A 286801-nucleotide genomic window follows, 5' to 3' on the forward strand; every position below is an offset into this window, starting at 1 on the left:
CAGCCATATACAAGCTTTTTTATCCTACAAGTTCAGTTTCCATCATTACAACACATATAACAAAATTTATTTGCAAATTTAATGCAAATTAAGTTCTACAACACTTTTTTGTATCATTGAAAATAAAGGGGGACATCTTGTGGAAATTTACCACTGTGGTATTAAAGATTAACATCACTTACATACTCAATTCTGCCACATATCTGTGTGATCTAAATATATTTAATGATAACTATAAGTGGTTAAAATAAATAATACAAAACAAAAATTAAGAACACTTGTAATGATTTATTTAAATAATGGAGGTTAACAGTCAATAAAGCTAAAAACTTGCATTACTCCAATTTGAAAGCACAACACATGCTTTTAGTTAAGAATGCATAAATAGATCACTTTTAATCAGACTTCCTTTGAAATTACAATCAATATCATCATCAAAAATAAATGCCCTTTCATCACAGCTTTTATGGAAATCCAAATTTACTGATTAACTGATATAATATACCATTTTTATCCAAGCTTTAAAAAAGATAGTTATTTTCTCGCTATTAATAATACAAATAATAAAAAAAACATGGTACAATTACTCACCTACACATTATACTTGTGTCCGAGAGGCGTTTTTTAAGGAAACTGGTGGCAATGGGGGAAGCGTTTGCTGTGTTTTTAAACAGAAGGGGGAATTCCCACATAGTGAAAGGCCCTGATATTTTTTTAGCTCAAAAGTGGGACCTGGTATGCGTCCAGGAACTTGAGACAGCTCAGCTAAGTGTTACCAGACAACAGATACATTTTATAGTAACATAACATATTTTGACTGCTTGCAATGGCATAAGTATGTTGTAAATAGGAGCAAAAGATTGCTGCATAAAATTATTTATAGTACCTTCAAAAATCTACGGTTTAATACATGATCATTATAATACGGCATCAGTCTACACGCGTTTGCCTTAGAAATTGTCCCATAATTAAAGCTCAAGAAAGATTAAAGTTCGATAAATGAGTTTAATTGCATTTTCGTTGTTTTTCAAAAGCTTCTAAACAACTAAAAATTACACACCAAAAAGTGCACCGACGAAAAAAATGTTTCCTTTCTCAAAATGAACAGAGAGCGCACTTAGAAATGAATTCATGTTGTTAAAGTTGGGTCTGCATAGTAAACCTTTGTTACCTCTGACATTAAGCATCCCGCAACGCCCTGGATAGTTTAGTTTTGTCTTGCTTTTGCATGTGCAACTGTTCACACACAGTCGAAAATATCATTATGATCACGTATATGCTGTTTTGTTCTGAGTTTAACAATGTTATTGCTATTGCAGACATCATCAATGGTGACTGGGATGTTGGTCTACTTGCAGGGGATTTCCTAGCCCCACAAGTTTTTTTCTTCTTTCCTCTTTTAACTAAAGATGGCTTGACAACAGCTGCGCTCACACAAAGACAAGTCTGCACACACACACACACACACACACAAAACAGACGCGTGTATGCACACATACACATAGCTGCAGACAAGAGTGTAATGAATCGATGGTTTGAAGGCTCGTTTTTTGACATAGGAAGGCTGTTGTACAGAAAAAACCCCATCAATGCTTCTACTCACACCCTGAAATAAACAGATGACAATACTGTTGCTGTCCGCTATCTGCTATCTGAGAAACCTCTCTTCACTGGTGACAAGCCCAAGAAAACAGAAAATGTGTTGAAATAGGCTACATTTCTCAAAAAAAAAAAACTCTTCAAAATTAAGGTGTGATGTGCATCAAGAAATCCAAGAAATGCAATGCATTCGGGGAAGACATTTATGCACGTATGCATGTATCAAATGTTCTCCATTTTTAGAGTCATTATGCTTTTTTTAATCAACATCATAATGCATGATTTGCCTTTGATGAAATCTACAGAACATCAAATATCACATTTACCATCTGCAGTTTATAACCAGTTTATTTCCTATTCAGAACAGAGTTGCATAGATTACAACAGGAGGGAGTTTCCTTATGTGGTGCATTTGTAATGTAAATAAAGTTAATGACTGATCTCCGTGAATCAGCTATTCAGACCACTGAATAAAATAAGGACGCAAGAAATAGCCTCTGCTGAAAAAAATCCTGGACTTTTAAGGTAGAAGAGTTAAATAAATATTCTTAACTTTTAAAAATGAGCAAAAGTTTGTCCCGTATCTTTTGTTGTCAACAGGAAATTACTTTGTCACCGGTAATAAAAATCTACATAGAATAAAAATAAATATATGACCCACTCTACATAAAAATAATGATTTTTCCCTAAGTGTGCATAAACATCTATTAATGAATAATAGTGAATTATCGGCTGTTTAGATCATAAAAACATCATTAATAATTGAAATAATAACTACACTGGTGTCAACAATGTTCAGTTTATTATAATAATGTGCTGCAGTTTTGTCCCCTGCTGCTTAAAATGCTAGAAAGCAAGACTGATTGGTTTTTGCAATCATCAGCTGAAAAAAAAATATTCTGAAAGTGAGTAATATCTAGCAATATCTTTCCTTCTGTGCTATTATCATAATAGTTGTGGTTTGAAGTATATTCTTTTAAATTCAGAACAATTTTTAAAACAATGTATTTTCGCTATAATCATCATTCATGGAGTGAGTGAGTTTTAAAAAACAAATTTGGCAGTTTTCCTGTTCAGCCTACAGTATGTCATAATATTAATTGCATAATTGTGCATAATTTCAATAATTGCAATTCATTGTCTATTGCAGTGTTTCCCAACCCTGTTCCCGGAGGCACACCAACACTACACATTTTCTAACTTTTCCTAATAAAACACACCTGATTCAACTCATCAGCATGTTAGTAGGGAATTCAGGACCAAAAATATAGTCAGATATCAGTAATCTGTGTGACCAACTTAAACCTGTGGCATTATCTGTGTGGATTCATGTTGAAATGCCCATGAAAGCTCATGAATGTGACCAGGCTTGAAGCAACTTACTGTTGTATGAAAAAAATTGCACGTACGCACATCCAAAGCATCTTGGCTGGGTGCAAGATCCAAAAAAACATCAAATAAAAGCTGAAATGTTGCTACTTTTACCTTTTTCTAAATCGATGGAGAATGACAGCACAGATCTTTTTTTGTATTGTTTACTTCCGTATGATCAACAATTTTGGTATTTTGTTCAGAAGCACATCACCACATTCTGTACTAGATTTAAATCAACATTTGGTATTAAAACACAAGATCGGTGTCCATCTAACACAAACTCAAACACGATCACGTGTCACTTTTATTTCTAGGGTGATCAATTTAAACAGGATGTTGGGTAACAAATAAAGCACTAGTAGAACGGTAACAACTTAAAAGTGCTTTTAACTGTAAAAAAAAAAATATTTACGATTTCAGAAAATGGGACAAGGTGTGGCTTCTGCGAAGGTCATTAGCTTTGGCATAGGCATGGCAGCAGCAGCAAAGGGCATAAAGACTGGAAGTTGGATAGCATCTCTCAAACAACGAATGGGAACACAGTGTACTGGTTACTTGGCATGAATATGCTGTGTGACACATCCCAGACGACGGGCAATGTTCTAGTCCTCACCTCCACAGAGAATCAAAAGGGTTTTACGATAGTCTCCTGATGTGTCACCCTGAGAAAATAATAATACGAATTGATCAGACCAAACATTTTGAAATAAAGCATAAAAAAAACACACCCGATAAGTTGGGAGTGTACATCATAATCATATCAGTGGAAGTTTGGTATTGCATAACGATATTAAGCCTTTATGAAATTCACTGCATTACGTAATTGCCGAGCATTTGTTTAATCTTTCATAATAATTATATGAGCAGTGAGAGCAACAGATCACTTTTCTTCCTTCGTAGTCTAAAGTGCATTTCCATGGAAATAATGTTTGCAAACGCAAATGAAAATGTTATAAAACCATGCAATTCTGCAAAACAATGAATCTAATCGGGAGATCTTTTGACACACAACTTAAAAACACACACAGAGAGACTTGTTCTCAGCATGCTTTATCTGCGAGCATCTAAAAAGAAATCATGCTGTTATTTGGGATTTTAAATTTAAATGGAGCGTTAGGTTGTTCCAGTGGGTTCATTTGCACACCGGCCCAACTGATAGCATAGCAAGCCCCAAAAGACATAAACAAAAGACATAAAATTTATAATTTAGTGTTCTTATTGATCTCTTAAGGGAGTTTTGACTACAGAGCCAGTATAGACCTGTTATTGAACACTTCCTGTCTCCGTTCTCTCGACCAATCAGATTCAGCACACTGAGAGGAAGTCAAGCATGCAGGGGAAATTCCTAAACAGCTGAGTCGAGCGAGTACACCGCAGGAACCTGTCAAACACTCTGTTCCCCTCGACTTAACCAAAAGAGGATGTGCAACGCCTACAGTAAGACAAAACACAATATCTACACAACTCTCTTTTAAATTCACTACCGTCCCATCGCACCGGTAACACATGCACAAATGCATGCAGTATGTATGAGAAGGAGCACACAACTTACAACGAGCGTCTCTACCTGGATGAATTCATGCAGAGAAGCGTCATGAGTCTCCTTGAATTCTTTGCGGATGTTGAAGAGGTCAATCTCGGATCGGGACACCATGATACGGATGAGAGCCCTGTCGTCTGTTCCCAGGCCCTGCAGGGAAAGTCACAGCGCTTAGGAAACTCTGGCCTGACCGCTGATCTGTGAGATGCTTATGAAGCAAAGCATCAGCAATAGTGCAGATGCTCATCACAGGGCCTGTGACTCATAATCGAGCCTGAGAACCATCGCTGGCACAGATACTCTCTCATCAGATGAGCTCTACATGACTGTTGCTTTACACAAGTGTGTTTAGCCCACAAAAACTAAGACCAAAAACATGTTTCATTTTAGAGTGAGCGACTTACTCAGTAAAGCATGATTTTAATCAGTGTCTGCAATTCACTCAAAGCAAAGATTTTACTCAGAGACTTAATTGGGTCCTCAGTTATGTTTTATTTCAGCATCAACTCAAAAGTTCCCCTTTGAAATAGTAAGATTGGGAATAGTAGCTATAATATGAAATTATTACAATGTCTGCTGAACTCCAGACTACCGTTGAGTGAGAACAAGTATCTCCATTTGATTCCACTTTCACAGGCAGCATTGAAACACTTTAGATATTAAAGAGACTAAAAGCACTTCTTAAGCACTTTGAGTTGATTGATGTCATGTTCCTGACCTACATCAGCCATTTAAGTTTGGTCCTTCTGCTCAGAAACAGATGTTGAGGGAAGTGTATTACATAACAATGCACTTTTACCTTCATGGCTTTGTACAATCGGTCAGCAAAGTAAGATGGCTGATTCTTCACACTCCGCACTGGAAAATATACACATGTAATTTCTGTTTTTTAGAAGACTGTTTTTTTTGTATGTAAAACATGTGACTGCAAATGTCACTGCTCACTGATGTAATTGTTAAAGTCATATCATGCACCATTTATAATGTTAGTCAAGATTTTGTGTTAGAAAGTCATAATTGAATCATTTTTAAGACTTTAAGAAGACCTCTTCACATATAAGTTGAGTAGCAGTTTTATGTCTTTTTATGAACATTAATCAGACACCATACTGAATTTATTAAAGATGAAAATAAGGCTGTGAAGCTCAGACTTGCAGTCTTTACAGACGAACACTCGTTCGTTCCTATATCATGTCATTTTCACAATTCTCAACTTTCTCAAACTGTTTTATGGTGTCTCTGTCTACTGAATTGTTTTCAGAAAGATGCTTCATCAGCTGAACAATTGGTATTTAAATAACATTACAATCCATTAAATCACTCACAGCGTTAAAATAAAAATGGTGCTACCCTAAGTGTTGTCATTGTTAACTAAAAGTAAGTCTACAACTAGAAATGGTTTTGTCAGTTGAAATAAAGTAAAATTATATATATATTTTTTTATTTAATTTAATTTTTTTTGATAGTGTGCTCAAATTCATTGATGATATTACTCCTGTATTAGTAAAAATAATATAAAATAAAAAAGTGTTTTCCTGATGCTTGGTCAGTGTCCTGACAAAAATCTTACCAATAGCAAACATGGCATTTTTTACGTCTCCTGACATCTCCTTCTTTATAATCTGTTCAATATCTCTGTTGCTGCACCTCACAAATTCCTGGAACACTGGAGGAGATAGCAAATGTTGGCTGGAGCACCCATAAAAACATGTATTAGCACGTGTACCAGAAGCAAACATGAGTTTGCATTACCTCTCCTCAGGTGCGGAAAACTCCTTGTGCACAGAATACTCATGAACTTGTCTTCCATGTCACCAGAATCTGCATTGCATGCATCTGCCAGTTCCTTAAATTAAACAGAAAAATGTAATCTTATGATAATACTCTAGAATTACCTTTACGCTTGGTAAACAAAAGACAAATTACTTGGGCATCTTCCAAGGCCCTGGCCATGTCCGCTGGGTCCTCCTCACGGGCTCCCTGACAAACACCATCAGATTGACGTAAAATATGAGTTTATAAAGCACAAAGTATGACATGTGAGTCAGAGTTTGGATGCAAGAACTGTGTAGATGTACCTGTGCCAAAGATATCAAGATCCGTTTGAAATGCCCAGACGTATCTGATGCGATGGCGTCCTCCAAACTTTTTTTATAGCCTATGTACAAGACAGTTAATATATATGGGTAAACATAAAGTGATGAATAGTCTAAATAAATAATTGTTCAAACTGTAGTAAATACCACATCAGAAAGACTTTTTATCTCTGTTTAGCCTAGATAAATTGCGCCGCCTGCTGGACAATTCAAGTTTTTTAGTTACCATTCTGATAGGCAGAACACAAATCCTGAATCTCTTGGTTGCTCCTAGTGGCCAAGATTTCAATCAATGCATGTTCATCAGTCCCTGCGCCCTATTAAAAAAACAATCATTTATTTAAGCAGAAATATATATTTTATGCCAAACTGCTTTAGAATAATATATGTAAACTCATGCATATCATTAAAGTACTGCTTTTAATATCCTATTTTACTAACCCCGTGAAACTAAACATGAAAGCAACATTGGCAAACAAACAGTCCTTGTAAAAGGGACTTTGACCTCTGCTCTAGTTTGGACAGGTCACTGTGGACCTCAGTAAGCAAATAAAGACAGAGGTTAAAAAGCAAAAGCAGGTCGAACTACTTATATGATGAAACAGCCTTTTCCAAGACTCAAATAAGATTTTAGATTGGTCCCATCATGCTTTTACAAATGTATTCTCTGTACCTCCATGGCTTTCTTCATCATCTTAGCGTCAAACTCTGCTGGAGTCATCATGAGACCGAGGATGAGTCTTTGGAGGTTTTTGGACAGTTCTGATTTTAAGTCAGCCATGAGATCCTGATAAAAAAAACTGTATAAATCAGCCAAATACCAAATGCATAAACATTTAAAGGAACCGCGGTAATATAATCTGTTCTGTTAAAAATTCTAGGGCAGTGTCGTACCCGTCCCAAAAGAGATTTAAAAGTCTGTCTGATCTCCTGTCTCTGTGCATTGCTTCTTTGTGCCACAATGTCAATAATTGTATCTTCATCAGTTCCTGAAAAATAACAGGAAATCATTCATTACATTTTGCAACTCTTTGGCTTACGCATACTGTTATCCAGAACACGCTGTGTTTTTACTCACCAAATCCCTTCATTGCTTTTCTCAGGGCTTGAGCATCACTCGCAGGGTCGAAATTTTGATACGGTCGCACAGTTCCTCTTAACTAGTGATGGGTAGGAAAGACAAAACGATACACTTATACCTTAAAATTGACATGCACGCATTGATAACATTGATCTATCAGTGCATATTTGTTAAACTGATTAACAGCAGCCAAGCACACATACGGACACACTGAAATCTGTGAGATTGGTGTGACACTGAACTGAGTGACTGGAAAAGTGTTAAAGGAACTGGCAGCAAATCAAGACTCTGATTAGCAAATTGAGTGGCATTCGGATGCTATCTGTGCACAGACAAAAGCTCTGCTGTATGTTCAGGGTGCATGACACAGTACTCTAGCTCGGCCGGTGCAGAGGGTAACACAATGCTTGCTGCTGAGAAAAAAACACGGGGAGGCTCCAACCTGAACTCTGGTCATGGCGCTGATTTCCCACATCTTGTAGGCAATCTGTGCAGCCTCTGGGAAGAACTCCTGCAATACTGAGAAACAAAAGCTCTTTAGCTTTTTGCGTTGACAAAATAACAATGTGTGGATTGAGGGCTTGACAAAAACAAAATAGCTTCAATTCTTGATCCCTGGCCCTGACTCGATGAAATCTGCGAGAAAATCTAATCATATAATATAGTATGTTAATATGGAGGTACTGTATATAAATACATTACTGTTTGAAAGTTTGGGGTCAAGGATGCATAAAATTAATTAAAATTCTATTCATTGCTATTGATAAAAAATGCATCATAGCTTTCACAAAAATATTAAACAGCACTGTTTTCAAAATTGATAATCATAATAATTGCATTCAAAATAACAAAAAAATAAATATACATGTAATAAATAAAACGAGAATATACATGCAAATATATTACAAATAATAGTATTATTTTTTATATATTTACATGTGTGTATATGTAAATATTTATGAATGTAATTGATATTATATAAAACATAATTTGTTTTCTGAAATATATGCATGCATGGGTATGTATTTATATATACGTAATAAATAAACACAGAACACAAATATATACTATGTAATTACGATAAAGTTTTTGATAGCACTAATAGAAAATCATTTCTTATTTCTATTGAAAACTGTTAATAATACAAATCTTGTCCTGTTTTATGATGGACCAATGTCTCCCTCTACTGATTGTTCATAATTACTGCAAAAATGAACTAGATTTGTGATTTCCGCGCCACTACAATCATTAAATAAAATTTACATAATAATCACTTTTTTTGAGAGGAATCTTCCTTTGAATGGCTCACTTACAGTTATCTCTGCATGCAAAGTTTTTAAATGTTTAAATGAAAACTGTTTACTCATCATCTCCTCCACACAGTTTCAACAGGGTGCGCTTGTAATCTCCGGAAGTGTCATCCTGTTGGGTTAACAAAATATATTATTTACAATTTTACAGATTTTATGATTTTGATGTGTTTGTGTATATGCACCTGAATCATGCTGTACAGAGATTTCTCATAGCGCAGTCTGAAGCACTCTCTGATGTCCAGCATATCAATCTCAGAGCGGCAGACCATGATGCGGATCAGAGTGTTATCAGCCGTGCCCAGTCCCTGCAGACAGATGGGAAAAGAGACAAAGCATTGATAAAAGCCTTGAGAATTGCAATTTCACTCCATTACAATTCACTACCTTCATGGATTTGTAAAGGCGTTTGGCGAAGAACATGGGCCTACTCCTGATGCACTGAACTACGGGAGATAAACAAAAAAACCTATCTTAGAGAAAGTGCAGCAGTGAGCTATCAGGTATTGATTGCATGGCGTCAAAGCTTACCGACAGCCAACATCAGTCTTTCAAAGTCCCCGGAGAGCTCGCTCTTAATACTGTCCTCAATAGACTTCTCAGCAATTTTCTGGTATTCATCAAATACTGAAAAACAATTATATATTTGCTATTACGTCACACAGAATTTATCCGTGTTACAGTGGGTAATCCGAATATTGCACTAAATCTTAACCATTAATAATCTAAATTCATTAACAATCATAAAATTGCACAGCGGTGCATCTTGCATAATCACACGTCATTTAGGTCAATGCGCAGTGCTTTTGTGTCATGTTATTGAAAGCAGCAACCTGATGGTCAGATCAGAGTGCTGCAGACACAGAAGAGACACTGTGTAGTGGAGGAGGGGTGCTAGTCAGCAGAAATGTCCAGTGTCTAGTGTGTGGCTGCGGTTCTCATACCCAACTGCAAATGGGTCACACTCCGGTTTCCCAGCAGCATGATGAATTTGGCCTCGTCTGTGCCCCACTGTGCCTCTCCTGCGTCATACAGGTCCTACAGTAAGATTACACAATCATTCGTTCAGGATGCAAGTCAGGAGGTCAAAAACACACTTTCTAAGTTGCATGGTAGGGTGTTCTAGTATGCTACCTAGTTTTTCTGTTGCCTTTATGTACTAAATAAGTAAATAAGCATAGCATGTTCAGTTATGTTTATTTTCTTTATGTAAGAAGAAAGACAGTGTAGAGTAATACACTCATTGTAAATAATATTTGACCACAGAAGGTCACAATCGACTAATCAGAATCAATGTAATAGTGATTTTTGCAGTATCAATTATGATATGTTTGAAACAAATGGTCATTTTTGGATAGTTCTAAGTCTAATATTCTAATGTTCAAACTCACTTGAGCATCTTCCTCCACAAGGTCTTCACTAACAACATCATCTTCCTCTCTGGTCCCCTAAGAACAAGGCAATCACCATTATTTAAAAAAGATTATTACTAAACTGTAATGTAAAATATATATTTTTTAAAACGTAAAAATGACTGATCTACAATTAACTGACACAGATCCTGGATTTCCCAAAAAACATGCATGCTGCTTTAAAATCATAAATATACCTTTTTTATATAAGTATACATCAACATTTATAAGATTTGACTCACCTGAAGCAAAACAACCAGCATCTTCTTAAAATGCCCAGATGTGTCCCCTATAACATCCTCTTCAAGGTCTCTCCCATATGCTGTAAATACAATCACAGAGTCAAGTGTTGCATCAGTTTGGAATAATCTCTGATTTCTTGTTAACTTGTGTAAAAAAAAAAACTCACCATCTTTGTATGCTGCCACCAAATTATGAATCTGCTCATTGGTTCTTGAAGCGAGAATTTCAATCAAACATTTCTCATCTGTTCCCGCTCCCTTTAAAGCACAGCAAGAAGGTTCATTACTGAGCACAAATCACATGTTCTCTCTCTTTAATTTGTATTTGTCTATTTGTAAAGCATAATGTATAGTCAGCTAGTATAATTATTTAGAGGTATATGAGTGCAGTTGCTTACAATAAAGATAAATTCCAGTACATATATGTATATGTTTTCAAATAAGAGAAGAGTATTTTGTCATATAGGACAGCGTTAGTATTGCACACCATGCAGTCTTTTGTGGTAACAAGGCATTTGCAGAAAGCAGTTAAAATTAAGTTAAGTAGAAATAAAGTAGGTACTATATCTGAGATTAAAAAATCTATTTCTTTTCCAAGTGTATAGTCAGTTTTCTATTACTGAAGACTCACTAAAAAAAGAAAGGTAACACTTTATTTTAAGGTGTCATAATACAGAGCAATTACCTAATTAGGTACTTGCATGAAATAAAATGCACTTATCATGTAAATAAGTTATGCAGATGTAACAGGCAGTTACTGTTACACATATGCAACAGATCGAGTCTGTTACACAGGTAATTAAACTTAAGTACAAACTTGATAAGCTTTATTTTAAGCAGCTTATGCCTGAGTAATATTCTGTATTTTTGATGTAATTAGAAAGGAAATACATGCATTTAAGCTGTGTAATAATTGGTTAAATCAAACTAAAGTGCAGGTGTGCTGTATAGATACACATGAAGTACACTTAAGTACAGTCTTGTTACACTTCATTTTAAGTAGCTTATGCCCGTGTAACATTCTGTCATTTTAATGTAATTAGAAATGTATTACATGTATTTACGCACATATAATTACAAACTGTAAGTACAAACTGTTCCATAACTTGGTTACATGGTAAGTACATTTTGTTTTATGTAAGTACAACGACTACTGCTAAGTACTTACTAGGTAATTACTCTGTAATTTGGACACCTTAAAATAAAGTGTTACCGAAAGAACTAGCCCATTACCATTGAATTAATTATGGAAAATCACTTACCGAATCCTAACGATAGCAACAGCAAAACACAGGAAGAAATTCACAGGACAAAACGTGCAATGAATGACAGAGAATATAGCCGATGTTGTAATTGGTCTTTTAATGAACGATGCTTAGAGATAAGGTTATTGAGGTTATTGACAGATAAAGTATAGACCATACATCATGTAGTCCTTTTGTTATATCGAAGTAAATTCTCTTCATAATTAAATATATTTTCAGGAAATATTAACACATCTACCTGAATATAAGCCATGCATTTGAAAAGGTTATTTCAGTGCGATTCCAGCAGCTTTCATCAGATTCCATCCAGATCCTTACATACCTTAATGGCATCCTTGATTTCTTTGGCATCATGATAGGCTGGAGGTCTCATCAAACCCACAATCAGACGTTCAAACTTGCCTGTAAGCTCGTATTTCAGATCGTCGATTAAATCCTGTAAAAATAACCTATTTTTGATGAAGTGCATTTTGTCTTTTATGCATTTGCTGAATGCTAGCCAGAGATTTTCCAGTACCTTCCCATACTGTGATTTGTAGGCGGCACGGATCTCCTGCCTCTGAGCATTGCTTCGTGAGGTAATCAGGTCTAAGATGGCCTCCTTGTCACTTCCTATGACACAAAAGAGAATATTTTATTAGTGATCATATGGACATATCCCAGCAGCCACTGGCTTCATATTTTACATCTATCCAGGAGTCCTAAAACTCACCAAAGCCTTTCATGGCATTATACAGGGCCTCTGCATCACTGCCTGCATCAAAGTCAGGTTCATCTGCAATTGTACCTCTGAATTCCTATAACAAAAGTAATAAATGTCTAGTTGTCTTGACTGAAAGATGAAGTCCGAGATTTGTTAAGAGATTCATTTTATCAAACCTAATGAATAATAAACATTCAAAATGTTTTCTTTCCACATTACACAATTACTTGAAGCAAAACTGCATACAACATTATGACTTGTAAATATATCTTGAATCAGCATAAATTTTGTTTTATGCTTAAACAAGAAAATCTAGTAATTCAGTACCTTTTATTGTGAAATATTACACTTCATACAATATTTTTGTTATATATCCTTGTGTTGGCAATGCAAAATTTTCAGCAACATTACTCCATTCTTTGGGGTCATATGATCCTTCGGAAATCATTCTAATACATTAATGTGGTGCTCAACAAACAATTCTTCCTATTATCAATGTTAGATATGTTTTATTTTTTAAAAGATTTATTCATCTTGTTTTAAGGATGTTTTACTGACAACAATTACTTTTGCAGTACATTTAGATGTCTTTTACAGACTCAAAAATGTATTTTAAGCTGCCCGTGGGTGGGACAGGCTACATGTGTTTATATAATTCCAAAATGTAATTTTACACCATCATTCAGACTCTCCCTCGTCTGGCCTTTAGTCCAAACCCAGGCGGGACTATAGAGTGGACAGCTGACACCTGTCAGTGCAGTACTCCTGTGTTATGGTCAGCAGCAAAAGTCATACAGAAAGCCTGTATGCGACTTGAATGTCAGTAACCTTACACTTTCAGCCCTACTGAATCTATAGAAGCATCGTTCTCCTTCAGAGAGCAGCAGACCTCACATCTGACAGGGCATAAATGCTACATGACGGTGCATTTTCCCCATTGCATTGGCTTTGTTGGTGTGGGTTAGCAAGGCACGGAGCCAGAGTCCTCCCCCTCATGCTTCTGTGCACATGCTCAAGGCCTCTCCAGCAGCTATCACTCAACACAGCAGCTGTAGGATTCCACGTCTACAGCAACAGACCCCTAGCAACACCGATTTCGGTAAACAAACATCCGGCCAAGCGCACTTCTGCAATATTATAAGAAATGCTTTACGTCATCTAGTGTAGTGGCAAGCAGTTTCTTACATTTTTAGAAAACATGTCATTGAGAAAGCTTCGGAAACATAGTAAGTTTTTCAGCTACATTAGGAAGAAAACAGCGAAATATAACTGATTAGCGTACAAACTAACAATCGAAATGACATTTTCTGGCGAACAAATTTGAAATGTTATCTCTACACATTGACGGCAAGCATAATGTAAACCATCTATTTCTACTGTTTTATTCTGCATTTGTACATTTTGAGCACTCACAAAAGTAATAGCTCACCCCTCGCCAATAATCTGCATAATTTGAGATTATTATTTATGAGCGTAGCACAAACAAGGTTTAGTACTTAGGGTTAGAGGTTTATTCAGATCCCTAATCCTAGTAATAGCGAAAGCAATAGCAATGCTAAATTTTACAAGCCTCAATAACACGTAATGAATTATTAGTGAGCTTTTTGCTACCACTTATTTAAAAAAAAATAGGTAAAATATAGAGAATGAAAATATAACAGAAAAATGAGACTACTGAGCCACCACGTGTCTACAGGCAGCATTATGGTGTTCACAACAGATCTAATTTTTTAATGAGCAACTCATTGACCTCTGAGATTTCAAAAAGAAAACTGATATTCTATACTCTCTGAAATACAATAGATGGAAAACGAGATTGGTTACCATGCGAAAAGAGGCAGAGGTCATGTCTTTGTTGCCATTTTTCTAACTACATGTTCAAAATGCAAACACCGCATCAACATGTTGCAAGAAGAGGTTTTGGCTTACTTTGCCCATGTTTGATCAGTTACTAGTTGTCAGTGGAATGATAGTCTCGAATCTGGAGAGAGAAATAAGAAGAAACAAATTAATATCAGTTTGTCTTGACTTCTTTGCTTATTATTAAAGACAAATGTAATGCGCTTTTTAAAATGGCAGGTCATTACTTTTCAGAAACTAAGTTATGTCTACTATAAGCAAATACGTCAGAGTTCTCCAGAGTGCCCTATTCACAGTGTAGTTAAAAATACATTGCTTCTAAAGCAAATTAACTATGAATGTTTCCGTACGTTTACTCCTATAAGTATTCCACGCCGTTCTATCTTTATACCTTTGTTTAATCACATAGGAATGATCTATAAAAAGATTTCCCCTTAATTCAAACCATTTCTACTCCCTATAGGTTTAAATGCTAAAGGCAAAGCCACATTTTCCACAGGATACTCTTGTCTTGGCTCCACCTAGTGAACTTACACTATGCTGTCTTTCACTACATCATAGTAAAGAACAGGGAACTCTCAGTGCTGGATAAATGACCAGTCTGCAGTGGACCAATGGAAATTTGATTCTCTGTAATAAAGCCAAACTTGTGCACAAATCATCCGGAAGATGCAAGCAATTACTGCACAATGACAAATTTCTTGCTTCTTTTTATATGTTGTGTAAAATTTGCTGATTGTGCACTCTGACTCTGCAGACTTAAAAAAAAAAAAAAAAAAACACCAACAAATGAATGAAAATAAAAAACAGAAAATCATAGTCAACTTTCTGTATTGTTTAAAAATATAAATGTGTGTCAGTGGAGTCCAAAAATAGGCATGTCTCTCTGTCTGGTCAGGAATACATCCAAAGACTGAGAAGGACATTCACAGCCCCACCCAGCAGCAATACCGCAAATTACAATTAAATGAATAAAATAATGAATGAAAAATATCCTCAGCTGATCTGATATGACATAAAAAGACGTTTATAACAACAATTGTGTTTATAATCGACTTCAACTTTCACACTTGCAATCATCATAAGTTTGCTTATTTCATAAGAGTGTCTATATAAAGTTTTGTGGTAGTAGGAAAAAATGTGAACTCCTCTCTGAACGTTAAAGTTAGTAACCATTAGGACCATTTGCCTGTGAAACGCGCGTTTGTATGCTACAATAGGTGTACCTCTGTTTGCTAGTGCATTCCTTGAGAATAGTTACAAATAATAACAGCAAAAGCCACGTTTTACCTTAATGTCAGGGAGTCTCGGAGACGGTGGTCCGTTGTCTCTCGTCGGTGGTCTTGCTGAGAAACGTCCGTGCATGTATCAGCTGTTCTTCTCTGACGCAGCGTATGCGGCGCAAACTTCACGCGGTGCTGAGCTCGGGATGAGCTGTGACGTCATGCCCACGACGTGTCGGGAAAGACACTTCTCGAAAATGACGTAGCTATCAGTGCTGTTTGTCAGACAGGATCATCTGCAGTGCACCTCCCGATCTGCATGTCTAGCTAATTTGGGGATTCCTGTTAAGTCTTGAGTCTAGATGATAATTTGAGAAACAAATGCGCAGTAGGCTACTTGTGAGGTTAGATCTCATTCAATATTTTAGCTATATATATATATATATATATATATATATATATATATATATATATATATATATATATATATATATATATATATATACACACACAAATACATGTATATATAAATGAATTCATAATCATTCATAAGTAAAAAGGCACCACTATAAATTCCAATGAATTTCACACAGTTAGTCTATTGCTCTTGTGAATAGCAAAGATGTATACATCTATTTCATGGAAATATTTTGAAGTTTATTAGGTATTAATATATATATATATATATATATATATATATATATATATATATATATATATATATATATATATATATATATATATATATATATATATATATTTAAAAACAAATTCCCACATGTTTCACAGACGAGGCTTAAACCTGAGCTGTTTCAAATGAAAGAGACTTGAACTGACTAATCTTAAAAATGTCAGTGCCTTTGTTTTGTCTTAAGATGCACACCAGTTTTTTGTTTTGTTTTTTTTCTAAGGTCCTAATTGAACTATGGTCTAATCCTGGTTTAGGCTAAGCCCTGTCTATAAAACCGGGACTATGATTTTCACAAATCTCCCAACAGTTAAGAGCCAGAACCTGAATTATTACTCATAAAATGTTACAGATCACAATTTTCTGGAGAAATACAAGTTGATTATTTGTTTATTATTTGTTTAACCTCTAAAAAATTTTGGGCTAAACCTCACAAACTTTGATATTCAAATGAAACGATAACATCAAAATGTGTTGAGATAAGATTTTGTGTCGGGGTTTCGTTATATAGCCATGAAGATGAACCAGTAAAAGTAAAATATCTTGCTTGGAAATGTAGCCTGTCCCATATTTAGCCAGAGGCATGTTTTAAACTGTTTACATGAACTGTTCATGAAGCGCTCAAAAGTCAAACGCAGTGCCTACTGAATTAACTTCAAGAGAAAAGCAAAAGCATGCGCTCTTAGTATCTAATGGCTGTTCGTGTCTGCCTTGGCATGAGTTTGTGACAGGTCTATTTCTGTCCGAGCCTTTCAGTCATTCCAGTAAGAGGGAGAGGAATCCAAAATCAGAACAGCATAGTAGAGCAGAACGGAGGGAGAAGGAGGCCGATAAAGCTACCACTCATTTACAGTAAACTTTATTCCTATGACACTAATGTCATTATACTTTACAGAATGACTATGCATTTTTCAAGCACCTTTGTTACAGTTATTGTTAAAACATGGTTTAATCGGTGGAATCACATGAAACATTATTAAATGCGTTAACTTTCTGCACTAGAAGTCATGAAGGTCACCAGCTAAGCCCTGATTTCTTTGTAGTCGCTAAACAGCAAGACACGGCAAAGCTGGACTGCCATCTAGTGAACAGAAAGTGAACTGTTTGCTGAAATTGTTTAATAAATAAGAATGCCCTATTTCTTTATTGCATGAAACAATGTCCTCTATTATTGTGTGAATATTTGCTGTAATAGATGGTCATCATAACCTCACAGCAATGTTACAAATCTTTCTTTGGTTTTCAACATGGAATTTCGTCCTCACCCTGCGCCTTGGCTGCAATTACGAGCACATTATGGGGCCAGAGAAATGCGGAAAGAAAGACTACTTTGTTGCTAATGCCATTGAGTGGGTGGGTCAAACAGTCCACTCTTGTATATATTGTTGTAAAAATCATTTGGCCTCACTGGTGTGAAAGGGACAGATTTATTTAGATGGTTATTACAAAGATACAGACCGCAAACTTCTCTGGACACAATTAAGGTAAAGAAACAAACATTAACTTATTAATTTGATGCATTAAGAATGTCTTTGCAAGCTCTTTAGTCATTGTAATCATAAAATGTTATCATTATACTTTGTTGTTGGGCTTTTTTTTATTATGCATTACTTGGTGCATTTTTAATGCAACCAAATAATGTAAAAAAAATATCCTGCTTCAGTTCATATGCATTTTAGAAAATATACAATAAAGCATGTAAATGAACAAATAACAGTTTTCTACTTAAATGGTCGCAATATAAAAGTAAAATAATTACAGTAGAATAGGGTTAATATAACATTTTTGCAACATTATGTTAGTTTCATGTTGGCATGGCATGTGATCAGTGCTATAGAATGCAGCATGCAGCAGTAGATTCCTGGCAGGATTAGCATGGATTGAAAATCTCCAGTTGGCAGATATTAGAAAGCCACTACACAAAGAGAACGGGTGCCAGCCGAACACTGTGAAGTCATGAAGGCAGCTTTGTCTATTCTTCTTCATAACTATCTTACGGAGCCACAGAACAGACCTCTGTCTAGAGTTCAGAAGAAGATAAGTGATAAAGAAAGTGAAGGACACCTGACTGCATATTTTGCTGTATGAATCAATACACCAATGAAAAGATTAATGCAATGTTAATTAAAATAGATGAGATGAGGTTGTTTTTTTTTGGATTTCTTCAAAATCACTTGAATTAAATGATTGAATAATTTAATGTGGATCCATTATACCATGTTTTTTTCCCTTTAATTAATTAGATTTTTCAAAAATAAATAACTTGTGGATCACAAAGATAGTTAGTGATGGATATCGGTGATCTGTTTATACTTAAATCTGATATATGTTTTTTGAAGGTTTCAAAGTAAAGAAAAACATCTCGGTACTCGTGAAAACATGAAGACATTGTGATAAGGTAAATGGGAGGACAAAAATGAATTGACAAATAAATGACCAGCATGCAATGGATTAAAAACTATTATTTTTCAGGCCGATTACTGAGCATAATCCAGATTAGTTGTCCAATGACACAATAGCATGGAAATGATATTAAAAATGACATTTGATATGATGACAAAATTAATACAAATAATTTTAGCTTAATAAAAATGCAAAAACGTCATTACTTTAAAGAAACCGTTCACCCAAAAACTAAATTTATCCTACGATTTACTCACTCTTATGCCGTACAAAATGTAGATGAGTTTGTTTGTTCATCAGATTAGATTTGGAGAAATGGAGCATTAGCTCACCAATGGATCCTCTGCAGTGAATGGGTGCCAATATAATAATACACAAGTGTGTGTTTGTAAGAAACAAATCCAAACAAACAACTCATCCACATCTTGGATGTCCCAAGTACATTTTCAGCAAATGTTCATTTTTGGGTGAACAATTAATAATAATGTAGCATTAACCAACTGCATATATATTTGTAACCTCACACACTAAATATTCAAACTAAACTTACAAATTTTACTCTCACTCACCTATAACAGCCAATAATGCAGTCAATGCGGTCTTTCCTGAGGGGCCTGTGCCGCAGGAAGCCCCTGGAACCGGAGGGAGAGGTGTCCACCTTTCGTCGCTGTCTTACAACATTAGATCTGGTGGCTTTGGGAGTGGGCAGCACCTTAGGGGCCGGTGTTTATGTGCTCTCTGGAGAGGTGGCCCGAACCCTGGCTGGACCAAGTATTATCGTCTCCTTCTTCATTGCTGCTTTAGCTTCTGTCTTTGCTGGGCTCTGCTATGCTGAATTTGGTGCAAGGGTGCCTAAGACTGGCTCTGCCTACCTGTACAGCTACGTGACTGTAGGAGAGGTGTGGGCCTTCACCACAGGATGGAATTTACTACTGTCTTATGTCATCGGTAAATAGAATTTTTATAAAATCTTATAAAAATGCAAGTACAACTGGATGGATGGATGGATGGATGGATGTTCTGATAAGTGTCAAAGGTCAGATACTAACAGAGCTTTCTTTTGGTTTAGGCACATCAAGTGTGGCCAGGGCATGGAGTGGTACATTCGATGATCTTATTGGAAATGTGATGGCTAATTATTTTAACAAATATGCAGCCATGAAAGTGCCTGGGCTGGCAGCTTACCCAGACTTCTTTGCAGCCGGTCTCATAATGATTCTCTCTGGTATCTGACTATTATACACCGTCTTATTCATTATTTACCATCTATGGCAAAAGGCTTGGACATTACTTACTGTATATTTCTCACAGGTCTTCTTGCATATGGCGTAAAAGAATCAACCACAGTCAATAAGATATTCACAAGTGTTAATATACTGGTGTTGGTATTTGTCATCATCGCTGGATTCATCAAGGGAAACCTACAGAACTGGTTTATCACTGAAGATATCATCCTGAACGCAACGGCAAAGCACGAGTGGGTACATCTGCATTTATTATTTATTGCAATTGTCAGTGTACTGTAGTAATAGTCAGTGTAATACTTTTGGTCTGCAAACATTAAATTCATCTGTGTATGTTCAGTATCGGACACTGCTTGATGCAGTAGTACTGCAAAATTAAACAGAATGCACAAACTACCGCATTTGAAAAAATTAAATCATTTGCATCTTTTATGTCTTTCTTGACAAAAGTTACCCCAAATAGAAACAAATTCCAAATTCTGCATACCAAATAGCATATTAATTTTACTATTATGGCAAAATTAGTATAGACTAGTATGTTAGCTTGCTATTCCAAATTCAGTTATATTCTCATTTCTTTTCAAAAATGGCTTTTTTTTTTTTTAAGAAACCTAACATCCACCGTCAACATCACCACTCAGTATGGTGCGGGTGGCTTTTTTCCATTTGGATTTGAAGGAACACTTGCAGGAGCAGCTACATGCTTCTATGCATTTGTTGGCTTCGATTGCATCGCAACTACAGGTAAATCCGAAAACATTAATACGCATTTTTTTATGTTTTCTCTTATAGCTTTTGTTAACTTTGGACGCATTTATTGATCAAAAGAAAAAGTAATGTGTTTACGATTTAAAATAACCATTTTCTATTTTAATAAATGTAATCGCTTCCTGTGATGTAAAGCTGAATTACTATCGCATGATTCTTCAGAAATTGTTCTAATATGCTGATTTGGTGCTCAAAAAGGTTTTTCCTGCTGATCCCAGATTGTTAAAAGTTTGAGCATGTTAACATAAGTAGTCCTGAATTTCTAGGCGAGGAAGTGAAGAATCCTCAGAAGTCTATTCCTGTGGGTATCGTGGCGTCTCTGCTCATCTGTTTCCTGGCGTACTTTGGTGTTTCGGCTGCTCTCACTTTGATGATGCCATATTACCAACTTAGCATTCAGAGTCCTTTGCCTGTGGCCTTCGCTTACATTGGCTGGGCTGCTGCAAAGTACGTTGTGGCAGTCGGGTCCCTGTGCGCTCTGTCAACAAGGTAAAGGAGCCACAGATTGAGATTTAAATCCCTGTTACATATCAAATCACTTACAGGCATAATTTCATCTGCAGCCTCTTGGGGTCCATGTTCCCAATGCCCCGTGTCCTGTTTGCCATGGCCAGAGATGGACTCATGTTCAAATCACTGTATAAAGTCAGCTTACGGCAGAGTCCAGTGGTGGCCACACTATCCTCTGGGACTGTGGCTGGTAAGTGTATTAAAAAATGAAATAAATAAATAAATTCAGGCCTCTTTTTCATCTCTCACAGACTAAGCCAAATCATAAGACTAGGCCCTTTTTCTCTCTATAAGATGAATAGTAAATAGTCAGCTTTTGAGCAAAATACAAAAGCCCTGGAAATCATGTGCTCTGCTTTATTCCAGCAATAATGGCTCTTTTATTTGACCTGAAGGCATTGGTTGATATGATGTCGATTGGTACCCTCTTCTCCTACACACTCGTGGCTATTTGTATTCTCATACTGAGGTAGTATTCCTAGCCCCGCACTTCCCTTCTAACGCAACGATGCAAATGTTTGAAGCTAAAAGTGGTTTCTTTCAAGGTATCAAGAGACGGCTTCAGAGGGAAATGATTTGCGCACACCGAAAGCTTCGACGTTTGGGTTTTTAAAACCCCCTTCGTACCCTACCAATGAAACTTCAAACACTGTTACGACCTGCACAGTTTTTCTTGGTACGCAGAAGACCTCAGTAAATTCTTTAGTAAATTCACAGAAAAGACCCAAAGATATAACCACTTGGACCATTATATAATCGAACTTCTTTGATTTTGCAGTTGTGTTGGTGCTTATTCTGTCACTGCTGATGAGCAAATCAATCAGATCATTGTTGTTTCTGGAGATCTGGAGTGTTGCGAGTGTAACTGTGATCCTGGTCATAATGTTACTCACAGTTTTTATTATCTGGAGGCAACCCCAGAACCCAACCAAAGCCTCCTTCATGGTGAGCACAGGACTTTGACCAAAACAACATCATTATCTTGAAAACATATAATAATATAATATTATTCATAATAATATTCTAATGTTAATATCTCATATTTTCTATAAACACAGGTACCGTTCTTGCCTTTACTCCCTGTGGCGAGTGTGTTTATCAACATTTATTTGATGGTTCAGCTGGGAGGAGACACCTGGATTCGCTATGCTGTGTGGATGGCTGGGGGTATGCGAGGCAAAACACGAAATGTCGCTTAAAATCGAATCCATTTTAAATGTGTGTCTTTTTCTGCTCAGGTTTTCTTATCTACTTTGGATATGGAGTGAGGAACAGTGTCCAGAGGCAAAGGTTACTCAGCAGTCAGGTCACCATTGAAAACATTGAAACCAAATGAACAAAATAAACGGATAAACTGTAAAATACATTACATCCGTCACATCTGAGTAGATTCCAGATGAGCAAAAAGCTCTTTCTAGCTCTTTTGCTAAAGCGTTTATCGCATTTGCAGTGAAATAGTCTCTGTCATTTTATACTTTTTATAAATAAATAATTCTGAATCTTTAAGCTAACCATGATATTGATTGTTCTTACTGTCAGTATGTTTTATGTTTTTGTTTGGCTCTTTTATATTGTTTGTTTTTTTATGTATTTTATGCTCGACATTTGTTTGATCCAAAAATACAGCTAAAAGAGTGAAATTATATCAAATCTTATTCTAGTATTTATTCATACTACTTCTTACATTACAACTGTCTATAATGTTACTTTCGATCAATTTAATGCATTACTTCGGAATAAAAGTATAAAGTGTATCATACTGACCCAAACATTTCAACAACGGTTTATGTTGAAAGAAATGCTTCAGTAATTAAAGGTCCCAAATACTGCACAAAGTGTACAAAGTCCCTATAATCTTTGGTGTGCATTAGCTGGACTGAATGGGATAAAAAGTTAAGTATGAAGATCTTAAATAGTTAAGCTTTAAGATATTAGATTTGAGCTAAATAAAGAAAATCTTTGAGTTTATTGATGGTTATTAACGTAACAAAATGTACGCTTGGAAAAGAGATTTGGACATTTTGGTGAAGTGTAAAACTTGCATGACTAGCAAATAGCTGCTCCTCCAAGCCGCTGAGTGAACTGATGTGCCCTTAAGGGACTTAATCTTACTTTCAACTTTAAGGGTACAAAAAAAAACAATAGTACCATTCACGAGACCCTACCTGTGTTGCACTAATCAGATCTAAACCGTTAAATCAAACAGAAACTCAGAAAACTGGGTCATTCCACAACAAATACCAGGCAATGAGTTTACAGGCCGCTTAGATTTTTGCTCTATTGTTTTTATACACCAGAAAAATAACTGAAGTAAATGTATAATAATAATAATATATAATATACTAGTAATAATGCCTAACATGTCATGTATCTATCAATTTTACTTGTAGTCTTCAGTAATTATAAACTGCCTTGTGACAAATGTTTTCAGACAGCAGACCTCTAGAGCAGATACGTTTTTACAGCTAAACAAACACTGGCTGCTTTTTCAGTTGGATGGTCAGCTCTGCTCAGACCCTGATTGGTAGAATGAACACAGAAAGGATCCATTGAGTGTAACCAGAGGAATTTAGGGTGCTCATGCGACTCTGGTAAACATCTGACCTCTCACTCGGTTCCTCCTCTCCCGCTACCTTTCTATTTCTCCCTTCTCTGCGTGTATTTTAAGGTTTAACAGAGTAAACTAAAGGTTGCTGTGAATATTCTCCGCCATGAAGTGGAGGGTGGTGCTAATTGCTCTTCTTCTTTCTTTTTTGATCGTTCAGTTTGGTGAGTATCTTACCTCTTAAGAGCCCATATTGTAAATGCAAAATGCAGAGCGAAAAACAGTATAACTGTACAAAGCAGGTATTAATACAGTGCATGTAAAGCATTTATCAAATGTTGCATATTAAATGTTTTTGTTTTGCATGAAATGGGTTCGGTTTTCAGAGACAACACGAACTGGTGAAATGCACTTAAAATTCAGAACAAAGTTACTTTGGATGAAAATGCTGAATGTGTGAATATGTGCTTATAAATGCATTTTTTTGTATACACATCTTTAAAACCATGAGAAATGTGAACATAGTCTTTAAGAATGGTTTCAGAATGGTTTGTCACATGAAAAACAGGTATGTGCCAAAAGGTTAAACCTGACCAAAAGATCAAAGCCGAGAAGAGACCAAGTGGCAAATCCAAATCTGGGAAGGGATCAGAAAAGACTGCTTCCAAACCTAAAGTGAAAACCGCCCCTGAGAGCCCTAAAGAAGCTCAGACGTACCTCACTCAGGTGGTCAACAAGGGAAGGTTCCAGAAATTGGGGGACACACTGACTGTCCAAGCAGGTGATACGTTAGAGCTGAGGTGTAAAGGGAATCCTGTCCAGTGGGCTGTTCCCACATATCTGGAAGAGGATCATGAAGGACGACTCAGGTACAAACTGAGGGTGATTAAATCTGTGATAGCATTAGAATGCGTTCAGTAATCAGCTGTTTTTTGTCTGTATTTCCAGGACAGTTCAGCATGAACGTTATGGTACACTAATTTTGGCGAATGCAACGGTGGCAGATACGGGGGAGTTCACCTGCTATCCTATGTACTGTGAGGATCAAGACTGCAGAAAACAGTATGACAGAGGGGTCAAAGTCTTCATCTTTTTCTCAGGTAATCTGAGATATATAATGTGATTATATATGTAATATCATAAACAGAATGCATGTTAAAGTATTTTATATATTAGCAAAAATATGACATGTAAATCTAAAATTAAAACTGTTATCAATTCTGCACTCTGGATATATATATATATATATATATATATATATATAAATATATATACTGTAAAATTAAATAGACAAAAATGAAAATAAAATACAATTATTAAATAAAAGAAAGTATGCTATTTTAGAAATATATATATATAATTTTGATCATTAATTTTGGTTTATGTTAAAAAATGTTGCTTTGTCACCTAGCTGAAATTAAACATATTTTTAAAGAATTAAGTCAATCATTTATTTAATTTTACTTAAAGTAAAAAAAACATAGTAAAACAAAGGACTTCTGCCCTTCACTAATGATCCTAATTATTTTGCAATAATAACTGACTGTATCATTTACATACTGCGTAATATCACGGTTTGAATTTCAATTATAGGAGACCTATTATGCAGCTTTTTATGTCTATCGTGCATTTTAAACCATATTAGTTTAAACCTCCGAGTCAAAAACAGAACATGCATTCCTCAAAGGGAGAGTAATATTATAATAATATCCCCTTTCTATGTCACAGAGGGAGCAAAATCCTAGCCACACCTTTTTTTAACAAGCTTATAGAGAAAGGCCTGCCAAAACAAATGGCTTTTTTTTCTTCTTTTTTTTAGGTTGGTAGATGCAACAGGGGCACAATTAAACAGAAAAAGTCATATTTTCATGATTTAAATTTAGAGATGACAATTGTCCGTCTCCTTTTTCTCTCTTAGACCCTCAGGAGCTGTTCGTACCTTCCGCTGACTATTACAAGGTCATTCAGCTTCGCACAAACTGGCCCACTGTCCTGCCCTGTCAGGTGACTTCTCCACACGCAAAGGTGACTTTACACCAGGAATTTCCTCCAATGGAGGTGAAGGTGGATGGACGAGAAATCTCCTTTGACGTCAAGAAGGGTTTCATCATCCACAGACCGAAGCAGTATCACGCTGGATCTCTGCACTGCGTAGCAAGCCTGGGGAACCTTCGCCAGAGCTCAACCACATACATGCTCGTCTACGTCAACTGTGAGTATTTCCTCAGTCGTTAACACACGACAGAAGACTGAAAACAGCACGTGTGCACCCGACCGTATAAATCAGACTGTGAAAAATTCAGAAGTGGTTTCAGAACGTCTTTACCCCGGCAGATCCAGCCGCTCCTCCGTCTCCTGTGATCCAGGCCTCCGTCGACACTGTGGCGGTGGGAGAGAATCTCCAGGTGAAATGCATTGTGATAGGAGAGCAGGACGTGCGGGTGGACTTTACCTGGGAATATCCAGGACAAAAGGTTAGACTAGAGATAATACAGTACATACTTATTATAATATACACACATGAACCAATTAGACGATGTATCTATTATTTAAAAAAACTATTTTTAATTTTGTATTTTCAGATTGGGCGACCGCCTCACACCGAGGACAGTTTGCAGACGGTGCAGGTAGATGGACATATCCGACAGCGAACTCAGAACACACTGCTGGTGGACGAGGTCAGAGAGATCGACCAAGGGACGTACACCTGCACAGCTCAAAACCTAGAGGGCTCGAGGTCCGCGTCGACCACGGTCAAAGTGCGGTCAGCACAAACCACCACCAGAAACCTTCAAGTCCCTCAAAGAAATCCTACAGAAACCTGAAACACCTAGAGCGTGGCAGTCGGATATGCCGTACTAAATGGCTGAAAAATAACCTGAGTGATCCTCACAAAACACTGTATTTTTCCTTTTAGGAAACTTGTAGATCCCATAGTATGTGCTTTGTATTGTTTCATTGACCTTGAGGCAAGAAAGCAAAGAGGATTGTATGAATGTCATTTGAACACAGACAAAATTAAAATATGACAATCAAACACGCAATGTTAGGAATACTGTATAAATGGATAATCAAAAAAAGGAAGAGGGGTTCATTTGAGCATGTTTACACACTACTAATATTGTGCACATATCGTGAATCCTGCACCTACACTATGTTTTCATACTATACAAATAAAACATTATATTAATGACAGCTTCTGTTATCCTTGTTCTTTATAGCCATTTAAATTAATACTTGTATAACGAATAAAGCAAAACACGCTGAATCCCAGAAATAGCACAGCTTTAACATTACCAGCAGAGGGCGACATATCTGCGCCGTTGAAAATACAGGAAAGATGCGGAAAAAACAAAAGCAACGTGTTTATTTATTAAGCGTTAGGAATTGATAAAAACAACCCAATTCACCCATTCATTTTATGTGATTTAATGCCACATTTTTGCAAATGTGTTCCAACGAAAAAATGGCCTGAGTGAGAGTGTGCGAACTATTTTTTTATGCTGCTTTTTTGCCACAGTGGGGCTGTAAAGGGTTAAAAAAAGTCTAAACACCAGATTCTCCAGAAGCTGATTTCTTTTCACTCATTTACTGTTCCTGAAACGAAACCATTCGGGACGTGTCTGCTCTATCCTCAAAGGACAGGAAGCGTGCAGTTTGCACTCAGGTGTGTGCCCAGAGGCCTCAGTCATCAGAGAGAGAGGAGAGAGAGAGAGAGAGGTAATGACAGGGTGCTGTCAGTCGTACTCTGTTTAAGGAGGTCTGGGGGACAGATATGAGCCCGTGTCTAGCTCTATGAATAATTATAACAACAGGATGCGTCAGAGCTTGAGATGCACACCTCTTTGATCATTCTGTTGTGTTCGTTCCCATCGGAAATACATTATCTGTATAAAAATGTTATAAAGCTGATGCAGCTCTTACACGACTTCGCACGGGAACTCTCTCTCTTTCTGAACGTCACTATGATTTACAATAACACTTTTCTATTTTAATATATATATATATATATATATATATATATATATATATATATATATATATATATATATATATATATATATATATATATATATATATATATATATATATATATATATATATATATATATATATATATATATATATATATATATATATATATATATATATATATATATATATATATATATATATATATATATATATATATATATATATATATATATATATATATATATATATATATATATATATATATATATATATATATATTTATATGTATATATGTATATATATATATATTAAAAAGAAAAGTGTTATTGTAAATCATAGTGACGTTCAGAAAGAGAGAGAGTTCCCGTGCGCAGTCGCCGGGTGTCGCTGTAGAGTCGCTGTGATAAATCACTGAAGCCGCTCCAGTGCAGATTAGTTCAAATCTCAGAGAGGGAAACCGAGGCGCAACATTACGTTGTGCAGGACTCCGACATCAGATCATCTCCACCGCGTCTCTACGGATTGCTGTCAGCGCCGAGGAATACCTCTCTGTTGTTTACTCCTAAAACAATCTGAAAAAAATCTCTTGCGATCTCATCTCTATTGTGATTGAGCGCCAGCAAGAATGGTGAGTCTGCGGTGACTTTAGTGTCCGTTTGCACTTGCGGCAGCGTCTCTATATAGACCTCCACATATAGAATTAAGCCTGATCTCTGTCTGTAAACGCAGCTTAACGGCGCAATCACTAAACTTGAATTAATGTAACTTTATTGTTTAATGCATGTGATCTGAAAATGAGTTTACAGGTGTCCTTCAAACGCGTATGTATGCTATGTTCATATAAAAATATATTAAACATATATAGTAACAGGTAGTGGATAGCAACAGGAAATGTGTGTGTGTGTGTGTGTATATATATATATATATATATATATATATATATATATATATATATATATATATATATATATATCACACATTCATATATATACATATATGTTCTTATAACAGAAATTTATTATTAACAGGAATCATTTATTGCAGGAAGCAATCATTTATATGCAGGAAGCATATTGTTATCATCTCAGTGATTTTATGTACAGAAAGATTAGAACAACAATTGTTTGAAAAACAATTGCATTGCATTCCTAGCAGGTCAGTTCCATTAAAGTAAGGTCACCAAGAAGTTTTCTCAGCACTTAATAGGTTGCCACAAGCCATAAAAAATGCCATTTGCATAGTTGGAGTGCAGCCTGCCCGTTTCTGTCATCTGCTTTGGTGGTCGCAGAGCTCTCGGACCCCCATCTAGCTCACACTGCACAGTGTGTACATGTATTTGTGGGTGACTGTTGTAAAATATTTGGGTGGGAGTCTTTACTCTAGACTCCTCTGCTCTGCTTTTGATGCTCTGATTTAGGGACAAAAGGGAACTGAGTAGCGTTCTTCTCCGCTAGGCAGTAACCTTGGAAACCAGGGGCCAAAACAGGACCCCTGACCTGTAGAGTCACGGCCCATTGTGGGAGTGGCTCTCAAGTGGAGCTGGTCAGAGGGCGTGAAGCTCCTCGGCGGGTCTCACAACTCCTTTCAGCGGCACAGAATGCATTAACGGGGTGTCTAACAACATGAAACCACACTTAGGGTGGCTTTTAGACAAGGTAGTTGGACGGCTGACAATGGATTGCTTCTTGTGCACTTCACTGAATGTTCTTAGTGTGCATGCAAATAGAGCAACAAACACAACCCGCTGCGTTAGGGCTTTGTTTTAAAGGGGTTTCAACTGTTCTGTTTGGTTGTCACCTTGCAGAAAACGTAGCCTACATGACAGCTGTGGGATGAGACCAGCTCCCATCCAGGCAGAAGATCTGGCACTGAACTGGCATGCCATCCTTGACCTGCACTGCTCACAATATCTATTGTTAAGTAGCTGTGCAGGACATAAAAAACAATGGTGTCAACTGTGGGATAATTAAAATACACATATTTCAAATAAATAATATTCTTTTGAACTTTCTATTCATCGAGGAACACAGTAAGAAATGTATTTCTGTTTCCACAAAAATAGCAGCACGATTGTTTTCAACAATAATAATGTCTCTTGATAATGTTTTTTGATATTAGAATCATTTCTGAACGGTCATGTGACACCGAAGACCTGAGTAATGATTGCTGAAAATTAGAGCTTTTGTCATTACATGAATAAATACATTTTTACCTTTATTATATTACATTTAAAATACTTTTTTTAAAATACAATTTGGTATAGGGACGGATTCTCACTTTTGGTTATTAGCATGCCTATTAACATTTTGCCTGTTAGTACTTTTTTTTATCACATATTCTGCATGACTATATTCTACTGTCTTAATCAGTAACTAAACTTAACACCTGTTAAATATTAATAAGCAGCAAATTAGGTTACATACTTTAGTATTAGAACCAATTCTCACTATTAACTAGTTGCTTGTTACGATGCATATTACTAGCATATTGGCTTTTTATTAGCGCTTTATAAAGCACATATCACTGTATTTTACATCCTTGATCCGACTCAATGTCTAAACTTAACAACTACCAACTATCAATAAGCAGGAAGGAGTTTCTTGAGTCAAAAGTCAGCGTTAGCTAGCCGTAGACCATTTGTTATTGTATTAATATTTACAATATTATTGTTTTTACTGTATTTATTCAAGTAATTGCAGCCTCGATAAGCCCGAGAGACTTCTTTCAAACACAAACTTACAGGCTCGAACAGTATTGTATAACAGTAATTTATAATTTATAAAGATCTAAAAGAGGCACAAACCAACAGTGATTAAGGCTAATGTGGCATAAGTGCCAGGAGAGCAGGTGTGCGGCACGGAAGGCATCATTCAGCGCTATCAGAAACTACACCTTTAAAGCTGGCCCCTGCAGGGCTTTGGCTCGGCAACTAAACCGTGCATTAGCATGCAATCACTTCACCTGTTTGTGCTTCTATCCTGTGGCCCTGTAGTTTTTATAGGCCACGTTGTACCCGCAGTGAGTACCTGGAAACTTTTTGCCAACTCTTAACAGTCATTAAGGCTGTTGGGAAATAAGTATTGTGACAACAGTTTATCTATTTATGAAATACTGTAGCTTCTCTGTTATCAAGCTGCCTTTAGTGATGGAGTGCAGCTGCTGTTTATTTATATAAATTAGGGTGTATGCTAATATTTGATGTGTTCAATATGTGTCTGCTTAATGCTGTCAGTCAATAACTCAAATGCCTTACTTGTGTTTGTGCCAGAAAAAGCTGCAGGAATGCAGTTGGCTTTTAACATAGCTGGACCCAGATAAGCTAAGCTATAATCATCCCGCTGATATATTTCTCCTCTTCACCTCTTCTTGCTGGCCTCATGTCCCATGAACCCCTTTCTGACACTGCATAGAAAGTCTCGTGTAGGATTAGGATTAGTCAGCTTTCTTTCTCACACGCGCTCACACCCACCACCCAGTTTCTCCTTTTGCCTTTAGATCCTTTTATCCGTTGAGAGACGCGTCTGTCGTTGTAATTAAAGATTTGTGGCGTTGGAGAACAAACAGAAGCAACATTACCTCGAAACAATCAGAACGTCATTTAAACGTCCTCTATCCAGCCTGCGTTCTGCTGGTGCCTTCAAGCACGTATTGTAGCTTTGCGCTGATTCGCGTGATTCTTTTGATATCACACTAAACAAACCAAGACCTGATACTCTCGCGAGCGGTTTAACGACGGTCTTCTATGAAACATTTCCAAGTGGCACTATCATGTCTGTATGTTCTTTCACTGCAGGACTGCTTTCTTTAACATTTCATTTCTAGAGCTTTTATTGAGGTTTTACGGCCAGAAAAGAACAGTGAGTGTAAAATGGTCTTGACAGCCAGCGTTTATATCAGGTTTCAGTTAGGAACATTTGTATGTGGGTCTATTGTGTATTCAATAGAACGAAGAATGCGGTGGTAGTTTTTTGTGGCTGCTGGATTGACATAATGAGGTAGGCTAAGGCTACCAATGCTTAAGGTTGCTAGGATCAGTTTCATTCCCAAGAAGAGGTGACTCTCAAAATAGTTTGTTACTGGAAAAATTCATTTCACTTTAAACAAAAAACTGTAGGCTATAACTTATAACTTAAATACAAGGACTGTCAGTATTTGAAATCTGCAGTTTTTTTCTACCCGGTTTCCTGGCGTAAATGCACGTGGATGAACTTTTTAGCAAAACACAAAATACGTACCAATACGTACGTATCACTGAAGTTTCCAAAAGAAATGAACACTAGAGGAAAACTCTGACACCTTTTATTCCTTTAAAAGCGAATTAGCAGTTTCAGTTAATAAAGCGTAATTTTTGCACAATTGCTTTAAAAATAGGGCATGTTTCCAACACGATAGGGTGATAGAGCTTTTAGCGACAGTCCCTGGATATTTGAATTCTGAACCGTCACAAGAGTAATAAAAGTAATAAAAACAGCAATATGTGACTATATCAACGTAATAAAAACATGCCATTTTGCTTTGAAACTGCAATGAAATGTACAGTAAAGTACATAAAAGCAGTGTTGTTGTTTTTTCTACTTCAAAAGCAGGTTTAATTCAATATGTGTTTTTGCAACTGTTTTAATTTACTAGCAATTTATGAATGAAAATCTTTGCTACACCAATGTTTTCAATGTATTTATACTAATATGTAAGTATAACATATATTGATATTAGTGAAAATACTAATAGGTTCGATTCTTAATTGTTTTGTTCAATATTTCTTATGAAACTCATTTAACTGTAGATTCCTCCGGGGGACTTTCCCTGCAATTATTACACTGCATGTTGTTCTGGATGAAATGTCTACTTCAATAAGGAACTAAGCAGGCAATTTTGCGACCATTGGTTCACCTTAGTTCATTTCCTCATCACATTTCCAGGTAATCATAAGCAACAGGGTGATATGGATTTCCATCACTCAAATATTTCTCATATCATCAAACAGGTTGTAATTCAAAACTACTTTGAAATCAGATTGCAGATGGTCTGTTGGGCCGCTGTATAGAAGAGGATCAAACTACTTATTGTTTCTTTTTATAGCTGGCTAACAGCTGCTCTCTTTTCCTGTAAATGCTGCTACTATAGAAAAATCAAAGTTGGTTTGATAATGCAAAATAACTCACATCACTTGGTTTGTTGATGAAAGCCGTGCTTTGACTTTTCTAAGCAATTAGCTTAGTTTTTTCATAAGTATTCAAGATTACATTTTTTCTGAGGAACACAAAAGTTTGTTTTCATGATGGACTGAGGCTGAGGAAATGGGTCCGGCTCAGATAGTTGTTTATCATCAGGAGTCAGATAGATAACTGAGAGCAGGCTTCAACTTGTCTACATTACCACGCTACACATCCTCGTCCTCCCTAAGTTCTCTTTCTTTTTGCTCGTTCGCTACTCCTGCTTCTCCTGCCGGTTGAATTTATGGAATCTTCTAGACTGATTTGCCTGGAGGGGAGAGAACATGCAACACTGTATTTAAGAAACATGACTGGGGCGCTCATTATAAAGTCTGCTTCGTGCTTCAGTAGCTATTTATTTTTCTGTTTGATCACTCTGCCAGCGAAATAACCCATATGTAAATATGACCTGTCCTAAAATCTCCCTCCCAGAAAGAATTTGTTTGTCTAGTTGATCTCTGGCCAAGAATGACGTGCGGTACTTTGGTTAAAGTGCATCATAAAAGTCAGCTGAGGCATTCCAGAGGTAAGATTTGGCCCTCTCTGACACCTGTAACAAGTTCCCTCATGATCATGTGAAGGGATTGACTGATAATGTATCAACCGATACCAGATTCTTTAGTTTGAAGCGTTATATTATAAGTATGGCAATAATTATTGTATTCTTGCAGTGAAATGATATAAAGATGCATTGTGAATATACATATCAAAGTTTGGGCTTCAAAAATTGTTGTTGTTTTATATAAAACTAATACGAATGATCTTGGTTTTCCCAAAAATATTAAATAGCACATTCATTTTCAACATCGATAATAAGTTAGATAAGTTATAAGTTAATAAATAATTTCTGAAAGAAATCATGTGACACAGAAGACTGAAACTTCAGCTTGCCATTAAAGGAATAAATTACATTTTAAAATGATGAAAATTGCTATTTAATCTGTAAAAAAACTGACAAAAACATTATTATTATGTGAAAATGAGCTATTATTAGTTATTAGTGTCATTATATGTATGTATATATATATATATATATATATATATATATATATATATATATATATATATATATATATATGATATATGGAATCAATAAATATAATCAATAATAAACACATAATAATCAAAATAAAAAAATGTAACTATATCATAAAATACTGAAAAACAATACAAAAATGTCTGTCAAAGCAATTATGGGTCTCTAGTCACATGGATACCACAAGAAACTGACTCATTTGCTCTGTAAAGCTGTCCTGTAGAACAAGCCCCTCATTTCTTTTCAAGTGTCTCCCACCAGCATGATGTAATCTGATGCTTTGGAGAGCTTGCCAAGGCTGCCTGATGTAGCCTGCAAGACTAAGCCTATTGTTTAGACACATTGCGAGATGACAACACAGCTTGTTTGCCACTGGACACCAGATTCTACGTCGAGCCTCTAAACTTCTCCATCACGAATAACATTCTTAGGCCCAAAGCAAACCAAACCATTCCCGCTTTCTGTATTGCGACATCTAGTTGGATCCGCATTAGCAGCATTCAATATAGCTGCCCATGACACAAGTAGTGTCCTTCACATTTGTCACAGAACAAGGAGAACAGGTTCTCCCACACCGGCACCATAGAAAGGCGCGCTTTATTTACAAAAGGGAGAGAGGGGTGATCAGTGTACCGGTGGCAGGAGAGAGTAACTAGAGACATTCCCAGGGGTTTTCCTGGCCGTAGTCTGGCAGCAGGTCCGTGGGAGTGAAGGAAGAGATGTTTAACTGCTGATGGGTAATTTGGATCTCTCCTCAGCGGCATTAGGAGGAAATCATATATATGTTCTTTTACTGGAAGACGAGGGCAGTGGCAGCAAGTTTTTCTCAGGTGAACATCTTGTTTTGCATTTTGTTTTATGTAGCCGCATTTTATTGTGTGCTTCTCTCTAGTGTTCGTAGCACCATTATAACCGGACAAGACATTTGTCTCCAAATACTGCCTCACTGTGACATTCAGATCTCTCTGCCTCACAGAAGGCTCCCTGCATCATAAAAGATCCTCTCAGCATACAAACCTATTATGGTTCGGCTGATTAACTTCTGTTTACTGTCAAGAAAGTTGTGAAGTGAGACTCTTTGTAGCCTTTGGGAGGCTCATTTGCAATTGAAATGCAGTGCACTAGTTTCTTTAATACGGACGTCAAATGAAAACACAGGATTTGCATTGTTTTATTTTGCCAGCACAAGTTACATCCTCATTCCCTGCAGGGACAACATTGTAATTCGAAAAACTATTGTGCAAGAGTGGCTTTGTTCAGATCCATGCTTTGTGTTCAGATATAACTGACAGGGGTGAAATCTTCCATCTCATGGTGAGACGTATGTCATAATTAATGGAAAGCTAAATACAGGATCTTTGACATATTGTTATGACATAAAAAATTAAATGGTACTGATTCGTAAAATCCAAACAAAGGCACTTGTATAGGAGACAGTGCATATGACAGTATATGAGGCAAGGTGTCATATTGGAATAAAAGGTTAAAATTTCCATTGTTTGCAACAATATGCAACACATTATACGTGTTAATTTACTTAATAATGTGGGCTAAGTTACATAAGATATGTGGAAGGTTATTATAATATTTAATTTTTATATTTGATTATGCATAACTGCTATTGATAATGATGTGATTTGATATATATATATATATAGGCTACGTATTTACACTGCCATTTAAAAGTTACGTGTGTGAAGGTTTTTTTAAAAGTTTTTAATAAAATCGCAAAGTAATCTTTTATTCAATTTTTTTCACATAATGCAGGGTATATTTAAATTATTAAATGATAAACGCTTAACATTTAACCCAGATTTCACGACCTTGTGAGCGAAACTGATTGTATAGTGAAAAACATGTTTCTTTTTTAAGAAATCCAATGCAGTTTCTCTAAACCCGACTGCATTTTGGAGAGTATTTCTCACAATCCTGCGTTTCCTAAAGCTTTACTCTTGCTGTACTGCTGCCCAGCTCAAAATCTAATAATTTATTAATTGTTGTTTATTTCTAAAAACAGCAGAATATCCCATATCTTGTGTAGATTTGGGTTGATCTTTCTCTGCAATTTCTCTTTTATTTGCTCTTATGTGAGCCCCAGTGAAAACAGAACATAAATATCGTATTAATCATTAGCTCCACAGAAATGTGAGGAATGTCCATTTTTTACCCACTTATCTAACTTACTTCCCGTAAAGAATGTACCATTCGGCTCAGGGCACAGGCATCCCGCTGAAAAGGGTCAGATAGAAAGAAAGAATGGCTCATATTAACCCAGTGAGAAAAGTACACAGAGAAAACAATAGAGCCTGATGCCCTTCCTCAGCACTGACCTTTTACGACATTACACCTGGACTGTGCAACTAGCTGTTCCTTTTGAAGTGTTAGTTAGTACCTGTAAAATCTAGGCTGCTTTCAAATATTTGAGGTATTCCTCAACCATAGAAGTTCATAGAAGTTCACTGGTGAAAAGTGTGGCAACCCTGACCTAAATTTGATGAATTTTAATGCGACTGTAAACAGGGACATTGGCATTTATTTTTAGTGCAATTAATTACATAAGCCAGATTGCTGTAATTTATTGGTAGATACTTCTTTTCTGCAGCCCTCTGAATGCTAATAATCACTGCCGCATAATTTAAAAGCAATGTATCGTGCATAAAAGGCTTTGTAGGTGTTAACAGGCAAAACACATCCCGGCTATATTTACTGAAAGTTTCTAAAGGTAGGTGTGAAGTTTCCATTCGGTTGCCATAGAGACTGTTTAAAATGCGTCCATAAAATACAGACAAGTGCCCTTAAAGTTGCACGTTGCAGTTGAGTAATGGAACATCTGAATCTCTGTTGCACTAATTTCTCACGTAGCTGTTTGAAAAGTGCTTTAGGTCAGTATTGACAGCACTCAGCGGGCGGGGGACAAGGATTTACTCTGTTAAAACAAACCTGAACGGCTCAGGTCTATGCCGGGCACTTCACAGCATTAGGGCTAATACGATTTAACACTCCCAGAGTGACCTCCACAAAGCTGATCTTCACTACATTAACGCACGTGCAGGATTTGACACACCTCCACATGGCTTGCTTCTGCTTCAGGCTACGTTAACGAAATTGGTTGAGCACATGAGCACAGGTGAAAACTATTTTGTTTCTTACAAGTTCAAAAGAACGGCATTTAAAACCTCTTGTAACATTATAAATATCTATTTTTTCTGCCACACAAATTTAATACATACTTCTTAAAAAGCGTCTTATGCATAAGATGCACCTTATGCATCTTTTAAAAATAAGTAAAAACCTCACAGATCATTTGTGATATCAATTTTAAAATACCTGTTTTAAGTGGAATCTCTTTAAAGGCAAATGAGCTGCTGCTCCCCGCCCCTTTTTCAGAAATTGCGTAATATACGGCAGCATAATTTATATTACCTATACTTCTGTCTACTATGTTAATATGACCAATTCAATAAAATAAAAACAGAAAATCACTCATAATCACATAATTGCTGCCTCTAATAACAATAATAAACTACTTTATTGAGAAACTAATCTAAGTTGCAGCGGTCATCGGGAATAGTTAAAAACCTACAAAAAAATCTGGTTGAAAATCTGGCTCTTCGGCTTATTAACTCCTAATGTTAGCACCATTGTTAGCACCAGTGAGAACGTGCAGTGTGTAGAAGGTCTCAGTGAGGCCCTCAGGTCATTATTTTGTGATAAGACATTCACTTTTTTTCTTTGCCCTCTCTGTCTGACCCCCAGCCTCTAACCCTGAAGGGGCAAGTTTATGATGCTATTCCAAATGGCATGACTGAACGGCCCTGTACTCACTAAAGAGAATGTCTCCAGTGTGCGTGCCTGTAAAAAAATGAATGGTGCTTCTATGCCAAAATAAGACCTCTAAAGAACATGATGCAATCCCTATAAAGAGAGCTAGTGTTGAGTTAGGACCTTTTCAGTGAATGAAGTCGCCACCATTTGACTTGTCATATTTCACAGGGAGTCGTTTTCGGCCAAGTGACTGTAGTTTGGCGCTTAATGGGGGAATAATAAAAGGGGACTTAGTGTCACTTTTGTTCCTACGAACTCTGGTCAAGATTCGCAGCGGTTTTACCTCAACAGAGCTTTTATTTACGTCTATAATTAGTAAGCAATAAAGAGACTGTTGTTATGTTCACACAATAATTGTTAAAAAGCAAAAAAAAAAAAAAATCCAAGATGGCAGACAAAGCAAGATAAATTATTATTATAAATAAACTACAAGCACTGATATTAAATTCTGGTCAGTAAAGATAATTGTTTTTATGCTTGATGGATAACTGACAATTTGTTGATATTAAATCATTTAAAACTAAAATTAAAAAAAATTAATGTTACAATTAAATTTGGGTACCCCATTACAAAATACAGTATAAAATAGACTGGCTAATAATTACATATGAATTAAATGAAATTAGTAATGTTCTAAAAAGTGAGTGTTTAGTGAAAACAAAGGTCATTTAAATAAAGAAAAAAATTGAAAATAAGCATGAACAATTAAATGTCCAATATTGACCGATAAATATTTAGGATCAAGCAATACCAAAACAATAAAAATCTATAAATAACTAGTATCAGCTTATACAGTACGGTATATATTGTACATCCTTAAAATAAACTTTTATTCACATTTCATTCAAAATATGCAAATCTTATTTTTTTAAAAATCCTATTAGTTGCTATACTATCTGGTTAGTTAGTAGGCAGTGGGGCAACTTACTACTGTAGGGTTTGGAGCAGAGTTTGTGTAATGTTTGTTCCCCTCGGGGCAAACTGGTCATGTTCATTAATGTGACGATACGCAGAAGGGTTCGTGTCTAGGTTTGTCCATGGCCTCCGGCTAAATGATACTAATCACGACATGGTGCCTATGATGTAACAGAAATCATTGACCAGAGAGCTATGAGTGAATAATTTGCCCTATAAGTTGTATTTTGACTGACGGTACATGGAGGTTAGATGCCTTGAACAATGAAATGTGTCATTTCCTGTGACGGCATCAGCAGATCAGTCCTCAGACTCACTTAATGGGACACCAAAGTCATTGTAAGTGTAAAGCTGTGGTTCTGAATGAAATAATAGTGCGCTTTTTACTGCGTAGTACAACACTATATTGTTTCTTTAAATATTAATAATGATGTTAATAATAATATTAGGCTAATAATTTGACTATTTTCAATAGATCACCTTTTTATAATATTTTGATCAAATTGGATTGTGGTATAGATTACACACACAGAATACTCTGTACAGCAGTGTTTTGTCAAATGCAATCAAACAGGTAATAGAGGAAAATCCATGCTGCATATCGCAGAAATAGTAGGAATAAGTTGTATGCTACTCCAAACATCAGCTTCTTGTCTGTGCTGGAACAAGGTTGTGCTGGTCTGAGCACAAAAATGTGCAACAAAGCAAGAATGAGGCAGCGTAAATGTTTAGAGCCAAAGAAGGAAGTAAACTTCTGATATTTTTAGAGATACATCAAGTTAGACAGGGAACCGTCTTAATAAGAGAGAATGCAAGTCTTAACTTGATTTTTAGAGGTATGTTCGGAATTTGAAGGATCTTTGAGACCTGCTTTAGCTTTATATGTCTTGTGCACTTCTGCCTAAAGCTATTTAGCCAATGTACCAGTATAATGACACATTATACTATACATTGCTATTGTAAACATCTAGGTCAAATATAAAAAGAAAGTGTTTGAAGGTAGTCACTCTAGTGAAGGTTGCAGAATTTAGTCTGCTTTAAATGTCACATTAAGAACTCTGACTTCCTCTCGTTGTAAAATATTTCAGCTTTTATACAAACATTACAGTAAATATGATTTGACTCACGGATGTCGTTTGTTGCATTCTCAATCATTTATAATGTAAATATATATACAGCACAAGATATTTAAAACAGCAATCGGAATGAGAAAATTTTCAGGTGCTCTTTAAACAAATGAACTAAACTGAACCGCTGTGTGGTAGACAGGCCTCTAATTAAAGCTTTTCCATGAGGGGGATGTAAATGAGTGTGTGTGTGTGTGTGTGTGTGTGTGTGTGTGTGTAAGGCCAATGGCTATGCTGTAAATCAAACGTGGTCTCCCAACTCACTCTGCCTGTTCAATGTCTGAAGCAATTACGGAAAAAGACTGGATGCAACATTTTTCCTGTCCTTTAAGATTTGTGGGCAGTTTTAAAAGGGTTTTTGAACCTTTGCTAACCCTTCCCAATTCCTCAGCTCACGTCGTAAAAACTCAAGCTTCTTCGTATCAGACCACAGGCATTGCTCACACATTTGCTACGGCTGTCAATACATATAATTGAATTGCAATACTTTATATACAAATTAAATTAACCCAAAAAACACATAAATAGTAGCTCTAAGAATTACATTGTTGCATAACCTTCCTATGTTGTATAAACAACGCTAAGCTTATCTAATCAAGCTAGACATCGGTTTCCTGGTTTGTCTGTATGTCAGCATCACTTTACTTCACCTGACTGCCTTTTAGGAGGAAGTATGGCTATCCGAACATAATTGCGGCGGCCACAGTGTTCTACACTTATAAGCATAAGGGATATAAGCGTAACAGTCAGTGTTTACTCATGTTGTGACACAAAGCATCATCATGCATATAAAACCAGAAATGATCTGAACTCAGCATCTAGTCATAAAATGATTTCCCAACGCGTCCACTTCCTCTTACACTGAGGGTGAGCAGTCACTTATTATGCTCAGGTTCCCACATTACAATACTTCACTGTCCATCCTGTCAATCATAAACTAAAGTGGCACTCCAAGTCATTGCATATTTATAATCTGGGCTTGCGCAGACGCAGTAAGTGCAGTAAGTGTTGTAGTTAGCTGAGTGCTGTGATGGCAAAAAACTGAGGAGAGCTCGGCCACGTCTCATGCATAAAATCATGAGGTGCCGTTTTGATCTCTCTGGGTAAAAGCCTGAACTTAAGTGTTGCACTTTTTTTTGCCTCTTCTCTGACTATTTGCATAATCACTCCAGTACGGTACTGAATTTGGTAAATGATCATTTTGTTGATATGAGGAAGAGCCTGAAGGGGATGTTTTGCTTAACTGTGCATTTGTAAGCATAATGTACTGACATCTGGTAAAGCTGTTAATACACTGAAAAAAAATGTAAAATGTATTATTTTAATAGTTTTTTTTTAAAGAAATTTACAAGGGAAAACATTCCAATTTGTTTTCAGAGAATATATTGTCGTGACAATTTTAAAAAACGGCTCTCAAAGGTAAGAGACAAATTCAATAAATGGTCTTATTACCTTCAATTAAAACCTCTCTTGCACGCTCATTCATTTCTTATATTGAGAGTAAAAAAAACTAAAGAAATTTCCACAACAATATCTTGATATAAGTATTTCTATTTAAAGCACAAATATTAAGTATGAAGAAAATTAAGTAAGGTTTAGACATCTTAAGTGAGGTTTACCCTCAAAACCGAACTTAGAAAATAAACATATATTACTTAAAAGTCTAGCAAATGCACATTTTTTATGGAAAATATATATATTTAGAAAACTATTTTACATTATATAATAATACTGGAATATCAGTGGAATAAATTAATTCTCTTGAGTTTTAATTGCCAGAACTTCATTTGTGTTCAGAGTTGTGTTCAACATCAACTTTACTTGGATATCTTTTCCAGCAGATTAGTATTTACTATTTTATAAAACAAACCTTAATTTTTGGGAATAGTATAAACATATTAGATTATATAAACATTAATTAGAAAATAAAGATATATATATATATATAGCATGACTCCTTTAATGCCAGACCCATCATCATGGAGGAAGGTCGCAATGAGCAAATGCTTTGGGTGAGATGACAGAGGTGAAGACAAAAGAAAGCACTTAGAGACACTCTCACCATGACCCAGAGGTGCTGAGTAGTGATCTGGCAAAGTGCTAGAATAATTTAGGCCTTGGTTTCTCTGTATAATCTCCACCACAAGTCACAGTTGGCCTAAGTTGTTTAAACGAGGTCATTATATTATTTATGACTGTTTCAGAGGGCACTGGCTCTTTTTCAATCTGTTTATTCTTAGTTGCAGAAATGTGTCCTACACGTATATAAGACGGACAGCATATATTCACACTGGATGTGCCTGTAGATGAGTGCACACACAAGCAGAAATACTTGAGTGCATTTGTCTTTATGGGTGTTCGAGGCCAGTAGCCTATGTTTATAGCAAATGAGAGAGAGAAGGTCGTTGAGGTGAAATCAATACAGGCTCTTAATGAGGTGCTCTGGAAAGAGAAAACTGATTAAGAAAGGGTTAGAGAGAAACAAAGAGTGAGTCACTACTGAACAGATATATTGAAACCCAGACGCAGAAGCAGGGCAGCAATAAGCGAATAAGTAGATCAACCTCACTCTAAGGCAGTGGAAATGTTCACAACTTAGTTTTTTTTTTCAGCAGAAAAGATTAGTGATAACCAGAGGACATTGATTAATGCAGCAGTATTGCAGTGTAAATTAAAAGAGTTTTTTTTTTTAGTTCTAAAGGCATCTGCCCTCATTTTCTGGGTATTTGGCTCATGAGACGATTCCCAGCTTGTATCATCTCAGTTATATAACAGACTTGTGAACTTCAGTGTGTACAGTAGTTCCCATTTCTGAAAGGAAAGCAGATGCCTATTTCGACCTATTTTCATGACGCGGTCTTATACGAAATGGTTTTTATCACACTACATATATTTGAAGCAGCGACAGCAGTGTCCTGCAGTGGGACATTATTAAATAATTAAAAAAATAATGTTTTGTAAAACTAAGCTAGTAAAAATAAGTTTGGTGGTAAAAAAAAATAGCTTGTTTAAAGATGGATGCAACCAGAGATTCAGAAGGATTCAGGTTTCAAATTTGATCCTTTGAAGATGTTTTCATTGTTTTTCATTTCTCTTCTTTCAATTTAGAGATCCCAGTGGAGCCATTTGATCCTGTAACCGATGGCAACAGTCCAGGCCCTGTCCTTGAACCAGGACCCCAGCAAAAGCATCTGTGCCGGTTATCCAGCGTCCACTTTGGCATCAGGCCGCTGCGTCATGGGAAGTGTAGGCAGTCTAATCGAGAAACCAGACGTGTCGCCAACCAAGAGCAACAGAGCAGTTCCACAAGCAGCAGGACGTCAGAACCACGGCCTGCTCAAGAAGGGTTTCAACCAGAGAGAGCTGCTCAACTACCTGAACATCACCAAGAAGGAAGCAAAGGGCAGCAAACACATCATCTCCGGGACATCCTCTATCAAGAGAGAGCACAGGAGAGAGGAGGACGACGTCTACACTAAGGTCTACCACAGGGATGGAAAGGAGGTCGATTTGGGAAAGAACTCACTTCCCATAGGTGGCAAGTTTGACAAGGTACACAACTGTCAATGAGTTATGCTTCGTTCATGTCATGTAAGAATTACAGTAATTGTGATAGTCCATGTTAGTCAAGCTCCAAATTACAGGTTTGAACCGCTGGCCAATGACAGATACAGGGAGTGTTTGGGAAACCTGGCTTTAAACAGTTATTAGTTTTGATACTGTGTTTAAAGACTTAAAGTGGTGCAGAAATTGCATACTTCAGCTTCATATATTTAACACGTTGTGTGCGTGTGTATTTATAGACACACATACATATATATATATATATATATATATATATATATATATATATATATATATATATATACATAGAATAAAACTACATTTAAGATATTAATATTAAATATATATTAAATTAAACTAAGTCTATATAATATATATAGACTATATAATATATATAACATAAGACCACAACTAAACTGCTACTTTTATTCTCTTTTTATATTATTAAAATATCATTGATTTCTTCTAATTTTATGGAAATCCAGCAAGTAAAAATCTAAAATTAATGCAGTTTTTGTTGTTGTCAACACCACATAGAGAAGTTGTTAAAATGGTATCACAATAATACATTATTTAATAGAAAATACTATAATATATATTTTTGTTGTCAATTTAAGCATTTTTTAATAAATCAAGATCCTAACTGTACAAAACCTTTGTCATCATGAGCTTAAATTAATATTATTTAATTATAGAATGAAATAAAAAGAAACACTGTTGAATAGTTACTTACTATTTGGTTGGAATGTATTACAGTTACTGGCTTTTTTGCCTATCAGCATTTGTTTTCAGTAAGTATTTAACAAATATCGGAAGAAGCTGGTGTTAAAAACACACTTTACAACAACCGGATTAAAACAAGATGAATATGTTCCTCGTTGTGGTTTCAAAGGCTGTCAACGAAATGCAGAAATCGTGACAATGTTTCTAGTCCAGCTCCATAAAAGCAATATTTCTTCTTGAGGCAAGTGTAATTTATTGATAGGTAGGCTACTCCCCACAGTCTCAAATGGAAATAAATCATATAAACTGTTTGGCCCAGCAGCGTGTAGACTAACTGACTAGCCTCTGCTGGCTAAATTTATCTCTGCAATCAAATATGGTCCCCCTCAGGTGACGTTATTGAGCAGGAAATTCAGCGAGACTGAAGAAATATGGAAGTAAAAGTAGTCGACATTAAATTCATTTATGTTGTGTGGCATGGCTCCAGTATTTAAGTGTAGATCTATTCTCCCGATGCACATGCTGCAATTGACTTATCCTTTTCATTTCACAGCCACGATTCAGGCCTTCCGCCTTTAAACCGGTCACCCCGAAAAACTTCAGTTCAATGCAGAACCTCTACCCCTCCAAGTCGGAGGAGGTAGAGAGTGGCTTAACCAACGGCATGCATCCATCCTATGCCAAGGCAGCATCCAAATCTCTGTCCACCTCTTCCTCGTCCTCCTCCCCTTCACGGCCAGGTGCGAGTGTCAGCAAAGGTGTGCTAGCAGGAGCCCGGGGCCTCAGCCAGGAAGAGGAGAACACGTCCGATTCGGGGCACAACTCCATGAACAGCCTGCCGCCGTATCGGCCGCCGTTCCGCCCTCACTTGGGACAAATCAGTGCCTCTATGGGTCACATCAACCACATCGGCTCACTAGATCGCACCTCGCTGGGCTCCAAGGGAGCCGCTTCCACTGTCACGGACGTGTCCTGCCAGAGTATGGCTACGCTGAACCGCCTGCAGTGCTACGGAAGTGAGGCCCCGCCACCCTACGAGCTGTCGCACTCTCTGGAGGACGTGGTGAGGGACCTGGAGGACCGTCTGCAGGAAAAAGAGCACGAGCTACGTCAGATGAGGAGGAACCTGGATGAGAGTGAAGACGCTATTGCACAGGTTTTAAGATGCATTTTTTATGATTTTAATATGTTTCATGCTCAACAATGCTGCATATATTTAAATAAAAATGTAGAGTAATATTGTGAAATAGCGTTACAAAAATAAATATTTTGCAATATAAAATAAATATATGCTTGTGATGAATTAATATTAATAATAATAATAACTGCTGTTTTTCCTAATATATTATTTATAATATATTATACTATATGTAATTTATGTGCACTTGATTAAAAATACAGTAAAAACTGTAAAATTGTGAAAAATGATTAAATTTTTGTATTTAAATATATTTTCAATTTTCATTTATTCCTGCGATGGCAAAGATGAATTTTCAGCTTCTTTAGTGTCACATGGATTTATTAAAGAATATATATTTTGTCTTTAATTTAATGCATCAAAATTCCTGCTGTAGGTTTTCGAAGAGAAGCAGCGGCTCTGGGAGAAGGAAGTGACAGAACTGAAACACCTGTACAACGCCAAACTGCGCCAGGTATCGCAGCAGTCCCAGCGTTCACAACGAAACCTGCAGCTGCAGCTATATAAGGCACAGCAGGAACGCAACCGTCTGCAGGAGGAGCTGGATTCTGTCCGGCTGGAGTGCCAGACCCTGAGAAGTCAAAGCCCAGCGGCACAAAGCCAGAGCATTAATCCTCAGCTGGAAGAGACCCAATGGGAGGTATGCATTAATGCAGAGCTATCTGCCCAGAGCACTGGGGATTTCAGAAAAGTTTGGAAGAGATAAAAGAAAGATATAGATTTGAGTTGCACAATAAACTTATCATGTATACTTAGCTTGTTCGCAGTTAAACATAAATCTACGTTTAATATACATAAATAGACGTTTAAGGCTGACTGTCCACACTGTAATTATCCAAGTGAACAGAATCACTTCAAACAGTTTAGTCACTATTCCATATATCAGTTGCCATAGTAAGGAAAATGCAAAAAATTTTAAAATTAGACATCAGAAGGTAACTTAAATGTGTGTGTGTGTGTATGAATAAAGTTTTTCAATCATATTTCCGCAACCATCCTTATCAGCCTTGTAATGAACAATCTTTTCAAATCGTATTTTGTGCATTGCACAAGCTGTAATAGATTTTAAAAAATTGCATTGCTCTGATAGGTCTGCCAAAAGTCTGGAGAAATCTCTCTACTGAAGCAACAGTTTCGGGACTCTCAGGCAGAGGTTACACAGAAGCTGAGTGAAATCTTCCACTTAAAGACTCAGCTGCATGAAGCACGCAATCAGATGCGGAGCAAGGACAGTCAGATCGACACGCTGCAGATGGCTCTACAGGGTGCCCGGCGGAAATGCCCCTTGCCTGCTTTTGAGGAGCATAGAGCGGATGCGAGTGAGACTGGAGGAGCCAGTGCTACGGAGGAGCGTCTCAGAGCTGAACTGCTGCTTGAAAGGCGGCAGAACGAGGCTCAAGCTTCAGCTTTTGAAGTTGAGAGGAGCACGTGGCAGAATGAGAAGGAGAAGGTGATACGCTACCAGAAGGAACTGCAGGCCAGTTACCTGGAGATGTACCACAAGAATGAGGCCTTAGAGAGAGAACTGGCGATGCTGAGAGGGGGCAGGGCAAGAGTCGAAGAGGTGGGGTCAGGGGACGGCGATGAGGGCGGGGCTTTACAAGAAGCGAAGCCGCCCACTGGTCTGCCCTGGATAGAGAGGATTGAGTCCTCTGAAATTTGACTTTGCAAATGTTCTTTGGCATCAGAGATTAGATTGATGCCAACAGCTTTGGCTCCTTAACCCAGGACAATGTTTTAATCTGAATAAATAAACTCAAACTATATAAGTTTGACCAAAAAATTTACCAAACAGGAGCAAGCTGAATTATATGGGTTGTTTTGTATCAGAAGGGATTTTGCTTTGATTAATTTGAATCATCAAAACAGTAACTCGTCCCAAATTTGATTATTGACCTGTTTCATTTTGGATTCTAAAATGAGTGTTCCAGCACTATTTTTTCATTGGTTATACAGTATATTTGTGCTTTAGGTACTCAAGGTCATCATGAAACATTATATTTTTTATGCTGCCATTCTTTAAAGACTGAAAACAGAAGTGTGCATTCCCTAAAACGCATGTTGCACTTTAAAAGCACACAACTTATAAGTTGTCCTTTTTTAAAACAGCAGATCCATATAGAAGCATTTCTGCTACTATGTGTATTGTTGTGTTCTGGCGGGCTTTTCTGTTCTTTAGACCCAAGATGTGTGTAACTGCATGAATGTGAAATGAAAATTCTGGAAGGTTTGATGCCAGCGTATGCATAGAACTCTTGAAAAGTCATTGATTTAAAGGTAACGTTAGATCCCCCATTATTTTATCTTCATATAGCAAACGGTGACTTATTAAAAACTACTGAATTTCATCTTCTGTTTCATGTATTAATTGTATAGATTTGTACTATACAGGTATGGTGTTCCTTACCTCAGAGTCGCATAAACCTTGCCATTTTCCCTTACGTTGACTGAAGGTTATTTCCCTTGTTCTGTAAAAAGAGATCTATAATGTGTCTTCCAGTAAGTGCAAAATAAAAGTTTCAAATGTGTCTTCCAATTAGTGCTTTCTTTCACATACACTTTCACATTATGTTAATGAAAGTCATGCCTTATCTAACTTTATGTCTAATCTTCCAATCAGTGCTGGACTCAAAAATCATCTGCACATTTTGTCTGCTCCAGCACTCCGCTCTAATAATATAAACAATATAGATATTCATACCTATTGTTGTAGATATATGTAGGCTACACAGCTTCATAAAATGTTTACTTTACTTTTATGATATGACTTGGCTGTACCACTTTTTTCTTGACGTAAAAATGGGCCATTTGTCTATTCTATTGGTCTAGCACACATTGGTTTGTAAAGAAACAGTTTTACCTTTTACTGCATACGTGATTTTCCTCGCCAACGAACCGGAAGTTTCACCCATAGACTTACTTCCGCGTTTAAAAAAACGTGTACGCTTTGATACGGAACGCATTTAAACATCTTTTAGAACTTCTGCGGTATTAGACACGCCCCCTTTTCTACAAACCCGCCGCTTTGGAGTAACCAAGGTATTTGTACCTCAGCATTTTTACCTTGAAACTTTTGAAATTCCCTCCAGCGAATTTTGTTCTGTTATCCCGAGCCCTTTTGGGACTTTAGGCCGTTTCTCAAAAGGGAAGGCTGCCTCCAACGAAGGTCGCATTTGCAGGCAGCATACGTCAAGTCTGATTTATTTCTGAGCATTACATTCGCGAATCATAAGCATATTACAACATTTACGCTTAACTTAAAATAATGGTCACATTTATAACTGTTAATATTAAATGTTAAAATTAGATCTTGTTTATGACATATGCACCCTACACTTGCTCACTATGAACGATTCAGAAATTTTATGTTTACTAGGGCTGTCGCAGACGCTTGCAGAATTGTATTGAAAATATTAGGTAATTTAATGGATAATTTTATGCATGCCATCCTATAAAAATATTTCTCACAATACTCCAAAACAACACTGCAATAAGAAGGAAACCACTGAGTAAAGAAAGGGTGGTTAAGCGGTGTGGCTGAAAGCATAATCAAATACAAAATTAACCAAAAATATTTCATAAACGTACATGTAGGGAACCGTTTTGCCATGTGGGCTTCTCTCAGAGGAAAAATGTGGCTCACAAGCCCCTGCACACCTGCACATCAGATCCGGCTCTACTGAGAGGAATTTTGTGCTTGATAGACCAGAATGGGCCATTGTCACAGGGACAATAAGGAGTCTATTCTGTCTCCAGGTAGAGACGAAAGCTGTATCCTTAGAAGCAAGAAGTAAATCAAGTTTGAGAAAAGGCAGACAACTTGAAAAAAAAAATTAAGAAAACTTTTTATTTACTTTTTTTTAAAAAAAGTTATAAAACATAGACCGTGTTTTCAAACAGAAAGAGCTGCTGTAGTTTTATCTTGCTCTTGAATGCATTGCCTTGCCCTCTAGTGTTAAACTCTACAGTCAAGCTCTTTTTAAAGCAGGTCAGAGGTCATCTAACTTAGTGAGCAAACATAGGAGGGTCTCAGTTTCATTCAAGAAACTCAAAAGACGTTGTTGTAAGGAGAAAACCTGTAACGTTTTAACAAACGGTTGACAAATTTAGACTGAAATCCTTAATAGGAGGAAAAATTAAGTTTACACAGTTTCAAATTAAATTTTGACAAATTGACGTTTTATTACAGTAATGTCTATTTTAACAAAGAAAATCAAGGAAATCATTCTTGAGGGCCATTGTGTCAGTTTTGAGCACTTCTTCCCCACTGAGGTTGAACTGAGGTTTCCCTCTTGTGGGAGTAAAAAGCATCTCATTTAAAACATTCAACTATTTTATTATAGGCATTTTATTGTTCCTAATTTAAATACAAAGCAAAGAATATGGCCAAATATGGACATATAACAACTGTTACGTACACTACCATTCAAAGGTTTGGGGTTGGTTAACATTTTTAGTTTTTTAAAAAGAAGTTTCTTATGCTCGTTATAGCTACATTTATGTTATCACATACTGCAAAAACAGCAATATTGTAAAGTAGTATTACATTAAGTTTTCAATAATCTATTTCTGTGACTGTAAAGCATTTTACTTCAATGATTTTCAGCATCATTACCTCAGCATTCAGTGTTTATTATTATAAATATTGAAAACGGACATGCTGCTTGGTAATTTTGTTTAAATAATGACACTTTTTTATTATTACTGTTTGATGAAACAGAAGTGAAACATTTAAATAACTTCATTTTTGCAACGAATTTGCATGTATATTAAAATAATATTAATGCAGCACCACCAATTTGAAGACTTTGGTTAAAATCACTATAGTAGAAAGAATTGCGTGTAGAGGCAGACAACAAACTCAAAAGTTGAGTATAAATCTTTTTATTATTTAGATGCAAGTATAATAAACATATTGTACTGTTAGAAGATAAATATTTACAATAGTTGCCTTGCAGTTGTTAGTAGAGAAAGCAGAGTCATTACTCAAATCACTGAATGAAAACTAAAACAAACAAAAAAAAGCACTTCCTTAAACTCATGTTATAACACACAGTACTCTGCTTTGATCTTACAAATTTCCAGGAGGTAATAAATGATTGTCTACTAAAAGAAAAAACAGACAACGTTTATTATCAGCACATGTCAGTGGCCACACAGCACTCCTACATACCTCTTGAAGGCTTTAAACGAGAAGACAGCAAAAATAAAAAATAAAAATCAGACATCATTCGCTGATGAACGAAGCTGTGCTGGTACATGCCTGACCTTCGAGAAAGTCAAAAATCACTGGTAAAGGTTTTCGCTCTCTAGGTCTCAGGTCTTGATCGCATCTGTCAGAAGAGTTTGTCGCGGGCAAGGTTTCCAAATTTCATTTTCATTCAATCACTGCAAAAGGGCAATTTACAAACCACACATTCTGCTTCGGCATGCACATTTTGAGATATCGATCCCTAAACTGGAACGGGGAACGATTGTGTTAAAGCCAGGGAGGATTTGACGAACATCCTGAGGGACAAAATATTATTCCACCGTCTCCCTTCACCTATACAGATATAAACAGAGCGAGCTTTACATTCAGGGACGATGGGAAACACCTGGAAACTCTCGTCTTGATGGGGAACATTAAAACAGTCAGTGTACCATCAACTGTACATTTATGGACATATAGTTTCAGTACGTTACGCTGGCAAAGGTTCAATCGCTAATGCAACTGTCTGCAGAGGATGCATTTCTCCAATCAACGCATAGACCCGTTTTGATTATGTAAGTGGAGAAGCCTGGAGCCGTGAGAGCTCATTCAGCAAGTCCAGTCAACTCTGTGATAGAACAATTTGTGTGTGCATTTAAATACATTACATATGTAATTATACTAATGTAAAGTTATACCATCACAAATCACTGCTGTATATTAATCAAACAATTTTTTTTTTTTTTTTTTTAAATACACAGAGCAAGACACATGGCTTGGACAAGGAGGTTTTCTCGGACATCAGACGGGTGCAAGGAACAAGATCACAATCCACACAAACAGATCCTCAGATTTCTGATGAATATTCACACTGACGCACTAATCAAAACGCCATTCGATCCAATTAAGCCTTTATTATATTGGAAAAAAGAGACGTGATTCATTAATCATTCACCAGTCCTTGTGTCACTGTTAATATACATACTGAAAAGCCATTTCTATCATGTACACGTGCAAAGAATCCCCGTTCATGTATTTAAATGTGATCTCAAAAGAGGAAACTGTGGATATATTCTGGCAAGAAGTCACCCACACAGATGCATCACGCCCATTCGCTTAATAAGAGTCACAAAGAAAGAAAAAGAGAGGCGTCATACCATGGAAACTTAAAAATACTCTGCAATTAAAACAAATGGAGAGGAAGCAAAATGCGTACATACGCTCTTGTAAAAGCCTGTTTATACTAGGCTGTGTTAACGAATGATCCGCAAAGATCGTTTTCCTCGTTAGGTACACTTACTGACTCGGGTTCTACAGGTATGTTGCCGTGGCCACCGGCCTCTGTAAACTAAAAGCTTTGGAGAGGAAGGTGGCTTGCGGGGGAGAAGCCGCCTCAGAAGGCTTGTCATGCCTGTGAATGAGGATCATTCGAAAAGCAGCTCCAAGAAGCCTTTAACGTGACTTTCGGCTACCATCCGAAAAAAGACATCAGAAGAAAATCTGTTTGGCATCTGAGGGATTCTGCTCCATTGGACAATATGGGCATTTAAGCCTGAGAAGAGAGAGTTTAAGACACTGTAAGCAAGGAATATCGGCATCAATTCTGCATAAAACATTGAGTTACGTACATTTGTTACGTACAACGGCCTTGTTATTACTGTAAACTAACCCTAAACCTAATGTAAATACATGGGAGATAAATAATATACATTAGTGCAATTTATATATATTTGCAGATATATATTTATATATATTTGTGCAATTACAATGTAACAACATCACCTTAATATGTGAGGGACTATTGTAAAATCATACAGTGTGTTCCCGGCTTATCTGCCTTTCGACTACGGATACTAGTGCTGCAAACTGGACTTTAAACCTAGTTAAATAATCTATAGGCATCAGGTCTGGGGTCTGTTTGCTAGCACTGATTAAACTTTAAACGTAATGCGTATGTCAGGGTCTTACTTTCCAGCATTGGTGAGTTTGTTAAGCGCGTCTCTGGATATGACATGCCCACAGATGAGCTTCATGGGTGGATTGCTCTCTGATGTCTGCTGCCTCAGGATAGGACAGGCAAACACAGAGTGATACCAGCATTTCTTCCCCAGGTCTATTTCAATCTAAACACACCGAAACAAACAAGAGAGATAAACACATGAATAAATTCTTGATTGATTTGCATTTCAGTGTTTTTTAAACCGAGAACAGACAGAATAGGGAAATAAAACAAAGTGTTATTTATCATTCCTAATAATTCCTAAATGTGTCTTTCGCTGGCAAATGAAAGTTACTTTAATTTCCATATCTTTGCTGGTCTTGAATTATGAAAGTTCGGCTATAAAAACACATTGTGTTTGCTAAATAAATGTCGAAAATACTTCAGTTTGTTATGTTGTGTAATTAATTATTTGTATTCCAGAATTAATTTCATTATCAGAGTTTAAATAAAAAACACGACCACCACTAAGTATCAGTAAATGTTCTAGTACGTCAGAAAAAGGAACATCATTGAATAAAATTATTAAATGGAAAGAAAGTGACCTACCGGCAACTCATCCTTATGTGTCCAAACACCACTGCACTGTCTCTGTTCAATAACCTGTTTGATGTTCATGAGCACAGGCAGCGCCATGCAGCCGGATGCAAAACTGATGGGAAAATCAAACGAGGATTCAGTAATAAAACATCAAGCATTCATCATTCATTCGATACAAGTCTTAAACAGAGCAGGCATGTCAAATTATTCATTTAAGTCTAATTAGAGATATCCCAAATAACCACAAACATATAAGTCAGTATGCTGAGGATATCCACCTATGAAGAGAATCTACACTACCATTCAAAAGGTCAAATACTTTTATTTAATAATGTTGCTTTAAATGTAGCAAAAAGATTGAAGGACTTGAAGAAACAGATGCTGAAAATCCGGCTTTGCCATCAGAGGAAAATGGGGTCGTATGACTCGATTTCGTGTTTTCTTTTGTCTTCGGAGCATTACAAGCTGTGCATATAAAATTTGTAAAGTCACAAAGATTCGAGTTTCAAACCCAAAGAGATAATCTTTCTAAAAGTCATCCACGCCTTTCTAAAACGGCCTCATTCAAACACTGTGTGGGAAGATTTGCATAACACCACCCAAATGTATACGCAAAGAAAGGAGGTGTAACTTATATTCTTGCTGTAGTATTGCTACCGCTGCCACCGTAGACACTAATATTCTAAATATGATAAGGGCCTTATCATTTCGGTTACGTGCTTGAGGCCAATCACAAGGCACCGGATAGCTGACCAATCAGAGCAACACCACCAGAATGATGAGATGTGTAATAGATGTGTTTCAGAAAGGTGGGGCGGATAGAAGCAAAAATAACATACTTTATGAAAATAACACGTTTTTGAACCTTAAACTGCAGGGAACGTCGCATTACACCAAATACAAGAAATAATGTTCTTTTTAGCCATTTCAAATTTAAGCTAAAAACTAGTTTTCAATAACTGTAATAATTGTACAATATGATTGTTTTTTGTTTAGAGTGTTTTGAATTTAAAAAATGCTGCCCTATAAAGACGAAGCATTTTTCAAATTAATTTAAAAATCTTATTCCAAACGTTTTCATTACGCAGACGAACAAAGCACTGAATAACCATTACAAAAAATGGCACTTCAAGTCTACAAAATTGTTCATATTTTAATTTTAAAAGCATCCCCTGAGAATCCTGCGTTTTATTCCTTTATTGAGCTCCAAGCAATAACTTGCATAAAACTCAAAAGATATTAATGAATTTAGTGGTTCCTAAAATAGCCCTGCCATCTATTCAATTATTGGTTAGGGACCGTATTGCAAATCTTACGGGATCAGTAGAAATCTTAGGACTTGTAAAAGCAGATTGTAGCAGAGCTTTTTCCAGACCTGACACTGAGTGGGGACTCCACAGAGAGTCCGAGCAGAGCGCAAGCATCCCGTGTGAAGATGTTACAAATCTCCGCCCACTGATCCGTCTCCAGCAGACTGCGGTACGGAGAGTTCTCGATCCCATGGCGGAGGTACACTAGACTACCCATTAAGATCTGAATATCTAGTATACACACACAAACAAGAGTCAGGTAGTGTAATACAGAACAAAATAATTGCATCAATGATGTTTTTGGTAAAACATCCTCAATGGTGCTTCAGTTCCACCCATGTGTTTACAAAACTAAAGCCTTGTTTTGGTTCACGAATCCTGGACTGAACGTTCCCTCACCTCTCTGATGCTGTGAGGCAAACGGTTGGAAATGCCGTGCGTACTGTAAAGCTTCCTGTTGTTTGCTGATGCCCCCGTTGAGCAGGCTGATGAAATAGAGTCTGTGGAGCTTGAACTCAAGGGTGCTGTTTAGATCGAGCAGCCGCTGACGGTTTGTCACCGCCCACCTACCACAGCAATCACACAGCCAAACAAACAATTACAACTAGCGATCTTAAATCTACAAACCACACGTTCAAGCCACACCCAATCAAATATTTTGTTTTGAAAAAAAATTCACTGTATGTTTAAAGACTGAGAGGATGCGGACGGATACACCATCCGAACGTTTTAGGGTCAGCATGATTTACTGTTGGGGAAGGAATAAATTACTGAATTGTCAAGCCAGTCTTCAACGACCCGCAAACGTTTGAAAGGCTGTGTACATGTGAGAAAAAAATAAAAGTGAGAAGTAGAAAGCAGAAGGATGCGAGACGTACTCTAAAGCTGGTCTGAGATCTTGCGTTCTTAAAGCCTCTAAAATGCGGTTGAGCTCCAGAAACGGCTGTTTCATGCTCATGTCGATTACTACACCAGACTCCTGTGAGGTCAGATGGAAACACTACACGTTAGCGCTGGGATCAAATACGAAACACAAGAGCTGAAAATCTCGTAAGTGAATATAAATGTGAATCACAGCAATGGTTACAGAAATGCACACTCATATTTAAAGTAGTTATTAATAATGAAAAAGAAAATCCCACCTGGCAGAGATCCTCTGCAACGCTCAACATGCCTTGACGATAAAGATGTTCTACGATGGTTTCACTGAGGTATTTCTGCCTCTCTGGGGAGTCCCAGACATTCTCAGCTACAACTGCACTCACCTCCGCATCAAAATTCTGTGCAGGAGAAGAGCATTTACAAGAAATTTTATTAAGCCATGTAACACAAAACTTGATTGATTTGATTGATTTCTTAAAGGAAATTACAGCACGAGTCTAAATTTACACTCAAGTATAAATTACTAGGAAAAGAGAGGAAGAACAGGACTGAATATTTATTTGAAGATATTTACTCAGACAAACAATATATTTTGTCTTTTGATTTATTGAAATTTTCCATTTCTATCATTTGAATATCTATCATAAACAACCCCCAGTTTGAAAGACCCTGGCCAAGATAAGGTGTTGTATATTTAATATGTCTTGATTAAAATGAACAATTAATAAATTCTTACTCTGTCAATTGCTTTCCCCACTTTTGACACACTGCCATGGATGTCTTTGTGCCTGGAGGCAAGCATCTGCACGGTTTCTTTGATTTCCTTGCAGCACTGGGCCATTGTTTGATGGAGCACCGACAAATCTGCATCTTGAACACCTAGAGTTGAAACGGAGTATGATGGAAATATAACAACTCAGTGAACTTTGATCTAAACAGACATATGCTACTGTGACTCATCTCTGTAACAGAGTTTGGCTTATATAACCATCTACAAACCTAACGTGTGGGCTAGAGGTTATACAGCTAAATGCAGTTTTTCCTGTGTTTTTGTATGTTTGTTTGCACTGCAGGCTATTATTTATGCAGGCATCTAAAGTACACCTATTGTTCATGACTTAATGTCACCGATTGGCTTTTTTTCAAAGCTGTAAAAGCACTTGGTCGACTTCCTCCTCCTCCTCTTTAGACTTGTTTTCATGTACAAGCACTGACATATGAATCACTCTCTCTCTCACACAAGCTGACAACTGATAGCATGGAATATATTCTTTTTAATGAAACTTTTTCATCTTAAAATTCTGACTTTTGTTCTTAATATTTCAAGTTTGAATCTCACACTTACGACTGCTAAGAACTGCAATTTTATTTCCCACATAAATTGTCATGTGTGCCATTCAGATTAAATCTCCAAGCCTTCCTTTCATCAGTTACCCATAGCTGATTTGCTGCCTAAAGTATAGAAACCAAACCACTGGACGAACGTATTGCACCAAAGGCCAAAACTTTGGTATTCTAAGCTCACCATAGGCAACCAATCGACTTCTTAGCTCACAGACGTTCCTCAGGAGCTCATCCAGCCTTTCCTCTGACTGATGTCCATATGTGACAAACCTGTGTAGCACCTTCTCAAGCTCTCGTTCCACACAAGCACACTGCTCCATCAGCACAGAGTTACAGCTTTCACACACACACACAATGTCCTGAAAAACAGGAAAACATAAAAAATAAGTAAAAATCAACTTTATTTACAGATTACAAACCTATTGCATTATAAAGCTCGCACGGGTCTTGACAAGGTGCGCAAATACCGTGGTTTGGAATGGCATGGTCAATCACGACACACAATGAATTACAGCAGAACAGTAGTTTAATTACGTTTTGATAAAAGGCTAGATTTTTAGCGAGCACTTAGGAGACAATTAATTGTCAAATTAATTTGTTTGCGTCATATGAATCGTCTGAATGGTCCTCCACAGCTAGCTAACAACTTGAGTGACTGACTGAGTGCTGATTAAATCAAGCCAATGGGTCAGTAAATGATTTTCAGGGATAAGAAGGTCTTATCAAAAATCTGAGCCAAAAATCCGACTCAAACATTTTGACAAAAAAAAATGTTTAGGGTTCCTAGGTTTTAGACAGAATACCTATCAATGTGTCATTTTAACGTAAGAAAGCACTCAAAGGACATGATTACAAGGATTTAGGCTTGCAGGCCTGTTGTCATAAAAATAAACAGCCTAAAAAGACTGAAATGGTTTGTACCCAACTAACATCAGCTGGAATATAATGCCACTCTAAAATGCAATACTACATTAACGCATAATTAATCGGTCATAAAGGACTATGAATGAATAAACACGAATAGACGTCCTTGATTTTTTCAGTTTAAATCAAATATATAAAAGCCTCTGACAGGGTCAGGGCTATGCAGCCCAAACACAACAAAACAGTGAGCTTAAATAGCCTACAGGTATTATTCTCAAATAGTTTTAACTGTTTAAATAATACACTGCAATGACACGTATATCTAACTCAAGAAAAATGTATTAATCGCTCAAATTCTGCATTGAAACGAGCAACTGTGGGATCAAAACAATCAGTTAGCTTGTTAGCATAGCCGGGAATGCATCTAGCCACAAGAACGAGTCTAAAACTCGCAAATTCAACATGCACTTTGATACTAACGAAGCGACTAAAGCATGTCAGCCTCGTGCCGAAATCGAACGATTTTTTGAAGGCTATATCAAACGCGTAAATTAAATAATACATGATGTTCTTGCCTGTTTTGACACCACTTCACCAGCAGACGTCCCTGAAGCGATGCAGTGAGACTGTTCTTCTGGAGCGAGCCGTGTGTCTGACGCTCTGCTGCCTCCCGTGGACCGGAGGGTAAACGGCTTCACCTCAGTGATGAGCCTAACAAAGCACAAGCACTTTTGTTGGCCGGCTTTAATGGTCTTTAGCTGGTACCGGATATATCTGAGGAAACACGCATGTACTCGGGGACTTTAAATATAGAAATATGGCCTTGGACCGCAAAACCCGTCATAAGGGTCCGTTTTTTGAAACTGTATAATCTTATAGCAGAATAAATCAATAATAAAAAAAAAATAAGATGAGACACTGCAGGTGAATAGGGTAAATAAAATAACTAATAGTTATCACCTTACTTACCTAGTTGATCGATTACGTTTATAATTGCAAACATTTTTTGTTTTACTAAAATATCAAGTTTAAATATGTAAAAGAAGCACTATTTAATGAAAAACAACTCTTAAAATAATTTTTTTATTTTATTTTTTACACATTAAGAGTCAAAAGTCTTTACAGAAGGAATTTTGGGCATCTAATTTTGTCACTCCATAATTCAGAAAATACTTTTTCACAGCTTTTGGAGGAATAAAGTGTTATATAATCAGTTACGCAAACAAATCCCTCTGTAAAAACCTGCATGGTATAGACATGGTGCTACTGAAGAGGCGATATATGGTTCACTGTAGGATCATCTTTTTTTAGCAAACAGACATTAAAAAGATGTTTTTTTGATAAAGATCTATTGACACAAATAGATAAATTGCTATAAAAGGAACACTTGAAAAACCAAATTGCCCAAAATCTCAGTAATTTTTGACATTGGTTTTGTTTGTTCTTCGCAGGATCCACAGCAAAAAATATTGTAATGTATAACAGCTTTTTACAACTGTAAGTTTTATTTACGGTATGGAAATGTATGCTTGGAAAACGTCTACGAAATATTGCATTCGAACGCACATATGTAACGCTCTATTGATTTTGTCATTTTTCTACTGGAACATTGTAAGCAATTATTGTTGTGCATTTGAAATAAAAAATTTCTGCATTTATTAGTCATATCTACTGATTCACATATACATCATGAAGACAGCTGATTAAAAAAAAAAAAGTAAAATTATTGTAAAATTTTACTTATAATATTTATTATGCACAGGGTACAGTACAAAATCATGGGTCTCTAACATGGCAGCAAACTTTTTGCCCAAATGTCCTCAGATGACTCAGAAACTCTTATCTGCATTTCGTCCTGTTCATGGTGTCAAGGGCCCATAGCGCTGAAACACAGCAGCAGATTTAACAAACATACAAGAAACAACGAACACAAAAATGAGTGAAAAAGATTATACAAAGACCATAAATACAAAGAGACAAAAAGTATGAAACACAGAGCTAAGCGAAGTACAAAGGTTTTTGATGATGATGATGATGATAAAGAAATAAAAAACGCTTTTTAAAAAAGCATCCGCATGATTAGGTTGCAAAATTACAGAACCAAAAATTATGAGTGTAAAGGCCTAAAGGCATTAAAAAATATTGTACAATATCTGTGATGGGAACACATTCCAAAAAAGTTATCCGAATATAAACGCCACTTCATTACATGAGGCAGTTTTTCCAATCGAGCAATTGTACCTGGTGCACAATGATATTTCAAATAAAAGGTGCTTTCATAATTTTTGAGAATCAAGTGATGGTGAGGGATATTTTCATATAGGTTCATATCATAATGCTGCGAAAAATTAAACCAATATAGGACAACTGAAAACAAACACAGACTCCAGTATGATATCTGTAATGAAATAAAATCATTTAGGGCATTTGTGTGGCTAAATATGCATTTTTAAGGGGTTGTCTGCTTCCCCTAAATAAACGTGATTGCTTGCGTTTGTATAGAGGATGACAAAGCAGTCAACAACGAACTGCATTAACATGTTTTATCAGGCAGATAAACACAGTATGCTGAACGAACAGCTTGGAATCACCAATATAAAAGACGCTTTAAATTTCTCCTGATCTCTGAAAGAGTGCAAAACATTCAGAGGCACCTTTTGAAGTTAACCTGCTCATAGACACATGCAAATACAAACAGCAGGAAAATATAACCCGCAGATTTGTAACACAACATGGGAGGGGGAGGGGTCTCGGACATTCTCAATGGTTACTCCAATGAGGCATCTGGAAATTTTTTAAACAGTATTTTCAGATGGTGGTTGAATATAAGTAACTAGGGAAACTACAAACAGGCCTTATGTAACATCCATCATATCAAAGTACAAACTCATCTTTCCTAAAAGCTTTCAAGACTCAAAGGCCACAAACATGGGAGAATGAAAGGTGATACAATCACTCATCTAGACTTCACGAAAAACTTAAAACTACTAAGTTTCTTTAGTCTCGACAAATTGTCTAAAGCAAAAATGACAGAAACACAAATGCAACAAAAAGTGCATGATTGAAATGAAGCAAGATGATGGTGGGAATGTCATACTTGTCCTTTTTGATAGTAGTACTTTTTTTTTTTTATTAACAAATCAGCTAACAAAATGTACTAGGATGCTTATTATTCATTTTCATGTAGCCACTCTGTGATACTAACAAACAGACCTGAAGAAATCATTTCAAGTACCGTGACCCGTGGAGCCATTTTTGGCCTAACAATGTAGCTATGTCACTGTATTTACCCGGTGAAGGGACTAAACATTAGTTATCTGCTGCTTTATGTTCTCTTTTCTTTGTCAATGAAGCGTAAACAAAATCTATGCAGATTTTGTTAATAAGACACAACTGTATGGTTTGTTGGTGCCCCGTTTCAATCCTCCGTGAGGTCATCTTTCTATTTAGATCTGAGAATGTAAACAAGTCAAGGAGGAAAATATAAAAACAAAAAAAAGCACAAAAGAGCACCAGACACTAATTATATTCCAACAAAAGGACTGAAAACAAAATCACAGTCCCACAGCACCAGGTCCAACCCTCTTTATGGACTTTTTCCAAGAGGACTTGGGTTGAGAAGGCAAGCTGATACCGACATCAACATGTCCATCGTTCTCAAATGTTCTGGGCACAGACCGGAAAAAACAGCGGTCGGCTTTCCCCACAGGTCACCTGCTGTGCCTATCAGAGAGAGTTTGTGTGCAAGAGATGGGTGTCAGCCAAAATGCAGGAGGGCTCACTTTTCTCCTTCGACAAACTCATCCCATGATGATTCCTGGTCGTCTCCCTCCACTTCCCCTAAGTCCTCGGTGTCTTCGAAGTCCTCATTCACATATTCATCTCCCCAATCCTCCTTTTCCTCCTCCTCGTCTTCGAATCCCATCCCTCCGTAGTCCATTTCTTCATCATCATCATCATCATCATCATTATCATCATCATCATTATCATCATCATTATCATTATCATCATCATCCTCATCGTCCTCATCATCATCCACAACTTCAAGGCCTTCATCTTCCCCTTCGTCCCCGATCACCCCTTCCATCACCTCGCCTTCATCACTCATATCTTCCTCCTTAATATCTTTAGAAGGAGAAGAGGATGGCAAAACCAAGTTGTCCACTACCTCGTCTGCATAAGGGTCTCTTTGGGTTTGGAACGCGGATCTGTTGGGGGCGGGAATGAAGAGCGGAGCAACAGGAGGTAAGGCAGGCGGGGGTATCCTGCCCGACACAGCCATATTGGGTGGAGGGCTTAGGATAGGTGTACCGGGCACATACTCTCGAATTTCACCCGGTTCCAGAGGATCGGGGCCGCATGGGTCGTGATCACTGCAGGACAGCTTGCCATCCAGTTTGGATATGAACAGCATTCCCTCACGGTGCTGTTTGCAGTAAGAGTTGGGACACATCTCGCAGTAGGATGCCGCCTCCCTTCTGCACACGTTACACTGATGCCACGGACACTCCCAGCGGCCTAAAAAGTGCACATAAGGCAGATTCAATCATGATTTAGCTTAAATGAAATCCCGAATTGACCTAACGCAAGAAAATTCCTTAAGCAAACCACAGGTTGTAAAAATAAAGTGAATGTTTTATTGTTTAGTTTTTTTTTATTATGTTAAGTTAAAACTAATTTATTAAAACATTTACATTTTTATATTACTTTTTATAGACTTAAGTAATTAGGAGATTAACTGGGGTTATTTTCCTCTATTGATAGCCATGATTTGTGTATGTTATGATAGGACAATATTTGGTTGAGATACAACTATTTAAAGATCTGGAATCTAAGGGTGAAAATACTGAGAAAATCACTTTTAAAGTTGTCTGAATGAGATCAATGCGTATTAAGTTTTAATATATTTATGGTAGGAAATGATTTCTGGAAGATCATGCGACACTGGAGTAATGACTATTGAAAATTCACCTTGGTCAACAAAGAAATAAATAAAACTTTAGATTTAGAACATAAAAATATTAAAAACTTTATATTGTTATAATTGTAACTATACTTCACAATATTACCGTTTTATTACCTTTACTATATTTTGGTCAAATAATTGCAATCATGGTAAGCATAAGAGATCTCTTTAACACAATTGTCTTTCAAAATAAAAAAAAATTAAAACATTAAATGTATAATAAAAGCTTTAATCCCTTTTGTTGCTGCTGTATAAAGAGAAACCTTCCCATTTTAATACAAAATACATAAATGCAAAAAGAAAATAAGAGCTCAACCTTGAAAGAAACGCATTATAACTTCCAAGCAATGCAAAATACCTTGAAACAGGTTAAAACAAATTAGATAAAAGTGACTCATGCTCTTTGAAAATGAGGCACTCACCTGCAGGCCTCTTGGACAGATTGAGACAGTCGGCATGATAGACCTTGGGGCAGCCAGGTTTCTTACAAGACACAATCTGCCCGCCATCACCACAGAAAAAACACTCATCCTCTCGCTCCTTGGTGACCTCCAGCTGGCTCTTACGCTTCGCCCCAACCTTCTTTTTCAGTTTCCGCACCTTGTCATCAGATGTGGGCTGATTCTGAAAAGAACATTGCGAGTACACCAATTTTAGCCCGGATTAAACCTATAAAACGACTCTATAATACACCAAGCATGCCATACCTTTGGTCTGACACCAAGGAATCCACTGCAGTTGGACGCTCCACATTTACACACCGTCTTCCCATTACCAAGACACTCCAAATTATAGTTAAAAGTGAGTTCAACACCTGAGAACAGCCAACAAGCTTATTAAACAAACATTCTCCCTCTTTCCATTACAATATTATCTAGATTCAGACTCACCTGTGGGAATTTCCTCCAAAGCAAACAGCCCGACTCTGGTGTCTCCATTCACCGTCCACTTCTGCGTCTCACAGTTCGGCTGGCAGCTGTGGTTCATGAAACGTGATTGGTTTCCCTTCGGCCCGGCATCTATGATCCGATCCTGCACATGCACAGAAAACAGAGCCCAGTGTCAAGGTAAGTGGAGAACATGTTATCAAGGTAATCTGGATTGAGAATCGCCTCTGGTGACTGACCTTATCCAGTGTGAGCATGTAGAAGTTGCAGATGTTGTTCTCCTGTGCATGTTTAATCCTGGCTCGACACTCCTCTTCGTCAATGACCTCTCCAACATACTCATTCACAAAAGCTCCCTGTGGTGGAATAATGTAACGTAATTAAATTAGGAAGAGAGACATAAAACTAATTTGTGTGTGCGCTCAGAGCTCATGTAGTCTGGATTTCGTAATCTAGACTATATATATATATATATATATATATATATATATATATATATATATATATATATATATATATATATATATATATATTTTGCAATTATATTCAATTACATTTTAAAATAGTCATAATCAGACTATAGTTACTTTCATAGTGATTACATGTTTACACATTATTTACATGATAGAAATCCTTTATTAGGAATTTATTGATATACACTTGATCTTGTTTCACCTAATCTGTTTTTATTATAGTATATTAACAAACTGTATACTACAATTTGAAAGAACTCCACCCAGCGGTGTGTGTGCATGTGTTATATCTCTCAACTAAATCAGCAAGCAAACACCGCTCACCTTCTTGATGTCAGACACACTGCGTAAACCCCAACCACGTGACAGCGTCCTGAAGATCTCCACCTCGGTGTACTGGCGTTTGGTGAAGCTTTGGTTCTGACAGCGCTCCGCTGCTGGACACACTTGAGGATGACACTCGTACATTAGCATGCGGTTGATGCACTCCGAGTCAATGCCACACGGGTTCTCGTCCTCGGCTTTGCAGTTGCAGCGTGGGATCTCAGACAGATCTGCTGTGATGATTTGCACTTTCCCTATCGGTTTGTTCACCTGAGTGAAAATCGATCAGTGTCCATGAGATAACATGAGATCAGTGTCACCATCTGAGAAGCCAGCATTAGGCCAATTTTAAGAACGGAGATCAACACAACACTGAAATCTGACTGAAAGGACAACACTGTAATAATATACAACCTAAATTGACATTAAAATGTTATTTTTTTCATCAAACACAAAAGGAGAATTTGAACATTGTGGATTTGTTTTTGTTCAAGACAAGAGCGGCATCAAGATTTATCAAAAAATTTACATTATGTTCCAAGGGCAACAATATGATTAAATAATCAAAAACTATTTGACATTATTACCTTAATGTGTTTGTATGGTGGCGGTTTCTTGTCATTCTTCCTGTCTTCTTGAAGCTGCCTCATCTCCTTTTCTGCCTGAAGTTCCCTGAATCTTTCAGCTGCTTCATTTAAAGCTGAGAAAAAGAAAAAATATTCTTTAAATCAATTTGCTCTTAATATTGAAAAACTTCACATTGTAAACTCTAAATCTAAAGTTGTTACAACTAGCAGGCTTTAAGTGGTATCAGCATACATATAGTGACTTATACCTTTATATATAAAACAAACATTTGTTATCATACTATCATAATCAGTCATAATGTGATAAAAGGGTCAAGATATAGCAGATTAATCAGATTTCCATGTTACAATGTTTTCTAGTTTGTCCAAACAGTTTTAAAATGTCACTATATATATTGTTATATAATAATATGTCATAATAATACTTTATTAGTTCTGCTCTACGTCGTTATATTTCATATAGCAAATATGTTTTGATATTAAGTCTGAATATTATGTATAACACCTAATAATCCAATTGTGTCATTATTTTAGAAACTATTTTAGATAGCTGCTAGTGTGTTTAATTACCTTTCTTATAGACAGCATCTGCACCCTTTCCCATTTTTTCCTTATTGTTGGCATCCCCTTCCATGTAGGGAAAACAGCGAGCCTGATAGGTCCACACATAGTCTTTGGAGCCAAAGAAGTGCACAGGAAACTCTCCCACCTCATGCCGCATGCGGTAGATGTTCTCAGGAACGTTTTTTGGTTGAGTCACTTCAGCGGGCCACCACCTGGAGCAAAAGCCCAGAAATGCGTCAGTGAACATCAGTAACACTGCACTATAATTTTCAGGGGAAAGCGGTGCTTATGAAACAACACACAAACCTGTAGCGGCCCACTTTGACCCACAGAATGTCCTTGTAGTGGGGTTTCTTTCCTGCTCGACAGTCGTTACAGAACCAGCTTCCCTGGGGCATGTCAATGTTCAGACACTCACGGTGAAAGGCAGCAGGGCAAGATTCACAGCAGAGCAGACTTCCTCCTATAGGGAGAATTGCAACAAAATATAATAAACAACCGTAGCAAAATGCTAGCTCTGTCCTTACTATAACGGTCTTTTCCAACTCAGCCCTTAGCAAGCACCACTGATCATTTTAACAGCGAGATCTTCGAGGACTGGACCGCATACCTTCAGAACACACGAAACACCAGCTAACGTTGATGTGTTCATGGTTTTTGCACCCTTTGCGTGGAGTGAAGTGGTTGGGGCACAGGAAGCTGTTATTGGCCAATGGGACGCTGCCGGCAGCCATACAGTAGTCATTAGCGTGGTAGGCCACAGGGCAGCGGACGCAGCGGGTCAAACGGCCTGCGAGATCGACAAGTTATGATCAGTGAAACAAAATCATGCTTTTGCAATAAGTAGAAACAACTGATTTTTTTTTTGGAATTTTTGAAAATGCATGGGGATGACAGTCACCTTTGGAGATCCCAGGGTTGGCCGGGTTAGTGATGAAGCAAGCCAGACAGACGTGGAGGGAGCAGCGGAACCCGCGGTTCTGAGCCACGGTGGGGGAATATTTCAGTATGCATTCCATGTGATAAAACTTCCCGCACACAGGGATCATACACCTCCTGACCTCCTTATCAGGCTTTTTACACACAAAACATGTGTGCACACCTACAAGAAAGACATGCAAAGAAAGGTGTTCACCTGTATATTTTTAATTAAGAATTTTTTTTTACTCAAACTAGAATATTCTAAAAAACAGAAAACAATTTTTATCGTTGGCTATGCTGTCAGTAGTTTTTCAGAACTGAAACAAAGGACACAAAGAAATATTTTAACTGACTGACGTTCAGTTAGTTTCAATAATGTAGTAATATCTTCTGAATTCGGATGCACGCATGTGAACCATACTGCTTAAAAAGGGTGGTCTCGGGTGTACTTTGATAAAAACGTCTGTTTGTTTCACTCACTTTCCCGATGAGCCAGACTGAAGCACTACAAGCAGTGAGCTGTATGTCTAATTTCTGTTTACCTTCAGCTTTGTATGGAGCATTTGCTTCGTAAGACTACTGTCATAGCATCATTGTACACTAAGCTTTGTAAACAAAGCGAACGGTTAAAAAACCTAATATATAAGTGCAGAGAGCGATGTTATGCATTTTGCGGTTACTAAGTAATGGGGTAAACATCGAACTCTGGTTACGACCAGGCAACTGAACCAACTGTGAAAGCACCCTTATTAAACCAAACCTTTTTCAGTTTCAGAATGCCCAAATTTTGGCTAATTAAGCAGCCTGGCTGATATATTGGCTATGGACTGCTTCCTCACCCGTCTTGCACTCCTGGCAGATAAAGCGGCCTCGAGGTGTCTCAGTGAGGCCGATGCACTGCAGATGGAAGGCACCACAGCACTGCCCCTCACAGAGGAGCAGTTCACCTGTTTTCTCACATACCTACAAGACATAATACAAAAATTAATGCTAAAATCGGTTTCAGAAGAAACACCACTAATCAAAAGTTTGCGACTGGTATGATTTTAAATGTCTTTTGGACAACGTCTCTTTAAAGGCTGGCAATGCTGAAATCAGCTTTTATTTTTGCGGACAACCAAAGAAAGACCTAAGTGCTTCTTTTTGTTGACAACGGCAGATTTATAAATCATTTTCATTACGAATTACAAGTTTAATTCCTTGCTAATAAGCAGACAGCGCTGCAAGCTGATGCCGTTCCTTTTTAGAATACATGCAATTCCTGTGTGCATCAGAAGACATCATTCTGCAGTTTATTTGCTAATAGTTTAAGGGCATTTCACGATTTCAATCACCAACAGTAACCAGCAACAACCACCCCTTCCTCTTCTCACTGAAAACATTCAATAAACAGTATTAAATAGTCTATTGCTGCATCTTTTGCAGGCAGTGTTAAAAGCTTCCACACAGCCGACGTGTTTGCTGCATTGTAAAGACTGTACGCCTCTCAATCTATGCTAGTAGCTTTTTAAGCGCGTCATGCCATTGTTTAGTACAATTTATTCTCACTTTTTCGCTTATTATTATTAATAATTTCGGTTGCAGAGCATTATGTGCAACCCTAAAACACACAAATGTATACATGAAGGTGATATTACGTTGAAATTACGTTGTGTGAATATAAGTATATGGGATTTTTACCTGGCAAACATTCTCCTTCAACGAAGCACCTCCACCTTTCTCCCCTGATTTTCTATTGGTTGAGAGTGCTGATAAGTCACCTGATAGAGAATCTCTGCTTGAAAAAGCACTATCATTCAGTCCTGCACCAAAAACCTGAAAGAAAAAAAAAAAAAGTTACGTAACTGTAAACAGAGAAACATCAGACGACAACGAATCAAAACAAGTAAAAAGCTAGATCATGAGGTTTGAATCATGAGGGTAAGTGATGACATCGTTATTATAGACTGAAGACATTTTTTTTTGCTAATAATAATAACAACAACAACAACAACCTCAGAGATCAGGGAGTCTTCGCCATTTGTGTGTGACTCCTTTGCCTGAGGCTTTGATGGACTGCAATGATCTTCTTCAAGCTGGATCTGGCAGACACTGGGGGTTTCCTGCTGGATTGGAGACGATGTTCTTATTTCATCTTCACTTTGTGTTGCTGCTAAGGATCACAGAAATAAATATTGTAAACATTTGCAAAATAGAGTGGTGGATCGATCACAATATTCTCAGTAAAATACAACAAATGCGTGAATATAAATGACAAAAGTAACATGAGAAAAGAAACCTGATGCAGCACACGGACTTGATGGCTTAGGTTCAGATTCTTCATGTTTCTGTTAAAAATAAATACAAATATGTATATATCAGTAGTGTTGCTGGACAGGTTGCCTATATTTTTTGTATAAAACTTTATAATTAAAGGTGTTAAAAAACACATTTACTGAAAACCATACAGTATACAGAATATAAAGTAATAAAGTACTTTTAAATCAACTTGGTTTGTAGTTTATTGGTTTATAAATTGTGGTTTATGTACAAATGTACAAAGTGAATTTTTCATTGCCACTGTAAGTTATAAAAGTAGATAAAAAAGTTATTAATAGTTAAGAAATGTAAAGTAAAGTAACATTTTAGGAAAGCCCACTATAAATGCATTTAATGTCAAGGTTAATGCTTTTATTTAGTTTTTTTGAGAACTACTAATCAACTATAACAAATACTTTAATATGGATATAAATATGTACATTAAGTATGGCTAAATAGTTAATTACATGTACAATTAAATGTAATAAAACATGACAATGAATGAAGAACTCTTTTACATAAAATACTAGTTTATTAACAATGTACAGACTAAAGTTTATACATTTTGAATAAAACTATAAACTAATTACACTTTTTTATGCTAGTTTGTATATTAAAGTTACAGTATACTTTATTATTGGTGTTGCCAATTTATTAAAATTACTATAAACGTTGCTAAAAAACTAACTGCATATAAAGTACACCCCATAACATTACCTGCAAATCTTCGAGATCTGATTCATTTGGGCTGTTACTTTCTTGTTTTCTCTCCTGATTCAATGGAGATAAAAACAAAATAGTTATAAAGGCAAATACAGAAGAGCCCGTAATATTTAATAATTGTTTTAGGAATCACACAGACTACTAACTTCTTTCTTTGGGACTTTAACAGAATCCCCCTCAACGGTGCAGTCTAGAATCTGATGCACTATTTTGCGTGGTCTCTTTCTATCTGAGGATGCTGCAACAGCAATAGAAAATGTGTTTATTCCTACAGCTGACGGTTACAAATAAAAGTAAAGTGCCATTAACTAGAACTTCTTACCAGGTTTCTTCTCACATGACTCTCTATTTAGCGATGGGCCTCCACAGGATGGCGATAATGGTTGTAAAGGTGATATGAGACCATCTGCTGCTTCTTTCGGTTCCTCTGGTGCGGCCTGCTCAGGGTTTTTTCAGGTGAAGAGCTTAAAGCATCAGACGCGATCTGCTCAGGTCCTGGCTGCTCAGCATTAGTGTTGGCGATCAAAGATCCCTTCAGGAAAGGTATTAAATAAAATTATTCACATACACAAACACAGTTTGTACATGTTACATATACCTCACTCAAAACTGAATTATGACATAATTTTAGTACCTTTTTGTATGGAAAATTACACCCCCATTGATTACAGCCTATGCTCTCAAATCTCATTTGTGTATATTCAAACATTGTACCTTGTGTTGTGTTGTGTTACAAATCAATCTCAATGACACCAAAAACCATTCGCTCCTGCATGCATTTGAATATTTTGAATTGAACGCAAGCATGAACAAGACTACAAAAGAAACTACAATTTATATATATATATATTTTTTTGGTCATTTTGGAGGCCTGATAATTCTAGTATGCCCCCTTTAGTTGTATGGAGAGCAGCAAAATACTATAACATCCAAAATTATTTAGTGTGCATGCAAGTCAAATATGTTTTAAATTACATGAGGATGAGTACAATAACAGAATGTTCATTAAAAAAATTTAAAAGATGTTTACCATTTTACAGGACTCAGGACTTTTCTTAGCTTTTTTCTTTGTGGAAAACACTTGTTCATATGCATCACTGCTTTCAATCAGCCTCTTGCTTGGTTTTCTGAGCCTTTTATTTTCTGAGAACAGAATAGTAAAAAAACGTTGAATTGAATTTGGCATAAAATGTTTAAATGGCTATTTCATCCTATGATGAAAATTTGTCATTAACCCCCATGTCGATCCAAACCTTTAAAGCTTTATTCAGCTTCAGAACACAATTTAAGATACTCTGGATGTAAACCGGGATGTGATGGCCCCATTGACTGCCAAGTAATGAAAATTGTCAAGGGCTAAAAAAAATTTCAAAAAACTTTGTCAAAACAACCCATCTGCCATCAGTGGTTCAATCTAAACGTTATAAAGCAACAATTTTTTTGTACGCAATGAAAATAAAAATAATGACATCTATTATAATTTGTCTCCTTGTTGTCTTTCCCAGTCACCATAGCGCCATTTTGGAGAGTATCCACTGGAAGCAACCCGTGTACACTGTTCTGTGTCAGCCACGTCACACGTTTGTTACGTTTATTTTTACTTTAATGAAAACAGTGTATCCATGTGATGCGGCTGACACAGGGCAGTGTTCACAGTGTGCGGAGAAACTAATTGTTAAATAGTCAGTTTTATTTTCTTTGCGTACAAACATTATTAAAAAAATTATTAACTTTAGAACTTTACAGTTGAACCACTGATGGCAAATGGACGATTTTGACAGTCTTTCATACTTTTTCATACTACAGTCAAAAGGTTTTCATCCAAAATATCTTTGTCTTCTGAGGATTGGAACGACCTGAGGTTAAGTGATTAATGATAACATTTTCATTTCAGGGTGGAGTAACCCTTTTAACTTTTAACATTGAACAACTTTTGAGACTTAAGTGTAATATCTCCGTTACCTGAAGCATCTTTTTTATCTTGGATGTCAGAATGAGCAGTTTCTTCAAAACTGTCTTTGAAAACCCCATTTAGCTCCGTGGACTCCTTCACTACATCTTGATTCAAACTAACCGGATCGCTCTTTGGCTTGGTGCTTTTCCCCATGTCAGACTCAAATGTTTGCCATCGCTTTTTAGGAGCAACCTTTGAGATGGTGCCTTTGCCACAGACAACAGGAACAGCATCATGGTGAGAATTGGAAAGTTCCCCTAACAAAGGCAAACTCTTTTCAAGTGCATCCAAACCTACTGAGGAGTTTTGCTTTTTAACTAAATGGATCCCACCATCGTGTTTTTGCGCCTCCTTTTTCACAGAAGATTTTGACTTAGCTTTGCTCTGTTTTGAGCTGTTTGGCGTTAATGTTTTTTCCTGCCGACTGTTCTGATCCACAATAGCCTTTTCACAAGACACCTTATTTAATGTTTCTTCTCCAGCTGGAATATGAGAAGGTTCTTCCCTGATGAGAGAGGATGGAGATGTGGGAGGAAGGGTTAAAGGTTTCCCTTCCTTCTCCCGGCTGTCATGCAGATCCTTCAGGAGCATTAGGAAAGTGCTGAATTTGTAGTTTGAATCCGCACGGAGTGAAGGTTCTCCTGAGCTGCATTCCTCTTTGACAAGAGACCTGAAAGAAAGCTCCTTAATATCCTGAAAAGCGTCCATGGGAGAGATCGAGGGAGACGGGAAGGACGAAGATGAAATGTCTGAGATCATGCTCTCGTTTTTGATTTTAACGAAATTGAAAGAGGATTCAGTCACATCTGACTTGGAGCCTTTATGTCGAGGTCCATTCTGAATATCCTTTTTCTCATTTCGGATTCTTGTAAACTTAAGAGTTGGGTTTGGTGGTGTGTGGGAGATAGAGTCCACGGATGCCTCTTCGCTGGACTCCGTTTTTACCTGCCATTGTTGTTTTGACAACTCCGAATGGTTGGTGGGGGGTGAGCACTTGTTGTAAAACTCTGAGTGTTCATCGCCAGCACACGGTGAGCAAGATTTTGGCTCCTGACTTAAATCTTTCTCCTTGGTTTCTTCACTGGCGGCAAGTGCTCTTGAGATTAAGCCACTGCTGGCAGGAAAATAGAAAGAGTGCATGGCAAAAGACCCATCTGAGGACCCTGGGGAACTGCTTTCCTTCTGTCTGGAGTTTGTAGCCCTAAGTGTTTTTTCTTTGGGAGTTGACTTCTTTAACTTACTGTTGGCTGTGCCTTTTGAACCAACCTCTGTCTTCTTCACCGGCTTATCCACGTTGGCCTTTTTTATCTTTTTACTTGGCTGTACTTTCTTATGTTTAGTGCTCAGTTCTTTCACCACCTCCTCCTGTGGCAATTGCTGTGAACGTTTGGGACACAGAATCCTCGGGACAGAGTCAATATCTGAATAAGGACTATCTATGGGGTCTGGTTTGTGCCGTTCAGCGGCTGTGGAAGGTTTGTAGCAGTCTGATGAAGTGTTTGATAATGGTTTAGATGATAAAGAGTATTCAGTTAGTTTCACAGGAGATTTTACAGTTGAGCTGTTTTTCTTAGTTGGCTTCTTTTTGCTTCCAGTACCAGGTTTTCCTTTGTTCTTAACGGATGTATCTAGTCCATTGGACAAAAGCGAGCTTGATAATGTTGACTGTGTAGTAGAGATTGGGCAAGCAGGAATTTTTGGTGCCTTGTCTTCGGAAACAGGCATGTGCACATCCCGAATTAAAGTCAATGGAGGTTCACTATTTAACCGTTTGGTCAGTGCTGCCTCTGCTTCCAAGACACTAGCTTTCCATGATGGCATTAGACGTTTGGGAACCTGCAGAGTGAACAAACGTCATGAAATTTCAATCAAAATGTAAAATTATCATAAGCACTCTTTTTTTTTCAAATCTAAGAACAAAAAGTCTCAAGTTAGCTTTACCGTGTATTTGTAATCTTTGTCTTTCTGTCTTCCTCTTCGTCGAAGTACAGGCAGTTTTTCAAACTGATGACCTCCTTCAAAAGGAAACGTGGCTTTTGCCGGGACCCAAGCTTGGTCTACGATCTCCCCAAACATCCTGACAAAATAGAGACGACATGGCCGGCGACTGGGATCTGCAAGAAAATGTTTTATGAAAATATTTTAACCTTTTAAGACATAAACAAAAACAAAAAAACTATATTACACCAATAGCATGTCCTAAATTAAATTTGGCATTCATTATGAATAGTCATAAGGTGATGAAAACAAGAAACCACCTTTCATTTTGGTGTGGACATCAATCTGTGGGTCTGTGGTTACATGACAGGGCCACCAGGGTCTGCGATTGAATTTGGCCCACACAACATCTTCAACAGAGTACTTTATACCTGGGAGCTGCTTCTTCTTTGGGCTGTTGGACTTTAGGTTAAAATAAAAAGTCGTCATTCATTAATCATCGATAATATGAGTCATTCATTAACCATCAATAATGAGTCAAGAATATACTTTTAAAAACTGTGGTCAGATAAGTTTGACAAAAGTTTGAACCAACAAGCACTTAGCCTACACCACTGCTCCACTGGAAAAAAATGAAGTCAAGCGCCTACTCAACGATTCAATGCAACTGTGTGGTTCAAGAGGTGTTCAGCTTGAGGGAGGGTAATACAAATGGCTTCCTCTTATGACAACTTGTAATTTAAAAACAACTGGGTAATAACAACTATAAATAAACATATCTCTGCTTACAAGTAGCAAATATGTTGCTGAAGTTTAAGTATGTAATTTCTACACCACAAACGGCACCCATACTGTATTGCTAAAATAATGGTTTTTAAACAAGTTACCCAAACCTTCCCCCTGTGTGTAATGATCAAAAATACTGGTTAAAAGTTGTTGCGGCAATGTTTTCATAATCGCAATATACTTTTCAGCCAATCACTGTGGTCAACCGACAGAAGTGATTCTGCATGGTTGGTCATTTAAAACGATTAAAACCTTTGTTGTACACATTTGGTTATCATATCTTATTTTTTGTATAAAGAGTGTGCAAAATAAATACATGCCTAAATATTTAAATTAGCAACACATACAGTGGGGTTCAAAAATTTGAGTGCTAATGAAATTATTATATTTATAGTATTTTTGTGATAGCAGACCATTTTTCCCACTCCAAACCAACTTTATTTCCTTTTAATTAAAGAAGCACTTGAGCAGCTCGGCATATTTGAGCAAAACCTGATCATTATGTTATCCAGCATGAATTGAAAAGATTCAAAGAGCGCATAGTGCTTCAGTGGAAACAAAACATAAGAGATTAAATGATCAATGTCACAAATTTGGATACCAGGTTAGTGACACAGAAATTGTTTAGTATTTGAGAAGTCAGCATAACATTCCTGCGAATGTAATAAAATTCATTTCATGTTTTAAATCACACATTTTCAATGTGGTTTTGAACCCCACTGTGTGCGTGCATATGCATGCATGTACATATACGACGTATATTTTAAAAAAAAAAAAATTAAAGTTTCCTTCCTGCATTCTTAGGTACACAATGTTTAACAATATAACCTGTACACCTGTTTGGGAACGAACACAATCAATTTAACTAAATTAAAAATACAGTGAACATAAAAACATCTTACAGGATTTGAATGGGAGTCACTGGATGAATTTGGTCTTTTAGAGAGACCAGAGTTGAATATTGATGCACTGTTCTCAGTGCTGGGCAGATCACAGTCACTGTCTGAATAATCATCCATGCTATCAAAATCCTCCATCATGGCCTCGACAGGCAAATGTGAGGGGCTACCAGGAGGGTTAGACTTTGCTGTATTTTTAGATACAAGGTTACAACTTCCATGTTTGTTTGTACTTAGGTCCAGCCTGTGGCTGCTAGGAGCCTTTGCATTTGCCAGATTTCGTTTCTGGCATTTCTTTGAGGCGTCTTTAAACGGTGCCACCGCATTGCTCCTATCATGCTCCTCCTCATCATTATCCTTGCTGTCCCCACTGTCAAACAAGGTTGACTCAAAATGCAAAAATCCATTTGAGATGGATGGAAAATGTTCCAAGCTATCAGAGCTCACTGGTGAGAAACCATTTTTGTCCAGATCCTGAATAGTAGTCCGGTCAGTGTTTCCTTGCGAACTGGACGTGTGATAAAGGCCTATTCCGAACTCTGCTCCGCCGATGGGATTGTGCACAAGCAATTTACTTCGTCCGTGAAATTCCTTGTCCTGCAAACTCATGTCGGCATGGTTCACCATAGTGGTCAGATCCTGAAGTCTCCTCAGCGGACTATAGTTGGTGGATTCTCTCTGATTGTACACAAATGACGATGCCGAGAATTTGTAGCCAGAATTTAAAAAATGCATGGCAGACCCCTGGTCCCCCTGTCGCTTTGTGCTCTGGTGTCCACAGGAGCTGATGCGGCTATCAAGCGCCTTGGTCTCCTGTGGATCACCACGACACTCCGAGCCATCCCTGCCGGCCACTTTGTAGGACTGATTCATGTTTTCATGGCTCCATCCTGTGACAAAATACAGGGAAATGCCTTTAGAAGATGTTTTTTTTTTCAGATGACCTACAGAATAACAACTTGGGCTTTTCTTAACTCCTTAAGAATTTGTTGCACCCGAGTTGTGCATTAAACTGAACATTTCAATCTTTTTCAAAACAACTATGCAGGAGACAAACGGATTCTACACTAACATGACATTTTGACAGCAAAAACACTGCATGTTTCTGAACACCAGCATGCGCGTGCGATATCCCGGCTGAAAATGCAGATTAAACTGCTAGCTGGTTTCTAACTGGTGCGAGCAGGAAGACCATCGTTGACCAGCTAACCAAATGCCAGCTTAAGGTGGCCACAATGTTGTTTGGAGCATGAAAGCTGGTCGAGCGGCTAATGACCATCTTAAACCGGCTAGAAACCAGCTATCGTGTTCCAAAACACAGCTAGCACCACGAACTGGATTTTGTAACAAGGTGGCTACTCGGGTTTAAGTCGCAACCCTCGTAGGCCGTCTTGTCAAGAATCCATCAAGACAAAGATAAGAGAGCTTGAAAAAACTCAACATGAATCGCTATGTCAAAGACACTTCGCTATGCCCCTACTGGACTGTTTCAAAGATGACCTCTGCCGCGATTTCAGTGTGAAAACGCTGGTAAAGTATGTTACATTATCATCATGTGCATCAACAGTTCCCATACAGTCGTACAGCAGTAAAGTCACCCACGACGGTGAGATGGAAAACGCACGAAATACAAAAGGTACAGGAGAGAAATCACCGGTTTCTTACCATTTACGACTCGGTCACGACAAAACCACCGGAAAGCCCTTCAAATTCGAGCATGTAGCGTTACTTTTTGTAAATTTGTGAAAGCGGATCTGCAAAATCCCAGCAGCATTTGCACCAGTAGGCCCGGCCTCGGCACTCATTTCTCTCTCCAACATCAAAAATGGAGATTAATAAATAAACGAGAATGAAACTGAGCGCCTGTCACCTTCCACCGAAGCACCACGTCAATGCATCGAAAGCACGTTTTTCAGCGGCCACGATTTCTGTTAAAATACATGATTGTTTGCCCCGCTTTCCGAGTGCCCCTGGTTGTATGTGTGTGTTAAAACAAGCCCTGACTGACTGCGTGTGTGTGTGTGTGTGTGTGTGTGCTGGTGAGAGCGACCAATCGGCACAGCACACCCAACCCCCAGTCAGTATACATTCACATCCACTTAACCCGATTCACTATTTCCCAGGTACATCTCTCACTTGCGCTAAATGCATGTGGACAATGTGCAAGCAAACGCGAGTTTAACTTAGTCCCAAACGCGTCCTGCGCGCGGTCACAGTCGACGAGGTGCGCGACGGGCGCATGGCACGACACGACAGTGAGCGTTTGCTTTTTAACCCTCACGCCATTTGTTTCCTTGTCCTAACAAAGGCGTAACTTCCTCCATTTTAGAGAGACCGCTCGTGCTTTGCAAGGTAGCCGACCACAATAAGCCACACGAGCAGAAAACACAATTTATTGGTCTCGATTAAACGGCACACGCTCCGACATGCTTTATTTTCTAAGTTTTCTTTGCGCATTTTCGTGGGTGGTTGGAAATTAGGCCATGCCACGCATAAGTGTAATATGTCGTTGTGGCAAGCGGGTTTAACATGCATTCCTCGCTAGTAACTAAATGTGTTTTATTATGTTACTAATCATATTTATAGTTCTTCGACATTAGGCTGTACTCCCATCATCAACATTGTTATTCTTGCTAGTAAGATATCTTATTTCTAACAATATTCACAATAAGTAAAAAAGCAAGTAAACAGTGAGATAAGGAATATTACAATTTTGACAGAAAACAGCGCGCTAGTGTCTCATATGTAAGTTTATTAATTAACTATTACGCCTATAGATACCGAAAAATGGCATGAAACTGCATAGCATATTAGTAAATAGCTGACATATGAACCGTAGGGTTCGCTAATCGCTAATATCCGATGGATAAAGTGTTCAAATTCCATTTCTTTTAAATCAAACTTAAAAATAATTATCAAATTACATACGATATTACTCGGTGTTCGAGTAGATAGCGGTTATTTTAAAAGCACGTGTGCCCGTTCCTACCAGCAGGCAGTTAGATTAAATGTTAAAATGGCTTGCCATAGACATGCGTCAACGTCCATTGTGTCATGAAATAAAATGTAACTCGTTTATCGGCCTATTTTAAGATTACTCGTAAGAAATAAACACAGAAGTGGCAATACATTAGCAAGAAAAGCTAATCTAATCTGTCAGCTTTCCCTTTTTGAGAATTTGGTCATGTTAGCTTTTTTTCTCCTTCAGTGTTTGTAAAGAAATATATTTAACGGAACAAAGACAGTATAATGGGACCTCTGAATTGCCCGCAGTTTCTACACAAATCTTAGCCCTTCTGTAAAAATATATATATATTTTTGGGGCTAAAAAAAGTTACAAATCAAATATGTAAAAATTGTAAGTAACATTTTTTGTATTGAATCATGTGCAGTACAGTTCTTTTACGTTTGTAATGTAACCTTAACAGGTTTTGTCTTACAATAAGTGCTTATTTACAACATTTGAATATTGTATTTCATATTTAGCCCATGCAAATTCAGTTATTTCTAATATTTTGGTTACATGGCTATTATTGGTCAAAAAAGGGACAATTTCACAACAATTCAATCGAGCTGAAAAAATAATTTATAAATAAAAAAATGTTTTAGGAGTTTTCCCGAACAACTTTTTTTTTGAGTGATAACTGTTTATTATAATTTTATTATTATTATTTTTTTAATCAGATCAGGTGTATTCAATTACACAAAAGAGACTTGTTTTAATCCAGTAATAAAAAAAAAAAAAAAAAACACAGTATTCTAGAGTGGATCATTGATCAGCAAAACTATTTTAGGTTGAACAGAACACACTGCCTTATATAACCTCACAGTTATATTTACAAGAGCATTATGCCATTGCAGTGATCTGTGACTTGATGTTTTATCAAAAAATCCACAGCATCCTCTGTCTGAAAAGGGCACCAGACATTTCATAAATACAACAACAAAAAAGATCAACATATCATTGGACATTACAAACAGAGCACTTTCACATACACATCAGGGGAACAGAGGAGTTATTACTAGTGATCAAATATTTCAAGTCAAATGCAATGTCCTAAAATCTAGAGCGAAACAAATGATGCGATGAAGACTGTTCCCAGCAGTGACTTTACATCAAAAGTATGAAGGAAAAGGAAGAGTCAGAGTTAAATGTAAAACAACACTCTCTACGTTTCACTTGAGCAAAGTCTAATGGACTGAAAAGATTAATATGTGTTCAATACTGTAACTTTATTTCACAATACTACCGTCATGCACATCTGTACAATAGGTTAACATACGTCATAGCGAGAAAGGTAATGCTAATGGTCTTTGGAAAAAGATACACAAAAGGATAACACTGGCACATACACGTGAGTCGAAGTATCAAAATCCATCTTTTTTTCTTCCTTGCAAGAGCTTGACATCTCAAACACGGTTCACTGTGACTTTGGACATGCACCCACATCCCGAGTCCCCCCTTGCAATAAATAAAAAACATTGTTTTCATTCGGTAGTAGTGTCTTTCTCTTTCACAGTGGCTTCGCACAAGGCCCTCTTCTGCATCATGGTGTAAGGGAACGGCGCACCATTGCAAGCGCCATAGTCCAGTTTGTTAAGCCTCGCCAGAGTTTTGATGCTGCCTGGAGGCCTACCTGGGCTCACCTTGTAGCCTGCGGCTTTGGTGGTGCCCAGTGGCCGCCCTGGGCTGGTTTTAAAGCCTGCTGCTCTGGTGGTGCCCGGCGGTCGTCCCGTACTTGTCCTGTAGCCTGCAGACTTAGTGGTACCCGAGGGCCTGCCTCGTCGCCCAGACTTTCCGAGGCCCTTCTTTTTCTTGGAGCCTTCCGGAGCATCTGCAGCCCTCATTCGGACGGTTTGGGAGTGGAATTCATTCTGGGAGTCCTGCATCTGGCAGGACATGGGCTTGATCATGCTCTGTGGCAAGGGCGGCAAGTTTGGGAGTGGCAGTTGTAGCGCGGGAGGTGGCGCGGCGTAAAATTTGTTGGACTGCGAACTGCACAGCTCAAAGTGACTGGCTGGGTGTTGCCCATCATCCCCAATGCTACCCAGACCATAGTCGTTGCTGTTGCTGGCTACTTGGTGCATCATTTTCTGTTCAAATAAAGTACAATTGAAAACATTTGATATATTGCAAAATATGGGGTTCGTGAAAAGTACGTCGTGGAATAACAACTGCGCGTGAGGCTTTGCAATACTTTTAAACATCTTGCATCGACCGCGTGCGTCGAAAGTGATTGATTGACGGCGTCAATCAAAAAGAAAACAACAGGCCCGTGCAATTAAGCGCTGAAAGTTAATGCAGAAGAAGGCGTAGCTATATAAACTACGCGTAAACTACGGAAATATTCACACTTCAGGTAGGTCGCATCACTTTACAGTTAGATAAACACAATGTCTGATCACAAAATGTACAGCGACCGCGGAATCTCTTATGCAAGTCCCATCGGTGTCCTGTCATTCTGTATCCTTTTTTCCGCTCTACCCGGTCGTTAATACAGATTATGCCGTTAATTATTGAAAATAATATTGAATTTAGTATGAAACGGGATGTAATTTTGCGATAAATAACGCAATAAAGAAAGTACTTTACCTCATCTGGAACGCGGATCACGGAATGTAATGGGTTAAACATGAAACAGATCTATCTTCCATTCTTGAAAGCAAAAGCATAATGTTATTTACTCGGGAATATAGGCATCCTTGAACCGCGAGATGCTTTCTTCCTAAACGATCGTGTCTATTTTGGTTTATGGGATGGATATTTTCCCCCAGAACCGCTGAGGTTTAAAGCTGAAAGGCAGCCATTTTCACTAGAAAAAATAATAAAATAGTAAGAATAGCTAATACGCATGCGTCAGCTGCTGGTGGGAATTTATACTATTCTTTAGCAAATACCAGAAGGCCCTGGTGTCAGCTCACACGACACTTTTGTCTTCGCTATTATATATATATATATATAAAATAAAAATATAAATGGTATATGTGAAAGTAAAAAGATATGCACATGATAACAATGCATGTACTGGAAATTATTATGAATAACAATATACAAATATTGTATGTTGAAGGCCACATTGATCGCTGCTCCTTCACATAAGATATACAGATACACAAAGGGGAAAAAGATCTATCACTTTCCAGCAACAGAACATATTAATAATAATAATGATAATGATAATAATTTAAAAAGGTAAAAAACAGAGCATAATATAGTAGTAGTTATATATTATTACTACTTAATTTCTTTATTGAAATCGAACAATGTAGCGGTTCTCAAATTAAAATTTACTGTCATACCCCTTGTACATCAGTTGGCGGCACTAAACGCACAAGAGACAAAGACAATATATTTGCGACAAATACTACTATGGCGAAGACTTAGCCGGTCAATATTAATGAGACCTTGCTGACGTTCATTAATAGCCATCCTATTGCGAACGCCCGGCTTATAAATATTAATCAGCTCATAAAGACTCGGTTTGGTGATCCACCAATAGAGATGGCTTGGCTCATGAATATTAACTAGCAAGCCTTCGCGGTAGTAGGATTCGTTATTTTGAATGCGGATTAGGTGACGTCAACCTACATGAGCGGATTCTTCGTCGCTGCTGCGCATCACAACCAGACTCTGACCGAAATCAAAGGAGCTTTCGGGCTTACTTTGACTCGTTTACCGCTTACAAATAACAGCAACTCATCGATTTATTCTCGAGGGAGTAAAAGCAACGGCGCTTTACTTCGTTTCGCGGCCTTAAAGTATTTCAAGTAACCAAGGACTCAACAGCTTTATTTTAAACCGGGATCGATTACTTTGACGCATGACGCCAGACCCAAATAAAGCATCCTGAGTCATTTTACCCCTTTTAAAAAAAAAAAAAAAAAAAAAAAACGTTACTCGAATGATTTAAGGAACTGTCGAGAATGGACGAGAAGGTATTCACGAAAGAACTGGACCAATGGATCGAGCAGCTGAACGAGTGCAAGCAACTGTCGGAAAACCAAGTGAAAATCTTATGCGAGAAGGTGAGTTCCGCATGACGGTCATCCTCAGCCTTGTCAGTGTTGCATTGTATGTTAAAACACGTGTTTTGTCAGGCGGCCCGTGGGCGCAGCAGCAGACTGGCTATATTTGTTATCGGCACAGATACGGTTGCAGTGCGCCCTTCCCACTGGCGGTTTATCCGAAGATGGCGGTGCCGAATTATTCTATTATTGGCCGCCTGCGCGCCGTGAAAGTGACTATTGGTTGACGGCTGTGCAGAGCAGTTAGCAACCGGCGCTCGTCAGGTTATGCCCACTTTACTGTTACTCGTTGTCAGGCAGAGTTTGGCTTTGCCTTTTGCTTTCTAAGCCAACGTGCGGATCCGGCAGAATCGTTTTAAAAACGGGCTTATTTCGCTCCGTGTATAATTTATGCCCTTTTGATGTATTCAAACGAGCAATCTCGTGTCGGTTGTAATTGCAATGTCCAAAAACGCCCAGGTTATTTCAAGTGGCGCATCAAGAATTAGTCCACATGCATTAATCACCGTGACCTTATTCTGTTAAACCAAAATGTCCCGCAAGTTTGCCTGCACAGTGTAAAAGTGAAAACGTGCGGTCGTTTCTTAAAAATAGTTGACCTAAAATTCTGTCATCGTGTACTCACCCACATGTTGTTCTGAATCTGCCTGCCTGACTTTGTACTGTGGAGCACAAAGGGAGATTCACCCGGGTATCGTTTAAATAGAAGTATTAATAATAATGACAGTTAGTGATAGTGTTACAGTTAATATTATTATTCATTTATTTTGACTTTATCATTACAAGTGAGTTTAGACGTTAACACATTTTAAGGCTATCTGACCCACATTTTTACAGGGCATTTGGTCCCTCAGTCCATTTCCAAGAACAAAGGCCCATTTAGCATATGCCAATATTTATTCATCACTGGTCTGTGTCAACATTGCCTCTTGCAGCCGGTGGGAATTTTAAATGCACTTTAGGTTAATAGTTGAAAGCGTGGTGTGGGTGTTTGCAGTCTAACCTGCCGATTGTATTTGTTGCAGGCTAAAGAAATTTTATCCAAAGAGTCAAACGTTCAGGAGGTGCGCTGCCCCGTCACGGTATGTGGAGATGTGCACGGTCAATTTCACGATCTTATGGAACTGTTTAAGATCGGGGGCAAGTCACCGGATACTAATTACCTTTTCATGGGAGACTATGTGGACAGAGGCTACTATTCAGTAGAGACCGTCACCCTGCTGGTGTCTCTAAAGGTATGTGAATGGAGTTTTAATATCGACGGTTTTTAAGAAAACGTCCTTTCGCATTGTTAATGGTTTGTTTCGTTAAATCGCCCAGGTTCGGTATCGAGAGAGAATCACCATCCTCCGTGGAAATCACGAAAGTAGACAGATCACGCAGGTTTATGGTTTTTATGACGAGTGCCTGAGAAAATACGGAAACGCAAACGTTTGGAAGTATTTCACAGACCTCTTTGACTACCTTCCTCTTACGGCCCTCGTAGACACGCAGGTAAATGGGTTTGTGATCAACAGCGTTTTATCCGCTGTGACTGTGCTCAACACAAAACGAAGACGTTGCATAGTCGTTTGGGCGCACGTAAAGCTTAAGCTGTTCCGTCTCCGCAGATTTTCTGTCTCCATGGAGGATTGTCGCCTTCGATTGACACGCTGGATCACATCCGCGCGCTGGACCGCATCCAAGAAGTCCCCCATGAGGTACATTCAACCGGAGGATATCAGGCAGACGAATAGTGTCGCCATATTCAAAATCGTTAAGGGTCGCAGCTGTGAATACTACTCACAGAATCTAATGAAATCTTATTGGCAGGGTCCTATGTGTGATTTGCTGTGGTCGGATCCGGATGACCGCGGAGGTTGGGGGATTTCCCCCAGGGGGGCCGGGTACACATTTGGCCAGGACATCTCGGAAACATTTAACCATGCCAACTGCTTGACTCTGGTCTCACGAGCTCACCAGTTAGTGATGGAGGTAACAGACTTGATTACAGAGTATAAATATTAGTATAAATATTAGTAAACAACAAGTGGCATGTTGTTATTAGAGATATGTTTATAAACTGATAATGCTTACTGTAATGAATAATTAACGAGGGTTATTATTAAGTATCTCTACGAATTGGATGTATTTCTTTTCATTAAAAGCTGTATGATAATTAAGTGAAATCGTTCAATTTGCGTTCATAGTGTTGCTATTATGACATAACTTCTATTGCAGTTAACAGATGAGTTCATATGCCTGCATATAATAGCCATAGAATGCATTTACCTGAATCTCCTTTAACTAAGGTTTCGACTCGCATTGCTTATAACTAAATTGTCAAATACAATTTTAAATAGAGTCGTTTATTTACTATTTCGCATTGATTAGAAATGAAAGAATTTATAAACACGAATACACAATTTAGAGATAAAAGTAATGAGTCAATTCTGTATTTTAAAAATGTCTTTTGACAGTTGAATAATTAAATAACTGATCTGAATAAAAGATTCGTCTGAAAGGTAAATGTAAATAGTTATGTTTTTGAAGATGTTCAATGTCTGTTACACGAGTAAAGTGTAATATAAAGAAAACGCAGCATATCTGAAACAAAATATATCTAATTTGAACTACAATACTCAAATTTTTAGTTTTGAATTTACAGCACTTAGATAATAATACACCTGCCGACTGTGCATTAGCTACAGGCTAACATATTTTAAAACATTTCTACAGGGATATAACTGGTGCCATGAACGTAATGTTGTGACAATCTTCAGTGCACCTAATTATTGCTACCGATGTGGTAACCAGGCCGCCATCATGGAACTGGACGACACGCTCAAGTATTCCTTGTACGTACATGAAACACAAAACCATTTCTGTTTTTATTAATGCTTCCACTTCTCCTTGTGTCATGTGTGTGCAATGTTGCTGTTATACATATGAATAATAAGAGGATGTTTCTCTTTAGTTTACAGTTTGACCCTGCACCACGCAGAGGAGAGCCTCACGTTACCCGTCGCACTCCAGATTATTTCCTGTAAAGCTGGAAGGCTTTTTTTAAAATTACAGTATTGCAGCACTATCTGACCAGTGGACAATGATTATAGAAGACATACTCATGTTCAAATTTTCCAACACAAACCCCTGTCCTCGGACCAAAACATGTGCCATATCTATACTGCAATAAGACGGATGCAGTCTTCTCAACAAACACACACACACAAACGTAACAGTATTCTTTCATGTACATCATGTACTTTTCTCTCTTACTAAAAAGCTGTTGTGTTTTTGATCAGGATATAAGGGTTTCCTCCGACTAACGGGTTTATGTGCATTCTTCTGAAACGCTGCGTTTTGGAATAACATTCTGAATATACACTATAAATGCTTATGACTGGATAATGTTCAAATTGTGATGAGCTTAAAATAGTGCTGTGTATTATAGCTGCATTTTCATGCTGCATGGCCTCGGGTACACGATGAGCTGTCATCTGGCAAATTTCCGACTGCTGTTTTAAACGATTGCCTAACTGCGGTGTTTGTTACAGGTGGGTATGAGACACTTTAGCTTTAGTCCCTTTTCGATGTCTTTTAAGCACTTTTTTTCGATGCAGTATTTGTTATCGTTCTTAGTTTACAGAGCAGTGATTTCGTTCGTTTTTTGCTTTTGTATGTTACTGCATTATTTCCCAATAATTTGTAAATGAGAGCACAATTAAATAGGGATTTGAACAGCAATAAAGACTCATGCTATTTATCTATGTAAAGTCTGTTTCTTTATACACAGCGGATGCAATGCTGCTGGTGCGAAATGTTAGCAGTGTTGCTGATTGATTTTTATTGTCAAATTGGGTCATTGCTGTTATGCAGTAAAATGTACTGAGCACTGTAACTGTAACCAGACGTTTTAGTTAAGTTCAAGCAAGCATTCAAACAACGAAAATTAAGAGGATGTAATCTAACAGGACAAAAATAATGTTATTCATTGCATAGAGCAAAATAAAACGCTTGCTGATACAAAGGTGAAAACCACTGTAATTGTATCTAACGTGAGAGATTTTATAAAATCCGATGCTTACTCGTGATGTTAAATATCTGGTCATTAAAAATGCTCTAAAAGTTATGTTTACTAAATGAAGAAAAATTATATACTTTGACGTTCACTTTAACAGGATGTCGGACAAGAAAATGCTATACATAACTGGTTGGTGTTTAAAATGTCCGCTAGATGGAGCCATTTTTCTTAACCAGTTAACTTTTAGTTACTTGTACCAAAGACTACAGTTTTAACACTACACTCTTCAAGGGACTTTAATTATACTGCCGAAAGATTGTATTCCACAGCTTCTTAAAGTAAGGGGTTATAATTAGCTCCAAGAAATAACTGGCATTTCGAAAAGGTCTTAGTTTTTAAAGATGATAAAGAATTATGTAATTAACATATCTCTTTCTGTAGAGATTCAATTAAAAAAAAAAAAAGATCCCTATGTATGACATACAAATCACAGATCGCCGGCGCTAGAGCATTTATTCATTTAGTGAACACAAAATTCACAAAAAAAAAAAACACTAATCGTTTACGTTTCAGGTAGACAATAAACAGTTAAAAATGCATGCCATAAAACGAAAGCCTTGGAACGGATTTGGCATCTTTAACGCTCATCAAATTTCATCATTAAAATATTTGCACTTCTCTGATTTCATAACAAAAGTCTTTCGCTGACCTACTAATGCATTTTATCCCACACGCTAAGCACGCACGACTGAAATTTCGTTGCTACCTCTTTACCCGTAATTAATTTTATGAGTATAACTGTTTTCTGGAATATAAATCTAATGTTGACGCGTTACAGCTATTTTCCGAGACGCCGAGAGCTTTTATTTTGAATTGTGATCAGCGTCTGTGGTTGGTCGGGAGAGAGGGTGGCGTTTACTGCGGCGTTCTTCACGTTCATTCGTAAATACCAAATTAGCCTCAGTGCGTGAGACTGATATCTGCTGCGGAGTGCTGTGATTTGGTCTGACGGCGAGCTTTGCACTGTTGCACTGTAAGTAGCATGACCTTTCTTTACAGATCTTCGCGGATGCCATTGTCAAAATATTTTTTTTCCTCCTTTTTTTTGCTGGCTGCATTAGAATGTAAAAACCTTATGCTGCCAGTAAGTGGATTTGCGATGTGGCATCCAGAGGCTGAAAAAGAGGTGCACAGCTGGAGTTGTACAGATGCCTTTAAAGAAAAAAAACTAACATTGATTAAGATGTTTATCACTCGGAGATTTATTTCTAACATGATATTTAAGCTTAATATAATTTATATTTGGATTTATGACATATTGAAAAGCCCAGTGGAAGCCACCTAACCGGTACTGACTGGTTTTGAACCATTCTTTGCCATTGGGCTACAATGATGAAATTCCAACAATTGATTTCAGAACGAGACAGCATATAAATCACGCCTTTCATCCTACAGTGCTTGCTCTTGAAAGAGCATCAGTGTTTTAACACATAAAATATAGCATGTGAATTAAGATGTGTGCCTGCATATTATTACTAGGCTGTTGAAAAACAACAACTGTATAATAAATATATATAATCACGAATGCACACTATCTGGCGAGAAATGGGCTGTTTGGGGGAAGTGTCATAAACACGGTTTCTCCGTTCAAAGTTCATTCAGATCAAGAGGCCCTTGCATCGATCAGTGTCTTATCAGAGCAATCCATAGCGTGCACGCGCTGGTCTGCCGTTTTCATCGTAGGAAACGTAACATATAGTCGCTTTGTTGCGATGTCCGAGTCGTGAATCAACCGTTCGATTCAGTTGAGCCTGTGCGCCAAAGCAGACCGTTCACAAAAAACACTGAACGATTCGTTGACATCGAACTGAATCCGTCAAAATAAAACTAAACCAAACAGAAGAACATTTAAAAGCGTGAACTGAAATGTTCACTTTCACGTTGGTTTTACCAAATAAACGACATTTAAGTTATATATATTTTTATACTTATTTTTTTTTAAATTATGGCTGATATGGGCACACTGAATTGCATAAATATAATTATCAGTCAAACATAATCGAATTAAAACGTAATATAAAGCAGCGCCTACATGTCGAAACGGTTCTTTAAAACGAACTGCTCAAAAGAATCGATTCGGACCGTAAATCAATTGAGTCGGACATCCGATCACAAACGCGTTACGGCGCTCGGCGCGAGCCAAAGCATCAAGTGATCTCGCGCAAAGCACATGAACATGATTTGATTTAAAAAGACACGGGCCTGCTTTTGCAGCTGCCAGGAGAGAACCGCTTGATTTATTATGGTCCCCTCGGCCCTCTCTGGTGCACTGTCAAGATAAAAATCACCGAGCTGCACATTTAAAACGCCTGCTTTATTTCATTGATTTGCCTCGGCCACCGCGAAAGCGTTTTCCTGCGATATGCACACGAAAACAAATGGTTAAATTATGTCATCTAAACTCAACCTTGAAGCATTTGATAATGAAGTTGATTTTCTACTGGCAAAATTAAATAGTAACCTCTTATCGTTTAAAAGGGTATGGCTTTCTTTATTCAGTGGAAAACACAATCGCGATCCTGATTTTTACTGTGTGGGAAATAATGCAGCGGAAGTGAATGTTGACTAAGACTGTCTGTTCTGTCCTAATGAAGAAAGATGAGAATAAATGATTTTGAGTGTAGCATGCAGAGACGCTGCTTTATGTGGGGACCAGCAGCACCTTCTGTGGTTTTCAGAGTGACTGATGTTCAGGCCTTTCTTTGGCTGGCTGGTCAGCTGTGTCTTTAGCAGCTACATGCTGATTCAGCGGTGGCTTAAACAGGAGAGGAATGTCATGTGCAAGCATTATTCGGTTGTTTCTGGAAAAAAAGGGAAAAGCTAAAAATGTATTTTGATTCATCAGATGTTATTTTCTATTTTTTTCTATTAAAGAAATACGGTAAAACTCAAAGTTTGACCAGAAATGGCAATTCTGTTTACATTACCGTTCAAACGTTTGAAGTCGAGTACTTTTTTTGTTTGGGAAAATAAAGATTAATTTAGAAAGGATGCAGCAATGATTGAACCCACTGATGTTTTCAACACTGATAATAATTATAGTTAATATTTCATTTTAGAATGATTTCTAAAGATTGTGCGACACTGAGGACTGGAGTAATAACTACATTTTAAAATGTATTCAAATAGAAATGTTATACGCCGCATTCTGAATTGCTTTGCAAGTTGAATTTTTTTTTTCCAAGAACATTTTACCAATCCCAAACCACATCAATTTTAATAACTACTATTGATTTTGAATTCAGTCATATATAAACGATATATAATTGTCCAAGAGGGCTGAAAGTCAAAAACTCCTTATATTCAGGTGTTTCGAATTATTCCGCTTTTTTTTCGTATAAAATGGGCCAATAAAGAGATTGAATTCAGATTTAAAGTTTCAAAATGATTAAATGCCCACGAGAAGGATGCAACGCCAATGCATTAATAGAATTAGCAAAGTTAAGGAGTGACCACTGGGCAGCGAAATGATCATTGGGTCAGGAGAGTCACAGAAAACAGGTGGAGAAGAAAAGACACACGTTAACTGCAAAAGAATTAAGACTTAATGTGAAGAATTAGCTGAGAATCCATCAGCAAGCATTCAGTCTCCAGCGCCATAACTTTCCAGAACGACGTTTTAGGTTCTCAGGGACTTCTCAGGCGAATGACCTTCGCTTAATAACATGCTGAAGTGTTGTGAAATCCATCTGAGTTTTCATAGGCTTTGTGGACAGAAGTTTGGGCTCCTCTTCAACAACTGTTTGAAGAATGTATCTATTTACTGCTAGATTCTGGAAGATAAATTCTTCAAACAGCGGTTCAAGAGGATGTGATGCTGTTGCTTCAAGAGTCCCTTGTGAGCAGAAGAGACCTTACCATCACCGAACCATCAAACAGTAGTGTATCAAAAATAACTTAAAGTGTTTTGAACAGTGTAATGTGTTCACAGTGTACCATGGCAGCTGAGCTCTCCACCTCCATAAACATCAAAGAGCCACGCTGGGATCAGGGAACATTTGTGGGTCGGGCCAAGCATTTCTTCACTGTAACAGACCCGAGAAACATCCTCCTGTCAAATGAACAATTAGAAAAAGCTCGTCAGATTATTCTGGATTACAAGTAAGTTACTCTTCACTCATTCATGCGCTGTAAAGTCTTCTAACAAACACACATCATTTTCCATCTGCCTCTCTTTGAAGGAAAGGGGTGGTAGCGCCAGGTCTCACAGAAGACGAGCTATGGAGGGCGAAATATGTGTTTGACTCAGCATTCCATCCGGACACAGGCGAGAAAATGCTCCTGATTGGCCGCATGTCTGCTCAGGTCCCCATGAACATGACCATCACCGGATGCATGATGACCTTCTACAGGTGGATCGCGCTGCTTCTTTTTTTTTTTTTTGGACAATAAATGATTATATACCTATAATATAATGCTGAATATTTCTCGCCTTTTAGAACCACTCCAGCAGTTCTGTTTTGGCAGTGGATCAATCAGTCTTTTAATGCAATAGTGAACTACACCAACAGGAGCGGAGACGCCCCCATCACAGTAAAGTGCGAGGACTTTCCATCATGCATTTATCTTGCATTTTACTTTTTTTTTTTTTTTGCAATATCCCTAAACTCTTAATGTATGTTTTTGCAGCCAGCTTGGCACAGCATATGTATCGGCCACCACAGGAGCTGTGGCTACCGCTTTAGGACTCAATGCACTAGCAAAGGTAACGGTCTTGCTTTCTAATGTTTAAGGGGTTTAAATCTTTCGAAGCCATGTAATAAATATTAGTGTCTACTGCTCTCTACTCGCTCGTTGTGGTCGTGTAGTAATCCGTATTTACGATTACACTAAAATTGATTTAATTTCACTGTCTTTCAGCATGTGTCTCCACTCATAGGACGCTTTGTTCCTTTCGCTGCTGTAGCTGCTGCTAACTGTATTAACATTCCACTCATGAGACAACGGTAAATAATTATCTAAAACAAATCATGCATTAAGGGCTTTGACCTGAGTTTCTTAGAATAACAAAAAAAAAATGTGCTTGTGTTCTGTATAGCTTAAAAGTTTGGGCTTTGGTAATGATTTGGGAAAGAATGCTCACGCTCACCAATTTATTTGATTAATAATATAGTAAAACACAAACATTGTGACATATTACTGTAATTTTAAATGAGTATTTTCCTTTGAGATTGTTTAACCTAGTGATGGCAAAGCTGAATTACTCCAGTTTTAACACAGCACTTCATTCTAATACGCTGCTTAACAATTTGCTGCTCAAAAAAAACAACTCGTACGCATAATATTTTTGATATATACAGTTCAGAAGAGCAAAACAAGTTTTCGTAGTTTAATAAATATCTTTACTGTAACTTTTGACCTTACTGTGCGCGCAGCATAACGGACGCGAAGTAAGGTGAACTGTGTTGTTTCTATCAGGGAACTCAAACACGGCATCCCAGTAACGGATGAGAACGAAAATCGGTTAGGAGAATCCTCAAAAGCAGCTCAACAGGCCATCACACAAGTGGTGGTTTCCAGAATCCTCATGGCCTCTCCGGGAATGGGTTCGTTTATTCGAAATCTCTGAAACCTATTACAGTAGAATGGACTTTGCAAGTATATTTATAAAAGTCTGCATGCACAGCGACGTCCAAAAGTCTGAGAATCAGGAAACTAATTTAAACCTAGAAATAAAGTTTGGCAATATTTTTTAGAGTGGTCCCTCGCTGTGGGTCCCAAGCAAATGCAAGGTTGATTTTTATCAAAGCGCACATCTGTTTATGGGACACTGCAATTACAAATAAATAATCTATCATTCTAATTAAATCTTCCCATAGCAATCCCTCCATTTTTAATGAACTCTTTGGAAAAGAAGGCCTTCCTGAAGGTAATTTGAAACTTGCATCCTAAATTTTTTGTTTACGTGGCTGTAAATCTTAATGAAAGCTATTTAGCCTGAGCAGAGCACGTACACACCTAACAACGGTGTCCGGTCTGCTTGAATGCATTAGCCCTTAAAATGGCCCCATAGAATCAAGGCCTTTGTTGCCAGGTTGATTTTCTCCCTCTTCATTTTTTTTCAGAGGTTTCCGTGGATGAGTGCACCCATTCAAGTCGGCTTGGTTGGGTTTTGGTGAGTTGCCAAAGATAGATCGGTGGTCTAATAAACGGTTATTTCCAAGAATTTGTGACCCATTCTTTTGTAAATTCTTTCTTCTTCTTAGCCTCGTGTTTGCAACCCCATTGTGCTGTGCGCTATTCCCGCAAAAGAGGTGAGAACGAGTTTAAATCTATTCAAGATAATTGGTTTTATGAATCATTCTGTTGCGTTTCATAATTAAATGCATCGTTCGTGCAGCTCCATGGCCGTGAGCCGTTTGGAGCCAGAGCTGCAGGAGAAGATTCGAGCCAGTCATCCTGGAGTAGAGACGGTCTACTTCAACAAAGGACTGTAAAGACGAACGTCGGTGAATCTGCTCTCTACTGTAACGGTTTCACGGTCATCCATAACATCTCTTTGTGTGCCAAAGTTCACCCGTTCCTCTCCAGGACATCCCAACTCAGTCATTTTGTAAGATGTTTTTACATTTTTGACAGTTTTAATTGTTTTTAAGCTTGCTGATCTCGACCAGTCCTTTTTATCTGACATGTGTATGACGGTGCACACTGCTGTACACACATGTAGCATTGTTTTTCGTTTTTTTTAATATTCTAAATCATTTTGTTTGCTGCCGGATTATTCCATGTGCCATTCAATGTCGTTTTCAGTAAGGATCAAAGATGGCTGGTGTTGACCTTGTTTTCTTTTCCGTTAGTCTGCATTGCATTCTTATTGTCAGTATTTTGTCTTTATCTCTTCACGAGGGGTTGCGGTTTATACGTTGCTGCCAAATTTCATTTCAGTTTCAAGCTAAATCAAGGGACCTCTTAAATGACAATAGTGCAATCCGTTGAAAACGTTGCCAAATACAAACCTCTGCTGCACATTTCCTTAGACGCTGGTTTAATAAACCGATAAACTACAGCATGGGTTTTAAGAAGAGTTTTATCTATTTTGCTATCCTCGGTATTTGAGTTTAACTAGGATGTTATAAGAGAATAGTGTGTCTGTTCATATGATTTCTTCTGCCTGCTGACAGTGCATGAACAAACTTTTTGTAAGTGAAAATAGTGTGAGGTTAAAGTTCAACGTGTTCTCATTGACTGTTCCAAAGTCCACTCCTCTAGCAGTTCAAGGTAACACACAGATTTTCAATGCAAACTTATCAAGCCTGCATCTGTTTTCTGATTTATGAAAGGTCATTTGCTTCAGTCTACCCTAAAAACCGTCTTTTCATGTGCCATATTTTGTTACGTTCAAGGTAACACACAGCAGTCTCCATGAAACCTACTAGAATAGCTAGAAGAATAAAACAGTACATAGGTTAATGACTAATGGAAGGTAATGTGTCATTTTCTGTAACGTTCAAAGACAAGACACAATCCAATAGTATTATTTTTAGCTAGTGTGTGTGGTTTTTTTCTGTTTCTGAAGTGCTACACTGCCTTTCCATAAATCCTGTTCTTGTTTGCCATCTACACTACATGGCCAAAGTGCATGGACAGTTCCTTTTGAATGAACAGGTTTGGCTATTTCAGTAATTTATGATGACAAGTATTAATGCAACTGCAAAAAAAAACAATAATCTAGAAAATTGTATTTTGGTAATCCACGTGACTCCAGTCCATCAAGTTAAAGTCTTGTGAAGTGAAATGTTTTTATTTTATTTTATTTTTTAAACCGTTGTTTCAAACAAGACAACTTTTTCATTTGAGAAAGCAATATTATTTGGATTACTTGGATGTTTTTATGCGCCGACGGCACCCATTCACTGAAGAGGATCATTTGGTGCACAGGTGATAAAATGTTTCCAAATCTGTTCGGATGAGGAAACAAACTACATCTGGAATGGCCCGAGGGTGAGAATTTAATTTCTGAAAAACTATTAACTGCATACAGCCATATTCTACAGAACTATATGTTAAACTTTATGCTTAGTGACTTAGTGACCACCTTTTTTGAAACGAGATAATTGACCTACACAAAACCCTGTCCATCACCGCATCCATGTTCCCAAAGCCAAAGCCTTCCTAGAAGTGTCTGGTGCAAATTTATAAAATAATACTTTTAGTATAAAGTGACATGGGGTACGTGTTTGGATGTCCATGTATTTTTGGCTATGTTATGTATTTTTAGATTTACCGATGTTAATCTTTGTGAACTTTCCGTTTAATTGACTAGGTCTCCATGTGTTGAGGTATTTAAATATGTTTAATGTTTAATATGTAACCTACTAAGAGAGCTCTGATCTTTGTTGTTGTGAGACTGTTGATGTGCCACATTTGTTCGGTTCTTGAATGTAGTGTTGGCAGTAATGAATCAAACTGAGAGCGTGTACATTTCCGTGGATGGACTGCCGGTTCTACTGGTAGCCAAATTTTTTGTTTCCGTTTTAATTGTGACAAAAAGCACAACAGTCCATGTTCTTCAAGATTCCCTGAAGGTGTTACGTTTCATGTACCTCTGTGAAAGATAATGGGTAAGGAACAATTCCAAGTGTTTATACTGTGTGCCAGATCATGGTCGCCAGCTTCACTAACATTTTGCAGGGCCTCTGACAGTCTTTTGTCTCCCTCGGTGAAGGCCCTAGGTGCTCAGATCTTTGATCATTCCTATTCCATTTGAGATCTGTGATACTTAAAGGATCCTGTATAAATGAACTGATGCATCAAACAACTGCTGGTTTGTTCAGGCGAATCACAACAGCGACGTAGCCGTGAGGATCTTTAGACGGGGATTTATAGCACATCTGTTCTTTGCAATCATTATAAGAGAGCTGACTTTATTAATATACTAATAAGTATAATGCAGTGTTTTCCTGGACAAAAAAACACAGCATAATACTGTTTGTTTCCTGTACCCATATTATTTATTCAGTCAATATGACTCAAGGCATTGGAACAAAACGGGAATACTCTGAGGGGACTCGATGGTCTGCTCTTCAAATGAACAAGTCTCTCTGATTCGTACAATAATTTGTTTATTGTGAATGAGACGGGTGTACGATTTTCAAGATGAATATTTTAAAAATGTTTCTTATCTTACGGTGAATGGGGATTGTACCGTGTAGATTACACTGTACCGTGTGGATCACCTAAACGAAATAAAGAGTATTAAGCAATGAAACGGTTTCGTGGCCTGTCCTCATAGCTGTATGTATGTGGTGCGCTTGAACTCGTGGTATGAATGAACTAAAACGCTCGCTTACCTTAAACCGGTCGTCAGTATTCTGCGTTTATGGAAGAAAGAAGTTATAAACTGATTCAAATGAAGGTTCTGCTATATCATTTTCTTTAAAAGTTTTTTTTTTGAAACCTTCGAACATGGCTGAAGTGTCCTGCTTTGCTGATTATAGGTAAGGGGTTCAGACAAAAAGGGGAAAGGGCGACACATACTGGACATACTTGGAAGTCGGCACTTCAGTGCTGCCTGAAAGTTTCAAGTATTTATGATCTGTTATTTCACTTTAATTGCACATAAAGGATCTACACATTGCCATTAGAGTAAAATTACTTGATAAAAATGCTAATTTCAAACGAACATTTCAGATTAGAGCACTGTTATGGCACTGCCCCCTTGCATCTGAAGCCTTCATATAGCTCCATATTTGGACACTGACATAATTTTCCTAATTTTACTTCTGTATGCCACCAGAAAGGGATTAAAATGAAACAATCAAGATGAAACTGCATTCCTAACGCTTAGGAATTAAACCGTATTTATACGCTGCTATCATAAAAATCAATTTTTAATAATCAATAAATCAATAATTAAAATGCACGTTTGTTTCCTTTTTGGTGAAGCTTTTCCGGCCTTTTGCTTCAGTTGGCTTCAGTTATTGTTTGTTTGTGGGTCTTTCTGTTCTGGATTCAACAAATGCAAATTAACTCCAGACCTTTTACCTGCCAACATCTGCCCATGAAATGGCTTTGGAGACAAATGTGCAATTACTTACGGCTCCTTGAAAAAGTGATAAGAATGCCAAATGACTTTTTTTCAACAGCCAAAATAAAAATGGTGCCCGTGTCGTATTCATTTATGTATTTTGTTATTTAGTCACGCCTAAACACTACTTGAGAGAGACACTCAAACCAAATAAACAAGCCTTTTCTCAAACAAGTGCGTGTGTAAGTGCTGCAGGAGGAGAGAGAGAGAGAGAGAGAGAGAGAGAGAGAGAGAGAGAGAGAGAGAGAGAGAGAGAGAGAGAGAGCGAGCCAGCGCCAGCGCAATAAATGAAAGCATACTGTCAGTGCTATTTATCGCATTAATCTGCATGGCTGCCACAGATGTAAGCATATACCCTGTAAGTTTGTTTTGCTTCTTATATTTCCTGCACATTATTATTCTCATCATTGCATGCACATTCTTAAATAAAGTGCGATATGTGCAGATGATTCAAACTTTTGCGTATTTGGTCGCACGCGCTGATACGCGCGGCTTGTTCGTCGAACACGACGGAAAAGATGTTTCAGTGCGCTTGAGTTTAATTCAAGGAACACTAAACCGAGTTTAACTTCAGCGCAATAGCCTATTTAACTGAGGTCGGTTGTAAATCACCGTTTGTTACGCTGCGTAACGCCTGTCGTGAAACGATGAGTTTGCTTGTAATTTATATTTATAGTTTAATATCGAGGCTCTTTCTCTGCTTAAACCCACTGTCAAAGTCATTTCAAGCTGATTAGTTCCTGTAAGCAGATCAGCTTTGGTTCTTCTGCTTGCTGCTTCAGCCAACATGCATTACAAGCCTGTAACGCCTTTACATTTGTGCAAGAGTGTCATCCTAATACTGTTCATTGACTGATTTTGTGATAAAATGCCTTTTAAACGTGTAACCCCAGCACTTAAAGCATGCTTCTTAGGGCAGAAGCAGTGGAAGCCTTCAGTGACTGAGAAACACAGGCTGTATAAAGAGTCCTTTGTGCCCTAGTGTGTGTGTTAAGAATACTGGGGCAGTGGAACAGATGAAGACTATGTGAAACACTTCCTTGTGTTTGTACAGAGTGAGGAGCTCTGAATGCCTCAGCATGCTGCTTTTCTCTGTGATCGAGACTCAAACCCGGGTTCATGCATACCAATATGCTCACTTACTTACAAACTGACACGGGTCAGCCTCTCCACTTTGATCAGGATCTCCCATACATTAAGAAGCATTGGCTATGTATTTGTGATGTAGCACTGCTTATATTTTTAAATATATTATTAATTAGATGTGTATATATTTCTGAGGCGACAAAGCTCAAATCCAGTCTTCAGTTTCTCGTGGTTCTTCAGAAATCATTTTAATATGCTGATTTCATGCTCTGGAAATAAATTTCATATTTTTCACGTTTACTTAAGTGAAAATGTTATATTTACAGGATTCGCTGATGAACAGAAAGTTCAAAAGAACATCATTTGTTTGAATTAAAAATGTTATTTACCTTTCTGCCAGTTTCTCTTAAAATCATTACAACTGTGAACCTGAGTAAACATATAGATTTTATAATAAATGTAATTAAATTATCAATAAATTGACTTTAGTAAACTTCAGTACATTTAGAAACATTAACGGTTCAGCCGGTTATTAAATAATACATATGTTGCACACATCAGAATTTAAAAAGATAGAATTTAACCATTCTCACTTTTTTATTGCATTGACAAAGACTTATCGTTGAAACATTGGCAACAATTAAAAAGCTTAAATAAGAGTGCCATATATACTCCGTCTTATAGACTGATTATTGTGTTTATAAAAACGAATGCAATATTTTCACAAAGGTGCTTGTAGCAATTATTCACGACACTCTCAATGTCCTGGTATGTCGTGTCAGACCTTTTACGCTGTTGTCATTTTTCAGAGCGAGGAGATGAGGACTCTTTCTCTCAGCGGTCATGTGGGTTTCGACAGTCTTCCTGATCAGCTGGTCAGCAAGTCAGTGAGCCAAGGGTTCAGCTTCAACATTCTTTGCGTAGGTGAGGAGAAAGTGCTTTGAAGATTCTGCAGACCTGGTATGTAAAGAAGGAAATCCATACAAACGACTGCGCCCTCTTTTACAGGTGAGACTGGCATAGGCAAATCTACGTTAATGAACACGCTATTTAACACAACCTTCGAGAATGAAGAGGCCAGCCACTTCCAGAACGGGGTGCATTTGCGTCCCAGGACTTACAGCCTGCAGGAAAGCAACGTGGATTTACAGCTAACCATTGTAGACACCGTGGGATTCGGCGACCAGGTCAATAAAGAAGAAAGGTACTTCCTAAGACTTCGGTTTACGCTGCAGTCCTTCATTTTTTGTCTTTTCAGAATTTCCCCAAATTTCGACCTGGTCTCGTGGCATAAACTGACATGTGTACAATTTATTGGCGAGACGTGAAACTTGTACCCTTTTATTCCTTTTCACACAAATCGAGTTTCGATCAATAAAGCAGAATTTAGAAAAACAGTTCAAATCTGTGTAAAAGGAAGTTGAAATGGCACGCTGCATCAACAAACGTGTTTTTATATCAGTTTTGTTAAGTTACTATCAAATAGGTTTAGGGTTGGATTAACTTTTAGAGCATTAGCTTTTAGCTACAGTCCATGGATATTTGAATGCTGAACCACTGCAATATATACCCATGTCAACTTAATAAAAACGTGCCAGGGTTCACGTATTAAACCTGAGTTTTAGCGCCACTCAGTGGACATTTCTGCAACAGCGTTGCACATAGGTACATATTTTTATGAGACCAGGTTGCAAAATTTTTGCCATAAACACACACAGAGAGAAGTAGCTTCGGCTACATTGTTCTTCCACAAGACTCACGCGTTGTGTTTATTAAGAGCGCCAAAAGTTACGGACTGCAGCTTTAAATACCCATTCACATTGATAACGACGTACCAAAGTCAAAATCCTTTTTCTCGTTTCTCTGCAGTTATAAACCTGTTGTGGACTACATTGACGCTCAGTTTGAAAACTTCCTCGAAGAAGAACTTAAAATTAAACGCTCCCTTTATAACTACCACGATTCACGCATCCACATCTGTCTGTATTTTATTGCTCCCACCGGTCACTCACTGAAATCCCTGGATTTAGTAACCATGAAGAAGCTGGACAGCAAGGTACAGTGTTCACTTAAGCATGCTATGTACGTTCTACCTCATCAAATCTTAACATGCATATCCATATTTTTCCTTCCCAACCAGGTCAACATCATTCCCATCATAGCGAAAGCAGACACTATATCTAAAAGCGAGCTACAAAAATTTAAGATCAAGATCATGAGTGAGCTTGTCAGCAATGGCGTTCAGATCTACCAGTTCCCGACAGATGATGAAGCTGTGGCTGAAATAAACTCTTCTATGAATGTGAGAGAAGCTTGAGTTTTGCTACTGATCCAAACAGACACACGCTATATGCTCTTTTACCGGCATCTTGAATGATTAGCTGGTGACTTGTGTTGCAGGCACACCTCCCTTTTGCTGTGATTGGAAGCAGTGAAGAGGTTAAATTTGGGAACAAAATGGTGCGGGCCAGACAGTACCCGTGGGGTGTGGTGCAGGGTAGGTATTGCTGCTAATAGAACATCAAGATATAAATTGGGCAATGCTGTATTTTTACCTTTTTATTGTGCAAACGCAAATGAATAGCAATACTCGATACTTTACCTGTGTATATTACGCTTTCGTCCATGTGGTTTTATCTGAGTGTTTATTTTTATTTTTTTGAGAAAATAAATTAATATTTTTATTAAGCAAAGATGCATTCAGTTGTTAAAAAATATCAGTAAAGATATTGACATTGGTACAAAAGAGGATTCGATCAATTAAAATAATATAGACTATTTGAAACAACAGTCCGATCTCATGGTAATGGAAGATGGCTAAATCGTCTGACCTTACTCATATGAATTCATATGATTTTACTCATAAGGGGTATAGACAAAGTGACAAGTGTTGGAAATTAATGCGTTCTTTTGAATTTTCAAACCGAAAAAATATATTAGGCAGCACTGCTGTTTTCAATGTTTTCAATAGAATATTATTTTAAGTATTTAAAAGTATTTTTTGGAGAATCAGAATATTAGAATGATTTCTGAAAGATCACATGACACTGAAGACTGGATAAATTAAATGTTAACATATATTACAAAAAAAACGTTTTTTAATTAAAAATTGCAAAACATATTTTGCAGTATTACTATTTTACAGTATTTTTGATCGGATGAATCAGCCATGGTGACAATATATATATATATATATATATATATATATATATATATATATATATATATATAAAAACTAGTTGCCCCAAACTGTAAATTAATATTATCTTATTACACTTCTTCTGTAAAAGTACACACAATTAATACAAATGAATTGTACAGTCTGCATTTAAAATTAAATCATAACTCCGACCAATACCAGTTTGCATCTCACAAATTCAAACATGATTTAAGGCAGTATTATTAAAGGGATAGTTCACCCCAAAATGAAAAATTTGTCATTTATCCACCCTCACGTTGTTCCAAAAGAGTTTCTGTTTAACACAAAAGAAGACATTTTCAAGAATTTTGAAGAACCAAAGACTTTTGTTTCAGTGGGGAAAAAGTCAATGGTGACCATCGACTGATTACCAGATATTTTCTATTATGTTCAACACACAGGTTTGGAACAACATGATGATGAGTAAATGATGACAAAATGTTTATTTTCTGATTAGACATACAGTTCATCTTGGGGTGGTTTGTCAACATTAACGCAAAACAAGCAGCAAACAGCGTCTTGGTTACTGTAGACATCATGAGAGCCACGCAAGATTATTAGTGAAGTCGTGATTTCTGGGCTTATGTCCTCAGTGGAGAACGAGAGTCACTGTGACTTTGTAAAGCTGAGAGAGATGCTAATTCGTGTCAACATGTTGGACCTGAGGGAGCAGACCCACGCTAGACACTATGAGCTGTACCGCCGCTGCAAACTGGAGGAGATGGGCTTCAAAGACACCGACCCTGACAGCGAACCCTTCAGGTAGTCAAGAGGAGCATGCAACAAAAGAGTCAGAAAATTATTTTTTTAATTGCATAGTCGTCACAGCTATGGCGTTGAGTGAACTGAAACGTCTGTCCTCGCACACAGTCTGCAGGAGACATATGTGGCCAAGAGGAGAGAATTCATCGGGGAGTTACAGCTCAAAGAGGAGCAGATGAGACAGATGTTTGTCAACAAAGTGAAGGAGACAGAAGCTGAACTAAAAGAGAAGGAGAGAGAGGTAAGACTGAAATTTCAAGGCATCAGTTTTGGCATTATTTCAAGACAATATTAAATTTCTACTAGCATTAATTTAATAAAACGGTAATCTAAAACTACACTATTACTGCTAATAGTTATTTCTTACATGGCTTTACAGTAATACAATATAATAATAATAATAATCAAATGTAATACGCCAGCCTTTCATTAAATAATAAAAAATACTTGTCACATTTTATTAATTATAAAATAAAAACACTGACATACAGTACATACTTTTTTCGTTCAATAAAAACTTTATATCATTGTAATCTTTTATCAAATAAATTCATTATAGACCTGTAACTTTTTTATCTAATAATAAAACACAATCTTAAATTATTTTTATTAGCTTCAAACTCATTAACTTTTCATTAAATAATAAAATATTTAATTAAAAATATTTAAATACTTGTCACATTTTATGCAACAATGAAATGTTTAAATACTTGCCACATTTAGTAAATAATCAAATCTAAACTTAATCTTGAAATGTCTTTTATTTACACATTGAAAAATATATAAAAAAAATACATTATAAAAAATATGCTCTTCTTGATTAAAGTGAATTAAAGTATTTCAGCCCTGTAAGCTGTGGTGTTAATAAGGCACATGCTATTATAATAAATTCTTTAATAATATAAATAAAAATGTTAAAGTATTAAAATAAAACAAATAAAATGAAAAAAAAAAGAGTATTTGAGTAAATGGGCCCTTGTTCTGTTTTCCCAGCTGCATGAGAGATTCGAGATGCTGAAACGCACACATCAGGAGGAGAAGAGGAACCTGGAGGAGAAGCGGAGAGATTTAGAGGAGGAGATGAACACCTTCAACAGGAGGAAAGTGGCTGCAGAAACCCTACAGTCTCTTCAAGGCTCCTCTGCCCTCAAAAAAGACAAAGAGAAGAAAACGTAAGCCTTTTTCCACCATTTCAACCTCTGAGGCTATCTGTTCCCATCTCTGGTAGTCACCGTCTGTGAATGAGACTGATCTGTGTCTGCATTCACAAGCGTCTGAGGTCTTTTTGTTTGTCTGAGTTGGCTGCCCGTCTTTGCCTCTTCTGGGCTCTGATGCCAGGGCAGAGGATGCTGGGATAGAAGAGCTTCAGTGCTGTAATATTAGAGCACGCTAGACAGGATCTTGGCAAGTTAAAGGAGAAAGAGATAGATGACACTAGTCGCCTGGTACTGCCAGCTGCCGGATCAGCTTGTATTTACATTTTTTTGCACTCACTTTAAATAAAATGAGCTGTTTGCTTGAAATATGTCTTAGGTTGGTTGCCGGCGGATAGTTATTTTTAGAATCTAGCTGATGTTTATTTTATTAAACATTTTCTTTACTTAATTTTCAACCCAAGGAAGCATCAGCATCATTAAATTCTCAGTCATTTCAGTCAGCTTGCCGTGCTTTCAGGTGACGGTTTAAGGGTTACTCCACCCCAAAATGAGCATTACCCCGCGTACCTCAAACCCGCAAAGGTTTTATTCGTCTTCATGACACAAATTTTGGGGTGGAGTAACCCTTTATATGTAAAACAAGCACGACTCAGACAGTGATGATCCACTGATGTATAATTGATTCTTTTGGATTTACATTTTTATTAAAGGGATTGGGGTTCACCCCAGAAATGATATCCTGTCATAAATTATTCACCGTCCTGTTGTTCCAGACTTTCTTTTATTGAACATAATATGTTTTGAAAAGCAATTCCGTAAAATAGTAGTCTGTAAAGTGGAACTTGCATATGGGTGAATAACTGATGAGAGAAATGTCATTTTTGCAAGAACTGTCTCTTTAAGTAAACATTAAGCTCTGTTTAATATTGTATTGGTTTGATTAAAACCAGTTCATTCTCTCATTGTCTTAAATTAATACAGAACTTGGCGATAACTGGACTTTTAACATATATTTTAGATTTTTGTACATGAATGTATTTTCCTCTAAACGGTTTTACAAGATTTTGAAAAAAATTCATAAAATGAATAGTTTTATATTAACCAGAATAATTATGATATTTTTACATGTTAATATCTCTGCTGATGTTATGGCTTACCTCTGCTACACAATTGCAAATGTACATTTTTCAGTACAAAATAAAAATACTTTCACAGTTTATTGTGTTCTTTGTATTACTCACTTGCCTACTTTTAGAAATAAACATGAAAATAAGTACATGCGAGAATTGCCACAGAATATAAATAAAAAAAGAATGAGTTTTAGAAGAAAATAATACAAAAATAGGAATATATTTGGTCAAAAAAAAACCCCAAAAAACAAGTCATATATTCTTTTATTTGCCTATTATTACATTTCTGTATTTATGCAGGTTTGGGCCTCCATACACTCAGACAAAAAAGTACAAAAGCTGTCACTGGGGTGGTAACTTTTTAACATGTACACTTATGTACCCATTAGGTTCAAATATGTATACTTAAAAGTACTAATATAATACTGGTAAGCTTTAAGGTACTAAAATTGACATGTCCCTTTTGAAAAGGTGCTGCCCCAGTTTATTTTTGAGTGTATAAAAGAACCACTCAATGTTTTTGCCTCACTAAGAGTATGCTAAAATACTGAATGAATCAGGAAACTATATTTCTTTTTGAAACCAGTGCCTGCTGCCTCCTCAAAGTATCTTTCCCTTTTATTTTCCTCTACTTTATTTCTCGAGGCCTCCGTCTGCATATTGCTTGACCTCAAGAAAGGTACAGAACTAGAAGATTTGTATCAGCCTTAGTGGCTTTTGCCAAAGGATTACCACTTGTGCTTAAGCAAATCCCAAAAGTACTTAAACCACAAGTTGCTGCCGAATCCACCCGAACAAGAAACGCGTATGCGTTTGATATAAGTGAAACAGGTGTACGTTTCATTTACTTTTCAATCAGTCACTGATTATCAAACACATTGGGACAAAACAGTACTGAAATAAAAAAAGGAGGAAACTCAGCCTGTGTTCATTCTGTTGTTTATTGTTCTGTTGAAAATGTGTTGCTCATGTGACTCAGAGTCAGCGGCATTAAAGGAATAGAGAAGGGTTAAACGAGTCTGCATTCTTACCCGAAACCCAACACAACAATCCTCTATCATCTCTCTCAGAGCCAAATACGCAGACCGAAACACCCTTGATAACAGTTAAAAGGCATCATAAGGCCATGGTGGAAATGACAAAAGATAAAAAAACAAACTTGTGTCTCTGCATAAGCGGTTTTATCTTACACTGACCGTTCCTCCGATCTCAAAAAGCAGACAAAAGACGTGAACGGCCTCTTATCTGAACCAAATGGAGAGTTGGAATGTGCTCTTGTACAACAGTCAGGCAAGTCCAGATAAAACTTCACACTCATTCCCTCACTTTGACTAATACAATCAAACTTATATATCTACGAGGAGACAATCACTGTACTCTAGCTGTTTGTTTTAACCAATGTCCAGTTAAAAAAAAAAAAAAGAAAAAAAAAGTCAAAACATAAAAGAATATAATTTTAAAATCAATGTCCCCATCTATATGATGGTGCATCCAGCATGTATTTGCACTGGCCTCCTCCGGCTTAATAAATAAACTCTCTTGTGATTGGCTGACCGTTTATCAAGAGAGCATAGCTCTTGATTTATTGGACACGCCGACACAAAGTTACAATTTGCATATGATATCTTCAGTAAGTAAATAATCTTTCGCTTAATATGTTGTGCTCTAGTAACTTGTGTGTCTTTAGATACATTCGCTCCTACTCGCCGAGTGTGCTATCCATCAAACAGAGTTTCTTTGGCTGACAAGTTCATCTGGCTGATGCAGCCATATAAGTCTGACAAACACCATCCGACCTAAAACAAACAATCATACATCATATATGCCTGCTTCTTAATATTATCATCTTTATCAAACTTAATACTTATAATATACATCTGTACCTGTATAAAATAATAATGAAAAAAAAGAAGAAGAAATAGTTCACCTAAAAATGAAAGTTATATGATCAGCACACATGAATGTTTTCATAATTGCCACAACAACTGTTGCATTTTGCATCTGTCAGCCGTCATATTATTTTAATTTTCATTCATTTTAGAACACTTTATAAGTTGTATTGACCACTTTTACGGCCTTTTTTGTCTTTGGAGCTGTAAAGTATATATGTGGACACTATTGTCTAAAAAAAAGCAGCATGAACATTCATTAAAATATCTTCTTTTGTGTTCTTTTGAATTTGGTATGACATAAGGGTATTAAATGTTGACAGAATTTTCATTTTTGGTGAACCGTCTCTTTAAGGGTTTGAAACAGAGTTCTATTGAATATGCAAGACTGAACAGTGATTTGTGTAGTCAGTGTTTCAAATGCTTATTGGCTGACTGCTGAGAGGCTTGTGGTTTCTGTTGACGTCATTCTGAATGAGGCATCAGTGCGTCTCACATGGTCCCGCCTTCTAAAGCTGAACGCCCATTTATCATTGCACAGTCTTGCGTATAAATCGTTAGGTAATACATCGAAGTACCAAATGATTCTTTAAATAACTAAGAATGTCTGTGGGATTTGTAACGTTGATATTCAGAAGAAAAAAGAAAGAAAAAAACAAAACGTAAGATTCTTCTTTACTGGTCCATGTTCTCAGTAAACGTCCTCCACAGTGACTGATGAGGTTTGACTGGGAAACACTTACGATTTCTCCTTGTAGTCTTACATGCTTTTTTGCATGTTTGGTTGAGCAGCTTTACATCCATTCGGCTGAAGCTCAGAGGGCGAAAACTGCCAAGTGAATCCTGAATCTCTTTTGTCACTCATACTGAAATCTCGTAGGTCGTTCCTCCAACACCGGACACTTTCTTCACCCCTCCTGCAGGTTTGTGTGAATGGGTGTTATGATTGGCCACGTTTTGTTTAATAGTCGAGCTGAATATTTGGTAGGGGGGAAAAAGATATAGGTTAAACCTAAATAGAAAAAGGTAATAAAATAACTAAAAACATTTTTGATGCATTGAAAGTGTTGTAGGGATTATATGTATTAAATGTAACAGACACAACCCAAGCAAGACATCCACAAACTAGGTTTGAAGTCAACATGAATCTACATTCAAAAAATATGTTATGAAATGGTTTTATTAGCAAATGTTTGGAAACTCAAAGTCAGTTTCACTATTGAGAGCATTTTGACAAATGTATTCTGTTTCTAATATTAAATGTTCTATATATATTTTTTAAAATTTCTACAATGGTCATTTTTTAACAATGTATTTTATATCATCAATATTTATAAACAAATATTAAACAATCTGGAAGTTATATAGCTATAAAATGTAACCATAAAACCACTGACTAGAAGATTATGGCATACAGCGAGTTGGATAACATTATCTCTGTGACCAAAGTCTCAACAATGTACAATACCTCATTAGAAAAAAATATTGCTAGATAGATTTACATTATATTCTTTGGCATAAAACTATCCCTTGTTATTTTTTATAAGCTTTTACTTGTTTTGAAAGAGTTGGTTATAGAGGTTGTTGGGACATTAAAGGTTTACTCCACCCCAAAATGGAAATTTTGTAATTAGTGACTTACCCCCGTGTCGTTCCAAACCAATAAAAGCTTTGTTTCTCCTTGGAACACAATTTAAGATATTTTAGATGACAACGGGGAGGCTTGTGACCGTATCATTGACTTCAGAGCAATGAAAACTGTCAAGGCAGATGAAAAAACATTGTCAGAATGCTCTGTCTGCCATCAGTGATTTAGTCTGAATGTTATTAAGTGACAGGAATACTTTCTATAAGCAAAAAAAATAAAAATAGCAACTTAATTCAATATTTTTTCTCCTCTGCGTCACTGTAGTGCTAGTGCCCTTTTGGAGAATATCTACCAAAGGTGAACTACATATGCTCATCTGTCAAGGATGTGGTGTTTTTTTTCCTAATCAAAGCACAAATACACGTAGAAAATGTATCGCAGCCGGAGAAGAACATGTGTAATCTGTGTCCTGTCGATATTCTCCAAAATGCCACTATGGTGACGCAGTGAGACACAAAGAAGACACACTATTAAATTTTGTATTGCATACAAAAAGCATTCTTATCGCTTCATGACATTCAGATTGAACCAATGATGACAGACGGAGGATTCTGACTATGTTTTTCATATCTTCCTGGATTCTGACAGTGTTTTATTACACAGTCCCAACCCTGCCGGTTTTTATCTAAAATATCTTGCATTTTGTTTCAAAAAGACAAGGCAAGCTTTTACTGGTTTGGAACAACAAGGGGGTTAATGACAAAATTTTCATTTTGGGGTGGAGTATCCCTTTAAATGTCTTATGACTGAGTAGGTAAATCTATCTAGTCACTCCTTGTGTTTACAATCATGATAACCATTCTAACATCTAATTGTCAACAAACATCTGTCGATTGCTGAATTAATGAGACCATTTAGCTACATTTACTGTAACTTTTTAGTTCAGAGAACCAAGAGTAATGCTAACTTGCAGGTTGGTCTTCTAATCACTGTGGTACACTTTATTACTCTATTATAACGAAAATACATTACAATTTTAAAAATTTGATTTATAACAATAACCTAAAACAATGGTTAAATAGCTATCAGTCTATTGGTTAACAAATATTCCACCTAGCCTTGTGCAGTGTAAGCCAAAATAGAAATGATTACAGGTTTGGTTTTTATAATATAAAACTAGGAATGCAAAGAAAACGTTTCTGCTTCATGTTGACTTTAAGACATCAAAATAAATAACATAAGCAAAATGAGACGAACCTTAGCACAGAGACAGAGTCATCCTTATGGCCACAAGGCAGGAGGAGGGGAGGGCAGAAGAGAGCAGATGAACGTAAAGAAAGAGAACAGAGAAGGAAAAAGGACAGAGAAAGATGGAGGGTGTGTACAGAAATTCGAGGAATAGTAGAGTGGCCATGGGTTGCAGGAAGAAAGAGACAGTGTTACTGAACAAAGAGAAGAAGAGAGACCAAACCAAATGAATACAAACACGAACACTGGACCTCAATGTTCTACTTGACCATCACACACACACAGGCGTGCAGGTTTTTCTGAGGGGGAAAACAGAGAGACGGCTAAAATCTGCAGGCATTACTCACTTCTGCATCGAAGTCCCGCCCCCTGAGCTAGAGGGGCGGTGCTGTAATTCGGCGCCACCTCCATAGGACAGTGATTTGCCCAGAGGTGTATGGCCAGGGGCGGGGCCGGGAGGAGGGGAGCCCAATGAGCGAGCGCGAGGAGAAAGGGGCGGAGCCCGAGAAGGGGGTGAGCTTGTTGGGCGCAGGAAAGCTCTGTTGGGGGAAGGTCTTAGGGGGGCAGGGCAGGCCTGGAGAGAGCCCTCCCTCTGCTGAGCTGACAGGAAAGGGGACGTGTACCCCAAAATAGGCGGGGCCCCCGGTGCTGTGCTAAGAGAGTGCGGAGGATGCGGTCTGGGTGGGGACAGCTCATGAGCAGCAGACTCGAACTCCGGGCTTTCGGAGGGCGTCAGCAGACTTTCGTACGACAAGCTGCCGTTGCGTGTCTGATTGGCTAAACTCTTGTAGCTAGTGGAGGTTGTACCCTCAGAGATGAGGGGCCCGAGGGCATTGTGGGCCGTATGGGCGGAACGAAGGCTTGAGGAGCAAGAGGCTGCTGCTGACTGGAGTAGGGTGTCGGTAAAAGAAGGGTAGGATCGCCCACCAAACGCAGAGGCCCCACCCAGGCCCCCCGAGCCTGCTCTACCTCCCTCCCCTCCCCCACGGCACCCTGCACCCCCTCGGCTTGACAAACTGGGGTCTGAGCGGTAGCTGGGCTGCCCAGTGGTGACGGGGACAGAGGGAGACTCAGTCATACTGTTCCCCCGACTCATCTGAGAGGAAAAAGAAAGACAGAAACGGTACTCCAAAATGTTCCCAGTAGCTGAAGCATCACCAAAAGACATGAAAGATGGCACACAGCTGAAAGTTTGAGCAAACCACACCGTATAAAGGGACGTATGTCATATTCCTAAAGGGACATGGTGATGGACAAAAAAATTAGAATGGAGGATAAACTATTTCAATGCTTCTGCATTTCACGTGTTTTCTTGCAAATATTATCATAGAAAAAAATGTATTAAAACCATCACTGTGTTTCAAATGGAATAAATCTGCCTCCAAAAGGGGGGTTGCCAAACTGAAGAGTAGTTAAAAACTGGCTACTTAAAAGGGTCCTATTGAACAAAGGAATTTGAAGTGTACAACTCATAACATTCGCATTATTCTTCGCACAGGTTTAATTATGCATCTATGGCGCCTCCTTAATTGGCTCTACAAGTTAACACAGAACTGCATTCCAAGGAACAGTTTTTTGAAGCTGTAACTCTGGAGGGTAAGCCCTTTAAAGATGAAGGGGGTAGGGATTTATTTTTTTGTGTCATTTAAACAAAAAAAAAAAATACTTCATATAGTTTCTAATAAACTTTTTTTTTCTTACCTGACAAACCTCCAAAAATTGGAACGTTGTGTAAATGATTGCAACAGTTTTGTGAGGAAACTTCTTGGGGGAGTGCAAAAGCATTACAAAGGAACGCAAAGTTTCTCACTGGAGCATGAAACCTTTGTGAGAAAATGTAAACATACGTGATCAATTTCATAACTTTTATGAATGAACTCAAAGGATTGGAAAATTATCTCGTATCTTCTTTTGTCTCATATTTTTTCCATCACCATGTCCCTTTAGGGGCTCTGTAGGAATGTATGAATGCACGTATAAATTATGCTTAAAACATCAAGGAGGATTTGACACTAAATTCATGCCATTTTTACAGAATGGATGAAGGAAAGTAAAGGATTCAAGTTATGCTTCAGAACGAGAGGAAAACAGCAACAGGAGAGAGTCCAGCTTGAATCAAATGCAACAACTGCAGAGTCAAAATGACGAAACACAAGAGCAAGGTGCAAAACACACCATAACAACAGATAACTCACATCTAAACTTACTCGCTCACTGACTGCCAGTGATTTCAGATATTCAAGAAAAATAATAAAAGAAAGGATTTAATGCATTAACAAAAAGAAAAAAAATGCAATGCAAACTGCAAGTGCAGTAGATCAAGGTTCTATCAAAAAAAACAACAACAAAAAACCCCCCACCTTTTTTAAGTTTCAGTACCTGTACTTCCTGTATTTGTGTGTACTTCACTTAGACTTACCTTGCTGGAATGTGTTGAGGCTGTGTGGTTTTTTCCTGGACTGCTGTAGGCCGGCCTGTATTTATACAATGAGGGTGTGGGTGGAGCATCAGTCAGCAAGCTGCACTCTGATTGGAAGAAAAGATAAAAGTTAAAAATGTATTTAAATATTTAGAATATGGCTCATGTAGACTTTAAAACTCCTTTAAAAATGAAATAAGGCTGGGCATGCTTTTCATTTCTTTTAAAGATATTTGCTTTTCCTGCTCATTTGTAGTTACTTTAATTTTTTTTCTCATGACTTATTTTAATTTTTCTTTTATTACCTTGTATGTCCAAAAACATCTTTTTACAAAAATTAATACTGAGTGTTATGTCAAAATCCCATGTCATGTTTTTAAAGATGAAGTGCTATGCAGGCTATTTAAGACAATATTGGCTGACTAGATGGCAATAGAGACCTAAAATGTTTGCCCTTTCTCTTTACCGATCCCACATCTCGAGCCTCAAATACATAAAATACCACCCTTTTTGAAGTAAAGAGTAAAGAAAATGATTAAGACTGTGTCTTAAGGACTAGTCTGACCAACTGCTGTCAAACATTTTTTTTAACTGAAGTCATGACCAGTCTTGAAGAACAACAAAAAAAAAATGACATGACTAGTTATTTAACACTAGTCTAAACTATTTAGTGCAACTGTCGCCACTTCTTTATTTGCCCTTATAAGATCACACATTTTTGAGATCAAAATAGGTCACCTATGCGCACTGAAAGGTGAGGAGATCGCATCTATCATTAACATAAAAACTGGTTTATCCTGAAAAACGGGTTCTGATTCCATTTAGGACAACGATCTTGGCATTTTTATGTTTATAATAGCCCAAAAATGCTGTAGTGATGATTGAAATGATCTGACAGTTATAAAATGTTTGTGTATGAACTAACCTTCATTTTGTGTGTGAGGCAGCCCAGGGTATCTGTGCTCTGGTTTAGGTGGTGGAGGGGGATCAGCATCAGTGGACTGACTCTCTATTATCTCCAAACTACTTTTAGACTGAAGTACACACACACACACACAAAGAGAGCAACTCTTAACAAAAATAGCCTATTCATCTAAAGAGATTTTACAAACCTACTCATATCTGAGATCTTTCACGTGTCAACAACTTTAAAAAGAAAGTTAATTAATTTTAGCTCCACAAAGGACAAAACAAGACCATGAAAAATATTACATTAGTATAAAGTTTGTGAACTAAGGAAAAGAGTATTACAACCAATGCGATTAATTATTAGTAGGCTAAAACAGATGCAGATAACATAAATATTTTAATAAAAGAAATGCATCATTCATCATACAAGCAATTTAATGGCCACTTACTGGCTGCCCAAGATAAAAAAATAAATTAAAAAAATAAAATGTGTCAATTAAATTCAATTAAAAGAATTTATGATTATGTCAAAAATAGCATGATCATATTATCGACTTATTGTCGATCATCACTTTATTAACCTTATGGGTTTGCTGGTTTTCAGTTACCAGCCCAAAGTTGCCAACCATGACTATTAACATAAAAAAACTAAATGTATGATAATGTGTTTGCACCTGTTGGATGCCATTATCCAGAACTTTAGCTGCTAGTTGGGCTTCAGAAAGAGGTGGCCGTAGAAATGGTGGCTGGACCTGAACAGAATGAGGCTTTCTCAAGCGGCCAAGATACCTGTACAAAACATGCACATAAAATTATACATTTAAAAATCAAACACATCTGCAAAACACATGATAGGAAATAAGATTTGTGAACCTGGGAGCCTGTGAACTACACAGCACGTGTGCAATATTTTTTAAGCACCCATGGGTGAAGGGGTTAACGCCACCTCTGAACTTCCCAGTCACCTGAGAGTGAAGAGAGGAAACTTGAGAACACACCCTTAGAAATCAGGCAGAAAAATAACATCATTCTGTTTGACCAAACACACACAATGTGGACAAGGGACACACCCGAGCGCACACACACACACACACACACACACACACACACACACACACACACACACCTGTTCATTAGTTGTTCTCCCTCTGGCAACAAGGACAATGTGAAACCCAGTGAGTCCTGCAACCGGGACGAAAAACAGACCAGCTACACACATCACCGCCATACTGAGTAGTATGTTAAGGATGCCAAAGAACAATGAGGAGGTTGATGTGCATTTGTGAGATTACATGCATATGTGAGTGTGTTATGTATGTAAAGGATACGTGACTCCAGAGTGGACCTGGTCCAGTTGTTTAGTGTGATGGAGGATGTACAGCAGACTGAAGCCAAACACATCCATAATGTGAGTAGTGAGCGAGAGCAGGAACAGAAAGAAATAACGATAATTCCTCCTGCCAATGCAGTTGTTCACCCATGGGCAGTGATGGTCAAACTCCTAAAAACACACACACACACACACACACACACATATATATACATGCATAAAAAAATATCAAGAATTAAATTGAAACGCTTGTTTTAGTGTGAACATATGATGAATGTGCATGTACCTCCACACAGTTGTCACACACAGAGCAGTGTGAACAGCGAGGTGGTCTGTAAAAGCGACATGTGGAGCACCACTTCATCCGCACCTGAATGCCCCTCACCTCCACCGTCTTATAGAGCGGAGCCCGGAAATCATCCTCTTTGTCCTCATCTTCTTCAGCTGCAAAACATGCAATCTCATGTAAACTGCTGTTTTCAGAATCTGCATCGTACTTAACCACAAAACCAGCACAAAAATATAAGAAAAAGTATATTCTGTTTTGTTTTTTAAATTAAGGCTATTTTGAGGACCACTGGTTTCTTTTATATCATACTTGTGACATGTGAATGTATAATGTTTACTTTAATGAGTATCTTTTAAAAAAAAAAAAAAAAAAAAAAAATAAAATATGCTACTGATCAAACGTTTTTTATATTATTGTATTTATTATGTATAGAAATACATACACATGCGTGTGTATACATTTAAGAAAAAAATTTATGCTTATATAGTAAATTTTTCAATATAAATTATATGAACATAAATATATAAACATAAATACGTTGCAAATATATACTGTATGTGTGTGTCTTTAAATAGACATTACATAGACATACATTATGTACACAAAAACCTTTATTTTGGATGCGATTATTAATTGGCCAGCACTATTAACAACTATGGTAAACACCGTTAGTTCAAATAATACAAATATTGATAGATATATCAATAAATTCATTAATTATCATTAAAATAATTTCACAATCTTTAAGATTAGGTGAAAAATAACTTTTCTTCACCCACCTTCATAAAAGTAGTATTTACTCATGTTTTCCCAACGTAAATCACCTTAAAAACATAAGTGTGTACCTCTAGGAAAGATGCCGGGGTCCATGAATGTGGCCATACAGAAATTGGCCAGCGTGAAGAGGAAGACCACAGCATTATAGAGCGGAATGGAGGAGGAGAACCGCTCTGATAGCCACGGACATCTGCACAGAGATGCCTCGCATTACACTTACAGTATTGCCGATATATTCGATTTCTGTTTTAATGTATTCAGATTCTACTCACGTGAAACAGAGAAACAGCGTTGTGGCCCCCACAAGGAAGGCGGTTGCTGCAGACACAGGCACATAGCGACTGGGGCGGAATGGGCGGGATGGGGAGGGGTCTCCAAGAGCCCCGCCCACACTGAGACCCACAGGCATTTGGAGGCGTCAGAAAAACTGGGGAACAGGGGGAGGCGTCAGAGAGAGAAGGAAACTCGTCTCCCACCTGAGTGAGGATGGTGCGTAGCCATGGCCATAACAATAAATTTTGTGACAGATTATGCTCTCATAAATCAAGGTGCATTTCTTTCCAAAAAACAAAGGTTAACGTAAAATAGTGCAGATGTCTTTTTGTATACGTCTGTGCTGATACATAAAAAATAGACTTAATTCATATACACATAATATGCGATACTATGACTTTACTGTAATACAAAAATAGCTCTAGTTTCATCAAAAATAAGTTCATATGGCTTGAATGTAACAAGATTTGGTCAATAAAAGTAAAATCAAGTGACAGCAAAGCTCTTTTAGTGCAAATCTCCGGTAAGCCCCATGTTACACCAAAAAGAGCTCAAAGGAAGCAGCAACTTGAGTTCAGGCATTCATACTGTACTTGTTCAAAGACCAATCTCATATCTCTCAAAGCATCACAGCAGATGAGTGCATGTGAATATGACGTCAGACAACAGAAAAGAAAAAACAAAAACAACTGTTTGATGGGAGGTATACGATGAAACAAAAAGTATAAGGGAAAAAAAGAAAAACTACAAGACAAAAAATATGACTCTCTTTCTACAGTCTCAATGGAGTCTGGATTCCCTCCGGAACAGTCCGTCTAAGAAAAGACCGTAATTACGAGTACAAAATATGAAACAGAGCTCTTGATGTCTTGTGCCCTAAATGAGAGCTCATTCTCCACTCTGATGCTCACACTTTGACGGGAGACAAACTGGCCGATAAGTGAGCAGAAAAACACGATTTGCAAAGTCACACGAATTTTGCGAGCGCAGATATCCACATGATAAGCTGTTTTTCAGACGTTCATGTGCGAAAAATGTACGCCCACACCAGAGTGCGTGTCCACCATCGCAACTGCACGGGATCCGTATTTGTCCGGGTCTGAAAACTCCTGGTTGTGGTAACTCATGAGCGTGCAAAACCATTTTAGCCCTGCATAGCGTCCCATGAGGCCCTTCTTCCTCACAAGGATAAGTCTGATGAGTCTAAAATGCCGCCCTTCTTCTTTCTGATTCCTTAACAGGCCTGCACGGTATCTATAAGAAGAGAAGATAATTAAACATGTAGATATGAACTCATGACCTGATCTTACACATGCTTCAAGTTCTCCACACCGGTTCCAAGCGGTCCATATCATACGAATGATCACATGAACTGGGGCGAAACATAAAGCAATGAATTGTGAAACCTACATATGTGTACACACACATCGTGTTGAAACCTGATCACGCTTTTGCTGCCCTGTGTCACAACTTGTGACTCACCAGGAAAGGGTGTGCCTTTTTTTTGTGTATTTTTCTACCAGGTTTTGTACATAAAATTCAACCCCATCTCCCTTTACAATCCCCTTTTTCTACTTGGGTGTGCTGTCACACTGACCACATAGTGACCTTGAGTCTCGCATACACAAGCCTTATTACACCACTCATAATCTTCTTTTCTTGTAGCTACTCCTGCTCTCTTCATTCACGGTACTAACCTGAAAACTGATTCACTTCACATAGGAATTATATAGATTTGATTAATTCATAAACATGTTAAATGAAATATGACCATCAACTTTAAATCAATAATGAACTGGATGATGGACGTCAGATGATATCTGACTGAACCACATAATCAATAACAAACTGGAAAATTATGCTAGATTGTCACTGAGCCACTGTAGTCATTTGACCAATTTAACAGTCTTACAAAAGCGAATATATTTTGGGGGGGTTTCCAACGAATGCTAGATGTTAGGTCCGGTTTACTATATAGACGACTGCGCTGCATTTTGAGGAAAAATATCAATATTTAAAATATTGTGGGCTGCCAAACTACATAGCATTTCAGGGCACCATGTGGTTTGCACAGATCTGAATAAAACGATAATGCCCAAAAACGCTGTCTAGGCAACTCATTAGTAATACAGTACAGACAGAAAAAACGGGTTAACTGAGTCCATATGTTAAATAATTATAAAACACAAACAATTTCAGACAAAAAAAAGCCAAATCTGAAGCAAAACCACTACGTTTCTGTCTCGTTTTGGTTCTCTCAACGTTACCTTCCCAGCTAATAATATCATCCTCCAAAACACTACGTTACACAATAAAACAAGACCGTTTGGATTAGAAAACACAAGAAGAACGCACATTGTTTAAATCGAATCGCAACTAACGTAGAAATCACGCCAAAATATGATCATTTAACTTTTCGCTTCGTGTTTTGTGTTCCGTGTAACTGGGCCGCAAAATGACTCCTCGGGCTCAAGTTGTTAGAGCTTCCGCTGAAGGAAGCTCAAACGCGGCCATATCGATCCGATGTCGAAACGGAGCAAAAGCAAACAGCGACCTGTCTAAACGCATTCGCACAAACAACACATCTATTATGAATGTCTTCCGCTTCTATATACTCACTCAGTGTCGGTTATCCCAAATGTTTACGTACTTTAAATGGCTGGCGTTTATTCACACATCCTGCGATTTTGAAACTCGGTTTCTCTTCTGCATCCCGGTCTGGGGCAGCGGCATTATCTGATAGGAGAGGAGCTTCAGCTCTCTCTATCCTCTCTCTCCCTTAATCTCTGTGCCTTTCTACGGCCTAGGAAACGGCTTTTGATCTGTGTACGCTCGGGGCTGAAAACTCCCCAAGTCGTTTATCCGATGCAGTGTCTGATAAGCCAAAAATAAAACCCTTAACAAGGCATCATCATCATCATCATCATCTACCCCAGCATCGTTTAAGGACACCGGTATAGGACATGCAAGAATAGATCCGGAAGGGATTCTTGTCTACACAATAAATAGCATGTTAAAATAATTAATTGCTCAATTTGTTTGCTCAAAGGAAGTCATTTCATTGAAAGAAAAAAAAAAAACACGCAGAATAACTTGCAGTCAAACTGGTTTTGGTTTGTTTAATTGTTTGTTTAAAAGGACAGATGAAATTGCAATTGAATTTGTTTTTTTTAAAATACATTAGCATTGACTTATGTACAAAATAATTAAAATTTGTCCTTTGAAAATTAAACGTCTACAAAATTTTGCTTAACAAATGTGAAAAGGTTTGTCACTTTTTGAGCAGACATCTCTGCTAGGTTTATAAACTTTTATTTAAGGTCGATGAAACGAATATCCATGATAAGCAGAGTGTGTCGCGGCAGGGGCCTGGGCGCTGGTGAGAGTACCGTCATCACCTGGGCTTGTGTGTCCACTGCTGTCACAACTATGAAGCCACAAACGGGACTCTCTAGAATCCCTCTGCTCTGTCCCGCACCCACCTCAGCATCATCGTCCACTGAACTCACACTCAGCACATGGTGGGTTAAATCCCTGCCAGGGCTGACTGGGACGAGTTTGAGCTGCGTGTCGTCCTGGGACATACCCAGAGGGAGACAGGAGTCCGGAATTGAGGGTGCACCGATCTTGTAAATACGCACATCTGAAAAGCGCACATCAAAAGCATGGGGGTAAAAGGAAGTTCCACGGAAACCGTAGAAGTATTCCCGGATCTTTTCGTCCCGTGACTCTCGTCGGCAGTCCTTCGAGCGCTCCACCACTCCACCGGACTTTGGTAGAAGGACGACACGTACAAAATGTGGCAGGTCACGTTTAAGCTCGTTATAGAGACGCTCCTGGTCCAGGACTATAACAACATCCACCTGGAAAGCTGAAGCGCAGTGGACCAGGGCCTGGTAGCCTGAACCTTTGACCCAGCCGCAGGTGTTGATTATACAGCCACCTACACTAGCCCTTCGGTTCACCTCACAGCGCTGGGAAAACACTTCTGCAAGGCTGGAAGTCAGCTACACACCCAAAGAACAAAAAAAAGCGACTCATTATTTCATATTTAAGTAATATGTCTGGATGATGGATACTGAACCAGCTCAGTCAACATGAAATAGCATTCACATACACGATTGTAAAATAAGTCACTAAGGCTGGATCATTTTTCAAAAACAGAAACTTTGTAATATTATTAAAATTACTATTAATAAAATATTTTTGTTAAAATAACGTTTTTACCAGTCCTTACAGTGATGTTTCAGAATTAATCTTATGTGACCACAAAAAAATCGTAAGTGTAAATTTTATGAAACTGATTTTTAAACATATCAAAGTTTATACATTTATGGTAGGAAATTAACAAAATATCATCATGGAACACAGTCTTTACTTAATACCCTAATGATTTTTGGCATAAAAGCAAAATTCATACTTTTGACCCATACAATGTATTTTGGCTATTGCAACAAATATACCAGCGATTTAAGACTGGTTTTGTGGTCCAGGGTCATATATGACACATTGAAACATAAATGTTTTTGTAAAGGTATGTTACATTTATGCATCAGTGTTGAAAGTTCAAAAAAAGCAAAATTAATTTGATTTCTCAGTGTCCAACACTGCTGCTGTGCAACAATATTCATCATAGTAAGTCATCATGCAACTGGGGAGTACTACATTTTCTTCAGTTACCGCTACAGAAATTGGCTTTATTGTTTTTATGTTAACAGCTACAGCAGCTCAAGACTTTATAGCAGCATTAAGAAAAAGATTAATCCATCTTCTCCTTGTTATTATTGATTAAACAGTGCCAGGATAGTTTGGAATTTTCTGTTTTGGGCCAAGCTCGATCTGTTCTAATAATTTATGGGCCGAAGCACAGTACATCACTTGAGTGTAAAGACAACACTCTCTTGAGTGCAATTATGCCATTACCTTGTTGTAAAGTTTGATGTTTGTTCCTGGTGTGGTCGAGCCAAAGTGAAAAACAAGCGGAGCCTGCACGGAGAAGCCTTCTTCTACATCAGCAGGACGCTCGATGCACAGAGCTGACATCGTTCCAGGGACAGAAACCTACAGACAAGGACAATTAAACATGCATCTCTCACTTCATGTCTCACAAGCCTGTAATGTTTGGCAGATGTTGCATTGATCGTTTAGGCATCGTTTACTTACGCTGCTTTGGCCGACATCCAGCTCTACCAGCGTAGGCCTTCGCCCCAGTCTCACAGCGTAGTTCAGCAGCACTCGACATACTGTTGACTTTCCCACATCAGTTGGTCCGACAACCATTACCTACGACAAAACATGTTTCAGTTCTAATATTAAAATTACATTACTATTCAAAAGATCATAAGTAGTCGGTACCATATTTTAAATTTTAATGCTTATGCTCACCATAGCTGCATGTGTGCTATAATAATATTGTGAAATATTATCACGGTTGAAAATACATTTTCTGTCATAAATGTAATTTTGTCATTAATATGATTTTTTTCTTTCAAGATTCTTTATATATATATATATATATATATATATATATATATATATATATATATATATATATATATAATATTATAAAAACTGTTATTTGTCGTCAATTTAATTCATACTTGCTAATAATACTGCAAAGGAGTGGAAAGGTTTGCTTGCACATTTCAATAAACTTTGCAATCCTGGAAAGATTCCTAAACGTATTTATTACCTGTCTGCGCAATTTACTGGACATTTTCCACCTTACTTGCTACATAACTTTTCTTCTTACCGACCCCAAATTGTTTGGCAGGTTAGTTTACATACCCGAGGCCCTCTCTCGTTGTCTTTCTCTGCCTGACGTCTCATCTGTTCTAGAGCTGCATGGGTGTTGAGATACAGCAGCATGGGTGTATCTTTGGAGATATAAGCTACCTATATTTATGGAAGAAAAAGCACATTTGAATTGATTTAGCATTCATGTCATTATAGACATCCACTGACCTATTTTAACCTCTCTCACCTCCGTCTTGCCCGAGAGAGACACACTGCAGCCTTGCCATGTGAACACAGCAATCTTAGAGCCTGGTCCAAAAGTGTACTTCTTATTTCGGTTCAGTTCAGAGCCGAACACCTCCGCCAGACCCGACAACAGCTCGAGCTGGACTCGTTCTCCTGCTTCGACTTCAAAACGCAGCTCCGTCTCTTTCTCCAGATCGAAGCGCGTACCTGAAGTCCCAGCGCCGCCCGAGGAGCTCATGCCCTCCTCCGCTGACTTTTCTGAGGCTTCTGCAGTCATGGCTGTGATAAACAAGAAGGATGCTCAAAAAACTGCTAGCGTTATAATAATTAGTTACTTGCACTCCAACAGATAAGAAAAAATAACAAATTATTGTGCTATACCTGAATTCCTCTTTTTCGTCCTCTTTTTTGATTTATCTCGGCAAATACAGTGTTTTATTTAGATTATGTCGAATAACTTAAGGTAGTATTAGCTTATTAATGTTAGCCTGCTGAATATAGTTAAACTAATAGAGGTCAGGCTTTGCAAATAATATTATTTAATATACCGTAACATGCCTAGACTCTCCCAAACATCCACTTTTTCAACTATGCTTTCTTATTCGGAAATTATCCCTCTTTTCTTCACAGCAGCGAGGAGTGCTGCTAAACTGGCGCACAGTGATGATGTCGCGGCGCGTGTAGATGATGTCATGCAGTGGGCGATAAATGACCAAGATGTTTTAAGTTTTTATTTTATTTGTTAGTTATGAATCTGCGCGTGCTAAATGTAAAATAGTAATTGAAAAAAATCTGTATTGAGTTTTAATTTTAACCCCCCCCCCCCACACACACAATAAATTCTACATCTTATGATAAAAAGCTGTTGAAACACCATTCAATGTGTGCATTTTTAAAATGTTGTCACTATGTTGTCTTGACATGTCAACATATGTGTGTAATAATGGTTATTATTTCGCTGTAGCACATCATAATACATATTTACAGGGAATAACATGCTGAAAGTGTTGTATATTTAACTGATGTCTTCTCATTTTGTTTTCTAGTGAATAAACATGTATGTGATGATTCACTGAAAACGTAATTTATAAAATAGGATACACTTTTCCTTGTTTTAACACTGTAAATTAATTAAAACATCTGGATTATTTTTAAAAAATAGGCCTGTTTGACTGAACTATAGCCAAAGATGATAGTTTCTCAGACTATTAGTGGGGCGGTCATGACCTCTGGTGGTGACCTTATGTAACTGTTAAAAGCAGACAAGGTTTAAACCCAGTCCTAGACTAAAATGTAAATCTTCAGCTCAGCTGAAAGAAACTTGCACTGACTAATCTTAAAATATGTTGGTGCCTTTATTTTGTCTTAAGATGCACAGCATGTTTATAAAAAATACTTAAATGTCCTAATTGAACTATGACCTAATCCTGGTTTAGGCCAAACCCTGTCTATGAAACAGCACCTAAGAGTTTCTTGAATAGGAAAAACGCATGCTTAATGTATCTTAAGAATTAATTATACAACTGCGAAAGCTTATTTAATGCGTTCTATTGTAAAAACAGGATGGCACTGAACGAGTGGTCAGCTAAGTTTGATTTCAGTAATTAAAATATACATTTATTAGATACCTGTGTTATCTGTTTGTGATTTATTAAAGAACCGATGGCCTAATCATATCAGAGCTGTTGGGATTCAGGTCATTCCCAGCGCCCGTTCCTCATCTCATTATCTACCATATTAATAAATTATTTCTTGAGAAGATTATATTTAGATGTACAGTTTGTCACGTTACAGAAACTTTCCACACCAGAAGGTGGCAGTGTCCATTTCGCTTACTTTTTCATTATTAACGTAACCCGCCAAACTCTCCGAGCGTCTTAGAAATGGCGACTCGATCCAAATCAGGTGCGGAACACGTTTCGAAACTTTCGCGCAGACTATAACGGAATCAATTGCATAAACCGTCATTATTATGCCGCCTTAAATATATATATGCATTCGTATTTGCTAGGTTACGTGTCTCCGGTGGGAGTCGGGCTGCTTGTGTACAATGATTATACGTTGCCATTTAATCAAAAGTAACCAAACGAATACTTGGTTATATATCATCTTGTATATGCAAAACTGAAATTGTGTGATGCACTTTAATACGCAGGTCGTGGTAAGAAGCGTAAGACGGACGTGGATGCAGAAGCAGCAGCAGTGGAGGAGAAGAAAGAAAAGCTTGATGGAGTTGACCAAAAAGATGAAGAAACAGGACAAAGGGTCGTCATTGAGCACTGGTGAGGACGCACTGAAAATAATTTGAATTATTTACAGCTGTTTTTTTATTTACAGATTTTAGAACACTGAAAAGATGTAAAACAAATAAAAAAAAAGTTGAATATGTACGTGAATACGCTTATATTTTTTCGCAGCAAAAGCTGACGGGTCTACGGGCGGAATGCTGAAGGTGTGCGCGAGGCGCTTGCAGCTTCTCACCCTGATCTTCGCGTGCTGCTCAATCCCCAGAAACCTCGGAGGAACAGCTTTGAGGTCACGCTGATGGAGGGAGACAAAGGTTAGACCGCCATGAAGCCCAGATGGTAGTCAGGTGGCTGCATCTCACCGAGTAACAGGACTGAATTTCGTGGTTATCCTAATAATTATTAGCTATGCGGTCCCTGTATTTCTCTCTCTCCTGAGCAGAGGTGGTTTTGTGGACTGGCATTAAGAAGGGTCCTCCACGCAAGCTAAAGTTTCCTGATCCTGCTGAAGTGGTTTCTGCTCTGAAGGAGGAGTTGAAGAACTAGTTATAAGGAGACAGGTGAGTCTCCTTGACAAGTTTTAACAAATAATAGCCCAGTAAACGAGAGAACTTTAATTTTCCTCATTTATTTTCTCCCACTAGTCAGTCATCTTTGGTACTGGACACTGGATGCATAATGATGTAAACGGACTAATGGGAAAATCTCCCTGTCTGTTTTCTGATGACCGGCTCTTTTGTTTCAGACTGGATAATTGACCTCGCCTTGTTTCTTTTGTTCTTGTTTATGAGACATGACTGTTTTTGCATTGTACCTGTCTTGTTTTTACTGTTTGTGCATAATAATGCTAATTCTTGGTCAAAAATAAAGTCTAGAGCATAGTTACATAGCTAAAATAAACATTGCTAAAATAAGTTCAAACTGGTCTTTCTCTCTCACACACGCACACTATAAATTCACCACTGTGCCTTTTATAATTTTACTTTTGAGGCATACATGTAGGTTATTTTTTGCTTATTTCTTTTTTCTAGGCTAGTTATGAAATCAAAGTACAGAACCAGGCAAGTGTTATATTGTCAGGCTTATAGGAGCACAAATTAAGACTTCAGTCTTAAGATATGCCTAAAACAAGATTTCCAAATTGACCATTTTGTCTAATAATGAGCTTATTTATGGTATTTTGGATATTTGTTAATATGTAATTATATTATTAAAATAAATTACAGATAATTATAAAATGTTATTTTATAGGCCGTAAGCAATAAAATAAATTTAGCAGCATTATGATTTCCTAAACATCTGATTTAAAGAGGCATGTACAACAACAACTCAACACCTCAGTACAGTTTAAAGGAAGCTTTATTGTCAAAGCAAAATGTTGTCTGCTGTAAGCAGTAAGTGCTGTGTGTTAAGACTAAATCGACTGATAGCATGCTCCCAAGAGCTTTTTTTCTGAAACAGAAACGGCAGTCTCATATCAGGCGATAAATCCATATTCTTCATCCAAAGGTGGTGCTGTTCCAAGCCACATTGGCTGCATCCATATCAACAAAGTTTATATAGATCCTGGAAAACAATACAATAAGGTTTTACCGAATAAATAACTGCATTTGACACAATATGAAGAGAAAATCTTATTCAATATTTAATAACAGCAGAAATTAATTTTAAATGTGTAAGTTAAAACTTAATTTGTGCAAAACATTCTGATGAATGGTACTGTAGCCAGCTGTAATATACGGATCTACCTGTCAGGTGAAATTCCAAGGTGTTTGTTGAGCAGGCCCATAAGAAGTTTGGAGTATTGCTTATTTTGCGAGCCCCCAATCTTTCCAATGCTGGTGAGAGAGCAGAGTGCACATGGATCTCCTTTGCCCCCGAACATCATCATCTGATCCGGGATGATATGTATGGCGATATACTGTCACCACAGCAATACAAAGAGGGTAAATAGTTAATGATACAGATACATCTGAACACAACTGTGTCAAAAACACATCTGAAAGTCATTCCAAGCAGTTCTTGAGTCAACTAACACACCCAATTTTCACAATAGAAATCATTTTAGTATGATATATTATGCAATTGCAAATTTTGTTTATTACAGGGTTCCTCACGTCTTGCCTCAATACTCTGCAGAGTTTAGCTTAAACACTGATCAAACTCATCTACCTACGATTTTCTAGTATTTGATTTGGTAAATACTTGTAGGCAAGATTTGAGAATGGCTTGTTCATTATAAGCTACCAAAAAAATGTAAAAACGTCGGTGCTGCTCCAAAACACTGAACTGAAATACACATTAATGTAATAATTAAAAGCTAATTGTGGCTACATACACGATTTTGGAACGTTTAAGAGTCAACATATATAACGTCATACGTTGGCTCTGGGATTACGAGGTCACGTAATTGCGTCATGACGTAAACGAATCACTGAATCGTTTTTTGAACTGGTTCTTCGAAACGATTTCTTTAAAATCACGATTCACGGAAACGAGTCTGACTTTCTATGACTACTTAAGCTCAAATCGAGACAAATAATGCGATGTTTACATGCGGCCTGGGTCTTTTTAAGTTTAAAACTGTGGAAAAACCCGGCACGGCTTAAGCTACAGCTAAACGGATCACTGTAGAGCGAGTCTCTTGTATGTTTCGTCGTATCGAGATTAACGTGCAGTCGCAGCTCCGCTAATATAAAAAGTAATAGGATTCGTAGGAAACGTGAGAGATGCAGCGTGCTCACCTGCGCGGGTTTGCCCATCGCTTTGGCGAGCTCCTGCGTGGCCTCGGACAGCAGTTCAGCGGGAACCGCGTCCTTTGCAACATTGGTGTTCACCACGAACATCGGCATGACTGCAACGAAGAGACAGAGCTGTCTGCGAAATAGTGCAAGGTGGAAGGACCAGGGATGTATCCAGATGTGAGCCCGGGTTGAATAAGGTGAGTAACCGCGATGCAAGTGCTTCTTCTAGGCTACCGTAAAGCATCGTCCATATGACCCAAATAAAGATTTGACTGCAGACCCGTTACCATGCATACCACAGCTGCTCTGCTCTGAAGTTCATAGCACAAGTTCATAGTGCATTACACGTTACTAATTACTCTGAAAAATATACAATTATTATTCACTTTTAGTCATAAATTAAGCTTCTTGGGGCTTTTTTTAACTCAATAAACTGCGTTATGCAATTAAGCAGCCTACAATATAAGAACCTTGAGAAAAAAACGGTACAGTTATATCAGAATATTGAGGAGATGAAAAATAGCAGACATTTGCCCCAGGAAAAACTGATGAAACATTTACCTCATCATCATGCATCATTTAACTTACATTACAATAGTCATAGGTACTTATCATTAAACATACCATAATTAATATAACAAGATTAATATGAAATCCACTTCAAGATTATTTCAAAAGAGACAATTACTATTCATTAAATGCATTAAAAATGCAATTACAACAAAAATAAAGCCTAATAATAACAATAATTCAGAAAAGTTGTTTGCTGTGCAGTAAAGAGATACATTTGGGGGTTTCTTTAAGAAAATTAGCAAGCTGGTTTCATTCTCTTGATAATGTGTCCCATAAAATTAAGACATAATGGACAAAGGCTGCATCAATAAACATAATATATTTTCAGAATTCTGCTCAATGTTTGTCTCTATATTAATGCACAGCATTTATCATCAAAAGGTAAATAGGTTATTTTTTTTCCAACAGGTTTTATTTTGTATGGATAATATTAATATAATAATAATAATAATAATAATAATAATAATATTATTATTATTATTATTATTATAAATCTACCAGCAGGATATAGCCAAAGCTAGCTAGTCAAGCCCTCTCTAGGACCAGTTTTTCGGGTAATTACGGTAGCTGCGCACATGCGCAGAACTCGACATCCGGAAATAATATTGTAGGCGAGAATTAAAACCTCTTGAGTTGAGAGGGGTGGTCGCGACTCGGTGAAACTGTGCCGCTGATGGCGCATAAACCCTCCCAAATCATGAGCACGGATATTTTTTAGCCGTCGAGCATGTTTGTGCTGTCATCTGGAGTGGAATTTCATCTTTTAAGGGTTTGATTTGTGTGGTCGCGAGCTTAAAGCTAGAGCACATAGAGGAACAGGGTCCGTTCCGTTGCCTGTGTACAAAGTTGGGTTACTTCGGGTGACAGCCGTTGCCGTAGTTGATGTCATATTATTATAACCATATGCGCAATTAAATAAATGGTTGTTATTGCAAAGCGGATGCGTAGAACCATGAAGTGTGACTGGTGCTGATATATGGCGTGACACCATCATTTTATTGGACGAAACTTTATTTATTATTTGTGCAACTGAAAACTAGTGAGACCATGGCGGAATCGGTCAAGACCTTTCAAGCGCACCTGACCGCTGTCATGGACAGTTTGGTCCGCGCATCAGTGTGCGAGATCACCAAACTCTTCCAGGACACGGTGAACGACTACCTGGTGGAAATCTCGCTGAACAGAAAAGAGAACGAAGCGCTGAAACTGAGACTGAGGCTGACTGAGAATAAACTGAGAAACGAACGCAAATACGGCATGGGCTGGGCGGCCGGTCGGCGCGCGGCCGGTCTGCTTGGCGCGGATGACACCGTGCGCAAAGCGCGCAGAACGGATCTCCAAAGTAAGCGCGCTCGCCATCTCGCATTCGTTGCGCGAGGCCGTTGTTGTATCGCGCGTTTGTCGCGCCTTTGAGTGGGAAACCGTAATGGCGACCTGCTCCTCAGTTCTCAGGTTTCTTTCTCCTTCCTCTCCTCCTCTTTTGCATTCCTCCCTCCCCCCCTCCTGCTCTCCTCTCTCCTCTCTCCCCCTCCCATCTTTCTCTCTCAGGAGGCAAGCAGGGGAAGGAGTGGAGTGCTGATGCGTGGGAGGAGGGGACTGGAGGAGTGAGGGATGAGAGGAGGGACGTGTTCCGCGTCCATCTGCCGACTGGAGGAGGTGGAGGTGGGGAAGAGGAGGAGGAAAGGATGTGCGTCTCCGGGGAGAGGAAGGAGGTGGCCGGCATTAAAGAGGAGGTGAGTAGCCAATCAGATGTGAGGAAACCGCTGCAGGGAGCGGAGGAGATGGAGAGGGCTGTGGACATGACAAGAACCTAAAAAAGAAAGAAACCTTTGAAAGTGAAAGTGTATTTGGTCGATTTTACGCGTGAAGAAACTGTACCAAGAATTATACTAACTACAGTTCACTTTTTTTGTCGTCTTTCTCTCTAATATTGACATTTATTTAAAGGGATTTTTCACCTAAAATTAGAAATTCTGTCATTGTTTATCAACCAATTTACTTCTTCAATTTTCAATTTTCTTCAGTGTTCAGCAAAAGAAAGAAATGAGCAAAAAACCTATGTTGTTCTAAACCTTTGCTAATTTCTTTCTTTTGCTGAACACTGAAGAAAATTATTATGGGTAGAATACGGGTAACCAAACATTTGTTTGTAAATTGGCGACAATGAACTGTTTGATTATCTACTTTCTTTAAAATATTTTCAATAACAACTAGAGAGTGAATAATGGAAGACAAGTGAATCAATTTTTATTGATGAATTTCTTTGAATTTTTTATTCAATTTTTATTGTGAATTAATTTTTATTTTATACCTTTAAGAGGTCATTTTTCCACATATCCATGTCCTAGTGTGCTAGTTACCAGTGTCAATGCATTTTATAATTTAGTTGCTCACTTCACAAGTTTTCAGAAACTCACATGATCTTACCTACTTAACCTGTCAGTCAAAATAAATCTCCTTTATATGTTGAAAAATAGCACCTATTCAGCATAATTTTACTATCACCCCAGGTCTGTCTAAATGCGTATTATCTGTTTTAAGATACATATTTTATTGTTAGCAAAGAGAATTTATTTCACACCCTATGTTCTCGTTCTTTCTGCTTCTGTGGGATGATGGATAAAGGTGGAAGGCTACAGATCAGACTCCCTGAGGCTGTTGCAAGAGGCTCTACAGATGAACCAAACTGAAACCAGCCCTCCCTCCCCCAGTCCCACCCACGGTGAGCACTGCAGTGCTTTGTTCAGGAAAACGGCTAATAATTTCTTTGTGATTGTGAGCGTGAACAGTTCAAGGAATAGTTAACTTGAACACAGTTCTGTCATTAGTTCCTCAGCTTCGTGTTATTTTTATCAGTGAAACGCAAGGAGTAATTTTGAAAACGTTACGGTTTTATCATAAATTCAAGTTCAGTATTTTATTTATCCTCGTAGGGAAGCTGTGTTTGCAGCATACACTCGCATTACATTAGGCATATATATATTTGACAATTCACATTAGGCATATATATATATATATATATATATATAGATAGATAGATAGATGTAAACAATAATTTAATACTGATGAATCTAATTAAAATATAGTCTAACTGACCCTCAACTACCACTAGAGAAACAAGAAATTAAGAATTGAATTGCTTGGGGAATAAATTATCATTTTAATCCAGTATTTTTTAACGTCTGAGAACACAAAATGGATCTGGTGGTAACAATTCAAAGGTAATTAACAGTATATTGGACACACAAATGTCAGGTTACAAAAAAGTGACTAATTGTACACTAAAGCGATAGTTAACACAAAAAATAAAAATTCTCTTATTATATAACAGAAAACCATTTGGTTAATAGTATTCCTAAAAATGTCTTCTATATTCCACACAAAAAATGCAACAGGTTTGGAAGGGTCAATGAATTCATTTTTTTTTTCGTTTTGCACACAAAGCCATTGCATTTATACTTGTGTTTTTGTGTGTTGTGTTTTTAAACGCTTGTTTTTGGGAGCTAGACAGCTGTGGCCACTATGAACTGCTATGTATTAGTAGAGTATTTTAAAATACCAATATAATGTAATAATGTTTCCAAATATCAATGTTTTTACCATATTTTTGAACAAATAAACACAGCCTCTGTGAACATAAGAGACTTCTTTTGAAAAGCATTTCTATAATTTCTTATGTCTGTTATATCTCATTTCTGTCTGCAGGAGAAATCGTCCCTGCTTCTTCTGGTCCTGAATCCGCTGCTGCTGAAGTGTGGGAGGAGCAGCCAGCCTTGTCAGAGGAACCAATGACCGGTGGAGATGAGCTCAGCGGGCTTGAGACGGCCCTTAAAGCGGAGCGCGAACGCGAGGAGGCGGAGTCGGGCCTGGGCAGCCCGTCCCAGGAGACGTGCGGATCCGAAGGCGTGGCGTTCATCGGACTAGACGGTTTATGTAGCTCTCAGCAGGCAATGTCATCCTCGTCACACAGAGCAGACCCTGCTGAACTACAACTCCCATCAGCCCCTACCAACAAAGAAGAGGAAGAGGAGTCGGGAGGAGAGAGCGGGGACATGCTGCACTTCTGCGCGCGCTGCGGCAGCGGCTTCAGTTCCACATCTGACCTCATGAAGCACTCTTGCCCCGCGGCCGAGGAGCGGCCCTATCAGTGCTCCTCGTGCGGGAGAGCGTTCGGCCACGCCTGGAGCCTTAAGAGCCACGAATGCGTCCAGACGGGCGAGCAGCCGCACCACTGCGAACTCTGCGGCAAACGCTTCACGCACTCGCGGTCCCTCGAGCGCCATCAGCTGGTTCACACGGGCGAGCGGCCCCACAGGTGCCCTCAGTGCGGCCGGAGCTTCAGTCGCCTCGGGAACCTGGAGAGGCACCAGCGCATCCACACCGGCGAGCGACCGTATGAGTGCGGGACGTGCGGGAAACGTTTCAGCCGAGTGGAATACCTAAAACGCCATCAGCACACTCACGTTAGCGATGTAATGGTGAAGCTCCCGCCGCTGCGAAACTCCCACCACTGCTCTCAGTGCAACCAAACGTTCAGCGATACGGAGCAGTTCAAGCAGCATCAATGTCCGTACAACACGTAATGTTATATCTGTGCTCTTGAGAATCTACTAGACCTTAACTAGAAACCCACAGCACTCAAAAGACCTCGTTCTTCATAATTCTTTTTACAGTTTTGAATCTTTTATCAGCATCTTGCCACATGCTTCTGCCTTTTAATGACCCTAAAATCACTGACCTGCACCCATAACTTTAAAGCAAAGCACATTTTAACCTAGTGCAATGATATTTTAAGGGGAATTTCCTATTTATTATTATTTAGAAACCGTCTACTCATTATTCCCGGTGAATATATATCAGCATATTAATCACTTCTGTTTTAATTCTAAGTCTGTCTCGCAGATAACTCTATTTTTGTTATGTCAGGCTCCTTATAACAGGCTGTGAAATATTTTTGTGAACAAAGACATTTATAGAAGCTTGTTGTTTCTTATTAATAACAAATAGAATGCTTATTCATGCATTCTTAGGAATCTTTTTCCTCTCATAACACCGCTCTAAACGCGGTTCCTCTCACGTGTTGTTTTCACTCCTTTTTTTATGCAAAACAGAAGTGAAATATTTGTTGTGATGAGAATTGATTTTTTTGTCATGTTGTATTCTATTTACTCAGTGATTTCATACTGTATTGAACAATATGTAATATTGTTAATAAATCCCTTCCAGATGCATACTGTAAGAGCTTGTCTTTATACCTTATATGTTTGTGATAAACCGAATTTTAAAATTGCACTCTTATAATTTGGATTTAAAGTTCTCAGCAAAACTGTATTGGCTATTATCATACGGAGATAATTGAGGCGTTTGTAAATCAACTATGAAAGGCGTTCTGTAATTCTCAGTGGATTTAATGTTAATTATTAATACGTTCGGACTGATTCAACAAAAGAAATGAACAAATCCTTCAGTTCAGTTCAGAGCTGCTCTTGATGCTTTTTAGAAAACGCAGTCTCAAAACCGGTTCCGCACCAGTTCAACAGATTCATTGAAATGACATAAAAATGACAACAAAATAAAAAAAACCCGCAACGAACAACGGATAAGTGGACCAATCTAGTGCAAAAGTGTTAAGTGATCTCATAGCTTTCTTTGAATTATTTGCTGAGGTCACACATTCAAGTATTTATTTTAGGTGAAAAATGTTACGAGTCGTTTAGGAGTGCAATTAAATGTGTAACACAACATAAATTTCCTTTGTGGGGTGTAAAGGGTTAACAGATGATCCCCGACGTCAGACTACAGAAGTCTCCGCCGTGGTGCTGTGGGATCTCTTCTGCCGGTTCAGTTTCACAGTGCAAAGGTTTGGATGTAAGTTACACGGTTTATTCTTATTTTGTTGATTTGCACGCGTGTATATTTAAGCGAAGGACGTGAACTGGGTTTTAGTTTGGACTGCAGCGGGCAGTGTATTGGTTTGTTTACCTCATCAGCTGTGTGTCGGCTAACGGCAGCTAAACTGAGTGCGTTAACGTTAGCAGATGTTTTACGATGAGACATCAAACTATTTTGCGCGTTATTTGGCGTACTTAGGCCATCTACGCAATTACACAATACTGTCATATTACATAAGCTGCACAACCACAATGCACTGTAACTGTTACAACGCGCATGCTATTTAGTCAAAGATGTAGCGCCTAGCATTGCAGCACCACCGAAGAAGACTCCACGTTATGAATGAAAGCCTCTCCGTGTCTGTTTTCCCAGTGTCCGTCAGGCCTTGCCCTCATCCCGAGGTGGGTTCACAAGAGTCGCAGCCCTGCATTTCAAAACAGCAGACGAGTATTTCGCCATGAACTCTGACATGGATGGTGAGAGACACTGAATGGATTCATCTACAGCAAGATTCAGTTGCATAATATTCTGGAATGGACAGCACTGCATCGTAGAGATCTCAATACATTTATATGTAACAAATTTCAATAACGCAACACGTACAAACAAACTATATACACACATTCCTACACCGACAAACAATCTACAAATATGTATACAGGTACATACGTTCTATAAATGCTCACACACACATATTTACCGGGCATTTAAATTCAATAGCAATTTTACATTTAAATTTTCTTATAACTAATTTCAATGCTTGATTTTAGCAATACACATACATACACACACACACATATATATATATATATATATATATATATATATATATATATATATATATATATATATATATATATATATGTATGTATATGTGTATATAACATTTTAATTAAATTAATACATAATATAGCTAAACATTTTGCTATGTTCAATCAGCAGTTAAGCAAATAAACAACAAGACAAATAAATGCATAATGTCTTATTATCTGAACGTAAGCCTTTTCCAGCTTTATTTATTTCTTTTTTTTTTATTAATAATAAGCATACTTTTTTCATTCACTCCAAAACTGCAAAGTGTGTAATTTTAAGTTCATCCTCCAGGTGACATAGAAAATCAGGTGGAGTTGGAGGAGAAGACCAGACTTATAAACCAGGTCCTTGAGTTGCAGAATACTCTTGAGGGTAAGTGACCAACACTTTCCGTTACCAGCATAGTGTAACCGGTGCTGGGGTCTTCAACATTCATTTCTGTCTTTCTCTTTTTTTGTTTTGATAGATCTCTCAGCTCGGGTGGACGCAGTAAAAGAAGAAAATTTGAAGTTAAAATCAGAGAATCAGGTTCTTGGGCAGTACATTGAGAACCTCATGTCAGCATCAAGCGTGTTTCAGACCACTGACTCCAAGAGCAAAAGGAAGTAAGAGAGCATCCTCTCTCCCATAATCCCTCGTGTAGACGGCAACCCCACGCAGATAAACCATTGCCATATCAACTCATTTAAACTTTCCACTAGGATTCCTTTAATCCTAATGCCACTCAAATTGTAAATGTTTACATTTATTTAAATTCAGTATTGATGTTCTTTAACGTTACATCTTAAACAACTTTGTTAAGCATATTACACTAAATTATTTTTAAAGACATTAAGGTGTTAAACTAAGACTTTATATGTTGTTTTGTATTTTTTTTTTTTTTTTGTATTTGTTTAGACAGGGTGCGACACAAATATTATTTGTAATATATTGAATAGTTTTGTCTCGCTAAGCAAATTGATAATTGATTACAAATGTAATATGTATTTTGTATTTCATTTCATATATTTTGCTTTCTAGATGAGGGTACGGCTGTGATGCCATGACAGTTGCTCTCTCCCGCTGAGCTGTTTGTTTGTATCAGCACTGATTATACTCAAGTTGAGAGAAAACATTTCAGGCCATTCTGATCAGGGAATGAAATTTAGACCCTTTTCTTGGTGCTATCAACAGAAGGGAGTTCTCTGGCATGCGTCACATCTGTGCCTCTGAATATGTTAAAAGTATTTGTTGTGTTTGAATGTGTAGACTCTTACCGTCGTGTGGCATCGCAAATGCCTGTTTTAATTAAAACTAATATAATTTGCTGTGCTGTGAGTGAGTCTTTAGGCCCCTGTGGTGGTTCGCTTCTCGTTCAGTCGCCTCACTTCATCTGGGATTCAAGTCTACACGTACGACCGAGTTCTCGTCAGAGGAGTGAGGGACTGAGTCTCATAGAGTAGCGTTGCCTTCTCCTCCTCCGTCCTTGCTTTAAATTGTGAACATGCATCTGAATGTGTGTCTCCCTCTTTCGCAGGGTTACCAAAGGTGTTCGGAAGGACAAATCAACTAGTGTTTAAGCATGCATACCCGGACTTAGCTGAAATGTGTACATTTTCATGTTAAACATTTCCTTTTCTGGCTTGATTCATAGGTAGGTTTATATTCTTAGCAAGGGTGAACATTACGTAATCAAGTCTGATACAGTAGCACTGGGTGGGATTATCTGACTTATTATTATTATTATTATTATTAAAGTTAAATTAAGTTTAGAATTTTTGAAAATTACCTTTAACCTAAAATACTTAGATTTAAATCTTTAAATGTAAAAGTGTATAAAGTTATTGTCTCTCAAAAGAAAGAGTCGACTCTTCATCATTGATATTAGGCGTTAATATAAATTAAATATAAATTAAAATTAATCTCAAGCGGTTTCATGTTGATGTCAACGTGAAACATTAGCGTATTTCCTACACACTCGTTGGTATTTTTGCATTGGTCTGAATAAAAATGCAGATTCACTCTTTGCCACCAGGAGCTGCTTTTAGAGCGGTTTTCCTAAAAACGGCGTGCACAAAGCAGCAGCGCTCAACAACCCTGCTTTGTTAGGCTTTACAGGCAGGATGAAATTAAAAATTAAACCCACCAATCACCGCAGAAGTTAATCACTTAGCAAACAGTTTGGCATTCGTTGAGCAAATAAAGTAAAAATAAATGCATATTAAAAGACAATGAAAGTGTTTTTGACCTTGCATACATGTCTCTATTGTTGGGGACTCCCAAAACCAAAGTGTGAACCTAATTTAAGTGTTTAATTCCACTTGATGCTAGGGATGAAAAACTAAAAATAGAATATGATATGAGCAGGAACGAACACATAATGATACCATAAGTTGGTATTATCGATATTTATTGACAGTCAAATATTTCAATCATTCGGTATAATATGAAACATCGTCATATGCGTGGTCCTTTTTTGCAACAATAATTTAAATAAAATTAGAAAAAATGAATAAATCAAAACATTCATGGACCTCAATAAACAACAGTGTAAACATTTGTTTGGTTGCATCCTGTAATTCAGTATTACGACGCACCTCAAGATGGCACACAGCAATGACAGGGAAGATCCTTTACAGACCAGCAGCATGCGCTGTTGTCCACAGCAGGCGGTATTACATGTTACCATGCAGATCGAATTTCTCTTCTCTCCTCGGCTCATCAAACTTTAATAAAGATCTGCCAGAGAAAGAGACGTGACTTTTAAGCAAACCTTAGACACTGTATCACAGCTGCAAACAAGGCTATTGAAAATGATCAGTGGGTTACATGATTCACAACAAGGCTGTTTGATTTACAGAAATATAAATAAAATGGTGAATGGCTACGACACAGTGAGGGCACCTTAATGGCATCTATTGAAATAACCTGCTGCGAATCAATTTCCAAGAATTTTGCAAATCATATTCAAATTAGATATCTCTGATGACAGATACATTTGGCCCTTCTCATTTTTAAACACGGCTGGGTTCGATTCCCTAACTGAAAAAATTGAACAATTTCAGTTTTCGGTTATAGGCAAAACACGCATTTGTTGGACTGTTAAAAAATACACATTTACATTTTCAAGTAAATTTAGTAGAGAAAACAACAGCAATATTGTGGGCTGCAAGAAATGTTTAGAGGCCATTTCTGACAAAGTCTGAAAATCGACTCAAACGTACTGCAATGAAATCCTTGATTTATAACGACGTGATAACATGATTCACGTGGAGCGAAATACTTCACATGATTACTTGGCATTTAAAAAAAGAATACATAAACAACCCTATCAAGCCCTACGAGTGGTTTACTGGTTTTGTTAGTTATACTGAGACCTTATGATATCCTCCTTGCTTACTCATTTGATTTGATTAAGACTGAAACACTTTAGCTTTATGTATTTCCCTGGAAAAATTTCAACAAAACTGGGTTGGGTCTTCACAGCGTTTTTGTGAGCTATGGCTTACTCATGTCAGCATAGCTTTATCTGAATTAATTGACTGTTAGCTCAAGCCCTTCCCAATTACGTGAGGCCTGTTTCTGAGGGTTATTTATAGATGCTATGAATGTGGCTCACCTCGCTGAGTAGGACCCAGACATCAGAATCAGAGTGAACTAGGAGTCTCATGGCTGCTATTTCTCCTAATGCTCCATCCACGTCTCCTTCGGCCACTCCATTCTTGAAAGAACCTAAGAAAACACTTTTGTGACCACCTGACCATTTCAATGGGCAGAATGCATGACGTTTTGATGCACACATCCTGGACAATGGCCAAGCATGGTCACGTTTTTTCATGACCACATTTGAGCTTGTTTTGTCCAAAGAGATGAAAACGAAGGGAGTGCGTTTATGACAGACACGTACATGCAGTCTGATAACCCTAATCATGAACAAATACAATAAAATAAAGGTTGATGTGTCGATAAATTAGACTTCTCAAATCAGTAATGCTTGTTTACTATTTAAAAAAAAAATAGCATTTTAGTGGGTGACTCATGCGCACCAAAACTGCATTTATTTGATTGAAATCAAAATAAAAACACCATTATTCTGAAATATTATTACAGTTATTATATTTTAAAATATAATTTATTTCTGTGATTGAAAAGCTGAATTTTCAGCAGCCATTATTCCACTCCTTAGTGTCAAATGATAATTTGGAAATCATTTCAAAATACTAATTTGTTGTTTAGAAATCATCATCATTATTATTATTATTATTATTATTAAAAAAACAGTACTACTTAATTTAAGTTAAAATGTGTTTAGATTTTTTTTTCATGAATAAAAAGTACAAAAGAACTACATTTATTTAGAATTTGTATTATTTCTGTAACTGACACTTTTGATCAGTTCTTCTTAATAAAACAATTTCTTTCAAAAAATCTTGAATGGTAGTAAACGGTTTCTTTTAGTACTGGTTCAAGAAGCATGCTGTCATTGTTACACTACGCTCAGCGCTCCACAAAAATGCAGCCATTCAAGAACTACTGAAAGCGATGTCGCACGAGTCATTCAGCTCTTTGACGGAAAAAACTGAACCAGTTCTGAACCGGTTTTTGATACCCAAACCTAAAACACAAGCACAAGCAACACCGGCTAATTCTTTTTGGAGTTTGCTGTAATTACCATGATTATCGTCACAGCTAGTTTAACAACTACTGTCTAATATTAACTATTATCAAATCGCAGTTTTTTAAGATTTACAATACTTAAAATGACAAACAAATGATTGCACTTCACCTTTACGTATACAAAAAAAAGTGACAGAAAAGACAGGAAATCAATGATGACTGAGTACCTATCTGAACAAAGCCATCAGATGAGGGTTTGCAGCAGGTTAATTCTCCTCTTGTGACCTTCTCTTTTACGAAGTTCTGTAAAACACAGACATGTACCTGTCAAGACTTTACACTTCAGTCCAAATGAAGAACAAAACAAAAGCAGACATATCAGGAAGCATGTACAAAAATACTTGTCTAACAGGTTTGAGATGAAGTTAAATACGATCTCAAACGCTACAAAGAGCACACATTTGATTTGGGGTGTCAGTTTTCTGTTGTCTTAGAAGTGTTCAGATGGCTAGCATGCACAGGAGCGAAACCCCATAACGATAAGCAAATGAACACAAAAGCACACTTAGAAAAGGGTGTAGTCACAAATGTTCTAAGAAACAATGCAATGTCTAAAGCTATGCCAATTCTAACGTATTTACACAAACTGAATCCACCCATTTTTTTAGGCAGCTTTGGATCTAGAAGTATTTAAAGGATTCCAAGCATTGAAGCAAAGTCATGAAGCAAACTAACCAGCACCGGGATGAACAACAAATAAAAATGTCAGTTTCAAGACTGTGTGCTTATCGTCTTTTATGAAGGAACGAATTACTGTCCAACAATTCAAGTGCCATAATCAAATAAAAGATATCAACACTGTTTCACAGGAGAGCGTGGTCACCTCTGAGCTCTTTCTCCTTGATATATTTTCTGACTGGCGAATCGTTCTCTTCAGGTGTCATGGTTACTTTGTAATCATTCACCTGGAATTTGGCTGTTAATAATTATATATGTTTTTCTTCAAAAGAACCTCGTAATCTGTATGCAGAGGTTCACACTACCATTCAAATGCCTGTATGATTTTTTTAAACAGGATCCAAAAAAATCTTTGAAAGGTGACAGTACAGACCCCCTTTTTTTAACTGTTGCTCTTTATTTGCTGAACACAGATCAATCACTTTTAAGCGATACGATCACTTTTGGCATATGACACTTACATCATTAGGGAGCACCTCCACTGTTGTGTTGTAAAACCTGTCACCATTTGTCTCAATATTGCCAGATCGAAAAAAGTACCTATAAGTTAGTGGAATAAAAATACAAAAACATTAAATTAGTCACTGGAAGTTTCACTGTATTGTATGGACACATATCCATGTTAAAAAAAAAAAAACAGTATATGCTGGTTAGGTATGTTTTGAAGCATGGCTAGTGCTCCTCATGTGCTGGTCCTAATGTAGTCCTGAGCAGGAGCTAGCAAAACATACCTTTGACCACTAGATAGCATATGCGGTTTTTTTTTTTTTATTTTATTTATTAACAGGGGTGTCAACACAGTTTTTATTATCTAAGTTGAAATGTTTCTAATGCCACAGATGAGTTATGCATGTAGTTTAAACAATCCATTGTTTTTGTTGCATCACTGGAATTTCTTTAACAGGTCAAAGAGTCAGTCTGCTGCATTTTAAAGAAAAATTCGGGCTCATTACGTCACTTTGTCAGGGGACATATGCATATGCTATTTGCTATGCTCCTATGTATATGCTTAAAGGGAATTTAGAAAGATTGTTGTCACCATGTATTCATCTCTTAAACAAACATGGCCAGTATAAAATGTCCCGCTCAGAGGAACTGAAACAGAAGCCATTTGTTCACATTCTGTCAGCAGGGCAAACTCATTTTAATAGACGAGCGCACAAGCAGACAGCTAGATACATTTACACTGCCACTGGGTTTTTACTTCTATTTATATACCCATGTAAAGTGATATTTACAATGCATACTATAAGCTGTGGCTGCTAAAAAAGACAAACTTCCCCAAACATAACGAGCCATATCGAGTTTACTTTAACAGATTTAAGGGATAGGTTACCCAAAAATATGCCCGTGTGACTTTTTGCAGAACACAAAAGATTTGAAACAACTTCTTCGCTGAATAAAAATGGTAACACTTTTCAAAATATCCCATTTTTGAATTCTGCAAAAATAAATAAAGTCACACAAATTTTAAATATTCTGGATAACTCTTTGTACTGTTCAAAGGAATACCCTGCACTGGTGTCTCACCCTTTGATGGCTTGAGGTGTGGTGAACGTAATGAGAACGTAATCTCCTCCTTTAGGTGTGAGGCCCCAAAAGAAGTCTTCTCCGTTGTAAGCTCTCTCCAGTGTGTGAGACTGATATTTCTCCAGACTGCTGCTGACTTGTGCTGGTGGGTTAACGTGGCTTTTGAACAGCAACTGATTGCCAAAGTCTTTATCCTGTAATCACATAAAGATGCAGATACAAAACGCTATACCCAGATTTTTAACCAAAGTAGATCCTAATAAGTGGGCAATTTGGAGCGCTCTACATAGGCATCATGTGAAATGAACAAGAAAAGTCCTGTGACGTTGGTTGGTCTAGCTGTTGATTTAGTGACAGGATCCTGTGTTCTATTGGCCTTTTTTGTCCTTGTTTGAGTGTAAGAGTTCAGGGATTGTTCTCTGGGCCCTGCATTTTTTGTATATGTATTGTGTTGGAGGCTTGGTGTCTAGATCCTGACAATCCTGTCTACTTTGGTTTCAGTCCTGAGATCCTGACATTCAGGCTCCGGGCACTTTCTTCTCTCTTGTGTTCTGTTTTCTGTAGAGCACACGCTTATGTTTACGTTTATTTGCTGTGTGCTCTTCTGTCTTGAGATTGTGTTTGGGGATTTTCAACATTTTGTTAATAAAGACCTTTTGAGTACAGTTTGGGATTGGGAATTTTGCTTTGCGGCACTTTTAACTTCTTTGAATGTGAAGTGTGTAATTATCTTGGACATTAAAGTCCTCCCTGTTTATTTTTCAGAGGATGCTACATGCAACCCACTGGTTGGATGACTTTGCGGAATGGATAACATATCATTGGATAAGTCCACCATTAATGGATAATAATAAAAATGGTGCCATTAATACACCAGAAATGAGGCACTTCGCCTTTAAGATGAATGACATGAGTTGTGTTATTACGAATTTGTAAGTCATTATGGAAATAAGATGTGCTAATATAAACAATGTAAATGTGCTGTTTGCAATGTAGATAAGCTGTTGTCTACCCCTACAGACCTACAGTACTGTTGGAGATTTTAGGTGGCCACTTTTCTACAAGAAATTCATCTCGCAATATAGCATTATAGTTTTATAAATTTTTTGAATAGTTTTTGGTTTTTTATTGCCAATTCTCATTTTGAAAAGTTAAAGTTTTATTAAGTTAGTTTTTTTTTTTTCATTTTTGACATGAAGTTTCATAAAGGTTTTTGAATTAAATTATAATTTTTTTATTTTGTTAAACTAAACGAAAAATATTTGTTCCCCTGAAAATAAAAGAAGTGCTTAATTTATTAGCATTCTTTTATTTGGCTTTTTAATGTAACGTCGTTTTTATGGTTTAAGTTTTGGTTTTCGTTAACTTAAACGAGACCTTTAGTACATGTACATATGACAAATCTCCATATAAGGAAGAGGAAGTCTGAATTACCTTTAGGTTTTGAATTTTACCAGGCAGTGAGGAATGCAAACCAACATGCTGAAACAATGAGGGTTTGTAAGTTCTCTTCAGCCGGGCCTTCTCGTTATTGCAGTGATTCTGTGCAATGAATTATAAAAAATAAACAATGAAATGACTTGCAGTAATCTCACAAACATGTAAATAACAAACAAGCCAACAAAAATCAGTAAATATTATACACAAACTTACTAAATCTCTCTCTGGGTTACACACTTTAACCCACAGGATGTGATCGAGCAGCCAATCGACTGGCTTGTCTTTGTGAAACATCAGGAAAAACTCCACAATCATTGGCAGATCTGAGGTCCGGAAAAGCTTGCCTAAAATATGAAAAATTAATTATATACTCAGTTACATTCTAGGACACAAACAGATTTGGTCATAGTAAACCGTATCTATGAGAGCTGTGAGACACTGACAGTGTTCCTTGAAATCTGATGCTACTCTGAGAAAACCAGGTTGATTATTTGAATAATCAAGAGGATCTGAACTGAATTATTTTAAAGGCAAATATGTAAATAAACACAGCTTCTGCAGGCATTTGCTTTTCTGTTTTTAACAAAGAGGGCTCCTATTTCCTTCCTTTCTTTTTATGTCTCATCCTCTCGACAATGACTAGCTAATAACAAAATATATATATTTATATAACAAAATGATATATATATATATATAAATCATTGCTACAGGCTTGCTGTAATTGACAGTGTTATTGATGATACTGATGTTAAGCCACAACACCTGTTACTATGAGAGGCCGTTCAAGACATATTTCACACACTTTATCAAACTCTCTCCCGCACGCTATTCAGTCACGTTACCAACCTCATTGTCTTATTGTCTTTTAATACTAATAAACAGAATAATAATAAAAAATAAAAATAAGAAAATAATAAGAAAAATCATACAAAGATATTAAAATATTCTGCTATCGCCATCAATGCAAGTAAATTTATTTCCACTAACAATAATAATTAACAATAAAGGTTTTTGGTAATTAAATTTAAAATCTGTACAGAAGCCCCACAGAAGGTCTGTGCACGCCACTGAAGGAGAGCAAGGGAAGTAAAAGCAAACAACTGCTTGTTGTCAAATTGTAGCTATTTAAAAGCGAAAGTAACACACAAATAGGCTATTTAAAACTAAGGAAGGTGAGGAGAAGACTGAAAACTCCCTACCATGGTCATACCAGTACTACCGGTGTTGTGAAACATCAGAACACTAGCTACTGTAAATATAAAGACAATAAATTTGCATGCACACCTGAGATGGCAAGATTAAGAATGAAGAACTGCTCTAGGTGTACAAATAACAAAACAGCAGGCAAAAGAAACAACCGACCAAACGGAAATGGAGAGAATAAGAGGTTAGAAAAAGACAGGGCATCAACGAGTGGAAAAGGACAAAACACTGACCGATAAATCCCAGCTGGGAAAACTCCAAGAAAAGCCACTCCTCGGAAAGCACCTGTTCTATGTATATTTTCATGGACGCAAAGAATCCTTGCTTTGCTACAATATCATCCTCAAGCTGAAACATAACGCACAGACTCAGACTTATAAAGGCGATGAAACATAGAGCTAACAATGAGTTGTATGGCAGTGTCTTCGGCATTACCTGGACGTAGTATGTGCCCTTAGACTGCGCATACAGCATGAGGAAACTGTAGTCAAGGTTCTGCTTGGTCCTCCATCTATGATCAGTAAACGTCGCAATTTAAGACACCTTCTATTTCAAGTTGCATGTGCACAAGAAACGAATCTCTCACCTGACTCGCTCCTTGGGGTCTCCAAAAGTTTCCTTCAGGGTACTAAAGTCTGGGTAATAGTGAGGAGATGGAGAGATCACCTCTATTATTCCAGTACTGACGGCATCTGGGAGACTACACAGAATCAAATACAGTTATGTGCACAGCGAGCTTAAAAAAAACACTGAAGCATCTCTCGTGAAGCAGGGGAGTAAATAATGTAACACTCACTTGGTCTGTACACTCTCTACAACTGCATTCACAAATGTTGTATTTGTCTGAAAGAATGAAAATACTTATCATTGAAAATAATAAGGACCACTATCGTTAAAAAGTTTGGGATCATTACGATTTTTTGGTTACGCTTTATTTTAAGGTGTCCTTGTTACACATGTACTTACTGTTGTAATTACTATTATTATGCATAATTAGACGGAAAACTTTATGTAAACAAGATTTGGCATCACAGGAATACATAAATCGTACTGATTCCAAACGTTTTATTGGTAGTGTATATTGTAAATTACTTTTAGGTGTATTGACTGGGATAAAGTTTAAGATCAAGAAGAAAAGGTCGATCACCGTAAGGCCAAAAGTTCAAGGTCAAGAAAACATTCAAACAAAGGCTCGACAGGAAAGAATCAAGGAATGAACTGATACAGAGCAATAAATTTGATGCAACCATACAAGAGCAGTAAAAACAGAGAGAGATATGAGAACAAAGAGCAGGAGTAAATGGTTACCTCAGCAACAAAGACTACAATGACAATATCTTTCCTCTCTGCAGTTGAAAGGTCATATAGTAGAGACTGGAGTGTGTTCACTAGATAACTCTGTTTCTGCCTGTGCACAGTTGGTACTCCTAACACCAGAGACACTGCATAAACAGTTAAAACTGTGTCAGCTTGTCTTCCTATGGTGACTGTATTGTTGTGACTGTGTGTGTATAACAACATAAGAAACTATAAAACAAGCAAAGTAAGAAAAACATTCAAATAGAATTCAGAATTAATATTTAATTCAAAAATTAAACAAATCGTAAAACAATATATCATGCAAGATTTGCTGGCAAAAGAATAGTGCAAATGTTTCAGAGAAGGGGCTTTTAGGGGTTAAGTATAGGCTTTCAAATAAATGATGCTGAAATTGTGATGCTAAAGAATAAACTATATTGTGTAACAGCAGCTGTAGGGGATTTAAGAGACACACAAAAGAAAAGGGGCACATTTTGTATGCAAAGAGGTATAGAAAGGAAGGCCAATTAGAATCCAGTATGCAAATGTAAAATTGATATCTTTGCTTGTGGTTACATTTTGTGGATCAGAGATTGAGATCTTAGCTTCTGCAAAGTTACACTTTAACTCGGTAAGACATCAATGTTACTTACGACAAGTATGTTTAAATCAGATTTTGCTACATTGCAAACATTGTGACTGCACAAATCACAAAAAAATGATAACGGGAGACACACCTCCAGTGCGTCGCTGCCCCAGATGAACGATGGGTTTCAGACTGTCCTCATGCTCCTTCAGGTGAGGCAAGTAGATGTGGGCATTAGGCTGCGAAGGCAACAAGCGCCAGCTGACCCTCTCTTCTAGTGAAGCTAAAACGGCAGGTAAAATACTGAGTAACTCTACAGACATGAATATGCTAAAAAAATGAGCGTGGACTCACCGGAGGAGTTGCTGACTGTGAGGTTCGATGTAACGATGCTGTGGTTTTTAAGTTGACCGAGAACTTTAAGCAGCTCTTGTGATAAGACCTCCCCTCGTTGTTCTGCCCGAAGTAACCTCTCATAGACCAAATGCAGCTGTGACGGCAAGTTATCTGAAACACAGAGTGCCAGTCAACAGTTCGTGTGAATTAAAGGGACGTTTCAAGTCAAGTTAAGCCTTGCAACAGCGTTTGTGGCATAACGTTTATCACCACAGAAAAAAAATGTTCTAAAATGATTAGTTTGAAAAAAGGGAAAGTCATGGTTCTTAGAGAAACTTACAATGGAAATGTGCATATGGTGCAATTTATACATGCATAGATATAATATAGTACTCTTCTCTGTTGATGACCTGCAGAAGTTCCTCTTTGTCTTGTTTACATTCTTGTTTGGCATATGATTTCATCTAATTCCTGTTACCTTTATAATACCATATAATATAGGCTAATATGCGATCCTGGACCACAAAACCAGTCAAAAGTTGCATGGATATATTTGTGACAATGGCCATGTATGGGTCAACATTATCAATTTATATTTAATTAAAAACCTGTTATCTGATTAGCACGCACGGCTAAAAAGAACTTTGTTCGAAACAATTAAATATTTTAATTTATTTGCATAATAAAATTCAAGCGGTTGCATCTTGGCCAAATACTGTCCTATTCTAAAACAAAGGATGCAAATGCATCAATGAATAATTATGTATTCCGCTTGATGTACACATTTTAATGACACTTTTTAGTCAAATACTTTAAAATAATTAAGTAAAATAATGAATAAGATTTCCATTGATGCTGCTTAAGACAGGTTTGGTGGTCCAGGGCCACACAAATAGAAATGATTCCTGAAATACCAGTTTGTTTGGTGTATGGAAAGTTTACATTGAACGTCTGACAGGTTTACAACTAAACTACTAACTAAAGAACTAACTAACTAAACGTGTCATGTCATAAAATCTCTCAAAAATTCATCTATCAACAACTCCTTCAAGTTCAAAATATCAGGTCAGACACTAAAACCAAGAAAACTCTGAATAAACTCCAAATAACCAATCGGATGTGATAGGTAATCCTCGCAGGCTGATCACACTCACCTGACTTTGATATGTGCCACGAGGTTAACATCAACACACACACACAACCCGCGAAGAAGAAAAGTTTGCCATGCCAGGACCTCATCTCATCTCAGTCGACAGAAATACCGGACTACTCGTACACCATTGAAAAGAAGGCGAAATCCTCAAGATACAACAAGAAAGGTTAGTTGCTGCTTTTCCGACTTCTGGATAAATCGGGGGGGAAGTCACAATTTGACGAAAATCCTTGTGAAACGCATCCTACTTTCTCAAAGCGGACCAGCAGCGCGACCTGAACGGAATCTGTCCTCTGAAGTGTTGATGCCGCACGAGCAGCTCACATCCTCCACCTGTCCGGCTCATGAATATTCATCCGGGCGACGTTTGTGTAGTTCTCGTTTTCACACGCTGCCTTTAAACGTCTGTCACGTTAACCCCCCTCCTCCTCCTCTAGCTGTCTCGGGTTTTGATATGGCAATATTAGTAGGCTAGCTGCTTGCGTATAAAGTAGTTTAGAAGAACTGTCCCGTGAAATTAAGGCCAAGTCCGAAGAGCGCTATTGCAATGTAAGTCTATCGAAATAAAAACGATGGCCATTTTACAATACGATTAAACGTTATATTTTTCCAACAGTCCTAATAACAAGACGAGAACCTTTCGATTGATTCTTTTGTTTTATAGTAATCATGTAACTATATATAGGCTACTGGTCACAGGTTTGTCCGTCTCTCGGAGCTGTTTTTCAGGTGTTTTTTTATCTGTAAAAATGTATGTAATAGTGACTGGTCTTATAAAGGAATGATCTGAAGCTTTCCGATTCAGTGAATGATTTTATGTGGAAAAGGTGACACCTAGGGGTGCTATGCCTAACAACACTGAGAACGTAAACCTCTTACTAGTTCTGCATTGGTAGTTTTGGCAGTTTTCTTACTAATATTACATTAGTCATGCATTATGGATGACCCCTTTTTGTTTTAGTGTTGATAAAAGCATAACTTCTTTCTTTCATTCCTTTTTAAACCTCTGTTGATCTAAATTTGACTTGTCAAGCCTGTCCAAAAGAGAACATATAAATGATCAGAAGCTTTTTGTTATGGTTATTTAGCTAAGGTGTGGGTGAAATCACGATCACATGGGTTTTGTGAGTGTTGATTTTAACATTCTTCCGTGAGTATCGTTTTTATAGTCACAATTTATTGTTAAAATATGACCTCTGCTCATTTGAGCGGTCCTTAGCCACATGACATGGTTCTGCAATGAGATTAAGAAGATTAAAAAAAACAACTTTATTTTAAATATTTTGGAGATGTGTGCATTTCCTAATTTTTGCAGCTACAATTAAATCTAATTGATGTTTGCATAATATTTAAAGAGATTCTGAAGAATATTGATCATCACATGATGTTAATATAAGTCCATCAGACCTATACGATTTAGTTTTTGCTCACTGTTTAGTTTTTGTGGGTTTCTCTTTTAAAATCCAAGATGTGCCCATGTCCGATTCAGTTGGGCTTCTTCCTCTCTTTGCAGGGTGAAAAAACTGTGCTAATATTATTTAAGTCCATGGCAAGTATGACTATCTGAAAATGTATAGTGTTTTTTTTTCTTTTTTTTCTGGTCATATTGTTGAATCGGTTGATTGTGTGCATGGTCAAGTAATGTTGAATGTAAGTTATGTTAAATATAAAACTTGACAGTCTCTATTTCTGGAGGGAAGTATAATCAGATTTTAAAGATACGACTCAAATTTCTAGTTAAGCATAAAAAAAAAAAATTGTTAAAGTCTGAATTTTACAGATTAATTTAGTCTATAAGAACGTTAATTTTAGAAGGAAATCGCATAGAAGTCTATATACACAACATTTCGAAAACTAGATAATTTGAAATGTGTTCCCAGTTGAGATCGTAATGGCACAGAACACTGCTTTTAAAATCACAAATCATAAATTATTATTAAATTATTGTTCAACAGTTTTAATTTTTATCATGAACGGTTTATTAGTTTGGCCCCAGTAATTGTTACTGTCCCGATCAGGCTCATGATGTTCCGCCTGATAGGTCTTCATATCACCACATGGACAATATCACATAATACAAACTGTTGCACTATGTCCAGACTAAATTTCCCATCAGCCATTTCACTGTCACACCCTCAACCGATTATCTGGTTTTGCGATTTAGTTTTCTTTGAATTTGAGTTAATTAATAATTTAGGTCATTTTCACACTTGAGTCCTCTTTAAAAGAACCGAACCCAGACCCTTTAAGTGGACCAAATGAAAAAAGAGCCAGTTGTCGGTGTGCACACTGTGGTTGTTGTTGTGATACTGAACCTTTTTTGGTCCACTTAAGCAGGAATGGTGTTTCAGACCTCTTTGTGTTCAGACCGCTGTGTTTTAGATCTAGCCAAGTTCACAGTTTGATGGCTGACATCATGGCCTCCAAAATAAAATAGAAATACAGACTTCAAACTTTTTTTTTAGTCAGTATGTCAATTAATTTTCTGTGCCTGGTTTAATGAATTATTTTAAACCAGAAGGGCTGTTAAAAAGGCAAATTCATTCTCTGCCACCAGGTGGCGCTTTCGAAACGCGTGAAGATTTTAAAAGAAGCAGCGCTCCTACGATATTTATAACCTTTTTTTTTTAATCATCAAATTTATCTATATGGCAGTTGTCTTTTTCTCCTCACTGTACTTTTTATGGCCTTTAAACCTGCTGATATTGACGTAGAAAAAGATATTGGACAAATGAAATGAGTATAATAAACTGCTTTAAAAATTTTAAGAACAGTAGACTCAAATGCACCAGTTAAGAAAGAAGTGTACTAATCAAATAAAAAAAGACATGCATGAAAACAACCTAAAAAGGATGCGGTGCAGTTACACTCTCTCCAAGAAGAAGCGGTGTCAAAGAAGAAATGAATGAATGCTTGCTAAAATCATACTCAATCGGTCATGGAATAATTTTACGTAATGTGATTTGTCTTCATCTATGTGTACTGATGAAGTGCTGTTATTTTTTAATTGATTGACAAGGCTTCTAGTGAGAGAGTTTTAGATGAAATGATAAATGTTTACCAAGCTAAACAAGATAAACAAGCTACCATCTTGCCTAAATTCACACTTTTCTTTTCTGAAAGACAGACAGATACCAGGAAAAAAAATAATTTATAAACGGGACAGACTGTGTAAAAGTGCTTGGGCCAAACTCCATCCATGAGCTGTTCACAGTCTTCAGATGCTTATGAATAGCTGGTGATCAGTAACTCCTTTAAGGATAATCAGTTTAACCGTGATCTGTTGTAAACTAAAAATTATCTACAAAATTTAGAATTTCTTTTAAGAATGAATCAGTACACAAATTATAAGCACATTAAATATCAACATCATAATTTTCATTTACTGGTTATTTTATCTTTTTTTGGGGGTAAATAATTTTGGGTTAAATAAGTGGTTATCAACTATGAACTTTTTCTCTGTTTGGAAGAAAATAAATGTTCCTTGTGTTGGCTGATTTAAAGCATGTAACAGGAATTAATGTTTTTTTTATTATTATTATTATTATTATTATTATTATTATTAAACCGACACACACAATAATGAATACCAAATATTCTTTATTCAATCTCACTTCCACATGTTGTTTTTATTATCATGATGGTTCTTATGAATTTTGTTTGCATGAAAAGGTTGCTTGCATGCATGCTTTATTGATCTGTTTTGTCCGAACTTGGCTTCTGCTCAGATGAGCTGTGCTTGACCACCTCACAGAGTTCTGCAATAACAGAAGAAGAAGAAAAAAACTCTTAATGTGCATTTGATTTGGTGGTTTAAATTGTCGTGGACATGTTCTTTTATACATATGTGATATTGAATCTCATAAGACCAGGAGCTGTTTTCCCCAAATCACTACTAATAATTGTTGCTTTCAATAAAAACTACAATAACTCGAAGCTCAAACTGACCTGTTGCTCCATCATAGGAGTACTGTTTTTCTCTTTTGAATCCAAGACACTCGGCTTGCTTCCAGTAGGTGTCCATATCAGACTGCGTTGGGTTGCTCTCTCGCTCTGCGGGTGAAGAGGAAAAAAAAAAGAATGTGAATGAAATGTATCATTTTATCATCATGATGTAATCTATGAATTTTGAGACTTACTGAAAAAGTACAGAGTCTTTATGGTCTCATTTTTAAACTGGCTGATGAAGCTGATGGTGGTACATTCAGGACAGGATGGCAAGAACCTTCCCTCTGATATTGTGCCGTTTTCTACTTATTAAACACCAGGAAAATGTTCATTAGTGCAGAAAACTGAGTTTTAGCTGAAAGAAGCTTTTGTTAACTTACCATTGGCATCAAACGTATTCTCTTTAACAGTTAAGTTGATGGTGTTAAATTCACACTTCCCTTTTCTGAGAGGGAGAAAAACGGCAGATTCAGAATGCTGCTTATCATAATGATGAAGTTCTTTCAGATCAGCAAAACATGTTTAAAAGGACCGTCTTACAGCATGTTCCCTTGACTGAGGGTTAAAGTGTTGGCAAGGGGGCTTGGGCCGAACTCTACCCACGAGCTGTTTACAGTGTTCAGGATATCTGTAAATAAGTGGTGATCAGCAATTCCTTCAAGAAAGATCCATTTACCCATGATCTGTTTGCAAGAGAAAAGACGTACGTTTTAAAATTCTTATATCCTGTAGTGTTGATTTGCTATAAAAGAAAACTCTCAAATATACAATATTAACAATACACTTACACTTTTACTGTCATCCTCCAGGGTTAATGGTGTTATGAGCTCTTTACAGTCTGGCAGAGATGCCTGACTCAAACTAAACAAACCCAAAAGAGCAGTCAAGACCACCGAAGAAGACATTGTAGAACTTCAGAGGGTTTTAGATTATTATGCTGCATCACCTGGAGAACTGAAGTACTTTATATAGAACTGCTTATCACATATTATCTCCTGGATGTTCAGAAGTGATGCAACAGTTTGCTTTTTTTTTGTGGTGCCAGTGCCAGTAAACTGAGATGAATTAAATGAGTAAAATTGTGGACTTTAGGGATCAGGTAATTCCTGAGGTGACGTAAAACTGTGGACTTTAGGGATCAGGTAATTCCTGAAGTAAAGTAGTTGTGAAATAAAATAATGTTCTTTATTTTTCTTTTTATTGGTACAGTCTTTAGGTACATGTTTAAAAAAAAAAAGAAAAAGAAATATCCATAAAACAGATTAAATCAAATTTAAATAGCGTTTTATTTAATAACATGAGTTTGTTTTCTAAATGATACTTCACTGATCTTTACAGGTCCTTCCATTTGCTTGGCAGTACATTATTTGAATAAAGCTAATAAAACTGAATAAATCATATGAAATTATTAATGAATCTTAGTTTAAAACCCAGTGGATAATTTGAAGTAATTCTATACCATTAATTAAAACATCAATATCATTACAATTTAAAATTCTAGCACAATATAATTTGAAGTGTCTATAATCTTTAGTGAGCTGAAGGACTCTGAACTGTAAATCATTAACTTCAGTTCATTTGTTGATGTTTGTTCTATACTACGTGACGTTTGATAAGATAGCATTAAAATGTGTTAAAACTAAAATAGGAGTTACCAGAAAATCTGTTATTTAGTAAAATTGAACATAACACCTTAAAGTTTTTAAATCTCAGAGTTTAATCTCTGTATAACGGTTGTTTTAAAACTTCTTACCAACTATTTTAGTCACTTTCTTTGGTCGAGATCGAAAGCCAAGGAAAACATTATTTTAGGTTATGACTGTGTAAGCTTGGATGTGTAAAATATTAAAGTGATGGATAAGTCCCAGTGATCAGAAATAAAATGGGCAGTAGTGAAATAGGTCCACTTTGAGTCACTGCACTGTTTAGACATGGGCAGTCCCAGCGGAGACGTTTATCTCTCTCATTTTTTTCTTTGTGAATGATCTGGTCGATTATTCTTTGCCCTTTCTGCTCATGCAGCTCCTGCTGACCATAGTGAGAGATCAAAGAGATGTCACCGGGGCTGTAAGAGGACGGCTGAGGGCAGTCCAACCAATCAGTGGCCAGAAGCCGAGGGTATCCTTCTTCAGGGGTGGAGCCTGGGTGAGTAAATTTCCAGTAGGAATTGCCTTTGAAAAGGTAGGTTGAACCTGATTGACGTGGAGAATTAAAAATCAGTAGTGCTGTCACACACACATTTTCATAATTCAGCGTTATATGTATTTTAACTAAAGCATCACACCCTTGAAGTCTCCAGTCCTTGCTCTCTCGCCATCATTCTCCACGATAATTCCATTCACTCCTTCTTCAATGAGCTCTCTCCAGACTTCGCTTTCCTCCTCTTTCTTTTGATCTTCTCTCACGGACCCCCACACCACACCCTGCTTCGGGTCCCAGTGCAATCCTTGCCACCCTCCTTCGGAGTCCTCAGGAGCCAGAGCGGACCGAGGCTGAGGGAAACCCTCTTGGAGTGACAGATCCTTAAACAGCCAAACCTGGGAACCTGTGCATGTATGTTTAGTAGAGCGGTGTCAGGTCTTTGGTGCAACTGATGGAAACGTAAAAATCGCAAGGGTGTGAAAAGCGGCTTTAAATGAAATCATAAGGTTTTTATGATAACACAAAGTGCCAATAGCTCTTCTCGATGGCAAGGGCTATTTAGTCAAGCTCTGCCAACCAGACAATATAATAATAGCAACAACAAAAAGCACATTTGGGAACAGGAATAGTGGTGTGGAAATTAAAGATAAGTGATCAACTTGTGTTTAAAGTTGTGTGTTGTGTTCTTGTGTTGTACATGTTATATAAATGTACAGCTATACTGCGGTTTTGTAACTGTACTACAATATATTATGGTGCAAATAATGGTATGTGACACTGAGAATGAATAGCATCCAATACCATTTACACCAAGTGAAAATAGCATCTTACTGCTATTTACACTTACACTTACAAATATTTACCCAATTAGCACTTGGCCATTTTTATTCTCTGTACTGGGGCCAAGTAAAATTAAAAAAAAGTAAATGACATGAATTAACTTTCTATATAATTTGGTGCAAAATTGTTTGTGTTGGGAACCTGACCACTGATAAAGATGATGGCATGATCCGTGTGTCTTTCCAGAACCGCTTGCAGTGGAGGAAGTGAAGAAGGAAGAGCCGACCAGAGTCTCTGTACAGGAACGGCCCTGACTGACACCAGTCCACCTCTGCTCACTCTCCACATGTTCTGCCCTGCAAAATGTATCAATAAGGGTGAGAGAGGCATAAAAATTAGGAGGGAAAAAATGCACACACAGATGAATCTCAATAAATGTTGTGGAAAAGTTTATTGCAGTGTAATTTAACTCAAATTGTAAAACTCGTGTGTCAAGTAAATTCAATGCAATTGGCTCACATTAAAACAAAACAAATAATTCTTGACAAATTCAGGTCTGGTGAATTTGCTGGCCAGTCAAGCACACCAACACCATGGTCATTTAACCAACTTTTGGCGGTGTGGGCAGGTGCCAAATCCTGCTGGAAAATGAAATCAGCATCTTCAAAAAGCTGGTCAGCAGAAGGAAGCATGAAGCGCTCTGAAATTTCTTGGTAAACGGGTGCAGTGATGGTGGTTTTCAAAGAAGAACAATGGACCAACACCAGCAGATGACATTGCACCCCAAATCAGAACAGACAGTGGTAACTTAACACTGGACTTCAAGCAAACTGGGCTATGAGCTTCTCCACCTTCCTCCAGACCTTCCCAGGACCTTGTTTTCTAAATGCAATGCAAAACTTGCTCTCATCTGAAAAGAGGACTTTGGACCACTGGGGAACAGTCCAGTTCTTCTTCTTCTTAGCCCAGGTCACCTGCCTTTGACGTTGTCTGTGGTTCAGGAGTGGCTTAGAGGAATACAACAACTGTAGCCTCAAGACAAACCTTGTGAAGTTCACTCAAATTCTTCTTTTTCTTCCACACTTTTTCCTTCCACTCAACTTTGTATTAACATGCTTGGATACGGCCCTCTGCGAACAGCCAGCTTCTTTGGCAATGAATGTTTGTGGCTTGCCGTCCTTGTAAAGGGTGTCAGTGATTGTTTTATGAACAACTGTCAGATCAGCAGACTTCCCCATGATTGTGTAACTTAGTGAAGCAAACTGAGAGACCATTTTGAAGGCTCAGAAAGCCTTTGCAAGTGTTTTGAGTTGATTAGCTGTCACCATATTCTAATTTATTGAGTTTTTGGTAAACATGAGCCAAAATCATCATACTTAAAAGAACCAAAGAATTAAATTACTTCAGTCTGTGTGCATTGAATTTATTTAATATGTAAGTTTCACAACTTAAGTTGAATTACTGAAATAAATGAACTTTTCCACGACATTAAAATTTATTGAAATGCACCTGTGTGGTGGTGACACTGGCAAGATCAGGGGTGATTAATGCCAGTTCTGGAGGGATGCAGCCCTGCAGAGTTTCACTTCAACCCTAATCAAACACATCGGAACAAAGCTAATCAAGGTCTGAACGCCTACTTGGAAGATACAGACAGGTGAGTTTTAATTAGGGCTGGAGCTGAACTCTCCAGGGTTCTCTAGGACTGGAGTTCGCCACCCTTGGGCTAGATGGATAAAGAGTGTTACAAGAACAAGAGTACTAAGAAGATGACAACACTAAAAGGGGAGGGTGTGTTAAAATACTAAACTCCATAGATTAGCCAAAAGCTAGGTATCTACCTTTAAAGAAGAAGATTTCTCCTCGAATCTTAGCAACTGCATCAAAACTGGTGTTACAGCGATCCACAGAGCTTAAGACAAAGAAAGACATTACTAAATGTAAGATTTTCTCTTCATTAACATGCAATGAACATTTTCTCAAACTCAAACAACCAAAGAGCTTGACTTTGAATATTTAATGGTATAGATTACCCAAATGTAAACATTCTGTCCTTTTTTACTTGCCCTCAAGTTGTTCCAAACCTCTATGAGTTGTTTCTCTTCTGTTGAAAAGATATTTTGAGAAATGCTGGTAACCAAACAGTTGCCGGTAGCCATTGACGTTCACTGTATGTAAAAAATATTCTTTGGAAGTCAATGGCTATCAAGAACTGTTTAACCAACATCCTTCAAAATGATGACAATTTTCATTTTTTTGGTGAATTATCCCTTTAAAATATCCTTTTAATAACATCATAATTTACTTTGTTACTACATTTACTACAGCAAAAATAAACCACATAACTCTTGTTCAAATATTTCCAGCTTTTTCTCCAGGTATTCTTGTAAAATCTGTCTAGATTTGCATGTGTGTTCCAATATTTGTCACAATTGCATGCAAGATAGATTTTTTTTTTATGTTCAAATCGAAAGGTTTGATTAATCCTTTTTTTTTACCTGTCCAAATGGCTGTGAGCATGTCTGTACATGTGTGTGAGTCTGTGTACTCCTCCATGCCGATGACGCGGTTGAGCCTCCGTCACAAGAAGAGGTCTGTCAGTTGGAACATGGTTTCCTCTCTTACCTGAAATCACAAACAGACACACATGCAGAAAGGATACTTTAAGTAATTGCCAAACAGAGATTCCAAGCAATGCATTTAATGAGTTACCATAAAGGGCTGTGATGTGTTGAAGGTCATGATGTCCCAGGCTGAAGTGTAGCGGGTCTCCTAGGGGCCCCTGGTAGTATGGACGCATTATCGATTGGCGTGCTGATGAATGAGTCAGTCCGAGGGCATGACCAAGCTCGTGCACCAGCACCGTGAACAGATCAGTGCCTTCCGCTGCTGTGTATAAATGTGCACGCATGTTGAATCAGGTTATTATGAGTACTGGCCATATATATCACCTATTTAACACTTAACCCAATCATATTTGATACGCAAACTTCTAAGACCTCTAAATTAGGTGATTAATTTTTACTGATAAACTGATTGATACAGCTTTAGCAAGTAAAAGGCCTTTCAGTAACATCTACTGTACTAGGTTGTAGTAAATGTGGCTTTTTTCTTTGAATAATAAAGTTTTTTTTTTTTAAGTGAATGTAATAACTTTTACAAGTATGATGCACCAAGCTTCCCAGGAATGCCTCAATCGTGTTTTGTGAAAACTGCAGGTCTTAGATCATTCAACTTTTTATTACCCGACCTGCGGATAATCCACAGATTATTAAAAATACGGGAAAATACGGGAACACATTTAAACGGGATAATAGCGGCATATAAAGGTAAAATGCGGGAGAATAACGGGGAAAACGGGAGGGTTGACGGTTAGAAATCATAAATGATTAAATGGTTAAATTATTGACAAAATAAAATTGCGGAAGGAAAACCTGCAATGCCTGGTTTTCAAACATAGATGGCGATAAACAGGCAAGAGGCTTATTGATTTACATTACAAGCTACCAGAATTTCATCCTGCTTTTTGCCTGTTCAAAAATAGCAACTATATATATATATATATATATATATATATATATATATATATATATATATATATATATATATGCTGTTTTAATACATTTGAATAATGGTAGGCAAAAAAAAAAAAAAAAGTGCTAGATTTTTTTGGCTGGGTTTAACTTTGGCTTTGTGCATTATTGATAGTTTTGTAGAATTACCTGGTTGCCTGAAGGCCCATTCCTCCTCTGCATCCAAGTGAACTCCACCAGCCCTGTCCGGATCTGACGGAAAGAAGGCATGTCCCACAGATCCACCTGCTCCATCAAAGGGATATCCGTCTCCATGGGGGCCGCGCAAGAAATCTATCTGGAGATCTGCCCCCTCTGGTCCTCGCACCTGTTTGAAATAGTTCAACAAATGGTCTGTGCATTTGCATGAACACAAATGTATTCAAAAACACTGGCTTTTAAAAAGCAAGCAGAACCTCGTGGAATTCAAGTAATGTCGGATCGGCCCAAACTCTGAGTGCGTAGTACACAAGGGAGCGAATTGTTTCACGGGACAGTTTAGAGGACGCCGGGTAAGAACGCAGCCTGAGAAAGAAAAACCAAGAGTAAGAGACTAAGGTATGTTTGCTAAGGTGTTTTAATCTTTGCCCTGATACTATCAAGTATGTGAAAGCAGAATGCAGGAAAAGCGGGAAGCAAAACACAACTGGTAAAATAATCAGGCTAACCTCCAGTTGATATTTCTTCTTGTCCAGGTAGAAGCTGCACGTTTGATCCTTTGATTTTGCGTATCGCTGTGTAGTGCCGATGTCTGAATGGTTTGGTCATCATCATCAGGAAGTGAGCACCGGGGTGTCTGCATCAGCTGAACGGTCTCTTCATCTGTGGCAGGAAGGTGAAGGTAAAGACGCATGTTATGAAATAAGATTAGGTTTAAAACATTGTTTTTCATACCTAGCACTCCTGTGTCGCCCAAACCAGCAAACCTCTGCATTTTCTTCACTGCTTGAGTGACAGCAGTCCAGGCCTGTAACTGACCTGTAGAGGGATCAGGGGGTGGGAGGTATCCATACTTTGTGAGCCAGTCCTGCCAGACAGAACAAAACGAAACCTTAACGGATATATTCAAATACACTGCAATCGAAAACTTAGAAAGAAATGCATGCTTTATCACGTGAGAGCAGACTTTTACATTGTTAAAAAAACGCTATTTTACGTCAATTCTATTTATTAAAGAACCACTTCCATAATAATATTAAGTGGCACAGCTGTTTAACATTTCGACACTGTTAATAATAAGGAATGTTTCTTGAGCACCAAATCGGCATGTTCAGCTTTACCATCATGATAATAAATTGCATTTTAAAATATAATCTGTTAGAAGACAGTTAAATAATATTTCACAATATTACAGCATTTCAAATGCAGGCAAAGACTTCTTCCAAAAGTCTACTGCGTTCTAAGCATTTATGGGATTTGTAGCAAGTTATCAATTCTGTAACATGACAATTAAAATTAAAAAACGGAATAAAATTATTCAACATCAAATTAGGGATAGGGAGCAAATTCATTTTAATAGCTGAAAAGATGATTAATTATATCTTAAAAATTCTGAAAATAAGCTGATAAAATGAATCATGCTCAGTAAGAAGTCACACTGAAAAATTCCAGCAGCAGGTGAAACCGTAAATCATTTGGATCTTCCAAACACATTCTCACCACAAGTTTGATGCTCTCATCTTCGGTGGGTAAGACAGTGGGTAAAGCAGTAGACGTAAGCGTGCTTGACAAAGCGGTTGGAAACGTATCTTTATCAACCGCTCCGTAAACTTCAACTGTTTGCCCACACATGTAGAAGACAACTGCTGTCCAAAACATCGCCATCATGCTGACTTCTGCATCGTCTGCTTGGATTAGTACAGAGCTATGAAAAATACTGTTGAGAGAGATATGCAAATCTCGATTCTCCTTAGTCACGTGATTTCAGTGACTTCATCTTTGCTGAATCAGAGATGGTGGCTTCTCTTGTGTTGAGGAATTGTAGGATTGAGCGAGCACTGTAAATGCACATATACAAGATCATACAAGATGTGTTCTAACTATAGACAACAACAACTTTATATTAGATGACAAATTAAATCAGTCCTCGTAAAAGCAAGGACTTCTTTCGGTCCTAAAAATAATTACTTTACTTCACAACACTGCCGACTGCTTTGGTTGCAAAGCTGCATAATTGAATTGCAGATGGCTAGTATCAAAGAGGGAAGGATGAAGAGGCTACAGAGGTTTTATGTGGTTCATTTTAAAGGAAACGCGGACAGCACAACGGATGTTTCAATGTGAGGCTTTAATTAAATTAGCAGGTGCAGTTTCATTAAAGAAATGAGACGGTGTGGGAGAAGGCAGGGTGGGGGAACGGGGCATGGAAAAGAAGAGTTATGGAATAATGGAATTAAAGGGAAACGCCGCCAGTCTCAGAGGGCAAGGATAGAGGACAGTGTACGAAAGAGAGGGAGACTGACGGGAAAAAGGGGATGAGACACATGTATGCATGTAAATAGGTGGATTCATTAGTGTCTGAGAGATGAAACAGTGACCCGCACTGAAAGACAGCATGGGAGAACCTGCATAAATGTGATGCTCAATAAATGTAATAACGTAATGTATGGGCATGTCATTTATGATATGCAATCCAATCTCTCAACCTTGATCGCACAAAATATCTGACAGTTCCTGATGGAAGTGTGGTTGAATTTGTCAAACTTATAAATTTAACTTAATAAATAAATGAATATAATATAATCAATATATTAGTATAAATAACAATATATTATATTATTCACTCTTTTGGGTGAAAAATGTAAGTTAAAATGTGTTTTAGCATCATTGTTTCATTTTGTTTCATACATATTTTCAGTATCAACTTGTTTGTCTTGCTCTGTGTTTATATGTGATCGGAAGATATGTATTCAAGTCTATACTGAATATATATATATATATATATATATATATATATATATATATATATATATATATATATATATATATATATATATATATATAATTTATGTTGTAAACCATATATTGACATAACCTACATATCTGCATTCTGTAGGCTACATTATGAAGCTTTATCATTTATTGTTATCATTTACAATCATCACTTAATGTGACTAATACACACTGAGTAACCAGAAGAAGCTTCAGTCTAGTTTAGTTTAGTCTAGTCTAGTCTAGTCTAAATTTAGCTGATGCAGGTAAAAGATTTCAAGGATTTAAGCTAAACATTTTCCAAAAACATGAAAAAGCATTAAGAGCGTAATTTACACCACAACAATGAGGGGAAAAAATCAAGACAATTTATAATGCTCAATAAGCTCAAGACGGTCAGACGACAACAAAGAAAACTTACAAAAAGTTTCAATTAATGCAATGATGTTATTCAAAACAGAAAGAAATGGGACATGCTTACCTTGCTCACAACTTAGTTCCTCTGTTGCACTCGGCCGCTCTGTCCCGCTGCCTTCCCTCTCTGTCCCTGAACAGATGTGTCCCTCTCATCTCCTCAACACCCCCCTCCCTCCTTCTGCCTCTGCACTCACACAATAGACTCCTAATACCCCCTCGGTAACGTACCCACCCACCCCGGGCTAAGTGCATCGGGCATTTGCTCACTCTATCTGCGTGCTTGGAAGATACCAGTGTGAAAAAGCCTCTTTATATCCAGAGAGGAGATTTAGAGACATGCTTAGTTGCACATGTCCATCCACTCCTTGTCAAATTTCCTGTAGTTCACGCTCGAACCACTCAAATGTCTCATAGATTTCATCACCTGCTAATGGATGAAACACTAAAGTGATTCTGAACGCAGCACGAACGCTTACGTATTTATATATGGATCCTTAACTGTGAGATCTAAGTCAACTATACCGGATTAGGGTTTCACTTTATCTTTGGGCTTGTGTGTAGTTGTGGATATGTTGGGATTAAATCCTCTTAACGAAAGGATTAAAAAAATTAAAAACCAAGATTTGAACAGATCTAGCTAAATGCATTGTTGCTGTCTGGTCCTCTGTGACATATATCAGATTGAGATGCACGATTTCTTCGTGACGATTTCTGTTTTTTAAAAAAATGTAACGTTTGTTGGCACTTGTAAAATTAATCAAATCCTGGGATTTCCGTGCAGGGGTTAACTTGTTCAAACTTGTATCATGGCAGAAAGCGAGAGAGAAAGCGCATTTCCAGATGGGCTATCTGTCTTTTTCGCTGGATAATACTGTGGGGAGTCCCAAGGGAAAAGCCGGATTGGAAAAGCATACTTACAAGGGCAACTGAGGCGTGTGCTGAATGTTTATATTGTAACTTGACATCCTGATCTGGTATACTTCTCAGAGTGTAACCTGTCAGCTGCAAACTGGCCAAAAAACCTTTACCACCATTACGGCTTTTAATAGATTTAAAATCGCTTACACTTGAAATTTTAAACTTTCCAGAGAGAGCGTGCAGCATGAGTAAAGGCTGCATTATTGCCCTGATGTCCTGCTGATGAATTTGACCCACAGGTCAACGTGTGCGGCCTAGAGGGGCAGATGTGTTCACTCTATTTTTAGAAAGATGCACGAGGCAGGAAGTTTATCTGTGAATGGATGTATGTGTTCAAATAGGGAGTCATCGAGAGCCACAAAAGACCAAGTGAACTTTCTTGTCTCCAAGACAACTGAGATGCATTTAGAGGAACTCTGCAATACAGATGTTCATTGTGCGCCCAGGACTTGGGCCTCAGCTTCACTCTCACAAAGAATGGAGCTGGAATTTCTTAACCATGGTCACCTCTGACTAATACCTCAAAATATAGACTCCCAGTCACTTATCCTTTGGTTTAGAGAAAATTATTGTATTTCACCATTGAAAATTTGGCCTCAGTAAGAATAGTTTTTTAAAGATATTTGTAGTTAATTAATAGTTCACAGACACGTCTACTTCATTAAAAGCACATGCTGTTTTTTTTATCTTTCTATTAACCAAAGAATACTGAAAAAAATCAAGCAGCACAACTGTACAAAAAGGCAGCAAATCAGCATATTAGAGTGATTTCTGAATGAGTTGAAAATTCAGCGCTGACATATATAAAATGTTTTTAAATATTAAGTAAAATATCACATTTTCTGAACTGTGATATATACAATTAGTACAATAATGTATTATTTTGTAGCCTAGATTTAATATGCTTGTAAATAGATAAATATGTTAATCTTAATTGACAGTAATATAGAAACCTACAGACTTTCGACAACAGTTAATATTGCAAACAAACGCGAAAAGAAAAGTGGAGATGCCGGGGATTGAACCCGGGGCCTCATACATGCAAAGCATGCGCTCTACCACTGAGCTACATCCCCTTGAGCTCCACGGGTCTGACACAAGAGATATATCAGTCAGGTCTACACAACGTGGCACTGTAAAATACGCTATAAATCGCTATAATGTTTCCCGACGGCTATATATGACTGCTTACAGCAAAGCTAAAAGCATTTCGAGGCGCAAATGAATCGCTGTGAACCGGGAATACACCAAATCAACACACTTCCGCATAAACCGACAACATTTCACATGCGGAAGTTCCTCCTTCGTAAACCAAAACATTTCCACCTATGTGACACCGATGTTGACATTTAGCAACGTGATTATTTGTTCTCGCAGAGGCTTGTTTGAAAGCAGCCGGTAACAACGATAACTTCACGATTAATGTTCTGTCCTAGACGAGCAGTTTTTTGTTGCTCGAGACTGCTCTGTCCGTACAAACATGACTGACGGGACAGGGTGAGGCAGGATTATGGAGGATATCATTTGTGTCAGCTCGGGCAGCGACGACGACTCTGATTTAGAGGTCATAAGCAGTTACAATGAAAAGAAAGAAGACGCAGTTCCTTTTATTCGAACACAATGGCTGCAAGTCACACCTGTAAGTTTACCCTATTATTTTCAATACGTTTTTATCTGTATCGGACAATGTTTCGCGTGCGTTTTTGCCGCTTGCACGTTTACCAGTTCCTACGCGGAACACGAGAACCCTCACGCGGTTTACTTATGCAAAAAAACACATTTGTTTAGAGTGTACGTAAACATCCACTTGCTTCCAACAGCACGTGGTTTTTGCTCTTTATATATGGCGCGCGAACCAGAGCTGCCTGCAGAAGACGTTAGCGCGCGCGCAGGAGACGTTAGTTACCTCGCGATATTTAAGAGATTTAAACTTTTTATCGCTTTACAGAGCACGACAACCGTTAAGATCAAATATATTATATATATATATATATATATATATATATATATATATAGATAGATAGATAGATAGATAGATAGATACAAGTAAATAATATTTTATTTGTTGGGCCTATATATTCTAGTTTAAATTTCCATTTTCAATTATTTTGTTATTAAAAATACATTAATCGAAAAAAATCGACTTTGAAAGGATACATTGTCACATCTTCCTATAAAGTATATTAGGTTTCTGGTGTGCTAGAAATAAATACCAACAAAGCACTGGTGAATATTTCAGTGTATTATTTTGAGTTTCCTTTGCTGTTGGCCAGTTTTACAGACTCCGGGCTACATACTTTTTATTCCGCGGCTTTCTGGTTGGCCAGTTGGGGTTTCACCGACCGCTCAGCCGGGAAACCTGTATTTCTATGCTAAACTCCTTCAAGGAGGCGTGGTAACCATTATATTTAACTTTTGATCTGTTGTCTGCTTGGTATCCTTTCATTGGCCGCTAGTCACCTGCTCTATAGTTATAAAAAGCGGCACAAGCCACAGAAATGTCCATATCAATCTATCACTATTTCTTTGGTTTACCATAATTTAATCATTATTTGTTTGTCTCAGGTTCTCATCAATATCACAGGCCACAACTTCATCTCTCCAAGCCGAAGGCGCCCAAGAAAAGATACATGCTCCTCCCTAGAAGTTATAGATCTGAGTGAAGATGATCGTCCTGGTGATGCTGACATGCAGAAACCATCGCAGACTTTGTCGTCAGCAGAAAGCAGAGAAAAGAAAGCGCATGCAGCAACGGCATCTTTTGGAGAAGCTCAAGAATCACAATCTCTAACCAGCGTTGGCAAAGATGTGACTAATTCAGAGTGTTTTGTAGGAAGCAGTGTGCAGTCTGTTGCCTCTAAGTCGCTTAGTCGGGAGAACACTCTCACAGACGTGCTCCAAAGAACAGAAGATTATTTGCATCAGGACACAAATTGTAATTCAAGCTTGCCATCTGAGCAGCTGAGCTGGGATAAGTCTTTGGAACATTGCAGGTCCAGCGATAAAAGTAAAAATCCGTTCAAATACGAATCTGAAGTATTAAAGGACTCTATTGCAGATGTATCGCAGAACACTAAAGACACACTGCTTAGTACACCGGCTCTCTGCAGCATCAGAGAAGACCAAGAAGACAATCTCGACTCATCACAGAAATGGGAAGACAGTGTTCTCTCTCCTTACAATATTAACAGTCCATATTACTGTCCGAGTGAGGTTGATGCTTATATATTCTCTGATTCATCCAATAAGTCTGAGGATAACAATCATCTGTTTACATATGACAGTCGGCAGTCTTTTCAAACGTCTGAGCTACCCTCTGCTACTCATACTGCATCAGTACCCAATGCACTTTTATCGGAAGAGGATGGTGAAGTGATGAATATCAGCAAAAATGTGGACATGGATACGCAGGTTCATCCCGAGGATTCGTCCCGCTCCTTACCTACCTCATGTAAGGCATCGCCCCCCAGGAGCCCTGAACTTTTGTCTAGACGTAGTAAACCCAGCAGTCCAACATCTACAGAGATTCTTGCGAGCGACACTGCAGCACAATCCCCTGATCCGTCTATGCTGAGCTCACCAAGTAGCCTTCTCATTTCACAGCCCTCCTCGCCAAACTTTCCAGAGAGAACTGAGCAAAAGAGAAATGATTTAGACGCAGGATCTCTAGAAAGCGCTTCCCTCAGGGTTTGGGAGACCAGCAGTGACGACAGCGATGACAATGTGCTGGATAATATGGAGTTAGATCTTTCTGAAAACAACACCGAGGATAGACAACATATTTGTCTGACTCAGTACAAAAAAATAAACCAGTGTGAGAGTGGAACGGTTTCACACGTGGTAAGATGTTTCGATACGAAATGCTGTCTCATAGTAGTTCCAGATGTATGTGACTTTAGTTCTTCAAGTGAACAGAAGCAAGTCTTTTTAGAAAAAGAATCGATTCTGGGGTAGTTATGTGTGGTAGATCATCAGTATGTTTACTTTGTGTGGTTTTTGCGTTGTTAATTTAATACAGTTTTTAGGTGGAGTATCGGTTATATTGACAAAATATTGATAATTTGGTTGTCTTCAAATTGTTACTTAAATTTACTTAATTTTAACATCAGTGATAGTCTTTTTTGTTTACTATGTCCCTTAGAAGTCTCACTCTGAACATAACATTTGTGAATATCCTACAATATCCATAGGGAATTGTTTTTGTTTTTAACAGGATGAGGAAGATGAACACTATGGCCCTCCTGAGCCTTTATGCCGGCAAAGCCTTAGCTTGGTCTACAGCACCATCGAGGAGAATTACCCAGAAGGCACACTTCAGCTGCTCTTTGACTTTATTCAGCCTCGGTATTACCCACCGTCGGATATTACAACACATCTGCTCAGGGGGATTCTCTTAAACCCACAAAGCCCTGATGTTTTTGTCATAGAGGCCTATAACCTATTGATGAAGACTCAGAGGTGAGTGCAATCACAGCTGTAGCTGCTTGGTTCAAAACAGGCAGTATGAACAATTTTCATCATAAAGAGCGAATCGGAAATGTAAGTTATGCATGTGCTCCAAAACATGAAATACGTGTAGAACTCACTGTTCATGATAATTTGAAGTTATATGTTTCGTATGTTAAGATACCACCCTGTGGATGCTTCGACAGTCCCATGGGATTGGGAACTGATGAAGTCGGTTATGGAGGAACAGGTAGATGCATTTGGAACTTTAAGTCATATTAAATATTATAACGTAATGCTTTTATTTTATTTTTTAACATTGCATGCTTCATTATTCCTGGCTTAAGGATGACACTAGGAGGTTGCAGACGGAGGTCCAGTACCTGCTCCTGCAATACGTGTTGCAGGTTTTAAAAGATGACTTTCATTTTAAACTCAGGAGTCAGTGTCTTCATCCCTCTGTTGCAAAGAAGATGTTTTCATGTGGCAATGAAACAACTGGGCAAGTCCAGGGAGATACAGTCACTATTGCTGGAGCTTTTTAAAAAAAAAATAAACCCAAAATTTTGCAATTGGTTTTTAATTTGGCACATTATTATTGATGTAATAATTATTAAATTTAATACATGCAATTATTCTTGTGATTCCTGTACTTAGGGATGTAGTACGTTGGTTGATGAATGCTGCAAAGCAGTCAGTAAAACAGTCAAAAGATGGGGAAAATCCAGTGAAAGAGGACAACTATCTCAGGTCAGTGATATGTGTTTGTTTTTTGTTTATCCTTATTTACTAATGTTCGAAAGTTTGATACTGTTATTTAGCAAAAGTTCATTAACATTTTCGGTGTTGCAACATATTTTATATTGCACATAAATGTTATGCAGCAAAAATACTGATGATTAATACTTTTTAAGAAATGTTTTTTGAGCAGCAAATAAGCATATTAGAATGATTTCTGGAAGATTATGTGACACTGAAGCCTTGAGTGATAACTGCTATATTATAATAGATATTAGAATTTAAAACAGGATTTTGTTTTGATTTCACACCCTTCCCCTTTTACTGTATTTTTGATCAAATGAGTGCAGCCTTGATGAGCATAAAATATCTTACAGGCCTCAAAAACTGAATGGTAGTACAACATTTTCAGCAGTGATATATACCAACAGTCTGTGAAAAACACTTCTTTCTTTACTGATTGCTTTCTTTGTTACAGGATTATATTATCTCTTCAGAGGATGTTAACATTGGCCCTGGAGGCGGACCTCACCTATAATTCTGAGAAAATTTCAATGCAACTCTTCAACTGTCTTGACAAAAAAGATTCTTGTAGGCAGACGAGGTAAAAAAAAAAAAAGAAGAAGCAGTATAATCAATGCTTGTACTGTTTTACATATTGCAATCCTTTGGTTTTTAATGAATGTTCTCTAAATTAGGAAGACATGCTGCTGTTTGCGTTGTAACTGTGCATTTATGTACATTTCTAACTATGCTTTTTTTCCTCATCGTGTGGGCTAGGCTTTTATTGTTGAGGACTCTGGATAGCAAGCTGCTGAGATGCAAACTGTTGGAGCTGTTGCTGAATGGGAATTGTCCTCAGCCCATGTCCCTAAACTTGCTGCTACGCTACCTCAAGAGCTCTACACTGGACTCAGACCCCTCTGTAAAGTGCCATTGCACTATTTTATTACAGATTAGCATTCACATTCTCATTTCACAAACAGCTGAACTCATGTTCTCTTCCTGCATGGTTTGCCAGGATGGAGAAGAGAAGTGGAGAAAATGGGATGAGCTCCTTCAGCTTCTGTGGATGCTTTTGCTCAGTTATGAAGAAGTTGTGACAGGTAGCAGCATAAAAGACATAACAAAGAAGACAAGTAATCCAATAAGGGTAAAACTGTAATTTGTAATTGACCTTACGTACAACCTTTGTTCCCTAGGTCGTCTGCACCGCCCCATCAAAGAGCGTTTTAATAATAGAAATGCTCTGATCTGGAAGCAAGAAGATCAGGTGACACACTCAGCAGTGCAAGAGGCAGCAGGTGCCTTCCTGTCACGTGCAGAGGACGACATCGGCCATGCTCTTCCCGCCGCAATGCAGGAATCACTTTCCCACCTACAAGAACACATAATTGACATGCCCAGTGTTATTTCAAGTCTTTAAACCTTTTATAATAGCTTTGTTTTTACAGTTTTTTAAATAAATTTATTTTTTATACAAAAAATGGTATGTTTGTTTACTGCGCAAACCAGTCTAGAGCGGTTAGTAGCAGTGGTGGTATTATGCCATCCCTACTATATCACTACATCCCATTTACTTTCTCATTCACATAACTGTTATATAACATCCAACGGTACTTTAAGTCATTAAAAACTATGTGTATATATATATATTTATTTTTGTGGCAGACAGAAATAGTCTTGCACAAAAAAACATGGTGTAAAATAGAATCCTGGATACTGCTATAGCCTGCAAATGCCTTTCAACTTTATCAGTGTGTGGGATTTTTGAAAATTTTTGTGGGCATCAGCTTCTAAAACTTTGAGGCCGATGTGTGGCATTTCATTTATATTTAGGAATACAATAAATGCAAGCTTTATATGGTTTTCTGTACAGAAAACATTTGTCCAAATTCTGGATACCCAAATCATTTTTTAATCCCTTAACAGTATGAAAATGTGTATTTTATTTACTTACTTTATACTTATTTATTTTTAGTTAAATTAATGCCAAAATAATATTCAGCACAAATAATCTGTCATATAAAAGCAAATATAAAAATCAAATATAAGTCGCACGCGACATCTATTCCGTTTAGAACACGATTAAAAAAGAACATTAGGAATTAATCGGAAGGATAAGAATGCCTGCGTCTCGAATCCTAAAGAGCTGCATACCTAGACATCATTTGTGAGCACTGTGTAGTCGTCTCACTGGGGGTTGAAACATGAACAGCATGATATGGGCACATGGACCCTTGTTTTGGAGAGTAGCACAACAGCTGGACAAAACCCCTCCGCCATGATGCTGCGCTGCTTCCCGTAGCTGCACAGCCGACACGAACGAATGAATTAACGCCGAAGTAAGACACACAGCTAACTTCAGGAGTTGTTATGCTATTGAAGGTAGCTCTGAAACATCGTTTTTAAAGATTTTTTGCTGACCGGAGTGCCTGTTTGGGTTTGTTTCTAAGTTAGCTACAGCTGTAACGTCACTAGTTAGCCTTTCTTTGTTTATATGCAGAGAATATTGTATAAAATCGTTGTTAATTTTAAAACGTGTACAAAGTGTTTCCTAATTATCAGTTTATGTAACCCATATACACGTGTTAATTAAGATTAAATATTTCGCAACGATGTATTTACATTAGCTTGTGGCTAACGCTGCTAGCAAGTCATGTTAGCTATGTGAAAATATTAACTCTTCAGTAAACGGATGCGTTGGATGCTTATCACTTTTTTAAAAAGTACATGACTAACGTGATATTTCATGTTATGTCACTGTGGGTGCCGCGTTTTAGAATATTGCTGAGTTTAATTGGGTCATTAGCTTAGCACAGAGCTAGTTGTTTATTCGCTAGCGCGCTTGGTTGTATTTCTACTTTCTATTTCATTCGACACGCACAATTTATAAATACGAAGATAGGGTATTTATTGGACTTGTTTCTTTTTTTTATTAGCGTTAAAGTGTGTGTAACAGGTGTGTTGGTTGTGTAAGGAGCTAGTAGTTATCGTGTTACGTTTGTTTTGACAATCCCTGTTAACGAGGTCATGTAGCTGCCTGTCTATTTATTTATTTATTTAACTTTTATGTTAATTATGTTTAAATAAATTAACACATTTGTGATCATTTTTACAATTGAAACTTTTAAATGGTAATGTATCAAAGTTCTCACTAAAGTATTTATCTACAAAACATTGATAATAAGGATAAATGTCAGCATATTAGTGGTCATTTATAGATTCATAGTACTTTTTTTAGTCTTTAAGTGTGAATCAAATTACACCAGTATCCAGCAGATGCTATACAGGCCTAGTATTTGCATACGCTCTGTAAACCTGATTATGTATTTGTCCCCCACAGTGGTCTAGGGATGCCCAAGGAGAAATATGACCCGCCTGATTCCAGGCGGATGTACACTATCATGTCCAGTGAGGAGGCAAACAGTGGGAAAAAATCCATCTGGGATGGGCTAGAAATAATTGGTATGTCTCAAAGTAAACCCTCTGATAGATGCCTCACCTTGAGATCACTGCTGCAATGAAAGTGAAATATATTAAAGAAAGAGAGAGACATTTTTATGAATATTTGTTCTCAGGTAATGTTCGGAGTCTCAGCTCGGGCCTTTGGTCACTCACACACCTCACTGCTCTGCACCTCAGTGACAACTCCCTGTCACGCATCCCACCTGAAATTGCCAAGCTGCACAACCTTGAGTTCTTGGACCTGTCGTCCAATAAGATCAGGAGCCTGCCAGCAGAGCTTGGCAACATGGTGTCTCTCAGGTGAGGTGCTTGGAGTAAAACCTGTGCTATTCTTTCCATGGATCATTTGTTCCATTTACTGTGTTTGTGATACAGGGGGGAAAATGGAAAAAGGCCTTTAACAGTCTCATGAGCACTCTTGATGAAACTAGATCACTCCCGACAGGTTTACACATTAATGGAAATGTCAGGGATTTACAGGCTTATCTTATCTCAATGTTATATATGTCAATTAACTGTTTCATCCATTATCACCTAGAAATTCCTTTTTATGTTCATTCAATCATTATGTAATTATGAAACAAATTGTTCATAACAGTTAATAATGACTTTTTAGTTTTGAGCAGATGTATTTGAGTTTAGTTTAAATACTTGTTTAATTTCTTTTTTAAACATTTCCTTCTATTATTATTGATATAATAGAAGGAATATCTATTAAAAGCAAATATTAAAAGTTTTCACTGCATTTATTTGAATTAATTTCAACACAGCTGATTGGTGTATTGTTATTTGTTAAATGATAATTTGTTTCATGGTTTCCAACAGGGAACTGCTTTTAAATAACAACCAGTTGCGGGTTCTGCCGTTCGAATTGGGGAAATTGTTTCAGTTACAAACACTGGGGTTAAAAGGTGAGTGCTCAGTGTTCTGGTGATTGACATCCTCAGTCTGTAGAGAAATCCCTACTGATTTTTTTGAGCCTCTCTCTACAGGCAATCCACTCAATCAAGAAATTATGAGCCTCTACCAGGAGCCAGATGGTACCCGGCGACTTCTGAACTACCTTTTGGACAATCTTAACGGTGCTATCAAACGCAGTAGGTGTCTCAGGCCAGATAGCTGTTTAGCATTTATCTATGTCCGTTTCATTTTCTATAGTGTCATGGACTGTTGTCCAAGGCTAATCATACTCGTTGTTAGTACTGATCAAGTAATCTTAGTATGTTGTTGAAGATTTTTTGGTGACTTAATATGAAATGTCCCAAGTACTGTGTCATTCGATTATTCGAATGACTAACCCTAAATACAAATGCTTTGCTTTCTAAGTCCAAACAGAGCCACCTCCGTCCAGGTCCTGGATTGTGCTGCAGGAGCCCGAAAGAACAAGACCAACAGGTATTTGTTTTTGACAACAGTGGAACATAATTCAAAATCTAGGAACATTTTGCATGACCCTTCTTTTTTTCTCTTCGCTTCACCAGCCCTGTTAACTGTAATGTGCTACAACGTGCTGTGTGATAAGTATGCTACACGTCAGCTCTACGGCTACTGCCCATCCTGGGCCCTTAACTGGAGCTACAGGAAAAAGTCCATTATGCAGGAGATCCTCAGCTGCAATGCAGATATTATCAGCTTACAGGTAAAAATTAAATGTTGTAGTGTTTTTTTTTTTTTTTACAGCAAAATGTACAGTAACATCTCAGACCTGCCAAAAATGCTTGTCAGTCTTTAAAGAGCTTTAAAGCATATCATAAATGTAATATGTTTAATTAAATTACATAATACATATGCTTGTTTCACATAATAAGCTACTTATAACCTTTAGTGTATTTGAGTATGCCTGCCCTAACAGATAAAGCATTCTCCTTGTGTTGTTCCTTTTTAAAGGTCACTTTTTTTTTTTTTAAGTTCAGTGATGCACAACAGGTAGCCCTGAATAGTCAATGCATGTTATCCCCTACAGCATTGTTTGAGTCACTTAGTCTGCTGTGTCATGCACAGGAAGTGGAAACGGAGCAGTATTACAACTACTTCCTTGTGGAGCTAAGTAAACAGGGATATGATGGATTCTTCAGTCCAAAGTCCCGGGCCAGAACCATGTCTGAATCGGACAGGAAACATGTAGATGGATGTGCAATATTCTACAAGACTGAAAAGTGAGTGAATTAACACTTAAAGGTTGAGAAGTGTGGTGTCAGACTCTATATGAGAGGTTTAGTTCAGTGTTGTTTTATTGAAAACATGGAATCGTTTTTGCTTTTAGGTTCAGCATGGTGCAGAAACACACAGTAGAGTTTAACCAGCTGGCTATGGCCAATTCAGAGGGCTCAGAGGCTATGCTGAATCGGGTCATGACCAAGGACAACATTGGGGTGGCTGTGTTGCTGGAGCTAAAGAAGGAATTGTTGGAGTTGTCATGTGAGTATCTGCACAATTTCAAATCTGTTTTCTTTTTGTGACGTTTTTATGTACAACTAAACACTTTCCTGACCTTAGTGTGTTTTCTAAAACATTGCCATTAATTTGTACTGTAATATTGTATAAAAGGTTCTACAGTAATTTAGTGTTTTGGGCCAGTGTTGTATTTTTAATGAATACATTCATTACTTGGATAAATTAATACTTTTACGCAGCAAAGGCGCATTAAATTAAGTGAAATTAAATATTTTTACTTTGGAGGGCAACAAATCTGTTTCAAATAATAAAAAAAAGAATCTACTTTCTAAATTGTGAATTCAGCTTTGCCGTCACTGAAATAAATTACATTAAAATATTTCGTAATATTACTATTTTGGTAAAATAAGCAATGCATTTTAAACGAGACATCTTTCAAAAACACAGTACTGTATTTATTGAGTGAAGTTTACTATTGCAGCTTAAAGCTAACGAAATCTCGACAGAATACCAAAATATACGAAATTGAAGCATTTCTGCATGCATCACAAATATACTACTAAACAAAAATAACAACAGCTGTTAATTGTAAATAGATTTAAATAGTGTCTCTATAAAATGCCTTATGTTGACAAAAAAAGCTTAAATGAGGGAAAAGGAAACATGATTTCCTATTTTTCAAACCATTTTCGAAAGAGCTATGTCACTTATTGTAATAAATATAATTTGTAGTGTATTTCACTGCTCTTAATTAAGGCTACATTATTTTGATCCAGGCAGATTTTATGTCTTTAATGCCTTCACGAAACATTCTTTATCTTTCTACAGCAGGTAAATCTGTCCATGCTATGGAGAAGCAGCTCCTACTAGTGGCTAATGCTCACATGCACTGGGATCCAGAATATTCTGACGTGAAGCTGGTACAGACCATGATGTTCCTGTCAGAGGTGAAGAATATCATAGACAAAGCCTCTCGCAGTCTGAAGCTCTCCTCTGTGTCTGGAGAAACCAACAGCATCCCTTTGGTGCTTTGTGCTGATCTCAATTCACTTCCCGACTCAGGTAAACTTTCTTACAGGCATGGAAATAGGACGTGTCTTTTCTATTTTGTAGTGTTTTGAGTCTATGAACTATTTTGTTGAACCACCTCAGCAATGGGGAAAGCATGAACTGGAATCCAGTCATAAAAATGGAATTTACAGCTGAATGTCACAGAATTTGGCCAAATTGGAATTAATCAATTGAAAGTAGGGCTTTAGAATAAATCATTTAAATGAATACATTGTTGAAAAGTAGTTTTAAAGGCAGGTTTTTTTGGAAAATGTAAAAACTTTTCTTATAAAGAAGATCAAGCTCTGGTGAAACAAGATGGACAACGAGATTAATTAAAAAAGTAAATCAGGCAGATTTTTGATCTTGTATTGCCTTTGAACCGTCTTTTTGATAGTATAGTCATCAGCAGTAGATACAGGTATGTGGTCCAGACATGTTTAATGAGTTTCAAATCTGACCTTAGGTGTAGTGGAGTACCTGAGCACAGGTGGGGTGGACTGCACACACAAAGACTTCAAGGAGCTGCGCTACAGTGACAGCCTGACCAACTTCAACTGCAATGGCAAAAACGGCACATCTAATGGGAGGATCACACATGGATTCAAGCTGAAGAGTGCCTACGAGAATGTGCTTATGCCTTACACCAATTACACTTTCGACTTCAGAGTAAGTACATTGAGTTCAAAGTGATAGCCATTGTCTAGCCCTGACAAATACTGCGGTACCGAGATGACTTCACATTATAAAATTAAAAAAAGATTAAGTCCAGTATTGCACTTATAGTAAAGGCAGAAAAATGGCAGGAAAAAAAAAAAAAACTTGTCACTTGTTTGCACTGTACCATACCATAACAGATGAACGGCAGAAAGAATGAAAACTGGTCTTGTCATGTAACGTTTGCTCACAACACCTTTTTAAACCCAATTTAGGGTGTCATTGACTACGTCTTCTACTCCAGACCACAACTGAACGTGCTGGGCGTCCTCGGACCTTTGGACACAAACTGGCTCCTTGAGAACAATATCATTGGTTGCCCACACCCTCACATCCCCTCAGATCACTTCTCCCTGTTTGCACAACTGGAGTTGGTCCTGCCTTATCCTCCCCTTCTCAATGGAGTCCACTTAGCTGGACACAGGTAGTGAGCCCTTCTGGCCACTCATGGCAATGCAGAGTCACAGATCTTATTAGTTTTCTGAAAAACGATAAAACCTCTAAGCAATTTTTATTTATATATATTTTTTTCTTTTTCTTTTTTTCTTCTACTATATTTTTAGGGTCCAACATATTCCTTTTTGTCAGGGATTTTTTTTTCTCTATTTGTTAAGCTGTAGACCCCTTTTTTTTATTATTATTATTATTATTATTATTGGTTGACTCATTCCCTCCCATAGGCTAAAATATTGTCATACTACTTTTAATTGTTGGGCATAGCTTGTGTGCATGAAATGTGTCCAAACTATAAGAGGAGGGTATCTCACTTGGTCACACATTCAAAGGAATAGCCGACTGTTTTAATTATTTTTATGGACAGACCTTAACACTTAAAAAAAAAAAAACAGCCATTGTTGCAATTCTGATCTTGTAAATAAGCATTAACCTATTTCCTTTATGATTTCAGCCTCAATTTAAACATGTATTTTGAAGTTCTTTTTCCCACTTGGACTTGCAGTTGAACTTCATTTCATACACACTTACACAGCTCACCTTTGGATGAGTGACCAATGTGTTTTACAGACCAAATAAAACTAAAACCAGTCCCAAACCGGGAAGGAGAGTGGAACCCTGAGAGCTTTTCCACTTGAGCGGTGCTGGAACTCGCTTTACATCGGTGCTTCATCTCCTGATGTTTTTATTCTCCCATCAATGGTGCAATATTCTGAACGTTTTAGACGTTCTAAGCGAGGGCACTGTTACACAATGATTTAAATGAGCTTAGACAACATAAAAAGCACTTAATTCTCTCTCTCCCCTTTAGGTGGGATTCGATGAGGTGTGAGCTTATTTGTGCTAAATGTAAACCAAATTATTTTAGATGTCTCAATTCAGCGGCACTGCTTTTTGCACACTGTTGTTTTAACCCGTTCTATGGAGGCAGGCACTCTTTGTTTCTTTCTACAACAGGCTATGTGAATAATTTAAACTGCGCTTAATCTCACTGTGGTTAAAAACAGAAGGTTTTTATTAGAAAGGGAGGTTTTATATAAGACTTAACCAGGGAGTCTTTTAACCAGCGATTTCTCACTTATTGGGAGGAAAAGGTTTTCGCATACCTTTTCATCCTCTCATTACACACACACACACACACACACACACACATCCTGGAAAGATCTGTAGCACTGTTCCTAAGGCTAGTAAAGTTCTGACCTAGCCTCAACCACCTTCTATATTGTATCAGAGGTCTTTGTACAAAATTTAATCATATATATATATATTATTGAATCTGTCTGTTTATATATATATATATATATATATATATATATATATATATATATATATATATATATATATATATATATATATATATATATATATATAAAAACACAGATTTTGGCTTGACCTGATTGTATATGAGCCACATGCAAGAATACTTTTTTAAAAATGTTTTGTTTTTCTTTTTGTATGAAGAATGAATTATGATCCAAATTCAGAAAATTAAAAAGATTGTATTGTAAACTACATTTTTATCAAAATTAATCAAAACTTACCAGCTAGTATAAAAGACAAAGAGGTTGTTCCTGGTTCTCACTGCCATACTTTTGCACTCATCGCTCAGTTTGCACTTTTTTTTTTTTTTACTATAGTAATTTATTTTTTTTTGTAAATCTTAGACTGCTTGCTTTTCTTATCCATCCAATCATTTATCTAAAGCTCGCTGTCATATATATATGGGAGGAGAATTGCAAAGCTCCGTAACATGCCATCTGTCTGTGTGAAGTCAAGTCAATAACACTCCTGCCATTCCTATATATCGTGCGACTATGTATCTGTTTTGCAAAGTCTTTGCTGAGCAACTCCCCAACCACTTGTCTTTGAAAAAAACGAAAAAAACAAACAAATAAAAAATGGTGGAAGTTCAGTAGTTTCTTTTTAAATTGCATTATGCTACCAGTGTATCTTTGTTTCTAAGATCGAAGAGTCTTGAGAAATCAGGTATTGAGGATGTTTTTAATATTTAGTTATCTGCATATTTTTTTTCCTTTGTGTTCATAATTCTTTGCAACAACACCAAACATTTTAAAGTTCATATTGTGTGTAATAATCCAGTATACTTTAATTTTCACATTCATATTACATGGCCATAATCTTTCCTGTGTAGTGCCAGTTTGATGTGTTCTTCTGAAGCCAATTGTGAGTTTGTTTTCATCAATTTTTGAAAATAACATTTTAGTTCTGAGCCTTTGGACCAAATTATCATCTCTAAGACTTGTAAATGATGTCTGGCAGTGGTCTATTTGTAGTTAGGTGTTTAGCGCTTAATGTATTTTGGTTCACTAAACTGATGACATCACGCGTTCAACATGTCACAAATCGGTTTCTTTCAACTATGCAGCAGTATCGCTTTTACGTCTTGCTATGTTTTAACAGTAAGAACCAGAGCAGTCTTTTGTTATTCGGGGCCTCTTTACAATATTCTTCAGCGTTTTGTTTTATCTTAAGTGACCATGAATTGTTTATGGTATTATAGTAGAAATGAGATTTTTTTTTTTTTTTTTTTTTTTTTTTTTGTAAAGTGTGAATAAAAAGTGTATTGCATTTATTTCCTTTCTACAAAAGTTAATTGTGTTGTGTGTGTGTGTGTGTGTGTGTATATAATGAATTCTCCTGCATTATTGGTGTCTATTTTTATTTAATGATCTGTTTCACAGTTTTTAACATTGATTATTGGTCCTAGAATGTATTTGCTACATTGACTGAAAGATGCAAAGCTGGTGCCCACAGATTCAGATCTGTAGAGCCTCCTGCTTGTAAGTAGACTAGTTTTTGTGGAGTTTATTTTCATGATGGAGAGCTGTTTGACACCAGGCGTTTGCGGAGATGCTGTCTGCTTAAGTTAAATTGCATGGTAAAATATGACTTCTGTCATATTTATATATCTGTGCATTTCAATCGGAGAAAAGACTGATGCTAAAAAGGCTAGAAAGTAATATTGGTATTTGAGACAAATTGTTTTCATCCTTCCCAGACCTAAAAACTTGGAACGTAATGGAACAAGTCTTTCTTTACTGTCCTTCCATCTTTTTTTTTTCATTACGTCTTGCTTGATTTCTGCTTCACCCTTTATATTATAACAAACTTTTCCAGCCTTGGTTTTTTTTAACACTGAAAACCTGCTGCAATAAAATTGTTAGATTAACTGGACCTTTTTGATTTTTACCTCAGAACACTTGTTTCGTAGAGACCAATGACCTTTTGTAGTAGTTTCTCTGTGACTAACACTGTACATACAGCCATGAGCCATCATGTAGTACATGGGATCAACTCTTGTTTACCATTCAAGATTAAGCCAGCAGAGATGCATATACATCCATAATTTAAAAACTAAAGTTTTTGCGATATTCAATGAATGTTTAATAAAATCAAAAACAGGCAGCTCTTTAAAAAAAAGAAGAAAAAAATCAATCTCTGGAAAAGAATGGTAAACAACTATTTTCTGTCTGTACTCTGTATTCTTAGTTCTAGAGATCTGTACATAGAGGTTCCTTTACACTAATGTATTTTCCTATCTATGGTTGATAATAAATTCTTTCTGCTTCATGACTATTGTAATATTGTAATTTCTTTGTGATTAAAAAGTGTTTTTTTGGTGGTATTCCAGAATGCGGTATGCTGGTCAGACCACTTTGATTCGTATAAAGATTTAATGGTGTTTTGTGGCACTTTCACGAGTGGCTTGTTTTTTGGGTTTTTTTTGGTCTTACGATACGAGATGTTATCCACAAGGTGGTGCAATGTGAGCAGACCGCAGCAGAAAACAAACCACACATCTGAGAACACAAAATAGACCTCAAGTGTTGCTTAATGTCCCTTCGTGTGATTTAGCATTTTAGTAAAATGTTAATGATGTTAATATCAAACGTTTTAAAACCCGACTCAGGGATCGGGGTCGGTCACCGAGCCCTGTCCGCTTTCACGGACAAGAGGAAAAAACTCTGGACTCGGTAGTCCACCAAGTTCCGAGCCCTTTCCCTGACAGCACGCCAAACACGCTTACCTTTACCGTTACTATGATTAATTATATGTAAGTGCGAACTCATGAAATATATATATCTTCAGGAAAAGGGCTAGCCTCTTTTGAAATAGAAATGGCTTCATAAGCATCACTGGTCTAAGGAGAAAACAAACTGAGCTTCTGTTCAGTGGTCTTCTTTTTAGATGAAATTAAATTTTGCATTTCTTTTGTAAATGAAGTGTCTGGAGTCTGGAGGAAGACTGGAGAAGCACAGAATCCAAGCTGCTTGAAGTCCAGTGTGAAGTTTCCACAGTTAGTGATGATTTGAGGTGCTGTGACGTCCAAAGTCAATACAGCCTTCTATCAGGTGATTTTGGAGCACTTTATGCTTCCATGTGCCGACAAGCTTTATGGAGGTGCTGATCTCCTCTAGCAGGACATTAGCACCTGTACTTAGTGCCAAAACTACTTTTGCTGACCACGATATTACTGATTGGCCAGCCAACATGCCTGACCTGAAGCCCATATGGAATCTATGGTATATTTTCAAGAGAAACAGGCTGATGGCTGAAGTTTCAATAGCAGATTGATCACTTTCATTCCCTCCTCGCTGGAGTTTGTGCTAAAGGAGCCACAACCAAGTTTTGAGTGAATAAATGGACAAATTTGACATTTTTGCAAATAATTTTTTTTAGGAAATATAATAATAATGTACTTCAATGAAAACACATGAAATGTTGACATTTACATTTAATGAATCTAAAATATGAAATTTTCACTTTTTGGAAATTAGTTACACAGTATTAAATTTTTTTAACAACTTTCTTGTCAGAAACTGAGTTATGATTTACACCGGCCTATAGGCAGTGCTTTCTGCTATCCTTACAGACGCATTCTTTCTTTTTCTTTTTTGTGCTCATCCATGACAGTTTCACAGCATTGAAAATTAACTGTAGGATAACTTTTTCCAAGCAGCTTTATGCTATTTTTCTCTTGCCTCCGCAGTGATTTGTCTGCAAAACAGAAATAGAGTGCTCTGCCAATGGAAAGGTGACTCTTTACCTGCTCTAAACTAGTAGAGGTCGAGTTAGTTCAATCATAAAATCAAATGGATTACCTCTTGCCTGATCTGACCCACAGCACCATGTGAATTTGGACACTGGCATATAACGAGCCTGAATTACACACAATTAAACTGCAGCTTAATAATCACGAAGGTTAAACAGAAAATCAGACGTCTTATCTAGCAAAGTATATGGGAAATCACTTGTTTAACTCACGGTGGACTGTGTAATTTTCATGATTGTTGGAGCCGACCTAAATCCACTCTCTTTATAAATGCTCAAGATGCTTTCATTTCTTCCTGCAGACTTGTACGTCTTCTGTTTTGGTTGTGCTCTCTTAGGTCTTTCATCTCACAGCAGTAGATGGATGGAGAGTCCAGTGTTTGGGCCTGCTGGTTATTACACTGACGTGGCAGAGTTCAAAATCTCTCTAAGTGTTAGCAGATGTGTCACGCTCGTTAGCATCCTTTCTCTTTCCTCGGATTACGACAACGCTAATGCACCTGACCACAGTTCATGCAAAGGCTTGTGGAAAACATGACCGGCTCGCTTTATGGGTGATTTACAAACAATTCCAGAAGGAATAAAAGGCCAAAAATAAGTTAGCTTTGATGGAACTGGCAAATACATTTTTTGGTAAGAAATTAATAATATGTTAGTAAGCAAGGATATTACAATGACGATAAAGACATATATAATGTAAAAAAAAGTCAACAATTTTTTTTTTTCGCTCAATAAATCAGCATTTTGGAATGATTTCAGAGGATTATGAGACACCAAGGACTTCAGCAATAGCTGCTGAAAATTCAGTGTTTTTGACCACATGCATTTTAAAGTGCACCTATTATGGATAAAAAAATTTATTTTTGACCTTGCATGCATGTCACCCTACTGTTTGAGACTCCCAAAATCTTTTCATAACCCATAAAATTAGCACTTTAACATATATTGAAATAGAAAAGCACAATTCAAAGCTAAAATGTTTCACAATTGTACTGTTTTAACTGTAATTTGTAAATCAAATAAATGCAAACTAAGTTTAGGCTTTTCAATTGAATCCTACTTTTTAAAAACTTTTATTTGATGTTATTTTGTTATTTTTAAATTATTATTATTTTATTATTTTTACATTAAAATGCACAAATGACTTGCACGTATCCAGGGAATCAGATCCTTGCAAATTTATAATACAATATAGTTGTATATACTTACACAAATTTTTTTGTTGTTTTTTTTCCGCTCCAAATAATATTTAAGAAATTATGCTCACAGTACCTTTCTACAAAGTGTCTGAAATTACCACTGAACAACTACCTGAAATGAACTATAGCTGCGATATTGTAATGAGCATCTCTAGGGTCACAAACGGCATTTGTCAGTGATGCTAATAAATGTTAGGCAGATGAAAAGGTCTTATTTTTAATTATCAGTGTTGAGGACGCTGCCTTTCTCATGATGGCTCTGGTATGCCGTTGTCTTGGTAAGGAGGGCCACCTGAACTTTCAGGGATTAGCCGTTGTCAAGGGTGAGCCAGGCAGACTTGCTCTCCACAGCAACCATGAAATTAGATGTGAAATACAAGGGTTTAGGTAGCCTTGACGACCACAAACAACAGCTGAGGCTTTAAGGGGCTTCCAGTGGCGTGACGCCTTTCCTCAGAGTGCTTAAATGTCTCATCTTCACCATTTCTTCGCTATGACCGATAAGAGGCCCAGCGGTGGTCTTCAAGCTCACCTACCATTAATTCATCTTTTTAGACTCATCACCATGTATTTTTTTCTGCCCATCCTCCTTAAGAGGAAAGTTCATCCAAAAATGAGAATTCTGTCATTTACTCACCCTCATGTCAATCTAAACCCACTAGATTTTATTTTCAAAACTCATATTATTATTATTATTTTTTTTATGAAATCTGTTCCTCCACTGTTCCTTCAGTCTATGCAACCACTTCAAAAAGCTTAAACAAGTTTGTAAAAATAATTTCAATAAACTGAGTCCAGATTTTCTGAAGAGACTGGCTTGCTTTGTGGATGTGCTTTATCGGGCTTCTTTTGGACTATTAAAAAAATAAATGTTATTCACTGCACTACCTGATTAGATTTTTCCGATATACAGGAAGTCTTGTGGGTCTTGAGTAAATCATGGGGTATTTTTTATTTTTAGGTGAACTATCTTTTTAATTTTGGCTTTTATCCAAAATTTGAACGCCGAGACTTTGTTTCAAGCCAGTAGTAACCTGGACTGTCTTATCTGTTGCTGATTCTAGTTTCAGGTCATACAGGTGTAGACCGGCGTGAAGGTGAATAAATGATGACAGAATGTTCATTTTTGGGTGAGCTCTCCCTTTAATGATCATTATTGAATTTCATGCAGTACATGCTGTTTTCGTATGTATTGATCAGCGGAGTAGATTTCATTTGATCTTTGGAAGGACACACTGTTCTTTAGTCGTACCACAAGACTTCTCAGACGCTTATAGCTTTATACTACACATTAACATCAAGGTGGCAAACCACCCACCCACCCAAAACTAGGCCTATGATATTGATCACTAGATTTGGCAGACAAATAGCACACAAATGAAGTTTGTTGGAGGATTTTATGTTGTTTCTATGGTTACCTAATGAGGGTTGTTTTGGGACATTGCGCTGGAATTTGATTGGTTAAGTTCTTTCCAGCTAAACCAAAGGATGCGCTTGAATGTAACGTTTAGTAGTAGTGTTTAAGCGACTAGGTGGCCTTAACTACTACTTAGACCAAAAAGTAAGTACAGTGTATTTATTGTGGTCATATTTTATTGCAAAACACTTCCGATGCTATTGAGGTGAGATACGAGTAGGTTTAGGGACAGCTTTGGTGGCATGGATAGGTTTAAGGGGGGGTTAAGGTGTAATGGATGGGTCAATAGTGTAATTATAAATGCAAGGGCAAAAATGTATTACAAATGTAATTACATATAGGTATTTTTAAAATCTAAAAACATGTACACAATAAGTGCATTAAAAACCAAATTATTAACTTAAATGTAAGTAAACAGTAGTTAAGGCCACCTAATATAAAGTAGGACCATACATTTTTTTAATTGTTATTTTTAATGTAAAATTATTGAGTATTATGTGACAAAATGAACTAATTAAATGTAAGTATCATGTAGATTTATGTTTAAAAAACTAACATTAGGTCATCAAATAAAGCTTTACAATTGAACATTCTCTGTGAGCATTCATGGCATTATAAGAAACGAGGTGATAAAATTGTTTGCCAGAGTTTAACATGAGTCTAATGCGTCTGCCAGGTTTGATCATCCTAGTCACGACAGTCTAGAGGAAATTTTTTGAGTTATTGGACTATTTGGATAAGAGTAAAATTGGAAAGTTGGTTTTTAGTAGTAGTTATATGAAAATTGGATACAGATTTAAACACCACCTACTGCATAAATAATGAATGTGGTTTTCATTCACAGATTACGTGCAGCAGGGTATTTCAGTCAATGTATGCATCACTGAGATGAAAACATCGGAGGTTTTCTCGTTCAGTATTACATGATATAGATGACTGTTTAGCATTCACTCAGATACAAAGAGCCACAGACTTCTGACACTTTCCACTGATTTCCAAATTTCGGGGTCAGCTGTGTTTTCCAAACATTGGCCCACTGTGTTTCAGTTACAGCTCTGGCTGCGTGTCTCCAGTCTGTTGTCTGTGTTCGGCATGGAGCTGGCTTTTCTTTGAGCCTGTCACTGTTTTTTTTTGCAAGCTTTAATGTGGGACAGATGTCAATGTTTTGGGTCCTTGCTCATCGCTGAAATATTGTGCATAAAGTTTTATTTGTTTGGATCTAAAGACCAGCTTTTTAACCCTGCCTTGGAAGAGAATGTTGTTTCTCTCATCAGTTTGTAGCTATTATCAATTAAAACTCAAACATCCAGAATAGGCTATTTAGATCAATTGCGAACACTTTTTGATCTTCCTCTTCAAAACTAAATTAAATTTCTAACTTAAACTAAATAATAATATATATAAAAGCTGTATATAATTTAATTAATTGTTGTTGTTGTTGTTGTTGTTGTTATTATTTTTAATACAAATGCTAAATATCAATTTCAATTCTATTATATATTAACAGTATATTTTATAATAGATTTTTAAAAGATATAATAGAATTATATTATGTTTATTATTAAAATTTATGTGCAATATATACAATATATATATATATATATATATATATATATATATATATATATATATATATATATATATATATAGTCTATCATGTAAGAAAGCTATAGCTTTTATATTTACTTTTAAATAAATATTTTTTATATAATTTGTTAATGTAGATTGTGTGTATATAAAGGTAAGTTAGCATAACATTATAGCTACTGTGTAATTATTTTTTACTTTAGTGACTTCACTAAAATTACAGAATGTGGTAATAATGACAATGATGTTTTTTCATCATTTTTTTTAACCTAAAGTGTATGATAGAGTGCAAAGCCAACTACCCTACCTGTAGATAGCCAACAGCAGTATACAGCGCCGAAACAAAAGGTCACGCATTGGTGTACACGATGAAAGAGACAGTAGAAAATGTCTGTTGCGTAATGTTAAACTCTTTGAACTGATTCCGGAGTGAAATTCTCCAAACAACAACAACAGCCCCAAACTTAAGGTCGCTTCCATTAAGCTGAGCGACCATGATGGTCCTGTGCAGCTTGAACTCGTGTTGTAGTTTTCTGAGAGCTGACGAGATTGACACTAGTGCAGAAAATGTCAGTGAACATCGTAATCACGTCTTCACATGTCTCTGTCTGCCATTATGTCCCTCAAAAATATGAACCGAATTCTTCGCTTAGGTGTAATTTAAGCAAGATTATTGGTTTAATTCTGTAAACATTTTTATTCATTTTTAATGTTAATGTTTAAACCAATGTAACAATGTAAAGTCAAAATAGATAATAATATAATAATAATAATAATAGCAATAATAGTAACTGACTAAACTATATAATACATACCATCTATGTATTTTTTTTGTAACTTTTTTTTTTTGTCACTGCACTTTGTTGTAATTGCAAATGTAATAATGTTTCATTTTTGAGTATTATTTGAGTTTCCGACTAACTATCTAAAGAGTTTTCCTCGTGAAGTGAAGAAACAAACACTTAATGTTTTCTTTTTCTTCTTAGTTTTCTTTAATAGAGAGCAACTCTCTTTTAATACTTGATCTAGTAAAGTAAAAATGTGTGCGTCTTATCTGTTTTATTCTGTATTCCGGAGTGGAGACAGGTACAGAAGACACTTGAAAGCTTTGAGGTGTAGTGGTCCAATTAAAGCAAACACTGTTAGAAAACATAAAATATAAACACTGCTGCCCCAGAGGCTAGTATCTCTTTTTGAGACATTTGGATTCTGTGTAGAGAAAATGATGTTGCTTTTGCTGTATCCTTTAAAATACATCTTTAAAAAGGCTAATCTTTTATAACCATTTCAAAGTATGCTAAAGGGGTATAATCACTGGCATTGTTGAGCACATGAGCAAAATACTGACCCCCTAAAGGTGCATTGGGATATATTTGGAGTGTTATATTGGAAGAATATAAAAATAAATGAAATAAATAACCTCTATTTTTTTATTTTAAAGCTTGTGCTGAACTATTCCGATAGCACAATATATACATTAAACATTTACTGCGCCCACTGTTCGTGATACAGCAGTGCTTAATGATTGTTTCTGTGCCATCAATTCTTGATGAAGCCATGCCTGTCATTGAAACTTCACAAAATCATATGTGAGATGAGTGGCTGAACAGGATTTAAATATTCAGTAAGGTGCCAAAGCTTTCTTACCTGCTGTTATCACACACCCAGGCTTACCCCACTTGTTTCTATGGAAACGCCTGAGGAAAGACGAGAAGATTCAAGGACAGGTATGTTTGTAAACTGGAACATCAGGTCACCTTTGTGTACACAAGCACACATACGCTAAAGAGAAGCATTCATCCTCGCCAAGGTCACTTTGGTGGTACAGCAATAATCAATCAAAGAATTTATCAAACATCATCTTCATTTCATCTCTTAAGTATTGTAGTCTATTTTGTTGTTGTGATTGTAAATAATTAATGCATTAATTTCCGCTCAGAGCCTCTGTTGTGATTTTGTACAACTGACCAAAAAAATTAATGTGATTTTGTAGAACTGAGAGAAAGAGAGAGAGAAAGAGAAAGAGAGAGAGAGAGAGAGAGAAGAGAGAGAGAGAGAGAGAGAGAGAGAGAGAGAGAGAGAGAGAGAGAGAGAGAGAGAGAGAGAGAGAGAGAGAGAGAGAGAGAGAAAAAAGAGAGAGAGAGAAAGAGAAATAAAAGAGAGAAGAGAGAGAGAGAGAGAGAGAGAAGAGAGAGAGAGAGAGAGAGAGAGAGAGAGAGAGAGAGAGAGAGAGAGAGAGAGAGAGAGAGAGAGAGAGAGAGAGAGAGAGAGAAAGAGAGAGAGAAAGAGAAAGAGAGAGAGAGAGAGAGAGAGAGAGAGAGAGAGAGAGAGAGCTCTTTTTTGTGTCAAAATCCAGTTTCATAAATGTTTTCTCTAGTGGTGGTTTGTTGGTTTCAAACACATAATTAAAAGCCTCTTAAATAATTTAGGTTCATTTTATGCTCCTAAAATGACAGTATTACCATGTTCTGTAATAGCTCTTGTGCAAAGTCAGCTAATAAAATATTACAGCATGCAAATGCTGCCATTCAAAAGTGATCAGTAAGACTATTGGTTTCGATTATAGATACTTTTTTACCTGAAGAAATTATTTTATTCAATAGGTTGCACTGAATTAAAATGTAACTGTTTGTCGTCCAAAGAATCATGTGAAAAAAATATTTAGCAGTAAACCTTTTTCAACATCACTTCTTATTATAATCAAATCATCATATTAGAATGATTTCTGAAGGATCATGTGACCCTGAAGACTGGAGTAATAACTTTTAAATAGCTTTTAATCATTTTACATTTGCATAAAACGTAGGCTCTTGCGAGCGGCGAATTCGTTTTGGGTTGGGAAAGTTGTCTTCCTCCTGCTCTGTTGGTAAGAGAATTATTTTTACATTGCGAAGAAAAACCATATTAACTATATTCATGTTTACCTTTTCTGCATATATTCATGCACTGCTGTCTGCTATTTGAAGGCTTTTTTGTCTTTTCTTGTACAGTGTTCTGCCGCATGAGTGTAGGGCAGAGCAAGCATAGGTCAAGAGGTCAGGGTTTGGCTGTTAGCATAAACCAGTTAGCCCTTGCTGGGTGCCAACAATTGATTTTTATGGCCCCTCACTGTCCTTCTTTTCCTTGCCTTTTTGTACAGATGCCACCTCCCTCTTGATCGTGATCTTTAGGAGACATCGCTTATTAAAAGCCTACTAGTGTGTGTGTGTGTGTGTGTGTGCGTGTCCTGGGCCTCGTCTACAAAGTTCGGTGTCTGTGTGAGTGATGAGACGAGTTCATTATCAAAATGTCATCTGGGTTCTGGCTGGATTCTGAGTCCAGTCTGCCTCCCCACCTTCCAGCTCTCTGGTTCTGTGTTTCTTCTGCCCATAAACTATATTCAGCCACACACATTCACATCTTGAGAATTTATTGAGCTTGAAATGACAGGAGGGAAAGATGAAGTGGGGTTATGCCGGGTAACCTAGTCAGCTAATGTGTCAACATCAGGGCTAAGTCCAGGAGATGATTATGCTCACACCTCCTCCGTATTTCTTTTTATGGGAGAACATTATGAAACTTTTATGCAGAGAAGAGGCAGAGGCAGTTTGGTTACGTTTAAATACACTTTTATTTTGATCAAATGGCACGTTAAATTCATTAGTGCATTTCTTTTACATAAGCAAGCGTACCTGATTGTGCCATGTGATATTGTAATGGATTGCATTTGAATTAATTTGAATGTAATTTCACACTTGCTAATGTGAAATATTTTGCTTTGACACAGGGTTAACAAGGAGTGACCGAATCCTTTATATTTTATTGCTTTTTGTATATGCTTTTTGTCTATATTATAATTGCGGAAGAGAGTTGCAATGCTTTTAGACTTTTTTTTATCCTTTTGTTAATCTAATTCATTAAACGACAGTCACTTTATTAGATCAGATTATGTTGTATAACACAAAAAAATATTATTTGTTATTATGAACTAATATTTTATATGTCATAACTGTTACTTTACTACAGGGGTTTAACATGACTTGAGCACTGTCTTGACAATCACAAGTCAGGACTAGAACTATTCATTTTATCACTAACATAAATTTGAAAAATAAACTTATGATCATTATTGAATGTCCGAGTATAAGTGTATGTATAGTGGCATATTTTCTGTGTTCATAACAACCACATCACCATTCAAACATTGAAAGTATTAGTTTTAAATTTCACGTTTATGTCAGTATGAAACATTATTGTGAAGTTTATTTTTCTGTGAATGAAAATGCAAATTCATTCTTTGCCACTAGGAGTTGCTTTTGGAGCGTTAAAAGCTCACAAACATTGCTTTAAATCAAACTGACCAGTCACTGGAGGGGTTTTAAAAAATGAGTCTTTATACGGGCACTTTAAATGTCTCTCATAATAACATTGTGAAATAATTCTACAATTACAACTGTTTTCTATTTTAATTTTAAAATATAATTTGGTGTTTAAGAAATGTAGTGCTTGAGTTAAAAGCAATTGTGCTAAAAACTGTCCTATTTTATCACCTTTTATCATACTGTTTTTTTTTCTCAGAAATGTAATAAATTCCAGTTCGAATGTCTCAATGATTCGAGACTAATTGCTATGAAGTGTCGAGGCTGTAATTTATGGCATGCTGTGTTGCTTTGAGGAACATCTAGAGCCTCTGGCCTTCAGCGTTCCGCAGATGTTTACAGCTGCTGTTGCTGCTGTGCGTCTGCCTCTATCAACAGAACCAGCCAGCGAGACAGAGCCATGGCGCTGTTTCTCTTCTACTCTCACTCTGTGTTTATCTGGAAGCCCGGTTCTGGCGCCGTCCTGCGCACATGGAAGTACTCAGGCGCTGATACCGTGCATATGGGATCCAGGCGGTTTGACCTAACACATGATCACAACATGTTATTGAAGATGGGAGAAGTCAGACACGGAAAGTTGACTAATAAGAACAGAAAAGAAAAATAATGATGAGGTTTTCAACCCAAGAAGACAGATTGATAATGTTGAGGGTGGGGGAGTTAGATATAAATAAAATGTTTTCTTTGCAAAACCATCTGTTATTGATACATGTTTTCAAAAAAACATGGTACAAAACTTTGATTGATTGATTGTACTGGTCAGTGCAAAATTCTAGCTTCATCCCTTCTGAAAGAGGTCTGTCTAGTGCTGCATTTATTTGATCAAAACTGCAAAAACAGTAAAAAAAAATTTTAAATATACATTATCAAATGTAATTCATTACTATGATGGCATCATCATTACTGCAGTCTTCAGTGTCTTGTGTACACTTCAGTTCATGATCAATCTAATATGCTGATTTTGATGCTCAAACAGTATTTTTTATTATCAGTGTTAAACACAATTGTGCTGCCTAATGTATGGAAACCATGATACATTTTCATGTTTCTCTGATGATGAAAACTTTCGAAAGAACATTTATTAGATTTTTTTTTATAGCAACATGTAAGTCTTTCACTTTTGATCAATGTAATGCATCCTTGCAAAAAATATTTTTTGAAATAAAATTAATGTGATTCCATTATTTTTCATTGAATTACATTGAAAAGAAGTTATTTATTTGATGTTTCCTTTTCCCTCTCTTATTTTCTCCCTCCAAAGATAGCAAATGTGCAAAATGATTCACGAACAGGTAGTATTTTTAAAAAAGTGTGGCCCCTTTTCCTCTTTTTTCTGTCACAGTTGTGATTTCAGACAACATCGGCCTACTGTGATATTCAGTAAGGATGACATCTTTGTGTGGTAAAAAAAGTACAGCAATTTACAGTAAATCATATCATTAAATCCAAAGAATAGATCCCTAGAACAAAAGTGTATTTTCTTAAAGAACTTTTAATATTATAAATAAGACAGTCATTAAGCGTCTGTGTACTTGAAGCGAGTGTTTTGAAGGCTGTTGTGTGCTACCGTTCCATATGTGGCCGTTTCACAAAGCCAGTACAGATCTAGTGTCCAAAGGCTGTTACCTTATTAAAGAAGTTAGTCAAACTGGGCATGTTTTTCTGTTGCTCAAGATGTTTCAGCACACATGCAAGTGAAATTATCACTTGGTAACTGATGGTGGACATGAAGCCATTTAGATCAGCAGTGACACAGAAAAACATGTCTAGAGGACTAGACTAACATCCTGCCCGAAAACAGCGTAGACTCTTACCTTAACGACATGGCGGAAACATTCTGGTTTGCATTGTTCTGGTTAAAACCGTTGGTGCTGCTTATTTGTTTACTGATGTTCATGAAGCTCGTTTTGATTTTGATTTTGTTTTGATGTATTGTTTGTTTCCCACGGTGCCCTTCAGTGGAGAAAAATTATATCTGGAATTGGTCAATGTCTACTAATGATGCTTTTTAGGTGAACAGTGAGAAAATAAAAACAAGGATTTTAAACAGACCCAGAAAAGCTAAGCTTTCGTGTATAAAGAGGACAAACATTTCTGACCGCTACAAGTTTTTATTTCTAAGTCATTTAATCCTGCGCTATTTCTGTTTGCTCATGGCCCTGCTGTCAGTTTTAGGGTTGAGGTTGTGGCAAGTTTTATATATATATATATATATATATATATATATATATATATATATATATATATATATATATATATATTCTACTTTCAGACAGCTCAAATCACTTTAAACCTTTGAACAATAAAGTCAAAATTATAGGAACTTATAGGAACAGTGAGAACTCATTTAAAATATAATTACATTTAAAATTAAATGTAATTAAATTAATTTTTTTATTATCAATTATTTTAAGACTTTTGTTTTATTTACATTTTTAAAAATCATTAATTAAACCCAAAACTAAACGTACAGTTCCGTAAATTCCACTTCCTGTCTTTCCAATTCAATTTCCAATTCATTTTTCTGTGTGGTGTGACCACTTCAGAAAAAAGCTCATTTAGAATTTTGACAAACACATTTTGTCTTCTCATGGACTACACTGCTGTGTGGCGTCAAGGTCAAAGGTCAAGAGACATTTCAGTTAAATGAATCAATAGTGTTCTCAGTCTAGAATGCTAGCTGTATCGTAAAGCACTTGCGTTTATCGCATCTGTTAGATCAGTACGTTGGGGGTTCATATTTACAAATTAAGATCCCACTGTAAAGCAAAAGACAAGCGGAAGCTAAAGCTCGAGCTTCTTTTCATTTAACATTTGTTTGTTTTAGATTATGTGAGAACGAAATCATTCTGATTGAGATGAAAACTTCATTTGCCTGAGCTGAATTATTAAAACAGACTAACCAAATCATTAACATAGAGTTGATGAAATAGAGGTGAGAGAAAGGGTGAAAGAGAAAGTGAGAGAGAGAGCGAGAGCGGCAGAGTTTGTTTGTACAGACATTGATCCACAGCCTCCTGGGTCTGCGGCTGCCGTTTACCAATTTGTGTCTTCCCTTTTTCTCAGCACAGCTCGGCGGGAACAAACAGCCATGCTCGCCAACACTAGACCGCACGTTGCTCAGCAACAGCACACTGGTCGGAGGGAGGGTGGAGAGGGGGTGTTGCGATAGGATAGAGATTCGTGAAGAGGGAATCAAGGCCTTTATTAGCCCTGGGTACGGATCCCTGACCCAGACCTCTGCACTCTTCATGACCCTCATAACAGCAATGAACATGTTACAAAGCTCTTCTAATGGCCTAAATGTAAGGATGCACATTGCTCATAGTACTTATTAGGGCCTGCAACATTATCGATCATAAATCAATTATACTTTATTTTAAAGTGTCCTTGTTAAAGTGTAATTATACATACAAGTACAGAGCAATAATATTTAAATTAAAATCTGTTAGATTTTACTTATATTAATTAGCAAGTAAAATATAATAAATATAATATTACACAATTTATAAAATATTATACTTTTTTTTACAGCGCTAACTGCAACACAAAAAACATTAAGTAATATATACTAAAAATATTAGCTCTGGCACTGTAAAAAAAATAATTCACTATATAAAATTGTTTAAAAAAACGGTTACAAGCAATATTATTAATTAATTCAACACATTGGAATTAATTATTAGTAATCAAATGGAATGCTTCCAATGAACCATTAAAAATGTAAAATAGCATTTTATTAAGTAAAAAATTAAGTAAAAAACAAACAAACACTACGCTATGCATGTCAGGCCAGTAGTTGGCGATCAATAAACAATCTGCTAAAATGTAATAAGCATGCACATGATGAAAACCTTTTTACAAATTCACATTGTTGTTTATATGGAGATGATACAGACATGTTCAAAGGCTTGTTTTTTCAGATTTTAAAAATAAATTATTTATAGTTACTTTTCACAAATAGTAACTGAGTTACATTATTATAATTATATTACTTAAAAAAATAATTAATATGTCAAAAAACTTGGATATCCCCAATATTAAATATGTTAAATGAATGAAATACACACTAAATAGAATAAATTATTATTATTATAAATTATTATTTTTTTTGTCCCTGTAGAACAACGTGAGAGACATCTGTGAAATTCAAAATTGTTATAAATATTATCAACTCACTAGGACTAATGACCTGCTGAGTTCATGAATATTAATCACGTTGTCTGCGTTCGCTCAAATTGATTTGCTGAAATCCTGAACAGGGATAGGTGAGCGCCAGCCAATGAGATTGTTGTTTGCTCGTTAGTTCCGCCCACTACTAGAAAAACCGGCGAATTCCGAAGGAGCTCCGTTTATATGTTGCTCTTCAGTTCTGCGTGTATATAAAACTACGGCGACCCTTTACACTAGTTTACGATGCGTCAAATACAGGTACGTCACACTGCAGGTGAACTGAAAAATAAAATGATAGGCCTACAGTAGTATTAGTGTATAGTAATCTATAGTAAGGCCGCATTTTTTTTATAAGTAACGGTAACGGCGTTGTATAATTGCATACTCGTTACTCATTAATCTCTGAGTTCTAGAAGAGAAGATCTGGCGTTTTCAGTACAATCCAAAGAATTTTGGATCAGCTCAAAAATATAGGAGAAGGGCATGACAAACAGCATATTCAGATTAAAAAAAATCAACTCTGAACATCACAGGCTACTAAAAAGTCTAATAAAATCAGCAAAAATAAAACAAAATAGTATGAATAAATACAAGACAATTCAGCTCGTAATTTATTCATTCCGCAATGCATCATGGGAGTCATGGGAGTTTTGATTGGTGGCACCTAGAATGCATTGCTACTTGTTTTTTGATGGTCATCATTGTTGAGGTTCTCACATTGATGTCTGTGAATATAAGCTTGGTCTTTCTTTCAAACGGGGCTGTTAAAAAGCTTATGATTTTGCTGAAAATATCTGACCTGGTCCTTTCTTTTGGCTTGTCTAGCTGCTTTAATTCAGCTTCAGTAGTCAAACAAGAGTCAAGGGTCAAGAGCTAAAGCCCAACTAAAGCAAACACTGACGACCATAGTGGTAAAAATAATATTAATAATTGATTGTTCTCAAAGTTTACTTCTGTAAACTTTTATACACTAGAAAGTGGGCCAATTTAGTCCACTTTTAGTTGAAGTATTTTTAATTCAACTTGAAGTATACTACTTTATGGTAAGGGATATGATTAGGTTAATTTTACTAAGGACATAAAGTTCATAAAACCTAAATAAAGTAATTTATAACCCAAAACCATACGTGAAGTTTAAAGTGGGTTATGATAGGTTCATATTAAAATTTTGGGAGTCCCAAACAACAGGTTGACAAGGTTCCAAAACACTTTTATTTTCTTTTAATATGCATTTATTTTTATCTTTTTTGTTCAAGTAGTTCCAAATTGTTAATTTAATGATTAATTTTTCCAAACCCCTCCAGTGAATAGTCTATGTCATTTAAAGGGGTCATATGATGCTCTTTTAAAGATCATTATTTTTCAAACACTGTACATTGTTGTACTTCCTCTATGCCCCGTCTCTCAAAAACTCATTGTTTTCTACAAAGACCCTTCTTCCGACAAGCATGGTCTGCTCTGATTAGCAGTGGCAAAAAATTAATTAACATTTTTTATTCAGACCAATGAGAAAAGACCAACAAGTGGGCGGGCAGTATGCTAATGTTTCATGTTGACATCAACATGAAAAGGCTTGGGTCTTTTTAAAAGCGACTCGTTTCAATGATTCAGAGTTGACTCTTTCTTTTAATAAACAGTAACTTTATACATGGTGGACTTTGCAGGATGTTTTCATTCACTATGTTACATGCAGTTTGAAAGCTAATTTTTAAAAACAAAATAAGTGCACTTTTATTTGTGTATAATGTTCTATGTTGAAATTTAATCTAAAGTTCAAAATGTGAAATATCAGACATAAAAGGATTATACCAATTCCAAAAAGCTTGCATGGATGTTTCTAGTAATAGGCTACTAAAGACCTAGATTAGCAGGTTCAGGTATGTTCTACCTTCATGCATTCCTTTCTCAAATGTATACTAATGTGTAAGTTTTGTGTATTTGTGTAAGTGCAAAACTGCATGGGCCTGTTCCAGCCCTTTCCTGTCAAATGCACTAAGTTTGTTTCAGATTAAAATGATTTGGTGAGAAAATGGTCTTTAGGTTTAGTTTGAAAAAAGTAATTTAACAATGTGCTGTTAATTATTGAAGAAGATTCTTTGTTTTTTTTGTTTGTCTGTCTTGTAGTATTTATTTTCTTCATAAACCTTTTTTGACAATATGCTCAAAATATCTAAGAACATTGCTTTTTGTTGCAGTTCAAACCAGGACACAGTGCAGCTGAAGCCACTAAAAACATTCAATTAGCATTTTGGGAAAGACAGTATGTCTGAAAAGTCTGTTTGGTCCTCCGACCTCCAATTTGTTAGCGTGAGGCACAGAATTCTACTGAACTACTAAATCCGAGTATGCATTAGTATGCTATTGAGAAGAGGCTATTTAAGCAAATGAGCATGTTGATTTAGTAAAATAAGTGGAATTATTTAGTTATAGTTATTTCTTACTGAAAATTCTATTTAATATGATTTAAAGCATATGATGTTCCTAAAAGAACATTACGTTGTGTATTTGGTGTAATGTAATGTTTATGCTAATTAAGTTTAAAAAAAAAAACTTAAAGGAGCGGGGCGCTATGACACCAAAAAACAAAACAAAAAAAACATTACAAATTAGGCATTTGTTGCATCCAGTGAAGACATAATTTCTGATTGCATAATTTCTCGTGATGATTCACTCTGTGATGTAGAAAATTGGGGGAGTGTTTAAACGCGCCGTTTATGGGGGTGTGGACAAGTCATAATTTTATAAAGAAAAGCTATTTGGTTTTAAGACCTAAGTCTTTGCAACTCCAAAGAGAAAGGAAGGCTTGAAATTGTATCATATGACCCCTTTAATATCATAATTTATTAGAACTACTGCACAGTGCATAATTTCTCCAAGGTTTTTTTTTTAATAGATTTAATAGATTCCAGACTTTAGTCAGTCGGATGTTTTCAGAACATTAAATTGAATTTTAATCACAGTAAATGCGATCTGCGTGTTTCAGAGGTTGTTTAGTGCCAGGTGTAAATTTCTGTCGGTGATCCTTCCAAATTTCAGATTCGATTGTTATTTTGATTTGTGTATGTGTGAGTGCATGGATTTCTGTAAGGGAAACGGAAACACAGAAATGAATTATCAGTCAAATCAAGTATCAAGTAATCTTCAGACATGAGGAACTAATAGTTGGAAATGCTTTTGTGACAAGTTAGAAATGATGACGTTTTTATCGTATATTATGGTTTGGCTATCTCCCAGTCCTTTTTGTTTTTGCGAGTTGAATTATGGTCTATTTTTTTTCTTATTAATTTGCAAGATATTATGTCAACATGTAGCTTTCCACCAGAACAATATGTAAATAACATACTCTCAATAACGTATGTGCGCTTTTATCCTCATTCAGAATAATAGAGCCCTAAATACTCCAGCCGTTCCTATCCATTCCCTGCATGGCTTACCGGATATGACAAACATATGCTGAGGGCTGTCTGTGTAAGGTTTACCTCAGTCCCTGGACGAATAAAATAGAAGGATTATTGGATTAGGAAGTAGAGAGCGATGAGGAGATTGCTTTTTCCTCTACATGCCATTTCATTTCATATTCTTGTATATTTTCAATTAAAAAATACCTCATAGAGATAAAGCCAGATATGACGAGTCACTTTTATATTCAGTACCTTTTCAGTAAAGTTTTTATAGCACGAAATTAAGTAAATAGTAATATTTAGTCATTTTATTTTTGATTGCATTTTAAATATATTTAATATGTGCATTTGTTTTACATATTTCTTTTAGGTAAAGTCAACATCATGTGTGATGGTAGATTGAATTTTCTGGTCATAAAGCTTCTTGACCTATAAAGGGAAACTGCATTTTCGTCCATGTTTTCATTTGCACAAACCTCACTGGATCACAAATTCAGTGCATGTGCACGCTACAAAACCGCTCAACAATACTGTGCTGCTTTTTTTGTTTTATTTTTTCTTTTGTGGTGCCTGTTTTCATGTGGCTTAACTTTTAAGGCTGATATGAGAGTTCTTTGCCAGACATAAGAATGCGATTGCATGCACCAAACAAGCTAAAACAGCATTCCCAAGGGCCTCGAAGCTCCCAGTTCCTCAACCCTTCCAGCCACAAGATCATAGCCTCTCCATACAGCAGGAAATATAAAAGTGCACATTTTTACAACACCTACAGTCTCTTAGGGCTTCTATTTGAGTGACGCTTCTTAAAGTCAAGCCATATGTGTGCTTAACTCTTACGTGTACAGAAGACCCTTGTCACCCAGCTGGAATGCCTTTTAAATGCATAGTAAAACCTAGACTGTTGGCAAGGATTTCAAGACTATGTGTTTAAATAATAGGTTGGCTCTATAGGGATTAGTGGCTTTGCATACATGTATTTGTGGGAGATAGAGCTGGAGTTCTCTTTATGCATTGAAGGTTTTGTGCAGTAATGATGGTGTGTTTCAAAATTACACGCCTTAGAGAGAATGTTTAAAGCCTGGGGTTGGATTGGCCGGACTGCTATTAGTAATGACATGGTTGTTTGCATGTTGTTTGCATGATAAGTTGTGGCGCTAATTCAAGCCAATTCAAGTTTAAGTTTGTCCCTCAAATGTACTGCTTTTTGTGTACATCTGATGTGCTTAGTTGTGTATGAGGCTAAATAATTTTTAGACTTTTTATATTTAATAATTTATAAACATAATAAAACGTATTTTGATAGTTACACACCAGCAAAGAAAAAAGTATGAATATGCAACATGATTGTGTTGCTTATATGATGTTTAAATAACTATATAATGTTAAAGATGTTGCATATTGTTGGGCTTATGCAATTTATGCTAATAGTAATATTTTTAATGTTTGATTTTAGGGACAATAAATTGGTTGCTTTGCCACTTAATGTCCAATTTAAAATCTTTGTCCTGAAGCAAAACCACTTGAGAACCACTAATTCATAAAAATGAGCCTGATTTCCTTTTAGAAACCAGGTCATACTGTGTAGTATCCTACCGAAAATGCAACAGCTGCACATTTGTCCTCTGTCTTAAATCCGGAGGCATTTTCCCTTTCAGATGTTTTATTACATCTAACCTGTACATCTGGATGATCACCTAAAATAACTTTTGCATGCAGGCCTCTTTAGTTTTACTGAGGCTCATCAGCATTTTTGTGTTAACTTTTGTAGGCCCAGCCATGAACGTCTCGCATGAGAGTACAAGCATCAGTTTGTGATTAATTTAGCCAACTTCTAAGGGTCGGCAGTCAGTTTTCCGAGAAGCAATTGATTTAAAAAAGTGCGCTTGGGTGTGCGTGTAAGTTAGGTCAAGTTTTATTGAGTCGTCTGACCGTGTGTCACGCTAACTAGGAGCATCTGTCCTATGCTTCATGTCTTTGACAGGTTCTAGCCATGAGATTCTCACACGAGAAGCTTCAATTGACACAGTTTTGACCAACATATGGGGACAGCAGTCGATTTATCCATGTGCTAAAGATTTAACATTCACTCCATGTTCTAATTGGAACGATTCAACTCTTTTATCGACCATAAACATTAACTATTGAACCCACTTCAAGCAGCTACCCTGTGAGACATGGACATCTGTGGGTACATCACACCACAGGTCCAGTCAAAGCTTTAGCAGTGCGTTTAATGAGCACCCAAACAAAGATGATGTAAGTAACACAATCATTAAACCAACACAATGCCAAAGTCTCCGTCTCAGAGTTGATCTTCGCGGATAATGATACCAGCAAAGGTTTGCAAATATAGAATCAGGTCTATAATCGCAGGTCTTTTAAATAAGGGAAAGCGGTGCTTGCGTAGGCGTCTTTACCGCATCTAATGTTCCCAATCTCTTCATGTACTTTTACTTCTTGTTTTTATTCTGTACATCCCAGACATGAGTAACCCGGCTATAGAAAAAGTCTGTAGATGATCAGTGATAAGCCGTATGACTGTAAACATAAATGTTTTCATGCTATTACGTGCCATAATTTGTTGGCAACAAGGCACTGAGCCTATTTCTATGGCCTGAACATACTCATGCATTACATACTAGGCCCATCTGCCCTACAGCCTTTGTTTTTATGCATAACTCTCTGTTTTATTTATTTCCTCTAGTTGGATCAGGTTTAAAGAACCGCTAAAAACATCAGAAACAGATACACTAGTGGATTTGCATGAGAGCCTCACACATCCTCTTTTTAATTTCGGTCCAAATGATAAATCAGTCAAAATCTCTGTCATTGCTCACAACATTCTTGAGATTCTTCAGCTTCAAGTCACACGACTGCATTGAAAAGTGTGACTGGAATAACTCATTCTTAGCCTACAGACAGACAAAACAAAGAAGTCACTCACCTTGAGGCAAGATTCTTGGAAATTCACTCAGTGATCTGTGTGTTTTCAGCTGAGAATCATTGAGTGTCGGAAGATATTCGTGTTGTTGCAGCTGGAACGTTTGCTCCAGTTTCAAGAGTCTTGAGATAGAACAGCATGTGAAGGCATTTTCAGATATAAAATGGCATGTTTAAATTTAGTTTGAATCCATATGCAGTGTATTGACTGTATCTGCACACTTTTGAACACTTAAATCACTTACAATTTGAATGTCATTGCATTTGATAGGCTACATAATATATAACACTTTGGTGCTGGTCTACCTGGTGAACTACGACTGGCATTTTGTTAGCTAGTAAAATCTTTATAAAAGCCTTGGATCAAGTATCCAAACGTTTTTATGGCCATTTTAGACATTTTTTTTCTGCCCATAATCTTAAAATCACAGCTTGCCAAGCTTTCTTTAGCACTTGATTCTTTAGTAGCTGTTGTAATTTATTTCCTGTGAAGGCACTGCAGGTATTTACTTTAATTCCAAAGGTCATTTCTATTTATATGTGCTTGAACAGTTACATTAATGCTCTCTTTTGAAATGCATACCTCTGAAAATGTCTCGCAACAAAAGGCCTGCGGAACAGCATTGATTTACATCAGCATGTAGCGCTTTTTGACAATGTGATGGATGCCTTTGTGTAAAACTGCTCTATATAGCATATCACAGTATGTTTAATAAGATTCATTAACAAATCATACTGTACAAGTTAGGAACAACATGAGGGTGACTAAATGATGACAAGTTTTCCTATTTGGATGAACTATCCATTTAGCTCCTTTTAATTCCCAGTATTGGACGTCCAGTACTGAATCCAGTTCATGTAATTCCAGGAGCAGCTTGAGATGGAGCCGTCCACAGATGGTCAGTGTTGTGTTCACCCAGAGCACAGTGAACCAGGAGGGCGAACGGGCCAGGTGAAGGGTCCACAGAGAAAGGATGTATATGTTCAAATGGGAGAAGGAGCACCAGCTGGCATCTGGCAATCCAAGATCAGCAGCTGCCCAATCTGGTGCACATACCACTCAGTAATATGGAGGAACGGGACCACCGGGAATGTCTGCTGGACATGCAAACGAAGTTTTTGCGGGTGAGAGGTAGTTCTCCTATACAGCCAAATTTCACTTGAACATTTCTGTCTGAATTCAAAGCCCACACACAGAGAATGGTTCTGTCATGACATTTGCCAAAATATCCAATTTTCTATTCTCCAGAAAAGTCACACAGTAATGATATCCACTCTAAAATGGACAATTCTGTCAACATTTTTTCATCCGGTGTCATGTTGCAAGGCGATCTTCAATGGAACATAAAATAAGTGATTTTGTACAACCTGTGTTGTTAAAAGAGCTATTTAAATAAAAATGATTGATAATATTGGTAACAAAGCAGTTTTGTTTTCCCATTGACGAAAAATACAATAGAATTCTTTTGAAAAATGAAATGCATAGAGGTTTAGAATGACACAAGGCTGAGCGAATGATGAGAGAATTAACCTCACCCTTTAAGGAAAAGAGCTTTGTGTTTCTTGGGTATTATGTTAAACCTCAACAGTCAAGTTGCCACATGTCAGTATATTTAGGTCTTGTTTGTTTCAGCCACAATTGCTACTGGTAAAAGCAAATGCTGAAGCACATGGCACAATGTTTATCTCTTTTTTCCCTTCACTTGTTGATGCCCCAAAGACAGAACTGAAAAACATTTAATTACTTGGTGATGTGGTGCATCTAGAGTTCCTAATTATGTTTCTAGAGTCTGGGAGGGAATGTTCATTCCTGTGACTGCAGGCTTTCATAGACTGACAGATTCCTTGGCAACTGTTTCTCTTGTTTTTTTTTTTTCACCCTCACACTTTTTTTTCTTTCCTTTTCCCTATCCTCTTCTTTTAATTAGAGTGGAAGATCAGTGAAATGCCAAGTGTCAGAACCAGAGAGGATGAGAATATAGCATAAACAACCTTTTAAACTTTGCTGATCTTTGATAAGGCCACAAATGGAGCATCTTGGTCCTTCATCCGTGTTGCTTGTCTTACTCTACCTAGGGCTGTTATATAAGAGGTAGATGTCTGGGCAGCTGTGAACTGTCACGACAATATGTGATGGATAGAGCTTTTAAGCACATCATCAGACAGACAAAAGAACTGAGATCAGAGGTGGATCAATAAAAAAAAAATGCTTCATGGTTTTTAAAAGCATTTTGTTGTTCCACGGTTGTTTGGAAAGCAGTTGCAAAAATGTTGACAGGTGGTTGCTAGGATGTTCTGACGGTTTAAAGAGCCCACCAATGTTTTTAGTAATATTTACACACTATTAAAGTTTTTATTAATATTTTTAATTCGCTTTATATTTATATTTTCAGTTGTGCTGTCAAACTGTTAATACATCGAAAAATAAACATTTTTGTTTGCATAATACTGTATATGTGTGTGTATTGTATATATTTAAAGATATTTACATGTATATATTTATGTCACTTATATTTTTATATAAACTTAACTTTACTTTAAGTTTTATGTTTTAGTAATTTTTACGTGCTTTTGTCATTGTTTTTTTAAATTAATTTTATATTTTAATTTTAATTTTATGATTTAAATAAATCTCTTTTATATCTCTTATATATATTTTTTATAACCTCAAATTCTCTCTAAAAATGGCTTAAACCTTTCTTAGATCAATGGATTTTAATTACATTAATTAGCATATATTGAAAGGTAATGCTACTACTATAATTAAAATGCTTTTATTTTTTGGTATTTTAAATATTTCTATTCTTTTCACACTCTTTTCCATTTTCCTGTCGACAAGGGCAGAACTCTTTCTTTTTAGCAATTAAAATTCACAGACTTCGTTGCCAAATGTCTGAACTTTCTATGACATTGGAAGCCTTTGGGTTTTGCTCCTCTCTGGCTAGAATAATCACCTACTTTTGGCTTGAGGCTATTAACCACACTTCATAGGGAGGGAGAATCCAGTCTGACAGTCAGAGAGACTAGTGTCAGGACATTTTATTCAATCACACATTTTACCAGCCAGAATTCAGATCATGTTTTGGTTCAGGCGTTATGAGACCACAATCTAACAGCCTTAGGGAGAAAAAGAAGTCTCACATGTTGCAGTGTATGTCAGATTGAGATTTAGTCTGTTTGTGTGTGCAAGGTGGGTGTTGGATTTGGAATAATGATAAAAATGACAGCAGTACTGCTACTGCTACTACTGCAATGTCTGCACCCTGTTACTGTGCTATTGTGTATCTCTCCATTTTTTTGAGCGCTTCCTAATAACTGCATGAACTTTCGAATTTTCTCTGATTGTCATCTTTGCCTTTTTGCATTATTTTGGGTCACTTTAGCCTTTGACTTTTATTCATATTGTCAGCTTGCTTGCGCTAGACATTGTGTGGGCTCTGATATTCAGATTTGGAGAGAAACGCTGAGAACATCTCCAGGATGAGTGGGAGGGTAAGACACTTGCACCTTGTGGTTTGTTGTCTTTTGGAAAACAGATAAAAGAATAAGTAAACAGTATGTAATCTTCAAAATTAGCATTGCGTTCACGGCTTTTGTGAAAGATGACAGCAAATTGAAATTTCCCACAGGTTTCCAGGAATAAGATGGATCATAGTCAAGAGGTGAATCCAGGTATTTGACACTTTTTTTTTTGTTTCAGAAACATAATGTCATAGAGTCTAATTTGCAGAATACTTAACCTGACTTAGGCTGCATTGTTTGCTTCCCATTTCCATGCTTACCCTTCCAAAGAAAAATAAGATTTCTCTGTAGTTCTCTACAACTACAAAATGTGAAAGAGTGTTATAGTTTGGCATAGTTCAAAAAGAACCATATTTTTTATATGTTTAGCTTATGTAGTTTCTGAGGAGGTTGCTAGAGTGTTTTCAAACTTGATTTGAGATTTTCGAGTAATGTACACTGTACAATTTTTTTTTCTAAGTTAAATTTTACAAAAAACGTATGCCTTTCTATTTTAAAGTGCCTCTATTATGGATTTTTGAAAAAGATCTTTCATTCAGTGTGGAACACATCTCTAAATGGATGAAAACATCCTGGAAAGTTTTAAATCTGAAAGTGCACCGCGTGTAAAGTTATTGCCTCTCAAAAGAAAGGGTGACTCTGAGTCATTAAACAATTTTATGTTGATGTCAGCATAAAATATTAACACACTTGTTGGTCTAAATGAAAGTGCAGATTCATTCTTTGCCATTAGGTGCTGCTTTTGGATCTGTAAAAATAGGTTTCCATGGTAACGTTGTACATAAAGCAGTGCTGCTCTCACAAACGCTGCTTTAGCATTACAGGCGTGATGGGATGAAAACTAATAGAGTCCAATAGAACCAATCATCACAGATTTGCATCACGCAAAGGAGGGGTTTGGATAAACAAGTCGTTGAGCGAATCATTTCTTGAGCAGGTAACCTTTTGACCTTGCATGCATGTCAACCTGTTGTTGGGGGCTACCAAAATCAACATTTCATTACCCATAATAGGGGCACTTTAAGATGTTACTTATTTTTACATTGTAATTATATCTGATTGAAAATGACTTCTAAACCATAAAAAGCATGGAGAACAAAAATGGCGATCCTTGCTTCTAAAGCACCACTAAAATGTTACTTCAGACCTAAAAACACATTCAGTTTTCACAGATTTTTTTTTTGCTAGATACATAATTACTGCTACACAAACAACTGCACAACATTCAAAATATTGATGTTGGTCACTAAGACACAAAGACTTAGTTCAGGTGCGTACATGCAGGGCAGGCACACTCATTAGTGAACTATTCATTCAGAGCAAGTTTGTGTCTTCTGTTTGCCTTGGCGTATGATTCAAGAAGTGCAGCTTGGCAATGGCACCATGACGTTCACTGTCAACAGTCATGCCAGGTCTACAATAGAGAAATCCTTTTTAATAGATCAGCTGTCCATTGAGATGATACACTGTGTCTGCAGCAACAACAGGATACTTTGTTTAAAAACATCTATTCAAACTTGCGTTTAAAAGGAAAGAAAAACAGTGCATTTCTGTGCATATAATGTAAGCTTTGTTGTTGATAACGTCTCATGTTTTTATTTATTGGCAACATTGTTTGCCAGCAGTGAGAGAATCTTGGCAGAGCAATGCAATGCTTTGTTTAAGCGCAAAGAAATTCAATTAAATTAAAGCAATTGTTCGGAAAATAAAAGACATTACCTTATAATGACAATATAAACACGAGATTCTTTTTTTCAAGATACATTTTTGTTAGAAACAGGTGTACCGATATAAACAAAATATGCTGTCACATTTTTGACTTTACACTGATCGGAAATCTGTATTTGACACAGCACTGGGACACCGACTAAAGATATAGAAAGAGCAAAAAAGAGTTCCTCCAAAATTCAGTGTTTTTGTTTGTTTGTTTTTTTTTGGAAATGTTCAGGATGCTTGTCTCTCTGTGCTTTTTATGAGTGCTCCCCACATATTCTCTCATATAGATCTCTATATTGTCTGAATGGTAATCATCTGTCATGCAGTTTTTATGATTTCTATACTGGTCTGAGCAGATGATTTTGTCAGTGGGGTCACACAAGGTCATCACAAGTGAATATCTGAAAACTTTGCCGTGTTTACCTTTGAGACCGGCACAAATAGGAATTGTTGTGAGAGTGAGTCCGTCCAAGAGAGTGTGGGCGGATGTATGTGTGTGTATGTGTGTACAGGGATATGAGAGTATGAGGAGTTTTGGCAAAACAAGCATGGGTGGCAAAGGGAGAGTGAGGGACACAGATGGACTGCGTTTGCAAAATGTGGGAAAAAGTTATTCAAAAAAAAAAAAAAAGGATTAACACGTCTTTAGTCTCACAGCACAACTGCGTAGCCATGCTGTAGAAATTCATGGAGATTAAACAGCAGCAATATTTTTATATTCTTGGGTAGTTGGTAATCATTTTTGTCTTATTTCTAAATTATTATACATGCATTTTCATTACAGAATTCAGATATATTATACCATTATATAGGTTATATAGGTTATACCATTGGACCAAATGGAGCAGGTGACTAAAAAAAGGGGATCATGTCAGCTAAATATATATGCTATATATACATCCATATACATTTATGAATGATTATGTTATAACTAAATATATATATATATATATATATATATATATATATATAATAAATACTACTGTATACAGTAAAAACACTAGCATTATGAAAAATTATTGCAGTTTAAAACAACTGTTTTGTATTTTTATATACTTATAATTTTTTATTTATTCTTGTGATGGCAAAGTTGAATTTTTTGTGACTTTTTGATTGTATAAATGGTCGTTCAGAAATTTTCCTGAACCTAAAATTTGTTACTTGATAAATAACATGTATATGAATCTAACTAAATTGTATAATTTATCATTTACTTTTAAACAATTTTTTAATTGGCAAAAATATTCCCCTAAATCAGATTTAATCATTTCACAATCCTGTGTAATTTATCTCTCAACTTGCTTACAAATATCCAAGTTGACAAATCAACCCAAAACAAATATTTTGTCAAATAGCTGCCGCCCCCTCCAAAAATAATGTAATCTGAGTGAAGAGTGATGGAGACTCACTCAAAAGCAAAACAACAGGAAGGAAGGAATAAAGAAAATCAATCAAGAAAAAATAGGTCAGGAGGAAGGATAGATAGAGGAATGGTCTCAAAGGACTGCCTCTGCTCCAGAATGCACAGGAGGCTATTGACGGATGTCTGTTGGCTTGAACCCGCTGTGAAGAGGCAACATGTGGAGATGGTTTGAAATGGTCAACCTGAAAGAGAGACTCAGGGTTTATTTTTGCCACCTGTACTGGCGATGTTGAATGGCCTGCATGCTCTCGCAAAAGTCGCTGTGCTCTTGTGGTGCTGTGCCATTGTGACATTTCATGAGGGAAGTTCATTGAGTCCTTGAGTACACGTTTTTCATGCACTGTGGGGAAAAAAGAAAAGAAGAAGAAAAAGCCCCCAGAACCTTTAATGAAATGTGAATTATAATATTTCATACTGCAAAATGCTGTTGATTTGTCAAGGGTATATATATATATATATATATATATATATATATATATATATATATATATATATATATATATATTGCAGCATAAATCAATCATGCTGTTACTGTTAAAAGATTTTAAATATAAAGATTAGTGTTGTCAAATGATTAATTGTGATTAATCACACCAAATAAAAAAGTTTTTGATGTTGTTTTTGATGTAAGTACATAGTAGTTAAGGCCACCTAATGTAAAGTAGAACCTTTTAATACAGTTTTAATATGCATTGTAATACAGTTGCTGCAAATAATGCACAAAAGCAGATAATTTATTTATAGTAATAAGAAGAAAATTATTGTGCCTAATTAATGAAAATTAAACAAGTACATTGGTAAAAGCCTTGCTTTAATAATAATATTGCACTCCAATTTTGCTGATTTTTCATGTTGTAAAACTTTGTCAATGCTCTAAGAACCAGTTTCCGTGGTAACTGTGATTGTACCTACAATTATGCTCCTAGCCAACCTTAGGTGATATCAAATTTTATTATAGGCAAACACATTATGAATAGGATACATTTGTGATTGCTTATTATTCTTTAATGATAGTAAATTATCATGAAGTTTTCAGATTAAATAACATCTCAGTTACTTGTGTAACCCTAGTTCCTTGAAGGAGGAAAGGGAAATGTTACGTCATTGACTGACCTCATAGGGTGCCACCTGGGAACCCAGTCACTTCTAATCGTAAGAGAAAAGGCCAATGAAAATTGGCAAGTGGAATTTGCATGCCAAGCCACTCCCCCTTATATACAGGTATATAAGAAGGTGGGGTGCAACCACTCATTTAGGTTTATGCTAAGATTCGTAACCCGGCAATTCAACACATTTCCAGATTGTGGCAAGACGGACATAACATCCCTCTTTCAGGAAATGAAGGTTACAAAAGTAATTGAGACATTCCCTTTCAGTCAGTTACTCTGCATTACATCATTGACTGACTTTATGGGGTCCCTATGGAACAAACTACTCAGACTAGTTTAAATGGGCAAGGCATGGAGGAGCCAGTGTTCACAACAGAAACAATGGAAAAAAGGCACACGGATCACTGGGGAATGGCTCTGCAAGCTGCACCTCCTGCAATTACCTGATATTACCCAATACATGGGAGGACATGGGTTCTACATGAAGATTGTAGAATTTTGTGAAGATATTGGGTATCGCCAGCCCATAGCTCTGTGTATATGTCTGCTAAAGAGGCGCCTTGCGGCAGCACTCAAGAGGGGACACTCAGAGTGTAATGATCCCTCACTCCTAAAGGGCACGGCTTACCTTGGGACAAGTACACCAAGGTGATGGCATTCACCACCCAATGAGCCAACCTCTGTTTGGAGACAGCATTCCTCGTGGGCAGAGCTGCTCAGAGTTCCTGAAACTCCAGGAGCGTTCCAAATATAGGTCCTCCGGGGGTAGTGCTTGCAAGTTCACCACATGATCTCAAAAGGTTGTGGTGGGAACCTTGGGCACATAACCAGGTCGGGGTCTCAAGGTAAAGTGAGAGTCAGGCGAACCAAATTCAAGGCACAAATTGTTGACCGAGAATGCATGTGGGTCCCCTGTCCTCTTAATGGAAGTGAGTGTGAACAGGAGTGTAGTTTTGAAGGACAAATATACTTCAGCTCAACAGAGCTGCAGCTCAAAAGGTCCCCCCAGTCCTGAAAGGATGATGTAAAGGTCCCAAGAAGAAATGATGTGTGGTCTAGGAGGATTCAACCTTATTGTACCCCTAAAGAACCTGACGATCAGGTGATGCCTTCCCAAGGACAGCCCGTCCACTGCATCATGTTGACATGATGAGCTGCAATAGCAGCGAAGTAGAGGGGGACAGGCCCCCTTCCAACTTATCCTGTAGGAAGGAGAGAACAACACTGACTGATAATCTCTGGGGGTCCTCTTGATGAGTGAAACACTAATCAACAAACAGACCTCACTTCAGAGCATAGGCCTGCCTTGTAGAGGGGGCTCTAGCCTGAATAATGACCTGGGAAGGCCAGAGAGGTCTACCGTGTTCTGTCCAGAAGCAGGTTCTATAGATCTGGGAATGGATGCCAAATTGTTGGAAGGAATGTCCTTCTTTCTTAGTGGAATCTTCCAAGGAGGGGCTGTCGAGAAGAGCATGAGGTCCGTGAACCAGGCTCTGGTGGGCCAATACAGGACAAGCAGCAGAACCTGCTCCTCGTTCTCCCTGATCTTGCACAGGGTCTGTGTAAGGAGGCTCACTGGAGGGGGAAAGTATACATGAGAAGACGCTGGGGCCAATTGTGTGCCAGTACATCCATGCCGAGGGGAGCCTTGGACAGGGAGTAAAACAAGGAGTGGTGTAACTGTGGCTGCCGTATGCTCCAGGGTCCATACTGACCAAATCTATCTCCAAAAAGGAGATGCTCTGCACAGGGGAGAGCTTACTCTTTTCCAATTTGATGTGCTGTAGCACCAGATCCCTGTGCTCACACAACAAGTGAGCTAATATAAGCCAGTCATCAAGATAGTTGAAGATCCAGATGTCCTTATCTCAAAGTGGTAAAGGACTAGTTTATCCCGGCCCTTTTGTTGCCATGTCCCGTCTGCTAGTTTGGTAAAAACTCTGAGAGACAGGGACAACCCGAAGGGGAGGACTTTGTGTATAAGGCCAGGAGAAGTGGAAAATTCCTCTTTTATTGAAGGGGTGGGTACCCCTGACTTGTGGGTCAGCTGTGGCAGTAATGAATCAAACCCCCAGCACTCCCTCCGAGGTTCAGGGCACAGGTGCTGATGTCCACCAAAGATCATCTCTGGGCAGCCCATCTCAGGGTGTGATCTTGTGATCTTCCAAGAAGACTTAGCGGAGGCCTGAGGAGCAGGCTGCACCCCTCTCCTGCGGCTGGCTCAATGCCAGTGTTGAGGGGTTGCCACTTTAGGGGTTCCCTTGGGGGGCATCCTTGGTGATGGCCAAACAAAGACCTGGCACCCAGCGCTTTGGAATCACGCCAGGGCAGAATGTGTTTGATGGCCTCCGTCTGCTTCTGTACTGCCAAGAACTGCTGAGCAAATTCTTTGATAGTGTTGTCGAAAAGCTGGTCTGGGAGTTGGGTGCGTCAACAAAGCGTACTTTGTCAGCATCACTCACCAGGTTCAGCCAGAGATGGTGCTCCTGGACCGCCATGGTGGACATCACCTGACCGAGGGACTTCACTGTTCTTTCGTCACTCGTAGAGCAAAATCAGTTGCAGTTCTTGCATTAATCTCAGGTCAAAACTACCCTTGTGCAGCTCTTTGAGTGTGTTGGCTTTGTGGATCTGCAGGATAGCCATGGCGTGCAGGGCGGAGGCGACCTAGCCTGCAGCACTGTAAGCCTTGGCAACAAGAGCTGACATCTTACAGGCTTTGAACGGGAGCCGTGGACGATTCCTCCAGCGGCCGGCGTTTTGCGGGCATAAATGCACCCCAATGCCCCTCCTTTGATGCAGTGATAGACCTCTTGTCCTCCTCTGGAGCCACTGGGTCCACTGTGGGATGGAGCGGCTTCACCTCTCGGGAGCTCCATGGGGCAACGCTGGGAGGGATCAGAAGTCTGTGGGGACTGGCCTGGCGGAGCAGTTCGGAGTGTAGTCATATTGGGCAGGGAAACTACTGCACCCAAAAGCACACAGTAGGAAAGACATCTTGAGACATATTCTTAATAAGTGGGAAGCTGTAGGAAATTGTTCTTTTAGCCGGCTTGCTCAGGGGAAGGACTACGGGACCCAATGTGGAAAGGCTGATAATCAATGTTTTCTTCTTTTCTTTTTTGTAGCTCTAGAAGCGATCAGCTACAAAAGCAGAAATCTAATTGAGTGGTTGCACGCCACCATCTTATATACCCGTATGTAGTGACTTGCCAATCAAATTTAATTTTCAAATTCTCATGGGTCTTTTCTTCTTAAACTCAGAGGTCATTGGGTTTCCAGGCAGGACCCCATAACGTCAGTCAATGATGTAACATTCAGTGACTGAAAGGGAACATTATTGTCATAAATAAGATAGGACATGGCAAAAATTAAAAGTAATTTTTTTCATTGTTTTTTATACAGATCTTATAAATGTACAATACCAGAGGTACAGTATATACGTACATATAAGACGTTGCTGGTGAGTGCTTTTGATTTTGCCAATCTTTGAGGGGGCTTTTGTATGAGATTTTGCATGAGCTGCAGGGCAATTCTATGAAGTTTAATTACATGTTTTGCTCCCTGTGGAACAGAGAAGATTAGAATGAAATTAAAATGTGGTGGCACTCCAGTGCTATGAAGCAGAGCTGTGGTCTTCAGAGACCCTGAATCGTCCATATATCCCTATTACATAGGGAGAATTCAGTGGGTGGCTCCCCATTCACTAAAAGACTTTAGGTGATTATTTTTAGTCAGTCATTAAGTATTCATAAATGCTTTTTGTATCATATTGCATAATAGGCCTGTAAGGTTTCTGAAGGCTTTCGTTGACATTGGAGCTCATCCTCAACACCAGCACAGTCTGTTTCAAACATATTATTAATGCATTACATAAGTTTTAATAATAAAATTGAGAAACAATAAAACCTACATTTGAATACATTAATAACCAATTTGTTTTTAAACTGCTGTGTTTTTATATTAACTGTGTGTATTTATATTAACTGTAAGAGATGGCTGTGCTGACAGCCTATTATTTTAGGTAAGCAAGATCAGATCATCTTTGGTGGCGTTCAAAGCTAGGAGATGCAGTCAAGGTCTTCGACTTGACTTGACTTTGTGCTATTCTAAGGAATGGTGAGCTCACTAATTAAAGTCTAATGCTGCTTCTTTACAAGGATGCAGCAGCCAGGTCATTCCCATGTGGCTAAAATGTAACCGTTATTGAAATGTTCATGTCTAAAAATACTTATGGCATGAGGTATGCAATTACTCCAGGATTGTTCTTGGATTAACCATGGCATGTGTAAAGATGGAACAGATGCTTTATGTTAACTATTTCAAAAGGCTATTATTAACATTCCAGTGCTGATGGTTGGCATTCCAGGGTACTGACTGTTGGTTTTCTATTTTGTTGTGAAGTTTTGCTCCTCTGTTGAATTGAAAATGGCAGCTCTGAGAAGAAAGCATGATTTTGTTTGTCAGTTAGTAATATATATATATATATATATATATATATATATATATATATATATATATATATATATATATATATATATATATATATATATAGTCTTCCTGCTATCTTCACTTTATGTCCGTATCCTGTAGATCTCATTTGTTTTGATCTGCTGCCTGTCAGCACTACATGTTTCAATACTTAGGTCAAGGTCCTCCATGCTCTTCTTCCATGCAACATAAAGATTTCAGATGGATCTATGAATATACTCCAAATATCCCCAGTTTTAAAGTAGATGCATGTTGCTAAATACATTTACAGTTTTTTTTTTCTTCACAACATGACTTAATGTCATGAAACCATTAACAATTTATATTTCTCTTCCCTATTAGCCCAATTAACCAGATGTATTACAATGGACTAATTACATGTTGAATGTTCATGTAGAAACAAATCTTGCATGTGATCTGTCACATTATTGCCCAATATGGAACTTTTTTTATCTCTGAGGTATTGGAGAGGGTTGTTGCTCAGCAACTGCACCTATTCCAACGGAACGATAAAGGTGGCTTCCTCCAGACAGGATTTATACCTAATCATAGTACTGACACAGCACTAGTTATAGTCGATGACTCATTATTGTCCTGACGGATCTCTTTGCCTCTAGATCTCAGTGCAATGTTCAAAACGTTGTCCTAACACTGTCTGGAAATTGATTCTCTATCTAAAATAATCTTAACAAAGTTTAGAAACTTTTTGAATGTTCAGGTCTTGGCATCCTTCCAGGTTCTGTTTTAGAGATGTATTACTGATTTACTTGTATGTGCTATCACTTTGTGACATGGAGTTTACATGAGTTGTATTAGATTTATTACTTTTGTTAATACAAAAATGAAATTATGCATTTTACATGATGCTAAGGTCTAAATTTGATAAGAGATTAATAAATTAATGTAGATTAGATAACAAATGTAAAAAGTATTATGGGATTAAAGCTCTCTGTTACATTTTTTTATACAATCTGTGGCACTAACAAAAAAGAAAACAAACAAAAAAGAAAACAAACAAACCTTTGGACAGAGAGAACAAAATTTGAGATTTATGAGATAAAAATCTTGAAATGGACTTTCTATAAAATTTTCACTGATTGCTCTTATCTAACAAAAAGTTAAGGTCATACAAAATGGCAAAAACAACAAAAAAAATACATCAGACCCATTTCTATTCAATTTCCTATTTAATTGAATTGATGACTTAATCTAGTCATTTGACAATATATACAATATGCGCATAGATTAACAAAACGTTCTGAACACTTACTCCTGTACCAATGAAGCAATGAAAAAGCAAGATCATTTACAATATAACTTACACATTGATTATCAATAATCCCTGCTTTTTACTAGCATGTTCACAAAGAGGTGTTCATGTAAGGAAAGAGAATCTTTTGTGACGTTTAGATAATAGCGGGGGATAATGGTGAAAAGTGAGAAGGAAAAGATCAAATGTATTGACCATCAAACCATCAGTCGTCTCTTAATGTAGAAACATGATACACAGTGAAACACACATCCCCTGCCTCAGAGTAAACACACGCTCCATTTGCACTCCTCCCTACTGGGCTTGATAAAAATGTGTAGCATTAAGGGAATTTCACTGCCACAGTTCCGTGCTTGATAATTATACTGTTGCACACTGCAGCTGACCTCTCTGTATATCTCTGGAATGAACAGGGTTTCACATCAGCATGGCCATAGAATCAGTTTAATCTGCTGTTATGTTCTCATTCTTGACTGTAATGAGACAATAAGCATATTAATGAGAATAAATTGATTTGGAATTTCCTCGTTTCTGAAGTACACATAACATATTCCACAGCTATTTGTGCTAGCAGTGTGCTCAAGATCGTTTTGACCTGGTGGATTTGCTCAGGGTCAAAAACACCATTGTTTCTTATTTGGCCTTGTAACCTTGTTAAAACTTTTCATGAATGTAATACTATCTTGTTATAACATTGTTTCAAACGATAAGGGTGACAATGTGGAGGCGATTTACCCTTAAAGCAATAATTCTGCATTTTTTGGGGGTAAACAGTTCATTAAGATGACAAGTTGTTTAGATTATAGAAATAAATGATCTTGTTATGCCAAACCAATATAATAAAAACGCTGATTTGATGTATATTGCTTTATGGATGTGCAGGTGAAGATGGAGGTAAACGTATATATATTTATTTTTGCCTGCAAATATGCAATAACAGCTTATGTTTCCATGTACTTTTATCAATACTGTAGCATACTTTTATAGGGTCTGGCAGCTTTTTAATGAGTATGTCAGATTAATTCTGACACTCTCTAAACCTGATGCTCTGGAGTCTAACCTTTCAAGAGCAAAATTAAAATCCGTCCCATTGCTCATTAGGTATGTTAATACATGCAAACGAATGGATGCCATGTGTTTGACCCTACCAAGGACATTCTCTGTCCGCATTTTCGAAAGGCTATCTGCTCATCTGCCTTTTCACAACAATTCTATTCTTGATATAAATGCAGTAGAAATTAGAATTCTTACTGAAATTACGCTAAATTCATGTCTGCAAAACGACATGCTCTAAGTGAGCTAACTGTCAATTATTTGTTTAATATCATCCTACCGTCTCGTAGAAGAATATTATAAGGAAGCATTTTTATACCTGAGAATAATAGGGATATCTTAGTCTCAGTGACACGCTCTGACATTTCATTATATCAGGTACGGCTTAAGAACTGAATAGTCTATATATTTATATGCATCTACACTGACTGGTGTGGTAACAATTTTCACTCAGAAATATAATTACAAAGAAACATAAGGTAAACCATTAAATGTAATGTTTACATTTACAAAATGCACTGAAATGGCATTTTTATACAATATATGGTAACACTTTATGTTAAGGTGTCCTTGTTACACAAGACATGTACTTGTACTGTTATAATAACAATAAATATGCAAGATTGCATGCAAGTAACTCTAAACCAAGCCCTTATCTTAATTACATGTAGTTAATTAATATTACTTAGTACTTAAATTACACTATAACAAGGACGCCTTAAAATAAACTTTTTACAGTGCTACTGAAATAGGGTATTTTAAAGAAGGTACAGTGAATAAATGAATGAAAGAAAGAATAAATTAATAAATAAATGTGTTATTTCTTTGTTCGCTTGCATAGATGCATTTATTGTTTATTATTTGTTTAAATTATTGTATCCTTCCAAAGGCCTTTTTAAAAATAATATAATATATTACATATCATTCATACAGTACATATTACTTTACTGTAAATTATTATGACTTTGCACTAAAAGAGATCTGGCTAATAGTGGGCATCTTAACCATTTTACAGAGGCTCATAATAAAATATGATATTTATAATGTTATGTATATAGATTTGGATGACACTGTTGTTCTTCCGCTGAAAATACTAATTAAAAAATAGCTAGGGCTAATATTTAATGATAATGCTAATTATGATTTCTGGTTTGGTGTTGATGAAGTGGTGCTTGAGCCTGCCTCTGAATATTGTGAATAAGTGACAGTCCGCGTGCTTTTTCAAGGGGGCGCTATTGCTCAGCTGATGATGCTGTAACTGAACGTGATGAAGCCCTGCAAAAAGTTTGAGCAGGTCTCGAAGAACCCAACCTCACACAAGCAGCATTTCATTTGCAAAAGTTTTCGACGTCAAGCAGCGACAATTGCAAAATTCGGCAGCCACTCCACACGTGTACTTTGCCGTCCTTACATTTTTATTTACACGCGGAAGAATGTGAAATATCAATATTCATATATCCGCGCTGTGTCTAAAGATTCCGCATCCCTCTGTCGCTCGGCACCGTGGAGCTCTCGTGCGCACGCGTCTGCACGCGCATTCAGGTGTTGACAGAGAAACCTAGTAAGAGTCGGCGAGGAGGGAGAGGGTGTGTGTGTGTGTGTATGAGAGAGGGAGGAAGCGAGAGAGAGAGAGAGAGAGTGTGTGTGAGAGAGAGAGAGACACGCGCTCTCTCCTAGTGCACTTTGCAGTAAGTTGCGGGCGGCTGTTGCTGGCGTGGCGGTAGCTGGTCGCGCAGGGAACTTTAACACGCTGGATCCCAAAGTCCGTCTCTCTCACCTGCGCAGTTCGGAGCTGCCATGGATTTCGCGGCCGGATTTACTATCCTAATCACACTGCCGATCTTTCTGCAGACGAACGGCCTTTATATCTCCAGTAGCATAGGTACGTGCGCCTGTCTTTACCTATTTACACTTCCATCCCATCGCAAGATGTCCTGCCCGGTACCACCCCAGTGCGCATCAGACCTGGATGTTTGCGCACCGTCCCCATCCCTGTGTGAGAGAAACTTGTGGCACGGGCTATTTCTGATTTTTTTGTGATTATTCTATGGAGCTTTAGGAAACATAAACAGCCGTGGCATTCTCGTGCGCTGTGTCATTACTGTTTGTTGTGAAGTGGTGTTTGTTTCACGTTCTGCTGAAATTAATTCTCAGCGCGGCTCTGGTGTAGTGGAAATGTTTTGGGTGTTTGTGTTTTTTTTTCCTTCCCCTCGCGTTTGAGATCTTTGACGGACGCTCTGGCGATATTGATCTGTCTGAGAGCGGAAGTATTGCAGGATATTGATTTCAAATAAAAAAAATGTCCATGCTCTGTTCTCCTCCTTTGAGAGCGTTTAAACAAAAAATGCGCGTTTTGCATAAAGTAACAAAAAAAAAAAAAAAAACAACAAAAAAATCCCCTGAACTTCTGATTTGGGAAAAGAAAGATTTCAAGGTTACTTGTTTGTGCCATAACTTTATGTTTGTTGGTGACTTTTAGTGGTCATTTGAAAATTAGAGCTTGTAATATGCAGGAGTAAGTGCTCTCTTCAGAGATGCACATGCAAAGCTCAGCATCACTTTAAACTGACATGTCGCCTGTGTCTCAAAACGTAGAGAGTTGTCTACCAAGACAACATTGTTAAGCATCACATGTTTTTTCTTTTAATTTTTGATGGTTATAGATAATTGAAGCATTTTGTGTGAATAATTGTTAGGCATCCTAAGTGTGGGCATCTTTGGTGAGTGGAGGATTTTTGAGCATCATAGGTGTGTGCAGCATTTTTGTGCAGCATCAGTTGCATATAGTATTATTGGTTATCATAGGTGTATGCAACATTTTTGATCATTTTAAGTAAGTGAAGCATTTTTAAGCACCATTTCTGAGCATCATAGGTGTGTGCAGAATTTTTATGCATCATGTGCATTAAGTATTATTGGGCATAATGGGTGTGTGCAACACAAGCATCATAAGGAAAGTAAGCTTTTGAGATTAATTTTTAGGTGTTAACGTGTGTGTAGAGCTTTACTGGCAGTCATAGATGAGTGCTGATTTTTGTTTGTGCATGAGGTGCATAAGGTATTGAGTATTACAGGTGCATGTGGCGTTTTTGGGTATCATGGGTGTGTGCAGAATTTTTATTGAACATAGGTGAGTGGAATAATTTGGGAATTAAGGATGCATGCAACATTTATAGGAATGGGCATCGCAGGCATGTTTGGATAAGTGCAAGCTGACTTTGAATGTGCCTGTGATGCCTAAAATGCTGCTTTTGTAGGCTGCTCACTAGGTTTTGCGACACTCATTTAGGATGAGTGATCTTCATCTGAGATCATTTAAGTCAATTACTTTTGTTTTTCCCCTCTGCTGTCGTGATTCTTCTTGATATATTTCAATATTGAAAATATGTCTATCATGCATCTGGCTGTCATTGAAAACAATAAGGCATATTATGAATTATACATTTTTATTTATCTTGGTATTTCATGACGGGAGGCAGACAGATGTACTATTACAGACAGTACAACATGCTTTTCATACAGTCTCACACAGTCTGTGCACAAACAGCCGTTGTTAAATTGGAAAATGATGGTGTCAAACAAGTGTTAATGTGTTTCTTCACCCGGACCCATCTGACCCATTGCTTCTCATGTGCATTTACTTGCTGCACGAAGAGGAATGTGCATTTTAAGTGGCAACATAAACACATCTAAATTTAATCATAAGAAACATTGTTTCTGCAAACCATCACATGAAAGTCGCCATGCAGCCTAGTGACATTCATTATAGATGCTGAGGCACTACAACCGATGTGTGCTGTCTTACTGACTATCTTTGTGTGTAACTCAATGCAGATTCCCTGCAGCACGTTCTGGGGGACTATGGACTGGTGAAGCCCGTTCTTACTGATGCAGAAGGCCGCTTCCTGTCCCATGCGGTATCGGTTGGTCCAGCAGATGGGCAGTTCCGTAGGCGCTGGAGAAGAGAGGCGGCATCGGCCGACCACGCCCACCATGAGTCCGGAGGAGGCACGCCAGAGCGACTCTACTACAACGTCACTGTCTTCGGCCGGGAATTTCACCTGCGTCTGCACCGCAACGCGCGCCTGGTGGCTCCCGGAGCCAAGATGGAGTGGCAGGAATCCGACGGCACGCACTCCGAGCCATTGAAAAGCGACTGCATGTATGTTGGTGACATTACGGACATACAGGGAGCCTCCGTAGCTATTAGTAACTGCGATGGCCTGGTAAGTGGTCACTTTGGCCTTAATGTTGTGTGGTGTCCAGTATGTCCACTAAGTTCCCACATAGCCTTCTAGAGTAATTGAAAACTAATATAAAGGATATGATTCAAAATTGCTATCACTGAAACAAGCTTTAATGAAAAAGAAGAGTTTAATCCTTCTTAAAATCCAACAGCTTGCAGATTGGGTGTTTTATTAGGGTTATCACGTACATATAGATTTCTTTGGCATAGGTGTTTTAGGGTGCTCTTAAGTCGTTTACTTTATGTATAGGATTACTAGATCTGACATTAACGTAGTAGTTCACTCAAGAATAAAAATTGTATAAATATATACTTTTTCAATCCAAGATGTAAATGAGTTCAACACAGGCAGAAAACCCTCTGCAGTGAATGGGTGCCGTCACGAATGAGAGTCCAAGCATTTGTAAACAACATCACAGTTATGCACAAATAATAAACACACTTTCAGTTTATAAATTAATGTTTTGTGAAGTGAAAAGCTGCATATTTGTAACAAACAAATCCACCTTTAAGGGCTTCATTTTCAACTTCCCATAACACTGCTTCCTCCAGTACAAAAGTCATCCTGTCTGAATCAGGAGAGAAATATTCACAGACCAAAACAGATCTGATCTAAACATGTGAATTTAACAAATGTTTGGACACTTGTTCTGGCATCCATTTATTGCAGGGGATCCATTGGTCAGCCATTTGTTTAATTCTAAAATCTCTCCAAATATATTCCTATAAAAAACATACTCATCAACATCTTGAATGGCCCCAGGGGTGAGGAAATGTTCAATTTTTTTTTTTTTGAGTGAACTATCCTTTAATGTCACTTTTTACTGTAAAATGTTGTCTTGTGCCCTGAGTACATACCGTAAACCATGGATCTGTCTCTTCAACAAAAAATTGAAATGTTCTTTTAGTTCATGCAGTAGTCATAGATTTTGTGAGTATCCAGGGATATTCCTAATACAAGCTGAAAGGCAAATAAATAGCTGAGCTGTAGAGTGTGCTTTGTGACTTCTTGTGTGTACTGAGATCTTAGTGTTTATGGCGGCGACAGATGTGAGGATTGGAACAGAGGTCTCTTGTTAATTACTGGAGGTTTTTCTTTACTCAAATAAAACTATAATTGTAAACGGGCCCAGATGAGAAGCTCAGAAAGTCTGTCAGAGATCATGAGATCCATACGCCCCCTGTGGCTGACATCTTTATACCACAAGAAAGAGAGTAAGAAAATAAATAGAGCGAGGAAACTTCATAAACAGGTTAAACTAAGAGGTCAAATAAATGATGTAGACATTAAGTACAGTTCCATTGAGGGCTGTGCTGTCTGCTCTGTTGGTCTCGTAGATGCATTATAGCCCTTGTGGAAAAAAGAACTACATTCCATTGAGTGTATATTTGAAATCCAAAAGTAATGTGTTTTCAGGTTATATAATATATATAATAAAAATATGATCTATACATATATACAGCATACTATATATATATATATATATATATATATATATATATATATATATATATATATATATATACCCAGTCGCTATGTTTCTGTTGTTGGTATGTGTCTGTTGTTTATGTTTTATTTGCATGTGATAGCCTCTAGCATTTCATTACTCTTTATATCATAACCTGTACATGTGCCCCATATGAAGAGCTTTTCTGCATATACTGTGTGTGTGTTTGTGCACAGGTATGTCCACACTTGTGTCAGGTTGTGTGTGTGTTTGCGTATGCACGCTCCAGTGGGCATAGTGCCCACAGGATTAAACCCAGTCTCCATGCTGTCCTTCAGCTTCAAACACTCAGGGTCATCCAGGGCTACAGCCGTGGGCATCTTGCATATAGAACAGCCTCAGTAACTCCATTTCCTCTGAGGGCGATACTCCTCAACAGAGAGAATAAATGCAACCTTAGCTTCACAGCTCTTGATATTACAGGGATTTGTTTGTAGAGAAGAGCATTTGTAAACGTGATCATGTTGCAAAATGTGAGAGTGGCCATGCTAATTGCAATGTATCTTGAGTATATTTTAGGTGACCCAGTGCATTCAGAGAAACAAATCAAGGGAGCCAGGTTTTAAAAATGTTTAATCTACATATGTACAGAAGCTTGTTTTTCTGTTTTTGTAGTGGCAAAAAACTAAAAAATCTGGTTATAGGCCCTGTATAATGGTTTTTAATGAGACGAGAAAGCAGCCAGATGGAAGTAGGTATTATGTAGACATTGTGGCAGTAACTAATTGTTGTTCAAGGAACACGTGGAAACTCATTGTTCCATTCCTTCGGAATAACTGGAACTGCAAGAGAAAATCAAAACATCCAAAACATCTGCTCATCGAGAAAGAGGTCACGTAGGCTGATGAGAAATCCACTTATGTGATATTATGTTTTCTCCGAAACCATCTTTTTTCACAAATCAGAGGTGTATAGTTTACATGTGTCAGAGGTGGGATGTATCCGTGATAATCAGATGGTCTGGTTTAGTAAGGCAGAACTGAGAATTCTTTATGGTTTATCAACAGGTGTTCATCGACACAATATGCAGTACAATGTGTGTGCAGACATCTGTTTTTTGCGACGTTATAGCTTTAATTGCTAAAGGTTTTTTGAGGTTTTCAATTGTGCATTTCTGAAAGTGTAGTCTGTGTACTACAGTTTGATTTTAAGGGCTTAGTTTTAGACATGACAAGACTCTTATGAGCTGAGAGGCCTAGTTGTACATGTTATGTTTTTTAATAAAATAGCCAAGGCCAAGATATCCTTTAATAATAGCAAAATGTTGACTGTGCATACATCTGTTTTATTGTGGGGCATGGTCCGATGTTGCAGGTTACGCTAGCACTTACAGAGACTCAAGGGAAAATCTTTATTGTTTTTACAAGCTAGAAAAATTAAGCCTGTCCACTCAGTAGATGATGGGGTGCTATTTTCCAATGTGAAAGCAATAAAAGGCAGTGACATTTTTATGTACACACACACACACACACATCTAAAATATATATATATTAAAAAGCTCAGAAAAACCAATGATTTGAATGCCATGTAAATTACTTTTGTTGATCTTTTTGGTGCTTTTTAGTGGTCGCTATGAAGTGTGTAGATTCTTCAAAATATTTGATTGTTTATTTCACAGAAGAAAGACACTCACATGGGTTTGGAAAGACATGAGGCTGAGTAAATGATGACAGAAATTAAATTTTTGGCAGTACTGTTTGTTTAGTATTCACTACTCTTTTTGTGTCCATAGTCTTGATGGTGAGCCAGTTGGCATCTTTTAACTGCAACTAAATGAACAACTAAACTTTTACAGGATAGTGTTCTGAAAACCAAACAGATAGGAAAGTAGAAAAAGACATGTAAAAGACACCACCCCACATCCTGAAGTAAGTTTGCACTCGTAATATAGCCAGACTAATGAAGACAGAGATGGTGTTGAGCAGCTGAGCAGGATCGGAGAGGACATGCCATGGTTGGTGAAAGACAAGGCCAAGGCTAAGATAGCAAACAGGCAGAGGAGGAAAGGCGTATTGAAGACGAATGGTGCTGTCGGCATGCTGGTTTCAGTACACAAGCAGGCCAGCGCTCTTCTTCCCAGGGGGGACAGTCTTTTATATGGGTGTGCTGAAGAGTGGCCAAGGCCTAATCCTTTCACACACTTCACTGGCCGGCGCAATTATACTCTTGCCTCTTCTCATCTCTTGGGGCGAATCTGCATCCAGCAACGCTCTCATACCATCAATCAGACCCGCTGCCCATCATCATATTGTGCATTGCTGGCGTTAGTTGACAGCAGCATCAGCACCAAAAGGCAATGCTGTTCACTAGATTCAATCATGCTTGACTTTACTCACAGAGCGACACTAATAGGGGAAACTTCTTAAATTACATGACCTGAATGTCTGTCTGTCTGTCTATCCATCTATCTATCTATCCATCTATCTATCTATCTATCTATCTATCTATCTATCTATCTATCTATCTATCTATCTATCTATCTATCTATCTATCTATCTATCTATCCATCCATCCATCCATCCATCCATCCATCCATCTATCTAAAACTATAATCTATTATATAAAATACAAGACTTTCTGTTCATTTGTTTCAGTGTGACCTCCCCTTTAGATAGGTTATTGGTATTTGTCAGATGCCGCACCACTATAGCTCCCTTAGATACTTTAGGACCTGTTGGAAGAGCGGATTTTTTCTTAACACTTCCAACTCAAGCACGGCAGTGTGTCTAATTTTGATGAGGTGATGAATAGAGCGTAGAGTCCCACGAGGAACATTAGCACTCCATTCGCCTTACATGTTGTGGAACATCTGTTTCACTTGCTTCACTTTTACTTGGCTTGAAGTTCTGAAGCATTACTTGATCTCACCTAGCTAATCTCATTCCTGTAGTTTAAGGGGGGTCTGCTCCAGGCTCAAACCATTTCAAGTCCCATAAGTGCCACCTAGTCGTTAAATAACACTTTTAACAACTCAGCAGAGTCGGTTGGCCATTTTAGGAGTTGATGATCTGGTAATGACACAGGTGGTTAAGTCTGAAAACACTGTAGGCCAAAATACTTCATATCTCGAGCAGAAAGCACTAGCGCGTCTCCATGGATATAACAGTGATGGTGAGCTGACTTAGCAGAGCTCAAGTACCATTTACTTCTGAGTATAATCATTATATCAATTTTCTGCTGAGCAGCTGTTATTGACCCCTTTTGTTCGAATTTGTGTGAATTGGCTGGTGCTGGGCATGAACGAACAAGAGATTACGCTATGATTACAGACTCCGCCCTGCAATGTGGCTCTCAAACGCACAATTACTCAATCAAGAGGCTTTTATCAGCCAGTCAGCGACTCAGCGCGAGGGCAGGAATGTTTCTCATAACATGCAATTACCAATTTCTACTGACTGCAATTCAGCAGCCATTTCACAGTTTGTGCACTGAACGTATAAAAAAAGAAAAGGGATTTCCCTTTGGTACTACATGAGGAAATTCCACATTTAATAGCAAAAGATTTTTACATTTGCGAAAAGATTTCTTTGACGCTAGCATTGGCAAAGTTGTAGGTTTTATTTCCCAGGAAAACATGAACTGATTAACAAATTTATGTAATTTACATTTCAATGTAAGAAAGCATCTGCCATATGCAAAAATGTACTTGTGGTAATATGGTGTGTAAAATGTATTTACTATGCGTTCTTTATCAATTACTGAACTGAAAGTTCAAATCACTGGAATGACAAGAAAAGCAATTGGAGAAAGTGATGTTGCAGTACATTGGATATTAAAGATAACAATTGCCCAAGTGCTCAAGTGCTCAGCTTCTGCTTTAGAGTCTATAATTGGAGTTTTATATTTTTTCATTATATTATAAAGCAACATCACACGGGCAAGAGTGCTGTTGCTCTAACAGTATAATTGTCACGAAGTTGTAAATGGTTGTTGTTATTGAGCCTGTGCTAGTTTACTAAATTAAATCTGCTTTTTTGTCATAAACTGAAGATGAATTAGTTGGAGAGTCACAAAGATCACAAAGGTGCCAGAAACACTGTGTCACTGACACGATAAAAAGACCCAAAGGTATCAAAACCACGTGTTTTGAGGTGTTTGAACTGATGTAGCCCTTTTGGTACAGACAGAATGACCAGTGTGTCTCACCCAATATCCATGGGCCTTGATGCTGAGCGCAGAACATTTAGCAGATTGTTCACCTGGAGCTCCTGAGAGTCTCCTTCTCACTCCCCTTATTTGTCTATTGGGAGGTGAAGTTGGTGCAGTTTCATAAGCAGCAAAACAGGACAATATCACACTGTTTTGTACGCATTCACACCTCCAGTCTTCCAGATGCTGATGTGTTTCATTTGTTTTTGTTATTGATGCAGTAAAAACAATGTTGTTTTGGTTTGGATTATGATTGAAGTGCTATCTATCTATCTATCTATCTATCTATCTATCTATCTATCTATCTATCTATCTATCTATCTATCTATCTATCTATCTATCTATCTCTGTCAAAATTTGTAATCATTGCATTTTCAGTTTTACTTTTCATCTCTGTCAAATTTCTGAATATTGAAGTACTGATACTTGCTAAACATATTACTTATCCCTAATATGCATACGCAATCCAAATATGATTTTCTGTAATTAAATTAATTTGGCCAGAAGTTGAGCTTCAGAACATTCCCACGCTTAGGATGCAAGACAAAGCTTTCCCATCTGCCAAAGGCAAGTACCCCACCAAAATATTTTTCTAGTCACAATTCCTGTAACATGCTGTGCATCAAACAATTGTTTACAGAAGCATTAGAGATTGGTTTAATCTTACTCAAGCAATTTCTGATGCCTTAGTTCATTTCAGTTCAGATCCTCCCATGAGTCTCCAAGCTCCAAGAGTTTTTCAAGGCAATAAATTATACTATAATGAAAGCACTTTAACTGCTGCAAATATCAACTTAGTTTAGCGCAAATTTGCATGGTAGGCAAAGCTAGTTTATTAGAGCTAGTACTGGTTTGGTGCTGGTTTAACTCAAAGAAGACTGTGAATCCTGGAGAAATCTATCAATTAGCATTCCCATTCATTGAAATGACAACTGTTAACTACAAAGCTCGGTCTAGCTGATGGACCAGTATTCAAATGTTGTTAAATAACATGATGGAGTGGCCTGGTTCTTTATAGTGAAGCTAATCGCTCTAGGAAGTATTGTTGAATAAGCTAGTTAAGTCTGCTAGGGACCAGCATGCAAAACACAGCATATGCTGGCTGTTTCAGCAGGGTTCTTGGATTTTCTTCAATAAAAACAAAACCTCCCATTAAAACATGACTATTTAAGAATATGTGTATCCTCCACGCTCTTTTGTGCTGGTAACGTGCTAATCATCATTCTTGCTGCTTTATGTTCCTCTTCCACGGCGAGTGAAGAATCTCACTCCATGGGTTCCTGCTGTGGTGAGATCTGTTGCCTCTCATGTTCCTGTGCTATTTTTTCGCAATCTCTCTGCTAAAAAGATGGCTTCACTTGTCTGTAATCCAGTTATTCATTCCTTGTATATCACTCTTGTGTGCATTCTCCTTTACCACTGTGCTTTGTTTGCTTCTTAAGATAGAAGCAGGTTGCACATAAAAAAGCTTCAACACAGGCCCAGCCACCTAGGAGTGATTTGAGGTTAAGTGCCTTGTTCAAGGGCACAGTGATGATAGGGCCTCCAAAATATCTTTCCAGTTCATGCCTTCAGTTCTACACTTTGGTGATGTAATGCCACATAGACTGTCAGATAGCAGTCTGCTGTAGCAGTTGTATAGGGGGCGCTCATGAGCACCATTCTGAGATGGGAATTACATTGCAAGAACAAATAACTGTTTTGTGTTTATCTAGTAACTAAAACAACAACAAAAATCCATTACTTGAAGTAAAAGATAAAGTAACTATTTCAGTTGCCAAAGTTTAAGTGAAATAATTAAATGTAAAACTGAAATAAAATTTTAGACATTTGAAAGTAAAAAAAAAAACCCTGATAAAAATCACTAAAACAAAAACTTTTAAAAGTTAAGAAAGGAAAAAAAAACACTAATTCAGTCTATTGCTAAAATATAGTAAATAATGGTGCCTTAATTATACAAAAAGTACATGAAAATGTAAAGAACTGATTTTGCATGTGAAAAAGAGTATTGTATATATCAGCGTTTATTTTATTTGGAGATGCTGTTAAGGCAATAATAATCATGACTGTTTCTTTCATTCTTAGTAATGAAAGAAACAGAAACATTTAATATGTACAAAAACATTCTTCTTGATATATTTTATGTTCAAGAAACTGGGAGAACTCTCCCTATAAGGACTAAATGCATGTCTTCTCCAAGCTAATATCATACAGGTGCTATAAAGACATGCTACTTTGTTCCCCATGTGTGTGGTGCTGGATTGAATGTTTCGTGGTGACTTGTGCCTTTGATAGAAATGGGATGTGACATGGCCCCTCTGATTGTCTTTTTCCTCATGTGTGACAGCACGTTGCCTGCATTCACCTCGGTTCCCAAGGAAAAGCTCTTTCTTTCTTTAATATTATATTTTCTGCCTCTTCCTCGCTCACTCTCCCCTCCGCTAACCCCACCTCCCCCCTGCTTGGGGGCTCAAGCTGTAGGCCGTAACATCAGATGACTGATGCTGTCTCGAGTCATTCTGTGAGCGTGTGTATCCATCCCCGCCCTAAGACTCGCTGAGTTCCTCTGGCCATGTGAGGCTCTAATGTGCCGCCGATGGGAAGAACCGCGTATTTGCCAGAAATAAGTTTCTTAAATTGTTACAGCACAGTCTGTTTTAAATGAATTTGATAGGGTGAAGAGGTGTTGGATTCATACAGACGCTGTGTAATTTGTGCCTGGGGTGAAGCGGATGGCATATGCACAGCTTGTAAGCGGCATTTAACAGATAGATTTACAGCACTACTGTCCTAATAAGCATAATAAGATCAAAGATCCTCCACATAATGCTGTATTCTATGAGGAAGATTGCAAGAATTAGCTGTTATCCTCTGAATAAAGCACTTAACCTTTGAGCCAGAGCACCCGTAAATTGTGGGTCTTCTGTTTTGCTTGGCCAGCATTCACTTGAGCTGTTTTAAAACATGCTCAGATGTCTTGTCGTGGGAATGCTGTTTAGACTGTGAATTTTTGTGGATTTCAAGCTGTATTTGGAACTACACCATGCAATGGAATGGGAGTGATCAGAAAAACTTGGAACACAGTTCATCTGCAAAGAGGTCAAAAATCCAGCTGAGTCACAAGCTGTTGCTGCTGGAATATTACTTTTTAGTGTGGAAAAATTACAGGAGACCATTTATTATTAGTGTTTCTTAAACTATGATCACTTTAGACACCAAGAACAATATCTTAAACACGTTTTGTACTCATACTCGTATTTCATTCACAAGTAGTTTTGGAATAGAATGGGAAATTTGTTTTTTTGCTAAGACTGCTGTCATAGTAACTATTTTGTGTAACCTATAGTGTCACATATTTTGCATAATTTGACAAAATCTTAGCTTGACTGAAAAGAAACTACAACTACAATAAATTACATGTATTCTGTAATATTAAGTGATTTTAACCCTTAATATTTATTTATTACTCGTATGTCAGTTATTTATATAATATAGTTTTAGTTTAATTAAAAATCATACAGGACAAGGCTGCCTGAAATTGATCTAGCATACACTACCAAAAGTAAATAAATAAATGAATAGACAGATAGATAGACAGAGCCCCAGCTTTTCAGCAGTGGTGAATATATGCTAAGTAATAGCAAAAGCTTCAGACAAGTTCACCAGAGCACTGGAGTCACCGAAAAGATATGTTTAGAACACAGTGCAGGTCTCAGCATCCTAAGCCAAGATGAGCTTGAAACATTGAAGTCTTCATTTGCCAGAAGAACTGATGCTCACATTAAGATGTCAGTTATTTGGCTGACAATCTGCTCTCAGGCTTGAGTCCAAAATAACAGAGCGCTCTGTCATCAGGTGTTGAGTTCATCCTGCAGGGATTCGCATCAGTTTCCAATCAAACCTGGCCGTCTAAAATGACATGAGCATCGCTGCGCCTTGCTTTAATTGATGCCCTAAAGAAAGACCTATGGGTCTGGCCATATCAACCTCTTGATGGCCAATACTCAGGACAGCTGATTGAAGTGTTTGACGTAAGTGCAAACAGTAAACCCAAGGTTGAGAAGAAAGTCAATATACATTAATTGCAAGCTGCCAACCCCTTTGCTTTTGAACTTTCATCGATGTGGTCACATTTACTGAGACACAAAACTCACCGTGACAGCATCCGATAGCACGCCCGTGTACTCCGGAAGCCTTAACATCAAGGTCGTGCTTGTATTTGACCCTGTTTTGGAGGCTGAATCTGAAGACGGCGTGCAAGGGCTGCGGTAGAAGTGGTGAGGGGTAATCTAGTTAAGGAGGTTAACTATGAGAAATGACCAGGCTTGTGTGCACTGTTTTGACACTTTTTCCTCTTCGCAGCTGCAGCTTTGATGTATCGCGGTAATTCAGTGTTTCAGAGGCAGCGCATTACCATCAACGGGCCTCTGTTATAGAGGCAGGGCATCCATATCTATAATGGGCAAAGTGACAATTCCTCTCAATGCGACAACAACGCCCCCACCCAATGCTCTAAACGCAGAAATCAGACCTTAAAATTGTTTATCCTAGAGAAATGGCACTTGGAGTACCATCACCCTTAGCGAAATGATTGATAACATGCCTTTTATCAAAGCACTTGTCTGTTTTTTGACACTAACAGAGATAATTCAATTTCGAGACTCGCATATTGTGGAAAACTGAGGCCGCCTGCTGGAGTCTTTTGTCACGGTAATTCGGTGCACGTGTGGAGAACTCTGGTATTCTCCTTCTAGATAAAACGGCATTACCTTTTTTCTCCATCTGAGGTAATACCTCACTACTGTGTTATTTTGTAAGATAAATCACATAAGTATGGCCTCTTCAGTGAGCGGCAAACCACAGATGGGCACAAATTGTGTCTGCCTCTCGCTGGAGCCACATAAATAATATTGAGAGATCTGAAAATCCTATTGAATTACCAAGCAATGTACTGGTTAACTGGTGAAATGACCAGTATTATCGCACTCGTGTATTTTAGCTTAGTGTGGCATGCTGTTTGTACAGGTTATGACTGAAATCCACTAGCTAGGTTAAAACTGTTTAATATAGTTAACATTTACTGTTCTCCTTTTTTACTCATGTAGGCTAGCATGTATTTGCACAAAGTCTGAGTACCAATAATAGTCTTGTGTTGTGTCTGGAGATTGTAAGATTACTAAAAAAAGTTCAAGTGCTATTTTACACCCACAGGATGTAATTAGTTTTCTATCACACTGCATGATATAAGCAATATAGCCCACAGAATTCGCATCAATCACTGTGGTCAGATCCATCAAAAGTATTTGCTTTTGCTTTTCTATACCTTTTAAACACATTTGATCGGTTTACGCTAGCATTTTCCAGACAGAGCAAGTAAATAGTGCATGTATCTCCCACCAGAACGCCATTTTATTCCAAATCTGTATGACTGTCTTTCTTCTATGGAGCAACAAAGCAAACATTGTGAATAACAGTGAGTATTTTATGCTTGCATATTGCTTGTTTACTGTCTTAAACTGTACAAAAAAATGTTTGGGGTCTGGCTCTTTGCAACTCTCATAACTTCAGTCATTCTCTATTCTGAGCACTGGACCGTATGTGTGGATATTCAGCATGTAAACATGCAATTTTCTTTCTCTCTGCATCCCGGCCAAACTTGTGGGATGTGTGAGGTGGCTCTTTTGGTTTGAATAGTTGGCCCTAGTGTGGTAATGCACTAAAGTGCCATGTCCTGACCCAAGGGTCAGGGTTCAGCTAGTTTAATGTGACCCAGATATCTTCTGCTAGTAGATGTGGCAATTACACTATCTGAACAATCGCAAACAATCTTTCTAAAAACTGTGCTACATATATATTGCAAACATTTAATTATATTATTGTCCTTATTATTGTCTGCTGCCTTTCACCTTACAGCATAAGCACTAGTGAAGAATTTGAAGAGTTGTGAGTAGCTTGGACAACTCAGATTAATATAGAAAATTGCTTTGATCGTTTGTTCCAAAACATCTGTTTAGAAAGCAGTGTAAAAAGTAGGTAGACCAGGTGCATGAAGAGAGTGTGTGTGGTGTGTGTGTGTTTGTGTGAGTGTGGGGCAGAAATCAGCCCCATGGGATCCTATCAGGTTGGAGTCAGTGGTAAGTTGACTCTGGTTGATTTATTACAGTGATTTTGCTTCATCAACATTAATATAGAACAGAAACAGTGCAACAAGCATCAGCATTTCCCTTATAAACTGCCAGCATGCGACTAATCAATGAACAGTCGATAGTGAATACTGGAAAGCATCTCAGCCTCTCGTTCTCTGAAAATGAGCCATTTAATTTCAATCAGAGCTTATCGTTTATAACGTTTATGCCTAATTATGACTTGAATGGAAGGATGACAGTTATTCTTTACTATTTAATTGTTTGATGTGCTATCTAAATTCCTCTTAACAGCAATGGATTAAAGTGCTGCACTCAGCTTTTTCCTGCGGTACGCTGGGGAGAGGCATTAAAAAAACGTAACCCAGGCGTGCACAAATATACCATACACAGTGGCACAGTTCATAATTGCAAATATTCTGCATTGCATGTTCATAATTACAAATGCATATGATGTAATCATTTTACACTGTGATGTTTTAGGGAACAATGAATAAAATCATAATAATTCATTTTGATCTGTTGGGGACTTGGGGTGGTTAACCATTATCTGACCTCATTAACCATTAAAGGGTGCTTATTAGTGCTTTAATGTACTAATATGCACTTGTACGAGAATGCGAGGTACAAAGATACCTTAAAGGTTGTCACTAGGGCAAGATGCTTTTGCACCTTTTTTTTTGCTGGGTTGCGCTAGCTTAATCATGCTAATAACCAGCAATTCTCACTGGATAAGGTTTGTTGATCAGTACGATGTGTCTGGTGACAAAAAAAAAACTGCTATTTGCAGTTAAGAAGCCTTCCTTGAAAGACTAATACACTCAAAAATGAAAGTTCAGTCATTATTTACTAGGCTTCGAACTTGTGCGCTGTTATTTTTTGCTGTGAAACTGAATTTTTGAAGAATATTCATGCAGTATTAGTAAATAATCTAATTTTACCTTCACATATTGTTCTCAAGATAGAAGTTCATGATGTACACAAAGAACATCTCGCAACAGTGATACACTGGTTTGGAAATAACTATGTAACACCATATCTATAAATAAATATATATATATATATATATATATATATATATATATATATATATATATATATATATATATATACACACATACAAAATACAATAAGATTTTTATATCATCATTTGTACACAGTGTGAATGCTAAACAGTTTGAGAAAGAATGATTTATCATTCCATCATTACCTAGAGATGCGTCATTATCTCATTACCTGTTCTGTACATTGTGAAGCCTTTGGGCAAAAGGCTTGTGTTTTCAGCCTGAAGTATTACAGACACCGCAGTCATGTGACACGTCCACCCTGCCCCTTCATCTCTGATGAAGCCTGAGACAGAGCAAGGAATATATTAAGGAGGACTAAAGGCGTTGCCTTGCCAACTGGAAGGAGAGTTTTCACTCTTGACGTCTTTGCCACCACACCACATGCAGTATCATTAACCAATTAAATTGATATACCTAGATTAATACAGGGCTATCTGACACACACTGCCTTTATAGGTAACATACCTAACCGAAGCTGTAGCAGCATATATAAAATGTAAACAGTTTCTAGTGGTACAAGAATACACATACTGGTTGTCTCTCTTCTCTTCATGTTATTGCTGGAGCAGGGCCCAGTACAGCAGGCGAGGTGCTACGCAGGCCATTTGCATTGACATATTGACACCCTTGTCAGGATTTATATGTACAGCGTGGCAGGCTGGCTGGAGCGAGGACAGCGGAGCAGAACACAGACATCCCAATCAAGAGACCTCACTTCTCCAAACCACACTGAAACTGCACATTTAGCAAGTGCTAGGTCTTATTTTCGCTAGATATGTGTGTTTGAGAATCAACAGGGCTCTAAATTAAATTTAAACCTGTTAACGAGTTCATGAATAATGATATTATCTGATGCTGAATGTTCAGGAGAATATTATTTCAATTTTCTCTCTTTGTCCTCTCTCTCTTTCATTTGTTCCTGGCTAGACTCCCTTGAGGTCCCTGCATCATTACAAAACTCGAGGCTGAGTTGCACATAATCAAATATTTGACGTAATGAGGCTTTTTAATTACTCTTCCCTGCCTGCAGTATCGGCATGCTGATCCTCTCATTCATTTCCAGAGCCATTTGTCATAGAGTTGACAGGCGGTTATGGATACTTCCCATGGTGCATTTTTGGGCGGCGTGAAGCTGGCTGTGGTACTGTTGGGTAGAACAGAATTACTTATGGAAAGCGAGATTGGTATATACTTTGAACATAAAAGCATGAAGGATTTGGCAAAATACAAAAAATCAATCTATCTATCTATCTATCTATCTATCTATCTATCTATCTATCTATCTATCTATCTATCTATCTATCTATCTATCTATCTCTAGCTGTCTGTCTGGGTTTTTTTTCTCTGTCGAATGGCATCTATTGCATTTGTTTTGGTTTTTCGTTTTGCAACACTGCTCACATTGGACTCAGTGTGAGATTTTACTGTTCAGTGTCTGAATAAATTAGCATGAAACACCAGACAGTCCTAATAAGGGCCGTCATCCATGTTTCAGTGTGAATTGTGAAAAGTCTGTGCTCAAACATATCATTATACAAACAGTCTGCTTGCTGCAATTTCCCAGGGTACCTGCATTTTTGTGGGTTTGTTAAAGATGTTCGTGAAGTCCTTTGCAGCAGTTGAGGCTTAACTTTACAGACATGACCTTGGTGGAAACTGAATGCAAATAAGACGGGCTTGTGCAGCATAGTCAGAGACAATGTGCATCTAACACTGGTTGCTTTCATTAACGTGTTCTTGTAAACAATGAACACACTTGTAAGCGATAAACATGCATTTTAGCTGAAGTTTATACTCTTATTTGCATACAATTTATTCTGAACAACAGCACATTGCTTGCACTTTCAGCTAGTCTTTGCTTTTATAATTTTCACACATATTCTGTTTGATTTCTCTTGAGCTTATTTGAAATAAAATGTAATTAGTAATTTTTTTTAATCTTAACACTTGCATAAATTTGCGCATAAATAGTCATAATTTATGTATTTGCATGCCTCTAATAAAAGTTGTAGGTGAGAGTGGGCCCGATAATAATGCTAAAAGTTTTTAGCAGAACAGAGTTCTTCTTAAATTTAAGAGCTTGGAAGGGGACCTGCAGCCCTGCTCTTTCTGTATTCCCCAAACACACATCCTCTGAGACAAGTCATGGCATTCTCACAGGTTTCCTGTCTTTTTTCCCCACATGTGTGGAGATAAAATTCTGTTCTTAGATGAAAGTAGGAAGGAAAAAAAGCATGGCATCAGCCTGGATAGAGTAGGACAGGAAAATGAGTGTCGTCTTTGCTCATTAAAATTGTGGAGTGATGACAGAAGGATAGATAAAATGAAAAGGCTAACTAGAGATTTTTGCTTTGCCTTAAGGGTCCATCACAGCTTGGGGAGGGAGTGGCAGAACCCAGGGTATTAGGAAGCCCACCAAATGTCAATGATATCTGTATGATTTAAATGGCAGAATGGAGATATCATTGGAGATATCTGGAAGTATCACAGTAATAGGAGGTAATGAGGGCTTTCATAATGTTAGATCTGTCCGAGAGAGATGGTGAGCAATTGGGAGAGATAAAGAAACAAAAAGAAATAGAAAAGAAGGCAAGATGACAAGATGAGAAGGAAAATACCATCAGGGGAGGCTGGTGTGCTGGCGTTCCTTAATCAGCAAAACTTAGTTGAAGAGCATACATGACCAGAAAAACTATGCTGACTGACCAGCACGGGAAATCATAATAGTCTTTTCAGTAGTGTATTTATTCTTGTGTTCATTTAATTTACTCATATTCCTTTTAATCATTATAGTTTGAGTGCTGGATGTACTGTATGTGCAAGCAATTATATTAGAGTAAATAATAATTAATGCTTCAACCTAATTCAGTTTTGTTTAGTGTAAATGGGTTTTCTTTAACATTGACAAATACATTGTAAACTGAGCTGAATACCTGAACTGAGCAGCAGCACTGAAAATTAGGCTTGTCAATATAACACTGAATCTTTAGCTGTTAATTACTAGATTCACTCTCAAATAAAAAGGTACAAAAAAGGCTTTTTTTTTTTTTTTTACACTTTTTCCAATTCCAAAAGGGTGTATATCAGTACCTAAAATGTACAAATTTAAATTGCAACACTTTCTTTCAAAGCATGCTAGGAACAAATAAAATGTAGTTAAATAAATATATATTCATTAAAGTACATAATTAATTGGGTGGATGATGTTAAACAATTAAATCTTCATCCATGGGCGTTTACGCTCATTTATTTAGTCATAGGGGAAATGAATTAATTAAACTCCTATTCTACAAGTCTGAAATATTGACCAAAAATGTAAGATTTATATTGCATTAGCTGGTTTTAATTGACATAAATTGAGAAAAAGTGCCTCTCTTGAGTGTAAGAGAAGTGATGTGTTCATGAGTAATGTGAGCGAGAGCCCCTATGACCTGTTGGTGCTGAGTTACCAGGGCAACATTGTTTTGTTGGAAACTGAGGAGATGCACACAGCAGACTTGAGACGAACCGTCCTTGCAGTGGCAGTCTTCACGCACACTCAAAGAAAGCTTTTTTAAATGCTACACAATATCACTGCATTAATCTGTGCCTTGTATATATAAATACTTTCTCTTACACAGTTTGTAGTAACAAAATACAAAAATACTGATTAAGAAAATGATTTTTGCTCAGCATTCTTTCATGTTTAATGATTTACAACCGGGCAAAAGAGCACCATTATGTTTTATGATGCTCCTATGTGACCTCTGCTAGTTTTCTAATGAAGTTCTTTCATATGAAAAACTCCCAGCTCGCTAGAAAGTGGCCCTCTTCCATTCAGCGTGGCCTTTGATGCCGTTCATGTCAACATGGGCCATCAAAAGCCAAACAAGGACCCAAGCAGAAGCACATTTGGGTAACCGTGGCACTCAGACACACAGTGTTGGTGGAGCTCTTGGCCAGGCTTGAGCTTTTGATGTATCGGATGGTGAGCTATTCTCGCAGCCGGCCGCAGATGGAGGTTCTGGGCTTTTAACCAGGGTGGAGGGGGTTGAATGGTGTGTGAGAAGACAGCATGGAAGAGAAACAATTGGAAAGGATGAGTCCAATGGTTTATTAGATCTTCAACACTTTTTCAGCCATGCCCCTCTCATTTTTTTTTTTTTTTTTTTTGATTTTTGGTGGATAAAAGAATTGAACTGGGTGTTAACTATATGATGTGCTTATTAATGATTCAATTACTTTTAATGTATCACGTCTTTCTCCACGTAGGTCTCCAAGTCTGATTCAACACATTACATTAGGTTATTATGGCAGATATATTTTATATATGAAATTATATTACAAAAATGACTTCAGGCCTAAATATATATCATTTGTTTCAAACATGTTGACAAATTTAACTAAGTTCATATTAATAGGTATGGTTTTTAGACGACGTTGGTTGGTGATTTAATAAAAGAGTTAAAAGTCTGAAAAAGTATTTTAGAAAATACAGAGACATGCAGCAGATACTCACAGACGTTCGTCCACAAAATACACAAACAGAAAGATGGAATAGATAAGGAACAGACCACAGACAGATGGAGACAGGATGATCAGTGTTGAGACTGTTCAGAAACGACAGTCTCTCTGTCTGGCCTCTGGAGGAGACAGCAGGTAATTAAAAAGCAAAATGGGGGGTTGTGGGATAGGGGCCTGGGTATTGGTAAGGCATTAAAGGGCTGTGGAGAGTGGTCATGTCACCCATAAGGAATTTATTTTTGTACTTTTAAAGAAGGGAGGAATTCAGTACTTTTTGCATTTACTGCCCTCATAAGTCAATTTCCATTCCATTTGAGATTTCAGAACAGATAATGAATGACATGAATGACAGACATTTCAGACTTTTCAAACAGCTGGCCTAAAGTATATATTATATGTAATACGTTTTGATAATATATATCTGTGTATTTAAAATCATAAATGAATCATTTAATTCAACAAGGATAGATTAAATTGATCAACAAGTGACAGTAAAGACATTTCTATTTCAAATAAAAGCTTTTCAACTTCTGTGCATTACAGAATCTGTTGTGCTTTTTCTAGCAGCACAACTTTACTAATTTTCAGCAAACTGGTCAAGCTGTATGTTATATGCAAGAAAGTTTACATATACTCTTATACATTTTATCTAGAATTACTTGCATTCAGTCTGGAAAAACCTCTCCGTTACCATTCTTATCGTATGACTGGCAGTTGCTCGACCTCTAAATGTATGTGATTTCAAATCATCTTGTTAAAACCTGTACCTAAATGCCATGTGGCCAATTTCTGTCATGATAACCCTATAATCCTAACCCAAGTGGAGAGAAAGAAAGATTAATGGGGAAAAACCACCAAGCTGTGCGACAGCCTTGGTGGAAACTTGTTTATGATAGGAATATGGCCACCGCAGACTGATCTATTCAGGAAAAAGCAGAGGTCGAGAAGAGAAGACTTAGGGAGGGAGGGTGATTTGAGAGCTAATCAATATTGAGGCTCATCACAGAAAATGATGTTTTATATTCCGCCACTAACGCTCGGTTTGTTTTGTTCTCTCTGTGTGCCCTTTGGGTGGCTATGTTTTCTCCTCTGCGTCTGGAGGATTCTCTGTAGTGGCATTTCTGATGCTATCATTGAGTTCCTGTCAGCCAAAGATCACATTAAATGGCCAGTTATCAAATATACTTAAAAGAATGAGGGTGGAAGAGAAGGAAAGGAAGTTAACAGTGAAAAGAAGAACAAAGTGAGCCTCAAGTAAGAAAACTTATGCAATGTTTCCTATACTTGCAATAGGTTGGTGACAACTATGTGTATTTTAGTCCAGTTAGTGGTAAATGAATAGTTCACCTCAGGAGAACCTATAATAAACCTGTATGATTTTTTTTGGTCTGTATAGTGGAAGTCAGTTTAATGTTGTTTTGGATCTCTTTAAAAACGACTCAACCTGAAATATTAATTTTGTCATTATTTAGTCTTGTGTTGTTCAAACCTCCGTCCTGTTGAGTGTTTTTCTTTTTTAAGTTTGCAGTATAAATCATGATCTACTTTCATTATTTGTAGCATGTACAGTATTTATGTCTGTCATGGATGGTCAAACTATTACTTTTCATCGATGTGTGTGTGTGTGTGTTGGGTTTTAGGTCTGAGCTCATAATCAGAAATCTTTCAAACCAACTAAATAAACTGAACTCTGATGTCAGATGGACTCATTTCCACAGAAAAGCTTTAGTGTGAAAGCAGCCGTATTTTGTGTGAAGTATTTGTAGTATGTTTACAGTGTGAATGTGCCTGTGTCTGTAAGGGAAAGATTGAGGGCATATGTGTGCTGGTATGCTGCAGTGAAGTGTCCATCCAGCATTTAAATATTTAGGTCTATCTGTCAGCCTGGCTCAGGAAGGACTTGGCTTCAAGGCACATTTGCCGCAGGAAAAGAGAAGAGTGGGAGAGAAACAGAAAGGGAATATGAATACATGGATAAGAACTGTGGGAAATGAGACAAAGATAAATGAGGATGAGATGGTTACCTGGACTTAAAACAATAAATAATGTAATTTTTAGTGAAATAAAAAAAATATGTTAAAAAGATATACAATTGTAAAAATATCCATTATTTGTTGTAAGTGTATTAAAATATTTGATCGTGATTAATCTCATGATTGTCATGAGATAAATTGTGATTAATCGTAACTTAATTGCACATTTTTATCTGTTCTAAATGTACCTTGAATTAATACTTTAGTAATAAATTAATACTTTAGTAATAAACTACTAGTTTTTAATACTCTAATCAACATGGACAAATGTGTATGCTTTTTGCAAACATATATGTTGATTATTAGTAAAACCATACTCAACACAGAGCATGAAGATGACATGTTTGTAAGGTAGATAGATAGATGTTTTTCTTCATAGTCTGTTAGACACAAGAAAAAAAGAACAATGAAATACTAGAGCAATTTAGTTACACAAACCTGTTTACATTTTAACACGACAGGGCAGTTCACTTCTGAAAATGTAAAATGTACATTTATTATTACTGAAACGTACTGAAAAACATATAGAATAAAGAACATAGTCATGTTTCAAGGACAGTAGACATGTCTCAATCGTATTTCGAGGGGGATCCACCAGTTAAAATTATTTTCCATTTTTGAAGGGGTTCTCTTAGTAAAATGTGCATTCCTGCTGCTAAATATCACATTATTGGGATTGCATGAATCCGTGGATCCGTTTAGTGTTAAAGTAGTCTAATTTTGTGGGGAAGCTGCACACTTGGAAACACTATCTATGGCTGCGTCTTCATTTTTCCAACTACAGGATTGGCCATGAGTGAAAATGTAACCTGCATTATTTGTGCATTAACAAAATTAGTCCCGTAAAATTAATTCGCTTTAATGCGTTATTAACACGTTAATTTTGACAGCCCTAAAATATTAAATAAGCGATATGTGTTTATGTGTAAACTGTACACACATCACACCATCACCTCTCGAACTTTAGCTAAAGTAGCACAAAACAAAGAAATAAATAAGACAGAAAAAAGAAAGAGTAAGACAAATGTCCAATGTCCATCTGTTCCATTCCCTCTCTGCTCTCAGGAACAAAGATCTTCCCACAGTCCTGCTGTGACTGAAAAACAAATCAAATTTTGGGATGATGTAAGTTCATTATGTTTTTGTTTGTGGTTGCTATGGAAAAAGGAACTGAAACCCAACGTCAAGCCAAAGGGCCTATGATTATCTGGTTTGGCCTTGAATTTTTCTGTGCAGCTTGGCTTCATATATCTGGAATGTTAAAGTGACACTTTCAGTTCAGAAGTTCAGCCCTCCACTATTGTGGAAAACTGTGGGTTATGACCCTCTCACTTGGTGATGCTCTCAACTGAAATCTCATTTGTTCTGTAAATAATATTTGACAGAACTTGTAGGAAGTCATAGCTTTGTTGTAAACAACAGCAGATCTGTATGAGCTTGAAACTACGCCTCATTTTCATTGACCTGAAAAGACAGGCAGACTCTTATGTTATATTTACACCATTGCGCTGTTGTCGTGTTCAGTTGTCTAGTTGCACCGTATCCAGCAGATGAGATGCATTCTCTTCGTACATGTCTGTTGCTTTTAAAATACTTGAAAAACGTATTCAATGGTTAAAAGAATACATAAATGAAAAAACTGCGCGGCTTTTTTTAATGCCCTTTGGAAGACAAACAAGACAGTTGCAGTTTACAATAAGGTTTAGTCAGTTAACATTAGTTAATGCATTAACTAACAATGAACAGTACATTTGTTACAGTCTTTATTACTCATCATCATCATCATCATCATCATCATCAAAGTGTTACTAATCAGAGATTTTGTAGAAGATTTTGAAGAATTTCTGTGCAGCTCCTTAAGTCCCTAAACATGCTGCCAGGACATAATGCTGAATATCTCACATGCCGGAGAACAGTTTTGCAGCTAGGCTTGAATTTGAAAGCATTATGGGGTCTGAGTGATGAACTAACCTTGGCTTGTCTTGCTAGAAGCGAGGTCTGTGCTTAGCTGAGGGGTGGCATTAGCGTGAAGCCCGGTTGATGGTTTAGCGTAGATCATCCATCAATGAAGCTAGAGGTTGTAAATGTTATTCAATAAGATATTAGACACAAGCTACAGGCTGATAATTTGTTGTAGTCAAAGAAAAGGTTGTTTAAAACTGACTCTCTTATAATTAAGTTACAGAATGATCTCACTTTATGTTGGTGGCCTGAACTACTTGTGTATACATGCTTTTAATTACAAATTTAATTTTGATTAAACTGTTGACCCATTCCTTGAGACTTTAAGGCACCCTTAAACCTACCCATACCACCAAACCTGTCCCGAACCTTACCCGTAACCCATCTCAATAGCGACAGAAGTGTTTTGCAATACAATATGAACGCAATAAGTACATCTCACCATCTGATGCTGCACACTAACGTAGAGAGCTTCTTGATAGCAGTATTCCTTCTAAAAACTAGTGGATGGAAATGGGTATTATTTTTAAGGAAACTTTTTCCATGGAAGTTTTTTTTATAATGATATTTCAGATGTCCTTCATGTTTAAGGTGGCAGTTTTCGGCCAGAATAAGCAGGTCCTATTTTTTTGGCATTCAGGCATGAAAACATACTTGAAACACAAAAAATGGGGATGAGATTATGTAATTAATACTATGCAAGGTTTGGAAAGGATGCACCCTCTTTAAAAACTTCTGTGTTTATGTTTCTGATGTAGCCTATATAATTTGAGTGTATTTTTGCCCCTTTAAGTATGGAAAAATAGGCTAAGTGCAGGCTCATTTTTTCCTTCAGCCTTTCCAACATTAAGTCTTGGAATTATTCAGTGGAGGGGAGGGTTGCTTAATTTTTCAAGCGCATCCTGAACGGAGCGCCTGCACAGTTCCACTGACCATTAACATCAGCTGCCTTGTCACACTCCTCCATCCTTTCCTTGTTCATGTCCTCTCTATCTCAGCGATTTCCATTTCAAGCACCCTTAAAGTGCTCACTTCAGATTTCAGCTTCTTACTCGCTGCAAACCACGGGATGTCTTTCTTATTATTTAACTAAAACTGAACGTTGAATCTTTGCGAACATTACAAAAGATGGTGAGTGATGTTCAAAAACGCTTCTATCGCTTCCTATAATGCCTCGCCTCCCTCTCCTAGTCTAAAAGAGCTACTTTCACAACTGATCTTATCTGAGCTCGCTCAGATTTACAGCTTGCACACTACATCTTCACACTAGCCTTAAGGGACAGGGTCAAACTCTGTACAACTGATCCCCTTATCTAATCTCTCACTGCTGAGACAGACAGAGAAAGAGAGAATCACAGTGACTGAAGGTGTTGGGTGCCGGAGGTTGTAGAGACAGGTGGCCTCAGTGCTCAATTATATGTGTTACACTCTTCCAATGCTATGTGCTTTTTCAATTTATATGTGTTTGCTTTGGTATATTCCTCCACAGACAGGTATACAGGGTATACAGGGTATACAGGGTCCTGTATGATAGCGTACGTGTTGCTAAATTCACTAAAAAAAGTACAATTATACATTTAAATACATTGCCATTTTGCTTTTTACATTTCAGATTGAATTTTTGGTATACATGTGCTTTCACAGTCCTGCGCTGTTGATGATAGTAATAACAATAGATCCAAAAGATCTATGTTTTAAATTAGGTTTAATTTAAGTACACTAAAAATTCTTATGCAGTTATTTCACACTAACAATGACTAATTGTAATGTCACATTTATTATGATGACTATGAGTGATATTTCACTTTTAAAATGAAAAGTTTAATCTTTTTTAATTTATGGCTTTCAAATACAATTTTTTATTAATGAAAGAACCATTTTTCCTTATTGTTAATTACTGATTTTAGGCTTGATTGCACTTGTGAATTTACAGTTAGACTTGCAGACAAATTTAATATAATTTTACCGCAAAATATTATTTGCAGTACATTGTGTTTTAACTGTGTAAATGTAATCTGTAATGTCCGGTTTGTTTTGTGTTCCCCCAGGCTAGATTCTGCTGCAGATGCCTAAATGCAGTCTGTGTAACTACAGCTAATTAAAGCTGCATTATTGATAGATCACTGAATTATTCAGTACTAATAATAAAAGATAGCCCAATGATAAGCATGGTGTTAAAGGTTTAGTGCCCTTATGATGGAAAAAGCCTTGCTTTGTTGTTCACCATATTGTCTTTAATTGTCTGTCTGTTGTTTTCCCTCTAACTCTAAATGCTTTTTTCAAAATCTCTACCCTAACTGTGACACCGCTGACCTGTACCGAGACAGATGGCATGTAAAAATTGTGAACTGATTTGTTTCTGTGGTGCTTTTAGCCTGCATCAAGCGTAAAGCAAAAACCACACTGCAGCTTATTTTGGACAAGAACTACCTACATGTGGTGGACATGTAAAGCGACCGCAATTTCTACAGACAACCACAGATCATTTTCTAGCTGAAATAGATTGCGTTACAGTTATAGTCTACTAGAGTGGGAAAAAAAGAATAACTATGCTGCAGTCTGTACAGAAAACATAACAAAACTCTCAAAAGTTGTGTAAAACTAGCCAATCAGATTACAACTCAGCAGATTGAAAACGTGCTTTCCAGTTTTTTGACAAATATGCCTCAGACGGTCAGCGCATGGACTGTGGGCGGCCTGTGGGCGTGCCGTCTGAGACTAGGCTACTCTGACCTGAATTTAAGGTTTTTTAAGGTTGTTAATTTCAACATGCTTTGCATTAAACTGCTTTTATACATCTGATTGCAGTGATATCTTTTAAAGCAGCAAATCAGTGCATAACAATACTTATACCTCTAACAAGATCATCACACATTGTCAAGTCTATTTAGCATGAAATATTAAAACACACAGTCTGCACAAGTAAAACAAATCTTTTTGCACATTGTGTTTCTTAACAGTGCTAAATGTGTGTGTAGTTGGCTATATGCTGTGTAAGTTGACCTTTATTACCTGTGTTATGGTGAGTTGGCTCATTAGAGCTGTGGGAAGCAGCAGGTATCTTGTTCAGCTGGGTAATGAGGAAGCTTCCCTGTCCTGTGGCCCACATCTACAGATCAAATCTCCATTACAGACCCCTTATTCAGCCTCCCACCAAACTGTTGTCAATGATTCGCTGCATACATATTGTGTTAGTTTGCTTAAAGCACATGTCAGTATGTCTGTCGATTTCGTCCATCCATCAGTCCATTTATCCATCAAGTGAGTCAGGACTTTGATTCTCTCTTCATCTATCCATCCATCCATTCAGACAGATTTCTGTAGTTATTTTTAACAATTTTTTTCTGTCTTAATAGCATATTCAGAATTGTATTTTTTTTTGTATACATGCCTTGGATTCCAGAAGTAAAATTAGATTATCGCACTAGAGAGAAATGCTAGGACTGATCTAATACACCATGCTGCACGTTGTTTTTGCTGAAGTACTGTTAAAGCAACTGAGCCAGAGTCAAGTAGAATTGGAAACAAAAACTAAACAGAGTGAAGAGGGTTTTAAAACCTAGACAGCATTTGACATCAGAGGATCAAGCTCCCTTTGGTGTAATAGAAGACACCTAAATCAGCATGGACAGAGTAGATGTTACCCCTTACCCAGTTTTGCTTTCAACAGTTGTGGCACCTTTTTTCTGCCTGACAACCAGCTAATTTATTCGTTTAATATTATCACTTTGATCTGTCTGCTTAGAAACTGCAAAAACTGAGAGGAAAGAAAGAAAAAGCTTCCTAGCATTCAAAGGTATATGGGGTGTGCTTCTCTTTTTGATCTGTTCGTTTCGATTCTATAGTTTTTTGACAGACTTAAAAGAAAAAAAGGAGGGGAAGGAGGAAAAATAAATGTTTAACAAGTAAATATATAGTTTGTCTGCGAATACATATGCTGTCATAGTATGTAGGCTACTGAATCTATTAAAGAACTTTAACCAAAAGAGCATAAACAGTTTTATTAAGAATGCTAAGCTAGTATGCTAAGCAGCTTACTAACCTGAAAGTGAATAAACAAAGATAGAGACATTGTTTTTTATTATATTAGCTTTGGTAATGCAATATGATATAATTATCTTTTTAAAATGATTACTACTAATAAATAAACCACAAAAATAATTTAACACAAAACACGATAAGAACCATAATAAGAGTTTCTGTTATTTCTAATCAGTCACTGTAATTGTAATTGTACCTTTCTTGGTAGCTATGCAGCATTTGACAAAAGCGTTTAGCTCACAGTTCTCAATTTTTTTGCTCCTCAGCTCCCATGGTTGCATACTTCAGTATCTCAGAAATATGTTATCTGGATATTGTTTGCTTACTGTACGGTGTCATGAGTATATTTTACTTTTACTGTGTAGCAGAGACATACTTTCTTAGTTTCTAAGTTTTCTTTGGAATCTCTGCATCCACAAAGGACCTTTAATGTCCATTGAACCTGTCTATTGGAGAAAACTGTTCTTTACTGTAGCACAAATTAATATATTATGCATCTTCACACTAAGAAATTATGGTTCACAGAAAGGTTATTTGGGGAACTTAAATGATTCTTCCTTGGCATTGCTGTGAAAACCCCTTTATTTTTAGAATGTATTTATATTTCAATGCAGCAAACGTATGTTAAATGCAACTGGAAAGCCAACTACGATGTTGTTGTTATTTTTTCATCACATATTATGTAATGATTACTAATTAATCCACAGACAGCTTTTGCCAATTACTGTGCATTCCTGGCAGTTTAACAGAAATCATTTATTCTACCTTCCAAAATCAACCAGTCTTGTCAGTGAGTAAATATTACATAAAATAAGTGTTAATTCTTCTGCACATTAATGCATCAAATGAACATCTGTGCTGTAGATATCCTAGTCAACATATATTTTTTCTTAAATTTCAAATAAAGAAAACTGAAGTTATTTTGAATACTGTTTTTGCCTACAAAATAACACGGCTACTTTTTTGCACAGAATAAAGAAATGCACATGTAGGTTTGGAACGACATGTGGGATTATTTTCATATTTGTTGAATGATCCCTTCATATGTTCAACCCTTGCAAAGTTTCCTCTTAGGGTATGTCAAAGAAGGAGGTCAAATGCTTGTTTTGCTAGTCATGTTTATATATGCCATCAGTGCACTTATTAAAGGGAAATAGCTTGCCTTAAGCCAGCACTGCAGGGGTTAATTTGGCTTTGACTGAGCCTGGAAGGGAGAAGGAGAGACAGAGGGATTGCCTGATAATGAACCAGCAGGAGGAGACATGACTGACCATAATATTAGGGTGATTATGAGACCTCGACAGGGCGAGATATGCAAAATGTTGTGTTGTACAATGAGCTAAATGCTTGTGACATTCGAGTTAAACGCCTGTTAAATAGATGGATAAATTATGAGTTTCCATGTCAGGACAGTGTTTGGTTCAGGAGGATTCTTTTGGCGTCTGTGTGAAAAGGGTGTGGTGGTGTGATTTGATGCATTCGATGCAAATGCTCTGATTTGATTGACAGGTGAGTGTTTGTGTGTATTTGTATGTTACATAGTGGCTGAACTTATGTTCATCCTTTGATTTTTCCTCCTGTTCTAGGGTGGGGCGCAGTGCCTGTGTGTGTGAGGTAGGTATGCATCTCAACAGGTCTTATAAAACTCTCTGATTGGTCCGTTGGGCGCTCTGGGAGATGCAGTCCTTTGTGCCATATTGGCTGACAAGCTGAAGCTGTCACTGCGCGAGAAGGTGGAGGGCGGGACAATGTCTTCCACTGTTGCTAGGTTACAGGTATACCTAATAGTCGAGATAGAAATAGAGATGGAGATAGGAAGATAACAGGAAAGAGAAGTGCGAAACGGAGCGATTGGCATTTCTGAAACTTTCAGCTAGTTAGCGGCGGTTTTGTGTATTCTCGGGGCCAAAACGGTTGGCTTGTGTAAACTTTTACCATCATTCAAAACTCCTGTGTGCAATTATCTGATGATTAATGCCATTAGCTATCATTTCAACAAGGTCTGAGTGCAGACAGTATTATTTGTCATTTTTTAAACACAGGCGCTTTACAAATCCTCATTGTGTCACTTATTAATTGAATATTGGCTGGAGGTTGTTCTGTGACCTGAACACAATCTGCTTGTACAGGAATTAGCGAGTGCTTAAACATTTATCACGGCACTGTATAAATATAGCCACCGCCAAGCTTTTCGTTCCTCTCTTCTCATAGATTACTGCTCCGAACCAGTCCGTCTGGCCTAATTGAGGTAATCTATCACCATCCCCCACTCTGAAGTGAAGAGGAAGTGATGAATAGCCAGCGTACCGTGCTCATGTTTCGCTGTTGAAAATAACGCGGGCGACGAGTCGGGGCGGCAGCGTCGGAAGTGTGGGACAGTGCCGTATCGGTAATCTGAATCGCTAACAAGAGTCCATTTAGAACTGCCAGGACTGCCAACAAGTTGAGCTCCCCAACACACACCAATCAATACACTCCTGTCAGCCTTGGCAGGGGCTCTGCAAGAACATGCTGTTAGCGCTGCCCAAGAAATGCTACACAGTTATGACATGAGAAAGTGGAAAAGAAGGAAAATGAGAATCTTATGCAGAGGAGAAAGGTCTGATAGAGTAATCTGTAACAGTGGTTACAAGTTTCCAACTTGTTATGAAAGCAAAGATTGGATGTCTGGTGGCAACTCAGCACTGAACCAGAACTATTTAAGTGAACAAATTATTGAACATCGAATTGAGTTGTATTTATGTCGTTATGCCTGTGTAGCCTATATATAAAGGCTGTATCTATCTTTCTATCTATCTATGTATTTATCTATATATCTATCTAATCTGTACACATGCTGTATAGTACATACTATACAATATATATTATTCTAAGTGTAAGATGGGGAAAAAAACAAAAAAACATGTTAAAAAAGCTTTTTTATTGCTACTAACTCTGTCTTTCATTGCTAAAACTAGCATTTTGTATAATGAGTGATCAATTAATCATTAAAAACTTGGCAACGCTTGTGTGCATCAAAACGGTTGTAAACCAGTCTCTACAAATGTTGGCTATTCTCTGTTCCTTTTATTCTCATTTTTTTATAGTCATCTTGCTGTCATCATGCGTGTATCATCAAGCAGTTCCATAGTCATATAATTATAAATATTGTATAGCTGAATAGCCAAGTTGACCTTTAGGAAAGAGATTTACATTTGCGCACAGGACTTGGCAATTAGTCAGCTTGTTTTTATATGGAAAGGCCCCTTCAGTACAGCTGTCTCTAAAGCAGCCTGTTCTAGTGGTGTGACTCAACTGAACCGGTTCAATTGAACATAATTGAATTAGAATGGTTTAGAAGCCAGAGAGGCCGGATCCCAGGCAACCAAGTGCAGAAAATCTGATCATAATGTTGCCTGCTAATTAGCTAGTTTCATTTATGATCTGTGACTAAGATGTTAGCAGAATTATACAACATATATCATGCTAATGAATAATTTAAAGTCAACGTAGAAACTACTTCCGTAATTTGATGTGCTTCAGAATGAAGCAGGATGTTCATTAAGAAAAAATGTAGGACAGGACATCTGCTATTAATTGGATTGCGACGTTCAGTGGATGTTCAGTGGTGTTTTGACTGTTTGGTTAACACTGTTTAATAGTGGTCCAAGTGATGTCAGCATTAAAGGGAAGTTATTATTTTGATTCTAGAGACCAGAATAACATGCACAGATGAATCATTTGCAGTGCAATCAGGAACATGATTTAAGAACATAAGTGGTCAGTTGTGATTTCATATTGACTTTGTGTACTCTGTTGGACCTGCGAGTACAAAATGACTCATATTTCTTGCTCTGTATGAATGAGCTAAAGAAAACCACGGAGAATCATTACTTTCTTTCAGAAGAATGATTTCTTACTTTTCAATACTTTTGCCCTCGATTCTCTCAGTGGAAATGTGACATTCATAGCATTTCTTTGCTCTCTGTTTGGCTGGATCAAACCATCCCCCTCCAGCACCCTCTCAAACTCTCAAAACATCCACCCCATTCTCTTCTTCTCTCTCGCTGTCATTTGCTCTCTCTCTCTCTCTCGCTCTTTTTTCTCTCACACCCCCTAGTCATTCACTTCTCGTCACCCCCTCGTGCAGCTAGGCCCTGATATGACACCAATTACTTCATACTGGAGCACACAGCTCAACCTACCCTTTTTCTCTATACATTGACACTGCACATACACATAATGTGCATTTTTCTATAGTATTTGTCTTATTATTATGCATTTTTGAGACTTTTAATCTGACAGTTTGCACTTTTCTCCCACAGCTCTGTGAATTACAGGACGCAAACTCAGAATACTCAATACAATAAAAAAAGTGGGAATTGTGAAATAAAAAGTCACAATTAGCTTTTTAATTTTTCGTTTGTATGGCTTCCATAGTTTTAGTAAAAGTACAGTAGCACAATGAGAGTTTTTGTCACTGTAGGTTTTGTTTGTTTCTGTTTTCACGTAACAATCTGTCCTACCATTTCTTTTCATTGTGGTGCTTTAATAGAAATATTTTAATTGGTCTTTTATTTAGCTTGTTTTCCAGTAAAAATACAAAAAACATTTAAAACATGATGAATTAAGTCAGCGTGAAGTGATATTCACCTCAACTATATTCTAAATGCACTCAGTCTTCCAGTGAAACAACTTCTCTCTGGTTATGTTTGCAGTTCTTCAGTCAGTGGCTACATTTAAATGCACAATTTTTCAAAGTGGTCTTATAAAAATATGTGTAAGAACTTCTCTTCTTCAGTGTATGCGTCCCCTGTGTCCGTTCATCAGCAGTACAGAACAAATTCAGGCGCCTGGAAGCAGCAGTCGAAACAAACCACACGAGTGAAATCAAATCTGGTTTATTCAGAATGCAGCTTAACACAGAGAGTAAACCATCAGCTTATATAGCCCTTATGGGGCGTTGACCTCTATTGCATAGCTGGACATGCCTCAACTGCCCACTACGGAGAGCACAAAAGACAACTCCATATATGGGTTGAAGATTCACAAAACTAGCAGACTAGAGACAAAGCAAGTCTATATAAGGAATGAAAGACTACAGAGTTAGTAGAGTAACCTGAAACTATACCTGCAGGGCGAAAAGGGACTAGAACAATTGTCATACCTTGCTCACACACACACAGTAATAGAGAATTAATTCTCTCAGTCCCCTCTTTTAGGCTGAAGAGCCTAATTTCTGGCCATTGGAGTATAACGAGGACCTGTCATACTGTCAATTGTGGCATACACACGATCCATCAAACATCTCATAATGCATGGTCCAAAAACACATACAGCAAAACCGATTATTAAAATTGGTACAAGCATAGTAAAGAAAGGAGTCATCCAGCCAAACAGGTGATGTAAAATACCCCACCCCAGTCCTGTATCTTTTGTTCATCATTATACAAGTCTTCTGCAACCTTTTTCATTTCCTTCACAGCATGGCCCACAGCACCAGCAGGTTCGTCCTCAGTTGGGACGTCACGTACAACACTGGTCACCAACCAGAGCACATACTCCGCCTTCTTTTGCTAGCAACATGTCCAGGGCTAGTCGATTCTGTGTGGTCATCAGACGCAGAGCACCCAGCTCCTTCCGCGCTCCGTCTAATCCAATTGTGGTGTCATTAACAAATTTAGCCAGACGGTAGTGCAGAACTTCGGTCTGATGCCACAGATCACTGACACCATACGTGGGCACCAAAGAGGTCCAGAACCGGTGCCATTTAGTTGAGAGTTGATGTTCCTCAGGGACTTCATCAGCTACAGATCTCTTCAACCTGTGGTACTGTTTCTTATGCTGTGAGGTATGCTGGAATATCTGAACAGGGTAAGATAACTCTGAAACATTGGCCTTATCCCAAGATGTTCCTTCAGGAAGGGAACCTGTGTTGATGTCATTGAGCCGCTCCACCCATCACAGTTAACGGCAGGCTTCCAGCTATTAAGCGATCTACATATAGTTGTTATATTGTTTTGAGGCATGACAGGCATGGACACTGATACAGTTGATGACATGATTTGCTGACATACATAACATGACTCATTGGTGTGATGTCTAGCTGTCCAATTGGCATATTGCCAGAACAAATTATCAGTAGGTAAAACACAGTTCACACATTGTAATGATACAAAATCATGAATACTAACAGAAGCTGCATTCTGATCAAATAATAATTAGATAATATAATCAAAGGATATGTGCAGTCAGTTTCTATGTCAGCAACAGCGCTGCGTGTTCAGCTCCTCTGTTGTGCAATAGCAACCAATCTACGTAAGAAGTCGCCAGGTCGTCAGTCCAGTAATGCGCGACCGTCCAGCCCCTCCCGTCCCGTGACAGTAGTGATCAATGATCCTACAAGAGTGGCCCCTTGTTCAGGTGTTGACGGCTAATAACAATCTGGTCAGAAAACTATTAGACATTCATACTGCTGAGTGATGCATTTTCAGCCTGGTTGCATGGATCCACTGTGGAAAAGAATCAGTTAGTATCTGCGGTTCGAGTTACAGCAACAATTTTGGTAGGAGCACTATATTTTGTTTTGTCCAATGGGTCTCCCATTTTTAAAGAATTGTTTCACTAATACTGTGTCACCCACTTGAAAAGGGTGTGTCATGTCAATTGGCATAGGTGCTGAACTCGAATGCATTTTGCTCCAATTCTTGTGGAGAGCTTCAATCAGTAACTGCACATATTCACTCATATGGACATCACATCCCCCATCTCCCAAAACACACCCTCCCTTTCTCCAAGGCGCGGGGAAAGGGCGTCCCATCACCATCTCATACGGTGATAGACCTTTGAGACCCTTATGGGGTGACATTCTCATTTCTGCCAGGACAATGGTAGCAGTGAGGTCCAGTCTTGGTGACCGACCGTTTGCATTGCTTTTCGTAATTTATCTTTAATAGTACGATTTGCCCTTTCGACTATACCAGATGATTGAGGATGATATGGAATGTGGTGTCTCCACGTGATCTGCAATTCTTTCATTAGGTTCATTAGTACTTTAGACACAAAGGCAGGGCCCTTATCAGAGTCTATGGCGAGTGGTATATCATATCTAGGAATTATTTCTTTGAGTAGATATCGTACCACAGTGGGGCGTCTTCCTTTGGGCATGGAAACGCCTCACCCATCTAGAAAATTTGTCCACAAACACCAATAGGTATTTGTATGGGCCCCTCTTAGGTAGATGTGTGAAATCTACTTGCCATTGTTGCAATGGGCCTCTGGCAGAGGGAGCTGTTGATCACGACGCCAAAGGTTTAGAACAATTATTCATAGCACAAACCATGCACCTGTCTAAAGTGGAATTAACATATGTGGCTAAATGTTGGATGCACAAAAATTGGTCATTTCATCCAATACCCCTCTTCGCCGCGTGTGTGACACCATGAAACTCTCTTACTAAGAACGGGCACAGGAGGCTGGCACACACACACGGCCGGAAGAGTCAACCAAAATACCGTCGTTATTCTTTGACGCTCCCTCAGAGATCCAAAACGCCACATCCGCTTCTGTAGCAGCCGCCTGTATAGCACAAATATCTATGTCAGGTAACATATTACTAGTCATAACAGATGTCGAAACAGCAGAGACAGACAACCATGATGGCATCAATCCAGATGCTGCAGCAGTTTTGGCTGCATGGTCAGCTAAAGTGTTACCTCTAGCCTCAAGGGTATCAAGGACAGAATGGCCCTTAGTTTTGATGATGGACAACGAACTAGGAAGACGACAGGCCTGTATTAAGTCAAGCACAAGAGAACCGTGAGAAATAGGTTTGCCGTCAGCAGCGACAAAACCTCTTGTGGCCCATATTTGGCCAAAATCATGAGCTACTCCAAATGCATAGCGACTATCGGTGTAAATATTAACATCCTGGTCTGCCGCCAAGTGGCAGGCACGAGTCAACGCTACCAGTTCAGCAGCTTGAGCAGAAGTGAAAGGTAGTGCAGCTGACTCAACCACAACATCCGGCAACTCGCAAACAGCGTATCCACACAGGAAAACACCATCCTGAGGCTTAGAGCAAGAACCATCAACGAAAAAGCAGCGAGCGCCTTCCATAGGTGAGCTTTTCATGTCAGACCTGATAGAACAGTCAGAGACAACAGTGGTCAAACAATCATGATCGTCAGGCACACACTCACCTTGTGTATTCATCAATCTCTGTAAAGCATGCGCAACAGTATCAAGTGAAGATGTTGGCTTAATGGTCAAATTTTCAGTAGCCAATAGGACCTGCTCATACCCACAACGCCGTTGGACGGACAGGTGTTGGGTAGACAAATGTTTCAACATATACTGGACCTGGTGAGCGCAATGCACAGTTAAGGTATGACCTCTGACTATCTTTTCAGCATCCGTGACCATACATGCTGCAGCAGCTATAGCCTTAAGGCATGCGGGTAAACCACGTGCTACAGTATCAAGTGTTTTAGAAAGATATGCACACGCAGGCGGAAGCTTCCACCGTGTTCTTGGGCCAGTACCGCAGAGGCAGTGTCACTGTGATGCGTCACATACAGATGGAAGGGCAGGGTGTAGTCAGGCAAGCCTAAAGCAGGCGCTGAGCACAAAGTTGTCTTCAGGTCATGATATGCTTTATGCATCTCATCATTCCATGTCAACGGCACCCCTGCAGGATCACTGTGGGAAAAAGCAGACCTCAGAATTTTATCATAATGTGAACAGTCAGGAACCCATTGACGACAATAGTTGACCAGACCAAGGAAAGCCATCAATGCCTGCTTGGTAGCAGGCCTCTGGGTGTCCATAATAATCTTAACACGTTCAGGGGACAACTGTTTCTGTCCTTTAGAAATAATGTGGCCCAGGTAGTTAACCTGAGTTTTACAAAACTGCAATTTAGTCTTTGATACCTTGAAACCACAATCCGAGAGCCGTCTCAGTAGGCAGCACGTGGCTTGTTCACACGCGATTGGAGATCCCTGCCCGTGACCAACAGGTCGTCTGCATACTGGAGAAAGCAACAACCTTCAGGTACTACCAGATCAGATAAACAGTCACGAACAGTCTGCGAAAACACCGCAGGAGAGTCAATGAATCCCTGAGGAGTCTTGTCCATGTATATTGTCGCCCTCTGTGGGTGAAGGCGAAAAGAGGCTGCGTCTCAATTTCCACAGGAATACTAAAGAAAGCAGAGCACAGGTCAACAACAGAGAAATACTCATGATCAGCTGGTATGGCAGCCATAATGGCTGGCACATCTGGCACAACAGGAGCCACAGGTATAATGATGTCATTTATAGCTCGCAGGTCCTGTGTGAAACGCCAGGAGCCATCAGGCTTCCTTACAGGATTCACTGGTGTATTATATGGACTCCTGCAGGGCACAACAACACCCTGTTCAAGCAAAGTCATCAGAAGGCAATCTACCCCTCGTGCCTTCTCCTCTGACAATGGATATTGTTTCCTATAGACTGGATCTCTGTGTTTTATGGAGGCTTGTATGGTACACAGGACACAAGGCCAACATCATCCTTGTGTAAGGCCCATAGCGAGTCAGGGAGAGCTGTAAGGGAAGGACAGTCAGGGCCGCTGCTGTGAACACAAGAAACATTATGAGGAACTATAAGGCCTCAACCACAAGCTGTGACCCTGCAAAGGATAGAGACAAACACAGTTTGGACATCAAGTCTCTACCAAGCAAATTAAAAGGAGAGTCAGCCATGAACACAAAACGATGCTTAAATTTACAATTTGGATCATCCACACAAAAGACAACAAAGGGAGGAGTCATAGGACTCCTGAAGGGCACCCCATCGATTCCCACAGAGCTAACAGATGATGATGATATAGGCCCATTATACATAGACCCCAAAGAAGACAACGTAGCCCCAGTATCCAACAGAAAGGGGTACGTTTGCCCATTCACATGTAACTCAATGAGTGGCAAGTCACGCCCTGTGGGGGAAGCAAAACAAAGAGATAAAAGTGCGGAATTTACAACTTCAGTGGGGTCAGAACTCTGTGGGCTGCCCTATTCTTGAGGACGGTAGACAGGCTGCTGCGCGTAGCCCCTAGGTTGGTAAGGAGCCTGAGACTGTTGCTGCTGACTGCTAGGCTGTGCATACATCTGTGCATACATCTGTGGGGACCCTCTCGGGGGCTGGGGTTGCCCCGCCCTTGCCTGCTCATCGGCCCTGCGCTTGTTACATTCTCTAGCCCAATGCCCAGGCTTGTTACAATAATTACACCTTCCTGGCTTTCTGCCCTTCTTAAATCCTCCTTGTGTACCTGGTGCATAGCCACCAGCTACAGACACACATACAACGTTATGCTTCCTACCTCAGGGAACATACCATCACTCTCTAAAGTTCTGATTTTGACCCCCGCATCTTTAACCTTCAGGTTATGTCTGTCACACAGATGGTACTTCAGAACATCCTTGTGGGTTGGAAGGCAGTTGGACATAAAGGTAGATATGAACATCGGGTTGGGCTCATTAATGTCCAGCTCCAGTCCGCCCCACAACCTTCCACACACGTCCGAAAAACGGGTGAAAAACATGCAACAGTCTCATCCTTGCCCTGTTTACAGTTAGTGACTTGTGACAGATCACGGTTGGAAGATTTCAAATCCAAAAGATACTTTTTTAATTGTACACTCAGTTGACTCATCATTTCTTCCGGATCATCACGCCATGCAAATTCAATAACTGTCCTTTTCCTGCTGGTCTTTCCTTCCCCGATTCCTTCTGTTAAATCCTCGCGCTTAACTACGTCAAATTTCGGTGCGAGAACAGGTACTGCCTTAATTACAGCGTTCTCATCGTAGGCTGCGCCTAATTTGCTATGCAGAATGAATCTATAATCAGCCCCAACTAATTGACAGTGAAAGCGAGCATCTGATTAACATATCAACGAAAGCCACAGGATTCTCAACACCAGGAAGCATAGATAGGATATCTTTCAGAGCACTTGGAGAGGGTGGTTGAATATCAATTCCCTTATTCCTCGCTACCCATACCGCAGCTACATTATCTGGCGAGGTGGACATGCTGGCAGGGTCTATTACAGAACCCTCGTCAGGCCCCTCTTTGGGGTGTTGTGACAACGCTCCTTTTCACCAGACAAAGCAGCTAGGGACGGATAAATGCTCGACACGGGCGGATTCTTTGGGAGCGGTGCATTAGGCACAGGCGGTGCAACATAAGGCGGCGGTTTCTCGTCACACGGTTTAGACATTGTCAATGGTTTGTCTTTATCATTTTTCTTTGGTTTTGGTACAGTTTTCAAAACTGCTTTTGGAACATACGCATTCGTCTTTTCCCTCCAAACCTCTGCCATTTTATACCACACGTCATATCCTCCTCTCATATAATTATAATCCCAATCAGGAGTCGCCCTCACCTCCATATACTAAATTGTAAACTGTTTTCAGATGACTTGGGTCGAAAGTGCCCTCACGCCGGATAATCTCGCCACTGGGTACCCGCTGTCCATCCCGCCAAATTATCAAGATATGGAACCGTGTAGTATCCCCAACCACAACGTTCCATCCATGCTTTGGGTGTTTCAGAGGTTCAGGTTTAGGATATGTTTGTCCCATTCTGACCACTGATGACTCGGACACGTACTATAACAAGTCAATCTAGTCTGAATTTAATCAAACACGATACAATTGACTTACGCGATACATCTACTCAGGTAGTGAAACTATACTTTCTCTTACCTGGTCAGATGTATCCCCAGATTTGCCCCTCAGAACTGTAAGAACTTCTCTTCTTCAGTGTATGCGTCCCCTGTGTCCGTTCATCAGCAGTACAGAACAAATTCAGGCGCCTGGAAGCAGCAGTCGAAACAAACCACACGAGTGAAATCAAATCTGGTTTATTCAGAATGCAGCTTAACACAGAGAGTAAACCATCAGCTTATATAGCCCTTGTGGGGCGTTGACCTCTATTGCATAGCTGGACATGCCTCAACTGCCCACTACGGAGAGCACAAAAGACAACTCCATATATGGGTTGAAGATTCACAAAACTAGCAGACTAGAGACAAAGCAAGTCTATATAAGGAATGAAAGACTACAGAGTTAGTAGAGTAACCTGAAACTATACCTGCAGGCGAAAAAGGACTAGAACAATTGTCATACCTTGCTCACACACACACAGTAATAGAGAATTAATTCTCTCAATATGCAGCTGTTTTTACACACTTTTTGCGTAATATCGCCTCTCAAATACATCACTGTACTCCGTGAGCCACCGAACAAACATATCCCAGCATATTAATACTGTAAGTCATAGCATGATATTCTTTGAATAACTGTGCAACAATTACACTTTATTAATAGAAACTCTGTAAATTTGTGTGAAAATGAAAAAAAAAAGTGTTAATTCCTTTTGGAAACTGCAGTGATATGTATTTGTTGGTATGTATTTTGTGTCTTGCTAAAAAGTGCACCACGGTATGTTTATGTCATGAGACCAGTTAGCAATTTTTTGTTCAATCGGACTGAATTCATTCCAAATGGTGTTGTGTTTACATGGTTGCGAAATAAGTGATCGGGTTGTTGTGTGCAATTTTATGTCAGCTTCCAATAGGAATTAAGCTTCTCACATAATAACCTCTCCTACACGGTTTCTTTTTATTAGTTTTTAACAGCAAAATGAATATTTCTAAATAACACTTTATTCAAAAAGAAAGAACAGCTTTCAGTTTCGTATTTAAGCCCGATTCAGTGTTTACATGCACGCAAATCAGAAAAGGAATAAACCACCCCCTTCAATCGGATCAAAACTGATTATTTGGTTGCATGTAAACGTAGCCACTGTCTGCCTAAACCCTGCCGCTTTTTTGCTGTCGAATTCCTTTTTTGCAAACTGTTTCCAGCCAATCAACAAACATTGGTTAGAACCAAGTCCCCACCCTGCATTTTAATAATACGTTTCATTGTGAGGTTGTCACAATATGGAAGAAAAGTCTGTCTTTTTCTCTGGTTTATCTTCGAGCAAGAGAAACAGTCTTCCTTCACTTTAAACAATAAACTCAATGCTTCCTTAGAATGCTCCCCCCCACCCCCACCCCCACAAAATAAATAAATAAATAAATAAATAAATAAATACATGCCTAAGTGTAAGGCTAAAATAGGCTAAAAATACTATAGTACCAAGGCAGCTCACTAAGCTTTGGAAGAGTTCCAGTGTGTCATATTGTTCTCATCCAGCATAATTTTCATGTGATTAGGATAGATTAGTTCTCAAAACAACATTAATAAGACCACGGACAGCATAAACCTCTAGCTGTGATGTGGGTGTGAGGTGTGTGGTTGACTGAAGGGTAGCTGAGCTACAGCTGAGCTTCAACTCAGTGAGAATCAGTCCCAGAGGAACAAGCACAAGTTCAGTGTGTGTGGAGTCTTAATGGGCTAAAGGAGGGATAGGGAGGTAACGGTTAGGCTAACGATTCAGCTGAACGCTTTAAACAAAAATGTTTCAATTGACGTGCTACTGAAGCTCATAAGTGTGCGTACACACACAAACCTTGATGAAACATGCATGCAGTGCAGCCGGAACAATGAGGGAGCTGGCATTTGACTCAACACTTTTCAGACTGCTGGAGTGATGCAATTTCTGATTAGCTTTGGGTGGTAGTTTATTTTCTGAAAATAATTCTGAACGTGTTGGCAGTGTAGTCTGGTGTGTAATGCAGTTTTGATGCTTTGACAGTGTTGAGCCATGGTACAAATACAAATAAAAGCGATATATATACATATATATTAAAAAGTTGTTTCTTCACAAATATGGAAATTCTTAAGCAATTGGTACTATGAACTTTAAATAAATTTTGTACACTTTTCAGCAAGTGTACAATATGTAGGTAATATGTAACATAGGTGATTCTACTTCTAAAAAAATGCTGTTATTTTGACCTTTTTTTTTCATTAAAGAATCTTGAAAAACATTATCACAGTTTTTAAATGTGATAATAAGACATTTTGTCTTGAGAACTAAATCAGTAAATAGAATGAAGGATCATGTGATGTAATTTTGTTAAAAAAAAAAAGTAATAAACATGTAATAAAAACAGTACTAAGTCTTGATAATAAGTAATTATGATTCCACTGGATGCAACAAAGCCTCGTTTGAAATGGCTTTTATTACATTATAGTAAGGGCCTAACATTTCCGTCACATGCTTCAGAAGGTAATAATGTACAGTATGTGGAATAAACGCATTGCATTACACAAAATAATTGTAACCTTTTAGCAACGTCCTTTAAAATAGAAAACAGTTTTTTGGAATTGTAATACAAATTCACAATATTAGCATTTTTGCTGTATTTTTATTAACTAAAGGCATCTTTGGTGAGCATGAAAGTCTTCTTGCAGAACCGTTATAAAATCTTACCAACCCCAAACTTTTGAACAGTAGCGTATTATTTAAATTTGCACATATCCCTTAGTGACATGGCCTGGACCGTTTTTTCCTCTTCTGAATTCTTGATGACACTTTCCTGAGTGTCTTTTTACCCAGCTCTCATTCTGACTGTCCTTCCCTTACCTTTGTTCTCTTTTCTCATAATCTCAGTGTCTCACGCATATACAACTCTGTCAGCACCTTCTGAGCCTGTCGAAAAGTTCTCCAGCCTTCACAAAACTGTCAGTGCTTTCTTTTACACTCTCACCTTTCAAAGCCCACTGAACTCATCCGAGGGACACAGTCTCTTGCCACAAGAAGAACCGCCTCTTGTAGCAGCGGTTCCTCCTCAATGCCAAGGGGCAGAACTGTTGCGTGTTTGTATGTATGTGTTTAGCCACTTGAATCATTAATCTAAGCAGATCATTCAACTATGTGCAATGGAAGCTTTCAGGGGGAATTTATTTTGTACTTATTTTGAATGTATTTATGTACACACAGCCAGACATAAAGCACAGGCCTGTCTGGCTTTTAAAGGCAACATAAGCAGAAGTAACATGCATCTACTCGGCAACTGTGTATTCATTTTCATATCTAATTTGGTGTGAGGGCACTGATCTAAGGACAGTGTATCTCTCAGTGAACACTCAGTGTAATGAGAGGGATGCTGGGATACGCACAAGGTTGCATCACTAAGTCTCTTCACGGTGTGTAATCGGCCTGACATCTGCCAGCCCTTGTGGGAATTTATGAGTTTGTGTGAATAAAAAAGACTGGGTGAGTGTGTGTTTGCGTTGACAAAACTAGGGCAGACGTGTAAAGAGACACAGACACACACGTTCACTTACTAACCTTAAGACAGATATAGAGCAGACACACTCTTTTATTGTTACAGCTTCCTGAATTCACGTGATCCCACTGCAAATGGAGTTACTTAAGGACAGCAGCTGAAAAGACCAGCTTATACCAGCATGGTCTTTCTGGTGAGGCTAGTTGACTTGATGGTCAAGCTACTTAAGAAGACTGCTGAGGACACCAGCATCACATGCTTTTGGCACCTAAAAATGCCCGCATTTAAAGAAATGCAAAAAAAAAAGTAATTTTATGTCCAAGTAAAGTGTTTTTAGGAATAAAATATAAAGATTTTGTTAAAATAATGTTACATTGTCATTCAGTGTAATGCAATATTTATGTATATGTATAAATTTATATATATATATATATATAAATAAAAGAAAAAGGAAGCATATTAAAATAATAGTAAAATATAAAAAACTGCCAAATGAATAAAACCTGACGAAAAAGACATCTAATTAGTATTTGGGGTGGAAGTAATTTATATTTTAATGTCTCATTATTGTGTTGTAAATAATGGGGCAACAACCATTTAAAGCTGTATTAAACTTAACTTTTTTGTTATATATTATTGTTATGTATAATACATAATAATTATACATATATAAATTTAACATCTAATTTAATTACATTTACAATCTTCATTTTTATTTCTATACATTATTTATATATATGTTGTTTAGTGATTACATAGAGAGAAAAACAAATAAACAAACAAACTAAATTATATATATATATATATATATATATATATATATATATATATATATATATATATATATATATATATATATATATATATATATATAATCTCTAAACAAATTTATATGCCAGAAATTTTTCTTGTCAAATTATGTTCATCAAACATTTATTTTTAGATCTTGTGTAGTGTACCAGAAAACTAAATACAAATATTGCAACTTGATTGCAATTTTATTTTTAGCTTAGAAAGAATTTGGTCTGAAAATTCCCAGAAGAACTGAAAGTCGTTTTTAAATTGCTGCTCATCTGTTATTTAACCTCATTGTTTTTATTGTGTCTGAAAATCAAAGGTGCATCAGTCTGCACCTACTGAATTACTTTATTCCCTGTGTGTATGTGTGTGTGTGTGTGTGTGTGTGTGAGAAAGAGAGAGCGAGAGAGAGCAAAAGAAAGACAGACAGACGGAGAGAGACAAATAGATATTTATGCCCCGCTTACTCAGTCGGAGGGACACTCTCTCCTCCTTGTTTTCAGAATGCACAAAGCATCGTTCTCTCACAGTAGATAATTACTGCAGTCATACAACTAACAGTATTCAAGCCGCTAAATTAATTCTTAGTCTTCCACAGCGCTTCCTTCTCTCCCCCATACGCTGTCGCCATAAGGTCAGGGACGGTCTTAAATCAGATTGTCTCTGACAGGCTGAGAGAGATATGATAGAACAGGAAAAACCTTAAAGCTGAACACAACATTTTCCAATTGATTGCTATTGAATCCCAGGTCACGGTTTCTTAACAACATTTAGTATAAAGCCTCTGTAAGCTCTTATAAAAGGCATGAGATGGGATTTAAGGCCGGGAATGATTTAAGGCATATTAGACCACAGGTGCATTGTAAAAATAAGATACAAAGCTAAAATTAAAATTTGATTGGATAGGCCATGTTCAAAGTGGTCCATCGAGGGGTCATAGTTATTGGCACCTCATGTGCACAGTGATTTTACAGTGGCTTTTAGGAATTCACTTTGCATTTTAACCACGGTAAAATCCCTTCAGTGCAAGGTCTCATGTGGCTTATTGCTTTATGATTTTTCATTTTTGCCAGTTTTAGTATTTCTGAGATGGCAGGGTAAAGGGGGCAATATCTATCCCCTCTAATGTCTTTAGTGTTTTTCATCATGATCCAGAAAGTTGTCTTATCTAATGTGTCATAGTGATGTGCCACTAACTGGCAGCCTCCCCACTGCTCAAAGTCACGGTTGGTCTTTTTTTAGGTTCTGCTCACCTTGAAATCCATAGGCGGTGCCATGGAAACCATCGTGTTACATCTTTCAAAAGATTTTACACCTTGTGCAAATGCTTACTGCCTATTTCATTAAGGAGAAACAAGTTTCTATCAAATAAGGCATCAAGTGAGCAGCTGTTGTGCTGTAGACCACAGATATTCATTTAATAACAGTTTATGTCACAAAGCTAGTTTGTGTGCTTACTGCATCCTGTATTATATTTGCACATATTGCTCAAAACATTTTTCACAGTATGCAGCAGATTTGGTGAACTACACATTTCACTTTGATTTCTGAGAAATGTCATACAGTTGAATGAATGCAGTGGCAAGAGTATAATGCTTGCATTAGAGTTACATTAGAAGCAGGTATTGAAGAAGCAGTGTAGATATGTGGAACAAAATGAAAGACACATACACAGCATCGTGCATTTAATAACACCAAGAACAGAATATGGATGAGGCCAAGGGTAAGTGCCTCAGGGTCATCAGGGTCGAGTCTAGCAAAGAATATATTTCCACAAATCTCGTCTGATGTAAGTAAAAGGTCTCAGTATGTCATATATGTAGTATATAGTTATAAAATAAAATAATAATGATGCCTACTGTGTGAGAGTTTGGGATTATGTGGGTTGTGTGTGTGTGTGTTTGTTAAATGGTACCAATAGTAGTAGGGGATCATGAATGCTCTAGCTTGAAAATATGTACGGCTTCCATATAAATTTCAAGCAGCACATCTGTTTTCAACATTGATACTAATAACAAATGTTATTTTAGCACCAAATCAGAAAATTGGATTTCCAAGTATCATGTGACACTGAAGATTGGAGTAATGTCTGCTGAAAATTCAGCTTTTGTTCACAGGAAAAATTGTAATAATATTTCACAATTTGTACTTTTATTTTTAGTCAAATAATTGCAGATTTAATAGATTTATTAAAAAAACATAAAAAAACTGTTACTGACCCCTAAAATGATCTTATACAGGGTACACAAAAATAAATGATACAATACTAAATAAAAACAAATAATAGCACACTATCTAAATTGCACCAAGAAGGAGCTATTGACCATTTAACACTTCTGAACATTGGTCTTGTGTTGTGAGCATGAAGTTTTCTCATATCACAAGTCATGAACCAAGCTAAAAGGCTTGATTTTAGGTTTGACTGTCTTCGTCTTTTTGGGTTCAGCTCTCTATCCATCCTGACAGACCTTTTTGGCTCTCTTCTAAATTGCTTTGCCCTCATCCACTGAACTTGAAGAAGTGAGCAAACAGAGAAGACCCAAGACGAGCAGCCATTTTAGCCCTTGCTCTGTTTCTACCTGCCCGCTCTGTCTTCGTCTCCTAAATCCCGTCTTGGAAGTGAACACACTGTTCTTTCGGCTCCAGCAGGCCTCTGATGTTTTATTCAGCATCTCCTCTGAGAGCTGAAGGGACAACACAGACTTCCGGTCCCCTCTCCCTTCCTTGCCTCTCCTTCAACGATCGATCGTCCGTGTCTCAGAGTCCCTCGCGTCATCTTTCCTCTCTCACAGTGCGCTCCGCACTTCCTCTGTTTGGTATTCTAGAGCAGGAGCCACAGTGTAGATCCATCAGCAAGGCCTAGAGATGAAGGGAAGAACCAAGAGAGACACACAAACTGAGACAGTACGCCTTCTCTTAAGAGTTTCTCAGAAATGCATCTGAATTACAGACTCCGTTTCACAAAACTGGCATCTCTTTTGAACTCTTTTTGATAGCCAGTTTGTCTCTCTGAACTTTGGCAGGTTCTGTGAGCTGCATCACCTGTGTTTCTAAATAGGTAGATGAAAAGTTGATTTATAACATAAGTGCGGTAAATCACGGCCAGTCCGTCTGTAGACCTTCATTATACCCAGTCGGCACAGAAGCCTCAGTCATAACTCACAGCGCTGGCAGCGCTGAACCATAATTGTTTGCATATGTTGCCCTAACCATATTTAATTATTTCAGATATGATATGTATTAAATATTGCCTAAATATCGCCTAATTTTGGATATTTGTTGTGCTGTGTAAAAAAAAAGCTAAACAAACGTTTTTCCTAATGTTTTTCTTTCTTTTTTGGACATAGAATATGTTTCAAACTTTTCCAAAATATAATGACAGTATCTTGATGCACCACATTTCTACAATGTAAGAATATTAAGCATTATATTATAAAGACAACAAAATTAATTGGATTATTAATTATTTATTGCATTTTATACTGCAGTTGTAATAAAACCAAATCAAACTATTAAATAATCTGTTATATTTGGATTAATTAAGATGGTTACACTTCATTTCAAGGTGTAATATTAATTAACTACATGTACGTACTATATGATTAGGGTTAGGATTAGCTAAATTATTATAACAATATTTTTATTATTATTAAGGTTTAAAAATTGTGCTGAATGCTTAATTTTCAAATACATGAAACATTCAGATTTTTTTATAAATACTAAATTCAAAAGCACCATATCAATTAATAATAAGTCTTTATTATTTTACCGTTGCTTTCTAATCAATATGTATCACTGTTTTCACAAAAATAGATAATAGAAAAAAATATGAGAACACCAAGTCAGCATTTTAGAAAGATTTTCTGAAGTAATGGAAATATATGATTTGTCATTAAAAGAATATTTTAAAATCTATTAACATAGAACTCGTTTATTTTTAATTATAATAATATTCCCAAATATGTATGTATTATTGTGTATTATTTATGTATTATTTATTTATTAATGTATTATTTATTTGTAATTAATAAATTATTTATTTATAATTATATTTATATTTATTTATATATATATATATATATATATATATATATATATATATATATATATATATATATATATATATATATATATATTATACTTTATGATGATACCCACATGCTTATCACGTCTAATTCTATGCAGGAGCCACAAATGTTCATGCAGTACTAAAGTGATCATGTTATTCTCACTGCATGCTCACCACCAGATCATTTAGCCATTCCTGTCTAAGATGTCAACGTGAGAGGACAGACAATGACAGCGTGCATGTGGAGCATGCCTGGGGCATGAATTTATGCCTGTGTGTGTGTGTGTGTGTGATGTGAGATTTCCCTTATGGATGCTGCATAGATGCAGTCAGCAAGACTGGTAATTACCAGTTGTCTAAACAGACAGATGGAATTAAGGAGAGTGAAAGCAATTTTCTGAGCAGCTTGTTTTGGAGCAAGGAGCTAGAGAGCGCAAGAGTGTGCGAGTGAGAGAAAGATTACCTGACACTGTGTGTAAGCACCTCCGCTTGACGTTTTTATCTTTCACTCTCCTGTCACTAGCATCAGGTGCTACTCTTTCACCCTCCTGACAGGATACATCTTGCCCTCTGGCCTTCCTTCTTCTCCTTCCTCTTCTTTCCTTTTTCTCTCTCTACCTGTTTCTGTCTCCTCTTCTACCTCTCATCGAAGAGAGGTCATCCAGGGTAGATGCCCTTCTGAGATGGCTTACATAACTCAGGCTGACATATGGATCTTTTAGCACGTTTTTGCTCAGCAAACTCCAACTGTGCTCAGCTTGGGCGGTGACGGCTCCCTCCTCAGTCTCCTTTCGGTGTGAATCATGTCAAGAAACCGTCATTTGCAGTGACCCGTGTAAAAGCTGCAGCTGACATGCACTTATCCTAAGCCACCGATGCTCGGGTGGTTTACGTCGCTGGCCAATTAGCTATCAAGGGATTACGACTTGTGTCGTGTGGTGGTAGGGAGAATTGTCGCTTTGGCAGCGAGCAGCAGGGTAACTGCAGACCAGACCAATAAGTGAAATACCATGAAGGTGTCACATAAAGGGTATTAAACTTGATGCTATTTTAGCATCTCATAAATAACTAATTTCGTGTATTCACTTGGGTGGCCTTAGCTACTGTGTACTTGCATTTAAATTAATAATTTGGTGCAATGCATTTTTACATATTGAACATAATTCTTTAGTAGCCAGATTACACACTAAATGACGTTTTAAGTTGTCATGTTAAAAAAAAAAGTATGCTCATATTAAAAACGGAAAATGCCTGATTAAGTTTGAAAAATCCAAAAAGCACGTGTCAGCTGAATCACGACTATTTACCTGTAGAGTCACACGGTGGTCCACGCCATGCCCATCTGCACTGCTACTCCAGCCATAAGCAGAGACAGACGATCCGTCTCCTCTGGGAATCATTGTAGCGTATCACTCTCTGGGGTGCTTCTGGAATTCAGTTTCTGTCTCACATGTGCCACAGCTGATTCAGAGCCACTCCTGTTATAAATGTCCTTGTTTAAGATGCAGCTGGTGTTAGAAGAACTGATCCTAAATCAGGCGTGAAATAAAATTGAGATTTGACTGACTTAGGGTGGATATTGGTGGGAGTAATGTGTCTCAGCGCAGGTGAAACTGGGCCTAGGGGTACACTAAACCTTTTAGAGTCTGAAAGCTGGAGAGAGATCTCAGCGCTATGCGTTAAAGTTTGCCCGGAGGAGGGATCTGCATTGTGCAGGGGCCCGTATTAGGAATAAAGAGGTGCTAAAATGGAAATTGTGGTGTAAAATTATTTAGAATCAAGATTGAACACACAGAAGAATAGAGTGGACCAATGATTTCATTGGTGTAGTTAATTCCTTTTGACCGTGATTCATTTTCTTTAGCTTTTCTTCTTGTTGAATTCTTTTTAAATGTTAGTTGTCATTGTTTATATACTGGCATTACTTATTAATATTTCATTTTAAATTAATATTTTTATTCAGCAAAGACTTAAAGATTAGTTTAAAAATATATTGTTAAAAATATTGTTATTTTAAATGGATTTTTATATTCATCAAAGAATCCTGTAAACATGTCAGAATAATTTCCAAAGGATCGTGTAACACTGAGCACTGAGGTAATGACTGTTAAAACAATTTAGCTTTGCTGTCACTGGAATAAATTACGCTTAAAATATTTCAATAGAAGACAGTTATTTTAAATAGTAATAATATTTCACAATATTACTGTTTGTACTGTAATATTTATTAACAGAATACAACCCTCTTTCCAAAAGCCTGATAGCAAACTTTGTTATTTAGATGGATATTTGATTGAGCACTATTTAACTGAAGATGCCTATTTAACACAACATTATAATCATTTTGATTGACTTTCTTATTTTTGCGGATGCTAGGGTTGTATGTTCAATCCCTGCACTTTTCACTTACCTGTTTTTTTGCGAGGAAGGAGTAAAACAGTGTAGATGAGTTCTCATCATCAGCAAGGGATTCAACCCAACACATGGGTCTTGTATTCTCTGTGCCGTTCAGTTTATCACAAGTTATCTGGAGTATTAGCTTGAAGAATGTTTTTGTTTGTTCTGTGGAATGGCGTAATTTTTGTATAAGCTGGCAATGTATTTAACTTTTTTTCTTCTCACAGGCAGGGATGATCAGAACTGAGCAGGAGGAGTTTTCATTGAGCCAGTGGAAACGGGACATCATGTGATTGAGCAAGAGGAAGAGGACGGGGTCGTTCTCACATTGTGTACCGTTCCGCCGCCGTGAAGAAGCCACCTGTTAGCTCACTAGCTGCAGACTTTCCTCCAAAGGTTAGTCCTGTTCAACAGCGTTTATGTTAACCTGGGTATTTTGCCTGTACATGCTAAAAGATCCCCTGCTTGTGTTATGAGGTTGTACAATTGTTGCACTGTCTAATGTATAAATGTTTCTAAAGCGATTTCAAATCTCACATTTTTAAAGAGGTTTTGCGAAATAGTTGCATTGACATTTACTGTCAGTGAGGTTATAACTAATTAGATTAGATTCAGATTAGATTCAACTTTATTGTCATTACACGTGTACAAGTACAAGGTAACTAGCAATGCAGTTTAGGTCTAACCAGGAGTGCAATAAGCAACAAGTGCAGGATATAGGTACAAATATAAATATAAATTACAAAGATAAATATGTACAAATTAAATTACAGATGAGAAGGGGGAATTTACAGTGATTATGTGTAAACAATTTACAGATCATTATGTACATAAGAAAGAGCAGGATATACAGGATATGTATAGACAATTTTACAAGAGTATGTACAGTGGATATGTACATACATTTACAAAGATATATACAGTGGAGTGCAATGAATGTTAACAGTGCATTTTTGTATTCTTGTTTTAATGGGGTGGGTGGGGCAGACATCAGTGGGGGTAGAATTCAGTAGTGAGACAGCTCTGGTAAAAAAAGCTGTTCCTCAGTCTACTTGTTCTAGTCCGGGAATCTGAATCGCCTGCCAGATGGCAGGAGGGAAAACAGTTTGTGGGCAGGGTGAGAGGAGTCCTTAAGAATACTGCGTGCTCGGCGCAAACAGTGTTTCTTCTGGATGTCCTCAATGGATGGAAGTGGAGTTCCTGTGATGCGCTGGGCAGTTTTCACCACCCGCTGCAGTGCCTTACGCTCAGCAACAGAGCAGCTCCCATACCAGACTGTGACACAGTTTGTTAGGATGCTCTCTATTGTACAGCGATAGAAGTTCACCAGGATGGCTGAGGACAGCTGGTTCTTCTTAAGTTTCCTCAGAAAGAATAAACGCTGGTGAGCCTTCTTGACCAGGCTGGAGGTGTTGGTGGTCCAGGACAGATCCTCCGAGATGTGGGTTCCCAGGAACTTGATGCATGAGACAGGCTCCACAGCAATCCCATTAATGTGGATGGGATCATGTGTGCCTCTTCTCACCTTCCTGAAGTCCACAATGAGCTCCTTGGTTTTGGTGGTGTTAAGGAGCAGATTATTGTCTTTGCACCACGTGGCCAGATGCTGGACCTCTTCTCTGTAGGCAGTCTCATCGTTGTTGCTGATGAGACCGATCACCGTCAGTGTCATCTGCAAACTTGATGATGGAGTTAGATCCAAACACAGGCCTGCAGTCGTGGGTGAAGAGGGAGTAGAGAAGGGCTCAGCACACAGCCTTGTGGTACACCGGTGTTGAGAGTGATAGTGGTGGAGCGGATGTGGCCTGACCTAACATGCTGAGGTCTGTTGGTCAGGAAGTCCATAACCCAGTTGCACAGTGAGGTGTTAATGTCCAGATCTCTGAGTTTGGTGATTAACTTAGAGGGTATGACAGTGTTGAATGCTGAACTGAAGTCAACAAACAGCATCCGTGCGTAAGTGTTTTTATTGTCCAAGTGTGTGAGTACAGAGTGCAGTGCGATGGAGACTGCGTCCTCAGTGCTCCTATTGCCTTGGTAGGCAAACTGGTGGGGTCCAGTGTGGAAGGCAGAGAGTCCTTCAGATGTGACAGGACTAGTCGCTCAAAGCACTTCATAACGATGGGTGTGAGTGCTACAGGGCGGAAGTCATTTAGGCACACTGGGCTTGAGATTTTCGGCACTGGCACAATGGAGGTGGATTTGAAGCATGTTGGTACAGCTGCTTGGGCAAGGACATGTTGAAAATGTCGCGAATACCCCAGCGAGCTGCTCTGCACATGCCCGTAGTGCGGCGATCCAGGGATACCGTCTGGTCCAGCAGCCTTGCGCGCGTTGATCCGGCTTAGTGCAGTGTAAACCTCTGAGGAGGTGAGTGTGATGGGTGGGTCGGTTAAGGGGGTGATCTTGGTGACCGTTTCATTATTATCCCTCTCAAAGCGAGCATAAAAGTCATTAAGCTCGTCCAGAAAGAAGACATTTGGTGCTGTGGGGGTGGAGTGGTTGGGCTTGTAATCACTGATGGCCTGGATGCCCTGCCACATCGCCGAGGGTCAGAGTTGGAAAAGTGCTCCTCTAACTTCAGCTTGTAGCAGTACTTGGCCTTTTGATGCCCCTCTTCAGATTTGCCCTGGAAGTGCTGTAGGCCTGTCGTCACCTGATCTGAAGGCAGTGTTGCGTGCTTTCAACAGAAGGCGCACCTCCTTGTTCATCCATGGCTTCTGATTTGGGTATGTGGTGATCTGTTTCTGGGTAGTAACACTGTCTATGGTGGTGTTGATGTAATCCAGAACAGAGGAAGTGTAGTGGTCTATATCCGTGTGAGCCCACAGGTAGCCTGGGAAGCAAACATACTCCAGTCTGTGTGTTGAAACCTGTCCTGGAGTGTGGAGTCAGCCCCGCTGGCCAGACTTTGATGGTCCTCACTGATGGCTTCACACGGTTGATGAGGGGGAGTACTTGGGGTGAGGAACAAAGAAAGGTGATCCGATTGTCCTAGATGGGGAGGGGGTCACAGCATAGGCTTCAGCCATGTTTGTGTATACATGGTCCAAAGTTCTGTTTCCTCTGGTGTGACAGAAAACGTTCTGGTGAAATTTAGGGAGTACTGCCTTCAAGTTAGAGTGATTAAAATCCCCATGAACAATAAATGCAGCCTCCGGGTGAGCAGCCTGTTGTTTACTGATGGCTGCATGAAGTTCGTTCATAGCAAGCTTGGCATCAGCATCGGGTGGAATATAAGCAGCAGTTATGATGGTTGATGTGAACTCCGTGGCAGATAAAACGTCTACTCTTAACCATGAGAAACTCTAGGTTGGCTGAGCAGTGTCTCCCAACGATAACAGAGTTTGTGCACCAAGCATTGTTAGTATAAATGCACAATCCCCGCCTCTGGTCTTACCGAGTCATCCGCCGTTCTGTCTGCCGGAATGTGTGGTGTCCAGCTATGCTGATAGCATGGTCTGGTATACTGCTGTTTAGCCATGTTTGGTGAAGATCATGACATTGCAGTTCTGAAGTTTTTGTTGTCTCTGATGCGAGTCGAATCTCGCCCATTTTGTTAGCCAGTGACCGTACATTGGCAAGGAAAATGCTGGGTAAAGAGAGCCGATGTGGTGTTAGCTTTAGCTTAGCTCTTAGCCCTCCGCGCTTCCCCACGCCTTTGTTTACGATCGCGCCGCGTCTTGAGCACTTCCGCCCGGCGGAAGAGTGCTCAGCCTCGGTTGTTCTGACGATCTCGGGACGAGTTGAAGGTTGCCGTTAAAACTGTCTGAAAATGATGAACCAATATCCAAAAGCTCATGTCGGGTGTACGATGTAAAGGCACTGCTGTTCTGCACGAACAGACCCGAAATGAGCAGGTAAAATACTGCAAAATGGTTCATGTGGTGGACATGCATTGTTAACCCAAAGAGTCAAAGGAGGCCTCTGGTCAGCTTGGGTTTCACTGTTTGGATCATCATCCACTGACTGCCCAGCTGAGTCCAACATTAGCTTTGCTCTCAGTGAAGTGCCACGTTGAAGAAAAAGAGCGGTGTCTACCAATAATTGTGAGTCATACGATTAAATAGGAATTTGGGTTGTAAAATCGGTTATAAAACAGCCACTCAGTAACATTTATTGCATTGCTTAAACTGTTTTCCTTTTATATAGTTATGTCCTCATGATAGGTAAATAACAGAATCCTTGTGATAAATAAAAAAAAACCCAATAACAATAGCAATATATATAGATCATTATCAAATGACTCAAATGAGTAATCAAATGTCATCTATAATCAAAATCAATTCTTTTAGCAAAATGAACTCCCTCCTGTGCTTTTATTGGCAAGATTAAGGTTTAGATAGCTTTTGAGCATTTAAACATGCTGTCAGTTGAATGCTTACAAGTGACATTTTGCAGCTCTGCCAAGCAGCAGTTGAGATGTTGTTAGCACCATTTGGTCATGTACTTATTCAGGAGGTAGAAAATCAATTCAAAAGCTTTCTTCAGTTGCTCTCTGCATACACAATTTCAGCTGTATTTTTCTCTGCGTATAATGTGTTTATGGCAAAACCATTGCACAGTTTTTACCCTTGCTGCATGTCAGTACATCTGCTGTCAAAAGCCTTCTGTAATGTAGTGACTGTTGGCACTTTTGTTGTTTTTGTTTTAAGGATATGTTTAATGAAAAAAATGTGCAAGCGGTGATAGTCTAAGCGCTTCATTCTTTTGTATTTAAATTGAAACTTTTCTGTATAGCTTTTATATGCATTCCATTTGTGGGATTTGGTTTTGTTGAAAAATTGTCATGCTTCATTTCAGGCAGAAAACAACATGCAGAGGCAGCATGTTTTAGCATGATCCCCTGTTACATTTCTTGTCAGAGGAGTGGCAGCCATATGGGAAAAATAACTGTTGCTCATGCAAATAAACAATTATGCAGTTATTAATTGGTTTTCATCCTAACAAACCATTTACAGTAGCTGCTCACTAAAACAGTAAAATTAAAAGGGAAATATAAATAATATCTGGTTATGAAATATATACAAAAACAGATTTTTGTTAATTAAAATGAAAATGACAAATAATTGCCTGGTCCTTATTTTATGGTTAATTATGGGGAAAGATAAATATAAAAAAGAATGTTAACAATGAAAAAGAATATATAAATAATATAGTATTTATGAATGTGTGTATATATATATATATATATATATATATATATATATATATATATATATATATATATATGTATGTATATACATAATAAATACTAGTACTAGTACTAGTATGAATCATTTTATGTTGTACAGTTTTAAAAAAACATTTATAATTTACTAGCATTTTTATATATCTAAAGATTTTATAATATAATGATATGTTAGTTTTGGAAACTATTCACAATAAGGATAAATATTTTTACACAAGTTGACTATATTAGTTAAATACTTCTAAAGCATTTACTTCATGTTGATTCCAACATTTACTAATACATTATAGTTGTTCTATTAATGTTAATGTAATGGACCACAGCTAACTTGTAGTGACAGTGAACTGTTGTATTTTCATTAAATACCTTTAACAAAATGAATAAATACTGCAATAAATATTATATGATATATTATATGAATTATATGATTGTGTGTATGCTTTAATGACTGATTATTTTCAACCCGATTTTATCATTTAATTCTTAATATAGCATCTTTAAACACTTTTTCTACCATTATTGAGATATCATTTATATCAGATGCACTACATTAGATAAACGCTGCTATTTGTGTTGTGATTTTATCGTATACACATTGGTCACATTTTACACTAAAATGAACAAATTTGAAACTTGCTGCAGGAAGATGAATCATGCGTCTGCAGTGGATCCCATCGTTGCTGACTAACTAATACATCAATGTGTGAATGTCGTTAAAAGAAACACATACAGTTCAAATTTTCGCACATCAGCGGTATCTTAGAGCTCAGTAATGTGGAAATGTGCAACAATCATAGACTCATAGTCTTTCATAATTTCCTTATGGCCTTGAATATGTGAACAGACTCACTGAATGAATAGTTCACCTTAATTTGTTTGCCTGTTGCTTAGAAAGATTTGTGGCTTGTCCTTGGCAACATAGTTCTGTGTATTGTGTATTTATCCTTTTGAAAGAGATATTAATGATCAGATCTTCCAGCAATTGACAGAAATTAGGGACATTTTGTTTGCCCAGTCATCAGAAGGTGATAAAGTGATCTTAAACCAGAAGACTAAGACTTAGGGCCAGATTTACTAACAGCCTGCTCGGCACAAACCGTCTCTTGTCATTAAAAAGAGACTGTCGGAATTTACTAAAAGATGCTCAGTGAGGAATTAGTGCTGAAAAGGCATGGAAACAGTAATTTTTGTGCCTGACCTTATTGAATATGTGTTTGTAGAAGTTATTAAAATGAATCATGCAGTGCAATTTACTAATTTGCACTTGTCAAATTACTGGTGCCATTATTTAACATTCAGAAAAGCAGGCGGTTATTTGTGGTGCTTGCATTGTGTAGATTGCACTGGTCATTATCTGCTAACACTAATTTGCTCTGTTTAGTAAATCTAACCCTAAGGCACTTTATAAAAATTTACCTCACTGAATGGTGTGCCATAAGTGCGAAAAATGCAGGAATGCTCTGTAATGCAACTTAAAGTTGCAAAACACCCAACTGAAGAATGAGAACAACCAGACAATTGCAAAAATCACTAAATCTAAAAATTGTTGTAGCCTACTCAATCACTCTGATTTTATGATGTTCTTGGGACCAAAACGTGTCATTTCACTTTTAATGTCAAATTGATCACCTAAAGGTCAATCAATCTCGGCCTTTAGGACTAGAGGCATTGACACAACAGTGCTCAGGTATGAGAGGCATCATAACTTTCAGTCATAGCCCCATTGTGTAGCTTTGAATTGCATTGAACGGGTCCTGGAGCGTACGTTGAATATGGGGGATTATGAGGGTCTATTCTGAGCACTTGCGCCTGACACCAGAGCCGCCAATAATAAGGGAATAAAAGCAGCTGTGAAGAGGAAAAATTAGTTTTCGTAAGAGTGTGTAAGAGGATCTGGAAGGAGACGGATCTTAGCGAAGTGTAGACTGGTGTTAATGCTTTGTCATTGACACCTGCTTATCAGCTGATTCCACTTCTGGAGTGTTATGGTGTGTGTGTGTTTGCATGCTTTCTTTCTGTGTAACACCCTTTTGTGATAATATTATCTATACTGAGCCCTTCACCCAGTTGTATGTGCATTTAATACATGCATCTCTGTACACATGCACAAAGTAGACTCTCTGTTGCTTGGTGAGCTGCAGTGTGCGCCTATGAAGCGCTAGGGTGAGTCTGGATGGCGTGGGAAGGCGCTTGGGAGGTGGTCGTGCTGCACTCCGCTGTGAAAAAGCAGAGTTTTTCATGGCCAGACGGTCATGTGACGCAAAGACAGCATAACCGAGTGTTCCTGCTATGCTGCATTTCACCTTCTCAGCACCGTCCATTAACAACATCAGTTTAATGGGTGTTTTTGAGGTGAACTCTGTGATCTAACTGTTTCTTACAATTTAATGTGAACCATAGTGTAATTTGTTGAGTATGAATGTTATGTAAATCAAGTTACTAAATACTTTTTTTTTTCTTGGTGATTTATAGCAACAAGCATTGAAAGGTCTCTGTATGTTTATAAGGATTTTGTGTAACATTGAAGTATAGAGACCAGTTCTCACTATTAACTAGTTGCTTATTAACATATTTGCAGTTTATTAGTACTTATAAAGCACATGACCATATTCTACATTCCTCATCCTACCTACAACATACAATTGAAAACTACCTTATATTAGCAGCAGATTAGGAGTTTATTAAGTCGTCACTGATGGTTTATTAATGGAAAGAATTGGACCTTAAAATAAAGTGTGACAGCTTCTGTAATATTAAGCAACATTGTGAATATTGAGGTGATTACGTTTTCAAAAAGCTGTAATTGGATTAGTATGCTATGGTACTGCAATTTTTTTTGAAATAATAAAAATCCTCTGGTTAATTTCATAGATGCTATTAAAATCCCATGCAGCAAATTTATATAGTGTTAAATCACTTTTTTATTATGTAAAATAAAATCGGTTTCACATGAACAGATTTCTTTTTAATTAAATTCATTAACTTAATTAAAAACAGGTCAGTTAGATGCAGCCACAGGAAGCCTATTTAGGTTTATTTATTTAATAATGTGTTTACAAGATGACTAATGATAATTAAAACTGTTATTTTTAAATATTATTATCTGTTTTATCAAATGGGAATGCCCAGAGTTTGCCTTAATTCAAATGGTAGAAGATTTCAAATTTTTAAATAGTATATTGTCATGAATTATCTTTTTTTTAAACATATACTTAAGACAATATTCAATATTCATACATATATTTTTGCCTGATGGTGAAAATATTAAAATGTTTTTTAGCTGTGTTACCTAGCTGTGTAATAGCACTTTGTTTCCAGAGTCTATGTGGATTACATGTCCCCTCAGTTCTCCTCTTTATCAAGAGAATATTCTTTTGGTCAGTGGACTGAGACATGCACAGACAGATGGACCCCCATGAGGCGTATCCCACAATGCATCACCTGCTTCAACTGCTGCCTCACCCTCAGGATGTTCTCTAACCAAATACAGTTTGTCTGAATAACTCTGTGCTTTGTTTTTAATGGTCATGCTGCTTTTTTCTTGTCTTCAGTGAAGTTGAACTCTGTTTGAGTCACCGTTTGATGGTTCATTTGGTAGACCAGAAGAAGACAGCTGTCGAGAGGGTTTAATTTTACACAGTGTCTGTTTTTCTAGCCCGTTTTGTTGATTTTGTCTGGAAAAAGTAGGTTGCAAGTGAAGCATCCAACAAATTAGTGTAGTAGCACTTAATTGTCACATTGTTATTCTGTCCATATTGGCAAATCCCCTCTGAGATGATGTGCACCACCCACATGAACAGGATAAATTAGTGACTCACTGATTCTCATGTGTCATATTTGGCGAGTTGTGTTCATTGTTTCATATGCTGTTATATTATGTAAAAGAAAATTTCCATATTACTGTCTCCATTGCAAAAAAAGAGGAATAAAGAATGTTTTTTGTTTTGGGTTTGTTCAGGATTTTAATAAGATGCTACCCTTAAAAACAACAGTCTACATCTGTTTGGCATTATATAGTGCAGTAATTAACTTTTTATTTATTGGCCCAATTCAATTTCGTTTCACAGCCTTCAGATGATGTCACCTTACGAAGGCACCATTAGATCATTGCTTGATCATAACTTTAGTGTCTTGCAGGAATTGAACGAACAACCTTCCGGTTACCACTCTAGATTCTTAACTACTACACCAAATATCCTGCTGAATCAATTTAACTGGCCTTTCCCCATTGTGACTGTTTTACAAGCAAACCTGTAGGCCAAATAAGCAGCCATTTAATCCTGGTTCAGCAGTGCAGCCTCCTACACAGTGACTGTCCAGGCCCATTACATCATGTCTTGGGAGAATTGCACACGTAATGGACAGAAGTAGAAGAGGAAGGAAAACTGAAAGGAATTCTGTTTCTTTTCATTTCTTTTTCTGGTTTGGGTGTGTTACCCAATGGTTCAGTAAGAGGTCATTAATGTCCATCACTTTTACTCTATACGCCTGTTGTTTTAAACGTGTGGGGCAGAACACTTTATTTAGTGTTGTGGAAATGGGAGGAATGGCCACACATACACACAATCACACAACCAGTTTAAATGTTATGTATCTCACTCGATTAATAGTTGTAGACTGTCACACATGCACAGATGGCATCCTGCAAAACTCACTGGAAGTCAGCGGAAAAGCAGCTCCACAATAAGAAGGATGGTACTACTTGAGATTATGTGTCTAAAGCTCTTTTTGGCCAGGCCTGTTCTTTCACAAAACACTTTCCTGTTTACAAACCTATCACATGGTTTCAAAAGCGATTTTATGTCCTGTCTCGACAGGCTTCGGTTTCTGTAACATTCTTCAGATTTTCTGCTTTTGTGTCCTACTTGAAAAAAAGGATCATACAGGTTTGGAACGACATGTAAATGGTGGTGGCTTGTCGAGTTTCACATTCAGTACTAAGCTATACAGTATCACAGATGTGCAGAAGTGTTTTCAGCATCAGCTCTCCCGCACCTGTTTAAACCTCATCCAACTGTCGATCTGGTCTTCATTCTGGGTTTGTCCCCGTCTCTCTTAGCAACTCACGCTCTGGTATGCCTGTCTGTAGGGAATCACAAACCTTTACATTTTCAGCTCAGCAGAGCTGTCGGATTTCACTGGTCATGAACAGGAACTGTGAGGACACACATATGGCCTTTGAACTGCATCCATGTAAAACAAAAATGTAGAAGAGTGTTTTTATAACTACACCCAGACAAGAACTTGATCAAATATATATTTCATACTAAATATATATATATATATATATATATATATATATATATATATATATATATATATATATATATATATATACATCCCTATATATTTGCTTTTGTATTCCATACATTTTCCAGGGTTTTTCTTATTCCTTTAATAAACCATCCAGTTGGGTTTCACCCTTTCTCCACAGGTGGTCAACTGGTATTCATAGCTACACCTATAGTATGCAATTATTTCAGTCCTGCTGTTTCCATATGTACGTTCTGTAAGAAGTTCACTGGATTTGTTTGAACTGGACAGATTACAGGGCAGCCCCAAAGCCGGTTTTAGTGGTCTTTTTATGAGATCTTGACTCCAGAACATCTGTTCTGAAAGGCCTAATATTACAAAATAATAACACACCCAGTATTCCCAGAGATAGACCCAATGGACTTGAACACTAGAGGAAGCAGCTGGTTGTAGGAACGCTTCCTTCACTAAAACTCTATAATTTCCTCACACACACACTCTCTCTCTCTCTCCGTCTCCTTTTCTGTTTCTCTACCTCTTGCTTACTTTCATGTCTCCATTCATTTGTAACACCTGGAAAGGGGACATATTGATTATCAGAACAAAGTGTTTTACTTCTTTTGCAGCTTGTGCTATGAACTGTTGCAGTATGTGTACTTGTTGAAGTTATGGCGCTATCTGATCACATTGGACGCTACTATATCAGAATACCAGTTTAAAAGAGGTTTTTGGTTTGAAATACAAGCAGTCAGTTGTACAATCTCTTTTTTTAAGTTCCCTGTCATAGTTTGACATGCCTGCTTTTTTCAGACATAACATATGCATGATGAGCTCTTTTGCTTTCTTTCTCTTTATTACCCTATAAAATATTACCATTTACGTTTTCGCATCCTCACAGTTTAAGCTGCAACAAAGCATATTCTTGGCCAGTTTATCAGTGTATAAACCAGAATAATCTCCACTGCACTCAAAATAACTGTTGCTCGGGAGCCGTGTGCTATCAGATGCTTGAGATAATTCTTAAGACTGTTTCATGTGAGTGATTCACCTCAGAGTGCCGTTCTCCGTAGGTCTGTTATTGAGCCATCACTCTCAGTGCCACACCACTATCATTACAGGGAGGGGGGCAGTATGGGAAATAGCAGGGTGTGTATCCGCATGAGCTTCTGGGATACACATTACGAAACTGGTGATTCACGATGTCCATAAGCAGTACACATGAATGCACATGTAGACACCAGGGCTGTCAATTTAATTAAAATGTAATTTAGTTAATTAATTATATAAACCATAATATGATAATTAAGTAATTTAATCATCTCTATGTAAGTTCCATAATAAGGCTGGCTTAAAAATTAGCACAGTGTGCAAACATCCTAAATTGTGTTCATTTATGGTCTAAAATTTAGTTTCTGTAAGTGTTGTAATGAATTAACGACACGTGTTGTGGCTTTAAAAAAGGAGGACAATACATTTGGAAAAATAAGATACATTTTGGCTTTATAAAATATAATTATAAAAATAGGAATGCATGTACAATAGCAACATGTTGATTTTTTGTACAACACTTTATTTTAAGCACCAATTCTCACTATTATTTAAGAATAAAATATTTGTAGCTATTTTTACCTTTTTATGATCATTTATAGAACCATCTGCTTGCTATTACTGCACTTTTGTTCTTTTTAAACAAATAAATAGGAGATAATTGAGCGTAACAAAATAAAACATCTGAGACTTTCTGTTATTTGTTTGGAAATTGTGAGCAAAGTTACCATGGTCATCGTGAGACTGTTCAGAATTACTCACATGGCGTCATGTTTTTTCAACCAGCGTGGTTTAAAACCTGCGGTAATATGATCCTCAACATGTTTTGGCGGTTTTGTTTTGAACCCTTTTTAGCTGTCCACACTTCTGCATTTCATTATGTGATACATATGTCGTGTTTTTCATTAAAGTTCCACTCCAGAGTTGCCGCAACATGGCTATTTTAATAGATATTCACATGCCCTTAATTAGAGATACTCCGGGGGTAATTGAATGCCCAAATGACACCTCTGGCCTATTAGAATTCATTAATGTGTTGTGATTAGCATTCACAGTGCTCCCCGGAGGTGTTTGAGGAGAGATCGTTTTGAAAAAGGAGGTCTGGATCACACATTTCAAAGATGCTACAGCAAAGTCTTGATTATAAGTGTCAAAACTGCACTGCTTACTTGAATAAAACCTCTTTGAAGCCCAATAACCACTGTTTTTTTAAAGCGGGTGTAATGTTTATAATCTCCTGACACTGTATAATTATATTCGAGATCAAGTTTTGAGATGATGGTCGGATCTAGGGTGGTTCAGAGTGGTTTCCTTAGTTCCAGATGGTTTACTCGGTGTGATAATGAAGCATGTTAGCTTTGAGCGTGAGTGATTTGTTTATTTGGCAGGGGGAAGGGTTTGATGTTGGTAGTAGGTCATGAAAAGCATCTAAATGGTTTTGAATGTGTAGCTGGCAGCTAAAACGCCCGATAATGATGTAGTGGGTTTGATTCATAGTGGCGTCTAGCGTGTCATGCTTCAGTTTGGACAAATTTAGCACGTTCACGTGTACGCATTAATCTATTATAAATATGCCCTGTAACTTACGCTCATATGCAAGCATTTTTCATTCATGTAGAGTGTAGTGGAGTATAATTTATAATCAAAATAGCAATATAGGAAGTATCGCGTTAAGCAGGTCTTGTTGAAGAGGTACAAATGTGAGCACTTAACAGAGCAGTAGGGACAATCAAAATGGACTTGTCAGTGAAAAATCAACTGTATTGCTAATTATGCTATTCACTGGTCATGTTTCAAAAATATTTCATTACAGGATATAGCGGTCAACCAGTCACATTCAGAGCTGTGAGATTTAGAAACTTAAATGTAAAGCAAAAACGTTCTGCTTCTGCACAAAATAAAATTTTTGGAGAATTTTGGCGACCAAACAAGTTTTGGTTATCGTTAGACCACTGAGGCACAAAATATCTTCTTTAAGGTTTCACAAATGAAAGAAAGTTATACAGGTTTGGAAGGACATAATAGATCGTCCTTTTGATAGTTTTGTCCTTTTGTATTTTCCTACATTCTTTTAAGTGTTTGGATAAAGAAAAAGACTCTTTCAAGAACAAAACTGATTGATTTCTGCAGAGTGTATTGATGATGGTCTAATTAGAATTTTGTCACAAACATTTGCGCTCATTAGGAAAGGCAATATAATCACAAAATGATTGCGGCTTCAGACATCAAAAAGGACTACCAAATTAAGTCAAGTGTGATCTTGCCAGTATTTATGCACATTAAAGTGTCTGCAGACTATTTTGGAGCTTAGATGAATGGTTGACTCAAAATGACATTTCTATCATTATTTACTTTCTTTTCTTTATTTTCAATATTTGTATTTACTTTCATTTACTTTTCATCACATTACATTTCGTACATTATTTACATACTTTTAAGTGACCAATTACAAAATTTCACAATTTTTCTTTTTGTGTTTCTCAAAGGACAAAATCATAGAGTTTTAAAACAAGATTTGGCAGTATGTTTTGGGGGTAATTTTTTTTGTCAATTTCCTATCCTGAAAAGTTTATTTTGCAAAGAGTGACTGAAAATTATTCCTAAATTTTACTGCCAGATTCTGGAAGCTAAATTCTTCAGAAAGTAGTGCCGGTCCTTCAAGAGTCACTCTCTACTTATCTGTCCATTAAACCTATAAAACATTGTCTTCATGCATTTCATAACACTAAAAGTGTGAGTCATTGTTTAGGATTTTTACCTAAGCAAAATCTCTAAGAACCTGACACCTTGTACTTTTGAAGACTTTAGGAAGGTTCTGAAAAAATGGTGGTGTTGGAAACTAAATGGTTCCTGATGGTTATACACCTAATTCTTTTTTTTTTTCACCACCTTTTTTCTGTCCCTGTTGACCTAATGAGCTTTTTTTTGCTTTCCAATTGCCTTAACTTTTGTCTTAATTTTGAGTATTTCTCAAGGGGTTATAATAATGTTTGACTTTACAGTTGGAGTTTTGGCTCATTTTTTTCTGTAAAGCAATAAATGCACACCTTAATAAAAGTTTTTCCACTTCCAGCCTTCACAGACAATCGTATATCACTTATAAATAATTAAATACAAAACGAATTGTGATTATTAAGATTGATGTGGTTTGGACAAATGCGTTTAAAACAAAAAAAATGATCAGAATATCAGTGTACCTAATAATGATATATTGATATCATTATTAGGTACATAACATGATATATTATCTCAGAATTTCAGAAATCTGCTTTTTTTTTCTGGGCTGTTGTTTATTTCATACAGTGTGTTGCTCAATATCCACCCTGATAGATAAGTGGTCAAACTAGTTCGAAATTCTGAAGTATTGACACGAGTGGAAGAGAGAAAAATTGTTAAAAGCGATGTATATACTGCTTTTAATCGCTGTATATGTAGCTTTCACTTAAAAGAGTGAGCAATTGTGTATAAGCCTGATTAAAGATGATCTCCAGTAATTATGAGGGAGCTGATTTTACTGTCCTCGAGGCATGGCTAATTGAATGAACACTTATCTGATTTTTTCCCCCTTCTTTTTTCCTGGTTTCACTGCACTCAATAGCCCGTGGGCCTGCTGACCCGTGAGAAACCGTGCTAATCAAGTAGAGCAAGACATTGTCTGAATAATATTGTGAAGAACAAAAAGAATTTGCAAACATTTCAGCTCTATTTTGTATTTGTACTACGTTTATTGGAAAGCAGATTTCCGAGAAAATATGCATGCGGCAATCTTCATGCGTGTATAGCCTTCCTTCTTGCTCTCCAATAGAATATATGCCTTTGAAATAAATATGAAATAAAAAAGCAATCCAGGGTGGCCACACAGCAAATGGTTAAGGCAATGAACCGACACTCTACTGGCTTATGGAGTAATTGTGTGCGGGAAACCGTGAGGGCTACCTAATATAGCCACACACTTTTACTCAAGCCGAGTCTTATGCTTGCGGTACCCAAATCAATTTTACCCCATGCGATGGACATGATTTTATTTCCACTAGTCTGAGCTCCTCGGTGTATTGACATTCTTTAGGTTTCATTATTGTGCTCCTTGTAGGGTTTTCTAGGAAGAAGTAATCAAATTACATGGAATTTACACAATTGCCTTTCTTGATTTGAGGTAATATTATATTGGTTAATGAATTTTACATATGCACTGCTGCTCAAATATTTGGGGCAGTAATAAAGTTAAATATTTTTACAATTTAAAACAACTGTTTTCTGCGTTATATTTAAGCATACACGATCATTCAGTAAGTATTCTAATATGCTTAAGTTGGTGCTAGAGAAACGTACTGTTTGCTGTTCTGATAAAAAATGTAAAGATTCTATAACGAATGGAAAGTTTAACAGCATTTTTAAGAAATAGTGATATTTTATAACATTTTGGATGGGCATTTTGTGCATTTAAAATTAAAATTTGCTTATGGCTCTCTTAAATACCTGACATCTTAAAAAAACAAAAAACAAACAAAAAAAACCCTCTCTCTTTACTCTATCACTGGTCACTGAGTTCAGAATTTCTTTTTACACTAGACCTTGTGCTCCTTTTCTTACATAACTTACATAACTCTTTTTTTTGCAGCTAAGTATGTTTGCTATTTCAGTTTCATACAGGCAGAACAAGGACATAAACTTCACAATTTGTCAGTTCATTGTTGTGAAATGTACCGATAGTCACGAAATCAACACTAGCTCGATATCATGCTCCACTCTTGTCGTGATTCTGTGGATTTCTCTCTGTCATCCTTTTTGCGTGTGTGTATTTGTACTCACACACATTTGTGGATTATATTCCTAGTCCTCTGAAGCCATACAGTATTATAAGCTTCTGTGAGGAATATATGAACGTTTCAGAATGTCAGTTTTGATCACATACATATGGAAAAAATACTTTTCATTTTGATTGAACTGCGCATTTAAATGTGATAAATGCACGCTTCAACATGTAATCAAAGTCTGTCGCTACAGTTCGCTCAGACCACCTTGACCAAACAAAGTACCTAGTGTTATATTCTCTTTGGAAGTTTTTATTCTCAAGTCAGCTTTGCAAAAACATAAAGACACCCTGAAGTTGTCAGTTGCTAGAAGAGAGTAATGGGGCATAATAGACACCTCACCTCGCTATATCAGTGTTATGAAGAGAAAGAGAGAAGGCTGTCTCCTTTAAGTGTTTTTGGCAGCTTAACTGATAGTAATGAAACATAACAGCCTGCTATAATAACTGTCACTATTACTTAGTGGGCCTCTGAAGGGAGTAAAAAAAAAAAATAGGCTCAGACGGAAACTCCAATCTGTGCTGTACATAATTCCCATATAAGGTTGTCTGTGTGAGGGAAAGAAGTCAAACTTTGACATGATAATAGCTTAGTAATGCAAGCTTGTCGTACTGTGTCTTTAAGCTAACGCTTCTTAAGGGAATTGTAGAAAACTGTTATAGCTGGATATGATGCTGTCAGCGAATGATATACAGGAAACTGTATATCATTTATGTAAGTGAAGATAGCAAAATAAAATGGACTCTGACAAAAATGTGATTTGACACTTTGACCTTACCAGGTCAAATGTTACATGCCAGTCTTTTAAAGTTATCTGACATTATCAAGATGAATTTGTTCTGACACAGTTTAGCTCTGGGTTTTTGACATACTTTATTATTCTAAACTATAGCAAATCAACTGTGAAAATGTGAGAAATGTTGAAGGTGTCTGAATAAATTTTGGATTGATTGCATATACATAATTAAATATTATTATTTATTATATACAAAATTCTAGAAATCTACATTTAGTAAACAATTGCCAAAATATTAATTGCAGCCAAAATAACGGTTTTGTTTACAAAATATAAAAGTGTATATTGTGTTTATTTAGTATGTATATATAAATATAAGCACATGCATGTACATATAAATATATTTATATAGAAGCTAAAATATAACGATATAATTAGCTAAATGTGTAAATGTAAATATTTTCAAAATGTGTGACAATTTTCAACTATGTGTATATTTATATATATTATATAATAAATATACACAATACACTATATAATATAAACAAAGACCTTTATTTTGAATGCGATTAATTGCGATTAATTTAGTAAATATATAAAAACATTCACATGCAATCTTTTGACTTCTAAAACGATTAGTGTGACTGCTCACCAACATTGAGCTGTTTTTTTTTTTTCTGGTGCCCTACTGGTTCTGGTAATACTGTTTTTAATACTTAAAGCAGTTACATTCTGCTTGTGAACATCTTGGCAGGCAATGGCAATGAAAAATTGATGATGATCTTTTCAGCAGGATTATTGGGAAAAAAAAGATAACCCCACAGAGAAGCGGGTTCGTTCATATGTTCGCTATACTCCTAATCATCTCACGCTCGTAGCTTACATTTTATAGGTGTCACGTCTTCCGGACTGATTCTGAACCCTTGAATACTGACAAGCGTCCGCGAAAGATGGAGTGTGTATCGCTGACATCTCTCCGTTGAGCTGAGAAAATCCCCAATCCCAGCAACAGCACTGCTTTCCTCTCCATCCTGCTGTTGTTGCTTGTGCAAAAGAAGGTATTGGAAAAGCCTCTAGTCTTTTAGGTGAAGTTGCGTGTGGTAAACAAGTCAGCAAGTAAACGTTACTTTGAATGCTAAATAAAGCGCTGCTTTACAGTAAATACAGCTTTTAGGAATAACAAGTGACTGCAGCATTTTAATTCTTGAGTCTGGATGATTACACGTTTTGTTTTGAACAACAGTGATGACTTGGTAATAATCTAATGTAAACATACAGCTTGGGCAGATGGGGTGTCACAGTGACTCCTTCAAAATTGCAGTTTGGCATCTTTCTTGGCATGTGTGTCTGCGCTCCTGAGAGCCCTGCCCTTATAGTGCTGCTCATGCTCCAAACCTCTGCCCAGTGACTTTGAGCCTGCTGGGCAATGGAGACAGCTACGTCTGGCATCAAATATGGCGAGATGTGGCTTCCATGAATTTGCAACAATTTCAGCTCACTGCACATTCTGTGCATTGTAAATCATCTATCCATCCATCCATGTTCCGTTGCATTCACCTGTCTGTCTGCTTGCCCATCTGTCCAACTTTCCATTTATCTCTCTATATATGTTCATTCCTGAAAATCAGCAATAAAAAATTATTTTACTATCAATTTAGAGAGTTTAAATGGCAGGAAAGCGTTTGAAGCGGAGAGCCTCGTTTAGAGAATCTCAGTTTAAATTCTTGTTAACGTTTAAACTGTAATCCAGCCAGCGTGGGCTGATGTGGGCGTTTACATGTCGTGTGCGCTCTCACTTGGACGATTGTAATAACAAAGCAGAAATAGCTTGTGGGCGTGGTCACATTAAAAATAATTAGATCTGACAAAGAAACGACATGGTGTTGGTTTCATACTGATAACTTAAGAGTATTAATTAAGAAGACATATCAAGCTTTCTAGATATATCACTCATGAGTCATGTAAGTTCATTTTATTGACACATTTCAAACTGAACATCACGAGTCCGAGGCGGACGAGAATGCATATTTTGTTGATATTGTGAATGCATATACATAAAAATAGACCTTTCACAGATTAGATTTGTATATTGCTTTTATCTGTACATTTTAAACTGAAAATGTAATTTAAGTACTTTGGCAATATCAGGAGAAGATGCCCCAAAATGCGTATATATCGTTTGTCAAGCCCAGGGTTAAAGACATTGGTTGCACACAATTGTAATGATTACTTTGAGAAAACAAACCGATTGACCTGTGCATAGCGAAAATTAATCTTCTTTTAAACAAATCCACTCAGTGTTCAGGTTTCTTCAATGCTTTTGAAACTCTGCCAGTCAATTAATAATGGATAATGGATCATTTCAAAGTTAAACTGAACTCTCAAAGACCAGGATCTATCTGCTGATAAAAATATTAATTATACACAACAAACATACATGCTAGAATTTGTGGTTTATGTGGACTCTCCATAGGTGTAAGGTTTTTTTTTACACGTACAAACTGTATGTGTTATTGCCCTACACCAACCTAAACCTACCCTTACAAGCATTTTCAGATTTTCAAAATAACATAATTTAGTATGTTTTTAAACCTTTTATTTGAGGGTCCATTAGAATTGTCCTCACAAACCATCTTTAAATTGTAATACCCATGTAATGAAACATCCATAAACCACAATTCACCCTGACAGTGGCCATAAAAGGATGGTCTTTGTCCATGTTTACACTATAAGATTTGTGTCAGATTTACCCAGCCAAGGGATATAAAGAACAACTATTTGGCAAATAAACAAAAACTCACTCACAGTGTCTCTCTCGCAACCACGTGTTGTCTTAACACTGCCAAGTGCAGTTTACCTGATGCTCAGAGAGGAGTTGAAATGACCTCAGCTATGTGTTTGTGTCTGTACTTGTGAGGATAATGTGGGGATGTCAACAGACATTTCCTTTAAACAATTCGGATAAGGTTTTGATGCTGTATATGAAAGGGCATAGATAAAAGAAACCCTGCAATACTCACATAGTTTGGTCTGGAACACTGTTAACACAGACAGGTGAAGTGAAAATATATTATATATATATATATATATATATATATATATATATATACACACACACACACACACACACATATATATATATACATACATATATATATATATATATATATATATATATATATATATATATATATATATAAGTACTATTAAGTACTATTTAAACATGTTTTATTGTTTCAGTCATTTTAGGTCTGCTAGACACATCTTAATAGTGAGAGATGCAGGTCAATTTATAACTAAGCTAGATTGATCAAGCTGTACAGTCTCGTTTGGTCTATTGGTGCAATTACTTTGTGTGCAAGAATCACCTGCTCATATCAGCATCTGCAAACAGACAAATAAGAGAGGTGCTAGTGCATGTGAAAGGTGATGTGGTGTCACATTTAAATAAATGAAATATTGATGCCATCAGTCAATTCAAATTCACCATCAGGGATCTTAGGAACACATTAGAGTGCTGCTAATAAGATCATTTCCATTTAATGCCGTCACTCAAAAGAACAAGGGCAGTCCTTGGTCTCTTGTGATTGGATAATGAAGCGGGATAACTAGGGCAGTTACCGTGCTATGATTTGAGCGTATTCTTTGCAAAAAGGGAATATTATTAACAGTAGAAGTCAGGTGGCGGTATGTATAATTTTAGTTATGGTATCGGAATGTTTCATCCAGCCTTGAAATTGATCCAGGGACTTAAAAACTTTTCTAAACAAACTCACAACCTTTTTGTTTTCTTAAAAAGGGTTTGTGCCACCCGTCATAACCTTTTGGTGCAGTTTTTTCAGCCGCATGCACTTCAGTGCTATGGTTACTATCCCATGACAGTCTTGATCTTTACAAGGGTCTTTACTTTGCAAATTACAGCACATTTTAGTGTTAACAGCTCTTATGGAGGACAAAGAGACAGTATGTGACGGAGGAACAAGAGCATATTTTATGCAAGAGTCGAGTGCAAAGTGCACCGTGACCCTGAAACAGCATTAAACTGCAGCTCCATGCTGATTACCTCCCTTCCTCGCTGCTCTCAAACACGCAAGCAACAATAAATCACCCCCCTCAGCAGCTAAGCTAACTCAGAGCCGCCCGGGCTCTGTCTCTACAGCAGTATTAGCCCATTGGTAATTGAAGCACTTCTACTGAATTCACTACATTAAACTTTCTTGGTTTTTGGCCTCCCAACTGTTTGGCAGCGGCTTATTGAGTGAAGCCATTGCCTTGTTAGCACTATTAGCGAGAAGATGATTTCTAGTTAGCCAAGTGGACATGTTTGCAGCTTTTCTAATTACTTGAAAATGATTCTGGCTTTGATGTGAAAGGCAGCAGACAGGGAAAAGTCATGCTTTCATGCTTTAAAGGGCCTAAAACATTTCAGAATTTTTTTGGTAGCACTGAGGTAACGATAATGCGTAATTAAAATTCTAATTTAATGTAAGCAAGTGCCTACGCAAACAGCATATGCTGGTAAGGTATGTTGTTTTGAAGCGTGGCTGCTGGTTTGAGCTGTTCATGAGCTGGTTTAAGATGGTTCTAAGCAACTAGCTCCTTCTCAGAACCAGCTTAAGAACAGCACATAACCATCTTAAACCAGCTCAAGACCAGCTAAGGACCATCTTAAACTAGATCAAACCAGCAGCCAAAAACATACCTAACCCACGATATGCTGGATTTTTTCAACAAGGTAAGCAAAGGCTCTCGAGATCTTGTTTGAAACTTTCATTAGTTTATGCATTTCATTTTAATGAATTAACTTAAATAGATCAGGTTATGATAACCCTTCATTTCTGGGACTTTCCTCCTCAGATTCCAAAACATGACTTGAACTGAAGCCAGTACAGATTTTTTTCCAATCTCAGTGGCCTCTAAAAGTACCTAAAAAGGTAGTACAATGACAATGGTAGTACGTTTTTATGTTTGTGATATTATTAGTTGTCACTTTTACATTATTAATGCATAATAATCTGTATCATAAAATCCTCACGTTTTTAAATTTAATCAAGTATACCAAGGAATCAAACCTGAAACCTTGAAACAGTGAGGATTGTTGACCATGAGAAGCATCCACCCGTCTGAGTAGATGTTTTCTATAATAAATAAGTGCAGGTAAAGTATAATTCACACCTGGAATTTCAAGTATATTCAAACTGAGCGTATGGACAGTGTTTTTTAGGATTTTACATTATCATAATTTATACAAGCGAGGTGTAGCAAAAATAAGTGAGAGTACTCATATAGACAGCACAAGATGCATGTTTTGCTCAAGGTGCTTTTTTTTTTTTTGCCCCTTTGTACATCAAATCAATGCGTTACATGCTGGCAGCTGTCAGAGTTGCTCATGGTTTTTGACCCTCTACACAGGTTATTTTAATGAACATAGCAGATTACCAGCTGTTGAAAATCAGAGAGCCATCAACACTTCAGTGCGAGTCACAGTGTTATTTTTAGGGGTCTAGTTTTTTCATGTCTGTAATCACAGCACAGTTTCACCCAAGGCATAGTTATCCGAATCCATGGCGTCAGTTTACAACTGCTGGAGGTGTGACGTTGACTGTGTTGAATGGTGTTTGTGTGTGTTGTGTTGGCCACACTGGTGGCAATGGTGACAAACCTTCCTAAAACAAAGCTAGGAGTTTTCACCGCTGTGAGGAGCGGCACAGTGTTTTCTTAGCCACTGCTTCCCATGCGTCTC

The 286801-nt window shown here is 37.5% G+C and overlaps 22 protein-coding genes, 1 long non-coding RNA gene and 1 other non-coding gene across 36 annotated transcripts; 13 read left to right on the forward strand and 11 right to left on the reverse strand.

Annotated features, from left to right (window-relative positions):
* Positions 1-1929: 1929 nt before the first annotated feature.
* Positions 1930-15994, reverse strand: anxa6 (annexin A6). 3 transcript variants are annotated; one of them, XM_043257302.1, is made up of 25 exons: positions 15773-15977; positions 14552-14603; positions 12632-12716; positions 12437-12531; positions 12242-12355; positions 10822-10912; positions 10655-10734; positions 10392-10448; positions 9945-10038; positions 9532-9627; positions 9388-9446; positions 9186-9308; positions 9054-9112; positions 8133-8223; positions 7688-7769; positions 7504-7598; positions 7283-7396; positions 6836-6926; positions 6592-6671; positions 6440-6493; positions 6266-6359; positions 6084-6179; positions 5313-5371; positions 4526-4663; positions 1930-3635 (listed from the first exon to the last, which is right to left on the reverse strand). In XM_043257302.1, exons 2-25 carry the CDS (start codon positions 14558-14560, stop codon positions 3576-3578), a joined length of 2016 nt encoding a protein of 671 aa, XP_043113237.1. In that variant the 5' UTR covers positions 14561-14603; positions 15773-15977; the 3' UTR covers positions 1930-3575. The 3 variants fall into 3 exon arrangements, 2 of the variants coding, with proteins under 2 accessions (XP_043113237.1, XP_043113236.1); XR_006252527.1 differs by lacking the exons at positions 1930-3635; positions 4526-4663; positions 5313-5371; ... (3 more) ...; positions 6592-6671; positions 6836-6926 and having other exon boundaries at positions 7350-7396; positions 8133-8209; positions 15773-15994; XM_043257301.1 differs by lacking the exons at positions 9186-9308; positions 9388-9446; positions 9532-9627; ... (7 more) ...; positions 14552-14603; positions 15773-15977 and having other exon boundaries at positions 4541-4663; positions 8133-8209.
* A 1813-nt stretch (positions 15995-17807) lies between these two features.
* LOC122357753 (cationic amino acid transporter 2-like) lies at positions 17808-22968 on the forward strand. Its single transcript, XM_043257298.1, has 13 exons — positions 17808-17877; positions 18733-18791; positions 19375-19744; positions 19866-20021; positions 20108-20273; positions 20648-20784; positions 21075-21297; positions 21372-21508; positions 21685-21787; positions 21864-21994; positions 22097-22263; positions 22377-22485; positions 22557-22968. Exons 3-13 carry the CDS (start codon positions 19381-19383, stop codon positions 22652-22654), a joined length of 1791 nt encoding a protein of 596 aa, XP_043113233.1. The 5' UTR covers positions 17808-17877; positions 18733-18791; positions 19375-19380; the 3' UTR covers positions 22655-22968.
* Positions 22969-23136: 168 nt separating this feature from the next.
* Positions 23137-26993, forward strand: LOC122357754 (platelet-derived growth factor receptor-like protein). The gene is made up of 6 exons (XM_043257299.1): positions 23137-24087; positions 24432-24732; positions 24812-24963; positions 25782-26075; positions 26198-26337; positions 26446-26993. The coding sequence occupies exons 1-6, from the start codon at positions 24030-24032 to the stop codon at positions 26686-26688; spliced, it is 1188 nt and encodes a 395-aa protein (XP_043113234.1). The 5' UTR covers positions 23137-24029; the 3' UTR covers positions 26689-26993.
* A 1302-nt stretch (positions 26994-28295) lies between these two features.
* On the forward strand, positions 28296-47967 carry n4bp3 (NEDD4 binding protein 3). Of its 2 annotated transcripts, none has more exons than XM_043257297.1 (5): positions 28296-28466; positions 43063-43506; positions 44795-45397; positions 45816-46079; positions 46530-47967. In XM_043257297.1, exons 2-5 carry the CDS (start codon positions 43096-43098, stop codon positions 47100-47102), a joined length of 1851 nt encoding a protein of 616 aa, XP_043113232.1. In that variant the 5' UTR covers positions 28296-28466; positions 43063-43095; the 3' UTR covers positions 47103-47967. The 2 variants fall into 2 exon arrangements, with proteins under 2 accessions (XP_043113232.1, XP_043113231.1); XM_043257296.1 differs by lacking the exon at positions 28296-28466 and adding an exon at positions 34695-34917.
* Positions 47968-50307: 2340 nt separating this feature from the next.
* On the reverse strand, positions 50308-58289 carry rmnd5b (required for meiotic nuclear division 5 homolog B). The gene is made up of 10 exons (XM_043257473.1): positions 58145-58289; positions 56887-57064; positions 56098-56240; positions 55622-55759; positions 55358-55458; positions 54879-55045; positions 54545-54710; positions 53179-53281; positions 52599-52753; positions 50308-52182 (listed from the first exon to the last, which is right to left on the reverse strand). The coding sequence occupies exons 2-10, from the start codon at positions 57023-57025 to the stop codon at positions 52119-52121; spliced, it is 1176 nt and encodes a 391-aa protein (XP_043113408.1). The 5' UTR covers positions 57026-57064; positions 58145-58289; the 3' UTR covers positions 50308-52118.
* A 919-nt stretch (positions 58290-59208) lies between these two features.
* On the reverse strand, positions 59209-77178 carry nsd1a (nuclear receptor binding SET domain protein 1a). Its single transcript, XM_043257008.1, is given in 25 exon segments — positions 59209-62087; positions 62958-63159; positions 63243-63349; positions 63426-63567; positions 63662-63778; positions 64220-64489; positions 64807-64919; positions 65377-65582; positions 65677-65833; positions 65981-66160; positions 66272-66472; positions 67131-67254; positions 67972-68106; positions 68286-68440; positions 68570-68618; positions 69307-69360; positions 69459-69550; positions 69635-69754; positions 69757-69844; positions 70343-70455; positions 71275-73102; positions 73208-73380; positions 73525-73666; positions 74893-75779; positions 76555-77178. Coding segments are annotated over 24 exon segments (6378 nt in total). The 5' UTR covers positions 75763-75779; positions 76555-77178; the 3' UTR covers positions 59209-61347.
* A 1530-nt stretch (positions 77179-78708) lies between these two features.
* Positions 78709-80722, reverse strand: si:ch1073-44g3.1 (UPF0461 protein C5orf24 homolog). Its single transcript, XM_043256542.1, has 2 exons — positions 80483-80722; positions 78709-79983 (listed from the first exon to the last, which is right to left on the reverse strand). The coding sequence occupies exons 1-2, from the start codon at positions 80522-80524 to the stop codon at positions 79378-79380; spliced, it is 648 nt and encodes a 215-aa protein (XP_043112477.1). The 5' UTR covers positions 80525-80722; the 3' UTR covers positions 78709-79377.
* A 745-nt stretch (positions 80723-81467) lies between these two features.
* On the forward strand, positions 81468-85664 carry ppp2caa (protein phosphatase 2 catalytic subunit alpha a). Its single transcript, XM_043256994.1, has 7 exons — positions 81468-81915; positions 82941-83150; positions 83236-83409; positions 83526-83615; positions 83728-83889; positions 84634-84752; positions 84872-85664. Exons 1-7 carry the CDS (start codon positions 81814-81816, stop codon positions 84942-84944), a joined length of 930 nt encoding a protein of 309 aa, XP_043112929.1. The 5' UTR covers positions 81468-81813; the 3' UTR covers positions 84945-85664.
* Positions 85665-86809: 1145 nt separating this feature from the next.
* sfxn1 (sideroflexin 1) lies at positions 86810-92555 on the forward strand. The gene is made up of 11 exons (XM_043256993.1): positions 86810-86951; positions 89910-90079; positions 90160-90330; positions 90418-90516; positions 90608-90683; positions 90839-90924; positions 91397-91524; positions 91798-91847; positions 92044-92093; positions 92185-92232; positions 92319-92555. The coding sequence occupies exons 2-11, from the start codon at positions 89916-89918 to the stop codon at positions 92413-92415; spliced, it is 969 nt and encodes a 322-aa protein (XP_043112928.1). The 5' UTR covers positions 86810-86951; positions 89910-89915; the 3' UTR covers positions 92416-92555.
* A 3655-nt stretch (positions 92556-96210) lies between these two features.
* Positions 96211-103426, forward strand: sept8b (septin 8b). 2 transcript variants are annotated; one of them, XM_043256878.1, is made up of 9 exons: positions 96211-96363; positions 97901-98015; positions 98100-98295; positions 98961-99147; positions 99232-99393; positions 99492-99588; positions 100884-101052; positions 101161-101293; positions 102046-103426. In XM_043256878.1, the coding sequence occupies exons 1-9, from the start codon at positions 96334-96336 to the stop codon at positions 102226-102228; spliced, it is 1272 nt and encodes a 423-aa protein (XP_043112813.1). In that variant the 5' UTR covers positions 96211-96333; the 3' UTR covers positions 102229-103426. The 2 variants fall into 2 exon arrangements, with proteins under 2 accessions (XP_043112813.1, XP_043112814.1); XM_043256879.1 differs by having other exon boundaries at positions 96345-96363; positions 97901-98011.
* Positions 103427-104261: 835 nt separating this feature from the next.
* Positions 104262-116992, reverse strand: zdhhc5b (zinc finger DHHC-type palmitoyltransferase 5b). 4 transcript variants are annotated; one of them, XM_043256874.1, is made up of 13 exons: positions 116712-116992; positions 114061-115315; positions 113857-113978; positions 113009-113166; positions 112721-112893; positions 112519-112621; positions 112266-112357; positions 112067-112181; positions 111409-111517; positions 110484-110590; positions 108412-109160; positions 108074-108258; positions 104262-106201 (listed from the first exon to the last, which is right to left on the reverse strand). In XM_043256874.1, exons 2-12 carry the CDS (start codon positions 114195-114197, stop codon positions 108075-108077), a joined length of 2049 nt encoding a protein of 682 aa, XP_043112809.1. In that variant the 5' UTR covers positions 114198-115315; positions 116712-116992; the 3' UTR covers positions 104262-106201; position 108074. The 4 variants fall into 4 exon arrangements, with proteins under 4 accessions (XP_043112809.1, XP_043112808.1, XP_043112812.1 ...); XM_043256873.1 differs by having other exon boundaries at positions 116681-116992; XM_043256877.1 differs by having other exon boundaries at positions 108074-108096; positions 116681-116990.
* Positions 116993-117166: 174 nt separating this feature from the next.
* clp1 (cleavage factor polyribonucleotide kinase subunit 1) lies at positions 117167-120719 on the reverse strand. The gene is made up of 6 exons (XM_043256615.1): positions 120425-120719; positions 120045-120322; positions 119849-119956; positions 119225-119344; positions 118985-119122; positions 117167-118068 (listed from the first exon to the last, which is right to left on the reverse strand). The coding sequence occupies exons 2-6, from the start codon at positions 120318-120320 to the stop codon at positions 117373-117375; spliced, it is 1338 nt and encodes a 445-aa protein (XP_043112550.1). The 5' UTR covers positions 120321-120322; positions 120425-120719; the 3' UTR covers positions 117167-117372.
* A 1127-nt stretch (positions 120720-121846) lies between these two features.
* LOC122357884 (selenoprotein H-like) lies at positions 121847-123203 on the forward strand. Its single transcript, XM_043257524.1, has 5 exons — positions 121847-121948; positions 122199-122325; positions 122461-122603; positions 122732-122849; positions 122934-123203. Exons 1-4 carry the CDS (start codon positions 121927-121929, stop codon positions 122833-122835), a joined length of 396 nt encoding a protein of 131 aa, XP_043113459.1. The 5' UTR covers positions 121847-121926; the 3' UTR covers positions 122836-122849; positions 122934-123203.
* A 427-nt stretch (positions 123204-123630) lies between these two features.
* Positions 123631-125278, reverse strand: mif (macrophage migration inhibitory factor). Its single transcript, XM_043256699.1, has 3 exons — positions 125034-125278; positions 124038-124210; positions 123631-123855 (listed from the first exon to the last, which is right to left on the reverse strand). Exons 1-3 carry the CDS (start codon positions 125139-125141, stop codon positions 123789-123791), a joined length of 348 nt encoding a protein of 115 aa, XP_043112634.1. The 5' UTR covers positions 125142-125278; the 3' UTR covers positions 123631-123788.
* An 840-nt stretch (positions 125279-126118) lies between these two features.
* Positions 126119-130837, forward strand: si:dkeyp-121d2.7 (zinc finger protein 154). Its single transcript, XM_043256503.1, has 4 exons — positions 126119-126948; positions 127155-127339; positions 128232-128328; positions 129312-130837. The coding sequence occupies exons 1-4, from the start codon at positions 126654-126656 to the stop codon at positions 130187-130189; spliced, it is 1455 nt and encodes a 484-aa protein (XP_043112438.1). The 5' UTR covers positions 126119-126653; the 3' UTR covers positions 130190-130837.
* Positions 130838-131367: 530 nt separating this feature from the next.
* On the forward strand, positions 131368-133618 carry scocb (short coiled-coil protein b). Its single transcript, XM_043257312.1, has 4 exons — positions 131368-131474; positions 131871-131974; positions 132603-132683; positions 132778-133618. The coding sequence occupies exons 2-4, from the start codon at positions 131956-131958 to the stop codon at positions 132918-132920; spliced, it is 243 nt and encodes an 80-aa protein (XP_043113247.1). The 5' UTR covers positions 131368-131474; positions 131871-131955; the 3' UTR covers positions 132921-133618.
* A 1065-nt stretch (positions 133619-134683) lies between these two features.
* zgc:154054 (Alpha-1,3-mannosyl-glycoprotein 4-beta-N-acetylglucosaminyltransferase B-like) lies at positions 134684-145580 on the reverse strand. The gene is made up of 16 exons (XM_043257308.1): positions 145441-145580; positions 145194-145338; positions 144058-144210; positions 143855-143986; positions 143127-143260; positions 142615-142661; positions 142405-142518; positions 142254-142329; positions 142052-142166; positions 140829-140959; positions 140610-140717; positions 139176-139369; positions 138107-138185; positions 137135-137210; positions 135910-136022; positions 134684-135029 (listed from the first exon to the last, which is right to left on the reverse strand). Exons 2-16 carry the CDS (start codon positions 145276-145278, stop codon positions 135012-135014), a joined length of 1575 nt encoding a protein of 524 aa, XP_043113243.1. The 5' UTR covers positions 145279-145338; positions 145441-145580; the 3' UTR covers positions 134684-135011.
* Positions 145581-145635: 55 nt separating this feature from the next.
* LOC122357762 lies at positions 145636-156462 on the forward strand. 2 transcript variants are annotated; one of them, XR_006252528.1, is made up of 6 exons: positions 145636-145741; positions 151163-151285; positions 151580-151693; positions 152309-152439; positions 155771-156192; positions 156330-156462. It is a non-coding gene; the product is annotated as an uncharacterized LOC122357762 (long non-coding RNA). The 2 variants fall into 2 exon arrangements; XR_006252529.1 differs by lacking the exons at positions 155771-156192; positions 156330-156462 and adding an exon at positions 152617-153389.
* Positions 148776-150070, reverse strand: LOC122357760 (saxitoxin and tetrodotoxin-binding protein 1). 2 transcript variants are annotated; one of them, XM_043257311.1, is made up of 6 exons: positions 149929-150070; positions 149681-149823; positions 149521-149585; positions 149332-149442; positions 149141-149245; positions 148776-148950 (listed from the first exon to the last, which is right to left on the reverse strand). In XM_043257311.1, exons 1-6 carry the CDS (start codon positions 150043-150045, stop codon positions 148883-148885), a joined length of 609 nt encoding a protein of 202 aa, XP_043113246.1. In that variant the 5' UTR covers positions 150046-150070; the 3' UTR covers positions 148776-148882. The 2 variants fall into 2 exon arrangements, with proteins under 2 accessions (XP_043113246.1, XP_043113245.1); XM_043257310.1 differs by having other exon boundaries at positions 149332-149445.
* On the reverse strand, positions 150084-159183 carry mmp17b (matrix metallopeptidase 17b). 3 transcript variants are annotated; one of them, XM_043257306.1, is made up of 12 exons: positions 159047-159149; positions 157294-157631; positions 156529-156661; positions 156303-156456; positions 156051-156159; positions 155785-155962; positions 154775-154948; positions 154561-154687; positions 153904-153974; positions 152269-152418; positions 151425-151685; positions 150084-151332 (listed from the first exon to the last, which is right to left on the reverse strand). In XM_043257306.1, the coding sequence occupies exons 2-12, from the start codon at positions 157459-157461 to the stop codon at positions 150986-150988; spliced, it is 1872 nt and encodes a 623-aa protein (XP_043113241.1). In that variant the 5' UTR covers positions 157462-157631; positions 159047-159149; the 3' UTR covers positions 150084-150985. The 3 variants fall into 3 exon arrangements, with proteins under 3 accessions (XP_043113241.1, XP_043113240.1, XP_043113242.1); XM_043257305.1 differs by having other exon boundaries at positions 154775-154951; XM_043257307.1 differs by lacking the exon at positions 157294-157631 and having other exon boundaries at positions 154775-154951; positions 159047-159183.
* A 1721-nt stretch (positions 159184-160904) lies between these two features.
* trnaa-ugc lies at positions 160905-160976 on the reverse strand. The gene has a single exon. It is a non-coding gene; the product is annotated as a tRNA-Ala (tRNA).
* Positions 160977-161183: 207 nt separating this feature from the next.
* On the forward strand, positions 161184-166571 carry simc1 (SUMO interacting motifs containing 1). The gene is made up of 10 exons (XM_043257884.1): positions 161184-161539; positions 162466-163740; positions 164114-164358; positions 164527-164596; positions 164694-164848; positions 165004-165096; positions 165563-165688; positions 165865-166009; positions 166106-166190; positions 166287-166571. The coding sequence occupies exons 1-10, from the start codon at positions 161411-161413 to the stop codon at positions 166508-166510; spliced, it is 2547 nt and encodes an 848-aa protein (XP_043113819.1). The 5' UTR covers positions 161184-161410; the 3' UTR covers positions 166511-166571.
* A 715-nt stretch (positions 166572-167286) lies between these two features.
* On the forward strand, positions 167287-176760 carry cnot6b (CCR4-NOT transcription complex, subunit 6b). Of its 2 annotated transcripts, none has more exons than XM_043257436.1 (12): positions 167287-167429; positions 168431-168552; positions 168666-168852; positions 169378-169463; positions 169545-169649; positions 169879-169947; positions 170034-170191; positions 170554-170708; positions 170816-170970; positions 171775-172008; positions 172463-172665; positions 172929-176760. In XM_043257436.1, exons 2-12 carry the CDS (start codon positions 168441-168443, stop codon positions 173139-173141), a joined length of 1677 nt encoding a protein of 558 aa, XP_043113371.1. In that variant the 5' UTR covers positions 167287-167429; positions 168431-168440; the 3' UTR covers positions 173142-176760. The 2 variants fall into 2 exon arrangements, with proteins under 2 accessions (XP_043113371.1, XP_043113370.1); XM_043257435.1 differs by having other exon boundaries at positions 167319-167472.
* A 36755-nt stretch (positions 176761-213515) lies between these two features.
* LOC122357512 (A disintegrin and metalloproteinase with thrombospondin motifs 2) lies at positions 213516-264313 on the forward strand. The gene is made up of 3 exons (XM_043256919.1): positions 213516-213780; positions 215733-216124; positions 264248-264313. Exons 1-3 carry the CDS (start codon positions 213696-213698, stop codon positions 264311-264313), a joined length of 543 nt encoding a protein of 180 aa, XP_043112854.1. The 5' UTR covers positions 213516-213695.
* The last annotated feature ends 22488 nt before the right edge of the window (positions 264314-286801 follow it).

Source organism: Puntigrus tetrazona, chromosome 14, assembly GCF_018831695.1.
Source record: "Puntigrus tetrazona isolate hp1 chromosome 14, ASM1883169v1, whole genome shotgun sequence".
Lineage (NCBI taxonomy): Eukaryota > Metazoa > Chordata > Actinopteri > Cypriniformes > Cyprinidae > Puntigrus > Puntigrus tetrazona.

Coding starts and splice junctions, on each gene's coding strand:
- anxa6 (XM_043257302.1), bottom strand. Junction 12,356..12,436: donor ACAAATCACAGTATGGGAAG/GTACTGGAAAAT, acceptor TTATTTTTACAG/GATTTAATCGACGATCTGAA. Junction 3,636..4,525: donor TCCAGGTAGAGACGCTCGTT/GTAAGTTGTGTG, acceptor TTATTTTCTCAG/GGTGACACATCAGGAGACTA.
- LOC122357753 (XM_043257298.1), top strand. CDS start 19,381: ATGCAGTCAATGCGGTCTTTCCTGAGGGGCCTGTGCCGCAGGAAGCCC. Junction 20,274..20,647: donor AACGCAACGGCAAAGCACGA/GTGGGTACATCT, acceptor TTTTTTTTTAAG/AAACCTAACATCCACCGTCA. Junction 21,298..21,371: donor CTGTGCGCTCTGTCAACAAG/GTAAAGGAGCCA, acceptor TTTCATCTGCAG/CCTCTTGGGGTCCATGTTCC.
- LOC122357754 (XM_043257299.1), top strand. CDS start 24,030: ATGAAGTGGAGGGTGGTGCTAATTGCTCTTCTTCTTTCTTTTTTGATC. Junction 24,964..25,781: donor AGTCTTCATCTTTTTCTCAG/GTAATCTGAGAT, acceptor TTTCTCTCTTAG/ACCCTCAGGAGCTGTTCGTA. Junction 26,076..26,197: donor CATGCTCGTCTACGTCAACT/GTGAGTATTTCC, acceptor TTACCCCGGCAG/ATCCAGCCGCTCCTCCGTCT.
- n4bp3 (XM_043257297.1), top strand. CDS start 43,096: ATGGCAACAGTCCAGGCCCTGTCCTTGAACCAGGACCCCAGCAAAAGC. Junction 45,398..45,815: donor GTGAAGACGCTATTGCACAG/GTTTTAAGATGC, acceptor TTCCTGCTGTAG/GTTTTCGAAGAGAAGCAGCG. Junction 46,080..46,529: donor TGGAAGAGACCCAATGGGAG/GTATGCATTAAT, acceptor TTGCTCTGATAG/GTCTGCCAAAAGTCTGGAGA.
- rmnd5b (XM_043257473.1), bottom strand. CDS start 57,025: ATGGAGCAGTGTGCTTGTGTGGAACGAGAGCTTGAGAAGGTGCTACAC. Junction 55,459..55,621: donor TTGCAGAGGATCTCTGCCAG/GTGGGATTTTCT, acceptor CTGACCTCACAG/GAGTCTGGTGTAGTAATCGA. Junction 53,282..54,544: donor GAGTCCCCACTCAGTGTCAG/GTCTGGAAAAAG, acceptor TTTTCCCATCAG/TTTTGCATCCGGCTGCATGG.
- si:ch1073-44g3.1 (XM_043256542.1), bottom strand. CDS start 80,524: ATGTTTAACCCATTACATTCCGTGATCCGCGTTCCAGATGAG. Junction 79,984..80,482: donor TGATCCGCGTTCCAGATGAG/GTAAAGTACTTT, acceptor TTATTTGAACAG/AAAATGATGCACCAAGTAGC.
- ppp2caa (XM_043256994.1), top strand. CDS start 81,814: ATGGACGAGAAGGTATTCACGAAAGAACTGGACCAATGGATCGAGCAG. Junction 83,410..83,525: donor CGGCCCTCGTAGACACGCAG/GTAAATGGGTTT, acceptor CCGTCTCCGCAG/ATTTTCTGTCTCCATGGAGG. Junction 83,890..84,633: donor CTCACCAGTTAGTGATGGAG/GTAACAGACTTG, acceptor ACATTTCTACAG/GGATATAACTGGTGCCATGA.
- sfxn1 (XM_043256993.1), top strand. CDS start 89,916: ATGGCAGCTGAGCTCTCCACCTCCATAAACATCAAAGAGCCACGCTGG. Junction 90,684..90,838: donor GACTCAATGCACTAGCAAAG/GTAACGGTCTTG, acceptor ACTGTCTTTCAG/CATGTGTCTCCACTCATAGG. Junction 92,233..92,318: donor GCGCTATTCCCGCAAAAGAG/GTGAGAACGAGT, acceptor TCGTTCGTGCAG/CTCCATGGCCGTGAGCCGTT.
- sept8b (XM_043256878.1), top strand. CDS start 96,334: ATGGCTGCCACAGATGTAAGCATATACCCT. Junction 96,364..97,900: donor CAGATGTAAGCATATACCCT/GTAAGTTTGTTT, acceptor GTCATTTTTCAG/AGCGAGGAGATGAGGACTCT. Junction 99,589..100,883: donor CCCGTGGGGTGTGGTGCAGG/GTAGGTATTGCT, acceptor TTATGTCCTCAG/TGGAGAACGAGAGTCACTGT.
- zdhhc5b (XM_043256874.1), bottom strand. CDS start 114,197: ATGCCTGTGGGTCTCAGTGTGGGCGGGGCTCTTGGAGACCCCTCCCCA. Junction 113,167..113,856: donor CCCCGGCATCTTTCCTAGAG/GTACACACTTAT, acceptor CATGTTTTGCAG/CTGAAGAAGATGAGGACAAA. Junction 112,622..112,720: donor CAGGTCCACTCTGGAGTCAC/GTATCCTTTACA, acceptor CATACTACTCAG/TATGGCGGTGATGTGTGTAG.
- clp1 (XM_043256615.1), bottom strand. CDS start 120,320: ATGACTGCAGAAGCCTCAGAAAAGTCAGCGGAGGAGGGCATGAGCTCC. Junction 119,957..120,044: donor CTCTCTCGGGCAAGACGGAG/GTGAGAGAGGTT, acceptor CCATAAATATAG/GTAGCTTATATCTCCAAAGA. Junction 119,345..119,848: donor ACAACGAGAGAGGGCCTCGG/GTATGTAAACTA, acceptor GTTTTGTCGTAG/GTAATGGTTGTCGGACCAAC.
- mif (XM_043256699.1), bottom strand. CDS start 125,141: ATGCCGATGTTCGTGGTGAACACCAATGTTGCAAAGGACGCGGTTCCC. Junction 124,211..125,033: donor CGATGGGCAAACCCGCGCAG/GTGAGCACGCTG, acceptor CTGTGGTGACAG/TATATCGCCATACATATCAT. Junction 123,856..124,037: donor CTTGGAATTTCACCTGACAG/GTAGATCCGTAT, acceptor ATTGTTTTCCAG/GATCTATATAAACTTTGTTG.
- si:dkeyp-121d2.7 (XM_043256503.1), top strand. CDS start 126,654: ATGGCGGAATCGGTCAAGACCTTTCAAGCGCACCTGACCGCTGTCATG. Junction 126,949..127,154: donor GCGCAGAACGGATCTCCAAA/GTAAGCGCGCTC, acceptor TTTCTCTCTCAG/GAGGCAAGCAGGGGAAGGAG. Junction 127,340..128,231: donor TGGCCGGCATTAAAGAGGAG/GTGAGTAGCCAA, acceptor TGATGGATAAAG/GTGGAAGGCTACAGATCAGA.
- scocb (XM_043257312.1), top strand. Junction 132,684..132,777: donor GTTGCAGAATACTCTTGAGG/GTAAGTGACCAA, acceptor TTGTTTTGATAG/ATCTCTCAGCTCGGGTGGAC.
- zgc:154054 (XM_043257308.1), bottom strand. CDS start 145,278: ATGAGGTCCTGGCATGGCAAACTTTTCTTCTTCGCGGGTTGTGTGTGT. Junction 142,519..142,614: donor GTAGAGAGTGTACAGACCAA/GTGAGTGTTACA, acceptor GATTCTGTGTAG/TCTCCCAGATGCCGTCAGTA. Junction 140,718..140,828: donor GTAACCCAGAGAGAGATTTA/GTAAGTTTGTGT, acceptor TTCATTGCACAG/AATCACTGCAATAACGAGAA.
- LOC122357760 (XM_043257310.1), bottom strand. CDS start 150,045: ATGTCTTCTTCGGTGGTCTTGACTGCTCTTTTGGGTTTGTTTAGTTTG. Junction 149,586..149,680: donor CTCAGTCAAGGGAACATGCT/GTAAGACGGTCC, acceptor TCTCCCTCTCAG/AAAAGGGAAGTGTGAATTTA. Junction 148,951..149,140: donor CTCCTATGATGGAGCAACAG/GTCAGTTTGAGC, acceptor CTGTTATTGCAG/AACTCTGTGAGGTGGTCAAG.
- mmp17b (XM_043257305.1), bottom strand. CDS start 157,461: ATGATGGCGATGTTTTGGACAGCAGTTGTCTTCTACATGTGTGGGCAA. Junction 156,160..156,302: donor AGAAGAAATATCAACTGGAG/GTTAGCCTGATT, acceptor TTTCTTTCTCAG/GCTGCGTTCTTACCCGGCGT. Junction 151,686..152,268: donor TGCCATCATCTTTATCAGTG/GTCAGGTTCCCA, acceptor ATACATGCACAG/GTTCCCAGGTTTGGCTGTTT.
- simc1 (XM_043257884.1), top strand. CDS start 161,411: ATGGAGGATATCATTTGTGTCAGCTCGGGCAGCGACGACGACTCTGAT. Junction 163,741..164,113: donor GTGGAACGGTTTCACACGTG/GTAAGATGTTTC, acceptor TGTTTTTAACAG/GATGAGGAAGATGAACACTA. Junction 165,689..165,864: donor GATTCTTGTAGGCAGACGAG/GTAAAAAAAAAA, acceptor CGTGTGGGCTAG/GCTTTTATTGTTGAGGACTC.
- cnot6b (XM_043257436.1), top strand. CDS start 168,441: ATGCCCAAGGAGAAATATGACCCGCCTGATTCCAGGCGGATGTACACT. Junction 172,009..172,462: donor CAATTCACTTCCCGACTCAG/GTAAACTTTCTT, acceptor ATCTGACCTTAG/GTGTAGTGGAGTACCTGAGC. Junction 172,666..172,928: donor ATTACACTTTCGACTTCAGA/GTAAGTACATTG, acceptor AACCCAATTTAG/GGTGTCATTGACTACGTCTT.
- LOC122357512 (XM_043256919.1), top strand. CDS start 213,696: ATGGATTTCGCGGCCGGATTTACTATCCTAATCACACTGCCGATCTTT. Junction 213,781..215,732: donor TTATATCTCCAGTAGCATAG/GTACGTGCGCCT, acceptor AACTCAATGCAG/ATTCCCTGCAGCACGTTCTG. Junction 216,125..264,247: donor TTAGTAACTGCGATGGCCTG/GTAAGTGGTCAC, acceptor TTCTTCTCACAG/GCAGGGATGATCAGAACTGA.